The following is a 288,358-nucleotide window of genomic DNA, read 5'->3' as shown; positions in this document are numbered from 1 at the left end:
AATGGAAAATAATAGGCTGCTCTAGTCTGAGAGTTAAATATTTTTAAGAATAGCATATTAGTTCTGAATTTGGAGCTGATCATGTCTTTGCAGTTATCACTTAACTTTGTGTGATGTGATAGGGACTGAGAAACTGGCAGAACATAAAAGTCAGTTTAAATACTTACAAGCCCAGCAGGAAGTAACAGGAAAATCAGTCAACTGACTTGTGGTAAAATCACATAAGATATAACTAATGGCTTAAGATATCCAGAAATTAGAATTTCCTTTATCTTCAAAGAGAAGGTCATGCCAATAAAGGGTCCCACAAAGGGGAAAGAGAAGCCTATTAGTAAAATAGATTATTTAAATTATCCCTGCCACAATGTGAAGTGCAGTATAAACCAGAGAAACTGACATTTAATAAACAGTAAATGAAAAGCTTAGATTTGTTTTTCCATTAATGTTACGTAACACAGAAGATCAAAATGTGTGTTGGGGTCTGAAAAAGCTCTTTATGATGTTTTACAAATAAATAGTTGAATATTTTGGGTTTTTCATTTTCTGAATGAAATCAGAGTAATGATATTTCAAATATGACATGTTTAAACCATTCATTAAGCATCTGCTATATATCAATTGTGGATAGATCTATAAATATAAAAGCAAATCAGATCCAGGATCCAAGAAACTCAAAATAAGAAAAGAGAAAGAGAAAGAGGAGGAGGACATATGAAATAATAGACAATAAAAAGATTATAAATATTTAGTTAAGTACTGGGGCTCAGCCCACAAATTCCTAAATATGGCACTCTGATATGCTGATAGCTTGAAAAGAAAAGAGACTGGAAAACCAAAAATGAAGGGAAGTCTCTCATCAGTTTCAAAGGTTGTATCTTCCAGAAGTCAATCTATTGTAAGCCCCTTCTCAGATATCTAGTCAACCGAGGGTGGAGGAGATGGATTCATATCAGAAGAAGGAAGTCTAGAGTCGGTATTACGACCAGAGCCCAGATAGATTTTGTCAAAAGTTTACCTGTTCCTCAGATTCATTCCTGTCCCTTAAAATTCTTCTACATGTCCTTTAAAATTGGTTACACTTTTTACTTTCCTCTTGCCTGTAAAGAGGATGCGTAAATTTCTAAATCTCATTGAATTATTGTGTACTCACTTGCCTAGCAGGTCCCCATGCTCAAAATAAATCCATATAGCTTCCTGCCTAGTCAGTTTTCATAGATTCAAAGTACATAAAATATCCCCCTGTGGGAGGTGGAAGGAATACCTCCTTCACAGGCCTGTATAATATTGTGAGTATAAGGACAAGGAAATATTTTTTCACTATTATTTTAAATTTTGATATGTCTTTTTATATTTAATTTAAATATTTCCATTCCCATATACTTCCAGAAATTACTTAGTCACTTTTGATTTATAGAATCATAGTTTTCATGAGTTATGCCAAGCAATCCACACATACACTCAATTAATCTCTTCTTTAATCTCTCTTGAGAAGGTCAGTGTTAAAAGGCTGCTGACGGGCTACAGACATATATGCTGGAATAGTTTCCTTCTGAGAAATTTCATGTCTTGACTTGTAAAACTAAGCAGAGACACCATTTATATAGCTCCCAAATTTACTCTCCCGTCTTATCTTTGGCTCCTCTATTTTCTGTTTCCCCTCCTCCAATGAGTTACTCATATATTCTTTTACCCTCTACTTCAGAAATCTCTTTACCTGTCTCTTTCTAATCCCATAACTGTCCATGCTTCTACTATGTTTTCCTACAGTCCATTGTCTTGCTCCTCCAGCCCCAGCTATCAAATTTTCTTTCTAAAATATTGGTTCCTTTTGCTAGAGGTTAAGTCATTCTCTCATTCTCCTTTCCCTCCTTCTCTGAAACTTCCTTATTTCTTTCCCAGGAAGTTTTCTAAATATCCACCAATTTGTCAGTTTCTAAATGAGCTGTTTGGGGTCTCTAGAGTTGGTTATCTCTCCCCATAGTCCTTCAGTACTTACCTAGGTAACTGGCCTTACTATTTTGGTCTATAATTTATCAGCCTACATGTCTGCATCCCTTCATTTATATCTTATCCCATCATGCATAAAATTTCAAATTTCAACCCTAGGCCTTATTCTGTATACTATATAGATATAGTTCACTATATAGATATGCCCAATATATCTAAACAAACAAAAGTATAATGTTAGTCTCATACAAAAATAACAACACAAACAATATTATTGTTACTAAATAATACCAATAGCAAATATCCATGTAAAACATCACTCTAACTACTCATTTAATTCTTATGCCAATAGGTAACATTTTTGGTTTCATGTATAAATGAGACCATTACAGCACAGTGGAAGTAAATTGCCTGAAGATATTATAGCATCCTCCATTTCTACAAGAATGTTAACTGGTTTTCAAAGAAAAAATATAAACAAACAAAAATATTGGGTTTGAATTAGTTTTGGAAGTCTTGTGCTAAGGAGAGCTAGCCAAGCTGTTTAACTGACTTTTTGAAGCTGTTATACTGCTAACAAGCATTGTGACCCTGTGAATCTCCATTAAGGGCATATGTGCCTTGCTTCTCTAGCTGCAGAATCTTTGCCGGCCTAGCATCTTGAGGGACTAGTGATCTGTGAAACGCACTTTGAGAAACATTGCCAGAGGGATATTTAAGGTGACACATTAAAACCTGTTATCAATTAATGGTTGCACAGCTCCTTTGTTTCCTCTCTTCTCTCCATCTGGAGATAGGTCATAGTTCTGTGGTCCTGCCTAAGGGCAAATGGTGAACAAATAAACTGTGTAACACAATAATTAATTTTCTCTTTTTTCGCTCCTGATTTATGAAGACTGGAATGCCACAATAAGAGGTATATATTCTTTATAACTTAGCTTTTAATATTTTCTTGTATAGTTCTAAGTCTTATACTATAATATTAAGGTTTTTATTCTGATATTAAAAACTTCAACAACTTTCTTTATGAACATTAGGAATGTATCAACCTTCAAATGCACAGGTATGCATTTCTAATGATAGCAAGCAGGGCGTCAACGGAATAAAGAATAAAACATCAGGTAGTTCCTGAGAGGTTTACTATTTGCCTTGAGGTTTTCTTGTTAGTATATTAAGGGTATCTGAGAAGTAATCTCTAATCTAATCCTAAAATGCAAGTAAATGCAAATTCCTCCTCCAAATTCACTGAATCACAGAACTGAAAAATATTATCTAAGAATTCAAAGTACATTGGCAGGACCCCTTCCATTACTATAAAGAAACTTCTGCCAATGAAATTAAATATAAATAGTAGGTTGTGGGACGCATCATCAAAAGAAGTGAAGAACAGGAAAAAAGAGGAATAAAATTTTTACTGTTTCCTTGGGATAGACAATTTTTTTTATGCTACAGAAATGGCAGATTCTTATATTCTAGTGTACAGGAACTATATGAATAAAACATGGTTGTGCAAATGAACTCACAATCTTATTCCAAAGCACCATTCGGGAATAATACATTTAATGTCTCATCAACTTCCCCGGGAAAGTGAGAGTAAACCTGTGCACACAGACAAAACAACCATAACAAAAACCAAGGTAGAAATAAATCTGCTTTAGGGAACAGATTCGATAGACATTTGAAGGTTTTCAAAACTTGAAGCAATATTCTAGTCATTTAAAAATATTCTCACATTTCTGCATTCCCCATCATCCTATGCTTTAAGATTCATGTGTCAATTTGACACATCTTTTAAAGTACCCCTCCAAGTCTAAAAATCCAGACCACAGAAGAGCCCTCTTTGCTTTGAAACTATCTGATCAGTCCGTAGATCATTTACCTGCAAGGATTATTTGGTGAAGCTAAAGCGGCACATCAACTGGCAGCATCTGAGGGCTGAGGCAGCAAAACGTCAACAGCAAATTGTCATTGGCATTCCATTTATGAGCCTTCAAACGGCATCAGATCTTTTCCATGGGAAACCAGATCAGGTCAGACTAGAGCTGCATATTTCTTAACAAGCTAACCATCAAAAGAATTTACGTTTTGAATAAAAAGGCTATCATTTGTTGATTTGAATATCAAAGGGATCCACTGCAAACTCCCAGTCTAGAAAAACCTCCCTAAGCTACACTAGACAGGTGTTTAATAATCTATTATTAAGGCACTATTTTAAGTTACTCAGAATTATAAAAAATCGCTGTAACTGTGAAGCCACAAATGGGACTGCACAAAGAAATGCATTCTATTAACATACTATTAACAATTCAAAAGAATGAGTTGACATACCAATCAAACTTGTTAATTGACTGTCAATGGCCTGTCCCTGAATATACAACATGACTGCATTATAGATTTCAAATGCTGACAGGAAGACAGTTCCATTTGCATTAACTTCATAAACTGATCAACAACCAAACTGCCACATACATTTATAATGGGAAGCTGAATCATTTCAATATTCATGGAGCTCTGTAATTGTAAATTAGGTACTGGCAAACAATACAATACTGTACATACTCTAAAATATCCTAAATTTCATTGACCTAGTTCCATTCTGATTTTAAAAGAAAGCGAAAAGTTTCATCTTCAAGTGATCATTACTTTAATTTATGGTTTGTGCCTTGAGCAAAATTTGTTTGCACCCCAATTCCCAATTTGCTACTATGGTGCACTTAAATAGCATCATTGGTCTAGAAAATATGAAGTAAAAAAGGTGATGCAAAAGTGATTTTGGCTTACTTGAGGTTTCTGAAAACAAAGAAATATGACACAACACAATATTGTACTTCTGTGGGTGATAATTGAAGATTCATTATGACAAGATATTTAACATAGTAATAATAAGGTTATATGTTAAATGTCTTAGTTATTTTTCTCACTGCTGAGACAAAATACCCATGCTCAAAGTTAAGGGGGAAAGGTTTATTTAGCTCACAGTTTGTAGAGGATTCAGTCCATAATCAGCCAGTACCAAGGCAGGGTGACTTCACAGAGGAGAACAGAAGATATGTGACAATCTTGGGACTTTAACAGCTCTACCTCTTTTATCTTATTCAGGCTAGTTGGGATGGGTAGCATTCACACCCTTAATCCTAATGCCTTTGAGTTTAATCCTAATGCCTTTGGGATTAAATGAATTAATCCCAACATCACACAATCTAGATCCAGCCACCTATGAAAAAGCCTCATGCATGACTGCATGAGGCTTTGGGAAACATCTACACACAAGCCATAACATCTTTCTCCTGGCCACCCAAAGACTCATGAACATTTCTTTATGCAAAAGGCATCTATAAGAGTTCCCAAAGTCCTGACAATTTCAGCATGGCTAAAAAGTCCAAGTCCAAAGTCTCTTCTGAGATTTAAAGCAAACACTTAGCTTCAAGCACTTGTAAAAATGAAACAGAAGTTAAATACTTCCAACATTCAGGAGCACAAGATAGATATTTCTATTTTAAAAGTTATAAACAAGGATAGCAAGGAATGAAAACAAAGCAAGACCAATAAGCAGGTAAGTTCTTCAGTTACACTTCCAGTATTTATGGCAATCTATGGAAAGTTGTGAGTTCCAAAGGGCTTGGGTGGATCTGTCACTATTACACTAAGGTCCAAGGCTTCTCTCTTTGATCAGTTCAGCTTCCTCTTCAAACAATTCATTTTCCTACCTTCTCAAAACTGCTGGCCTTTCCACTGTATCTTTGATTTCACACTCACAGCTCCACACACTGTCCTCTCAGGGCCACATTGGCTGGCTTACCAGGCCTTCTCCTGAAATCTGAGTGGAAGCCTTGCTGACCTCACAACTCCTTCATTCAGCATGCACCTAAAACAGTGCCATGTGGATGATGCCAAGGTCTACTGCCAGCTAGAGCAGTGGCCAAGCTTCTTTCTATCTTGGTTTATAAGTCAAGTGTCTATTAATTAAATCCAGAGGCAACATTTCCCTAGGCTGTTACTATCCTAGAACATGGCACTCTGAGACTGTCTTCTCAAAGCAAAGTCTTTCACTTTGGCAAATTTGAGCCTGCAAAAGGTGGAGTCCTGATGTTTCTTGTGATATCCTCAGGCCATCTTTTCTATTCTCCTGTTCCTTCTCAGCAATCAAGAGCTCCCCTGCTCTTTCATTATAGTTCACAGCTTCACTGGAATTTCCTTGCTAGCCAAATTCAAAATGTTTTAAATTATTCTGCTGGGCTCTTTGCTTTTGATTCTCAACACAATTCTGACTAAAGCCCCCAACAGTAGCCATACCATCACCTCAACATTAGGCTGCCTTTAAAATTTCTTCTGCCAAATTAATTGTTTTGCTACTCTTAATTTTAGTCTCAGGCAAAATCTCTAGACATGAGACAAACTCTAGGAAAAATCTCTAGACAAACTTTCTAGGAAGGCATAACACACATCAACAACAAATATAGTCTTTCCCAGCATAAACCTCATGAGCCTGATCTTCATCAGCAGCATTTGTATCAGCATTCTGGTCTTTTGAACTCTGATCAGAATCTCCCATCAAGTACAGCCTAAGGCATTCCAGCTCTACGTTTTCAACCAGCATCTCTGAACTTTTCCTAACTTTTCCTTTAAGCAAGCTCCAAAGGCTACCAATCTACATGGTCAGGTATAGTCATAGCAATGAATCCACTTCTCTGGTACCAAAATCTGTCTTATTTTTCACTGTTGATACAAAATACCCAAAGCTCAAAAGTTAAAGGAGGAAAGATTTATTTAGCTCACAGTTTGTAGTGGTTTCAATCCATAAAACTACTTAGGATGGCTAATACTCACACCCTTAATCCTAGCTAGTGCATTTGAGTCTAGCACTGCACCATAAATGAATTCAGCATCACACACTCTAGGCACCTCTAAAAAAGCCTCATCTATGATTGCACAAGGATTTGGGGCAATATCTAGACACAAGGCTTTTTAAAATCCTCTCAAATAGACCTATGATTCTGAAATCAGAATTTCAATTTTTCAATCATATATCTCTTTGGGGTTCAATAGAGTAAAAGGAAAATAAATGAGGTCTAAAGTCCATTTCTAACCAAAGATTTCATGGTAAATGGTCTGAAATTCAGTCAACATCAGATGAAAATATATTTTTCAAATGCTTCTATGACCTTTTGAAAAATGTACCTAAGTTTTTTAAAGTTGATTCCTCAAGAGGTAAGTTACTCTAGATTCTGATACTTTTTTCTGACTTTGCAAATACCTGCTTGCTTTTAAATAATTTTCCAAATGAGTATATTAATAGGGAGTTGTGAGGGGAGAGGTTACTCTTCAATAACTTGAATGTAGATTATTACTCAACCTGTCAGTTAGGAATGGTATGTTTTTCATCTTTGTCCAATTAATCAGTACTGTATACTTCCTAAAGATAAGTGACACACACACACACACACACACACACACTTCATATTATGTAAGCTTACTTTTATGTATAAATATATAAATTATATAATATATATAAATAAATACAGTCATCCCTCGGTATTCTTTGTGTATTGGTTCTGAGACAGCCATAAATACCAAAACTCATGGATGCTCAAATCCTTTATACAAAATGTAGTATTTGCCATTTAACCTATGTGCAACTTTTTATGTACTTAAGTCATCTCTAGATTACTTAAAATACCTGAAGCACCATAAATGTTAGGTAAATAGTTGTTACATTGTACTGTTTAGGGAACAAAAACATAATCATGTTCAGTACCATCAAAACTTTTGTAATATTTTTTATTCACATTTGGTTGAATCAACAGATGTGGAACTCATAGACATAGAGGCATTATATACATATATATATACACACAATATATACCTCTTTAATTAAGTTTTGTTTTTGTTTTTGCTTTTGTTTTTGTTTGTTTGTTTGGTTGGGTTTTTTTTGTTTTTGTTTTGTTTTGTTTTGTTTTGGTACCAAGGATCAACTCACAACCTTGTGCTTGCCAGGCAGGCACTTATACCACTGAGCTAAATCCTGGACCCTAATAAGTTTTATATAGAACAGTTTTAGATTTATGAAAGTTGCAGTGATAGTACTCAGTTCTAATATAGCCCAAATCCAGTTTCACTTTTTTTTTAAACATTTCATGTTGTCATAGTGTTTATTACTTCTAATGAACTAATATTGATATACATTATTTTTATTAAGTTATATTTTATTTGGATATTTTTAGTTTGTACTTAATGTTCTTTTTCTGTTGTAAGATCTCATGCAGCTACCACATTATATTCAGTCATTGTGTCTTCTTAGGCTTCTTTGCTCATGATTTTCTTGGCCATTGGTGACCTTGACAGTATTGAGAGGTACTGGCCAGGTATTTTATAGATTAATCTGCAGTTTGGGTTTTCTGATGTTTTTCTCTTAGTTAAATCACTCATGGAATTTGGGACGAATACCAGAGAGATAAAATGTGATTCTCATAAGAGACATACTTCTGTCTTTGAAGGTTTTCAAAATACTCATTGTATGCATAAAATATATTTTGTCTCTCTAGAAATAAAACAAGTTATTTCAATCATCAACAATAATCTTGAAAAGAGACTCTACGGACACAAGCACAAAGTGTTCCATTACTAATTAGTAGTATACTAGCTGTTAAGATTGGTGTTTACTCTAGAATTTGGTCATTTCTGGGTGTGGGAGTGGGACATTGATCCATTTATAGGACAGGAAGACAAGAGGTTGGAGATAAGGGTGTAAGAACATCTTTCCTGAACTATAAGGAAAGACACACATTTACAGGTTTATTTTAGGATAAATAGGCAAATGTGTCTGTATATATGTGGAAGAAGTTTTGAGACACTGGAAAGCCTGATGGTTCTCACTATATCATTCCTAAATTTTATGACATGAATATAAAAAGAAAGCAAAGAAAACCTAAAAAACAACCTGTTGAATAAATTAGAGTCATTGATACCAGCTACTTTAATACTGATAAAGGTTTAATAGTACTAGAGAGGTGCAGGCGACCTTGAAAAAGTGACTAACATTACTATAAAATTTACTGACCTCAACACTGGACATAATATGCATCAGAAGTGATAAGCAAACATGATCTCCTAAAGATGACATTAGAATAGCAAACGAGGAAAAGAGGAACATAGTAGATGCTCCATAAATGGCAAGGTTACTAAATTTTTGTGTGTGTTTATATAAGCTATTTCTTAAGAACATGTGAAACCTTTGGGGAAAAATGTACAGGCAAAGGTTTTTCTCATAATAAATGATATAATCAGAGAAAGAATATCCCAGACAGAGATTTGATTACCTAGGGGCCTAAAAAGAAGTTAAAACCAAAAGGTCTTCAGAAGTCACTTATGTTCTCTGAGTTTTCATATCCATTAAATGGGATCCAACTTACTTTAAAAGGTTGTTGATAAATAATACATACAGAGAGGGATGATTTGGAAAAATATAACAACTCAAGTATGCCGTTAGTGTTTTAGCCTCTCAGATTCAAGAAATGGCTATCTATTTAGGTATACAAAGGACATTATAGGAAACAGAAGCTTAGAGAAACATCTCATTAGAACTGAATTAATAATAATAAATGCCTCATAAGTACCTTATTTAGAATTGAAGGCAGTTGAACTTCAGTAGCAATTGTTTAGGAATCTTCATCTTAGCATTCCAAAAACATAACAATTATTTTCTTGGTATTGGCTTTATGTATATGTATGCTTCCTTACTTCGTTTATGGTTAGTATGTACAGTAAGCAATCACCAGGAAAACTTTCCCTATTGATTGAGTGGTGGTATTTCTAAATAATTTAAATGTGCTATCTTACTATAAATGTAAGTCATAGAAAGAACTATATCTACTTAACTCACTATTTGATGGAGTTCCATCTGTTAAGCTCTAATTTCTCATGGACTTTAGCTCTTGTGGAACACCATCATTGTTGTTTTTATATTCATGCATTCTTTTAGTTTGACAGTTCAATACTAGCCTTTTAGGGGCAAGGTGTTATTCATGGTTTTCTTTGTGTCAAGTCATTTAATAAGATACATTGGATTAATCATCCTTGATCCTTTCTTGGACAAAAAATAATCCATGACCTGAGAGGGGAGGCAGGGGCAATATTCAAGAAACAGTATGGAATTCTTTTCTTTATTAAAGGAGAAGAAAAATACTGTTTCTTCCAGAAGGGAAGGACACACATAGATGTCTTCAGAATCATCAAAAGAAGTGTAAGAGATGAAAAGGGGGCACTTTGATTTTTGACATTGGTTGACTTAAACCAATCTTAACTAAATCTTAAACCAACACTCTAACATTCACTTTTCAGCAAATGATAGAATTTTAGAATTGGACAGAATGTTAGAAAAAAAATCCAGTCTAAATCACTTCATAACTGAGAAAATTTAAGTCTGGATTAAGCACAGCATGTTCTGCATAATAATGTTTTGATCATATCATTTTATATATATGAAAATGGCCTCACAACTTTATAAGAGAACTGAAAAAATCCTGTCACCTATAGATACTATAGATGTCTTTTTTTCCTTTTCTTGTGTTACTGAGGGTCACAAACAGGGCCCTAATACTGAGTTACATCCTTATTTCTTTTTTCTTTTTTTTTTTTTTTTTTTCCGAGAAGAGGTCTTGCTAAATTACCCAGGTCGAACTTCAATGTTTGATCTTCCGTCTCTGCCTTCAAGAGTGTTGAGGTTACAGGAATATGTTATCACACCTGGGTCATAGCTGTCTTACTTATATAACACATGCATTATTTGCATGTTTGTGGTGAAGTCATTATAAACAAACCTGATGTTGTATAATGAATATAAAACAACCATATCAATGGTATGCTATGTGCTTACTGAACTATATTTCTTATTGCTATTTAGAATATACTCCCACTTAAAAAATTTCATTATAAAATAGTATGCCATTGAATGATAAACAAATGTCACTATGTGTTTACTAAATTATACTTCTTAAGATTTAGAATATATTACCACTGCAAAAAAAAAAGTACTGCAAAATAGCATGCTGTGTCATGTTAGAAACAGCATTATGCAGCTTGTATTTTTTCTCTTGGTCACAACAAGCTTCTACATGAAGTGATTGACCTCTCCTGTCTAGGATTGAGTATGTACACTAAGACATCGCCGCAATGACAAAATTACCCATGGACACATTTTTTTAGAATGTATCTCTGTAATTAATTGACACATAATGGTATCTGTTAAAGACTGAAGAGATCTTTAGCAATAAAGCCAGGCTTAGAGCTTCATATCCTTTTTTCTACAATTTATCACAGAAGGCTTAGAGATGAGTTACTATAACACTAAATCATTATAAAAAACAGGATTTGATTTTCTTTAAAATATGCTTACTGTGTATTTACCTCTTACGTGATTTCTTAACAACTCCAATGATAACAATATTGTCACTAGTAGAAATCACCTATAGTTACTTTAGCTTCCATAAACTTACCTCCTTTCCTTTTCTATTTCTATTAACTGTCTCTGCCACTCCATCTATTTTTTTCCTCTATTTCCTTTCTTGAATTCCATTAGGCATATTCTAATTTGTATCATATCTCTGTAGAGACGTGTTTATAAAACAATACTTCTTGCTTCATTTCTCTGAAATCTTGTGATAGAACAAAAAGGATTGGTTTAACTATGAACTATGCAAAGTGCCAATTTTACTATAAGAATGACCATTCATATACGCTACATTTTCTCCTAGAAGGTGCTATCTGTGACACCTAATGAATCATACAAAGAAAAAAAAGTGTGTTCTGGTGTGGAGATGTGGTTCAGTGGTAGAACACTTATATAGATTAATCTTCAGTATGGCAAAAGAGAAGAGGAGAAGTAAAAGAAAAGTTATTCTTTTAACTATTGACAGTATTTATTAATTGGAAATAACATAAAAGAGGTAGTTTTTCATTTATAAACAGAATCAGCTTCTAAAATGTTTTATATCTCTTTTTGATATTTGAAATAAAGGTGACATCGATAATTCCAAACCTATTATGATGTAGAGAATTATATAATGTCACAGTTATTACTATACAAAATGCAGGCCTGAACCTCAAAGTCAGTCTCTCCTACCTTCCTCTGGAAGATAAAGTCAACAAGCAGTCAATATAAGTTCCAAGAGGACTCCGTTCTTAAACTAATAAAACTTTCAAATAGATTCTCCAAATGTCTCTGGAAAACTCTTTTTACTTTACCATACAATGGTTACACCAAGCTTTAAGTTTTTTCTATTCACAATATGTTGAGTATGCAACAAATTGGAAAGGAGAAGAAAGGGTATCACCAGATTCTGGTTCATGGAGAGTAACAAGAAGTGAAAGCAACTCAAATAGCAGTGAAGGAGAAAGGACAGTATTATATCAGTTGAGTACAAACACTCAGAAATCCAAGTAGGGAAAAATTGTCCACCTAATTCCAAAAGCCTTTGGGAGCATTACCATTTTAGATAAAAATAACTAACATTCATAATTTCACCATAAATCTTTAAGAGCAAATAAAATCTTCCACAGTGTATTTTTCTTAGTATGCAAGGTAAATTAAAATATACTTTAGAAAGATTTTTAGCCAAATGGAGCTTCATGCTATATGTTGTAATCCAAGTTACCAGGAAGCTAAGACAGGAGAATAACAAGTTCAAGGCCAGCATATACAAGTTAGCAAGACTCTGTCTCAAAAATAAAATATAAAAATGGTTGAGCAATGTGGCTCGGTTGTAGACCACTTGTCTAGCAGGAGTGAAGCCTTGAGTTCAATCTCTAATACAAAAGGAGGAGAGGGAAGAAAAGAGGGTGGGAGTGTTATGGTTTGTTTCTAGATGTCCTCCCAAGCTTCATGCAGTCATAGACTTTTCTCCAAACTGGTTGACTCTAGAGTGCGTGATTGATTCATCCTGTGATCCCGAGATTAAGAATGCGGAATTAAGGGTGGGTGATTGTTGGATCAGTCCAATGACTGGATTGGCACTGTCCTAATCCTGATAGACTAGGTACAATATAAAGGACAGAAAGAGTCCCTCTCTCTTTTTGCTGTCTTCTACCACCACAAACTGTTGCCCCATCTGCCATGTGCCACTCTGCCTTGAAGCCAGCTGATTATAGACTGAAACCTCCACAAACTGTGAGCTAAATAAACATTTCCTCCTTCAATTTTAGGTGTCAGGTGTTTTGTCTCAGTAGTGAGAGAAATGTAACTAATACACAGAGAAAAGTAGAGAGGAACTGAGGGAAAAACTTTCATTAAAAATATTTAAATGGCTTAAGTAATCTGAATACTTTATTATTTAGATTTTTCCCCTGTGAAAAGATAAAGTGGTTTTGTATAATGGTTTCTTACCATATGTCAGTTCTAATGAAAATTTTTCTTAGCTATTTTTTTTTCATTTTCTTAGCTATTTTTTTTCTTAAGCCATATGTAAAGAGCTGACTGTCTTCTCAACATCTATGTTACCTCTGGCTCTTATCTTTTAGCCTTGGACCTCAAACAATCCAATTCAGAAAGCCTCTCATTTTCTTCAGTGTGCCCTCCCCCTTTTTTTTCAAGCTACCCTGGGCCTACGATATCAACTTGATCAGTACAGGCTTCCAGTAAATTGCTCGTTGGTGATATTCACTGATTTGTCTTGAAAGACCTTAGGTAATTCTATTTATTTTATATGTTCTATATAACATTTTAACATATATCTATTCAAGTTATTTATGTATTGACTACTGATTTATAAAAAATTTTTTTAGAAGTCAAAGCCCTTGATTTATTGTCATTTTTCTCTTAGTCATCTCCTTCTCAAATAACTAAATTTCTTTAATGGGATGCCCCAAATACAATCTTTATGCAGTTTCACAAAGTTTTGTGGAGAGATTTTTTTCTTGATGCAGCATGGCAATACCCAAGTTCCTCTGAGCATAGTGCCCATAATCACACCACTCCCTTTGTTGTCAGGCAGAAATGAAAACATTCATCAGGTCTGAAAGCCAGTATTTCCCAGAAGTCTTTGCTGGCTTTAAGGGATTTTACTTTGTCCTCTTTTGCCTTGAAGAGCTTTCTGCTCTATTTTAAAATTCAGGTTTGAGGTCAATCCTCTTCATCATGTTGTTTGTCATTTTAACTAACTTTTGAGAGATCCCTGCGTACTTACTCTGCAATGGTTTCACTTTGATCACTAATATAGTTCAAATATGTATTTGACTTTTCCAAATTATTAGGCACATGATAAATGTACTTAAATAAACAGATGACTCAGGATGGAGAAGGAATGTAAATCTAGAGAGTCAATGGAAAAAATAAAATTCTTTTAAATTCCAAAAAAAAAAAAAAAAAAAAAAAACAATGAAAACTTTTAAATGATTTTAACTGACTTTATTTAATCCTACTCCTGGGCAACACTTCATTCCACAAAACACAAGAATTATTCCTAAGAACATAAGTTTACAGTAAGTAGTACAAAACAAGGATTAAAATAGTTTTACCTGAAATTGCACAAATGAAAAGGTGAATATCACATATATTTAAAGGGTTATGTAAGAGTGTAATCAAATTTAAAAGGAGCTTATTGAGAACTACAGTTATAGGCCTTATATTTTTCTCTATGTTCCCCACTTTAGGAGTTGTGTGTAATAAAATGAATAAATGTGTAATTAAATGAATAAATGTATAATTCAAGATTCCTTAATAGCCAATGAGCTTATATACACTTGTACTTTTTTTCTATCTCATTAAAAGTTAAATTAGATTTATTACATGGTAGCTTCTAGAATCTTTCCAAATTTCCTCTTTGAAAAGTGATATCATAATTTTTCATGCAACCTCCAAAGTGTTTCAAAAATAAACACATTTCATAAAGATCTCTATTTCTAATGACTCAGAACATATTTAATTGATATTTACTAATTTGTCCTTTAAAATCTAATCTTAATTATGAGACTAAGCTTAAAATTGTATGTTCGTAATAATAATCATCTATAATTTAAATGACTTTGTCATACTAACTTTTGATACAAAAATACATTTTCATAAATGAAATCTTATTTGTTTATTCAAAGACATGAATAACTCAAATAATATGTATATGTTAAAATGTAATGGAATATATAAAACAAAGAATGAAAGCATTCTTCAGTTAAAATCTAATGAACAGTGATTCATGCATGATTTTCTTTGCTTTTCAATTGTATAAAAATCTTTTCTTTCATGCTAGAATGTTTGCTGAAGTACCTTTCAGACATTTTCTGGTACAATTTGAGGAGGCAGGCAGTACTGGGGTTCAAACTCACAACCTTATGCTTGGTAGGCAGATGCTTATGCCACTGAGTCAAATCACTGAGTGGTACAACAATCTTATATTAACCTATTTTAAAGCAGAAAATTGAAACAGAAGAATCATTGAAAAAATTGTCCTGAAAAATAGTTAGAAAATTAACATTTTAAACTCATAATGAATGTAAATATAAAATTGAGGCTTGCAAAATTATAGCTTTATGTAGACATTTAAATACCAATTTGACACCCAGAAGAAAAAAGCACATGAAAACTTTCTGAGAGAGGCTTCTCAATGGATTTAAGCTTACTACTTTTGATAATTAATAGAAATAAAAATTAATAATAACTAATAAAATATTTATTAATAAAAATACTTCATTAGTTATCATACCACCTGTTATTCCTAATATTCTACAATAACCATTCACCCAGAGGTTTCAGACTGTTTTTTTTTTTTTTTTTTTTTGGTACCGGGGATCAAACTCACAACCTCATGCTTGCGAAGCAGACACTTATGCCTCTGAGCTAAATTTCCGGCCTGGTTTCAGACATTTTAGAATCATCTCTCATTAACCTCCACATGAGATATGAGACTATACAGTTATTAATTCTGGAAGATTCTTCTATATTATCTCTGAATTCATAAAGATAATGTCAAGAAAATATTTTCAATTTTTAAGTTTATAATTTTATGTATATGAGTTTATAATTTCCATATTTTTTTCTAGTCCATGCTGACTTCAACAAGGAAAATTTATTTATATGGATAAAATCTTATTCAAAGAAGAAAGATATAAATATAAAAACAATATTCCTTGTCATGTCCCACTTCTCCATGATTTAGTATAGTAGGTTTCTTAAATGCTTTTATAAAAACAAGGACAAAATTTTTATAAGAATTAGATTCAATTTGACCTAGATTCCATCTGAATTTTTTTTTCTACAAAAGGTAATGCCACCTGTCCACTTCAGTATTATCAAAACTTTGCTCAAATAGCATTTAATGTTTCTATTTTGACCTGACTCAACATTTTAATATCTTTTCTATATTATCCAGTGCTTATGCAGAAAACATAATGGACTCTGATTCTGAAATCTCTATTCTAGAAAGACAGATACATAAGTGCTGTTTAAAATATAAAAAGGCTATTTTAAATTTTCAATAATGTCAGTAAAAATTTTTTTTATGTGGCTGGGGATTTAGCTCAGCGGCATAAGCGCCTGCCTTGCAAGCAGGCAGTCGTGAGTTCGATCCCTGGTACCAATGAAAAGGAAAAAAGACAAAAAAAAAAAAAAAGAAATTTTTAAATTAGTTCCTGCATTTTCCAGCCATGTTGAACTTATCCTGAGATTCAGTGGATGGGAACCCAGCAATAGTCATGTGCAATGGCCTTTTAAAATTTTTATTTTTAGTTAAAATTTTTAATTACCACATAATAATTACAGATATTGGAATGGCCTTTAAATGGAGTATTCTTTACCACTAAAATGCATGACACTTACGACAATTGTACATTCATCTATTCAACTTTTGTTGAACTAGATACTGAAAACCCTGAGACAAATATTACATAGGACCTTAGCTGAATTCCCTCAGTGTCCATATAGTGTGCAAGGTATTCTGGGAGCAGATATGTAGAGCATTAAATCAAAGTAGCATAAATGTAAAAATGACTCTGTTGGGGGTGGTGTCAGGAAATACGTCATTGATAAAAGATCTGGCTTCCAATAGGCAGATTTTAAGTATAACAAAAAAGCAAGTACTCTAAACTTTATAATTATTGCTGAGAGAAATAATAATACTATTCTGTCTATACTGGATGATGCTGTTTTTAGTCCATCTAGAAAAATAAACAAACATATGCTACAGGTTGTAGTGATCAGAGAACACAAAATAACTATATGCTTTTCACTATGTAGTAAAATAACTGAATTAAATCTATCCTATAATGAGAATCAAATAAGATATTTAACCCCTATAATGCTTTGAAAAAGATAAAGCACAATAAAAATGTAAGAAATTGTTACCATGGAAAAGAAGCAAACTTTCAACCCAGTCACAGAAAGCCAAAATGCTTCCTTTTGATAACCCTTAAATTGCATTTTTCATAATGTGTATCTTTTTCTTGAAGGCATCCACAATCTTCCACATGATGCCTAAGTGTAGCCAGACTGAACTGACACTCTTTAGGCATTTCTTCAAAGAGAGGAATAAGCTCTGACAGATTCCTTTGCACAGGGGGAAAAGGAATAGAAGGACAAGGTCTGGTGTGAATCTTAACATTACTCTCTCCATCTGCAAGAGAGTCCCCCCTCTGCTGTACTATAATAATAGCTTCTGAAGGTGTTAGCACCCAGCAAGACATGTCTCTGTCTTAAAACAAAATTTCATAGCTTTTGTTTTCAGATTGAGACTAATCTATTGTCTTTCAAACCACGCACTTATCTCATTAATATGTTAAGAGTGCAGTTGAGAAATACAAATTTTTATTGCTTGACAGGTAAAATATGAAGCCAATGCAAAAAATAAAACAAAAAAAGTAAATTGGCAAGTTTAAAAAAATGCCTTTTATATTGATTTCTATGCCAGTCATGTCATTAGCAGTCTTTTGAACTAACATTAAAGTGCATGATTCAGTGTAACAAAACAACATTAAATTGTCTCATTAAGGTTGAAATGTGTAGAGAACTCCTCACATAGTCAAACATTTTAGTTTAGTTTAAGCTGATTGACTACAAGTACTCAGGATACATGTAGGAATATATTTTTATAAAAGCATGTATAATTAAAAATACAGGCCAAGCATAACTTCTATATAAGAAGTAATAAGTAAGGTCTTCATTAGCTCATTACCGTTTGTTATTAAAATAGCTATATAGCTATAGAAGTGTTCAGTGGAGATGCTCATCAGATACTATGGGCCATGACACTCCAAATATGATACTGTCAAAGTCTGAAGTAGTGCATGCAATAGGCAATCATATGCATTATATATAAACAAGAAAGTCATAGAAGGAGGAAGAGGAAAAGAATGCATTATTGAATTAGTTTGAGTGACTTTTATTGCTTTTTAGGTAGATCTAATAAAAACCATGTAAAATATATAAAATGTGGCTACAGTTGATTGCTAGCAAATCAGGAAATAATCTTGTACGTTATTTTGGTTCTAAATGAGTTAAAGTTAGCACCATCAATTAAAATAGCATAAATTTAAAACTATACCAGTAAGAATACATTCAATAATGTAAATATTAATTAATAATGATTAGAAAATATTATTCTTATTTATATCAAATGTCCAAAAGGGAGTAGACTAGGCTATATTTATTCTTTTGATTTTATTTAAGAATATCATGTAGATATAACTCAGGAACCTAAAAGTTACTTATTTAATCAATAAATTTCCTATTATTTATAATGATTCCCTATTGTCCTTTCTAGTTCTATTTTACAATGTAATAGGTACTACACTAGAGATTTTTATCATTATGTATATCTAAATTACCAAATTATCTATACCATTATGTATGTCTAAATTACTAAATTAATTTAAAAAAGAAAAGGATAACATGGTTTATGCATTGTAGAAGTTTACACACATATATAGATATCTACATACAATTATTGAGGAAAAATTAAATGAAAAATTGGGTAAAATTATCAGTCAGTATTCAGAAATCCAGAAGAATTTATAATCATCATGAGAAATAATAGTAGAAGATTTTGATGAGGTTTTCATAAATCGGTTTTCAAAGAGCATCAAAGATTTAAATATGTAAAGGGTGAGATTAAATACATAGGTATGATTCAGAAAGTAGAAACAAACCTGGACAGTACAAAATGCCATGAAAAACAAACAAAACAAAACTGAGAACAGTGAAATATTCGGGGGCAGGGGTCTGCTTCCACAGTGCCATGTAAACTATGGTGAGTGGGCCAGGAAGAGCTGCTAACCAGATTGTGCAAGCTGTCTTAACTTGAATTGAGTCACTTTTACTCACATGTGCCAAAGATCACATGAGGGTGGATGTTCTTCCCTTTGAGACCAGATCTGCAAGTGAATTAAGGGTGTCTTCCTCTTCCTCCTCCTCTTTCTTCTGCCAGCTAGCTCTCTCTCTCTCCTGCTGTTGCAGTTGCTGTTAGTAATTTCTCATCCATGGGTCAGAAGGACAAACCAGACACTTACTGCGGTATTCTTTCTATTTTTTAATCTGTCTTCTCCAGTTCTACTAGCACTTAGTTTTTCCTGAATTCTAATTCTAATTATCTCAGGCCTGATGACTATTTGTGGTAACATTTGGTGTTTGTACAATGAAGAAGATACATTTTTGGTTAAATCCTCCGATTACTCATCAGTTTTCTAGAATAATATGAACATTTCAGATACCCTGTTAATATTGCATATAACCCATATTCATTTGACCTGGTCTCTTATGCATTTGCCTCTCTTGGAAACTTCATGAAGACAAGAGTTGCATGGTAGAGGAGGTTATGAGAACCCTTAGGTCTCTTAGTTCTGTGCTATAATAGAGTCCTAGTGCAATCAATATAATCTAAAATATGCTAGGCAAAATAATTTTTACTGATGTAGTATATAAAACAAGATTTTCTCAGTGGCAGAGTAAATGCTTAGCATGAATGAAGCCTTGGGTTCAAAAACCAGCACCAAAAGAAAGGAAAAAAATATAAAAGTAAAGGGTTTTGAACCAGAAAATAGCAATAATAAAATAAAATAGTATTGTAGCCATAGTTTCAGGAAGAATTATGAAGGCAGATGGCTAGAGCTTGCTAGACCAGAGAACAGGCTATGGTAGTTGCAGATATGAGGTATAAGGTGATAAGAAAGGCGATGTTGGGAATAAAGATGTAAAGACATGTCTGACAGGGATTGCTAAGGAAAGAGTGACAAGATTTGGTGATGATTAAATAGTCACAGGTGACTTAAATTTCCTATTTTGGAAGCCTGAAAAATTAGAGACTGCAACACTAAAGGAAAATTGGGGGAAGAGAATTTTTATTTATTTATATTTAAACCAGAAAGATAAGCCTGTTTCAATGGATTTTAGAACATAATTTTCTGTATTCTTTTTTCTCACATTAACAAATTATTTCTAACTCTTAAAAACATTAATTGAAATGCAAACTGCAGTCTACAGATCTGGAACTGCTGTTGGTTAGCCGTCAAAAAAAAAGTGGTATCAATTGGTACCAGCTAGGAAAGTAGACAGTATAACAGAAAAGGAAACAGTGGAAATGAATGACTTGTCGTAATCTTCAGTTGGTGTTGAAATATAAAGAAATTTTCAGAGAAATTGACACTGTGGACAAAGTGCACCCAGTTCTGGTTATTCTCATCAGTTGGGTTTTTGTATTGTTAGTTAAAGGTAAGATTTTAGTGATTAATAGAAATATATAAGCTGTTTCTCAAATCTTGTACAGAAGTAAACAGATTTGAATGTTACAATTTTTTTCTACCTTTTAGGAATTATGCCTCAAGTCACAGTAAGTTGATATATAGTTATGGTTATTTTCCACTAGTTATTTTTATAAAAATTTTGGATATACTTACTACATTTGATCTACAATAATGGAGACTTAGTTTTATTAAATGTGGGAAGCCCTGTAATTGGCTGCCACTTTATATCTGCAGGCCAAAACCACCTTACCTCCCTCTAGGAGTTAAGTTTGGTAGTTAATCAGCACCTTGCCTACCTAGCTTGTTTGGCCTGGCCTATTCCAGGATTATGCTAATCAGCCTAGTTATGAGCCCACACGGGAAATTTGAAAATTTGATTTAACCTATGACCCTCACTCAGTCTTGCCACTGTTGCTAAGTTACCTGCTGACGTCTCAGAATCCAAATCCCTCCTCTCCAGTACCCTATATTTTTGTTACTCATTCCTTGAATAAAAGAGACTTGATCAGACTTTGTCTTGTCTCCGTTCTTTGTGGCTCTTGTTTCCTTTTCATCCCCACTCCCCCTCTAGAGTCTCCCTGGACTTACCCACAGGCCAGGACAAGTGGTGCCCCAACGTGGGACTCGAGAACGGGAGACTTAGTGAGGGATGCTGTTTGTCGGCCCAAAGTAGAAAAAGGAAAAGAAAATAGAGGACCGATGTGGAAGCCTGCCACACCGCTGAACCTCGGTAAGTGAACAGCGATTATGGGACAAGAAATTAGCCAGCATGAGATTTTTGTTAAAAGTTTAAGAAAGGCTTTAAAGATGCAAAGAGTAAAGGAAAACATTAAGCAATTGTCCATTAGGGCTTAATGAACTTTAACTCGGGAGCAAAGCGACCGGATAATTGCTAATGCCCAACCCCCTCCAGGCTTAACACACTGCAGCCTTGCCCCGCAGACAAAGCCCTTAGCGTGGCCCTAGCTACGTGCCCTCCCTCATACTGTACTGCCCTATTGTTCTGGCTGCAGCATGTTTAACTTTCAATGCTAGGAAGAAATTAAGAGACCAAACTGAACTTTTAAAACAACAGATTGAACTGGAAAAAGAACATCAGGATTTGATAGCTCAATTAGAAAGGCTAAAAATAGCAAAATTTAAAATGAAAAGTGAAATTAACCCCAGAGTTTCCTCCGGGATTTCTCCCACCCAGTGACCCCTACTAAGAGTCATGATTTCTAAATTTACCCCCCAGCCTGATCCAATAGCTAGATGATACGGAATATGGAGGCTTTCCCTGTGAAGGAAACGATGGACACAGAGGGCAGAGTTTTCTACCACTATGCTGGTTTCGATTTCAAACTGAATAGAGAATTAAAAACAGTGGTTGCACAGTAGGGAGACACCGCCGCATATACTCTTGCTGTTTTGGATTCTTTGGCTGACGGCTGGCTCATACCTACAGATTGTCAAGGATTGGCCCGAGCAACTTTATCGGATGGGGATTATCTTTTGTGGCAATCAGAAAACTGCAAAGAGACCACCAGGTGCAATATGCAAGCCAACAATGGGTGGGACTTTGATATGTTAATAGGGGAGAATGCCTATGCCAACAGAGAGGCGGAAAAGCAATTTAAGGGTGTTATGAGTTCCTCTCTCATGAGCATTAAGCAAGGGCTCAGGCTTTAGCTCTGTGGCCTAAACAGCTGCCAGCCAAGCACAAGGTTGTGAGTTTGGACCCTGGGGCCAGGGATTTAACTCAGTGGCATAAACGCTTGCCTGCCAAGCACAAGGTTGTCAGTTCAGTCCCCACGGCTGGGATTTAGCTCTGTGGCATACGTGCCTGTCTGACAAATGAAAGGCTATGAGTTCAGTCCCTGGCACCACTGACATTGGAACTGCTTATCAACAAGGCCTTGCTATGGCTGCTGCCTTATAAGGGTTTACAGTTAAATAATTCTTATCTCAAAAGCATAAACAAAAATAAAAATGTTTTACCTGTGGAGAGACTAGTCATTTTGCAAAGAACTGCAAAAAGGACTCCAAAGATAGAACATCTTAATAAAATTAATCATATAAAGGGCATAATTAAAAGTTGATAAAATTGTTGATAAAATTAAAAAGGGAGAATGGTACCCCACAAGGGGGGCACCTAAAATATTCTATCTCATGCCTTATTCATCCTTAATTTTTAAAATTTGGATGCTGCTGGACAATCAGCAGCCACCCATTTTTGGCATATTGAAGCACAAAAGCAATTTGCTTCTGTACTATGGAGAGACTCCCTGACTAACTCATATCATGGTCCAGACTCAGTCCTTATCTGGGGATGAGGATCAGTATGCATATAGAGATGGAATCTGTGAGATGGCTGCCAGAACGATTGGTTAAAAAAAAATAGATCAAATGTAACAAATAGAAGATAACGTTACAGATGACTCCAGAGATGAAAATGACCCCTGAGAGATTTTTCGCAGCTCTTGTTTTTCAGATGATGGAACCAACACCCTGGATCCTGTCTCTTGGGATTATGATGACTAAGTTGATGGCTTTTGTCAAACAACAGGTGGATGCCATAAGAATGCAACCTATACAGGTCCATTACCACAGGTTTAGAATGGCTGATAAAGAAAATTACGTGGAGCCTGCAAAATTGTATTATGATAATGCTTTGTGATAGCATGCTGCCCACTCCATTTCTCTTGCGTTGGTGTGATAGATTGGATAGCCAGAGATGGGCAACTGGGCCTCACACAGGACGCCAACCTCCACCTAAGACAGGCTCTGGGCCTCTCGCTGCCCTGCCTTCCACTGATGGGTAAGGCTAGGTTGGCCTCCCTGTGGAAGCACCCTGACCCAAGACAGGCACAGTCTCCTCAAGGATGCAGCCTCTTATATACCTCTTATATATTAAAGTAAAGGGGGACCTGTGAGAAGCCCTGTAATTGGCTGCCACTTTATATCTGCAGGCCAAAACCACCTTACCTCCCTCTAGGAGTTAAGTTTGGTAGCTAAACAGCACCTTGCCTACCTAGCTTGTTTGGCCTGGCCTATTCCAGGATTATGCTAATCAGCCCATCTTATGAGCCCGCGCAGGGGAAATCTGAAAATTTGATTTAACCTATGACCCTCAGTCTTGCTACTGTTGCTAAGTTACCTGCTGATGTCTCAGAACCCAAATCCCTCTTCCCCAGTACCCTATATGTTTGATACTCATTCCTTGAATAAAAGAGACTTGATTGGACTTTGTCTTGTCTCCATTCTTTGCATCTCTTGTTTCCTTTTCATCCCCACTCCCCCTCTAGGGTCTCCCTGGACTTACCTGCAGACCGAGACGATTAAAGGCAGCTAGGAAAATGCTAAGTTATTCTTCTAAAACATTTTAATAACATTACATACTAAATGTTCCTTCAAAATGCTTTGTATACACTGGAAATGTCAAGTTACTACAAGAATCATTCTGATACATATTTTTTATTATGGTTATATTCTCTTTAAACTAGGAAAGAAAGTTACCATTGTTAAAGCTCTAATGCAGACAAGCTACATAGATACATTTTCATTTAGTGCTTATGACAGCTTTGTGATATCAGTGTCATTTCTATTCATACCTTAGTACATGAATTCAAAGGAGTTCGGGAACTCACAAAAGATCATATAGCTTATCACATGGCAAAAGACTATTTGGGTACCAGTCAATACATTCTTTAGTTATTGGTTAAATCAGGTAAGGAGGAGTTCGAGTTGAGATAGGGTATGACTATACAGAGAAAAACATTGGCAGAGAAACATAAGGGTTACCCCAGCCAAACTTCTTTTAAGTTGTGGAATTAATTTTTATTCCCACAAAATTGCCATTCTTCCAAAACCACAGACAGTTTTACTAGATATAAATGGGTTCAAATAACAGATTATGACCTAAAAACCAAAACTAAAAACAAAAGCAAAAACATTACCTACCCTTTCTACTTCCCTAGCTCTCAATCCTACACCTTTTTTTCATGATATGAGGAAAAAGAGGAACAAAACATATATTGTAGATATTCAAAAAAACCAAACACAGACTTGATAAAACATGGGCCAATCAAAACAATTAAATTCACTTCAAATGAAATCAAGAAACCATTTCAGTGGAAAACAGTACAGCAAGATGAGTGAAGGCAAGGAGTGTGAGACTCATTCATTTCAACGGTTAGTGTGGCAGGCAGTGATCATTTGTTCCTTCACCTCTTCCACCAGTGTTATCAGGCACTGTGCAGAGCAGTGCTGGCCTATATGAGTAGTGAAACTTCTCTAGGTTTATGGGATGGGAGCTGTAACATGGACATTCTGTAGTTAAGGGCTGGTCCTATTTCTCCACATGGACAGAAGAAGCAGGGGAAGCACTACTGTAAGACCTAACAAACCCAGAGAGAGGAAGGATGTGAGGCTACCAGCTTCAGAAGGGCAGTTTAGCTCAATGGTCGAGGGTATGGACTCCAGCCAGACAGCTGTGCTTCAACCTAGCATCATGGTTAATAAGCTCTATAATGTAACTTCAGACAAGTTACTTACTTGGTATTTTCTGCTTTCTTTTCCTCATGTGTGAAGTGATGGTAAAATTATACCTATTTTATAGTGTCTTGTGGGAACTAAAGACATACATATATGTGAAGTGCTTACAATAAAGCCTGGTACTTAAGAAGCAAGATACTATGAACTGAATTGCTTGCCTCTCCCCATCAAATGAATATACTGAAGCTCTATGTTACCATGTGACTGCATTTGAAAATAGGACTTTTAGGAGGAAATTAAGAATAAAGAAGGTCATGGGAAGGACCTCCTAATTCCATAGGGTTAATGACATTTTAAGAAGCAGGTAATCTCTCTCTACATTGCAATACACAAAGAAAAGGCCATGTAAAAGCACACAGTGAAAGAGCAGCTGCCTATAAGCCAGCATGAGAAACGTCACCAGAAACTGAACTGACTGGCATCTTGACCTGAAGACTTTCTAGCATCTAGAACTGTGTAGAAACAAATTTATGCTGTTTTAGCCATCCAATCTAGGATCTCCTGTTATGGCAGCACAAATTAGAAACACATGACTTTGATTTTGGTATCTTTAAAATTCTGATTTTAGCTCCTCATTCTAGTTCTAAGTCCTACCAATCTTCTGATAGCTAGCTTAATCCCTTCCTTGAGGTTTTAGAGGATGCACAGCGTTATTATATTTTATGTCATTGGCCTAAACCTTTTCAGTAGGCTTCTGGAACTAATATCCAAAGAATCTTAATCAACAAATTATACAGAAAATTAGGGCACACCAAAGTAACTTGTAGTTTAAAGCTAGAATGAAAGTGTTATGAATTTAACCTACATTTTAAAATGGTTAGACTTTTAAAAGGTAGAGAGAAAAAAATACACTGATACCTGACACTATACCATGGAGTTGTTCCCATGTCCCAATATATTATCCTTAATAATAATAATGAAAATGTAGAATTTGGATTATTTCATATTGAGTTTTTATAGCTACAGAAAACCATTTACCAATTTATTTTAAACATGTTAGAGGAACAAATTTTAAGTTCAACTTTTAAATAACTTAAAAATACCTAAAGCGGCTGGGGTGAGTTCCTGCATACCATCCCATACCCTGGGAGAGTTTAAGATCATCGCTTCCAGTGGTCAAAGACCTGCCAGCTTCCAGCCATACTAGACTAGGCTTGAAAGGTTTTGTGGCACAACTAGATTATGCGCAGCGGCCTTCTTCTATCAGGGGAGTTGAGGGGATGTGAAGTGAGTCCCAGTGCATTGGTCCTTGCCTGGAGAGATCTGTGAACCATCATCCACATGCTTAGGTGCCCACCGAGCTTCCTAAAAAAATGGAGGTGGCACAGGAGGGCTTGAGGGCCTGCCTGGACCATGCAACCTCTATTCTGTCAAAGGAGCCAAAGGCATAGGAGACAATTTCCACATGCTCTGGGGAAGCCTTAGAACAACCATTGAAACACAGAAATATAGAAAACTGACAAAATGAAAGACCAAAATGCAATATCAAACATCCAGCCCAACCCAAGAAAGCCTAGGAAGCTATTTACCAGAAGTAATAGCTGAAAAATTCCCAAACATGAGAATGGAAACTGACATTAGGATTAGTGAAGCATATAGAACTCCAAATAGCCATAACCAAAATAAAACTACATGCAGACATATAATAATCACCATCCCAGAAATCCAACATAAGAATAAAATACTAAAAACTGTTAGAGACAAAAAACAGATCACCTATAAAGGAAAAACCTATCAGAATCACAGCAGACTTCTCAGCACAAGCAATAAAGTCAAGAAGAGCATAGAGTGAACTATTTCAGATCCTAAAGGAAAATGATTCTCAAGCTAGACTGATGCACCCTGAAAAACTGTCCTTCAAAATGGATGGAGAAATAAGATACTTCTATGAAAAGAGTAGCTGAACATTTTCATGAACACCAAGACAACCCTGCAAAGAATACTGAAAGACAGTCTAGATACACATAGGAAAAAACCACTAAGCAAGGCAAGACAATTAAACAGAATGGAAAGATAAAGATGCAACAGCAAAAAGATAACATGTCAACAATAAACCAATATATAACAGTTATAACCATAAATGTAAATGGTCTCAATTCACCAATTAAACAAAACAGACTGGCAGAATGGATCAAGAAACAACATCCAACCATATGCTGTCTACAAATCCAACCATCTAGTCTCTTCCTGTTTCATGGCACCACAGTGCATACTCTGAGTGTATTGCTGAGAGTCCCCAGCTGACTAGAGGAGCTTTTTCTACCACAGCCTTCACACTGGCATTCAAAAAAATGAAATACTTAGGAATTAATGTCATGAAAGAAGTAAAATATCTATATAGGGAAAATTATAATACCCTGAAAAAAAGAAATTGAAGGGGATCTCAGAAAATGGAAAGACATCCTTTATTCATGGATAGGAAGAATAAATATTGTGAAAACAGCCATTTTCCCAAAACTGTTATATAGATTCAATTCAAATTCCCAATGAAAATACTATCAACATACCTCATAGATCTAGAAATCACTCCTAAAATTCATCTGGAACCAGAAAAGACCTAGAATATCAAAGGCAATTCTAAGCAGCAAAGGCAAGGCAGGAGGCATCACAATCCCTGACTTGAAGTTATACTACAAATAAAATCAGCATGCTACTGGAATAAAAACATATCTGAAGATCAATGGAAGAGATTAGAAGATACAACCACAACTAACAACACACACAGCCACCTTATCTTTGATAATGGGGCCAAACATGTTCACTGGAAGAATGACAATCTCTTTAATAAATGACGCTGGAAAAACTGGCTATCTGCCAAAAACTAAAACTAGATCCATGCCTATCACCATGTACTAAACCAAAATCTAAATCAAAGATCCAAATATTAAAACAGAAACACTAAATCTGTTGGAAGACAAACTAGGTAAAAATCTTGAAGACCTAGGGGTAGGTAGAGAATTCATGGACAGGAATCAAAACCACATGGGAAATACCTCCCAGAATCAATAACTGAGATGACGTCCTATTAAAAAGTTTCTGCATGTCAAAAGAAATCTCCAGCATAGTGAAAAGAAAACCTACAAACTGGGAAAAAAAATCTTAGTGAACTGTCCCTCAGACAAACGACTTCTGTCTAAAACATATAAAGAATTAAAAACTATTAGACCCCCGAAACTCAAAGACCCAATCCAAAAATGGCCATCTGAGATGAATACACAGTTCTTAGATGAAAAAGTACAAATGTCAAATAAAAACATGAAAATGTTCATCATCATTGGTCATTAGAGAAATGCAAATTAAAACAACACTGAGATTCCATCTCACTCCTGAAAGAACGACCAGCATCAAGAAAACTACCAACAACAAATGCTGGAGAGGCTGTGGGGGACTGCACTATTAGTAGTAGTGTAGACTGGTGCAACCACTGTGGAGATCAACGTAGAGATTCCTCAAAAAGCTGGGATTGGAAGTCGCATTCGACCCAGCTATTCAACTTCTAGGCATATTCCCAGAAAAACTTAAAATATCATACCACAGTGATAAATATGCACCCATGTTTATAGCAGCACAATTCGTAATAACCAGATCTTGAAAACAACCTAAGTATTTATCAACTGAGGAATGGATAAAAAAAAACTGTGGTATTTTTATACAATGGAGTACTACTCAGCTATAAAGAATGATCATATTGAGATATTTATAAATAAATGTATGCAACTTGAGACCATACTCATAAACTAAATAAACCAAACTCACAATTATAAATACCATATAGTCTCCCGTGTAAGAAATGGTAAGAGTACATAAGAGTTTATGGTAATCATGATTCCCCATTACATTGCTTTGAAGCCTTATGTTTGCATTCATTAGTTGGAATGGTTTCATCCTGGTTTGTTTGATTTTATTGTCTCTGACAGTATGAACAGCTATTTTGAAGAAAACAAGACCTTATAATAGCCAGTGCTGATTTAGTATCATCTTACTCTGAAGTTCTACTGTGCCTTTGTTCTTCTGTTTCCATTGGTTCTATCACATTATATCTTATTGGATTTTATTATGTGTGATAGTAAAAACAAATTTTCTATGGAAAATGAGATAATTTAGTAACCATTGTTCATTCTCTGATATTTGGTTCTGATTGCCCTGTAATAGTTTCATTTTCTTGAATGGTTTGATACTATTTTGTTATGTTTGATACTATTGTATATGGAGTTATGTTCAACTATTTCAAAGAAGGGACATTATGGTAGTTACTGTTAATTACAGGTTGTCTTGTGGTAAAATGCTATGTTACTTACATTGTTCTGATCTGATCTGCTTTGTTATGTCCTCTTATGTCCTCTTTAATCTCTTTAAAACAAAAAAGATAAAAAATAAAAATGCCTAAATCAGAGTTAAATAGGCAAGGTAAAAATTATTTTTATGAAAATTTATTGAGGATGGAAATTTCATGAATTTTCTCAATTTTATTCACAATTCCCATTACAATAATCACTTTTTAGAAGTTCAAATAACCTCAGATATTGTAGTAAATTTGTTGTTCTTCTATGTCTTTATTGGATAGATAAGTATTTTTCTATACCTTCTACTGAAAAAGTCTTCCTCAAATACAGAATATGATGCTGAAATATATAAGTGATTGTGTATCTATCTTCTACTACCATTTCATTTATAATTTTGAATGAAATCATTTCATTTATAATTTTGAATGAAATATGCTGTAAAAATTAAAAGAACATCCAAGTTTTGCTCTTTAAGCCAACTTTTTAGTAGTAGACTTCATGGATAAATTTCATTACTCCTTTTATTTATGTATGTATGTATGTATGTATGTATGTATGTATGTATTTATTTGTAGTAGTGGGGATCAAACCCAAAACCTCTGACTATATACCCAGCACTTTTTCCTTTGAGATAGGGCCTCCCTAATTTCTCCAAGCTGGCCTTGAACTCATGATCCTCCTGTTTAAGATGTGATAAATTTATATAGTGCAGTATTATTTGACAATAAAGAAAGATAGTCTCGAGGCTTCTGTAGGTTAACAGAAGCAACTTGAGGACATATTTATAAGTGAAACAAAGTGACATTTGTAAATATTGTATTGTCTCCCTAGTGTAAAAAAAATAAACTGAAGGAGTAATAAAATAGGTATCATGACAATGAAAGGGAAAGAAAGTGCTCAAAGGGAAAGAATTGGAATGGGGAAAGGAGAAAAGGAAGAAGGGAAAAGATTACATGTAGATAGGTATATAAATGTGTGTGTATGTATATATGTATAGGATACATAACTATATGGCTAACCTGTGTTAGTTCATCAAAAAGAACAGTTTGCGCTTTCAGTGTTTGATTGTTTGATCATTTTTGTGAGATAACAGTAGGCAACATTAATTAGTGTTAATTTCCTACTAATTTTATGAAATTCTATATTGTTTCAATCCTTTTTTGTTTTGCTTTTTAAAATAAAAAAAAAAGATGTCCACTGGGTGAAAAAATCGTCTAAGTAATGGGATTATAGGCCTATGATGTTATGCCAACTCATTATCCTTTCCTTTTACAACTTTAAATGCATACAGCCCATTGTAAAACAAAATTTATCAATATATATCCCCTGAAATAACTCAAAAAATTAAAAATCCAATAAAATATAATCTAAAAACTACTATTTAAATATGTATGATTTACTGACATATTTGACACCAAGTAAGTAATTGTTTTATTTTTCTTTCTAGTATTGGATATCTAACACAGGAGCTTCTCAGTGAGTTACATCCCCAGCCTTTTTTAACTTCTTTTTTGTGAGACAAGGCCTTTCTCAGTCACTAAGTTGCTCAAGCTGGACTCACAGTTGTGATCCTCTTGCTTCAGCTTCCTTGATTTCTGAGATTACAGGCAGGTTCCACCAAATAATTGTAAAATTCATAAATAATTTTAAAATTTTGAGATTATAGGCAGGTTGTACCAAATAATTTTAAAATTCATAAAACTCATTCAATAATTTTAAAATTTAAAATTCATATATGCTCATAATAAATTTTTCCATAATAATAAAAACATGAGCAAACTGAGATGTGCTTTTTGCCCTGATAGGGGAATGAAAGCCAGCAAACTCATTTTCATTTCTATGAACTTTAGTAAAGTTATGAATTCTCCATATTTATTCTTTTGTCTAAAACACTGGCTCCTGTTCAAATGTCATCCCTTACAAGAAGGCATTCATGAATTTCTAGACCAAGCAGGAAAAGATTAATTCATTCAGATATTAATTGGTTCCTAGAATGTGTGTGTGTGTATGAGAGAGAGAGAGCGAGAGCGAGAGCGAGAGCGAGAGCGAGAGAGAGAGAGAGAGAGAGAGAGAGAGAGAGAGAGAGAGAATGTTATACTGGGAGCTAAATTCAGTCTTAGCACTACATCCAAGGTCCCCCTGGCCCATTTTCATTATTTATTTTAAAATAAGGTCTCATTAAATTGTCAAGAATAAGCTCAAACTTAGAGCATCTTACCTCTCAGCCTCCCAGAATTCTGGGATTACAGGCATATATAACTATACCTGGCACATCCTCAAAACTTTTGTTGACCTGCACGTAAAAGTCAGGAAGTGAATCTCCTGGACCCCATAATGCTTAAGGAAGAATGTGCTATATAGAGAGCATTTCTTATAGAGACTTCTACTGTAGATGTTTTAGGTAACTTGCTTTGGTCTGTCACTGCTCTCTCATCAAGATAAATCACATTCAACAAATCATTTCTTTGGTTATTTTGGCTGTTTGTTTCAATTAAATCCATTTCTTTGTTTCACACAAAGATATATCATGTGATTTAAAGAACATGATACTATCTTGAAAATAAAGGGGTTTATTATTTCATTAAGTATAAATTTTAGAGTTCATGAACAAAATGCAAACTATATGAGAAGTATTTCAAAAAATCAACAACTGGGATCCAATCTTACTAAAAAGTTTTTGCATATCAAAATAGTCATAACAGAGTGAAAAGAAAACCCACAGAATGAGCCAAAATTTTAGCTCACTACCTCAGACAAAGGACTTTTATCTAGAATGTATAAAGAATTGAAAAAAATCTGGTTCTCCAGATTCAAAGATCCTATCTATTATTTGCTTTTGTTATTTATACTTCACAGTTCAGTCTCTACAAGAAGATTATTTAAAATCTCGTTTTTTATCCTAAACTTGAAATATACAGTGTAAGAGCACAACTTTGAAATCGTATGGAGTTTAATAGAATCCAAAAATGAGCATCTAAGATGAGCACACATGTCTCAGAAAAAGAAATACGAATGACAAATAACTACATGAAAAAGTGTTAACATCACTGGTCATTTGAGAAATTCAGATTAAAACAACACTGAACTTCCACCTCACTCCAGAAAAAATGCCAGCCATCAAGCAACAAGTCAACAACAAATGCTCTAGGGGATAGGGGATACACTCCCACTGTTGGTAAGAGTGTAGACTGGTACAACCATTGTGAAAATCAGTATAGAGGTTCCTCAAAAAACTAGGATTAACAGTCCCATTCAATCAAGCTATTCCCTTCTGGATATTTTCCCAGGAGAATTAAGAACATCATGCCACAGTAATGTATATGCACCCATGCTTCTAACAGCACAATTTGTAATAGATAAATCTTGGAAACAACCCAAATGCCTGTCAACTGAGGAACAGATAAAAAAAAGATGTGGTGTTTTTCTACAACTGAGTATTACTCAAAGGATAATCTTGAGGCTTTTATAGGTAATGGATGAAATCTGAGACCATATTCATAAGTGAAATAAATCAGACTTCCACGTATAAATATCATATTATCTCTCTAGTATAAAAAACTGAATGAGTAAGTAAGATCTACAATGTACAATAGATATTATAAAAATGAAAAACAAAGAAATGCTCAAAAGGAAAGAACAACTGGAATGGGGCAATAGAGAAAAAAAAGAAGGGAAAAGTTTATATATATACACATATATAGTAACTATACAACCAGTCTCTGTTAGTTCATCAAAAAGAACACTTTATGCTTTCATTGTTTGTCATTTTTATGCTTAAATCATATAATATAAACAACTACTTTGAAGGTATAAATATGCAACATACTAACTAGTGTTAATTTCCTATTATTTTGTTTTGAAATTCTATTTCATCATTTTTACTCTTTTGTTGTTTTGTTTTTAAAATAAAAAATTATGATACTTAATTATAAATACCCAACTTATCAATCCTTCCTTCTCTAAGACTATTTCCATTTCTGTTTTTTCCTCAAATAAAACTAATCATTCAATCTATTATTTGCTTTTGTTATTTATACTTCACAGTTCAGTCTCTACAAGAAGCTTATTTAAAAGCTCATTTTTTAAATCCTAAACTTGAAATATACAGTATAAGAGCATAGGTTTGAAATCGTATGGAGTTTAATAATATCTTCACTCCACTAGATTAATATCTTTAGTCCACCAGATATCAGGTGTGTGTTCTCAGATAAATTATTTAGTCTCTTTAAAGCTGAGTTTCAGTACCTGAAAATGCGATAACAATTTTCAATAAATGAATGGCTGTGAGGACTAAATAATAAACTCCTGAGTATAGCACAAGAAACATACCAAGTCTCCATAGATTTGAGCTTTGGCTTCTAGCCAGTTTCTTTAGTAGTTAGAAAAAAATTGTAGTCTCAGTGGAATCAGTCTTCACTTCTTTTCCCATTACATTTTGGTTTTCTCTCACAGAAGTTGTAAGGCTTTGGAGCAAAATGCTATCTTTTCTTAGCCCTTGATTTTCACATTAGCTGCCTGTTCCGGTCAGCAGCAAGCTTGTGTCTTCTGACTACCAGCTCTCCCCACTCTCTTGGTGATGCCGAGTGACTGACGCAGTACACATACACTCTTTCCCTGTCCTCCACACACAGGGAAGGACACTTCACCCCTATCAGCAATGCCAAAATAGCTTCAAACTCAAGAAGAAGCAGTGTCTAGCATTTTTGGAAAAAATGATATTTACTTTTATTTATTGGGCAGATAGTATACACATAAATAAATGAGCATGTAGTCTGAAACAACTCCTGAATGCCCTGGAAAACTGTATATTTATTTCAGAATAACTCCGAGGAAAATGGTTGTTCAAGAAAAAAACTAGTGATTGTTCTGGTACTCTTTATCTTTTTGTGGTAATTCAGATGTTTTATTATTTAATTAAGCATAAATTTTAGAATGCATTATTTTTAATCCAGTTCTGGGGTACCAAGAGAATATAAAAACAATAGCAACCAGTGTAAGTTGGTATTAGAAGGCTGAAGAAACATAGAAAAACCTGGAGATTGATGTCCCAAGGTGCACACAGCAAAGGACAGAACCCACTGAGAAAGAATAAAGTTCTTTGAAATGGGAACCTTTCCTTCTCTATTTCATTTTTTAAAATTTTATTTAAAGAAAGACTAAACAAAACAGAAAATGGGTAGAAATAATACATACTTTCAAAGAAAAAAATAAACAGTAAAAGAAATCACTAGTTGATCATTACAGATTGTTCTCTTGCAAATAGTTATTCAAGATACCAAAGTGGAGCATATAAAGAGGGGATTCAAACAGTGAGACTGCAACCAGTTCTGTTCAACTATCCAACAAAAACTTAGAAATATGGTTATCAATCCTATACACTTAAACATACATGCAGTTATCCATATCTTCAATTATGTTGAGATTGAACAAACCCAAGCAGGCTAATACCACGCTGAACAAAGAATACTACTATTGCTGGGTTTCACATTATGACACTCCAGGATCAGCACTGGGTACTTTAGTATCTCTTTTTCTTCAAAGTATCTGTTCATTTCATCATGTGTCATAAGATCAGTTCTGATGAACTTTATAGATTCTACACATGCATAAGTCTTAACATGTATTCCTATCCTTTCTATCTTAGAGGGAGAAACAAAACAAAGCAAGACAAAACAAAACATATTCCAATAAACACTTGAAACAAAATAAACTTATAAGACCATTGTACAAAGAGTTCTACCATGGTTCCTGTGTTGTCTCTTTTATCTCCAATAGAACTGGCTATATCATCAGACATAGTATAACTGAATATATCATTATATAACAATATTAATAAAAACACAACTTTGTATATAGTATGAAACTTCAAAAGGCAGTTATCAAATCAGAATGTATATCATAGTGAATCTTGTCATCCTCAGTGTAGTTGTCTGTACTCTCAGAATTGATACTATCAATCATATCAGTTTGTAATAAATCTGTTGATACCAAACAGCAATAAAACAAACCAGATTTAACTAAGATCGGTCATGATAAAACAGTATAAGTCATATAGGGCTCCAGATTAAGATAATAGGAAATTAAAGACAATTATTGTGCTATATCCTGATATTTTTGGGATAGCTGTCTGTGCCCTCGAATCTAATGCAAGTAGACAAGTATAAAATCTGCGAAAAAAAAAAAGAATAAAATCTACCTAAGCAGAGTGGTGCAAGTAACGTGGGTTTTAAATCCTGATACACTATTAACAATATCTTCTGCCATCTTTTTTAAGACTCTCCCTCCCCTTTCACTTCCCCAAGTACACTGTGCATTTTTGGGTTTCATCAAGACCTTTGGTTTTAAATTGGGGGGAGGACCTGCTATTTACCTAAGTGGTTCTGAACCTTCTCTCTCCTGGACTTGATCTCTAATTATATTCCTTTAACTATTAAAGCCTGTCTTTCCAACCTATCCACAAATACTGATTTACTTGCCCCTGTTAGTCTCTGGTTCTCTGTCACATAGAGCATCGTTTTCTCATATTTGATTTTCAGTCCATGTACTCTTTATCATGTTAATTATATTTCCTATAAACAGCATCGCAGTGGACCCTGCCTCCTGATCTACTCCACGTGTGGTTCTTTTTTTTTTTTTTTTTAATTTAGTGTATCAAGGCCATCTATATTAGAGATTATAACCAACCTTCTCTGCCTCATTTCTGTTATGTTCTTTTTTTGCCACCAGTTGTCTGCTTATCTTCTTTATTCTGTTTTTTGCTCCATTCACTGAGGCCTCTTTGCCACTGTTCCTGGAATCCTAGTACTTTTCTCTCTCTCTAGAATGCCCTACAGTATTTTCTGTAGAGTTGGATTGGTGGTCATGAATTTCCCAAGTTCCTCTTTGTTCTGGAAGCATCTTGTTTCTCCATTAATTTCTAGAGACAGATTAGCAGGGTATATCAATCTGGGCTGGAGGTTATTTTCTTTCAGGGTTTGGAATATTTTGCTCCAGGCTCTTCTTGACTTGATGGTTTGTGTCGAGAAGTTTGCCATTATTCTGATGGACCTTCCTTTATAGGTGATCTGTTTCTTGTCTCTAACAGCTTTTAATATTCTGTTCTTATATTGAATTTCTGGGATCTTGATTATTATATGTCTGGGTGTAGCTCTGTTTTGGTTGTAGGTGGCTGGAATTCTGTATGCCTCATAGATCTGAATATCATTTCCTTTTCCTATATTTGGGAAGTTTTCCTTAATTATTTCTGTGAATAGCCTTTGTAGTTCCTCTGTTTGTATCCCTGCTTCTTCAATCACATTCTTTATTCTCAAGTTGTAGATACTTTTGTTATCTTTTAGCCTTTATATTGTTACTGCTTGTTTCCTTGTTATTTTTAAAAAGTTTTCCCTTTCATAATCTGACACTGCAAAATTGTCCTCCAGTTTGGATAATCTATCCTTAGTTCTTTTCAAGCAGATTTGTCATCTTTCCATAGAGTTTTTAATTTCTGGGTAATCTCTTTGAATCTGCTTCATGTATTCTATATTTTATTTATATTCTTCATCAAATGGTTCTCTCCTCTGTTTGAGTCCTCCATTCTTCTATCTGTGTCTGCTTGAGGGGTGCTTAGCATCTCTTTTATTAATCTTCTTATATTTTGCTTTACTTGGCTAAATATTTCACTTTTGATATCATCTATGAGGTCCCAAAGATATCTCTTTATTTTCACTAATGTTGTGTCTGATATTGCATGTTTGCTATTTTCATCCTCTTTTTTTATTCACCTGTCCTGTGTCAGTGTTCTCAGGGTTGGGACCTGGGGAGTTTTTGTTGTTGCTTCTTCTTCCCATCTTTTTTGTTTCTTCAAGGAGGACCCAATTTCTTTCTTTGTTGGATTAAAATTCTTCTGAAGCATGCTGGCTAGGTGACCCTTCCCACTGCAATGTGCTAGTGAGTTGTAGACAGGGGCAGTGTATGCTGGCCCTCCCCTCTGGATCAGTCAAGCTGATGTGGCCTGCACTGTATTACTAAGCATCACTTCCCCTCTAGGTCAGTCAAACTTCTGAGGCTTCACTGGGTTAGCATGCACCCCACTACCATCACCACCACCACCACCACCCCACCCACCCTCACCCCCACCCCCCACCCCCCTCCACCCCCCGGCCCCCCTCCACCCCCCGCTGTAGGGAATTGATTGCGGATAACCTATTGGGTCTCAGCCAGGTCACATGACCCAGACCTAGCTCACTTCACCAATCCCATTCAGGAAGCAAACCACTGGCTGAAGTCACTGCTGCCCCTTCTACTTGCCAGTCCTGCTCGGTCCCAGAATGTCATCTGCCAGAGCCTCCCTTTCTGTGGAATGGCTACTACCATCACTTACCACAAGTCGATGCAGGCTCCCCACCAGCTCAGCTCTCCTTTCAGCTGACCGACCGCTGATCTCAGTGTGACTGTGCCTACAGTGAGTCAAAGCAGTGGGACCTCGGACAGCTCGGCAAGTTGCCCGCTGTGGTGGGAGCACTGAACCTTTAGTTGTTCCAGTAATAGCACCAGGACTGTATGATTGATTGGTTCTTCTCACCTTAATTTCTTCTTGGGATGAGAGAATTCATCTCTCTCTGTTCAGGGTTCTCCATGCTGTATTATGTTGAATTCTAAGTTGACTATCTCAGGGAGCCTCTGTAGCCAGCTGTCATTTATCTGCCATCTTTTTCCGGTTCCCTCCATCTTCTCTCTTTTCATTCCATCCAGGCTACAAGCCTATTGGTTGGTGTCACTCACATTTGAGATGGGTCTTATTTCCTAAATTTGCCAGGCTACACATCAGCAATTTAGGAACACACCCAGAACTTTGTGGTGTAGTATGCTAAGCATTTCTCAACTCATTCAAATTGACATATCATGATTAATAGTGACACTATTCAAATGTAAGTGTACACATATCTTATTACATATTTTTTAAAATTCCTGATGAAAAGAAATTCTTCTGACTCATCCATGAGAAATAAAAATACTACATTTTTCTTTTCTAAGACAAGATATTTGGTCATTGGGCTAAATTTTTATGTCAAAATAATCCAGGAAACCTTGCCTATTACACGGGCTAGTACACTACAAAAATTCTCTGAGCTATAAAAGTGTTGGTTTAAAAATTAATAAAAGAAAAAAGTGAGAGGTCATTTTTATTTACCTTATAATTTGAGATATTTTATAAAATAAATTATATACATAAATTGTTTTGTAACAGTCAATTGCTCTCTCCATATCTGTCTATCTGTGTGTCTATGTGTCTGTCTGTCTATGTATCTATCAATCTATGTATCAATCTGTCTGTCTTTTTTTGTTGATGGTGTTGACCTTGGGAAAGTAAGAATAAATGAAAGAAGAAACAGACTTTTCCTATCATTCTACTTTAAAGATTTCAGGGCTAGTGTGACAACTTTGAGCTAAAACAAAGGTACAATGACATTTGTATTACAAAATGTAAACCTATGGCAAACATGAGAGGAAATTTTATAATGAATCATTAAAAATGTATGTGCATTTAGGTGCATTAGAGACATCTAAGTTGGGGGGATAAAGAGGTAGCTCCAATTTCTTTTTAGCTGCTAGTAACAAGTTGTCTCAAAGAATTTATAGCCACTAAATCTTTTTTTAATTTAATTTTTAAATTTAAAATTTAAATAAAGCCAGGGATATAGCCCTGTGGTATAAGTGTCTGCCTGGTGGGCATAAGGTCCAGGTTTGATTTCTGGTAACTACAAAAGATTTTTTTCAATAAGCAATAAGCAATCATTTCATCTCTTTTCTTTTTTACTTTAAAAAGAAAAACAGAAAAAAGGGATATAAACAATAAAGAATTTTAAAAATAGTATGAAATTAACACTAGTTGATATATTGCATATTGTTAACTCAGAAGTAGTTGTTCAGGTTACAAGATTTAGGCATGTAAAAATGTTCAATTACACAATGAAAGCACAAACTTCTTTTTGATGAACTAACAGGTTTGTAGAATAGTATATCTTGTATATACATACATGCATATGTGTATGTATACCTATACACATATAATCTTTTCCCTTTTCCTGCTTTCCCCTATTCCAGTTGTTATTTCCTTTTGAGCATCTTCTTTTCAGTTATCACAATATCCAATATACACTTTGGATGTTATTACTTTTTCAGTTTATTTTTTTTGCACTAGGGAGACAGTATGATATTTTAAAAAGTGAGTTTGGGGGGCTGGGGATTTAGCTCAGTGGCATAAGCGTCTGCCTTGCAAGCAGGCAGTCGTGAGTTCGATCCCCGGTACCGATAAAAATGAAAAAGACGAAAAAAAAAAAAAAGTGAGTTTGATGTGTTTCATTATGTGTATGGCATCAAGTGGCCTCCATTTACCTATTAAAACCTCAAAATTATCCTTTTTTATTGCTGAGTAATACTTCAATGTATAAAAATATCACATCACTTTTATTCATTCTGCGAGTGATAGGCATTTTGGTTGTTTCTAAGATCTTAGCTAATACAAATTGTGTTGATATAAACATGAGTGCACATACATCATTATGACATTAACTTTTCAATTTTTCTGAGAAAATACCCAGAAGGGGAAGAGCTAGATTGAATGGGACTTCCAATCCTAGTTTTCTGAGGAATCTCCATTCTGATTTGCAGTGGTTGCTCCAGTTTACACTCCCACCAACAGTGGAGAAGCGTTTCTTTTACCCCACAGCTCCACTAACATTTGTTATTAATTGATTTTTTTGATGGCAGGCTTTCTTTCTGAGTAAAATGGAATCTCAATATTGTTTTAATTTGCATTTCATGACTGACCAGTCATGCTGAACATTTCTTTATGCATTTATTTGGCACTTGTATTTTTTCTTGTGAGAACTGAATGTTAATCTCAGATGTTCATTCTTGGGTTGGGTCTTTGAATTTGGGGGACCTGATATTTTTTGATTCTTTATATGTTCTGGATATAAGTGCTTTGTCTGAAGGATAGCTAGCTAAAATTCTTTCCCATCCTGTGAGTTTTCTTTTCAATCTGTTGGCGATTTCTTTTGATGTACAAAAATGTTTTAATAAGATGAGATACCAGCTGATTTTTCATGGAAAGTACTTTCCATGTAGTTTGCATTTTGTTCATGAACTCTTTACCTATCCCTATATCTTAAAGATTTCTACATATCTTATCCAATATATTTAGCATTTCTATTTTAATATTTAGAAATTTTATCTATTTTGACTTTACTTTAGTGCATGGTGATGGGCATGGGTCTAGTTTCAGTCTTTGGCATGTGGAAAGCCAATTTTTCCAGCACCATTTATTAAAGAGGCTTTGTTTCTTCCAGGGAACATGTTTAGCCCCTTTGTCAAATATCATGTGGCTGAGTGTCTTTGTAGCTGAGTCTGCATCTTTTATTCTGTTCCATTGATTCTCAGGTCTGTTTTTTTTTTTCCCGTACCATGCTGATTTTATCATAGTAGTTTTGTAGTATAATTTCAAGTCACGGATTTTGATGCCTCCTGCCTTGCCTTTGTTTTCCAAGTTTGCCTTTGCTGTTCTAGATCTTTTCTGCTGCCAAATTAATTTTAGGAATGTTTTTTTTAAATCTGTGAGTTAAGGGCCAGGGATTTAACTCAGCAGCATAAGTATCTGCCTGGCAAGGGCTAGGTCATGAGTTCAATCTTCAGTACTAAAAATTTTTTTAAAAAAATTTTGTCAGGGATTTAGCTCAGGGGTGTAAGCACCTGCCTGGCAAGTGCAAGGTTGTAAGTTAGATCCCTGGTACCAAAATAAATAAATAAATTTGTGAGGTATGTTAATAGTATTTTGATTGGGATTCCATTAAATCTGTATAATAGTTTTGGGAATATGACCATTTTTACTATGTTGATTCTTCCTATCCAAGAGTAAGAGATATCTTTCCATTTTCTGACCTCCTCAATCTCTTTTTTCAGAGTACTTCTATACTCCTTGTTATGTTTATTCCTAAATATTTAATTATTTTGTATGCTATAGTGAAAGGTGTTATTTCCATAATTTTTCTCTCAGTGAATTTGTTTGTGTATAGGAATGCTATAGATTTTTAAGCATTGACTTTGTATCCAACTAAACTGCTGAATTTGCTTATTAGCTCTAGTGGTCTTTTGTTGTATTTTTTGGGCCTTCTATGTAGAAAATCATGTCATCTTCCAGTAGTAATAATTTAACTTCTTCCTTTTCTGTTCTTATTCCTTTTATTGCTCTCTCTTATCTAATTACTCAGGCTAACATTTCCAGGACTATATTGTAAAGGAGTGGTGATATGGACATCCTTGTCTTGTTCCTGATTTTAGAGTGATGGCTTTCAGTTTTTGGCCATTTAGTATGATGTTCACTGTTGGTTTGTCATAGATGGCTTTAATCAGGTTGAGGTAGATATCATTTATTTTAAGTTTCTGTAGGGTTTTTATCATGAACAGGTGCTGGACTTTATCAAAAGCTTTTTCTGTATCTATTAAGATTATCTTGGGATTTTTCTCTTTGGCTCTGTTAGTGTAGTGTATTACATGTATTGATTTGCATACATTAAGCCATCTCTGCATTCCTGGGATAAATCTCACTTGGTATAATCTTCTTAATGATTTGCTGCATTCTATTTGCTAGTATTTTTACTGAAAATTTTTGCATCAGTGTTCATTAGAGAGATTGGTCCATAGTTCTTCTTTTTGGTTGGGTTTTTCTCTGATTTAGTTATCAGAGTAATACTTACCTCTCAGAATGAGTTAGGGAAGATTGCTTCCCTTTCAATTTCCTTGAAGAGTGTGAGGAATATTGGCATTAAATCTTCTCTAAATTTCTTGTAGAATTTAGCCATGAATCCATCAGGACAAGGATTTTCTTTGTTGATAAATTTTTAATTATGTTTTCAAATTTTATAGCTCATCAGCTTCAGTAATTCATACATTTCTAGCAACCTGTCCATTTTCTCTATGTTTTGCAGCATATGTCAGTAAACATTTTCAATGTAGGTGTTGATGATCTTTTGAATTTCCACAGGATCAGTAGTAATTGTATGCTTTTGATTCTTCATTGCATGAATTTGAGTTTTTTCTTTCTTTTTCTTGATAAGGTTGTCTAGAGATTTTTCAATTCTGTTTATTCTTCCAGAGAGCCAACTCTTTTTCCTCTCCACTGATTTTTTATTAGTACATTAGCAGTAATTAATATTTATATTACACTGTGGAGTTGGTACACAGTAACACATCTTTTTTTTTTAAGAGAATAAAACCAAATGTGACAAAACAAAATAGAGTCAGTCAAAACAGAAGGATGGACATAGTACATGATATAAAAACAAAATACAAGGTGATAAACAATGGTTACCATAATGCCTCTTGCTGTCTTCAAAAGAATTGACCATATCATCAAGTATAATAAAAATTGAACAAAACAGTACAGAATAAAACCAATAAAAATGAAACATTGGAGACATTACAGGACTTCAAAAGAAGACAACAGTCAAACCTGAATGGGTATCACAGTGAATCTTAGTGAATCTTATTGTCTTCAAAGTAGTTGCCTATATGCTCAGACTTGATACTATCAAACAAAACAGCATGGAAAAAAAATCAGTCAAAACAAGAAAGTGAAAGCAATACAGGGCTTCAAATCAAGTTAATAGGAAATAAAAAATGGTTACCATAATATATCCTGCTATCTTTGGAATAGCTCTCTATGCCATCAAATCTAATACAAGTAGACAGCCTAGAACAGAATAAAACCAAACTAAACAATATGATGAAAACAATATGAGTTTCAAATCATGATAAAAGATTAACAATGGCCACTGCCTTCCCTTTTTGGACAATTCCTCCCCTCTCACTTTCACAGGGTGTATTGTGTACATTTTGCATCCCACTAACTCCTTAGCTTTTTAGGTTAGGAAGGCATCCCGCTATTCACCTAAGTGACTCTGAATTTTTTTCCCTTGAGTATGATCTCAAGTTATATCCAATTTTCTACAAGAGGCTCAAGATTTTCTTTCTTCATAGCTGAGTAGTTTTCCATTGTATAAAAATGTTATGGCTTTCTAGTCAATCTGCAACTAATAGGCAAGCTACCCCCACTTTTATCTGGTTCCTTGTCACACAAAGCATTGTTTCATCATCTTTGACTTTCAGTCTATAAATCCTCTTTAAAGTTAATTGTATTTCTTATATAGAGCATATTGATAGACCCTATCTCCTGCTCCACTCTGCTTGTGTTTCTTTTTATTGGTGAATCGAGGCCATCCATATTAGTGATTATAGCCAACTTTCTCTGCCTCATCTCTGCCATGTTATTTTTCTACTGTTGACTGTCTACTTTTCCCCTCCATTCCACTTTCTTCCCTGTTCAGTGAGCCTCCTCTGCCACTGTTCCTGAAACTGTGGTCTTTTCTCCCTCTCTCTCTCTCTCTCTCTCTCTCTAGAATGTCCTTCTTTATTTTTTTGTAGGGTTGGTTTGGTGGTCAAGAACTCCCCCAGTTTCTCTTTGTCATGGAAGTATCTTGTTTCTCCATTAATTTTGAGAGATAGTTTTTCAGGATACATCAACCTGGGTTGGAGGTTATTTCCTTCAGAACTTGGAATGCTTCACTCCAAGCTTTTCTTGACTTCATGGGTTGTGTTGAGAAGTTTTCCATTATTCTGATGGGTTTTCCCATTATAGGTGATCTGTTTGTTTTCTATGACAGCTTTTAATATTGTGTTCTTGTGTTTAATTTCTGGGACCTCGATTATTATATGTCTGGGTGTGGATCTAATTTGGTTATAGCTAGCTGGAGTCCTGTATGCCTCATATATCTGAGTATCATTTCATTTACCTATGCTTGGAAAGTTCTCTTTAATTATTTCTGTACACAACTTTTGTATTTCATTTGTGTTTACCCCTGCTTCTTCACTCATGTTTTTCACACTTAAGTTATAAATCCTCTTGCCATCTTCTAGCCTTTGTATTGTTACTTCTTGGTTCTTTTTTTTTTTTTTTTTTTTTGGCACTGGGGATCGAACTCATGACCTCATGCTTGCCAGGCAGGTGCTTACACCACTGAGCTAAATCCCCAGTTTCTTGTCATTTTTAAGAGATCTTTCCTTTCATAATCAAAAGACAGAACCCTGTCTTCAAGGTTTGACAGTCCTTTAGTTTCCTTCGAGTATTATTGCCAGCTTTCAATGGAGTTTTTAATTTCCTGGTAATCTCTTTGAATCTGTTTCATGTATCTAATTTTTTTATATTAAAACTTAAGGTTTCCTTCCTTTTTCTATGTTCCTCTATTCTTTCATCTGTGTCTTTTTTAGAGGTGCTTAACAATTCTTTTATTATGTTTCTCATATCTTGTTTTACCTGTAATAGTATTTCTGTTCGAAGTTCTTTTATAGCTTCATTGAGTTGTTTCATTTCAGTTGCTCTTGCTTCAAAAAATTCAGGTGTGCAACTCTCCTGATCTCATCTGTGTTTACATCTCCTAGACCAGTACTGGTCTGGTTAGAGGCTAGAGACTGCCTCTTCCTCTTGTCATGTTCCTGGTTTTCTGGACAAGTGGGTAGTGGGGTCCCTGGCACTTTCTGTATTGGTTATAATTACTCTGAAGTGTGTTGGCTAGATATCTCTGCTGTTTGCTGCTTTCCCCAGTCTGCTGGTGATTACTGGAGTGTAAGCAGGGGCAGAGCAGACTGGGCCCTCCCTTGTGAGCTGATTAACCACAGGGAGTCTTCACCAGATTAGTGTGCACTGGGTTGGGTGGGGTTGGTTAGGGATAGCTTTAGGGAAACCTCGGCAGTGGCTATTGGACCACACAGAGAGGTGGGACTCAGTCCAAGCAATTTCCACTAGTCTGCTCGAGCTAGGAGTGGCTGAACAAAGCCAGCTGCAGTTCCATCTCCAGACTTATCCTGCCCAACTCCAAAATGGTGCCCAGCTAGTTTCCTACTCCCACGGGAGAACTGAATCCCACACACTCACCACCAGCCAGTGTAATTCTCTGGACTGCTGCTCCCCTCCACCACCACATCTCCCTGCCAAGGCCTTTGGGCTTGCTAGCCACTAGCATCACTGTACCCAGGCATATCTGGGTTCCAACAGTACTTCCGTCATGGTAGTTCTGGCTCCAGTGAAAGCTCTGCCAGCTACTGCTTTCTGTTTAAGTTTTTCTTTTCTTTTCTTTTATCCTCTCAGTGGGTTTCAATTCTCATTTTAGTTTCTTCCTGAATTGAGGGGACCTACTTCTTTTTTTTTTTGTCTTTTTTTTTTTTTTTTTTTTTTTTTTTTTTTTTTTTTTTTCCTTTTTATTGGTACCGGGGATCGAACTCACGACTACTGGCTTGCAAGGCAGGCGCTTATGCCGCTGAGCTAAATCCCCAGCCCCTGGGGGGACCTACTTCTTTCCTTCTTGTCTTTTCTAGCATCTGGGCTGTTTCTCTCAGAGAGGCTATTTACTCTGCTTACTATTCCACCATCTTCCCAGACTCCTTCCAGAGAACCAACTCTTTGATTCGTTAATCATTGTATTGTTTTCTTTGTCTCAAGTTTGTTCATTTGTGCTCTGATTTTTATAATTTCCTCCTTTCTATGAGCTTTTGGCTTGACTTGCTCTTACTTTTCTTGAAGTTTGAGGTGCAGCACGATGCTTTGTATTTGTGTTCTGTTTTTCTGATGTGACAATTTATTGTTACTTATTTCCCTTTTAGGACCACTTTCATTGCATTCCACAGGTGTTGATATGTTTTGTCATTTGATTGTAGATATTGTTTAATCTCTTCTTTAATTTCATATGTAACCAATTGGTTGTTCAATAGGTTGCTATTCAATTTCCATGTGTATGTAGCTTTTGCAGTTTCTTTTGCCATTAATTGCCAACTTAAGTGCACTATGGTCAGGTAATATACATGAGATAATTTAATCCCTTTGCATTTACTTAAGCATGTGCTGTGGGCTAATAAATGGTCTCTTTTAGAGAATGTCCCATGCAGCTGAATGTGTATTCCTGTTATTTGGTGGAACACTCTGAAAACATCTATTAAGTCCATTTTTTACAGGTTTAATTCAGTTCTGTTATTTTATTGTTAACTTTTTGTCTAATTGATTTTTTTGTGACAATGGGTTATTAAAGTGCCCTGTGATAATTGTGTATTTAATTTTTCATTTCTGTATTTGTTATATATAGTTTGGGGCTTCTGTATTTGGTGCATATATATTTATGATGGTTAGATCTTCCTCTTGAAATTTTCCCCTAACAAGTATGTAGTGACCCTCTTTATCACTTTTGATAACTTTTGGTTTGAAATTTATACTGTCTGCAAATAGAATAGCTACCCCTGATCTTTTCTGGGTCCTTGTTGCATGGAATATTGTTTTCCATCCTTTGACTTTCAGTGTATGAGCTTCCTTTTATGTCAGGTTTTTTTTGTTTTTTTGGTTTTTTTGTTTGTTTGTTTTGTATATAGCATACTATTGAATTGTGTTTCTTTATCTATTCCACCAACGTATTTCTTTTAATTGGTGAATTGAGCCCATTAACATAGATGGTTACAACTGATATGTACTGGCTTATGTCTTTCATGTTATCTTCCTCTTGTTAATTCTCGTTTTCTACCTTAATTGCTTGCTCTGCCTGGTGGTTTCTTTCTGTTGTTGTTCTGGGAATTGCAGTCATTTTCGTCTCTCTCTAGTATATCTTTCAGTATTATTTCTAGGTTTGGTTTTGTGAACATGAATTTCTTCAGTTGTTCCTTTCATGTAAGTACCTTATTTGTACATTAATTTTCAAAGGAAGTTTTGTAGGGTACATCAATCTTGATTGAAATCTTATGTTTTTATTGCATCATCTTGAGGCTGTTAAACTGTTATTTTATGAGCCTTTGTTATTTTTAAAAAGCTCCTTCCTTTTGTGATCACTAGCTGCAATCATGTCTTCATTCAGTTTCATTCACGTGGTTTGCTAACTTTCAATTTTTAATTTCCTGGATATCTCTTGAATTTGTTTCTTGCATTCTATTTATTTCCTATATTGTTCGTTCAAGGTTTCCATCATTTTCTCATGCTCCTATTCCTTTTTATGCATGTCTTTTCTAGCTATGTTGAGCAACTGCTTTATTAAGGTTGTCATCTCTTTCTTTACCTGAGAGATTATCTCTAATCTGATTTCTTCTCTAGTCTCACGAATTTATTTATTTCACTCACTCTCATTTCTGAAATTTACAGTATATGACTTCCAGTGTCCTCTGTTTTATTGTCTCCTATACTTGTTCCTGATAGACTGGGCATTTGAGATTGCATATTGATTTTTCATTTGTCATGTTCACCTCTTGGGGTAATATTTTGGTCTTTTCAATCCCACTAGTCTCAACTGACCATTGTGTGGGCCTTCGGGTCCTACTATGGGGCTGGCATTTGCCAAATTGCTGGGTCATACAATGTAAGGGAGGGACAGTAACCTGGATTCCTATTGCAGGGTCTGTTGGGTGAGCCCTATAGTTTTCCTAGGCTGACTTGGGAGAAGTACTGATGTAAGCCAGCCCTCAGCTCTTACTGTTACTATGGCTCCAGGCTGTTCCAGGCTGCCAGATCCACCTTTCTATAGTGTGTGCTTCATCCAAGACCTTATTGTGTCACGAGGGGTCTTGTAAGATCTTTTGGGTTCCTCCAGGTAGGGGAGGCTTTGTTGGCACTCTTGCCAAGCCACTCAGAGTTCTCTGTATGGAAGAAGGACTCACCCACACTCTTGCTGCCTTGCCAAGGTCCTACTGCTGGGACGAGAGTTCACTTTGGCTCCTGTTGACCTACTGAGACCCTCTATATAAGGAGAAAACTCACCACATGGTTGCTGGCCCACTGAGGTCCTCTATTTGGGGGGAAGGGTTGCCAGGTCTCCCACCAGCCCACCAAGGTTCTGAAGGTGGTAGAAGAAGTTGCTGATGGTCTGTTGTGTGTTGAGGTCTTCTGGCTGTAGGGGAAGGGTGGCCAAAGATACCGTGGGCTGCTAAAGTTTTCTAGGTGTGGGCGAAGAAGGGCCAACCATCCCAATGGCTGCTGAGGTGCAGGGGAGTATCTTTTCTTGATACATTGGATATTTAGCTGAAATTCTATGTTATCCAAGGAAGTTTATCTATTGGTCTTAAAATATCTATAATGGATGTGTGTATGGCCCATTTTTCTTATCTATGGCTCACTCAACTATATTTTATATTTGATTTGCTTTTCTTTGAGACTTCTTTTCTGTCCTACATAATCCTTTAAAGAAGTTTGGTGAAATGAAAGTAAAAGCTGATAAAGGCTACTGTTTAAGCTGTGACAAAATATTTTTAAAAATCCAAATACATTTGAGGCTTTAACTTTATTAAAGACAAGTTAGTGAAACCAGAATGGAAAACAATTATAGTATGTTCCTCAAATTACCTATCCTGGGCAAAACCAAACAATTTATTCTCAGATAAATTAGTGATTTGGATTGCATCACAGACTAGGTAGGCAAAAACCATAAACTAGATACTCTTCTGTTAACATGAGGATTACCAAGTCCTTTGATAATGCAGCAGTAATGAATTTCCACGCAATCACTAAGAACTGGATCCAGTCCAGAAGTGATGAGAGCATGTTAATAAGCTAATTCCTTTAGCTTCCTCTTCATTTTCTGAGACTCACTCAGAGTGGTAATACCATTAACTCTGGATGAGATCCTTTAAATTCGTTGATTGGGACTTCTTTGCTCATGTCTCCCTCTATTCTTATGGGAAATATACTCCAGCATGTCATCCTTCAAGGACACAGAAGAAGCACCATAAAGCATGGTAGCATAAACTGACTGAGTGAACAGATGACTGAATGAACAGCTCATAGGACTTGAAGAGTGAAACGAGGATCATGAGATTATAGGTCACAACGTAGAGTAATAGAATTGTAAAGCTTGAAGACGCAGCAAAAAAATTGATCTATCTAGTATACTATCAAGTTTACTCAGCTTTTAAGACTTAAGTAAAATTAAATTCTTCATGTATTAAAATTTGGGGGACATGAATAATTAAAAAGTTATTTTTCTCTTTTTAAAGATCAACTAATAATTCATAGGAAGTCAACTAAAATCTTTCTTTTTATCCACTGAAAATTATCTAAGAGTACTATGGCTTTGCAATTAAGTGGGAGTGGGAACTCTATTTAGTCAAGGCAAGTACTAGAAGCTTATTTCAGTGACTAACAAAATCTCACAGGACAAGCGACAGGTGCCTCTTTTATTTTTACAGCAGTATAAAGCAAAAACAAGAGAATGGAAAAAAATAGTTAAAATATGGCATAAGGTAATAAAAATGGATCTTACAATATCAAGTCCTAATTAATAAATATTTTACAGGAAATTTGTTATAGCCACAGTGCTGAAATTGAGCCAAAATATTATAACCTGGAAAAGAGAATTCATTTAAAAATGTTTTTGAGATTTTAATAGAGATCTTTATGAGATGATATATTGGTGAAATAAAGTTCATAAAGTCTAGTTTTTGCCAATTGGATCATAAAGCAGTTGTTAGCACTGATTAGAAACAGTTTGTTTGAAAGCAATGTTTTGAAGAAATAGAGGAACAAGTGTTAAAACATGAGGCTTTATAGGAGGCTATTTTACAAACAAAAATGATTTAAAGTGGTCTGAGCTAACATTGTGTAGTATCACTTTCTTCATGTTATAGAACTCAATAAATAATACTTCCTAAAATTTTCACACAGTTCTTGATTTCCTTATAATTGTAAGGCATTATTAGTTTCATGTGTATCATGTTTTCAACTGAGTGTTGAAAGATTTATTCATGTTGAGTTGTGCCCTAGGGTAATTTTAGTCTTCATAAAGCTTAATTCTACAATTATAATCATCTGAAAAAATGAGTATTCTTTATTTTTTACTAACATGGTAGTAAGAAGAAACATTTTTATAAGCCAGATATGCACAAGTGATATTTTCATTTCCCTTAAACTCCTTACTTAAATTTTTTTCTTATTAGACCCTCAACCCACAAATGTTCAACTGTCATAAAAGATCAGTGTTACTAGACTGCCAGCATTAATCTTTTCTTTGAGATGATAAAGACAAATAAAGGAGACATTGCAAAATGTCTTTGTACAGTAGAAGCAGACATTGAAATGATAAATAACATAACCTACAAACACTAGTTAAAATGTTCTTGGGTAGACAAAATTTCTAAACATCAAAGTCAGTAGTATCACTGTGGGTGCTTAATAAATAAGCCCTGGACAATACTTTACATTGGAACTTTCATTTGTGCAATGCTATTCTAAATAAACATGCTCTCTTTGCCTGTCTGAATTCTGTAAGCCCATTTGCTAGAAGTGCTGCTGCAGATAAGTAGCATTGTCATGTCTGTTTTTATCAGCTTTTTAGCAATTACTCTTTCCTATATGCAGTTTGGAAAATTAGAAAAGTAAGAAGCAATCTTTCAGAAAACCTTTCCTAATATGGTTGTATTTTATAATTTCTGTGAGAGACAGGCATAAATATTTGTAGGAACACACATGTGTTTTCTAAAATTTTACTATTAGACTATGGAAAAAAGAAAGACTTAGTAAGTATCTGGGAATTTAAAACCAGAAGGAGAATGAACTCATTTATGTTATGCATTTTTTGTTTAATCCTGAGAAGGTGATATTAGAGGATGGCATACTCAATTCTTTGAGATATATTCACAATGACCCTACTTTCTCTATCTTCTTAACCTCTTCCTATTTATTTTATTTTATTTTGACAAATAGCTTATGAAGCATTTGCAACTGATGCACATATCACAAAATTACTTCTGCCAAGCTTCCTCTGTGACCTGCCCGTGGGACATGACATGCTCCAAGATGCATCGCTCTATCAACCTGCATTTTTCCAGGACAATGCAAATTATGACAAATTCCATCATCCTGCATTATGTGCTTCATGCTAATCTCACTAATTCTGAAGAATCAGGAGAGCTTGTTGTTCTGCTGAAGGGCATACTGTCTGATTGAATGATAGGAAAATATTTGCCATCCCCTCACAATCCCAGCTGTGGTCCCCCCTGCCCCACTTCTGCCAAGAAACTCTTCTTGCTATGGAACTTCCCCACCAGACTTAACTTCATTTCAACTGAGCTTTTAATGAAAATTCCATGTTATCAATATAGTTCTAAACCCCCCCTCAAATAAAGGAATAATATATTTATTGATTGTTGGATACCTGTATTTATTTCTAACTATTTTAAATGAATAGCTCAAGTCAAACATGTAATTTACAAAAAAAGATATTTTACTAGGCTTAGGTGCTTTTGATCAGAAATATTTTGCTGCTGGATTACTGTAAACTGCCATTCAAAGTGTTTTAAGAGGAAGACAGCTAACATTGAGAACAATTCCTCTAGGCTTCAGAAGGTGGCAGTATTACTACATGAAAGAAGCCTTAAGTCTATGATTATAGTCGTGGGCACATTGCTGAAATAAACATGTTTAATTCCCAAAGAAACATATATTTTATCTGGTGGCATAATTTACTTATAACATTAAAACTCAAACATGGAGCAATTTGTAGCAATAACCATGATTATGCTGTTAGTGGCCCAAATGTCACTGTCTAGATTAGGCTAAATGATACCTAGCACCAAAGAGCTTCTATGATTTATTTTTTATGATGATGGGTAGAACTTGCATGCTTAAAAGGCTCACCAGAAAACTGCCTTCAGTGAATAAAATTGATGAAAGATGGAAAGAATCTATATTATTGTTCAGAGATATATAATTTAAGAAATTGTCATAGAATAAGGTAAATTTTAAATCTCACAGATACTTCCAAAACGTCAGGTAAATAGCTTGAGCTTTTCCAATATTGTTTTGGATTTTAAAGTACTTTTCTGTAAGCAAATAGCTCACTTTATAAATTAAAATATATGTAATTATTTTGTCCTTTGTGTTTCCTGAAATGTCAGAACAAAATAAAGGCTTTTCAATACATGTAATGCATGAAAGTTATTTTAGCTTCTCAAAAGCTGTGACAAATATAATTGTTTTTATGTGTTAATACTAAAATATTCTATTTGGATCTTCAATAATTTGCTTTTGGAGAGTTCTGGTCTGAAGAGAACATCTATCTGGAAAGTACATAACATTATAAACTTTTAAAAACTGTTATCATTTTTCAAATTGAAATTGTTACACATAACAAAAACCAAAGAAGTGTAAACTGTACTAATTAAAGCTGAAAATGAATGTAAGCTGTACTGACTAAAGTTGAAAAGAATTTTCCAGTGAATACAAATTTTACCAGTTACTACAATAAGGTCAAAGTGAAGTCAGCATTTTTATCTGTGCCTTAATGGATGTTGCATAATTGTTTTACTGAGCTGTTAGATAAATTTAATACATACACAGCACAAATCAACACTAAGGTGCTACTAGAAAGAGACAGGGAGATCTTTAGCTTTCTACTTTACTCCCCAGCGAGACCAAAGTCTTTCTGAGGACTATGACAATGTGAACTTCACTCCGGCAAAGGCACTGGGCAACATCCCGTGCGTGCTGTGGCTTGTTGACACGAACCAGGGCAGGCAGACACCAATAATACATGAAGTGTGGTTCAGAGGCAATTAGGATCAGTTGTCAAGGCCAGGCCATTAATGAAAGAACATGTCAGAGGAGCTGGAGACTTCAATGGTTGAGGGCAAGAAGGCGATTTAGTGTGACAGATCGAGTCCTTCCAATGTCCTCAGTGGTACATGCTAATACCAGCCTTAACAACCTTTTGTGGCAGTGTATAATGTGACTAACATGGACTTTGATTCAGCAAAATGACTGCTGCCACTGTTAGTCTGTCTCATTTTGAACAACAGTAAAAGCATTGCTACAAATAATTACCCACTTCCGTCTCTCTCCCTGCCACTTAAAGCATGGCTCTTTGTGTATGCCATAGTTGTATTGCCAGAGAGGTAGGGGTGTTTAAAATTTTTGGTTTATGTGAGTTTTTGTAAGTATATATAATCTGACTAATTACAATCGAGTTTTGGAGGTAAAATAAATAATTAAATCATCCTATTCTCATGTAATCTCAACACGTCAGATTTGTCTAAAATAATATCCGAGGTGTGTAAGTCTATCTAGCTCCAAACTATAAGGAGAAAATTAATTTAATCCTCAAAGAAGTGAAAACAGAGTATTACAGTAAATCAGCCCATTGCTACTTTAAAAAAGCAAGTGTTTATAATTTTATAATAATTTAAAATAACAACATACCTGTAACATGATGATCAATAATAAGCAGGAGAAAATAACATTAGCTAACAATCCAAGTAAAATATAACAAAGGAACAGAGTTCATCCTATAGATTTCTAAATTATTATAAAACTCTACGGCATCCCACCCTTAAATTGTCTTTATGTATGGAGGCATCTTATTTGTTAATCTTTGTGTTTTATTTCCTATTTTAATTTTTGTTTATTAAGACAAATTACTATGAAAGTAGAAAATAAAAATTTTCTTAGTCTATTAATGTTCTTATCCCCGTTTCCAATTTTCCAGGGTGTGCTCCTAAGTCTTCAGTTTCCAAAGATTATGTTCGAGTATCTTACAGCTTAAAGCAGATAGATTAGCCTTGTCACCTCATGGATGACAATGCAGATATAAAGAGTGGTGTTTTGAGCATTTTTTTTTCAGGAGAGCTTTCAAAACTTACCCCTAATAGAAGTATCAGTGTATATTTTAAAATATCAGTACAAATATCTAAATAATTCATGCAATCCCAAAACACATTTTCATAAATAATTTTTGAAAAACAGTATTTAGTAAAAATGTTATCATGTTTAAAAAAATACATTCTTTACAGTTGCATCCAAAGTAAACACATTCCCGATATCTGGAAGTATTGGTAAACTATTATTACACTTAAAAATAGTCTACACATGTAAATTACTTATTTGACCCTAATTGATAATGAACATACCTATTTCTAGACAGATATTCAGTAGATTAATGATCTGCTCTTGATCAGTATGCAAGACTTAAAATCAGCCCTCCAAGTCTGGAGCTCTGTTATAAGATAGTTTGTATTTCTGTACTTCTAGGTGAAAAGATTTGATGGCTGTTTCCCACCAAATTTTCACAACTATTAGAATAATAGAAACAGTTCAGTTGATGACAGGGATAGTGTTCATTATTTTTTCAGGCTTCTACCCTTCATTTACAGAAATGGGCTTACGAGGCTAAGTTAATAGTAGAAATTTCATTAGAACTCTATTTGCTGGTAGGATCAGGGCTTTAGAGATCCCTGAAATAAAAAGAAACACTTGTTCATTTGGATAATAAAAATTCAAATCAGTTAAAAGGAAATTTCCTACTTTTTAAAAATATATTTTTTTCTGAAGTAAGCTTTTTTTATTTTTTTATTTTTTTAATTTTTTTCAATAGCCCTTTGACACTGTGTTCAGTCTCTCCCCCTCTTTTAAACTCTGGCATTTCTCATCTGTCATAATGTGTTTACTTCAGCCTAACATTTAAGAAGTATTATTTTGCCTCCAAAAACTTATTCCTAGAAGGTTTGTTTTCTTTCAGAAGCATAATTATATCTAGTTTCTTCAATCATTACCTCATATTTTAATAATATGCTGCCATTTGGGTACAGCTATAACCATTATAATGAACACAGAGTTCAAAGATCACTAGATATATAGATGGCATGAACCATTAGCAAGAAATATTCTATACCATAGAGATCACACATTAGAAAACTGAAATTCACTATAGAATTTGCTACTCTGAATAACACATCTTTCTGTGCAATTAACATAAATCTTTATAAAACATGATGTTTTCAGTAACAAATAGGGACATTTTACAGGAATAAAGAATAGAACACAAATAAAATTATAATATGAATAATTTAGTTATGTCCTCATATCTCATAATAACATTGTGCAGCTATAATGGACCTAAACCAGAACTATCCACTTAACAAATAGGCTTACCTCCTTTTCCTACATGTCATTTGAATTCACACCATCACTTCCACGCAAAAAGATATAATTAATCCTAATTGTTTCTAACACTAAAGAAGAACAGCTTAGTAGAACTAACTTTTTGGAAAAGCTACCTTTAAGGTTGCCTCACTTTCGCATCCTCCCATTCCATCTCTCACTCATCTTATGAAAATTCTATTAATACAGTCTTTATGTAGTTTTTAATAATCTTTTAAACAATAGATGCTTAATATTATTTCTTCACAATTATGTAGATCATGACAGTGAGGACCGTCTTAGTTATTTTGTTGTTGTTGTTGTTGTTGAGACAAAATACCTGATGCCCAAAATTAGGGAAGGGAAAGTTTATTTCTTACAATTTTGGAGATTTCAGTTCGTACTCAGTTGGCTCCAAGCAGCAGAGTGGCATGGAAGGCAGCCTTAAGCAGCAAGCACAAACAGGACAAGAGAAAAAGACACATCTTCTTCCCCCAGTTACACTGTATGCTGGCTCCACCCCTGGGTGGGTGTAGCACTCATACCACCAACTAGACAATGAACTAATGCTAGATTTGGCTGCATCCCATGATTTCATGAGGCTTGGGGGGGGGCAATCTGACATAAACCATAACAAGGACTGAGCTGCAGACCTTTAAAAGAAATCCTCCTTGCAACTTCAACCATTGGTTCCCTTTAGCTCTTTGGCCTTTTTTTCCGGAATCAAATGTCTGAAGCTCTAATTGCATTAATTGATTAAATTTATCCTTGCTGATGCTATATATTATGACTGAGATACAATAATGAACAAAAATAGATATGGCCCCTTTTGAATGGAGCCTAGTTTAGTAAAGCACACAAATTCAATAAAACAATCCCACAAATATGTATAAAACTGTAACTGACAATGGGGTAAAGCTGAAAGGCAAGGTACTATAAGAACCTAGTCAGTGAGGCCAGGAAGTCAGGGAAGATTTGTCTAAGGATGTGAAGCTTTTGCAAAGACTAGAGAGAAAACAAGCAGCTAGCTAAAACCCAGGGACAAGGTGAGGTATGAATAAAAGTCTTGTTGCATGTTTATTCCAAAGGGCTCCGTGATATGGCCCTCTCTTCATAGCCCCAATCTTCTTGTTTATTGCTACATAGGGCGCTTCAAGGTTGAAATGACTACCTAGAACTGCTTTGCCATTATTTAGGTCATCCTTTTTAATCTAAGATGCCACTATATCTCATCTCTACAAGCTAGCTAAGAAAGGAAGAATGAGAAAGAGACAGGTATGAACTGACTACCCACTTTTCTCTATGCTAATATTTAAGACTAAGTGATCGACCTTTAATCTTAGGACAAGATTCCCAAATCATTTTCATTTGACTCCACCTTCCACACACCTCTATAGAGTGTTCCAAAGCTTTTCTTTGAACCTCAAACAAATCAAATTCTTTTGGAAACATTCCACATGCAGGACCCTTTCAATTTTTTCTTTTTTTTTCCTCATAGTGAAGCAAAACTTTACTTCAGATTTACATTTTTCTGTGAATCCTTCAAAATGGGAGTTGAATTATCTTTCCTATGCACATGAAAGAAGCACAAATCATCACCAGGCTATTACCACTTTCTCTTCTTGACACTGTCAAGTACTTACATTTTAACATTATACTCATTCATAGACTAACTTGGCACCTATTACACTGCATTTCTCCATGCAGTTATCCTGCTGTCATTCTTGATGACTTCCCATGTGCTAGAAACTTACTACCTGAAATCATACATTAATAGGACTTACGAGGTAAATAGAATTAGATGAAGGCATGAAAATGGGTCCCATCAATGGCTTTAGAAACACAGGAAGTGAAACCTGAGCTAGAACTCTTTCTGTCTCATCATTTGATGCCCTCTGTAGGGTTATGCAGGCAGGGGGCCTTCCCAGATGACAAGCAGATGTCATACTCTTGGATAAATCAGTTTTGTTGAACAAAGACAAACAGCTTCCCGAAATTTTGTTTCTATTGCATATCATATATGAACATGTGTATGAAGGTTTGCAAGTGAGAACAAGGATGGTATGCTAAATGAAGGTTAGTAACACAGCTCTGATGTGGCCAGAGCATAGTGCAAAGGAAGAGAATGTTAGGAGATAAGATAGACAAAGGTTGTATCATGTCCTGATCAGAGGCCACAGTAAGACGTTTAGACTTTATTTTAAATTTATTGGAAGCTACTGAGTTATGTAGCTTAGTATTATTTTGAATAGTATGTGAAGAATAAAGTGCACTTTATTCTTCACACATAGTGCACAATAAAGTGCACATAGAGGAGAAGTGGGAGACCATATAACATGACTATTATAAAACTATAGAAAAGAATGAAGACAGCTTGGACTACAATTCTACATGAGTAGATTAAAAGCAGAAGGTAGACTGCAATGGGTTCTGGGAGTATAAATGGCACTATCTATTCATGGATATATGGACAAAACAGGGAACATGAAAAATTCTTAGGTTTTTTTGGCTTAAGCATTTGGGTGAATATTTATGCTGTTTCTGAGATACAAAGGAGAAATAAATGGGCCTGAAAGATAAGTGGGAACTAATTCAGGTTAATAAACTATCTGGTGAATTATCTTTCACCTCTGGATATTTTCCACATAGCTCTGGTGACTGTTTCCTTGGATTAGTACTAAGGGTTGGGACTCGCATCTTTGCAACATTTGAAACAAGAATTCCCCTGATCATGATCTCTTGTGACCTGTAGGGTCTCAGACACATATGGTACCATCATTATGCCAGGTCCTGAACTTTACTCAACTACAGTATCTGTTTTGTAGCATATTAAGAGATTCAGTAACATTTTATCACCTTCACCTAGAGTATGAGAAAAACATCTACTTTCCAAGTCTTAAAACTGAATGATTATATAGCAGTAGCTCAAATTATTTTTTGACCTGGGAAATATTAACATGGTCTCATTTCAAAGGTTAAGAATATAAATCAAGAATCCAGGACTTTTTCCAACTTAACACTAAAGCACACAATTTTAGACAGTACTATGTAGGCTTAAGGAAATTTGTGAAAATATGAATTACTAAAACAATTCTCATACCATTCTTTGATCATATACTTTAATGAGGGACTGCGTATCTTGTCTTCCAAACTCTGGTATTTATAAGTATGAAAGAAGACACCATACATAATTGCAAGCAAATGGAGGTCCGTTTGGATATATGGGAATCTAAGCCCACTCCATTTATAAAGCCTGAGATTTTAAGAATGAAATCCCAAACAGTATCTGGCACTATTTAGCTGAATTAGATCACAAAATATAAAGAATAAAATTTGTAAAAATAAGGACTTTTGTGCCTTGCTAAATTCCCATTCTCCTTTTTTATTTAATTGAATTAAATATATAATAACTGAATATGTTTTTGAAAAGTCAGTTTGTTAAATTATATTTGTGGTATGAATCCAGATTCACTTCATTGTACAAATTTTAGATCATATATTAGGATCTTTAAAATATAGAAAATATGTCATAATTTTATCATCTATACATTAAAAGAAAAATTAATTTCCAAATCCTAAAATGAGATTATAATGATAAAAACTATACATAGTATTTATTGTAGTTAATATATATTATAGGTTTATTAGGATATATACATGCAAAGGAAATATCACTTATAAATAGAACCAGACTGTCATCTCTAGAATTAAGTGAAATCAAGTTGTATACCACATCTTTAGAATTCAAAGGGGAAAAGTTCCCCCCTAATGTAAATACATACTTGTAGATTTATTTTCTCATTTTCAGTTATCATTTCCAAAATATGCTGTATTTTCTGTGTAACCCATTTTTCATCTGCCCAATTACTAACAGTGTTTTTTCTACTATCAAAAATGATCATTTGTTTCTTTATTGTGGTAGATAAAACATCCTTTCATTGTTTCAGCTCACAAGCTGTGCAGATCCTACCCACTGTTCTTGCCTCCAGCACTTCACATTATTGGTGTATTATTTCATGCATGCCCTGCTCTTTTATCAATTGCTTTTGAAGTAATGTTAATAGACTAGAAAATTGAGACATTTATGAAGTATAGGCAGTGTTTATGAAAAAATCCATAAAATATGACACAGGCAAGACAAGATAAAAGCAGCATTTTAATAGATTATGGCAAAGAGATCCTGTCAGAGTTGACAACTAACTCCTTTGAGATCACTAATTTTTATGGGATTAATTCTGTGGTATAAAAAAGGAAGTTAAATGTCCTAATTAATCTGTAAATAGCACACCCACAATTAAACCTCGTGGCCCCTTCTTGGATTGGATCAGCAATGATTTTTAAAAAGTAATTATCTCATCTTCATAATGATGAAGGTTTCTCTATTTTCCTTTTATTTCTTGTGGCATTTCAGCTAAATATCCACCTGAATTCAAATTTAAATAACAGTCTTTTGTTCACAGGTACATATAGGTAATTGTAAATTATCTAGTTATAAATGGCTTACATATGTAAAAATAAAATTTGAGGAAATAGTGTAGGATTGAAGTGGTAGAATGAAACTAGAGTTTTCTATTATGGTGTAACTTTCTTTGTTGTACAATTCATAGCATAAGGAAAAGATGAGTTTCCTTCTTGAAGGCAGTGATGATATGGTAAGGCCCTGTCTTCAGGTCAAGGAGTTAGAAAGAATGGTATTCAAGATCTGGAATACTAAGCACTGCTTGGCTTTTGTATCATGATGCTACTCGTATTCGAGTACTCAAGAAACACTTGCTCTTTCCATATTTAATAATTCTTTCTGTAAGTGTTATCTTATAGAAATATGTAATCAAATAGAAATACAATTTGTTCAGAAATATTTTTCTAAGTGTAGAAAATAATAAAATATTTAGGATTCATGTTCATTGTTTTATCTGATCCTGACAGAAGCTTCAAAGAAAAGAATTAATGTTCTACCTTGTTAAAAATAAACTGATATTCAAGCATGTTAAAGAAATTACCAAATCTTACTGATGCTCCTCAGTTTAAAATGAGTTTAAGTCCTGATAAATCCATGGAAAGGTTGGAAATAATTTAATACACACAATATATTGAATATTATATTAGTAACATAATATCTTATGGAGAATCTGTTGTTTTCCCTCATGAGCTTCATGAGTGGCTGGGAGCTGTAGTTTACTGGTACTGTCCAGCATCACAAGAGAGTATCATATGGCATGTCCCTAGGAAAAAGTAAAAAGTCAAAATCAAAGGTGTTATTTCTGCTGCACATGGAAAGCTTCTGCTAAATTCAGAAGATTGAGTAGAATGATTGAAAGTTTGAAATTGTCTGTATATAGTAGGAGATAGTTCACATTCTAGAAGCTAGACTTCCTGACTCCAAATTCAATGTATTTTTCATTATACGTATACTCTGAGATTATTTTTTGGACTCAGAAATAATCTGGTGATAAAGTAAAATATTGTGCCCATTTTAGTGAAGGGTAATTATTCCAATCAGGCCATTTTTATGTTAAAAAAACAATAACAAAAGAAGGATTAACAGTGTATTATTGTTTTTGTTACAATAAGGAAATACCACAGGCTGAGTACTTTTATCAAGAAGAGTTTGGGAGACTAAAAGGACCAAAGTGCCATACCTGAGGACCAACCCTGCAACACATGAATGCTTGAGGGACAAACTGCATGCCAACCAGAGCCAGTGACTACTTGCTTTTCATTTAATATCCTGGTTTTGAAGGAATGGCAGCATACTCATATTTTTAAAAGAAGGACAGTCATTTTCATCACTGGATTCCAACAAAAGTAGGATTGTGAAAAGTAATCATGTATTAACTTTGATTTTATGGGCCTGAAAAAGGTTAAGCTGCAGTTGCATTCTAAAGATAATACTACAGTAAAATGGTATGATACTATCATGTTTGAGATAAAGACCTTTTAAAATGCCACTACCTAGCAAAGTACTACCAATATTAAGAAAATAAATAGGTTTTCAGATAAACAATATCATTTCTGATGCTTATAGACTTATATCAACCATTCAGATATTTAGAGTTAACTGATCAGTTGATGTGGTTAATTTGAATAAATGATAAATTTACCTGCTTCTCTGATTTATAGACTAGCTAAAATTTCTCACATTTCACAAGCCAGTGATGAATTGAGAAACACTACCATTTGTTCAAAATCATAAACAAATTATGTATCACATTCCTTACTAGAAATTACTACTTCTGATTCTAAATCCAAATTTCCACTCCAGTAAATCACCTTACTTTGTTTCATCAGACTACTATTCAGTCAAAACCCTGAGAATACACATTCTATGATGTTAGAATATCCTCTGATGGAATGTTTTTTCAACAAGTGAAACATTTAAGAACAGAAAGGCCAGTTTTATAAACAAGATTGCAAAGAGAAGTCCTAAGCTGACAGAAAGAGAAAATAATAAATGGCACCTTTTTCATCTCTAAACTCTCTAATTCCAAGAAAACACCTTAAAGCCTTTGCCTTGGGTAAAAAATATTTGAAACGCCAAATCTGGTTATCAATTCATCTCTCTGTGTGTTGGGAAGGATTACTATAGTTAAGTATATTCTAAGCCTATTTATACCCAGTATTACTCCTGATGTTCCAGCAAGAGTGCCTATTTTTATTTTTGAAGTGACACCAACCTGAGAAAAAAGGAAAAAAAGAGTGTGTTTAAGCCATTCTTCAAAGCTTTTCTCTATGGAGCTATGGAGCTATTTTGATGGTTTTTAAAACAAGAAAAAAGCAAGCAGCAGCTAAATTAATCTTACTTTCACATTCTCTTATTACAAATAACAAATGAATTTGATGCACTTACAAAAATTGATTATCAAATTTGTAATTCTGCTTATTTTATACTGTAACTATATCCTAGAATTGAAAATAGAGACAACTAGTTACAGAAGGATACATTTAACATTATTGCTTTCACTTGTTCTTATGAGAACAAATAGGGAAATCTCCTAATATAGCATGGTGAATACACCTGACCAAATTGTGTTCTCAATAATGGTACAGAGGTATGTATGAGGGTTTAAGGTCCTTATCAAATAAACAACTTGAACATCTTCAGTCTGGTAGGATGTTGTTGATTCTATGATATGCAATGCTTCATTTTAAATGTATTTACAGGATGTGCTTTAATTTTTATGTAATATCTCCAAATAATTCTTAGTAATAATTTTTATACTCACAAAGTGCTCAATATCATTAAATAGAAAACAATGACTAAAGTCTTAAAGAATGTAGAACTAATTTTCATGACTTTAACCACAGATCCATGGATACTTTGCAACTATGAAACATTTTCCAAACCATTTACGTTTTTATTTTCTGATTACTCCCATGATTCAAACCATGTAAGGTTTTGATTTTAGTCGACTTCGTTAGACATTTGTTTGCCTCTTTAGAAAGTTCAAAATTGACTTATTATCTACCATCTCTCTACTTGCTACAAAACCATCTGTGTTAAGATTTGAGGAAATGTGAAGAACAATAGATTGTTGGTTATTTTGTCTAGACCATTTAAAACTTAAGAGCTTACATTAACAATTCTATGCATATTTCTAACAAGGATAAGTTAAAATTTAATTTTCAAGTTCTATAAAAAATTGTTTCCTTTTTGCAGCTATCATTCAGAAGGTAAAAAATAAAATTATAATAAAATAGAAATTAAAAAACATGAAGGAACATAAAGAATCAAGATCTTAAGTCAGCATGGTAAATCAAGTCCTGTAATTTTTAGTGTTTTGTCTCTTATCTCGTATTGGGTAATGGTATTGGTAGAACTGCAAACCTTTAACATCTGTGCACTTTGGATTGCCTTAAGCCAGCTGGTTCTTTTTCAGGGTGCTCATTTTTTTTGTTAGTATATTCTGACCTTAAGACACTAATGTATTTTCTGCAGCCAGGATAGCCTCTTCAAGAGTAGCGGATAACCTCAAATGATTGATGTGCTACACTGGTGCTGTGATATTTTTGTTTTTAGTTTTTAGTAAATCTAGAGTTCATTCTCAAACACTTCTAATTTGATCTACTCTTCCTAACTTTCATTTTCCTGTATTTTATAATTGGGTTAGAAACTTATAATATAGTGTGTTGCTAAAATAATTTTTACAATATTACGTATAAATAAAACATTTTCCACCACGGTAAACATTTCAAACAGTGAAGTTAATTTGCTCTGTTGCTTTTAAACTATGCTGCACATTTAGGCTGCAAGATTGACATGAATCGTAGGCCTACTATGCAAAGTAGAAATCATTTACTGTTTTCTCTTGATTTCTTTTCTCTTTATCACTTCTTACTATGTACATTAATTATATTATAATCAATATAAAAAATACCCAAGGTTATCAACTTTTATCTATAACAAACACCTGAGACAGCTAACTTAAAAAGGGAAAATGTTTATTTTGACTTATAATTTTAAAGATTCCAATTCATGAACCTCTGGTGGGCATCTGGATAGTAATGGCAAGAAGAGTATGGCAGAGCAAAACTCATGCCTAGCCAGGAGGCAAAATAGTAAAAGAAGAGGCTAGGTTCCCATGGTTTCTCTCAAGTTGTATACCCCCATTACTTAAAGATTTCTTGCCAGGCACCACTTGCTAAAGGTTTGTTCTCTCCCAATAGACCATCTTTGGGGACCAAGTCTTTAACATATGAGCCTTTGGCAACATTCATTATCCAGACTGTGACACTATGTTTTCATATGTAAATACTAAACCTCTTGCCTCAACACAAATGGAATCCTTTCTTCCAATAGTTTAGTTTTGAGTCTTTTGATTAGTTGTCTTTTGGGGGGCCCATAAACCTTTCATTCTGAGGCTAAGAACTGAGTTTTTGGCTTCAACATTTTGCATTCATTCTTGAGTATATTCGGATTTTTCATCCTAATAAGTTACCTTCCTCAGTAAACAAGGAGGTGTCTATGGTTTCAGAATTTTGTAACTTGTTCAAAATGTCTTCCAAAGTTAATCCTTGCCTGGTAAAGCCAAGAAGTCTCCATAGATGCTACCATGTACCCACAGGGACCAAAGCCATTTCACATCAAAAAGGATAGAGGAAATGGAGCATTCAGAGACAGAAATTTCGGTGAAATTTTGATGATTATTTAGAGCTCGTCTAGTGGGCTGTGACCAGTACACGATTAAAAAATAATTTCAAATCACTGAAAAGTTTTTGCTTTAGTGCATTTGCACTATGCTTTGTATCTACAGATATTTTATTAGTTGTGAAAGAAAAGCCAATAACCATACAGTAGACAGATTGGGAAATACTATGCCAAAATAAATATCATTGCGGAGAGATAGGCATAAAGCCCTACCAGGTGTGACACCCAGAGAAGAATGCAATTTTATTGATTTTATATTTGGCACAGGATACTTAAGCTCCAATGTACTCATTAGGAAACATCACACAGGTTCCAAAAGGTTTCTTATTATTAAAACAGAATTATTGTTTTGAAAAGTATCAATGCTATATATAAAGAAAAATTTCAAAATGTTTCACATTAAAGGAGCCTGAAGAAACTAAATTTAACAACTAATCCTAAATTGAGGCCTGTACTAGAAAAAAAAAATAATATTATGAAGGAAATGATTGTGTCAAAGAAAGAATACAGATAAAAGTTTTTAAAATGTGTAAGCTTGACATTACTTGTATGGAGGACAATTTTCTTGTTTTTAGGAAACAGCCACATGGGAGTAAAGGACTGCAAAATTAACATTTCAAGATTAAGGAACTATCAGTTCTTGTGTACATGCATATGAGTACACATTTTATTTATACATATGGACACATACAACCATATATATGTAATGAGAGGGGAGAGGGAGTTGTATACTTATCTGACAAAGCAAATGTCAGTAATAGGTGAATATGGGTAGAATATAGAAAAGTGGATAAAGGAAAATTCTGTATACTTATTTTATTTTTGCTGCTTTGTAAAAAGTTTGAGATAATTGCAAAACAAATTCCAAAAAAAGAAAAAGTGCTTTAGAATGTCAAAGACTTTTTATAATTTACTACAAACAAATATGTGAGGTGATGACATGTTAATTAGTTTGATTTAATCATTTTTAATACAAACTTCTACTTCCCATATAAATATACAACTATTATACGTCAATGAGTGAGGGGTTTTTGTTGTTGTTGTTGTTGTTGTTGTTGTTTGTTTTGTTTTGTTCGCTTTTTGAGACAGGGTCTTGCTATGCAGTTCAGGCTTGCCTCGAATTCACTTCGTAGCCCATGCTGGCCTTAAACTTACAGCAATCCTCCTGCCTCACCCTTTCAAATGCTGGGATTACAGGCATGTGCCATCATGTCTAGCTTTCAAAGATAAAATTTAAAAGCTCCATGATAAAAAAGAGAACAGAAAAAGAGGATGGAGAATGCCTGAAGAAGGCATGAAATTTGTGCAGCTGACAGTGCTAGACAAAACAAGACACACATAAAACCCAGTATTATTGCTTATGTTATTTGATACTACTATATACAAACATAATAAATGCAATTTGAATATAACAATAAAATAATCATCACTATGTATAGAGTTAACATGTGCTTACCTGAAAGTTAGCAGATAAAGAGATATTGCCAAGATGAACAAGTTAAGTGAGAACGGACATTCAAAGTACATTACTGTATTACTAGAACATCTGGTGCTAACACTGTCAAGTTTACATATGTTCTCAAACACTTATTTATGTAACAATCAAATACTAAGCATTCCAGCTATACTTGTAAACCTTTAAGAACTGAAGTCATATGCATAATCTCAGCTTAATATACTTTACAGAGGGAAGAGTGTGAGGAAACTATTAACTCTCTGAAGTATGATTGTGGTTCAGCTTCCTGTCAGTGTTATGCATTTAAGACCTGCACGAGAGCTGGGCTGCTGTCCACGTGAGATGCATTTCTTTCTAGCAAGTAGAATCAGAAATACCAAACCAATGTGTAATGGTCATTTGGCAGTTATTTTTTTAGGACATAATTGACTGAGGAAAAATAATGTTGTAAGGGCAAAAACAGAGTAATGGCATGCTGAAAAGTCATTAAAAGAGAAAGGACGTTTGATATTAAAGTGAATTCATTGTGTGTAAAGATATAGACAACCATTTAGAAGAAAAGAGACTTTATTGTAGATCTGCTGTTGTCTTGCTTTGAAATCTGAGTCACATTGTTATTTCTGATCTGCTTTGTTCTATTTGTTATGTTTAGTTTTACCCTTTTTTAAAATGAAAAAAATATTTTTCTCGACCCATCGCACAATGAACACAGGTAAACTAAGTGATTGTTGCAATATATAAATGAGAAAAACCACAAAAGAAGGCATTTTGGTATGATAACCATTTTAATATTATATCAAATGAAAATCAGTTGCGTGAAACTCGCTTCCTTAGATACAGAACAAATAGAAATGGCTTTAAAACTAGTTTGTAAAAATCAAAGACAGGAACAGAGGACAGTCAGTATTTTTATGCTTTATTTTTTTCATCTCACAAAAGAAAGAAGATGCACATATTTCCCCTCAAATTTACTTAATCATTGTTTCAAAGCAATTCTAGAGTATAAAATACTACAAAATGATATTCTATCTTATGAACACAAGATTTAATGTAAGTGATTTTTTTTAAAAGAAAAGTGCAATTCTCTCTACCCTTGATCTAACAAGCAGGATTCTAAAGGTTGTCTTAGAACTAACCAGATATATCAAGTAATCTACTGATTTTAAAGTAATATCTGTAATCTGTGGGATCCTATTGTATGTACCTTTAAACTATCAGCACTTTACCTGTGCCCAACTTCGTGATTATAAATCTTGAGCATAGGAAAAATTCTTGGGTTTGTTCCATGTCACAGTAGATTTAGCACAGCAACTCAGAACCCTACACATATGTTTAAATCACCTAGACAACATTTAAAAATTACAAAAGGGAAGGAGACTGAGAGATGGAGGAAGCAGAGAAGGAAAGGAAAAAAAGGGGATAAAAAAGAGTTAAGATATGTTACACACGTGTATCAATTCCCCATGACAAATGTAATCATTACACACTGAAAACATGAACTAAGAAAAATGAGCATTGAAAATATTACAAATCCAGACCAGTTAAATGAGAATGAAAGTCAGACACCAGATGCTGCCCATTCTGTCTTTCAACTAGCTTTGCAAAGTTTACAGTTGTAATCACAGTGGCTCTGATTATTTAAACTCTACCTCTTCTCATATTTTGACAATAGCTTCAGTACTTTTAAGGGACTGTCTGAGGTTCAGCATTTTTGCCTTGCACACAATAACTTTCCACCATTTTAACTGAGAAAAGATGCAATAAGGCAAGTTGATTTTTTTCGTTTTTCACAGGCTATTAAAAAATGGCAATTTGTGCACTCAAAACTACATGCTGAAATCATGAAAGAGAAAAAGGGGATAAAATGTAGTTGTGAGTTTAAATCATAAGTAGGACAGGACATAAACTTTTAAGAGTGTATTTTAGAGCTATTTGGCTCTTTAAAAATATGTATACAGAATTTCAGCTTTAACAAAGAATGACTCCTACTCCTAGTGTGCCTGGGTAGTCTGCATAGTTTGAGGGTAGCCTCAGTAGGATTGCTAACAGAAACTTCTCTGATACTGTGCTCTGTTTAAATCATAAACTACACTTAAAGGGTTAGGAGACCTCTTACTGAGCAAAAAGTTCAGTCCAAAAATGAAGACAAGATACTTTAATTATACATAGCAAATATTCACTAAATATTAGTTACTATATGATTATTATCATTAATTCAAACAAGCTTTAATATGCAAGTTTCAATAAAACAAAAAACAAACGTGCATAAGCTAAGAATTCATCTGCCTCTTGGCAACTGAAGATTAATTTATCTGCAGCTCCACAAGTGGTTATGTAGTGTCACTTCCAAAAATAGTGGAAATCTTCAAACTCCTTTTTTGTCCAAAAATAGGATTTACGATAATTACACAAAGATTTGTCTTCAAACTGTCAGAGAAGTTCGCATAGTATAAAACTAGCATTTTAATAATGACCAAATAAAAGCAATTTCTTAAGATTATTAATTTGTTTAGTAATTGTGTTTGATGTTTTGAGACAAAAATGTGTGTTTATGCACATAAATGTGTGTAAGTGTGTGTGAGAGAGGGAGAGAGAAAGAGAGAGAGAGAATGAGAAAATGAGAAAACAGGAATGCCATTTAGATCTGTTTTAAGTATAGCTATCTGAAATGTTCTCTTGTTTTGACTTACTCCAGAAGGAAAACTTAAAACAATGAGTAAATGAGTATAAGTTACAAAAAGACATATTTTAGCTCAACATAAGGATTTTTAAAATAGAGTTGTCCAACAGAATGGATTGTTTCAGGAAATGATGAGCTCCTTTGCTGAAGATATCCAAATTGAGACCGGATGAGCATATGCCAAGGATGCGGCAGGAAACATTTCTGCACTGTGTGGGAGGTTAGCCAATAGAAGATGATGTCTTCAGTTCCTTCCAGCGTTAAATTTTATAATCTTATGACTATTCCAAACAGGAATAACCACTTTAATGATACACAGTCTGAAGTCTGGCTAACAAAGCAAAGCACCAACTAAAACCCATTTCTCCTACTGAAGAATCAGAGATAATTTTGTGAATAATTTAACTATACAAAGTGAGGATAAAAAATTAGGCAGAAAACCAGTGAAGTGCTGAGCAAAGTTTCTCAGTCTCAGAGAAAAACCCTAATGTAGCACACAGATAAAAACAAGAGTTCTCAAATTTCCAACGGGGAACAATCCTGACTAAAATTTCCAGAATCTCAATTGAGAATCCTTGCACATACTAGAAATGTATAGATAAACAAGGGGGTTCAATGAGCTTTACAAAATCTGTTCAAGATCCATAATTAGATAAAAGTAAACTGACAATACTCTGTTCACCAGAGTTCATGAAGAATAGTAGTTCTATCCAGAGTCACTACACTTTAATGAAGACAGTATTTACTATCAATAAAAATAGATATGTATGACACAAACAGTGTAGGAGAAAATTTCCACAAATTAATTGACAACTAATTTATTGAAATTATCCAGCTGGGTAGGAAGAGCAATGATTAATACGTTACAAATGAAAGATATAGTGAAGAATTTAAAGAGTTACAATTTTTAAAAAATAGAATAAAAATTCTAGAACTAAGAAAGCATAAGAACTGAAGTTTAAGCTTAGTAAGTAATTCACAAAGAATCTGAGAAGGACATGATCTGGAAGAAACATCAGAAGATATTTCTGCTAAAATGTGGTGAATACAAAGGCTAGAAATATTTAAAAATTCTAGCTTCAACAAGGGACTACTGAAGTCGTGTCTAATAGGAGTTTCAGGAGGTAAAAGACAGAGAGAGAGAAAAAAATAGGACAGAAGCAATTGAGGAAGGCAAAGAATATTCAAAGTGAAAGACATAGTGATGAAGAAAACCACGCCGAGGGTATCAAGGAAACCTGCTAAAAATAAAAAACAAAGAAAAAAGGTGAAAATAGCTAAAAGACAAAGTGAATTACCTTCAAAGATATAGAAATAATTATTATGATCAATAGAGATAATACGGTGGAATGTTATTTTCAAACTGTCAAAAGAAACCTGTTTTCCTAGAATTTTACATCTACCACAATATTCTCCACAAGTGAACATTTAAAAAAAAAAAGTAATTTTCAAAAAAACAAAAATCCAGTAAAATTTCCAATGGTATATCCTCACAAAAATAAATAATAAGGTGAATTTTGCTGGCAAAGAAAAGTGATTCCAAATTGAAAGACAAAAATTCCGGAAAGAATTAAATATGAATAAAAATGCATATAAACAAATGTTTATTGACTATATACAACAGTATTATATTTGGGGGGAACTAAAACATATAGATTTAAAGTGATTGATAATAATTATACAAAAAGTGGCATTATAAGGAGTCAAAATATCGAAGGTCCTAGCATCGCCTAGAAAATGTAAAAGTGTGAAGACAGTGTGTCTTGGCAGTACGCTGTACTCATTAGGATATGCAGTAAAACAGTGAAAGAATACTTAATGAACAAACAAAAAATGGTTGGGGAAACAGAATAATAAAGTATCTTTAATTTAAATTGACTTTTAAAATTTTATAGTACATATTTTCAAATAGTACCTATTTGCAAAAGATTGATCTAATTAACTTTAAATTATATAATGAAAGGGAAAAAAAGAACTATAAACCAAGTGAGACAAACAGAAAACAGTTACATGATTAGTATAAGCACAAGTAAGTAGTTGGAGTTGAATTAAAGAGCAAATATTTTCAAATTATTTTTAAAATCAACAAGATGCTTTTACTTGGTAGTACTTAAATCCTTAAGGACTATTTAAACATAAGGATAAAGTTAGAAATAATAAGATGAAAAAAGATATGCCATAGAAAAGATAATAAAAAGGCTAATATATCATCATATTATTAAAGTAGAACATGTGATAAAAGGGAATTCACTAGGAAGATAAAAATATTTTAATTTAGATTTCACACTCCTTCAACTATGTAAAGCAATAATTGACAGAACTTAAAGGAGAAGACAAATTCATACAGTCAGCTTTCTCAGTTACTAACAGAAGGAAAACTGCCCTTTTGCTTTTTCTTTCATTCTTTCTCCCCTGAATTCTTCTCCAGTTTCCCCAAATTGGGTGATCATCCTTTGCCCTACAGCCTCACTTTTATTATATCTCTCCATACTTAAATCTGTTTTGTTCCCTTTCCCCGTTAACCCCCACCCCCCCACACTCTGGGTAAAATCACTCTGCTAATAGGAAACATATCCTGGTATGTGGCTGGATTTCGTTATCCAACTGTAGACTTTGCTGTTATGGTTAAAATTAACAGTTTCCACAGTCTGTCAGTTGCTAGGCTGTACATGATGCTGTTGTTATTGCTAATTGTACCACACTACCCAGGATGTCACAACTGTTGTGATTAGTTTTCTCCCTCATATGAAGACGCTGTGATTGTCTAGGATCATAACCACTAACCAAAGGACTGAATGCTGAGCCAAATAGAAAACGAGTTCTCATCTTAATAAATTGGGAAGACACAAAGACAAAGAGAGTGTTTACCTGGCTCTGAGGCTGAAAATTAATGATTCACTGGGTGGTGAACACACTGTCAAGCTGGCCTGTATGGTTAGCACATGTTCTGAGCGGTATTCTTCAACCTCTTTTCATGCCTGTGAGCCGGGGGACAGCCTGTCCATCAGAAATAGATAGGAATGTCCCATATCAGATATGGATTAACATACTTGTGGCTTTATGCTATACTCAGGAGAATCAACACTTTTTATAATAGGGTTCTGGTGCAATAGCACCCTATAATTAATTATCTGGTTAATCATACATACCCTATTCTTTGCAATTCCCACAAATCTTTCTCTTGAACTTATTTATAGGTTCTTTTGTTTTGGAGCACCTTTACTATCTCTATAGAGATGTACAGTCAACTCTATTGAGGTATGCCATATATCTTATACTGTTTTTTATATGTTCCAGAAATTCACATTTTTGATGGCACTCTTCTTTTCTAAGTTGATATGAATTTATTATTGTTCTATATTTCTTCTGTCATTTCAATGAAAATTTGGTCAGCTCAGAAGATAAAAGTTGTTAAAATGTTCATTCAGTCAGCTTTCTTGAACCAGTACATAAATTTTTCTGTCAATCACTTGAATTATCTGAAAAATTAAACAAATGAAATCAGATGACATGTCTTAGTTTACTAAGATTGGAGCTATCTGTCTTAACTTTAGTTCTCTACCCCATTGTTTTAGTAAACTTATCCAGTACCTTCATTCAACACAACTTTCTCTCTCTCTCTCTCTCTCTCTCTCACACACACACACACACACACACACACACACACACACACACATCCCTACTCCTTCTTCTTTTGCATCTCTAATCTTTTTCTCACTGGCTTTTCCTTTCTACTACTACAGATGATAAAGCTTGAATGAATGGTACTTCATTCCCTTTACCTCCCTCCTATCCTTCCCAACCCTCTCATTAAGTACTAAGCTCACATAACAGAAAACATCACGAAACTCTCACTCTTGAAGTCATTTTTTAAAGTATATTTTATTAGTATATTTTTTCAATATATAATAATTACAATCATCTTACAGAATTAGTACACATACAGACTGCCAAAAAATAAATGAATTAGAAAAACTTGTATAAATATTTTAATGCTAAACTTGTTGAGACATCATGAGATTAATACAAGTTATCTTTGGCCTCTACAATTACAAAAGGTGCTCCAAGTGGTAGCCATTAGCTTCCAGACATTTATTAGCATAGTGAACTGCTGAACTGTGCATACATTTTTGGCAGACTCCATAAAAATCACATCTTAATCATTTTTACACTCCTTCTGCCATATCTCTTTCTCCCCTCATCCTAGATTTCCTTCCTACTTCCACAAAGTCCTAATCTGTGTTCTTTGTCCTATCTCTTTAACAACTCTTTAGTTTAAAGACGTTCGGAGAGTAAGGATTTCCTCAGTGTAGAGTGAAAGAGTATTGATGAAAAAAATGAGAGAAGAATTATAAAAACTGATTGGAAATGGAAATTTAAAAATAGAAAATAATGCTAAGACATGCCTATTCTTTTTCTTAGTCTCCATTTGAAGCAATGGCTACCACTAAATCCCGATTCACTCTCTAAAAGAACTACCACTGTAGTTTCACAGATCTATTTAACCTTGTTTGCCCACCCCTGGATTTAAAGGTTCCTTCTTAAGGCTAGAGGTAGTCATATAGTGCAAAAGGTTTCTACAAATGTGAAGGATAATTTATAGGCACGTGTAAGATTTAAATGAATACTGGAATTCATCAGAAATTGGGAAAAATGGAAATCAAGAAAATCAAGAAAAAATGGAAATCAAGAAAACAGAGTTAGAACCTATTAAATGAAATATAGATTTGGTCAGTTAATTGGAACACAAAGCAGAAATACACCTGAATTTTAGAGCCATTGAAGTATGTGGAGTAAAATGACATTTTATTATCACCTACTTAGTATACTTTGATAACTACATGATATACAGATATCAAAGATGCCTGACACTAAAAGTGTAGAGAACTAGATAAGCATTTCAGATTTCCTCTGACTAATGGAAAAAAAAAAAACACCCCAAAACCTTTTCCTATATTGGTCACTGTCCTGCATTAGCTTTCATGGTAGGAGGGGGAGCTTTTCCACAGTTTTACACTGCTCACTGGGACAATTTTGCCAGAGAATGGACCTATGGCAAGAAAAACCCTGGTAAAAGTACCATTTTCTCTGGTGATTTCTACGGTACTCTAAACTATTCCTTTACCCTATACCCACTAATTGAAAGAGTACATTCTCATTAGCAAATGATTTGTTTACTTATGATGAACCTTTAGTTTTTCTATGGGAGAAATATTTTTACATTTATTCTTGGCAAGAAAAGCTCTTTGTTTTTTCTTTTGTTTGAAAATATATCTTCCTAGTATAGTGTTTTGGATCAAAATTACATGAATATCTGTTTCTAGAAAACTTCCTATAAAGTTGACTTTTCTGTGAAGTTACTGGAATTTTAAGTAGTTTGTTATTTCAAAACAAAAACTGTTTTCTTCTTCTTTCTTTTAACTTTAAGGATAAATAGGCTCACATAATTGGAAAAACAATATTAGTAAATTTTTTGGCTAGTCTTGTATAAGCAAAACAAAAACTTGCGTAGTACTGGGCTTTTTAAAACTACATCTAAAGTCATTTATTTTGAGGATAAGGCAAAGAAGAACATTTGAAACTGAGTGTAGACTGGCGGTATAGAGGTGAATTGAAAGACTAAGAGAAGAAATCTACTAGTTTGAGAAATTTCGTATTTACCTAATTGTCACCCACTGTCAATGTTTGCTTTCCACTCCTCATTTCCCAGAATCCTTTTACTTCTTAAAACTTCCTTTTACTCCTTCAGTCTATAACATGTATCCCCATATGGAAATTACTTACAATGGCTATCAAGCAAAGCTAAAAATAGGTAAAATAAGACAGAAGGTTAAAAGAAATCTGTGACTATACAGTTTAGGAAGATAAAACCCACACGAGTATGACAAAAACAACCATTCTACACTGGGAGAGAACATGAATAGCATGATACAGATAGTGATAGCATGACTTTGATAGAGGATTATACGAAATAATCAAAAAATGCCTGTTGTTCAGGCAACTTTCTCTTCAAATAATACTGTCATTTATGACTTTGCAGGTAGGCAGGACTTGAACATAAAACTAGTATACTCTTTTCACATGGTCACATATGCTGAATTAATAACTGGGAAGTTATATAGAGAGAAGTTATAATAGCTGGGAATAGCTGGGAAGTCATATAGAGATGGACCAAAATGATGTATTTCAATTCAAATCATTTATATTTATTATAGGTGCAGGAGAAAAAGACAAATTCATAAGTTTAGGACAATTACAACTCTACGAACAAATTATTATTGAGATAAGACTGCCTATATTGATCTCAAATTTATGATCCTCTCACTTCACCTTCTTAAGGTTAAAGATTTCAATACTGTCCAGTTAAACCTACTTTAGAAGATACTTTGAAGAACTATAGTTAAGAAAAATCTTGTTTTCTTAGGGCTGCTGATTGCTTTGTAGATATTATTTCTTTCTCTTAAGCACTAGACAACAACTAAGATAAATTTTATAGAATGAATAAACTAGAAGAATTTAACATTATAAAAAAACCCAGAAAAACCACATCTGATGAGACTAAGCAACAGTAATAAAATAGTAAAGAGCAGTAAAATTCTTGGAATGAATTTAATCCTTATATGATCATTAACTTTACAAGAGTCAAATGTTAAGGAATTTCAAAGAAACTAGCTTCCTTTTAAGGCGTTCCAGCTACAACTGAGAATTACAAAGAAGGATTAGAAGATGACTGAGCAATACTATCAATAAAATAGATAAAGTGATTTAATATATATTACATGTTTAGAATAAAAAAAACCTGAAAGCAAAATAAAAGTTCCACTTAGAATGTCAGGTTGTTTTTATAAGTTAACATTATTTTATTCTTATGTACTAAAAATCAAAGTCACAAAATAACCAATTTGACTAAACTAGCAGCCATTCTTAGGATATCAGATGCATTTCTTTTAGAGAATATTAAAATAACTTATTCAAAATTCATGGGTTATATTTTTTATTTAAATAGTAGGAAAAACAAAAAATTATCCTAAAGTAAGATATCCTGACACGCACATTATACTTAAAGATGAACCAATAACAAAAAGTTAAAGGGAAAATCCTTAAGCATATATTAAAGATTTAGTAATAAAATTTTTTTCATTTGTAAAGAACTTCCCTGACGCAAGAATTATGAACAATTGAGTTATTGCATTACAAAGGTTTTTGAGTTTCAAACTTTGTATAGTCTATTTTTTCAAGAAAGACTTCTATTTTTTCAAGTTAAAGTATAATTGGTTAAGTGGCCATATCAGCTGAGATGAGCTTTTCCTGTTTCTGTTTGGTCATTCTCCGAAAAATATTCCACCCACTAGCATTTATAATGGTGAGATAGAAGACAATACTAACAAGCAAAGAATGTGAAATTTCTATTTCAGAATCCTTTCATAACTTTGTCTGGTCTAGAAGTAATAAAGAGAATTACAAACTTCTTTCATTCTTACCTGAGATTAAAACAGTATCCAATAGTAGAAGCAATATCTTGAATTTGGACTCACGTTAAATCATTTGTATCTTCTCGGGAATGTAAGTTTCCCAGTCCAAAGCTACTCCCTAAGAAGGATGTGTAGGTTTCCTACCCTATCAGATGGCAGTGTCAGACCACTGTGCTTGCTTTGTAATCATAGTTGGGATGGGCATTCTGTTCACCTTTAGTTTCTACTCCTGATGTTTGGCATGCATTAACTAACTTTGCACTAATATTCTAAGAATAGTAGGCATCCTGCTAACATGCAAATACTCTCCAAACAGGAGCACATATAAGATACACTGAAAATCCCACTATTATCCACAGCTTCTGAGTGACTGAAGGTTGTTTGTTACAGCTATTGGTCTCTTTTTCTTTTAATAATCTTATATAGTGTATATATGTACTTATATAGTGTATACATGTACTAAGAAATGCTATTGCAGGAGCACCATGATACCCTCTATAGACTTAGTGCTTTGGAGAACATTTTTCCATTATTCCATTAGCATAGTTAGGTTCATGCTTTTTCAATGTGAAGAATTTTAAACTAGGTGATTTTCCCCAACCAATGTAATTTTATTTTTAGATATTAATAATGGATTTTGATAAATGGGTATTTTAATATTCTTTGTAATGATAATCTTTATTACTTATATATGTCTGAAATATATCATAAATTTGAACAGCAATAAAAGTTCTAATTCAGTTATAATAATGGCAAAAAATAAAAATTTTAATAATAACCAATTTGAGTAAGTTTTGGAAAGTGTGTAAAGAAGTTAATTCTTGTGCATATTTTAGTTGGCATATGAATTGGCTCATCTTTTTGAAGGATAACTTAAGGAAATGCTCATGTCCATATTTTAAATGTGAAAGGTACAGTTTTGAAAGATAAGATGGTCTCTGTGATCTCAAGATAGGAAAGATTTTTCTCAAATAAGATACATAAATAGTTAACTATAAATACCAAGAAACAAAAGGAATAAATTATTTATAAAAAGATATCATTAATAGGAAAAAAATAAAAGCCACAGTAGGGAAGATATACTACAATATACATGAATGACCAAGAGCTCATATTTAAAATACCAACCCTTACCAATCTCAGAGAACTGTAAATTAAAAACACAAAATAGCCTTACATATTTACTGGGATGACAGATATTTAAAAAGTTGGCAATATTTAAAGTTTGAGTGAGGCTATGAAGCAACTGGAAATCTAATACACAGTGGATATGAATGGCCAATGTTTTTATCACCTTAGAAAAGTCACTAAATCTACTCAAAAAAAAGCATAGATATTTGCACTATAGATTTAAACAGAATATTCATAATAGCATTATTAGCCACTAATATCTAAATGTATGGCATAGAATAGATAACTATTTGGTAGTATATCCATAAATCAAATAATCTTTAGGAAAAAGAACAACAGAAAAAATTTGCTCATCCAACAACACGATGAATTTATAGCCATAACACTGATTGAAATAAAGTGAAAGAAGTCAGGCACAACAGAATACACAGGAATAAATACCAAATATTGTCATGAATATAGCATATACAAATTGAACTAATCAATTTTTAGTAAGAAAAATATGGCTACTTTCTAGAAAGGGAAAAGGAATAGTGCTAGGCACTATTACAAAGTAGAAGAGAGACTTCTACAACCTTCATAATGTTTTATTTCTCAAACTGGGTAATAGGTACAGAGGTGTGATGACTTTGTCAAAATTGATTAAGCTGTATTTTTTATTAATTCAGAGAATAACTTGTCCTTTTATGCTAAACTATTATTTCATGACTATGAACAGCATGTCAATCCCAGCTTATAATTACTTGATAGTAAATTTTATTTTTTAAAAAAATGAAAAACTCTAGAGTTTCTAGAATGAATTTACCAATGTCTTTATTTTTTTAAAGAGAATAAAACCAAACAAAATAGAAAAAAGCCAATCAAAACAAACCAGTGTAAGTGACACATGACTTCAAAACAATACAAAATCTTGTCTTCAAAATAGCTGCAGATTGCTTCAGACATAGGAAAAATCAAACAAAACAGAACAGAATAGAAGCAATAAATCAAAAAAAAAATGAATGCAATAAAAGACTTAAAAACAAGACAACAGCAAATCCAAAATGGTTACCAAAATATATCTTGCTATCTTTGAAATAGCTGCCCATGCAATCAGATATAACAAAATCAAATAAGACAAAAAAAAAAAAAAACAACCCAACGCAACAAAACAATGAAAATGATACAGGACTTCAATACAAGATAATAGGGAGTTAACAATGACTACCACCTTCAGAAGAAGATCTCCCATATATGCCACACTGTGTATGGTTATCCTCTGAATAGATGATCAGACCACCAGCCCTAGACCTGCAAAGTCAGTGAAACACCAAACACCACAAGCATCGAATTGCATTTCACCTCAATAGCTATTGTCACAGCCTGTGTTTTTCCAGATCAGCACTTCACTTATGGTGGTGCTGGGTGGGTGGGTATGTGGTATATCTTGTCTTCCAGCCCACACGCTGGAATGGGCTGAGGTATGGTTCTTCCCCTGATGGTGGCAGCCCACATGTGGCACTGACTCATAAGAAGGGTTTGCTTCTTGGTGACTTCTTGTTCTCTCCCCTACATTGATTTTTCCCATGGCACTGACTCATGGGAAAAGACTGGAGTCTGTCTGTCCTACTGGCACCAGAGGCTTGTGCATAGCACTAGTGTGCAGGCAGGGCTTGCTTCTTGGTACCAAGGTATTTTAAACATGGCTTTTCACTGTTTTAAAAATGTAATTATTATTAAAATATAATTTAAATAACAAATGAAAAAATAATGAAGACAATGCTCACATTTGAATTTGAGAAGCATTTAAAACCCTCCCTTCTGAAATTTTATACAGTGAAGAGATGAAGTAACCAGATTTTTAAAGTTAAGGTCAAAAGAAATATTTGAAAATATTTTAAAATTTTAAAATATTTTAAAAGTTGATGTTATTAAGATATAAGAAGCTGTAGACCTGCCATCTTTCTATGAAGGCCTTTGAATCATCTTTGTTACAATTTTAGTTCTATGTCTGGTCTGAAATACTTGGTTTTGTTTCAGTGAACATATTTGTGGAACTCAAGCCAAGAGAATATTCTACTTGGGGAAAGAGGAGAAACATTTTCTTTCTTTCTTTTTTTTCTTAGGATACTTTATTTTGAGTGAAAACGCAATGCCATCAAATTTCCAGTTCTGAACAGTAGAGGTGACTTGCTCAGCATTGCTTTGCTCTCAAAGTTGGTAGCTTTCAAAAAGCTGTGTAGTTACTGCCACATTTGAATAAAGTTACTCGTTCAGTTAATATTGTTGGTCTCTTTGTATATTCATATGAAAAACATAAAATTTGAACCTTGGCTCACCCAATATACAGAAATCAACTGTGGAACTAATTGGGAAACAAGCCTTCTAGAAAATACCATAATATTCCTTCATAGCCTTGGACTTGTAAAAATTCGCCTAAGATATTAAAAGTACTAATCATATGAAAAAGTAATAAATTGCACTATGCTAAACTAACAAATTTTGGTCATAAAAGATATTATTAAGAGAATTAAAAAGCAAGCAATAAACTCAGAGAAAGTATTTCCAATACACACTTGACAAAGGTCTCAGATCTACAAATTATAAAGGAATCTTATATATCAATTAAAGAATGTATGACACAATAGAAAAACTGACATTTTATGAAAACTGGCATCAAAATGACTGACACATATGGAAAGATGTTCAATCTCCTTAGTAATTGGAAAAGTTATATATTAAAATAAAAATAAGATATCACAACATACCAACTAGAATATATACACTTTTTAAAAAGTATTGACAAGAATATAGAACAAGAGCCATACTCTGCTGAATGAAATGGAGATTGGCACTATTACTTTTAGAAAATTACATCTTTAAAAGTAGAACACATATAGATTTACACTATTTTTCATTTTTACTTTCTTACTGCTTACTTTTCTATAGCACTGTTACATTCATATCCATACATAATGGTGTGGAAAACATTAAGATTGAGACTTTTAGTTCAGATTTTTACTAACAAATATTTTATCATTACTCCTGAGAATAATCAAACACATGTATTTGACGGGCAGAGCAACTAGACACCCAAATGAGATCCTTGACAACCAGATGCAGGGTGTGCGGGCACACACACCTTGGGCAGGCAGGCAGAATAGGCAGAGAGACCTGCAATGTGGAAGTGTCTGAGGCAGCAGAAAGGAGTCAGCAGTTGGTTTTTGCAGACCAGTCCCAGCCCCCACATCCAGAGGCCAAGATCGGCTCCATATCCAGCACACTTCCCATGGCAGATCTGGTTGAACAATTATCAACCAATAAAAATGCTGCAGGGGTTGTGGAGAAAAAGGAACCCTTCTCTACTGTTGGTGGGAGTATAAACTGGTGCATCTACTATGGAAATCAGAGTGAAGATTCCTCAAAAAACTAGGATTGGAGATCCCATTTGACCCAGTTATTCTCCTTCTGGGTGCCTTACTAAAAGAATTAAAAACATTATACCAGTGACATGTATGCACCCATGTTTATAACAGCATAATTTGTAATAGCTAAATCTTGTAAACAATCAAGATGCCCATCAATTGAGGAATGTTTAAAAGGATGGTATTTCTTTAAAATTTTATTTTAAAGAGAATAAAATAGAATAAAACCAATAAAACAACCCAGTGTAAGAGATTCAGGACTTCAAAACATTACAAAATCAATAATAGTTACTATAATGCCATTTGATGTCTTCAAATAGCTGCAGATAACTTCAGACATAGTAAAAATCAAACAGAACAGACAAGAATAGAAACAATAAAAAGAAAACAATGAATGCAGTAAAGGATTTCTATCGGGTTTCGTCTTAGATCCCCAATCTCTCAAATGAGTGTACGGTGGAGGTTAAATTAAAAGACACAAATTGTATGATTTTTAGGGCTCCAGGAGAATCAAAACTCTTTAATTAAGCTCAAGTCTTCAAGGGTAAAGACAAAGGATTCTCTGGATCAGTCCACTTATATTAGGACCAAGGACAAAGGGCAGAGAGACTGAGGAAAGTGCAGGCAATGAGCAGAACCTTGGGAGTCACTTCAAGGACGTCTCCAAGTAAAGAATCAAGTCAATTCAGTAGCACTGTCTTATCAGGAAGACATGGTAGAAGTGAGACTGTAGGAGTAATCTTTGCAACTGCAGTCTCTACCTAGTTAATTGGGGTTGGAGCTAAGTGTCCGCAGCTGTGGCCTTGTCTTGCCCTTTTAGGTATCTCTGGCCTCACAGGCTACTACAGGCCTCAGCCAGGACCAGTCACTTACTATGAATCAGCTCCCATCACCAGGCAAGGGACCTAGGCCTAGGACAGACTCACAGATAAACATAGAAAGCCAATTAGTAAAATTTAAATCCTGCTCAGAGCTGCTTCGTAGTGGTCTCTAACAGATTTCAAAACAAGCCGATAGTAAATCCAAAATCACTACCATAATAGATTTTGCTATCTTTGAAATAAATATGCTCCTTCCACTGGATTTAACATAATCAAACAAGACAAAAGAGAATCAAATCCAACCCAACAAACCAATGGAAATGATACAGGACTTCCAAACAAGATTATAGGGAAGCAACAAAGGCTGCAATCTTTAGGAGATCTCCCTTAGATGTCACACCGTGTACTGCTATTCTCTGAACCTATGCTCAGACCACTGGCCCTAGACCTGCAATGTTAGTGTAACACCAAAGCACCAGAGGCATCCAATTGCATTTCATCTCCATAGCTATCATCACAACCTGTGTTTCTCTGGATAAGCCAGTTACTTATGCTGAGTGGGGAAGGGATGATTGGTAGTCCTTTTTTCCCAGCCCATGTGCCAGAGGGGACTGGGTTCTGGCTTTTCCAGTGGTGGCTCATACATGATTCTGGTTTCTGGACTGAGTTTGTTTGCTGGTGTGGCCTTGTCCTTTCTCCTCTCAGTCTGCAAATGGTGCTGACTCACAGGGAGAGGTTTAGGTCTGGCTGTTGCTGATCCAGTGATGGCCTGTGCATGGCACTGGTTCCCAGACTAAGGTATGGTATTTTTATACAATGGAGTACTAGTCAGCTATAAAGCAGGATAAATTTGAGACTTTTATAAATAAATGGATGCAATTTGAGACCATACTCACAAGTGAAATAAATTAGATTTGCATGCCTAAACCCTGTACTGTCTTCCTAGTATAAGAAGCTGATAGAGCAATTAAGATCCAAAATGCACAATGGATACTCTGAAATGGGAAGAAACGATTCAAAAGGAAAGAGAAACTGTAATGGTAGAAATGAAAAAAGAAATATAAATATATTAATATATCATTTCATAACTATCATCTATAAATATAATAGTTATATCACATATAAATATATGAGTTATACCATATATAATTATATACTAATATATGATAGTTAAGATACTTTTACTACTAATTTTTATTAGTTCATTGCAAAGAAAGGTTTGTGCTTACATTGTTTGAACAACTTTCATGCTTATTTTGTGTAATCTCTGTACCTAATTTAAGGACAACAATACGCAATATACTATTCCTTGTTACTCTTGTACTATTTGTTTTGAGATCTTGTGATATTGTTTTTGTTTCTTCTCTAAAAATAAAAAAGAAAATAATCAAATAAAATTGATCCTGCTTTATCAAATATACATCAACCATGTATTATAATTAAATGGTCTTTGAAAATTATATAAATGGAAATATTATACATAAGTTATCAATCATTTTAAAATTTATTTTGAAACTAATCTTGTGGCAAAATATTTTATGTAATATTCAATAGATATTTATTGAACACTTTCAGCATCTCAGAATTTTCTCTGCTTCCCTTCCATCCCTCTAAGGATCAATCTTCTAGCTTAGGATCACAGAGAATAAGCAAAATTTACTTAAAATATATTCCATCCTAGATATAGATACATATTAAAGAGACATTTTAGAAAAAGAAACTGCTTCAGTATAGGAAGTATAAGAAATAAAAGGAAGTAAACGCGGACAGAGTAGCCAGGGAAGAACTCACTGAGAAGTTAACACTTCGCTTAGGAGAATGAAACAGTGAACTAAAAATGTGTCTCAGAGAAGCATAATCCCAGGAGACTAAACTGAAAGTGCAAAGGCCATAAAGAATATCTAAGACTTCCATATAAGGAAGATTAATCACTTGTTTTAATCACTCACATACTGTATTCTGACTGGGTGATAGTGTGCTTGCCTTGCACGCCTGAGGCCCTGGGTTCAATCCCTAACCCTACCCCCTCACCAATCTCATGTTCTGGAACCTATACGAAGTGTACATTTTCTTTGTATTGCTAATCAAGACATTGCAATTTTGGCAGCATTACAAATTTTAGTTGTTGCTTAGCAAGTATAGTATAGGTGATAAAAGCTTCCTAAAATTAATTCTCCAAAATCAAATATAATATTACTTTCCAAAAATACTAACGGAAATCTCCAGGTAGCCTTTTAAATGGTTATTCATGTAAAGTCATAACTTGTGGTCCCTTCTTTTCTGTCCACTTGCTGGGCAACTTTTTAGCCCATAGTTTCTTTATCAAGGAAGTAAGACAGGCAAATGGATCCAGGAATCTTAAACTTGTGCTTAATTAGATGAATACAGTCTAGTACTTTGAATGACTTCCAATTCAGTATGCTCTCTTTCATTTATCTCTCTACTTTGCCACATCATAATTTAGCTTCTTATACCTAGGCCATTTCATGCTTTAACTGCTCAATTCCTGCCCAAAGGCCTTTGAGGACCTTCTCAGCTGTATGGCAGCATGGTACAATGACTACATGTTCATTTAAACTTCCTTATGACTTAGGAGACTAATCAGGTCTCATTGTCACATGAACTACCACAACCACCACACACTTGGATGAACTAAGTCAAATATATGTGAAAAAGGAAAATTATCTCTAAATTACCTCTTTGTGAAAAGGTAGTGGTTATTGCATCTGGGGAGAAACATACCTATAACAGTTTGTGAGCACCTGCTTTAATGTAGCTAAGGCAGGTAAGATGAATGGGAGAGTTCTGGATTAAAAGTACAATTACTTGGTCCATAAAACTCAATTTTTCCTAAAAAAATCTCCACCTTAATCCTTAACTATAAATTACATAGCTGGAGAGTGAATGCCTGTAATCTCAGCTTTCTGTGAGGCAAATGCAGGAGGGTCACAAGTCTGCAGCATAGGTCTGCAGTATAGGTGATAAAAGCTTCCTAAAATTAACTCTCCCAAATCAAATACAATCTTGCAAGACCCAATTCCAAAACAAAGTAAAATATGGCTATGGATGTGGACCAGTGGAAAGTTCCTGGGTTCATTTCTAGTACCAAAGGCAGGGGGAGATACACTATTTACAGTAGCTGTCAAACTCTGAAAGCAGGGCCTATTTCTTAGTTCTTTATTTCAAATAGGCACAACATACAACACATAAAATTCAGACACACTGTATGACTTGAAGGGTGGACTTATATAATAATGTTCTCTCGCACCTTTCTGCAACTATTTTCTGGTTCTTTGTATGATTATACTCTTGCTTCTAGGCCTTAAAATGCCATTTACTGTCCATGACAATTACTGTCATTTTTCTCCTCCTTTCTTCTGTCTTTACTTGGTAATTACCTAGACACTTGCAATCCAGAAATCCAAAATTGGATGCATCCCTATCTGTTTGCCTCTTTGTCTCTTTCCCTCTACCTAATATATACATGCACTTCTCTAATATATGTTAATATACATGCATTTTATAATACATATCAATATATACACATATGCATTTTTCTCATAAGTACCTAAAGTTGTTAATTGCAGGAAGTAAGTACATTTTATTCTCTGTAGGAAAGCTAGCGTGTAGGACTGTATTTGATATAGAGTAGGCACTAAAAATGTATTACTAAATAAATGTTATAGAAAGAAGACATCTAAGACACAGCTGGTCAAAAAAAGTTGTAAGAGAAGCATGTAACTAAACAGACAATATTATACCATGAAAAAATTTTTAAAAAGTCATTTGAAACTAGTATTGCAAAAGGATTACTAAAAACTTAAGCTGAAGAATCCTTATTAAATCACAATCTTTAATGTTAAGATTTGCTTCTTATAACTTGTCCATATAGGTTGTCAAAAAACATTGAAAATATAAACTCATGATTATTGAGGAATACTGAAACATGGCGTAGTATCAGATGACCATAAAATACATTAGTAATTACAACTTGAAGACATACTGATTTATAAGGTTACAATACACAAATGTTACCTATAAATACTTATTTTTGTATAGAATGTAAGGAAAATATTGAAGATGAGCAGTGTTCATTTTCATGAAGTAGTAGTACAAGATACGCATTCTTCTTAAAATATTTGCAATAAGAAACAATTTATTTTAAGATTATTTAGAATTTCAGTGATGAAATTCTAAACTCCTAAGTTTCTAAATTTAGGCTTCTAAATTCCTCTGGAAAAATGTATATTCCTTGGGGTTATTAACTCTATTAACCTTGAAAAGGGAAGGTTAAAAAGATTTGTTTGTACTACAGTCTCACAGCATGAGAGAGAACTGGCAGAAGGCTGAGGGAACTGCTGTTAGGGTTCAAGAAAAGACTTGTACATGCAAATGATCAGTTCTATTCTTGCTAAAATTTGGCAAAGAAACACACTTCAGGTGACAATATCATAATTCATTGAATGCTCTCCTACATTTCACAAAAAGACCAAAACCCCATAAAATATGAGCACTGACATTTTCTACCCAGGATCAAAAACTGACTATTTTGCCAGAAATTGAAAACAATATAGTGAAAATAGTAAATACAGAGTGATACGTTGAAGAAATAGGCTGTTGGACTGGTCAGTGACACAATCCATCATTTTTCTTTTAACTTCTGATAGATTGAAAGGTAAAAATATGTCTGTCTGAACTGGCAGGCTTCCATGCAAATATAATGAAAATCAAATACATATTGAAGAATACATTTGCATTAACTTATAGATTATATCCCAAAGATTTATGCTATGCTGTGCCATTAATGGTAAATTTGATTATACATTTCTGGCTGATTTCTAGGAAGTTAAAAGCTAGCTTAAGGGCCATCTAGAAGGCATGGTTTTTTTGATTTCTACAAAATGCTAAAGCTTCTTTGTCATTCCCTATTCAGACATGAACTCAGCTGCACAAGCCAAACATAAAGATTTTATGGGCCAATCTATCATACAAATTCGTGAACAAGAATACAAGCCTACTCATGCAGACACTAAGAGTGATTTCCACTTTTATGAATGAAAAAGAACCATGCATAAACATTCTTTATTTAAAGTTTTAAATGAAGAAAGATGCAAAACAAAATGGGAGCATTTTGTTTTATATGTCAATATCTTGTAAGAGGAGCAAAATAAAGAATCTGGCTCACATGATTCCCAAGACAGCAGTATCTCCTTTGCATTAAGTACGTAAACAAGATTTATGGCCATGACCTAATCTTAGATGCCAAAATGTACAGCAGGATCAGCTTTCTGGAAAACTTAATTTAAAATTATGGTGTTAACAAAGCACTTTAGGAAGCAGATATCTTTCCCAGCATACACACACATAGGCATCTTAGAGCTTGACCATAGAAAGGAGGTACAGTTATTTGCATAAAACTGTAGAATACATTTCAGTGATAATTCAAAGCCACAAGTTTCACTTTTTATCTCTACAAACTTAATGTTTATGAATTTCCAAACACATGCCTATCGTCAGTCAGTCAATTTTAATCGATAAAACTCATTTGATACCAGATATTCAGACTTAGGATTTGTGAACCATAAAGAAAAATAAATTTATTAGTTCTTTTTTCTGCATTTTATAAGTAGTTTTCTTCCTCACATAATAGCAAATAAATCAGCGCAATGGAGAAGAGAAAAGGTTTGAGAAGATATATCTAATATACTTTCTTCACTGAATGAGAAAAAGAGGGCTGTGATGCTGCTAGTCCACTGGTAACCTTAGGGAGATTTTCCTCAATGCCCTATTTTTCACCTTGAAGATAAAGAAAATTTTTCCAGTAAATGAAACTTATAATGACAAGTGTCAGATCAACAGTTTCTTGATATAGCTCTAAAGTAGCCCCTAAACCCTGTGAAACAGAATTCCTGAAAGAAAAAAAGAATATCCTGCAAAACAAACCATCAAAGAAATATGATCCACTTGTTATTGCTGGGTTTTAATAAGTGAACTGTATATGAAAAAGATGAAAATGTAGTAATGAATGTTTTCAAATAATTTAAAATTAGTTTCAGTTGTCCTAAAATTAAGAAACTGGATTAATAAATAAATTAAATAAATTACTATAGGTAATTTATTTAAGAGATGAAAAACAGGAGGTATATTGAAGCATGGGGACTAGACAAAAAAGAAAAAACCCAAAATAGTGCTATTTGAGTTGCTTAGTGCTTGGCAACACTGGGATTAGAGGTGACTAAACACATGTGACGGGATATAGAAATCTACACCTTAGACATCAGGCTATCAACAAAAGGTTTGACACTACTTTGAATCAGCTTCCAAGACGGAGATTTGTCAGACTTTGAAAATCTAATATTTTTGTATTCTAAAACATTATTATTTCAAAATTTAAAGAAAAATCTGAAAAGAAATCTATTTTATAAAAATAATTCACATGGGGTCAGGGATTTAGTTCAGCGGCATAACAGCCTGCCTGACAAGCGCAAGGTTGTGAGTTCGATCCTTGGTACAAAAAAAAAAAAAAAAAAAAAATGCACATGCCCAAATAACAAATATGATTTCCAATTAACATATTTTTATATCTTAATATATATGATTTTTCATTTTAGCAATAATGAATTAATGCTAAAACTAGGCAAAATGATGAATTTAAACTTTAAAAGTCAATTATGGTGAAATAAAAAAGTTTATGATGATTAATATTCAAATTGTTTGCACTACAAAATGACTTAAATTGAAAAGTGTAATTTGATCAGTTCTGTGCTTTTTATCTCAATAAAGAAAAATCCAGCTTGAATTAGTTTCACATTTTCAGCTGATTTTTATGGAATCATGAACAAACTGTTCTAATTGTACTTTTAAAAATTTCATATATCATAATGGTTAAAATTTCTCCGGCCTTAGGGTAAATGTCTATATTTGAATTTCTGGTCTGTGATTTGCACATTCTGTAATTATATGTGCATCTACATATAATTAAACTACAAATAATAAAGGAGAAAAAAGAGGATGCAACCATGTAAAATATACACTCACTATTTTGTGTAAGGGTCAATGATTTCCAGATGCAAGGCAGAGTTTCATTTTGGTATATTTCTTCTGTTATGGTACAGACATTATCCTCACTGGTGTTCATGGCAGATTAGCAGGTACTCATAAACACTGTGTAAAGACACAGAGTGCTAAGAAAAAACTGTTAGTGTCAAAATAAGAAATGATGAATAATGAAACTGGAAAAAGGTTAGAGGTAAGTGAAATTTATGTTTATTCAAAAGTAAACATGAAGGAAAAGTGAGAAGCTTTTCTATTAAGGGAAAATACCATGTTTGAGAATTGCAAGTAAGTTGATATTGGTGACATATGTGATTAGTGACCAATGTAAAATGTACAATCAGAAAAAAAAGGAAAAGCATTTTAGAATATAATATAATTGGCAAAAAAGACAAAAATATTATATAGCTATTAAAGGCACAAACAAACAAAATTAAAAGGCAACAATCAAAATTCCAGCAGGAAAAAAGTAGATCATACAAAGGCAGGTCACTCACCATTAAAAAGTCATTGGCTAGTACCATTAATAAGTGAGTCTAATTATATACACTAACATATAAAGTAATAACATTGTGCAAGGTAGGCCAACGTAAAATAAGTGAAGAAATATAAATCATATCTACATTTATATTGAATCTATGTCAAATTTATTATTGCACATTGGTATAATAGATCTAAACTACCACAGATATCTAATAGGCATCAATAGGCAGGAGATACCCAGTTTTAATCCTTCAAAGTCTTCTAATTTTGCATTTAAAAGTAGAATAGGGAAGGATTCTTAATTGGTAGCATGCTAATTTTGGTTCTAGAATAAACATTATTTTAAAGATGAACACTGTCTAATGTTACCTTAAAAAGTAACTTATCAATTCACAGCCTAACAAGTGTTTAAATTTCTAAAAATGTTTCATTTAAAATAGGTAGACAGACACAAAATATAACCTGAAAGTAAATATGTATATTACAATATCAAAATAAAAGAATTTGTTCATTTTTCTCAAAATTTCTAAGTGAGTTTTAAACTGGATTTTCATATAAAAATTAGTACTATTTTTGCATTGGATTTCATATGAACCATAAAAATGTAGAATGATTTTCTGTAAAAGTCAATAACATAAATATTGTAGAAGTCAAGATAATTAGTTCATGCTCACCACATCTTCCAGGAAGTAATAGAAAGCATGAATTACCTGAGTTTCTTCCTCAGATACAGTCAAATGGGAACTCAGTATTCTTACCACTCAACTTCCTAGTTCTAGAATCACTTCAAGACTAATCTTTCACCTACATTTTCATTTACAATTCCCTATTCTTAGCACGATTAATTTTTTCACATTTTTATTAGTACATGCTTGTAGTACATAGTGATTACATTCATTGTGGGGACATGGTATATGTACATAATACATTTTAATTCTACTTTCCCTTATCACTCTGATTATATAGAAGTAAATCCGAGTTCAGAGGATTTCATCTGTTTAAACGTCAGTAAATATAGGGAACACTTGTCTTTCTTAAAATGTACTCTAAAAGCTATTATCACACATAAAAATTAAGATTAATATGCAACAAAATTTAATGAAATATAAAAATGTACCCTACAATACAATAAATGGTTAAAGCCACTCATAAGTAATCTATATATGACTTAATTATTAAAATAAATTTAGTAATTAACTTATTTTTCATATGACTTATCATGTAAAGTCCTTAAATATCCAATATTTTCAAAAGTTTATGACTTGTGCAGATAATAAAGAGACCAGGTTGGAAAGAAAACAGATATGCAGGATGTACTTTAAATTCAAAGGCAAAATATAAGTTGCTGATCCTAAAGTCATTTAAAAGTATCCTGTCTTAAAAAAAAATGTTTTTCCAAGCTGAAAGCCCCATTGTATGAAATGGAGTTGATCATTAGCTAATAATCAGCTTTGAGTCAGAAGTCTGAACTGGAAATTTAAAATACACGTATATATTTGACCTAACTAAGAAAGTCTCCTGGTAAGTGAAAGCTGTACATTTCAAATTTCTCAGAAAAGACTTAATTACTCCCCTAATTCTTTGAGCAAATAAGGTACAGGAAGCCTACACAGAAATCACAAAAATGCTTCAATATATTCTTTCATAGATACTCATTTATTTAGGCAAATTAATGACACAATGATAGTTGTTGAATTGGTTTAACAAAAAGAATAAAATAGTATATAATATAATACAGAATGTAATAGTTTCTATATGTCATCTAAGCTCCATATTAGAAACAAAGTTAAAAATACACTACTGGAGTCTAGATCTCAGCTGGAGGTGGGCTACTGAGGCATGCTTTGGAAAGTGTATCTCTGACAGGCACTCTTGTGCAAGCAGCTTTGCTCTGCAACACCCTTCCATCACAATGCTCCTGTTTTGAAGCCTACTACTGACCATGCACTGAACCCTCTAAAACTGTGATACAGATTAAATCTCTCTTCCCATAAGTTTTGGCTGCCATATATTATATGTAGTCAGCCTTTCCAAAATACTTCCAAAAAAATGTCAGTCATACTTAACCAAAAGTAGGTTATAGAGACCTTATAAAATGAACCTTTATCATTATCTGGAAAAGTTTCTTTAAAATGAGCAATTTGCTCTTTAAATCTTCCATAACATTTATAAGCGATGTCATCTAGTCCTGGAAGTAACTGAAGATTTACTTATTTACTTATTTTGTGGTACTGGGAATCAAACTCGCTGCCTTGGGGCTGGGGATTTAGCTCAGCTGCATAAGTGCCTGCCTTGCAAGTGCGCAGTTGTGAGTTCGATCCCTGGTACCAGGGGAAAAAAAATAAAAAAAAACTCACTGCCTCATGCTTGCCAGGCAGCTACTAAACTGCTGAGCTATACCTCCAGCCCACTGTGTGAAGGATTTTAGAAGCATTACTTAATACAGGTTAGTCATGATATCATTTTGTTTTCTGATGACTAGTGACTTTCAACATTTGCCAGTTTCACCTATGTTTTTCAGTTTACTGACATAGAATAGTTAGGAATGTTATTATCGGAAGGTCCCATAAATATACCTTGTTTTAAAAATATCTGGTGCTGATGATTTGTGCCATTTTAGTACCTCAGTCTATATTGTCATGTTCAATCGATTTTAATCACTTCCAAGGATTAATTTTCTTAAACTCTACGTTGTCAGCTTTTATTTTATTTATCTGAATTTTAAATTTATTTGCTTATTTGTTTCTTTGGGTTCAACTGCTATTGTTTATTAACAAAAACATCACAGTTTATTGAAGACATCACATATGACAGGATTGTCCTTTTTTATCACTAAATAATATTTAATTATATAGTTTTACCTTCTTTTCATAAACCACTTTTCCACTGATAGACTTAGGTTACTTCCACATCTTGGCTATTGTGAATACTGCAATAAGCATGGATTATACATACTTATTTAGGGGCTGGGGATTTAGCTCAGCAGCATAAGCGCCTTCCTTGCAAGTGTGTGGTCGTGAGTTCGATCCCTGGTACCGATAAAAATGAAAAAGACAAAAAAAAAAAAACCTTATTTGACTATAAATATTTATTTGATACTCTTATTTTAATTCTTTTGGATTAAAACCCAAAAGTAAGATCTCTGGATCATATGATACTTCTATTTTAAATTTTGGCAAATCTCTATACTATTTTCCATAATGACTACACTATTCTACGCAGTCATTATGGCAAATAACCAGGAAAATACTGCTTCCTAAGCATTACAAGTAGAATATCACAAACAAATGAAACAGGCTGGTGGCCAGAGATAAAAGCTGGGCTTACTTACTTTTCCACCGCTTCATTTAAATGGACTATTGAGGCATTTGGTCACAAATTTAAAGTAACTGTGCCCTATTCCTTTATGTATATTACTAGTTGCTTTGTTCTTTTTCTCTGCCTTGCCCTTTCTGCTTGCTTCACACAACCCTAAAAGATCACCTCTTGACTCATATTTGGACTTGTTTCCTATTCTGATGATGTACTGAATTTGTGACTGCCATCAGCAAATCCAGGAGCTAGCCCAAACTAGTTTTTCCACTCAGTGTTTAACAGAACACAAACTCAGGCTTCCTGTGCTACAGAATTCGTCAGTTTGGCATAAACAGAACATGGATCAGACAGAAGCAACAACGGAAAATGTCAGTACAAAATTTTTTCTGTGTGAGGAACTTCATGTTAACTGATTAGATAACTAGACATTAGGATGCCCATCAGGTAAAGGAAGTAAGGCAAACTGTAAACACTCAACCTCATCTTTCATTTTCCATTAGGGAAGCATTGTGAACAGCTTTGAAAACCCAACTAAGCTGTGAATTCTTTTTTTAAAAAATGGATCTAGATACATCCTCATCTTCACCAACACTTGTTAAAAATTTTTTTCATAGTAGTCACCCTACTGGATCTGAGGTGATATCTCATAGTGGTTTTAATTTGAATTTTCTTCTTTTAGGTGCTTTTGGGCAGCTGTTGTAACCTTTGGAGAAATTTCTATTCAAATATTTTCTATAATTTTGAATCAAATTATCTTGTTATGTGCATGTGTTCAGCTGCAGCAGCTTACTTTTATAAAATATTGACAGTAACTCCTTTAAAAATGTACGGTTTGTTAATATTTTTCTGAAGGTTTCTTTTCACTGTTGCTTTCCTTTGCTGCACTGAAGCTTTAAAGTTGTGGTCTGGTTCATGTTTGTGCTTTTATTACTGTGCTTTTAGTGTCACATCCAAGAAATCATAACCAAATTCAATGTCATGAAGATTTTTCCTTTTGTTTCAAATTAGATGAAAAACAATGGTAGTTTCAAGTCTTAAATTTTAGTATTTAATAAGCTTTAGTTAACTTTTATATATGGTATAAGTAGGGAACCCAAATTCATTCTTTTCTATGTGGATATCCAGTTTTTCCAATGTTTTTATAAATAGACTGTTCTTTCATATAGTGTCTTGGTATCCTTCTCAAGATTCATTTCAGTACACATGCATGATACTTGTTCATGTTAGAAATAAATACATGTATATAGGATTAACTTAGAGCCTTTGCACTAAGTTATATCCTGTCCATTTATGTATTTATATTGGGACTCTCCCTAAGCTGCTAACTTGCCTAGGCTGAGTGCAAATTTGTAATCCTCCTGCATCAATCTCCCTTCTCCTCACTTTTGTTTTCTTTAGTTTCGGTCTGCAGTGCTTTGTAGTTTTCAATATACAAACCTTTTACTGCCTTTTATTTTTAAGTATTTTACTTTTGATGCTATCACAAATTTGATTGTTTTAACTTTCTTTTCAGATTGTTTATTGCTAATACTCAAAACTATACAGAAATAGAACTGAGTTTTGTGTATTTTATATGGTATGGTTTTTCTGATTTTAATAATTGCTGTGTGTGTGTGTGTAGTTTTTCAGGTTTTCCACATATAGGGTCATGTAACCTGTGAACAGAAAGAATTTTATTTCTTACTTTATGATTCAGATATATTTTAACTTTTCTTGACTTCTTACTTTGGACTTCTAGTAACCATGTTAAACAGAAATGGTGAAAAAGACCATATTTGCCTTATTCCTGATCATAGAGGGGAAACTTAGTTTTTAACTATTGATCTTAAGGATGACCTTTTTTTGCCCTGTGGGAATTTCCTTTTATTCCTAAATTGTTTTGATTTTGTTATGAAAGGCTGTTGAATTCTGTAAAATGCACTTTGCCATGATTTGAGATGATTATGTGGGTTCTGATCTTGACTCAGTTAATGTGGTCTATTTTTGGATTGATTTTCCTATGTTGAGTCATCGTTGCATCCCAGGAAATAATCATATTTTATCATCCTCTATAGCTCTTTTGATACATTGCTCAGTTTAGTGTAGTAGTATTATGATAAGTATTTTGGAATCAATATTAATGAGAGATGTTGATTTGTAGCTTTTGTTTCTTATAGCATCTTTGCCTGATTTTGGTATCAGGGAACTACCATTCTCATAAATTGAGTGTTCACTCTCCAATTTTTTTCAAAAAAGCTTCAGAAAGATTGTTCTTTATTTTATTTTTTAATAATTTTTTTAGTTTAAAGAAAATAAAACCAAGCAAAATAAAACAGAATACAGCCAATCAAAGCAAAACAGTGATACAGGACTTCAAAACAGTGTAATAGCAAATCAACAATAGCTACCATAATGCCTCTTGTCTTCAAAACAGCTGCCCATACTATGAGACATGAAAATCAAAGAAGACAGAGAGAATAGAACCAGTAAGAACAAAACAACGAATGTAGTGTTCTTAAATGGCTGGCAGAAGTCTTCAGTAATGCCATCTGGACCTACTCTTTTTTTGTTGGGAGTTTCTGTTATTGGTTAAATACCTTTACTAATTTATACTAGTTTTCTCAGATCTTTATTCCTTCATGATTCAGTGTTTGTATCGTGTATGTTTCCAGAAATTTATACATTTCTTCTGAATTACCCAATGTATTGTTCATAGTTATCTTTTACAATCCTTTGTGGTATTTTGTCAATTATAATGTCTCCCCTTATTTTTGAGTCTTTTTTTTTTTTTACCTATTGTAGCTAAGGGTTTGTCATTTTGTTAATCTTTTAGTTTTATTTTCTTTAGTTGTTTTACTATTTTCTATTTCATTTCTTTTGCTCTTTATCTCTTTTCTTTTGCTATGTTTGTACACTTTTGAAGTTCCTTGAAAGTTAGATTTTTTCACATAAGATTTCTATTCTTTTTGTATCTACCACTATAAATTTCAGTTAAAATTGCTTTTGTAGCATTTCATGTTTTCTATAGTATGTTCTATTTGTACTTTTGTCTTACACATTTTCTAATATCCTATGATTTTTTCTTTGCCAATTGAGTAACTGACGGTTTGAATAGATTAAGTTCCACATATGTAGTGATTTTCCAGTGTTCCATTCACCACTGATTAATAGTTTCACTTATTGCAGGTGGAAAAGATACTTGGTATCAATAGTTTTAAACTTGTTAACATCTATTTTTAACTTAATAGAGAATGTTATATGTACTTTTTGTTTGTATCAGGGATCAAACTCATGACCTTGTGCTTGCCAGGCAGGCGCTTGTGCTGCTGAGTTAAATCCCTGGCCCCTGTTTGAGAAATAATGTATATTTTGCTGTTCTTGGGTGGATTTTTCTGTATTTGCCCTGTAAGACCAATTGTCGATAGTGTTAAAATCCTCAATTTCCTTATTTAACATTTGGTTGAGCTATATATAAGGGGCGTTAATATCACTACTATTGCAGTGTTACTGTCAAATTCTCCCTTTAACTATCAATATTTGCTTTATGTATCTGAATCTCTAGTGTTAGAGGCATATATAATGTATGTATAATTGTTACAACTTACTGGAAAATTTACTTTTATCTTTATATAATATTCTACATTATCCCCTGTTATGTTTTTTGACTTAAAGTTTCCTTTGACTAGTAGTCACTTTTTCTCTTTTAATTTTTATGGATTATTTTTTTCTTTTTATTTTCATCTATGTGTATGAAATCTAAAATTATTTTTCCATAATAGCATATATTTGGATTCTATGTTTTAAAATCTACTTCGCTACTTTAGATTGGAGAATTTAGTTCACTTATCTTTAATGACTGATGAGACAATTTATTCTTGCCATTTAGTTAAGTATTTTCTTTCAGTTATGTTCTCGTTTCTCTCATTCCCTTTCCTTTCAATTATGACATGATTTCTATCTGGCTTGTGTTTTGATCTACTCACTTAAGATATTTAATACTTTCTTCACTTATCCACATACACACTATGTAATTGATGTCAGACTGTATTTCTCTATATACTGTGCTTGACGTAACAAATTTCTGTAAAGTTGTCGTCTTCCAATTTACATTTTCTATCTGGCTTGTGTTTTGATCTACTCACTTAAGATATTTAATACTTTCTTCACTTATCCACATACACACTATGTAATTGATGTCAGACTGTATTTCTCTATATACTGTGCTTGACGTAACAAATTTCTGTAAAGTTGTCGTCTTCCAATTTACATATAGTGTTAAAATTTATTTTCCCCAGTATAGCATTACAGTGTAGTTTCTCTTTAAATTTATCTTAAAAAGTGAAATTTCTACCTCTATATGCTGATATTTTGTGTCAGCCTCTTCTTTCAACTGGAATAACTCCATAGCATTCTTTTAGGTAGTTGTGATCATAATGGACCATCTTCGTTTTTATCTGTTTTAGTATCTCTTTTAATTCTTTAATGGATAGGTTTTTGAGGTAAATTATTCTTGGATGGAGGCTTCTCCTTCCCCCATTAGTACGTTAAGCGTTTTTATGTCATTGTTTCTTGGTGTGCAAGGTTTCTGCTATGAAACCTGCTGACACTTTATACAGGGATTCCCTTTTATGTGACACTTCATTTTAACTTGTTCCTTTCAAAATTTGCTTTGTCTGTGACTTTTAAAACTCTAGTTATATCTTAGTGTAAATCTCTTGGTGTAGACTTCTAGTTACATATTTTGAAGTATATATTCTGAAGCCACTGGGTTTTGTGAATAAAATGTTCATTTGCCTTCTTAGATTTGTAAAGTCTTTAGACACTATTTTTCTGAATAAGACTTTCTGGGCTTTTTTCCCCTCTGTCTTCTACGTCTCTCTTTTTTTTTTTTTTTTTTTTTTTTTTTTTTGACTTTTTTTTTTTTTTTTCGTTTTTATCGGTACCAGGAATCGAACTCATCGTGAGTTCGATTCCTACTTCTCATTCTTGATGGAATGTTTCACTTCATAGTATTTCATAAGTTATATATGCTGACTTCCATTCTATCTTTTTCCTGAGTAATTTCAAAGGACTTGATGTTGGTTTCACTGATTCTTGCTTCTGCAAGATAGTGAGTGCCTGGTTTTGAAATTCTCTACTGAACTTTTTTAGTTCAATAACTATAGTAGTTTCAAGGTTGCTGTTTGGTTCTTTTTAAAGAATTCTGTTTTATTTTGAAAAGAAACAGACTTAAACTTCTCACATTATGTATGTTTTATCAATTTCATTTATTGGTTTCTTTCATCTCTCATAGTTCATTGGGTTTCCTTAAAATGATTATTTTGAATTCTCTGCTAGGGAGTTCATGAATTTTCATTTCCCTAGTGTTGGTTATTAGAACTTTATTAGTGGTTTTTATTATATTATATATGACTGACTCTTTGTAATGTGTATTATATGATTTTTGTCTGTGCAACTGAAGAAGCAAATGCCTCTTCCAATATTTAAAGATTAATCTTTGTAGGTAAAGATTTTCTTGTTGCCTTGCATTGTTAATTAAGGCTGTCTCGGTGAGCACTGAAAAGGGGAAGAAGAGCTGTGTTGTGTGGCTGCTGCTAAGTCTGCAGTCAAAAGGCCTGCTAACAGAGGCACACAAGGTGATTTCTATGATTCCTATATAGAAGGGATTACATCTGGAACCATGGCTTAGCAAAACAAGAGCCGATAACAGGGCATATCTTGATCTGCAAATGGAAGGCTTGTTGCCATGGGCTCATTGAGTATGGCTCATATAAGTATATACCTTCAAGGGTAGAACTGCCTTTGGACTATGATAAAGGCTGGAACTGTCACCACAGGGCTTCTTCGGGCTTCACAGTAGGGTATAACATTAGGAGACCTGTTACTGGGGCGGGAATAGATGTGTCTCCTGCAGGTTACATGTGTAAGCAGCAGTACTCTCTACTGCAGGATAGCAGGGATGGATGAGTCACAGGCACAGTTCAGAAGATAGTAGCTATCATTGGGGGAATAATGGGTCTCTAAGTGGGAAGAATAGATCCCAGTGTGTTCGGTGACTGGAATCTAACTGCAGGGCTATTTTAGTGTTGACTGTTGGGTACAAAATCAGAAGCCCTGTCACTAAAAGTACAAATAGCTATATATCCCACCAGGTTCGTGAGTAGGATTGCCTTCAGATTACAGCAAAACAAGATGAATCCAAGGTTAACTTCAGGATCCACAGAACTGAGTTTGGCACGTGTTTCTGAAGTTATGAAACCTCCCAAGTTCCTTTGTAAATGTTATGGGTGACACGTTTTAGAACATGTAAGGTTAGAGTCAATACCAAAGAGGATAGAGGGGCTTACAGTGTGCAGCTGGGTTCACTGCAACTGGGATCTTTTCAAAGTGGCTCTGATTAAGTATAACTAGAATTCTGTGACCTATTTGGATATTTTTATCTCAAAATGGTCAAGAAAAAGTCTTTGTCTACGACTTGCCTGCATGTTATTGTTACTATGAAAGATGAGCCTTGTGTATGTCACTCTTCAAGCTTTCCCAAATGCTTCTCAATGCAGGGTTCTTTAAATTCATTTTATTTGTAGCTCTTTCCTTAGTTTTGGGTATGTGCTTCATTGTCAGACTTAGGAAGTGTTCAGTCATTTTTTTCTACAATTAAGGTTGCTAACCTTTTTTCCTCATTTTTGTGCTTCCATAGTGCATAGATCTGTCAGCTTTATGGTGACCCATAAAGTCTTGACTTTCTTCACTTTTTGTTTTCTTATTGTTACTCTGATTCAGTGAACTCAAAGTTTGCTGATGCTTTTGTTTGATCAAGTCTAATGATGAAGCACTTTACTGAATTTTTCAGTTTAGTAACTGTATTCTTCAATTTCAGAATTTATTTTTTTGTTATCCTCATCTCATTCTTGCATCATTTTTCTTAATTAACTTGCCTTTGTTCTTTTGTAGTTCATTAAGCTTCATGATGAATAATTTGAATTATTTTTCAGGTATTTCATAGATCTCCATTTATTTATTTTTTATTATTATTTTGAAGGTAGTAAAACACATCAGAACATGACAGAACAAAGCCAATCGAGACAGTGCAGTGAAATTGGTACAGAACTTCACAGCAGGTTACCAGGATAACAGTAATAAGCACCATAGTATATCTTTTATCTTCATAATAGTTGTCCTCTCAATCAGGTATAACAAAATCAAACCAAATACAGAATATCAGAAAAACTATCAAAACAGTATTGAATAGAGCAATACAACTAATCAGAACAGTGATAACAATATTTACCTTCAAAGAGATGGTAGACGGTAATCCCCCATATTTGCTCTATTACATACAGTTATCCTCCCAAGAGATGCTCAGACCTCTGACTCCCAATTTGCTAATGGTGAACAGGGGAGATGTTTGATTCGCAGCCTATGGGCTGGGAGGCTCATAGCTGACTACCGGGGAGGGGAGCGGGTTGCTTTGCTACCCAGAGCCCTAAGCTCCAACATGGCATAGATCTCCAGAGATGCTGGCTGGCTAGTTCTCTCCCTGGATCACCCGCTGCTCACCAGGCACCCTAAGTTCCAACCTGGCATGAATCTCCAGAGACACTGGCTGGCTGGTTCTCTCCCTGGGTCATTCACCTAGATCTCCATTTCTTTAGGATCAGTTTCTAAATATTTATTTTGATCACATGATTGGTCCATTTCCATTCCTTTTTTTTTTTAATCTGTGGTTTTCTCTTCCTTCCTTCCTTCCTTTTTTCTCTTTGACTTTTGTTTCCTCCCTTTTCCTTCTCCTTCCTTTTAAAAATCACTCATCCTATTATCTTTATGATACAGTTTCATAAAAGAGAAGATTTTTACCAATTATCCGAGTTACAGATTTTGGCTATCTCTCATACCTTTTCTGGAGTTGATGTTTCTTTAATTTGTACATATAATTTTCCAATTACAGAGGTTTTCCAGCTTCTTTTCAGGGGCTTACAATCTCTTCATCCCTGTAGTATCTTCCTGTGATGATACAGGTTCTGTGTTATCTCTTATTCTCTGTGACCTTTAAGAATCTAAAGTATGTCAAGCCGATTACACTGCCTGTTATATGAAAGCATAGGACATAGATCTGCAAGTAGTATACAATATTTGAGAATGACAGTAAATGACTATATTACTAATCTGTTTTTCTATGTATCGTGATTGCATTTTTCCTCATTTTTAATTTAATCTCATATTATTTTGTTCATCTCTAGGTATAAAAAATTCCCTCTTAGTCAAGCCCTCTAAGTATATAAAATTCCCTCTTAATGGTGCCAGTAAGTGGCCACGCTGAGTGACCTGGAAACAAAATTTGTCATTAATGTTTACCAAAGTGGAAAATTAGTAGTTACTGATTTCCAATCAGGCACAGCCTATACTTTTTACAGAACAAGAACAAAATGATGAAATCTATTAAAAGGATCTATTCCATCAGATACAAGTATTAAAAATTTGACATGGAAAAACTTATCGATTAAAGACCAGATAATGAAGTATATCTTTCTCAGCACCACCACTATCAGAGACAAAGCAAAAGGCTTGTGTTGTTGAAATAAAGGCTAGGACCTACTACAGTATTGAATCTACTGATACTTCTAGGTTGTTTAAATGATTCAAAAGTCATTATTCATTACACAATGTAAAAGCGAATGATGAGTCCACAAGCACTGTTGTGAGGGCAGTTGAAGAATTTTGGAAACTCTATATAAGAAGATTGTGGGAGAAAACTTACAGAGCAAATCTTTTATATGATGTAAATTTCTATTCTGGAAATAAATACCTGAAAGAACGTCCATCCACTTTAGAATCAAGTCAGTGCATGAATTTTAATTCTTTTAAGGACAAGATAACAGTAGCTTGGGGCCAGCTTTGCCAGCTATAAATGGAAACATTTCCTGATCATGTATAGTGAAAATCCCAAGCCTTCATATGTATCAAAATCACACATTGCCAATGTATCCACCAAGGAGGAATAAGAGGTAACCAGCTCCTCTTCCAAAGCTAACCTCTTGAATAGCTATGAAAGTAAAATGGAGTACTGTTTGGAAAATAGGACAGTTTTCAGGATTTTGCATGCTGTTTCAAAATGTAGAGATACAGAAAGGCATACTATTCAGTCATAAGAACATTCTTCTGGTTCCAGATAAATTTTAGAAGTGATTTCTCTAGATCTATGAGGAATTTTTTTTAATTGGGATGGAATTGAATCTGTATAACAGTTTGGGAGAATGGCCATTTTCACAATATTTATTCTTCCTATCCATGAGCAAGGGATGTTTTTCCATTTTCTGGTATCCTCTTTGATTTCTTTTTTCACGGTATTAGAATTTTCCCTGTATAGGTTTTTCACTACTTTCATGAGATTATTTCGTAAGTATTTCATTTTTTTGGATGCTAGTGTGAAGGGTGTGGCTTCTCTTATTTATCCCTCAGTGATTTTGTTGTTACTGTATAGGAATGCTATTGATTTTTGAGTATTGATTTTCTATCCAGCTACATTGCTAAATTTATTTATTATATCTAGGAGACTTTCAATGGAGCTTTGAGGGAGGTCTTCTCTGTAGAGTATCGTATCATCTGCAAATGATAATTTAACTTCCTCTTTTCCTATCTTAACCCCTTTTATTTCTCTCTCTTGTCTAATTGCTCTGGCTAGTATTTCCAGTACTATATTGAATAGGAGCGGTGATAAGGGATATCCCTGTCTTGTGCCTGACTTTAAGGTAAAGGCCTTTTGTTTTTGGCCATTTAGTATGATACTGGCTGTTGGTTTGTCATAGACAGCCTTTATCATATTGAGGTAAGGACCATCTATTCCAATTTTCTGTAAGGTTCTTATCATGAATGAGTGTTGGACCTTATCAGAAGCTTTTTCTGCATCTATAGAAATGATCATGTGATTACTTTTGGCTTTATTGATATGGTGGATTACATTTATTGATTTACATATGTTGAACCATCCCTGTATGCCTGGCATGAATCCCACTTGGTCATGGTATATTATCTTTTTGATGATTTGCTGCATCGTATTTGTCAATATTTTATTGAGGATTTTTGCATCTATGTTCATTAGGGAGATTTGCCTGTAGTTGTGTTTTTTAATTTGGTCTTTCTCAGGTTTTGGTACTAGAGTAATATTTGCTTCCAGGAATGACTTAGGAAAAATTGCTTCCCTTTTGATTTCATTGAAGAGTTTGAGGAGTGTGGGCATTAAGTCTTCTTTGTATTTCCTGTAGATTCTGTAGTGAATCCATCTGGGCCTGGGCTCTTCTTTGTAGGTAAGGACTTAATTATATTTTCAATTTCATTAATAGAAATTGGGTTATCCAGCAGTTTTACATCTTTGTGACCCAACTTTGGTACTTCATATGTTTCTAGGAATCTGTACATTTCTTCTGTGTTATCAAACCTGTAAGAGAAGTTTTTGAAACAGTTGTTGATGATCTTCTGTATTTCCACAGAGTCTGGAGTGATTTCGCCTTTTTCATTCCTTATTGCATGAATTTGAGCTTTTTTAAAAAATTAGATTGCTTAGTGGCTTATCAATTTTATTTATTCTTTCAAAGAACTTACTCTTTGATTCATTGATTCTTTGTTTTCTTAGTCTGTATTGCAATAATTTCTGCTCTGATTTTTATAATTTCTTCCCTTCTTTTGGCTTTGGCCTTGGCTTGCTCTTCTTTTTCTAGATGTTTGAGGTGTAGCATCAGGTTATTTATTTGTCTTCATTCTGTTTTCCTGATGTGGGAACTCAATGCAGTAATTTTCCTTTGAGGACAGGTTTCATTCCCACAGATTCCAGTAAATTGTATTGTATTTCAATCCCACCGATTCCAGTAAATTGTATTTTCATTTGCTTGTAGGTATTGTTTAATTTCTTCAATTACCCCTGTGACCCACTGATTGCTCAACAGTGTGTTATTCAATTTCCATGTGTTTGTGAGGTTTTTGCATTTTCTTTTAATCATTGATTTCTAGTTTCATGGCACTATGATCCATTAATATGAACGGGGTAATTTCAACTCTTTTGCATGTATTTAAATGTGTTCTGTGGGCTAGTATATGGTCTATTTTAGAGATTGTCCCATGTACTGCTGAGAAGAATCTGTATTTTGATGCTGTTGGATGAACACTCTGAATATGTCTATCAAGTCCATTTGTTTACAGGTGTGATGCAGTTCTGTTATTTCTTCACTGATTTTCTGTCAGGTTGTTCTGTCCCTTAGTGTCAATGGTGTGTTAAAGTCTCCTGTATACTGTGTTATTGCTAATTTGATTTTTCATTTCTATTAATACTTGCTTTGTATAATTGCTTGCTATGGAATTTGCTGCATATATATTTAAGATAGTGATCTCTTCCTCTTGAAGTTTACCCCTAGCCAGTATGTAGTGACCCTCTTTATCTCTTTAGATCATTCTTGAAGTTCACATTGTCTACAAACAGAATAGCTACTCCCCCCTTTTTTGGGGGTTCCTGTTGCATGAAGTATTATTTTCCATGCTTTGACTTTCAATCTGTGAGTATGCTTTTGGGTTAGATGGCTTTCTTGTAGACAGCATATAGCTGGAAGTTGTTTCTTGATCCATTCTGCCAGTCTTTTATTTGGTGAACTGAGACCATTTACATAAAAGGTTGTAACTGTTATATATTGGTTTATTATTGACATGTTATCTTTCTGCTGTTGCATCTTTATCTTTCCATTCTGTTTAATTGTGTGCTTTGCTTAGTGGTTTTTTCCTATGTGTGTCTAAACTATCTTTCAGTATTCTTTGCAGGGTTGGCTTGGTGATCATGAAGTTCTTCAGCTGTTCTTTATGATGGAAGTATCTTATTTCTCCATTCATTTGAAGTACAGTTTTGCAGGGTGCAGCAGTCTAGGCTGGAAATCATTTAGTATCTGAAATACTTCACTCCATGCTCCTCTTGACTTTTATTGTTTGTGCTGAGAAGTCTGCTGTGATTCTGATAGGTTTTCCTTCATAGGTGATCTGTCTTTTCTAACAGCTTTTAATATCCTATTCTTATGTTGGATTTCTGGGATGGTGATTATTATATCTCTGGCTGCAGTTTTATTTTGGTTATGGCTATTTGGAGTTTTCAGCTATTACTTCTCTAAATATCCTCTTGATATCTTTTGTGTTGTCCCCTATTTATATCTGTCAATTTTATGTTGTTTTTCTTTGCATTATCTTGTAGCTGTTGAACTGTTATTTCCTGATTCCTTTGTATTTTTAAAAGATCTTTCCTTTCCTGTTCACTACCTGCAATCTTGTTCGAGGTCTGAAATTCTATCTTTACTTTCGTTGAGGTGGTTTTGACAACTTTCAATGGAATTTTTTATTTCCTATGTATCTTTTGAATCTGCTTCATATATTGTTTGTTTCTTATATTGTTCATCCAGGGATTCTATCTTTTTGTTTTGTACCTCTAATTTTTTAACTGTGTCTTCTTTTGATGTGTTCAGTATCTCACTTTTATCATTTCTTCTTTTACCTAGGAAATTATTTCTAGTTTGAGTTCCTTTAAAGCTTCCCGGAGTTGCATCTTTATTTTAGTTGCCATTATTTCAGGTATTTCAGGTGTATGGCATATATTTTCTTCTATGTACATAGCTCCTAAGCTTTCTTGGGATGGGCTGGATGTTTGAGATTGCATTTTGGTCTTTTGTTTTGTCATTTCCTACATTTCCCTGTTTCATGTTTTGTTCCAAGGCTTCCCTGGGCCTGTTGGAAATCGTCTTCTATGCCCTGAACTCCCGGGGAGTATTATAAAGTTTTATAGTATGTTTATAAAGTTTTATAGTATGTTTTATAGTATGTCTTTTTACTGAGTATGAAAATGTTATAGAATAACATTTCAATATGTATTTATCTTTGTAACACACTATACTATTACCTGAGCAGTTAATTTTCTTCAGGAAAGTTTTTTTTAAATAAACAAATGCTTACTGAAAGAAGTCACAATTATAGAACAGTAAAGGATTAAGTTTGTCTGTTTTTCCCCTCCATCCTCCTTTCACACTCAAAAATCAGTATAGTCTAGTGATTATATATATTTATATATGTTCCAATTTATCCATAAGTATGAGTGACTGTCCCAATTTATTCATAAGTATGACCACTGTTTAAATTTAGTTCTGCATAGCGAATTTAATGGTATCTGTCACTAATTACTATAATCATAGGACTTGGGATAATGATAATGGTAATAATTTGAATTCAATATTAAAACTAAAACTATTTTGTAAATTTCCCAGATTTATAGGCAATTTCATGTAGACCTAAGAGCTTTTTAAGCAGAGCAAGTGGTTTAAAAAATACATTTCAGATTGAAGAGAAAAAGTACAGAGATGATTTAATGTTTTACAAAATATTTGAAGACATTTCTAAAATGCAAAATAAAACAAGAGCAAAAAATAGGACATGAAATTGATAATGTCTCTAGAAGTCATGCATTTTAGCGAAATGTTTAGCGTTTAACTGGCCTATTATTATTTCAACAAAAAATAGGCAGCTAAATCAGACAGAAATGTTATAGGCAGTCTGACAGTGCTAGGCCCTCCAGGGAGCTGGCACAGAGTATCAGATGTCTTGTGATCTTAGAGGAGACAGTCACCTCCCACTATAGGCCAGATCTCAGGACAAAGGCAAAACAAATGCAACCACACCCTAAGTATAAACATTAGGGTGGACATTCTAAATAGGTATGGATCACCTTGATGAAGCCAGGAGCTATCATCCTATCCCTCTACAGAAGTGTCACTGCTCCATAAGAATGTCCACTTTCTTTTTTTAAAAATTTTTTTATTTTAAAGAGATTAAGACAAAAAAGAACATAACAAAGCAGACCAGAACAATGTAAGCAACACAGTATTTCACCACAACCTGTAATTAGCAGTAACTGCCATAATGTCTCTTTCTTTGAAATAGTTGAGCATAACTTCATATACAATAGTATCAAACATAACAAAATAGTGTAAACCCATTCAAGAGAATGAAAGTATTACAGGACATTCAGAACCAAATAACAGAAAATGAACAGTGGCTACTATATTATCTCATTTTCCATAGAAATTTTGTTTGTACTATCACACATAATAAAATCCAGTAAGATACAACATGATAGACCCATTGGAAAGAGAAGAACAAAAGCATGGTAGGACTTCAAACCAAGATGACATTAAATTAGTACTGGCTAATATAATGCCTTATGTTCTTCAAAATAGCTGTTCATACCATCACAGATAATAAAATCAAACAAACCAGGATAAAACTGAGAATATCCACTTTCTAAGTGACTCCCTTCCCATTTGTTCCTGATTTGGTCAATTTTATCTTAACAATTAATCTTATTGGTTGGCCATAGTCTACAGTCAATCTTCTGTATGCATAAGCCAGTTTTCACAGCACCATTTGGTAAACAAGCTATCCTCAGTGTGTTTTCTAGCTCTTTTGCCAAATATCAGATGGCCCAATGTATTCGAGGTTGAGTCCTCTATTCTTTTCCATTGATCTAGGTTTTGTGCCAGAATCATGTGGTTTTTATTAGTTCAGATTTGTTCCTGAAACCCCTCATAGAACTGTACTCACTATCTCATAGGTTTTTGTATGTTGTATTGGCTTATCAATCAATTCTAGTAATTAATTTGTTCTTGATGTGTGACTTAGTATTCAGGAATGTGTTACTTAATGTTTGTAAAATTCTTGTGATTTCTTTTGCAGCTGACTTCTAGATTCAGTGTGCTCTGACCCCACGATATACATGAGTTCATCTGTAGTTACACAGGTTCTATTTGTATATAAACTCTGAGTGCTGTGGAGAACGAGTATTCTGCTGTAAAGGGGGTGGAACACTCTGCAGATGTCTTTTAAATCCCTTTAAAGTTTGAAAGTTGTATTTCTTTTTGTATTAAGTTGATCTGTGTATTTGTGAAAGTGGATAATTGAGATCACTTATTGTGATGGTGTTTATTTGATCTTTTCTGACCAGCAGTGTCTGTCATATGAAGGTGAGAGCACTGATATTCAGTGTATATATATTTACAACTGTTCTTTCTTCTTGAAGTTTTCCTTTAACTAGTTATGCATTGAGTATCAGTGCACTCACCTTCATATAACAGGCACATTGTATAATTTTGTCTGCACTTTGATCAGTCTAATCTTGATGTCTATTTTGAGAATGAGACTTCTATCCCTGCTTGCTTCAGGGTCCTCATGCCTGGAGTATTTTTTTCACCCTTTGATATTTAGTCTATCAAATTTTTTTGGAGCATATGCATATTTTGAATGCAAGAAATCATTGAATTTTCTTTTTTGACCATGTACCAATTTGTGTCTTTTAATTGGGGTTGTAATTATTATTGAGAGTTGTTACTGAAAGGTACCGACTTACTCCTCAGAGGTCCCCCCCAACCTCTGACTTCTTTATAACTATTATAACCATTCATCTTGCTTGATATATTCAATTCTTCAGAGTTGTTGGCTCTAGTGGCTTCAGTGTGTATCTCCAAAATATTCTTGAGTATTATTTGGAGCATGGGCTTGGTTTTCATAAGGAGTTATTTGGTGTACAATATCCTTATTCCTCCACTGATTTTTAAATATAGTTTTGCAGGATACATTAGTCTACGTTGAAAGGGGTTTCCTTTTAGGACTTAAAATGTAATTTCTGTTGGCCTTTAACATTTGTTTTCATAAGTCTGCTGTAATCCTAATGGATTTGCCTTTCTAAGTGATTTTTTTTTTTTTTTTTTTTTTTTTTTTTTGCTTTTCTTTGAAAGTTTTAAGGATTCTGTCCTTGTGTTGTGCTTCTGGGATTTTTCTGTGCTACGTCATGGGAAAGATTTGTTTCTTCATCCTTGTTGGTGCTCTATGAGCCTCACCTGTGTGTAAGTTCCTTCCCCACACACGGAAAGTTTTCTGCTATGATTTCTGTAAACACAGTTTTTACTCTAATTATGCTATTCTCTAACTTCATTTAGCTTAGGTTAGTCTACTTGGCATAATCTAGTAGCAGTTGGGTGAATTTTCCTAGTTTTCTTGTCAAGCTTAAGTTACCTCTTAGAATATCATGTGTTTCCATTTTCTACTTCAGGTCCAAGAGTCTTTTCACACTAGTTATTTCTGCAGCTCATGTATTTGATAGCATTCATTATCTCTTGGCTTTCATTGGGCACCTTTTCATGAATCATTTCTTTGATAAATTTATTGGTCATGATTTGAATAATTTTTAACTTCTGGTTTTTTTGTTTCTTCCATAATGATATTCATCAGTTTGTTAATCCCACTATCTTTAGTTCATGTTTTCTTTGAACCTGCAAGTTTATTTCTTCTTTAATCATTTGCAGGTAGCTCATTTATTTGTTGTTTGATTTTCTCTCTTTTGGTGCCATTTGCACCATTTAGGAGAACAGAGTTTTTGGAGGCATTTTGTTGCCTTCTTTTCTTTTTGTGGTGAGGACTGATATCAAATAGTGTAGAAAGTATGTTCCTGCTATAAAGACCTCTTTAGTTAAGACAGGTTTCCAGTGATGTGATCATGGTTTTGCCAGGAGGAACTGTTTACCATTACAATCCATTTAGTTTGATTTTTGGACACTACCACTCTTTTGTAAAGAGTGTATTTCTACCCTCCACTCTGGGAATAACATTAACAGTTCCTGCTGTATACCAATCATAAAACTTTAAAACTTGATCATTTCACCTTTTCTCAATGTCCAGTACAGATTATATTACACTGCTATTTATGGTTTATGATGTGCAGCATGGGGAAAGCAGACTAAGGAGGAAAGGAAGGAGATATATCAGTGATAAGAAAGGGAGATTAAGAAAAATGTCAATAGGTGGAAAACAAAAAGGTCTGCTTCTATTGGAATTATTTGTATTGCTGAAGGAAGCAGCTAATGTTGAGGGGGGTTGGAATATATCTGTATATCCCTATATGCAGTTATATTTGGAGTTTGAGAGAAGCAATGGGATTGTCATTAGAATTTGTTGATATATTTGTAGTTAGTTTTGTATGGGTCCTCTCAGTCTAATTTTGTTAAGGGTTATCCTAAAGTGCCCTTCAATGGTTCTATTTTAAATTAGAGCGTTGGTTACTTCTTATTCTCTAAGGTACATACATGGAGATACATGCTGTAGGTTAGAGGGAGAGGATGAGTTAGTAAGAAAGTGAAAAAGATCAGAGAAAAGAAAAATATGAAAGAAAGTAAAAAAAAAAAAAACAGGAGTCAAAAAAAGGAACAGTATAAATGGCCAAATTTAAAGAATAAAATTAAATAGCAAAACAATATTAACAAAAAAGAACCAGTTGGGAAAAAAAAAAGATAGCTCAGAATAAACAAGCAACAAAACAAAACATAAAAACTTTCTACAGTCATGTTCCCTTTATTTGAAAATACAGCCTGTGAGAAGCAGTTTCCTCCTATGGACTACTCTATTTCCTGCCCAAAGTGGTGAGGGCCGTTGATCTCTCTGTACTCATTTTCTTGGTGTGAGCTGTACTTTGGGTATGTGGCAATTTTGCACATTTCTGCCACAGTGTGAACAGCTATCTTAACTGTTTGAAAGGTCTGTTTTGTGTGTGTGTGTGTGTGTGTGTGTGTGTGTGTGTTGTGTGTGTGTTTTTAACATCTGAATGTGTGGTGTTTGTTTCGCACTGTTCTGTTGCTTCTGGTTTCTCTCAATCCTTGGCTTTCATACATCTCACTTTCCGTGCCCTGCAGGGCAGTTAGAGTGATCATGAGTCTATTCTATCATCCAGTTACTGAAGAGCCAATCTTTTCCTGAATCAGTTCAATCATCTCCCAGAATAGAGTAGAGGGTAAAGTGCCATGATCTAGGTGCAGTCAAGTACTCCAAACTCTAGATACTGGATTTTGGTTTACTTTGATTCTCTCTTATTTGTCTGGCCATGTAACATTTTATTTTGTGCTCTTGCCTCAGGATACCTGCTTTTCCAATGCTAATTTGGAGACATTCACTTTGCTGTCACTCCTTACTTGGCCACTCTCTCCACCTGAAATTGCTTCTTTAGAAATACATTCTCATAGCTCTCAAATAATCTGAAGTACTATTTTCTATGAAGCTGTATGAATATCTAAGACAACTATATAAGGTAGCATACTGAATAGTTAAAAATAAAAGTCTTGATTCTGATGTTAAAGGTTATGCATTTTAATATGATCTTTTGGTTGATTTATGTAAAGCTTTGTATTTTTCATTTTCTCAATCCTGTCACTGTAGTGATGTACGGTATATTTTAGCATCAACTTTGCCATAAGCAATGAAGTCAGAGTCCCAAAGAAATTTTAATTTATTTCCCTATTTTTAACTCAGTGCTTTTCATTATTCAGTTATTTTGTTTGGGATCCTAGCTGGTATCATTTTAATACTCATATAAATAATGTAAAATTTTAACTTAAAGGTAAAATTTAAGTAGATAAATCATTTATAGAAAAAGCGTAAGGGTGGACATTATATACAAAGTCATAATATAAACGATGACAAAACATACTAACAATCTCTGAATGCTACATTTTACTTTTTCGTTTCCTTAAAGCATTTTTCTCTAACAAGATGAAAATGACTCATAAAATGGTATGCAACATGGAATCAACATGTTACTAAGATTCTGTATTAAGAAAAAATGAAGCATGAAAAAGTTAAATTCAAACGTTCTTATTGAACTTTTAGCTAATATTTTTGAACAAAAAGCTGATTCAGAGAATATGCTAATGAAAACAAAGCTGTTCTCAAGAAATCTGCAACTTAGTAGAATGAGTCTTTCAAAAGCTCTAATATAAAGCTGAATTTTCCTTAAAAAAAAGAAAAAACAATGTGAGAGCAGTCCATTTTGTATGGCTAAATGTATGACAGTATTTATTTCAGTCTTATGTCAGGGATAGTATGTAAACAGTTAAAGAAAGGGAAGAAGGAAAGCGGTCAGAAAGAATAAGTAAAGGCAAGAGAGAAAGGAAATCAAAAGGTTCAGTAATGTTACAAAAAGGACATAGGGATCAGGGCCTGAGAGCAAGACTGGAAATAAATGTTATAGCAATGTCACACGATCTTCAATTCCTAACAATGGTAGTTTAGAAAATAATACAGCATTACTGTAGAATCTTATGCAGGATAATGCATACCAAAAAGGAAAATAATACGACAGTGGAATTGAATATGTAAAAAAGGAATGCATGGAGTTAACCCAAAAGAGTTCGGAAAGTCACAGCTCTAACTGGAGGAATGAACACAGAGATAGAACAGCTTAGGAGATGTGACAACATAGCACATGAGAGAACACTCGAAAGATGACACCAAATTTTGAGTTGAGGTACTGAAGGGGAAGCAATTATGATAAATAATAAAACAAGGAAAAAGATAAACCTAGAGGGGAGGAATAAGGTTACATTTTTGTACATTATGTGAAACAGTTCTAATTAAGCCCATATATAAATTACTAAATAAGAATAAAAATAAAATATCTTAACACATTAAACAAAAGCTTTCAGAGTTAAATAAATAGAAAATTCTAAGAATGAAATAAGTAGTGCAATATGTGCATAGATATGGAGATCAAATATTGTCAAGATGAATGCAAACATGTACTGTAAACATGTACTAATAAAAATTTTTTAAAAGGATTGTTTCTTTTGAATTAAATAACCAATATAATATCAATTTTATTACATACAATTTTAACTGTACAGTAATATTTTGAATCAGTGATTTAAGTATTTAAAAGTAAAGTTTGTTGTACAAGAAAAAATAAACAATGATGGTCGAATAAATCTTAAGTACAAATTAATAAAAGAAAGAATAGTGTCAACATGTCAGGTCTTCCTATTTTTATTTATATACTCATTTAAGGCCAATGAAATCGAGTAAGGTATTTTTTGGATAATAACAGTGTGACTTTAACATGATGAGCAAACAATAATTCAATATTGAAAAACTTCAGTTAGAAGACAGACATTATTTGACTTTAAGGCTTATTACAAACTTAAAATAATCAAAACCATATGATATTTGCAAAACAAAGACAAACACCTTAAGAGAACAAAGCAGAAATACACCATACAAACATACAAAAGAAAAAGGCATTACAATGGAGAAAAGATACCCCTCTTAAAAAAATCATACTGAAACAACTGTTATCTATATATAAAGAAAAGTTTTACACTGCTTATAAAATTCAAATTTATTATACACAAGTGTAAAAACACAAAAAACATCAAACTCCTAGTAAATAAGATAAAATCTAGATAAGTTTGAGTTTCAGTATGACTTTTTAGATAGAACACTAAATAGATTAAAATTTGAAACTTCTGCTCTGTGAAAAACACTAATGAAAAATGGAAGCATATACTGGAGAATGGGAGAAAATATTTGTACAAGGTGTCGTATGGGGTGATCAGGCTTAATTTGGTCAACTTGACTGCGCTGGAAGCTGCCCAGGGGATTGGTAGAGCAACCTCTAGATGTGCCTAGGTGGATAAAGGAGGTCTTATCTTGATACTATATCTGGTCCCTTGTCCCTTCCTGGCTGGCATTGTTCCCTTGTTCTGCTTCCTGGTTGCCATGGAACTACATAGCTTAGTTCTGTCAAACTTTTCTACCATGACAACTCTGCCTTGACTGAAACATGGACTTAAACCCTGAAACCCAATCATTGACTAAATCTCTCTCCTGGAACTGTCAGCTAAATTAAACCTCCCTTCCTTTAAATTGTGGATGTTGACTATCATGTCCCTGTGCCAGCAAAAGTGACTGATACATCTAATAAAGAACTGTTATCCAAAGTGTATAGACCCTTAAAAGTCAATAATAAAAAATAGGAAAAGATGTAAAGGTAAACATTATTAAAGAAAATATATGGATGGCAAAATAAAACATGATCAGCATCAGAATTCATTATGGGTTTATAAACTAAAACAAGGAGATTAGAAAGTCCAAAACATGGATAATACCCAAGGTTCATTAATGTCTGGCAGGAATGCAAACTAGTACAGCTACTATGGAAGACAGTTTGACAACTGCACTGAAAACTAGACATCTCCTTACCATTCTCTTATGATTCAGTATTCATGCTCCTTGCTACTTACACACATGAACTGGAAATTTACATTCACAGGTTCAATTCTGTACATGTACGTTTATTCATAAATGCCAAAAAATGGAAACAACCTAGATATCCTTTGGAAATTTAATGGATAAAATAAACCATGGTATATGAAGACAATGGATTATTATTCAGCATCAAAAATAAATGAGGTAGCAAGCCATAATAAAACACAAAGAAACCTAAATGCATATTACCAAGTGAAACAAACTAATCTGAAAAGGCTACAAATTGTGTAATTTCAACTATGCACCATTTTGCCACATTAAATTACAGTCAAAGTAAAAAGATCAATAATTACTACTGTCTACAGGTAAAGGAGGCTTGAACCAATGAAGCATAGATAGATGTATGTTGTTAGACATTTGTCAAAACTCATACAATATAAAACAGAAGAGTGAATGTAATGCAAGATATGGACTTTTGGTGATAATAATAACACATATACCACTCTGACAAGACGTTGATGGTGGACTAGGCTGTACTTGTACAGTCAGAGGGAGTATATACGAACTCTAGTTCTTGCTCAACTTTGCTGTGAAACAAAAAGTATTCTAGAAAAAGATATTGTTTTTTAAAAAAGTTTTCTAAGACAAGCATAAGTAACATGTGAAAGTTGCATTTTTTTTGGTTACTCAATTGTTTTGTTTTGTTTGGTACTGGGAATCAAACTCAGGACCTTGGCAAGCACTACTGCCACTGAACTACATCCTTGGTCCTGAAAGTTGCATTTTTAAAATCAGTCATAAAGTGACCAGTTATAGTTGGAGATGGTGCTGTATGCCTGTAATCATAGCACTTGGGAGGCTGAAGCAGGAGGATCACTATGACTTTAAAGGTTAGCTTGGGCTTACATAGTGACCAAAGGCCATCCTGAACTATATATATAGCAAGACCCTGTCTCAAAAGACACCAAAAAGAAAAAAAAATAAGTAACCAGTTATCATAGTCTTCCTGATTGTCCAATTATGTTCAAGTTCTTGATTCATAAATAATGAATATATTCAAAAGAAAAATGATAAATTACTTTGGTGACAACTAGCAGAATAAATTTATTGGCCAAATAAACCAACTTCATTTTCAGATGTTTCTGATCATGACCTAAATGGCAAGGATGGAAAAATGAAAGAAAAAGAGCAAAGATACTAATGTAATGGTGAAATGTTACAAAAATGGGAACTTGAGATAAAGGAAAAAGAAAAAGGACACATTTTTTTCTTCCTATGACACAGATGTAATAATGAGACATGTTAAAAGAGATGAATCCTGAGCGAGTAGTCAGTATTACTGACTACCCTGAATGAAGTCACTGATATTTTCCCAATTAATTAACAGTTCCACTAATTTCTTCTGAAAACAAGAATATTTTTCTAAGACACAAAAAAATGTGGGGAAAAGTTGGTCATAATTGACAAACTGGTATCTATTTTTTACCAAAATTACAGCTTAGTCAATAATATTCTAAAATGTATTTTAAGAAGTGTATATAGAACTACATATTTTGTAGTTTTCAGGCACTGGAGACACCTAAAAGAAAAAAAAGAGAGAAAGAAAATGCACCATTTTTCTTCAATGTCCATCTTAAAAGATATAACACTGCTATTTGCCACAGAACAGATGGACTAAGAAGACTACCAATGCAATGTCAAAACAAAGTAGACAGTCTAATCAGGTAGACTTGAATATATAATGAGGGGAATGTTTAAACAGGAATTCAGTGGTTTTGACATTCTGTTTTATAGCAGAAAAGCAGAAGCCATCTAGAAGAGGTTCCTTTCAGTGAGTTTGAAAGATAATTAGATAGTAAGACTTAATTTGCTTGAGGGTAATCAGCTTTTTGGATAAAGTTTAGCAATAGTTATACTTCAGGTGAATTTAATGAACCATTTTTAATCCTATTCATCATCATTTTTCTGGGAAACTGGCACCAGTAATCAAACAAACAAGCTTACTTAACTATGGAAACTCTCATCTTGAGATTTTTGAGATTCTTTTCCTACTTATGTCAAACATTCATTAGTTCTCTTCAGATTTTCTATCATGTAAATGTATGTCTCAAGATTCAGAGCAATACCAACTTGCAAGACTTTTCCCACTCCTTTTTCTGTCACCACTCTCATTTCATCACATAATTTCAGCTATTATTTCTATGATAAAACAATATGTAAAAGATCAACAATAGATCTAATTCAGGTCTTTATTCAGTAAGGTATCATTAAATTGACATTTTTGCTGTATCTTGATCATCAATTTATTTAAAATAAAACTCCTTAGTGAATTTTTGTCTCATTTTCTCTTTCTTTTGTACCTCAATTTAACTTGAATATTAGAAAAGCTTTTATTTCTAATTTTTTCCCTCTTAAGCTTTGTATAATGATCAAATACATTATCAAATCTTTTCTCTAATCCTTATGCACAATAACCTAATTATTTGTATATTACCTATTTAATTATTTAACATTTGGTTTTATACTGTTCTCAGTGTTTGTAACTTACTCTCTTTCAACAGATTAGCAAGACCTTTAGAAATGTAGTGTTTTTTGTACCATAAGAAACCCTCAAACTACAGCACTTATAAAATCCCTTGTTATTGACTGAAGAGCTGGGAAAAAACCCACTAAAGATAAAATTATTTTCTTTATTCTGTCTTTTACTGTTACATGATTAGATACACAGTACAAAAACATATATCTCAATTGTCTATAAAAATTAAAGTGACTCTTAGATTGACTTGCCTTGTCCTCCAAGTGCATTTCTAAAAAGCGCAGATAAGCCACTGGTGCAAATGCATCTGCTGAATGTATGACTGTTTCTGAGGAATCTCTGAAACAGAAACAATTTATATTGCATTATTTACTCTATAAACTGTGGCTACTGATAGGAGACACCAAAAATCCTCACTTTATGCTTATTTGCATGGTTATAAACTATGTAATTGTAAACATTTTTAATAATCCAGTATTAATTAATTGAGTACAAAGATCAAGAATTTACTTTTAAGAATATTAAAATAATGATGCATTTTTATCTTTATAAAGACACACAGTACAACTTTCAGGTTCAAAACTCGCTGAACAATTTTGAGACAAACTTGATCAATTTCACTTTTACATCTGCTTGGCATGGACTAACCATTAAACATTAGTACTTTATCTTCATTATCCTTTTCAAGAGGTAATTCATTCAGTGTTTCACACAAAAATCTCAATTATACTCACAAAAGCAGTATTAGTGATGTTTTTAAGCTCTAGCTGAACTCTTCACAGTGCAATATTACTACTATTTAAATTGATTGTCTGACATCGTAATTACCATATGCACGTAAAATGCTATGAACTTCTTGCTGGCATCATATGGATAAATGTAAATTAACACAACTTTTTATTAATAATACCTGGTAAAGTACATATGAATACTCAGATTATGACAAATCCTACTAATTATTTTTATTATTGTTTATTAAGGAAGCAATAATGTTCTGCATTTCAACTGAAAATTTAAAAACCAAAATTCATTTATATTTAATGTCTCAGGAAATCCTATTTAATGCTTATGTTACTATTGTAAGTATTTTGAACACTGCAGTACAGGAAAATGAATTCTTACTTTGACTCTGCCATTAATGAAAAAACATTCTTGCATTAAGTTTTTGGTGCAAAATCACTTAGCAGAATCCTCAATATCTTAATTATAAAATACTAAATTTTTATGATGAGAATATGTTTACTTTCCACTTGGAAGATTTAAGATTAAGAGTGTGTTAATTGTAAGTGAAATAAATAGGACATGCATGTGTAAATACTACATTATCTCTCTGGTGTGAGAAACTGAATTGTAAATAAGAACCAAAATTGTACAACAGATATTGTGAAATAGGAAGACACTGTTCAAAAGAAGAGGGAACTAGGGACCTGGGAGACGGAAAGGAATGAAGAGAAAGAAAAAATTCAGAAAAGAGGGATAAAATGAAAACAGAACTTTGTGAACAGGGAGGAAAAGGAAGTTTGAAAGGAGGGGATGGGAATGGGTAAAAAATCAAAATATATCATGTACAAATACATATTCTGTGTGATGAATGTGATCACTAGGTATACCTACACTGTACCAATAAAATTAAACAAAATTTATAAATAAGAGCAAGTTTGATGATTAAAATAAAAAACAATTTCCATTCATTTTAGTATCAAATATGTATCCTATTAATGATTAGAAAAGTAACATTAAAAAAAGGATTTCTTTGGCATTAAAAGGAAAGTACCTTATAAAACAGTAGAATAATTAAAGAGTAATGATCCTGATGAGAAGATACAACTTGTATTCACAGGTAATGTCAAGGAACAGATGCTTCCAGATGTGAGGAGGGAAAAAAAGATAAAAGTACAGAAGACGTTCTCTTGCTTGCTTCCTCCTACAACCTGAAACTTACTCATTTTTTTCCCTTTAATTTCTTATTTCTCCTTTTCTTCAGAGTTGTGTGCTTTGGTCAAATCTTGGCTGTACAATAAGATTCAAACCTCAGTTCTTGTTTATGATGTCACTCTTAGATTAATTTCAGTTTTCTGTTCCTGATCCCAGTGTTGGAAAATAATCATAAGCTTAAATGATGCCTAATGCAGGCAACTTGGTTTTGATATCCTTGAAAATGGAGTGCATCAATACCATAATTAACCTGAACCTGAAGTATGTCTCAGTGGATTTCAGGTCCTCCCCAATATTAGCTTACTAAAAAAGAAAGATGACAACACATTTCTTACTTCACTGATGCAATTACACTTAGAATCAAGAGTATTATCTAGAGAGAACACACACACACACATTCTTAGCATTCTTTGACAGAGAATGTGATTTTTTAATGGTTCTATTAAATCTGTAACATCTAAGTGACTAACATTCACAGGAGTTAACTGAGACTAGATATGAAAGCAAAAGTTTTCAGTTCTAAACACAAGAATGCAATTATTACTCTTTCTTTCGTTTTCTAAATTATCACTTAAAACTACTTCTAAGAATGTCTAGTCTTTGCTTTATAGATTTCTGAGTCCTAAAAGTACAACCTGTCAGAATATCCTGATTAAATCAGAAAATAAATTAACCCCTCAAATACTTTCAGTTATGCTAGACCAAAAATGTTTTGTCTGCTAGCCTTCTCTCATTTTCTAGCAATGTAAGTAACCAGTGCTGTTATGACTTGCCATACAAATGAGGCTTTACAAAGGTTTCCCAATATTTCCTTTCATTGCTGTGACAGATTAACCTCTACCGACAACTTTAAAATGGAAACTGAGTTTGTCTGATCCCTTCACTCTGATGCTAGCCTCCTGAAAGAGTAATATCTTCCCATGCCTCCTACCTAAAAGAATTTCCCTTTGACTGTTTAAAGGGAAATATAGCTGTCTCAAGTACTGATATTAGAAGTATCATTAATACAGAAAAGACAATAACTATCATTAACAGAATTTAAAGACTTCAATTCTTTACACACACACCACACACGCAAAAAAGTTTTTAATTTGAAAACCTATGATTACCCTGTAGTCAATTCTCTTCTTTTAAATGCTAGGCTATAAATGCTTTTAAATGCTAGACTAAGTTTATTCCAATTTTTCCTGTAAGATTTTAAAAATGCTAAGTGATTTTAAAAATTGGAATCTAATTTAAGCACAGTACATTTAATAATAAATTTCTAGAACTACTTTGATCTCTTAATTACTTCAGTACACAAAAAAGATTCAACTTACACTTTAAAAACTTCTTAATTAAAAACAAATAATTTTGTAAGTCTTTCTCCTTTTAGAGATGGCCTTGTTACTTTTTATTTAATACAATGTCATTTGAATCAGGTATTTGAAACAGAATCCTAATAAATAAATAGCTGCATGCTAGCTACAGCACAGCAATATTTATCATATCAAATATATTGGGCAAAGAATGCATTCTAAACTATAGAATCCATCATTATCAATGGTCAATTGTTAAATAGTTATAGGAACTAAACATAGCTTTAAATTGTATCATCTGGAAGACTATCCTAAGTAAAACATCTTTCATGCACGTACAGTTTTAGAATGGACAATGCATGCTCACTCACATCATCTTATTAATGTCAGGTATGACAGGATGTTATTCTATTTTTAAGAGAAGAATAGATTATTCATAGTAAAAGACAGTTTTTTTCATTAAATATTGATATGTTCCAGCCAATAATTTCTAATTAAAACTAAACAGAGGAATAAATGAAAAGGAAACAAAATATTTAAGAAAAACAAATAATAAACAATGAATTAATTTAATAATATCTAACAAATATTCTTAGTGACAGGTTAAGAATAAGAACAAACACTGGAGGTGATGACATCCAAAATGAGCTAAATCTTGGAAGTAGCCTGTATCTACTGATGAATGAATAAAGAAAATGTGGTATTTACACGCAATGAAATATTACTGTGCCATAAAGAATATAAATTTGAAGTATTCGTAATGTTAAGTGAAATAAATATGAGCATGGTTTCTCTTACAAGAGAAATCCAAATTATAAAGGGTCAAATAAAAGAGACAATACAAGTGAGGAGTTAGGTCTTTCTCAGACAGGAAAAGGATTAAGAGTTGGATGTGGGAAGACAGGGAGAGAAGAAAAAGATGATGAAAAAAATCAATTGAGATAAGTCATGTACATGTGCCAACGCTATACAAGGAATATAATCATTATGTACTACAACTATATCCTAAAAAAAGTGAAAAACAAATGGAAATATTCAGTAAAGTAAGGAGGAAAAATAGGAAGGTATCTTAAAGGTATCAAGAAAGTTTTCAAGCTGAAAAGAAGCAAACCTATGAAATGTGGGAAAAGTAAGCAGAAGCAGATTGAAGATTAACTGGCTGATAAATAATAATGAAAATACAGTGCTTCCTTTGTGTTCTGAAGGGACACGTGCGTGGTGCCACTTTTCATGTTGTTGATTTATCTGCACATATCTCTCTCTCTCTCTCTCTCTCTGATTGTTTTTTAACAGGAAATACTCCTGAAGAGCAGGATAACGCCTTACAGAGATCGCCCTACATAATATACCTCAACAAACAGTCATTTGGTTTGCATAAACAACTCACTTTTGCTACAGAGGCTTCTAATTCTCCATCAATGACACTCTCATTAACATGACTAACTCCTTCATGCATTATCTCTGTCAAGCTCAAGTTCCTATGTCTACAAAATGAAGAGGCTGGAGAGATTACTTTTTCAAGTTAAAGTACTATTATAAACAGACCATCTAGTTATGAAATATAAATTAGTACACATGCAATAGTTAATAGGTTGTCCGTAAAGCATTTGAGCATTACAGGACATCATTTTATTGTGTAAATGAGAAAGTAAATTTGGCATTTCTTCTTACCATGTTTTTTCTAATTTGCTTATTCCCATATCAATAACCATATATATTCCAACTTTTCCATTGTAAGTTTACCTTAGCATACGAATGCTTTTCTTGAGTATTATTTCATAGAATACTTCAGACATATTTCATTCATGAATTGTTTCATGATTATGATAACCAGAAAAAGTGTTTCTCATCTACACATTTATAATTCTTAACTTTTATCACTTTGTATCATAAATATACTCAGATACATTTCTTCCCACTTCTATAAAGGTAGGGACTCTATTAGAACATCAATAGTACCCCAATAGAATGCTCTGGATAAAATAGAAACTTAATAAAAACTTGCCAAATAAATTCTTATGTTGACAATTAATGGAAAATAAGAAGAATACCAAAGAAGAGTGCATGAATATTATACATGGTAAGGAAAGTGGCTTATCAGTTTTACTAATACGCAATTTTTTAGATTATCCATCATTCCCTTTCTTATTACTAATATCAAAAAATTAAAGTCTTAATGTTAAAAATATTAGAACTCTCCACTCAGCCAGTAGTAATTTTGACAGTCTTTCCAGGAAGCATGAGAGTTCAGAAAAAGCAGATAAAGTGCTCTAGAATATAAGATGAATGACATAAATAAAAGCATGGGTAATAATGTAACAAACTGAAGAAAGTTCCTGTTTTTCACTATAATAATTTTAACAATTTATAGCAAAATCACACTACTCACAATAAATTGGATGTCTAAAAACAGTTTGTATGTAAAAATAACCCTAAATAACTCAAAAGAAATGTTTAGTAGTACCTTTCTAACTTGTTAGAGACAAGAAAAAGGAAAAAGAGGATGGAATTAATGGAACCCACAGGCTACTGATGTGGCAGTTTATCAAATGTAGCTGTAATGAAAGATAAATAATACAGGCAATTCACACTTCATGAAAGGATAAAAGTGTCAGTGTGTAGGTACCAGTTTTACTGCAGGCCATAATCAGCAAGTAAACGAAAAGTGCAATGTCTAAAAAGTTTATAGCCTTCTATGAAAGCCTCGTCCTGTCAGGTATTGATTTAAGTATTCAGACAACTTCAGTGGTATTAAACAAATTGAGTGTTTGTGAACTTAGAGGACATGTTCTGTTTCTCACAACAAAAGTTGCCTCAAGCTTAATGTGAAGTTGTTTCTAATACTGAAATTTAAGGAAAGGAAAGAAAATGCTAAAATAATCTCTTACACAATTATTTTCTTCTTAAATAAAGGGCAATCCAAAGTGAATGTTTCATATTCTCCACCTTCACCGCATACATGAACTCCGTACTTCTTAGAAAGCTGAAAATATAAAAATAAAGTAACAGGAAACTTAATATTAGACAGAAAAATGCTTATTTAATCTATATTATTTTATCCTTAAAAATCATGCAGAAATCTTTGATTCCAAAATAGACTGTTAGGTTACAGGAAAATAATTACCTTTTGTGCTTAAAAGATATGACTGATGCTATTTTAAAAAGTACCATAAGATATGTCTTTTTAATAATCCCAAACTTTCATATAGGTATGAAGGACTAGTACTTTTCTTTACATTGGCAAAGCTTAGAAATTTACTATGAATTGTAGGAATAGTGCCAATTTTAGGTTCAAAAGGAGTTAAGGTACTGTGTAGTGAATGAAAATACATATATAGCCAAACTGTGCTGCCCCTGCCCTATGACCTTTATGTGGAATGGGAAAAATACATTGTCTTTAGAGAATTTCTCAGGGACAGAGAGAAAAAAATGCCAGGCTTTTCTGTAGACCTGTGAACCAAAGGGCGTCATATACATGGCTATTATACTTGACATTACTGTTATTAGGAAAGTTCCAGGAGTAGTAAAACTAGTGACATTCCAAAGCTGTAGAAGACCTTAAACGGTCCAGTCCAAAAAAGATGGAGCTTGTAGTTGTCAAACTTGAAATTAAAAAAAAATACAAGCAAGCAAAGAAAAAACCCTATGATTTATATTAAATGTAAGCCCTACTAGTCAAATGATTTTGATATTCAAAGTAAAAAAATGTTTTGCAGGTACATGGTTGGCATCAGTGTGTGAAAGCACCTTCACTGGTGGTCTTGGATATGAATCTTTCAGCTTCTGTGTTGAAGCTGTTGTCACTATGATTTTATCTCCTTCATTCTAAATGTCACAGCTATCCCGCTTACACCCTTTCTTAGTCCAGTGTGCTCACAGCCTGAAGAAGAGTGACACCTTTGAGGTTCTATTACTGCCAGTGCTAGACTACTGCCTAATTCATCATTTTAAATGCATAGTTACACATTTATTTATTTGGTTTTCGTAGTTGTGCTACTATTCTGAATCCATTAAATTCAACTATTGACTGTCACCTCAAGGGATTTAAAGCACAGATCTACGAGAATTCTATTTCTCCCACTAAGGATCAGTAGTAATGTCAATGGTGCTATAAAATCAACAACAAGAAAAGTGAGGGAAAGACAATGGCACAATGTTTTCTATAAAAGCTCCCAAGAGCAAAGTAGATAAATTTTCATCTTGCCAGAAGCATTCCTCAGAAAGGATTCTATCAATCCTTAGAAAAAACAATGTAAGCTTCTTTATTAAACTAACATTTGCTTTATAAATTATAGGACTAATATTCAAAGAAGTATTCATTTAAATCTGTACATATCCAGTGATGTTTCCAGTTTACATACACTATTTCCATGACATTTATTCAGCCACTCAATTCAACAAATTTTCACTGAACAAATATTAGCGAAGTTTTGATAAATGATGAAGAACCAAAGGTAAATAAGAAAAGGTCCCCAGTCTCCTGGAGTTCAACAAATACAGTATATTGCACTCTATAGTCTAGTACTACAAAATAATTACATGATTATAGAAACAATTCATGTATATATAATCATGTATATATAAATATGTATGATCTTGTCTCCTTTTATTATTGATGGATCAGTATGGACACATACATTCCAAATTAAGGAGTCTGAATGAAGGATAAAGTATTTTTAGGGTTGAAGATCTAAAACCTGTTCTATGAATCTTCATGATTTTTTAAAACTCTTCTAAATTTTACTACCTTCAATTTCAAACACAGATAAGTACTGGGAAAAAAAAATCATCGTTACTGGTTTTGTTAGCCATCTCAAAGGCTTGAGATGTCTTGAGAAAACCTCCTTGGCACCAAGTCTTATGATACCCAGTTTTAAAAGAAACATTACTCTATTTAAAATGAAACTCTTATAGCACAAAGCATGATGTAGGCATGTAATACAAAGTATTTTACATAAATGAGATATTCAGATGTCCACATACCAGAGACATGATAATCTTTGATTTACTTCAATTTTTTAAAACTTGTAACTCAAAGTTACTATTATTTACACTCTTCATAAAAGCAGCAAGTTCAATCTTAATACATCTCAGGTATGTCTTTGGTTTCACTTCAAAATTGGGATTATTCTATGTTAGCACTTAATCACTCTAAATTTAATTCATGCAGTTTTCGTTCATGATGCTTATGTTTAGATGCATCATTTAGTGAAAAATACTGAGAGTTTTTCTAAAGTTTTATTTTTTACTAATTTTTATAATCTTTTCTGTAATTTGTAAATAATCTGTACCGAAAAATAAATAAGTATTTTAATGGTATCTATTCTTTCATTAGGAACTAGTAAGTTAATATTAAAATTTATTTAATAGTTTTAGCATGTGAAAAGTAGACAGTTATTTTCATAAAAATAGGCTATAAAATTTTCCATTTTTTGCTTTACACACAGTGAACTAAGATATCAAAGTTTTGTAGATGATCTAAATTACAAACCAGATCAATTTTTCCTATGTGAGCGAAGTTTCAGTGGCATGCAGAAGGAGGAGAATCAACCATTCATAAATTACAGAAACCTCAGTATAGAGAGAGAGCAGCCAAACTCATGAATCTGCCTGTGGACTTGTATAAGGCAGCCCATGAAGTCATTTCACCTGCCAATAGTTTTTCCTCAGAAAAACTGTGAAGCGGCTGTGAAGTGGCTACATGCATCAGGCTAGGACCAGGGCAGAAAAAGAGAGATTCCCATGGGAATATCCACTTTTTTTGTTTGTTTGTTTTCCTTTTTTTTTTTCTTTTTCTTATCATTTTGAAGAGAGAGAAAAAAACACATTTTAAAACAAGCTAATAGAAGAGTAACAATAAGTAATACATTGTGTATTGTTATCTTCATATTATTCAGAGTACAAGACATAGGCGTGAAATATTCTCCAAACAATATTAGCATAAACCTTTCTTTTCAAGGAGGTTTCATTGCACTAAAGACTGGGTACAGGGTAGGAGGACAGAGATTTGCCCTGAGGTTTGGAAAGACTGAAAGAAGTAAATTTTGGAAGACACATAAAATTCTGTAAGCAGAACTATCTGTAAAGTGGCATTAGGGGATGAGGAATCTCAGTAAAGGTGAATTCCAAACCTGGTGAAAGGACACCACAGATCCTGCTCTCAAGACACCTGAAATAAGTAGCAAACTGAAATGAAACACAACTCAGACTGGTTCCAGATCAACTAGAGATTAGACTGAAAAGAAGAAACACTCCTGACTAATTATCAGGAAGAAACAGGGGTGGCTTTTTCTGGGGTATTATTTACTTCAGTTTCCATCATCCTTTCTTATTACATATCATTAAATATTTTTTAAAGATGTTACAAAAATAGCAGGGCATAGTGGCATAATTTTTTTCTTAGGTGAGATCCTATGGTGATATTACGAGTATTGATTTATATCTACAGAGTTCTTAGCACAATATTTGGAATATAAAAGGCATTCAGTACATGATTATTCTGTCAGGTTAGTTTGTCCTTACATGGGGCCTTCTGTTATTTTCATTATAGATTCATTTATTGAGGATTATGGTCACTACTGCATCTATTATTTTTATTTAGATGGCTATTAAAAAAAAACCCTAATCACCAACCTCTTTATTGTTTATGGATACCCCAACCCATTTTACTCAGTGTTTTACTTGGAAGCATTGTTGTTTTAAATTCAACATGAATAATACAAAGTTCTGGTTTTTCCTCAAAATTTACTATGCTCAATTCTGTCTCTAATAGTTCAATGAAACTTGAAATACTTAACTAAACTTAACCTTGTTCTTTCTTTCTGTATATAGTCTACATTTTAAGAAATATTTCTGAATAATTTATTTAAAGAATTAACAAATACTTGCTTAGTACTAAATGCCACATTATATTTTATATACTTGGGTTATACTTGGCACTAAGCAAGACAGATAAAGTGCACAATTTATTCCATTCTAACATACTGATGATCACTTTGCACTTCAACTATAACAATTTCATCTTCCTGCTTTTTTTTGCACCTTCCAGTCTTTTCCATATTTCTTTTCTATATGCCACAGATGTGCCTTAACACCGTATGATTATGGCACTCAACTGCTCAAAAATATTTGTAGTTGACCTATTAAAAAAAATCAAGATCTTTAAAATGATAAAACTTCAGTCATGTGGTTCTATCCTTCATATAAACACAAAGATATAATACTCTATGGTAGATAAAATGAAGATTTAAAGGATCTTGATTGGTTAAATACAAAAATAACCTTACAAAAATATAAGTTAATACATGTACACACAAACTGCAGTGTCTTAGCTTACAGAAATCAGTGTTTTTACTGCTTGCGGAGCTATCATTCTACCTTAAGACTTGTATTTTTGTATTCCATCACTATGTTACTTCTCAAATTTAACAGTTTTTCATGTATGACTTTCATCTTATTAGGCTATAAGTTTCTGAATTTCCTAAATTCTTTCAGTATCTTACACATAGTACATAGCACATAGTACATCGTACTAACAATCAACTTTGTTATGGCTTGTGTCTAAATGTTTCCCCAAAGCCTCATGCAATCATAGGTGGGGCTTTTTCAGAGGTAGCTGCATCTACAATATGATGCTGGAATTAAGGTGTGTGATTACTGAGTCAGTACACTGGCACAGTTCTGGTTAGGGTTAAGGGTGTCCCACCTAGGATGTAAGTGCTATCTGCCCCAAGAGTGGGTAGACTGGATAAGATATAAGGGAGAGAAACAGGGTCTTTGGTCCCCAGTTGCTTGCTGCCTTTTGCCATGTACCACCCTGCCTTGGCACCAGCCAACTGTGAACAGAAACTTCTACAAATTATAAGCCAACTAAATCTTTTGTCTTTAATTTTGGGTACTGGGTATTTTGTCTCAGCACTGAAAAAGTAACTAAGACAGTTTATTTTCTCATGGTTTATTTACTCTTGCATGTTCTATTAAAACAGCGTTATCAATATTACAAGTCTTGAGAGGTCTAATTTGAGGGAGAAACAAATGCTACTCTTACACACTAATAATAAAAATCCTCTATTTTAAGAGTTCTAAAACAGTGAATAAAATTCATACCTAATAATCAATGTTTTAATTATTTAGGAACTATTAAACAGAATGATACAGATAGATGACCATCAGATAACACACTTGCTTCTTTGTAGTTTATCTAGTATAAAATATGTTGCGATTTTCTAACCAGTTAAATTTTTAATAAAGCAGTCAGATCACTTATTTCATAGCATAATTTTAATTGCATAGCATGTTCAACGATTCCTACAACCCAAATTGTGTTACATGTTTTTTAGATAAAAATTTTAGAAAAGAATTTTGATTTGCCAATAACTATAACTATAACTATAACTATAACTATAACTATAACTATAACATGAAGGTAAGCTTTTTAAACAATTTGAGCCCATAAGGCTTTTGGGGGCCATTATAGATCTAAACCATAACATTCACATTCATAATAAAGCCAGCTGAACACTTGATTTTTGAAATGAAAATGTTGAGGGTATTATGATTTGCCTGTTTGATTTAAACTTTTAATCCCTTTCAAAGATTTAAATGGCATTAACTGTGAAAATTTCTTATTAAATCAATTATTTTTCTTCTTTGAAATTAACTTCATTTATCTGTTGGTCATTTTTTAATTGACAAAAACAAAGGTACCAAATTGTGTATTTTAATATTCTATCCTCACAAAATGTTTATAATAAGCATCACACTTTTATTTTATAAATTGCTATCATGGTCAGGTTTCCCACTGACACAATACCAAACACTCGTAACTTTAAGGTGAAGATGAATTTTCAGGAATGTAATCCATGATTGGCTGGCTTCAAGGCAGGATCACCAATGTGGAAGACTTGCAGAGCAAAGCTGTGCAGTTCACGGTAAAAAGGAAGCAGAGTAGGGAAATAGTGCCAGAAAGAAAAGGCACAGGAGCAGATACAGCACCAAAACTCACCCATCATCTACCTCCCAAACACAGCCAGAATCACATCCCACTGATTCCCCTGTCAGCTCCCAAGTCAATCAAGTTGCCAATTAATTTAGTCATCACAATGGTGTTCTCAACATATAAGATAATTTCATGTGGTACAGGTGCATTGACAGCATTATTCACGGACTATGTATCACAGGGTTAGTGTTGGTTTAGATACTGGGCATAGCAAGCAGATCCTGCATGAAACACCTTACTCTCTGGAGATGCAGACAGAAAGTTAAACAAGGCATTATGATAAGAGTCGATGATTTCTTTGGCAGATGCATGAGATGTTAAGAAGTAAGAGTGCAAAACTGGTCTTAGGAGCCAAAAGATTTCGCTAAAACCAGCTAAAATCTGAAAAATATTAACGAGGAAAAGGTGAACTGGAAGAGGGAAAAGTAAGGAGAGAAGTATTTTAGAAGGAACACTCTGTGGTCATAGAACACAGGATGGGTTCTAGAAAGTGAAGTAAATTTGGTACAGTTGGAGCATAACTAGATAAGAAGTAGTGGCAGGATGGCAATGAAAAATAGAAAGATGGTTGATTTCATATAGCTGCATAAGCATGCTCAATTATGATTTTAAGAGCTATGGATTCCAACATCTATGAGAATTCAAGTCTATAGAGGTGTTAAAAAGTTGATTTGACTGCATTTCTATTTTAGAAATATCATTTTGGATGCACAACATAGAATGGGCCAAAAATTAGTAAGTGCAAAAGCAAAAGGAACTGAGTTGGTGGAAGCATCTTAGCATGTAGATAGTTCTGCATCATTTTTAAAGGAGAAAATAACTTAAAAGAAAAGGGGAAATACTCAGGAGTTGTTTCCTCTGGAATTCTTGTTCCTCATAGTATCAGAGCTCTTGGAGTTCTATAATGCCACTGTTCTCATTTCATACAACTTTTCTAGTGATTTGTGAGTGAGTTCGTCTGATACTAGTCATTCCACTGTAGCTAGAAATGAATGTCTTCAATATTTATTAAAACTTGGAACCATATAAATTCTGAGATCTAGCATTTCCACTTTTAGAATTTAATCCACATATAAACTCATTACATGGCCCCAAACATACGTACAATAAGTTTCACGGAAGAATTACATAAAATAGCAAAAGATATTAAAGAAATCAATATAGAATTAAAGTCCATTAAAACATAGATTCAATGTATTACAGCATGTCCACGTAATGAAAATGAATGTAAACAAATGATATGAAATTCTAAGTGCTAAAATGGAAGACAGAAAATAATATTCATGGTATGTGTCAATTGAGGTAAAAATTAATAACCAGATGCACATATATTATGGCTTATGTAAACATGTTTCTGAAGAGAGACTGAATGGAAAAAAAGTATCTGAGACAGAAAATAAATCTGGGGGCTTTTAGTCACTGGATCATGCCTCACTATTTTATAATGTTTGAGTTTATTATACACATATTTCATGCCTTAACCTTATAAAACATTGAGAAAAATAAAATGTAGCATGAAAACTGCTGTCCACAATGAGCAAAGAGGAAAATGTACTTCAAATGAAGCTTACTTAAGCAAAAAAACTCCTTTAGTGAAGTTGGATATTAGAGCTTGAGCATTAATTAGAGGAACAATGCATTTGGAAAAGAACACAAACATAAGAAGTTCAAAACTGATGGAGCATATGATGTAAGAGGACACTACCTATCTTATAGGCTTTATTTTCCTCCAAGGTCACATTATGTCAAGGCAAAGTCTTTTCATTTCATTTTGGCACAATGAGGAACAGCTAAAAAAAAAATTATAAGTGAAGTGTGTATGTTACTGTTTAGATCTAAAATGTTCTGTGAAAGTCTCATATATTCGGAGGCCAGGCTTTTGGAAACTGACAGGATCACTGGGACTTTAATATCATCAGTATATTAACTCACTGACGAGCTTATAGCTAAACGTTTTTTAGCAGGTGGGGACTGGGTGAAGAGGCATGTCACTGGGGGTGTAACATGAAAGGGTGTGTTTTTGTCTCTCTGGCTCTGTCTTTTGCTTTCTGCTTTCTGTCTGCCATGACCTGGACAGTTTTCATTTGCTAGATCCTTTCATCATGCTGACCATGGACTGAATTCACTGAAACTGTGAGCCAAAAATAAACCTCTTTAAGTTGTGGTGTCAGGTAATTGACCTTGCAAAGGGAAAGCTAACTAATACGGTGTGACAAGACCAACTTTCCATTTCCTGTACATTAAGAGGATGATACAATGAACAATGGATTGATAAGGGACTAGAAAAGGAGGAGAGACATTTAAGTTAGGAGAAGGCTGGAATAACTAAAAGGAGACTAGTGTGTTGACAATGAGGATAAAGGGCCACAGACAACAAGATAATAAGAATGTAGATTTAAAAGAAGTTGGGTCCTCATTATTACAACTTATTTTGGTTTGGACCACCGAGTAGACAATGGAACTCTTCACTATTAGAAAATACTAAAGTGCCACAGATATGTGGGTGAAAGAAAGATTCATTTTTTTTTTTTTTTTGCAGTTGAGATTAAGATATTTGGGGCAGTTAAGAGATAAAATACAAATCTAGAGCACAGGATGATGGAAGAACAGCTTTAACTGTTACAGGAATAAATTGGTGGTTAAGGTCACTAAAATATGTAAGATTATCACAGGAGGAAAGCTGAGGATGGAACTACATGTATATGGCGTATAACATATAGGGAAAGACTCTCTAATTCCCCAGAAAACTAACTGTTCTCAGGTATCAGGAGTGAAAGCAAACAATAACAGTTTCAGAAGACACATACTCTTTCACAGAAATAGGACATGAAATGTTTCATTAATATAGATAAGCTAGAAGATGATACTCTAAACTACTATGCTGAATTACTCAGTGTTTTTTAAAAAGTCATACTTCTATCCTTCTGAAATGAAATTTTTTGTTGCTGGAAGAGTACATCCATTTTAAGAAGGTTCCTAGTGATCTGTATCCTCATGTCTGTAACCAACTATGATAGACTGTAAACTCAAGAAGAAAAGATATTATTTTATTAATTCATCATATATACCCAGTGTTCACCATAGCATCTGTCAAATACCAGAACCTTTAAAAATGTTAAATAACTTAAAGATGAGACAGATAAATAGACAGATGGAAAAACAAATTAATAAAAGAACTAGCATCTGGCAAAATCATGATGAGATTATGGGAGTTTACATTCTAGCAGGCATCAGGGGCTGGGAATTTAGCTCAGTGGCATAAGTGCCTGCCTTGCAATCCTGTGGTCGTGAGTTTGACCCCTGGTACCGGTAAAAACACACACAAAAAAAAGAAAAAAACACATTCTAGCAGGCATGGAAGTCAAAGTACATGTCAAAAGATGAGATAAACTGGAGAGACTTGCTTTAACTGGGCTAGTCACAAGAACGTCTTTGAGGAAGTCACACCTGAGGGGTGACTGAAATTATAAGAAGGTATCATTTGATGATTTGAGGAAAATATGTCCAGAAGAGTTAAATTCTAAGGAGAAAAAGGGTGTCAAATACACTTAAAACAATTAAAGAGGCTTATGTGTTTATGGCTCAGTGAACAAGACAAAGATTGGGACAAGACGAATTTGAAAAAACAGTATGCTGATCATGCAGGGTCTTACAGGTTGTGATCTCACAGGAGATTCGATGTTATTCAAATTGCAATGAGAACTATTAAAACTTTAAGTAGGTATATCATGTGATTTACACTTTAAAAATATCACCGTGTCATCTTTATGAATAATGGGTCATAGCAGGGCAACAGGAAGTAAGTAGACAAGTTAAGGATTAATGCAGTATGTCTCACAGGAGATGATTATGTTCTGAGGGCAGCAGTAAAGATGGTGAGAAATGCTTGAATTTGGAATATATTCTGGAGACAGAAGACAGGATCACTCTAATGGGTTATGTATAGGAGATACGAGAAAGAGTCCAAAGAATTTGGAGTTTAGCCTATAGCACTGAGGACTCCTTTAAAGGCTTAAGTGACAATTACAGTGACTTTGGTAAAGTGGATATCATGGGTGATCTTGCTCCAACCTATCCTATTTAGAAATGGAAGCAGCAGCTAGATTCCAGGTATATGATGCATTTGAATCAACAAAGTATGACAAAGAATACAGATGACATCCCTAGTTTTTTGTGTGTTTAAAGCAAGAATGAAGAAAGTAACTAGAGTAAAAACTAGTTTACAGAAAGGAAATTTTTAGGATGGCATAGGCTAAAATATGTTTTAATTTTGATGTGAATGAGACAATAATGACAGAGTAGGGAGATGGGTCTCTGAAAGTAGATGCAGAAGAGGTACAGGATGCACAGGTAGGGATTTAGCCATATATAGGAGAGACAATACTCCCAATTTCAGGAAGCAAGCATAGGTGTGGGAACACATAAGTTAGGAGTGGTGTTAGGAGGCAGATGAATTCCCAATATGATGCCTTTTATTTTCTCTGTGAAGAAGATAAATCTTCCACTCAAAATGAGTAGGGATATAAAGGTATTTGCAATTTAAAGACGCTGAAAATGGTCTGAGATAGCCACTATGAAAAATACATAAAAAATACTTGTAGAAGAAGCTAAGATTGGCAGGCCATGTTGAAGAAATCCATGAAGCTGAATAAATAGTTTCTAAATTTTATGTATGAATAATGGTAATCACAGTCTTTTTTTTTTGGCAGGAAAAAATGTAAGTTTTTTGTTTTTGGTTTTGTAACAGGGTCTATGTACTTTAGGCAACCTGGAGCTTTCTTTGTAGCTGAAACTGACCTTGAATTCATGGTAATCCTCTTGTCTTGGCCTTCTGATTGCCAGACATAAAGGCATACACCACCATGCCTGGGAAAATCAACATCTTGAAACCTTATTTATTTTTTTTTGTAAAATTTGTAAAAATTACTTTTCAGATAAAAACATTTAATTGAATAATCTGATGTTGCACCACATGTACACATAGTGTAACTAAACGTTACAAGTAAAATACCTGCTTCTTTAACTGGTTTTCTTTTCTTGATGTAAGAAATATCAAAATCATTTCTTTTAGGCTTTTGAAATACAGTACATTGTTATTTATATTTACCCTGCTTATTTTCATTTTCATTTCATTTATATAATCTCTGTATGCCTAAATATGAACTCATACATCTAAATTTTGGAAGTAACTTATAAAAGTTATTTTGGCAAAACCATAACCTTTAATTTCTGAAGTTTTCTCTCTCTCTCTTTTTTTTTTTTTTTCCAAAATTTGAATTGGAATATTGCTTGGGTGAAAGCTAAATTTAGACAGGTGAAAATGAATAGATTTGAAGTAAGATAAAATAGTGACCATAAAACGAACTGTTGCAAGAGGATCCTATCAGAACAGAGAAAGCAATCATGTCTCATAGATTGACTTAAATAACTGAACATAATTATCAAATTATCTAGTAGTTTCATTTTTCTCTTAATTTTTGCTATCACATTGGCACAGAGTAATCATTTAATAACACTTAATGGTAGAAGAAATTAATAGTTCAGGAATATTTCGGTATTTTTTGTACATTGATAAACCATTAAGATAATCAATTAAAATAACTCCAAGAAAATATGAAACTTACAAAATTATTTGCAGTATTACTGGTAACAGTATACATTATAGCACCAGTATTAACAACATCCAGAAACCATATCAATGAACTAAGATATAGAACAGGAAAATGATGACATCAACAGAATTCAGCTCTTTCATAAAAGTAGTTATTTTCTTTTTTAATCATGACTGGAGAATAAAAATGCCACACAGTATAACTAGGAAGCACTGCCCTACTAAATATAGCAATTGAGCAAAACATCTAATAAATATGATACAGTGAACAGAAAGAAGTAAAAACCAATCTTTAATGTACAGAGCACATCCAGGGCTTGACAATATAAGAGCTAAACAGGATTTTTCGAAATCTTGGAATATTTTTCTTACCACTTTTCAATGAATTTCCTAATAGGTAATAGATAGGAAAATAGATTGCATAATCTCTAAAGAAAAATTTTACTCCTATTTCTGATAGTAAGGCATCTGATTACAGCAACTATGAGATACTCAGGATCATAACTCTTTTTTATATAGCATATAATGACCATTTGAATAAAGGCAAATTTTCTAACAGAGTAATTTCTTTTATCTATAGCTTATGTATTCTTGTATTTGGGTCAAAAAACTTGTAAGAATTTTCATGATTTTGCACATTTTTATATATATTCTTACCTCTAAAAGATAGGGTTCCATTTCATCCAGGGTTTTTCCTAGATGTTTATCTGGTTCTAAACCTGCCAAGAAAGGTTAAAATTTTCCACATAACTGCCAGATTAAATTTTATTTATTTATTTATTTTAAAGGGCAAAAAAGCACTGAAAAATCAAACGTAGTCAAGCAAACAAAAAAATTCAAAAAGCAACAATGAAAACCAAATAACATTAACAACATCTACAACAAAAACCAAACCAAACCAAACAAACAAAAAACAATAGTAATACAGGATTTCAAAACATCATAGGAATTTAACCATAGTTGTTACACTGTATAGTGTTATCTTCAAGTTAATTGCTCAAGTTACCAGGTACAGGCATGCATAACTGATCAAGCCAAATAACAAACTAGAGACTTTTATAGGTAAAATGGATGCATCTAGAGACCACATTCATAAGTGAAATAAATCAGTCACAAGCGTAAACACCATATTTTCTCATTGGATAAGAAACTGAAAGCAAGTCTAAGTTCCAAAAATTTACAATAGATGTAGTGAAAGGGGAAGAAACAGCTCACACAGATTCACCTTTAAAGACACATTCCCCTTCCTTTAGTTCCTCTTCACCTAATTAACCAATGTGTATATTTTTTTAAACTGTCTTGATCCTACAATAAAATGTATTTTACTAGTATTTACTTTCCTACTCTTTCTGGATAATCAGTTTTATTGATCCTGAAGCATAAGTGTCAGCTCATTTCAAATGCACCACATCAACAATGAGATGCATCGCTTCAATTTCTTTCTCCTACAGAAACAGTAATTAGGATGGAAAGAAGCACAATTTCAAAGGCATAAAATTTAAATCCATCATATTTTAATTATTCTCGTTTATTTTATTCATTGTGAATTTTTTGACTTAACCTTATTTTACGCAAACTCCAAACTTCTTACATGAATAGTAAGGCTGGAAAGAAGAAGAGTGATAAACTGTTATGCCCATATAATCAATTCATTTAATAGCATCATATAGTGATATATATATAATTATACCATCAAATTAGATAACATTTGCTTTCAATGACCATTTGTAAAAAAGTGTGCTTTCCAAATAAATACAGAAACAAGTCTCAAAAATCACTATTGTATCAAGAGCATGTCTGTAACTTTCAATTTTTTGGTTTTTTAAACTTAAATTTCATTGGCATTCCTTTTACATACATAATGATCACATTCATTACAGAGACCTAGTAACTGCATATATGGGTCTCACTATATAGTTCAGGCTGGCTTTGAACTCACTATACAGCCTATGTTGGCATAGAACTCACAGCAATCCTCCTAACTCAGTCTCCTGAGTGCTGAGATTACAGGTATATTTCACCACACTCAGCTAATAAGGACAGTCAACTACTATATCCGTAGAATTTATGAAAGTGATTGAGAGTGGTCCGTACAATAAAGAACTCTTTCCATACTAGCCTGACGAGGGGAAAAAATTCATACCACAAGTCAGTGATTAAAAGAATGAATCATACATGCCTGTATTTCTGTGTGTGTCTGTACATAATTTTCATTTGTTACTGATTTAAACCATTCAGCTTATTAATTATATACACTGATTAATATATTTCTATTTCTTAATACCTTTTTTCTTAATATAACATTTCTTACAACCATGTATCAGAATTACGGGAGAAAATTCTGGTAAAAATTAAGGATTCTTCTGTCTTTGAATATTAATTTAAATCAAAACCAAGGCAAAAAACTCAAACTAGTAGCAAATTATCTGAGTTCACATCCTATCTGGCAGTCTTATTCTTATTCACAAGAATTAAAATTTCAATAGTTAGGTGAACACATAGAAGAACTAATTCTTGACTATACAGTTTTCTTTCTGTCAACTAGTTTGCAATTCAGTGTTTAATGCAATGAAATGATTTGAAACAAATACCCAAGCAGTCACCCAGATTCAATGAACAAAACATTTTATCTTATTTCTTAAAGAAATAAGACTTTTCTTGTAAGAAATAAAATGTCAACCAACCATATAATTTCACATTGTATCTAAACCTAATCAATCTACTTTCTCTACTGTTTTACATATGACTGGCCAGTATTCTAAACTTGATAGGTTATATCAACTATATGTTTGAAATTTTATATAAATGTATGTATCCAAAATAGCATTTAGAATATAAATATTAAATTTATTTTTCAATTCACATTGGTAATGAGATTTGCCCATATTGATTACTGTAGCTCTGCTTTATCCATCCATTTTTACTCTGTATTTCATTATGTGGATTTACCAGAATTTACTTAACTGTTCTCCAACAGTTTGACAATGGGCAATTATGTAATTTATCATCTGCCACTGGACTTACTATGCTATGGTGAAGATGCATTTATTAAGAATTACTGTAAGAGAAAATTAGTATTACAAAGGAATGTATGTGCATATTTGTACAAGCCCTTAAACTGTACAGGATACCACAAAATGTTTCTCTAAAACAGGATTATCAACTTATATACTTCAGTTTGAGGGAATTATAACTAATATTTATTTTGTGGTGCTGGGCATAGAATACAGGGCTTCAAACAGGCGAGGCAAGTGTTTATCACACAAACACTTAGATCTACTTTCATCTAGAATTTCAGGTATCAAATATGAAGTGTTATAATTGTTTTATTAATACTATTTATAGAACCCTTTCCCTCTCTACTGATAATCAGAACCTATAATTTTGGAAGTAAAACTTTTAGTTTTACTATCTTTAGAACAGATCAGCAACAGAAAGTTTGCCAATAATGTAATGGCTGTTCAAAATTATTACTTCTTGTTTAAAATTATTTTAAAAAATAAATTGCATATTTATGTGGAAGACAGTACATGTAAGTGACATACAAATAACTGAATTCTCACAGCAATCTAGTATGTTCATTTTTACTACATTTTGTTGTTCACTAATTTGTACTGTGGCTACAGATTATAGTCTTTATGATGACAATGCCTTAAAAAAATGATGAAGTTTGATGTTTAATATTCTTCACAAACAAGAAGCACCAGGCCCAGAATTTAACCAAATTTTTAAGAAACAAATACCAGTTAGGGTCTCTTCCTGAGGATAGAAACAGAAAGAATATTTCACAAACCATTCTATGAGGTCAAAATAAAGAAATTACCAAAAAATGACCCACAGAACAATATCTTTCAAGAAGACAAGACATAAAAAATTTCCAGCAAAATATAAGTCAATAGAATTTTAAAATGTACAAGAAGAGTTATACAAGAGTCATTTACCACAGGAATGCAAAGCTGTTCAACTTCTGAAAATGAAGTAATATAATCCACTAAATCAGCAGGCTAAAAATAAGATACGAAAACCACATCATGGTATCAGTAGATGCAGAAAAAGCATCTGACAGAATACAATACCCATTTGTGATAAAAACTCTCAGTAAATTAGGAATAAAGGAAGACCCTCTCAATTTGATAAAATATATTAGAAAACACCTATAGATATCATCACATTCGATGGATTGGAGGAGCAGAGAGAATTTTTAAGGCAGTGAAAAAAATCATTGTGTAATACTGTAACAATGGATGCATTTGATTATACTTGCTTAACCACTGGGATGTATAAGATCAAGAATAAACCTCAATCTAAACTGTGGACTTTTGGTTATGATGTGCTAAAGTGGGACCATCAGTTTTAACAAATGTATCACATAAGAGAGGAGGTTATAGACATGAATGTTAAAGGGATTCATGGGAAACTTCATACCTTTCCTTAATTTTGCTTTGAAGGTACTCTAAGAAGTTTTAAACAGTTGGAAAGTTTCTTTATGCCTAGTACAGACTCAAATTTTAGAAATGCTTCATTTGTGTTTGAATTAAAATAAATTCTCTTGTAACTAAACTCCTGTATCCATATATCTAAAATCATGATCATGCTTATTAATTTTGTTGTTCAAATCTTCTGTGGCCTTTGTGTTGGTCTCCAGGAACCATTCAGTTTCTAATGAACAGGAGGAAAATTCTCATTAGGATTTTGGTTTCAATGATTTCTTCTTATAATTAGGTCCTTATGCACTTGAAAGTTACATTTTGGGTGAATACAAATTGATGATTTATAAGATTTCTTGATGGGATTATTCCTTTTATTAAGAAGTAGTGACCTCAGTATCTTCATAACTGAATTTTATCTTGAATTTTACTATTGCAATACCAAACTATTTTGTTAATATTTTTCTGATGTATATTTTCCACCATAAGCTCAATTTATTTGTGTGCTTTTTAATATCTCTTTCATAAATGCTTTTTAATATCTCTTTTGTAAATTGTATACAATTGAGTGTTTTCGTTTTATCAGATCTTAAAAACACAACTCTGCCAAACCAAGTTTGATAATTTTCCATTTATCAGTCTCTATCTGGACCTGTTTTGATAACCTTTGTATATATTAGTATAATTTTATTAATATTATGCTAATACATGAGGATTGATACTTTTATAAAGAAAAGAGATTTTTTTTCTGGCTCACACTTCTACAGTTTCAAGTCAAGGGATTGTATCTGGTGATGACCTTTTGCTGGCAGAGCACTAGTGTGGAAAAAGGTATGACAAAATAAGTATCAAGCAGCCCATCCTTGCATAATATAATCCTCTGGAATCTGTCTAAATATTCAGTTTTAGGGTTCTATTCTGATGAATCTGTCTAATCCTAATGACTTCTGAAAGGCCTTGCCCCTATTACCACAGTCTGATTGTTTCTATCTTCTTAATATCTCATTATAAGGGTTAAATTTCAGGACAGAAACTGTTAGGGGACACTTTCAAACAATATTCAGATCACAGCAGGGTAGTACAGCAGGGTAATATAAACTTTCTATTTTGTTTTATTTTTCCTGCCTCAAAATGGACTGAAAAGGATTTTCTACTGCTTCACTGCCCTGTACTGGAAGCTGCAAATTACACTTTTACTCTACCAGTAGTCACCAGGAATTTTAAGCACTCATTCAAGACATATCTTTAAGTCTAAATGTATTAAGAATCATTACCATTCTTTTAACTAGTAGAAATTAACATGGTTTAACAACCCACTAAAAACAGCCCACCATTTCAGCTGTTAAATTTTTGTTCCATCATTTTTACCATGAAACATTTGGTTTATCCATATATTTTAGAAAGTTTATGCTCAATATTATGGCTTGTCCTTTGTTCCTCCTTCAACCTACTTCTAAAGATTTTTCTTTGAATTCTTTGAGTGCTATACTTCTTAATTTCTACATTTCTAGTAATGTCTCTATTTCACGCTCACCATTATCTAGTAGTTGTAATTTATTACTTTTCTGGGTTTTGTTTTTGTTTCTAATAAGAAGTATGCTATCAACTAACATGGTTCCCATATAAAGAACTTTTAATTTCTTTATGCTAGATTATAGTTCCCTATGTCCATGACGTTTTCCAATTTTAATACAATGTCCAAGTATATATTTGTCCTTCATGGCACCTCATATGGACTTTCCATCTCAAAGTTCATGTTTTTCTAGAAACTTTTAATCCACTATATATTCTCCTGCCTTTTCCTAAGTTTTATCTCCTTGCAACATAAATAATGTAGTTTCCCAATGTATCACCCATAGTTTTAAACTGTCCTCCCAATTTGTGTTGTCTATTTCCTCATGTTGTTTTCTGGGTAAACTATTTTTTTTTCATCTGCTTCATTCATGCTCTCGGGTTTGGTTCATAAGAATTTATTTCACATGAGTTATTTGTTTTGTACTGTGTTTCATTTCCAAAATTCTAACCAGGGATTTAGTTCAGCAGCTTACATGCCTAACTGGCAAGCACAAGGTCATGGCTTCAATCCCTGGTACAAAAAAACATCTCCAAAATTCTATTTGGTTATTTTTCACATCACTCGTAACAATTTGGAGATTTGTATTTCTCATTGTCTTTTAAAGTACACAATTTTTTCTTTATTTCTTAGAAATTCTTCCACAAGTGGGGCATTTTCTTATCTGCCTGCCCACAGGTGCTCTCCCAAGTACCTTTGCCTGCTTTCTAACCTCTAAAATTCAGCCCACGCTCCATTTCTGCTCACTATTCTATGTTACTTTCATTTCTAATTTACAGAGACATTCACAGTGTTTTCCAGTACTGCTATGTATTTCACCTTGTTTCTTTTTATATTCATCTATATGACCACGAGTTTGGGGCATGAAGGTACACAACTTAGAGTATGAATGTACAAGGCATGCATGGCTAGAAGTCACACTTTTGTCTTCCAACTTGTACAACAACTTACAACATATACACTGTATAAATGCACAATACACATATGTCCCACTCAGCCTTCAGACCTTAGGATACACACAATCATAATAATTTAAGGAGACACATGAAGCTTACATAGAAAATGACCCCCAAAGGACTCGTGTGTTCATAGGCTACAATTCTGGAAAATGAACAAGCTATAAAAGTGACTAAGATATTGTGTATTCTACATATGTAATCTGGGAATAGGTAAATGCAGAATAAAAGCATGAGAAAGAAACTGAGCAGCACATAGCCTTTACCCAAGCAAGCAATGAAGCTCAAATGGATAGCCTTCCTATTTTTCTTACAGTCTTTCAATTTATTATAAAATTATTAAGTCCTAGTTTAGAACAGTTGAGTTATGGAAACAGTTATATAACATTTTAGAAATCAGTGTATCTCATAGTCAATAAAAAATATGGTGTATCTTTAGATAAAGTGGGTAAAGCATGTAGGTATAAACCACACTTGGTACAATTTTTCCACATGAACTGTCATCGTTATATAGGTACACCTGGGTAAAAGCTGATTATTTAAAGATTTTCACATATTCATAGAAATCTTTTCAATTTAATTATCTCTAGATAAAGACTGTCTCTAGACTAATCATTAAAAATTTTATAAACTAAAATCACTGCAAAAAATCAAAATTTAAACCATTATAGAAGACTTAAATGTGTTCATGCAATATACTATAGCTCATTCCATCCTACTAGGTTTTTGTATAAGTAAAAACAGGTAAAAGTAGTATGTTCCTTTTTTTTCAATGTTTATAAATAAGCTATGTATCTAAGTTTTTATAGGTCTTTTAGTGGATCTATGCCAAGTTTAGTAAGGGTGGTATAGCAAATAAATTTTATTGTACTTGAATATAATGATTATTCAGGTCTTTTTCTTCTGATCCCTTGCTAATAACTTCACGAGATCAGACTGCTTCTGCTTCAAATTTTCTGCTCCTTAGAAAGCAACCAGTCATTGAGGACCTCATGATAAGTGCCCATTTGACATCCATTTCACACTGTTTTTAGAAAATATTTTCTTGAATAAGATCTAGGGAACTCTAGCAATAAAAGCTATGGTCCTTCAGAAAACAATGGCCTGTAGCCACCATAATCTCTGAGATCTCTTCTAAATTAGCTGAGACTATATAACACGTAAGTTACTATTAGTTGGTGATCTGGAAGGAAGATGATTAATCCTCCACCAAAATAGACTTAGAACACTGATGAGTCCATAAATTTAAGTGACATGCAAATGAAAATTCTTTGTAATCTTTATAAAATGTTGAATGACTAAATTTTTGTGTAAGTCTCCTTATTTAGAAACATTTTACCACTGTATGTATAATCTTTCTAATAGTTACTTTCATTTCTCTGAATGGAACAAGACAATTATTAAAACAAGAATTTAGAAAAGCAGATCCCTATAGGTTGAAAACCGTTAGTTTATCTATAAGTAGTCAGCTCTACTATTTCAGTCTTTACTATGTGTATTTTGGTTTTAGAATTTTCTGAATAGATGATATTCACAAAGACTTGTGACATACAAGATCTATCAACTAAGAATTGAAGGTCATGGTCTCATTAGTACAAATACAATGTATTTCATATGGTTCAGACAAAAAATTTAAATAGATCAGGTCAATGTTTGACTTAAAACTTGTACAAAGCTTAGAAAACACAAATCACTTCTCAGTCTGTTTGCAGATTCTATTTATGTTAATAAGCACAACAAAGGAATGTTACTAACATACCAATATTTGTGCTCAAATGATTGTATAGTATAGTCTCCTGTCTCATTTCTTGAAACAGGGTCTCATTATGTAGTTCAGGCTGGCACTGAACTCACTATATACAGCTCAAGTTAGTCTTGAACTTGCAGTGATCTTCCTGCCTCAGCCTCCCAAGTGCTACGATTAGAGATGTGCCACCATGACCGGCATATAGAGTCCTTTTTAAAGTATATGTATATATAATCGTACCTTAGCAATATTTAAATCTACCTATTTTTAAGAATTTGGTATTAAATTGCTAAATGGGGCCATTCCAAATAAACTCTAGTCTCCAGAGGCAATGCAGCTGTAGTGTCCTTTAAAAAATATTTTTTGAAATATTTTTACTATCATCTTTCCTTTGCATTTTATATAAAGCCACACTGTATTTACATGACTATGAAAAGTCCATGAAAATGCCCACAACAGTTCATGAATCTTCTCAATGCAATACAACTGTATCTAAAAGTTTCAATTTATAGTTTTAAACTGGTATGTTTCTTCTTTCAACTCAGTGCATTCAGGTATTTTTGATCTAGTGAAGCCTGAGTCATTAATGGACACTAAAGGTGCTTCTCCAAAGCCTTAACAAGTTAATACAATTAGGTCCTCAACCATAATATTGAATGTGGTTCTGAATGTATCTATCTATCTTATAGAAACTTTTAACAGGGGCTGGGGACTCAGCTCAGAGGCGAAAGCACTTGCCTGTTAGGTAGAAGGTCATGAGTTTATTCCCAGGTACCAAACAAACAACAACAAAAAAATAAACTTTTAGTGATTACTGAGATTATTACACTTCTAAATATTGATGTAAATGTCAATAATGACAGCAATTATCTTTAACATCTACAATATTATTTTTAGAGTACAATTTAATTCAAATTCATGAATAAGTTATTTTAAGTTATTAAAAGATGTTGTTAAAAGTACAGGAAAAGATTTACAGTACATTCTGACATCTAAGCATTTAATCATGTCATGTAGACACTCTTTTATGGAAGCTGGGTGGATGAATAAACCCACAACAAGACCTAGGCACTGGATAATGCCATGCAGAATTAAGAAATTAATTAAGAGGAAGAACCATAATTTGTAGGGCTGACATCTATTTTACTTTACTTGCATGTATCAATGGGAAGCAATTACAATTCAATTAAAATATTCAGTTTTATTACTTTACTGCCTGACCTTGAAGTTAATGCCTGTTTTATTTAATTGCATCAGCTATGAATAAATGTTAACCCTACAATGTTATGCCCCATTATTTTCAATGCATTTTTCAACTTCTCAATGAATTATATCAGTCAACTTATTATCTACTGTCACAAAAGCAAGTAGAGGTTTACTTCATCACAGCTTAAAATATGATGAGAAAAACATCACAAAATGTTTGATAACGCCATTTTTAACAGAGTCAACTAAAATGAATTCTGTCTTTATCTCTACTTTTGTAGGCTTGAGTTTCACTGTAAAATCAGTAGGTGATTTTAGAAAACGCTCTAGAAAGCAAATTCTGATCTGTCTACAATTCTTGATTAATCCACTCCAGACAAGAATTGAGTATCCATTTCAGTTCTAAAATACACATGCTCTCTCTGTTACACACATACACACACACACACACACACACACACACGCACACGCACACACACGCACACACACACACCATTGAGAATATCTACCAGGTTCATTAGCCACAAGAAGTAGATTACATTTTTAAAATTTTAATTTTAAAAGTATGAATTTTATCTGAGACTCTAGATAAACATTATTTTAAAATTAAGCATTTTAGAAATAAAATGACATAATTTGTAGAAAAAATTAAGAAACAGGAAAGACACTAATTATATGATCTCTGGAAAAGAAAAACTGAGCTTGCATATTTGAAAGTAACTATCTGAGCTGGGCATGGTGTTGCACTCCTCTAAGCCCAGCAATTGGAAGATTGAGGCAGGAGGATATATCTGTATGATGAAGGAACATCTGGATTACATGGTGAGTTCAAGGTCACCCTGAACTACATCACAAGTAGTCTAAAAAACAAACAAAAAACTACCATTTTGATTCCGGCTGCACTTGGAGAACTGTGGAGTTTCCAACAAGCAGGCAGGCACACACTATCCCCTGAGGCCAGCCTATTTGGGACTCCTGCACCGTCTGGGTGCAGAGGAAGGGCTGGGCGGAACTGGGGCGCTTACATCCGCCTCCCAGTGTGTCTGGAGGACTGTGGATATCTCAGCAAGCAGGCAAGCATCACAGGTTCCAGAGGCCCCGTGGCTTGCTGTAAGTGCTCAGTGCACTCTGCCCCAAACCCAGACTGTTCGGGACCCTCCAGCTTCCCGTTGCAGTGAAGTGGGTAAGTGGGTTTGTGCATCTACACCCGCCTCCCCATTCTGGCTGCACTTGGAGAACTGTGGAGCTTCCAGCAAGCAGGTGGGCACACACTGTCCCTGGAGCCCAGCTTATCTGGAGCTACAGAGTTCTAAACAGGCAGAAGAGGGCCATTGGTTCTGGAGGCCCAGTGGCTTGGGGGAAATGGGTGCCAGAGTCCCAGGAGCTGCAAACATAGAAGTGGATTTCTAACAGACCCTGAGGAAGCTTTCAAATAACACTTGAAACACAGAAATATAGGAAAATGACAAAACGAAAGAACAAATTACAACCTCAAACCTCCAGCCCATCTCAAGAAACCCTAGGAGCGATGTATATAGAAGAAAATATATGCCATTCACCTCAAATATAGGATACAATAGCTACTGAAATTAACAAGCAACTCCAGGAAGCTTTAAAGGAATTCAAACTTGAAATAATCATCCAAGTAAAAGAAGAAATGATAAAAGAAATGAAAGAGATTCTGAATATATCTAAGAAAACATAGTTAAAAAATTGGAGGAACTAAACAAAAAGAATCCCTCGATGAGCATTATAAGAAACAAACAGAATACATAACGCAGATGCACAGAGATATACAGGAAATAAAAAACTCCACTGAAAGTTGTAAAAACCGCCTCAATGAAAGTTAAGACAGAATTTCAGACCTTGAAGACAGGATTGCAGCTAGTGAACAGGAAAGGAAAAATCTTTTAAAAATAACAAGGAATCAGGAAATAACAATTCAACAAGTGCAAGATTAAGCAAAGAAAAATAACATAAGATTGACAGGGATTAATGAAAAAGAAGGGGACAACATAAAGGATGTCAAGAGGATATTTAGAGAAGTAATAGGTGAAAATTTCCCAAGCATGAGATCAGAAACCAGGATCAGTGACAGGATCATGACATCAGGATCAGTGAAGCATGTAGAACTCCAAATAGTCATAACCAAAGTAAAACACTACTACAGACATATAATAATCACCATCCCAGAAATCCAACACAAGAATAGATTATTAAAAGCTGTCAGAGAGAAAAGATAGATCACTTATAAAGCAAAACCTATCAAAATCACAGAAGACTTTTCAGCACAAACAATAAAGTCAAGAAGAGCATAGAGTGAAGTATTCCAGATCTTAAAGCAAAATGATTTCTAACCTAGACTGATATACCCTGCAAAACTTTCATTCAAAATTGGTGAAATATGATACTTCCATGACAAAGAACAGCTGAAGAACTTCATGAACACCAAGCCAACCCTGCAAAAAATATTAAAAGACAGTTTAGATACACAAAGGAAAAAAAAAACACTAAGCAAAGCAGATAATTAAACAGAACAGAAAGATAAAGATGCAACAGCAGAGAGATAACATGTCAACAATAAACCAGCATTTAACAGTTATAAACATTAATGTAAATGGTCTCAATGCACCAATTAAAAGAAACAGACTAGCAGAATGGATCAAGAAACAAAATCCAACCATATGCTGTTTACAGGAAACCCATCTAACCCAGAAGGATACTCAGAGACTGAAAATCAAAGGATGGAAAACAATACTTCATGCAGCAGGAATCAAAAAAAAAAAAAAAAAAAAAAAGCAGGAGTAGCCATTCTGTTTGCAGACAACATGAACTTTAAACCAACAATGACCATAAAGGACAAAGGAGGTAACTACATACTCCTTAGGGGAAAACTCCAAGAGGAAGAGATAACTATCTTAAATATATATGCATCAAACTCGAGAGTACCCACTTATATAAATCAACTATTAACAGAAATGAAAACTCAAATTATCAGTAACACAATCGTAACAGGAGACCTTAATACGCCATTGACACCAAGGGACAGATCAACCAGATAGAAAATGAGCAAAGAAATAACAGAACTCAATCACACCTGCAAACAAATGGATTTGATAGACATATACAGAATGTTCCACCCAACATCACAATACACATTCTTCCCAGCAGTAAATGGATCATTCTCTAAAATAGACCATATATTAGCTCACAGAACATAAACAAATGCAAAAGAGTTGAAATCATCCCTTGCATGTTATCGGATCATAGTGCTCTGAAATTAGAAATCAGTGACAAAAGATACTGCAAAAATCCCACAAACACATTGAAACTGAATAACACATTCTTGAGTAATCAGTGGGTCACAGAAGAAATTAAAGAAGAAATTAAACAATACCTACAAGAAAATGAAAATGCAGATACAACTTACCGGAATCTGTGGGATGCAATGAAAATCGTCCCCAGAGGAAAAGTTGTTGCACTGAGTTCCCACATCAGGAAAACAGAACGAATACAAATAAATAACCTGATGCTACACCTCAAACAGCTAGAAAAAGAAGAGCAAGTCAAGCCCAAAGCCTGAAGAAGAGAGGAAATTATAAAAATCAGAGCAGAAATCAATGCAACAGAGACTAAGAAAACAATCCAAAGAATCAACGAATCAAAAAGTTGGTTCTTTGAAAGAATAAAATCGATAAGCCACTAGCCAACCTTATTTTAAAAAGGGAAAAGCTCAAATTCATGCAGTAAGAAATGAAAAAGGTGAAATCACTACAGACTCTACAGAAATACAGAAGATCATCAACACCTATTTCGAAAACCTCTACTCTCAAATGTTTGATAACACAGAAGAAATAGACAGATTCTTACAAACATATGAAGTACCAAAGCTAGATCAAGAGGATGCAAAACTGCTGAATAACCCAATCTCTATTAATGAAATTGAACAGGTAATTAATTCCTTACCTACAAAGAAGAGCCCAGGCACAGATGGATTCACTGCAGAATTCTACAAGAAAATACAAAGAAGACGTAATGCCGACACTCCTCAAACTATTCAATGAAATTGAAAGGGAAACAATCCTTCCTAAGCCATTCCTGGAAGCAAATATCACTCTACTACCAAAACCTGAGAAAGACCCAACTAAAAAAGAGAACTATAGACTGATCTCCCTAATGAACACAGATGCAAAAATCCTCAATAAAATATTGGGAAATAGGATGCAGCAAATCATCAAGAAGATTATACACCATGACCAAGTGGGATTCATCCCAGGAATGCAGGGATGGTTCAACATATGTAAATGAATAAATGTAATCCACCATATCAATAAAGCCAAAAGTAAGAATCACATGATCATTTCTATAGTTGCAGAAAAAGCCTTCGATAAGGTCCAACATTTATTCATGAAAAGAACTTTACAGAAAATGGGAATAGATGGTCTTTACCTCAATATAATAAAGGCCATATATGACAAACCAACAGCCAGCATCATGCTAAATGGCCAAAAATTGAAAGCCTTTACTTTAAAATCAGGCACAAGACAAGGATGTTCTTTATCACCACTCCTATTTAATATAGTACTGGAAGTACTAGCCAGAGCAATTAGACAAGAGAGAGAAATAAAAGGGGTAAAGATAGGAAAAGAAGTTAAATTATCATTGTTTGCAGATGACATGATACTCTACATAGAAGACCCCTAAACTCCATTGAAAGACTTAAATATAATAAATAAATTCAGTAATGTAGATGGATACAAAATCAATACTCAGAAATCAATAGCATTCCTATACACTAACAACAAAATCACAGAGAGGGAAATAAGAGAAGCCACACTCTTCACACGAGCAAGCAAAAAAATGAAATATTTAGGAATTACTCTTACGAAAGAAGTGAAAGACCTATACAGGGAAAATTATAATACACTGAAAAAAGAAATTGAAGATGATCTCAGAAAATGGAAAGACATCCCATGCTAATGGGTAGGAAGAACAAACACTGTGAAAATGGCCATTCTCCCAAAACTGTTATACAGATTCAATGCAATCCCAATAAAAATACCATCAACATACCTTATAGATCTAGAGAAATCACTCCTAAAATTCATCTAGAACCAGAGGAGACCTAGAATAGCAAAGGCAATTCTAAGCAGCAAAGGCAAGGCAGGAGGCATCACAATCCCTGACTTGAAGTTATACTACAAAGCAACAGTAGTAAAATCAACATGGTACTGGAATCAAAACAGAGCTGAAGATCAATGGAATAGATTAGAAGATACAACCACAACTACAAACACATTCAATCACCTTATCTTTGATAAAGGAGCCAAGCAGGTTCACTGGAAGAATGTCAGTCTCTTTAATAAATGGTGTTGAAAAAACTAGCTCTACATTTGCCGAAAACTAAAATTAGACCCAAGCCTATCACAATGTACTAAATTAAAATCTAAATGGATCAAAGATATGAATATTATAACAGAAACACTAAATCTATTAGAAGACAAATTAGGTAGAAACCTTGAAGACATAGGGGTAGGTAGAGAATTCATGAACAGGACTCAAACTGCATGGGAAATACTTCCCAGAATCAATAACTGGGACCATCTCTTAATAAAAAGCTTCCGCAAGTCAAAAGAAATGTCTAGCATAGTGAAAAGAAAACCCACAAAGTGGGAAAAGATTTTAGTGAACTCCCCCTCAGACAAGGGACTTTTGTCTAAAACATTTAAAGAATTAAAAAAACTCAGACCCCCAAAATTCAAAGACTCAATCCAAAAATGGGCATCTGAGATGAATACACACTTCTCAGATGAAGAAATACAAATGGCAAATAAATACTAGAAAAAATGTTCGTCGTCATTGGTCATTAGGGAAATGCAAATTAAAACCACACTGACATTCCTTCTCAAGCTGAAAGAATGGCTAGGATCAAAAAACCAACAACAGCAAGTGCTGGAGAGGCTGTGGAGAAAAAGGAACTCCTCTACACTTTTGGTGGGAGTGTAGACTGGTACAACCTTTGTGGAGGTCAGTCTGGAGATTTCTCAAAAAATTGGGATTGGAAGACCCATTTGACCCAGCTATTCCACTTCTAGGCATATTCCCAGAAGAACTGAAAGCATCATACCACAGTGATATATGCACACCAATGTTTATAGCAGCACAATTCGTAATCGCCAGATCTTGGAAACAACACAAGTGTCCATCAACTGAGGAATGGATAAAAAAGTTGTGGTATTTCTATACAATGGAGTACTACTCAGCTATAAAGAATGATCACATTGAGATATTCATCAATAAATGGGCGCAGCTTGAAACCATACTCATAAGTAAAATAAATCAAACTTGCATCTGTGAACACCGAATAGTTTCCCTAGTGTAGGAAATGATTCAAATATATAAAAGTATGTGGTAACCATGATTCCCCGTTAGGTGGCCTTGAAGCCTTATAAAGTTTTTACTCATTAATTGGAATGGCTTTATTCTGGGCTGCTTGATATTATGGCCTGTGATGCAATGAACAGCTATTCTGAAGAAAACAAGACATCATAATAGCTAGTGCTGATTTAATACCATCTTGTTTTAAAGCCCCCACCAAACTATGGCTCTTCTGTCTCCATTGGTTTTATCATGTTGTATCTTGCTGGATTTTATCATATGTAGTAGTATAAACAAAAATTGTTATAGGCAAAGAGACAATATAGAAACCGTTGTTCATTTTTCTGTTAGCTGGTTCTAAATACTCTACAATGCTTTCATCCATTTGAATGGTGTTACACTGTCTTGATATGTTTGATGCTATAGCATGTGAAGATATATTCAAATATTTCAAGGAAAAAGACACTATGGTAACTACTATTAAGTCGGGTTATTTGGTGGTGAAGCACTAGGTTGCTAAAACAGTCATGCTTTGACCTGTACTGTTATGTTGTTATGCCCTCTTTTATCTCAACCTCTCCCTTATTCATTAAAAAATTTTTTAATTTTTTTAATATTTCTTTTTTAAACTAAGGGGAAAAAATCAAAAAAGCTAACAGGATATATCATAGTAATTTTTTTGATTTCCTATTAACATGATTTGAAGTCCTGTAATACTCCTACTATCTTGTTTTGACTGATTATACTCTGTTCTGCTTTGTTTGATAGTATTATCAGAGTATACGCAACTACTTTGAAGGCAATAAGATTCACTAAGATGCCCATTCTGGTTTTATTATCTTCTTTTGAAGTTCTGTAAGGTTTACAATGTTTAGGTTTTACTGGACTTATTCTCTACTGTTTTGTTCAACTTTATAATACCTATTGAGATAGACAATTCTTCTTAAGGAAGCAAGAGGCATTATGGTAACCATTGTTGATAAGCTTGTACTCTGTTTTTACATCATGTGCTATGTCTATCTTTGGTTTTAACTGACAGCTTTGTTTTATCATGTTTGATTTTATTCTCTTACAAAAAAAAGTAATAAGATCTATGGGAGCAATAAAACCCAAAATGTGTACATTTTGTTGTAATAAAGAGAGGAAAAAAAAAAAAGTGCCCTAAAGGATACAACAGCAAATGTGTTTAAGTGTGTTAAATAGATGACCATATTAATATTTTTGATTGGATCATTGAACACAACTATTTGCAGTCTCACTGTTTGAATGTTCACTTTCTATGCTTTGATCCTGTGACCTGAATCACTGTTTCAAAGATGATAGTGTGTAATCTATTAACTGGTGATATCTTACTGTTTTTTTTTTCTGTAGTCTGTATTACTTGTACCCTTACACTGTTTTGTTCTGTTTTTTTTTTCTCTTTTTCTTTTTAAATAAAAAAAAGAAAAACTGAAAGATAGACATAGAAGAAAGCCTTTTTTTGAAGGGAAAATTATTTGAAATGTTCCTTTAGGAAATATATTTCAGACAACCCATGGAACAGTAAAATTATAGTTAGTTGTCACTCAGACCTAGGACTTATATCTAGAATACATAAAGAACTAAAAAATATCAGTCCCCAAACTGCAAGACCCAATCCAAAGATGGGCATCTGAGATGAATACATGCTTCTCAGATGAAGAAATATAAATGGCAAATAAATATATCAAAAATGTTCAGCATCATTGATCATTTTCGAGATGCAAATTAAAACAATACTGAGATTCCACCCCACTCAAGAAAGAATGTCTATCTTTTTTTTTTTTTTTTTCAAGAATGTCTATCATTAAGTAGTCAACCAGTAACAAATGATGGAGGGGCAGTGGGGAAAAAGGAATCCTTCTCCACGATTGGTGAGAGCACAGACTGGTGTGACCATTATGGAAATCAGTGTGGAGATTCCTCAATAAATGAGGATTAAATCCAGCTATTCACCTCTGGGTATCTTTCCAGAAGAACTAAAAACATCACAACCACAGTGATATATGTGCATGCATGTTTATAGCAGCACAAGTCGTAATAGCTAAATCTTGGAAACAACCAAAATTCCCATCAACTGAGGAATGTATTAAAAAAGTGGAGTTTTTTTTTTTTTTTTTGAGGGGTATAATGTAGGACTACTCAGCCATAAAGAAGGATATACTGGTGATTTTTATATGTAAATGGATGTAACTGTCAACCATACTCAAACAAACCAGACCCACATATGTAAACATTGTATAGTTTCACTAAGGTGAGAAGCTGAGAGTAAACAAGACCCAAAATGTGCAGGAAATACTGTGAATTGGGATGAAACTGTTCAAAAAGAAAAAAAAAAAAAAAAAGAAAGAAACTATGCTGGGGGAGAAGTAGAAAAGAAAGACAGAAGGTAAAAAGAAAAAACAATATAAACAAAACAGCTAAGATAGATAGACTGCTAGTTTCTCTTAGTTCATTGAAAAGTTTTTGCTAATACTGTTTAATAACTCCTAACTATATCTTGTACACTAAGTAATTGCCCTGAAGATAACAATATGCAGCATATTGATTATTGTTACTCTAACATAATTTTGCTTTAAAATTATTTTTTTCTTCTTTTTATAATAAAAAAAATATCTTATTAAGGGGTACTGGAAACACAGAAGCTCAATGAGTAAAGAGCTTTTGAAGGGAGCAAAGCTGATATTGGGAACAGTTCTCACCATTGGGAGCCACTGTGTGCTGGGAAGGGCAGCAGCCAGCCTTGTACCAGCACACCTCCTGGCCACTATCAGATTACTATAGCCAGCACCGGCCAAGTGAAACAAATAGTCACACTTCAAAGAAATTATAGCCAATACAGAAAGTGTCTGGGACCCCACTACCCACTTGTCTGGAAAAACACAGGAAAATGTCAAGTCAAAGAAGCAAAAATCACTCTCTGGCCTCCAACCCATGCAAAGCAAGTCCAGGAGATGTAAACACACGAAAGATTAGGAGTCACACATCTGAAGTTTTTAAAGTCATAGCGGCTTAAGTAAAGAGACAACTTCACAAGGCTATAAATTAGAACAGAAACACTATCTCAGGTAAAAGAAGAAATGAAAAACATAATTGTAGAATCGATGAGCATATCTAAAGAAGATATAAATAAAAAATAGAAATTGAGGGAAACTTTGAATGAACAATATAAGGAAGATTTAGAATGCATGAAACAGATTCAAAGAGATAACCAGGAAATTAAAAATTACATTGAAAGCTGGCAAAACTGCTTGAAAGAAACTGAAGGTAGACTTTCTGATCTTAAAGAGAGATTTGCAGCTAGCAATTGCCAAAGGAAAGATTTCTTTAAAATAACAAGGAATCAGGAACAATTCTATTGCTCCAAGACAATGTAAAGAAAAATAATTTAAGGTTAATAGGTGTCAGTGAAAAAGCAGGAGTCAACACAAATGACATAAAGTCTATTTACATAGCAGAAAACTTCCCAAGCATGGAAAAAGGATGTGACATACAGATAGCTGAGGCATATAGAACTCCAGCTAGCCAAAACCAAAATAAATCTCACCCCGACATAAAGTAATCAAGATCCCAGAAATTCAGCACTAGAACAGATTAAAAGCTATTAGAGAAAAGAAACAGATGACATAAATTAAAACTCATCAGAATCACGACAGACTTTTCAATGCAAATCATCAAATCAAGTTCAGTGAAGTACTTCAAGCCCTGAAAAAAAACAACTTCCAACTCAGATTGATGTACCCTGAAAAAATATCTCTCAAAATTAATGGGGAAACAAGATACTTCCCTGACAAAGAATATCTGAAGGAATTCATGACACCAAAACAACCCTACGAAGAATAATGAAGGGCATTCTAAATAAGAGATAAAAATGTCCACAGTACTAGCAACAGTGGCAGAGGGGGATTAGGGAGTGGGACAGACAACTGAATGGAGGGGAAAAGTAGGCAGCCAAAGGCAGGAAAATAGCATTGCATAGATGAGGAGGTGCATGATGGCCATTACCATTAATGTAGATGGCCTGAATTCATCAATAAAAAGAAACCCAGGCAGAGTGGATCAGGAGACAGAATATATCAATATGCTTTATACAAGAAATATATTTAACTAGAAAGAAAATTCACAGACTGAAAGTCAAAGGAGAGAAAACAATGCTGTATGTGACAGGGAACCAGAAAAAAGTAGGGGTAGCTTGCCTATCAACTGCAGAATCAATAAGAAAGATATGGCATTTCTATACAATGGGAAGCTACTCAGCTATAAAGATAAATAACCTCAAGGCAGTTGTAGGAAAATGGATACAACTTGAGATCATGCTCATAGGTGAAATGTCTTCAGTCACATGGGTGAACATCCTGTGGTCTCCCTAGTATAAAAACTAACAGAATTAGGGGGATCCAAAATGCACAATAGATATGAAAGTGAAAGGGAAGGCAGTGGTCATTGTCAGTTATTATCATGTTTTTAAGTCCTGTATTGTTTTCATTGCTGTTTAGTTTGGTTTTATTTTGTTTTGTTGGATTTTACTGTATATGAGAGCACAGGCAGCTACCGAAAAGTAACAAAATATATCATGGTAGCCATTATTGATCTTCTATTATTTTGTTTTGAAGCCCTGTATTGCTTTGTTTTGATTGATTTTATTCTGTATGTCTGATTTATGTCTGATGATATAGGCAGCTACTTTGAAGACAACAAAAGGCATTATGATAAACACTGTTGTTTTACTATTATCTTGTTGTGAAGTCCTATATTGCTGTCATTGTTTTGCTTTGATTGGGTTTATTCTCCTCTGTTTTGTTTTATTTTATAATGTCTGATGGTATGGATAGTTATTTTGAAGATAACAAGAGGCTTTATGGTAGACATTATTGATTTCCATTTATCTTATTTTGAAGTCCTGTATCACTTACACTGTTTTGTTTTGATTGACTTTATTCTGCTTTCTCTTGGTTTTATTCTCTTCTAAGTAAGTAAATAAGTAAATAATACACTTAAGGCACATAACAATGATGTATAGGTACATGTTATAAAAAAAGTTATCACATTCAAGCAAATTAATGTATCTACCATCATACAAGTTATTTTTACATAGTATGGTGGGAACACTTAAGTTCTATTCTCTGTATTCTATAAATTGGTAGAATAATTTTGTGTCAATTAAAAATTTAATAAAAAAAACTTTAAAATGTTTAAAACTCTACTTCCTTTACAAGTTTTTTTAGTACACATTTTTAACTATAGTCCCATTATTGTACACTAGATTTGCAGAAATTACTAATCTTGCATAATTGAAAGTCTACCTTGAATTCTCCATTTCTTCATTCTCTAATAATTATTATCCTATTCTCTATTTCCATAAATCTGACATTTTTACATTCATATACTTTCTTTCTCTGTGCAGCTTATTTTGTTTAGCATTAGGTTATTCTAGTTTCATCCACATTGGTGCAAATGACAGGATTTCCTTATTTTTTTAAGGCTGAGTAGGCCATAGTACAAACATACCACATTTTCTCTATCCAGCAATTCCCAAGATGGACATTTGGGTTATTTCTACAACTTGGCTATTGCAAAGTGAACATGGGAATGCAGATACCTCTATAAGGCACTGATTTTATTCCCTTTGAATGTACTGAGAATTAAGAATGTTGGATCACTTGGAAATTCTATTTTTAAGTTGTTAAAGAATCTCCTATTGTTTACCATACTGACTATACCAGTTTACATTCTTACCAACAACACAAGGGATCATTTTTATCCAACACTCATCTTTCATTTTTTGAGTAATAGTCATTATACCATGTGTGAGGTTGTATCTCATTGTGGTTTTAATTTGCATTTCCCTGATGATAGTGAAGTGGACCACCTTTTCAGATACTGAATGCATATTTTTAAATGTCTATCCCAGTTCTTTGCTCATTTTTAAATCAGGATTTTGTATTTTTGCTATTGGGTTAAATGAGGTCTTTACATATTTTAGATGTTAATCTTTTGTAGATATACACTTTGGGAATATTGTTTTGGATACACAGGTTGCCTTTTAATTTTTTTTTTTCCTTTGCAGTGCAAAAACTTTTTAGTTTGATGCAATCTCATATGTCTAATTTTGCTTTTTTGACTGTACTTTTAATGTCGTTATGCATTCTTCATCATTGTGGAATATAAGTTCATCACAGATATACTGATTTACTTCTGCACTTCCTATTCTGTTCTATTGATTCACATGTCCGTGTTTAAGGCAACATCATACTCTCTATCACCACAGCTTTACCTTGCACTTGTAAATAAGTATACAGCTTCCATTTTTGTACTTGCTCAAGACTGTTTTGGCTATTGGTGATCTTTTGTACAGCCATAAATATTTTAGGATTTTTTGTTCATTTCTGCAAAGAATGTCAACGGGGATTCAATAAAGACTACATCTTCCATAAATTACTTTGGGCAGTATAGACATTTAAATAATAGCAATTCTTTCAATTCATAAATATAGCCCCATCTTTTTAATTTTTGTGTTTTCTTTAAGTTACTTCATCAGTGTTCTATAATTTTCAGGGGATAAGCCTTTTATTTTATTGGTTAAGACTATTTCCAAGTATTTTAACCTTTTTGTTATAAGTAAGAACATTTTCTTTCCCTTTTTTTTTTTTTTTTTTTTTTTTGTATCAAGGATCAAACTCATGACCTCACGCTAGCCAGGCAGGCACCGAAGGTTATTTTCTTAATTTCCGTATTCTGATAGTTCACTGTTTGTATATAAAAATACAACTGATTTTGCATGCTGCTTTTGCATCCCGCGGCTCTTCTTACTTTAACCTTTGATTTTTCTATGTATTTGATCATGTCATTTGTACACAGAAACAAGTTAACTTCTTCCTTTATGGTTTGAATGCCATTTATTTCTTGTTCTTCCCTAACTGCTCTATGATTTTTCAGTATGCTGAGTAAAACCAATGAGAGTGGCCATCCTTGCCTTGTATTGTGACCTGATAAATTTCTGTTTTCAAAATCTTCAATCATATTCTAATCAGGATGGTTATATGAGCACTAGCATTTATTTTCCTCTCCACTCCAAACACTACTGGAAAGATTGGAGAATAAATGAAAAAGAAAGTGTCAAGACTGAAAAATAGTATTCAAACATCTAGAACTTCATTAAAAATTTTACTCTACTACTGAGTAAACACAGAATCAAATTAAAAGGAAAGGCTATCTTGTGACTTCTATAGAATAAGAATAACTTGCTGGAAAAAAGAAAGTAGAAAAAATCTGGAAATCGCTGATTGTATCCTATATTTGTATTGTGGGATGCAGTATCTCACCTAGATCTCACACACATATACCTTCCAACTCAGGCACATTTATACCACTGAGCTAACTCCCTGGCTGTCATGTACATTTATTATACTTACAGTACATACATTCATTTGCGACAGTAAGCAATACAATCATACTTCTCTATAAGAGAATTCATTACAGGATAAGTTCAATGTTATAAAATAACCCTGGTTCCAAGTAGTTTTAATACATACTGTTGACAATATATCTCATTGTAACATTAAATACTGAATATCTATATTAAGGTAATAAACAAACATGCTTACACAGAAGTTAAATCATTTAACTTCTATATAGACAGACTTGTTGCTTACCTTTTAGAAAGAATTTTCAATTAATTGTTATTTATCATGAATGTAATTTTAGTATAGTCTGTCAGACACAATGATTTGTATTACTATAGAGATCTTTTATAATATGTATTATATAAAGGGCTTCCTATTTATTTGTGAATATTACATTCTACATATTCTTCCTTTTTTAAAGATTTTTTGTTGTTGTTTGTTTCATTTTTGTCTTTGTTTTTTGGTATCAGGAATCAAACTCATGACCAGGCAGGCACTATGCCACTGAGCTATATCCCTGGCCCTATATATTCGTAATTTAAGGAAGAATTAGAGCTTTTTGCTGAAATGAAGGTTGAAAGGTTTTACAATTATAATCTAGTACATTTAAGGTTTCATATATAGATATATGAATATAACTATATATGCACATACACATCTTATCCATATATATGATATATAAGGAGCGATACATGTAGGTACCAAGGTACAAGTACTGGGGATAGAATAGTAATTTTTTCAAAAATATAAGGAATATACCTATATCAACACCAAAGAGTTTACAGATCTATCTTACTTTTAGAGCAGGCTGCTCTACCTAGTGAAGGAAACTATGCTAGCAATAAGATAAACACAATTGGTATTTCTTTTGGCGTTATAATCTGTTATTCTGTTAATCTGTTAATCTTTTGGCGTTATAATCTGTTATTGTTAAAAATTGAGCACATGTTGTTGACTGTGTGACGGGTAGTGTATCTGTGTTTACAACTAAAAAAAAAAGACTGTCCCATTTACTCAGAATTTGAGGTTTAATCCTTGATTTTATTTTTTGAAAATGGCTAATAATTTACAACAGATTTTAGAAATTTTAAATCTCAAATTGTGATGTTTTAATATTTGAGTTGTAAGTTTAAAAGTTCTTGTTCTAAATTACCTTGAATAAATGTAGAACATATTTAAATCATAATTAACTATACTTGGAAGCATATTAAATAATTTTTTTAACAAAATAATTGAACAAAGTTCAGGGGCAAAAAATTGCTATGCTAACTACAGAATATGAAAGGATAACATGAATTGCTTTTAACCTTTCTTGTTCAAGCATTCTTTTCTAGGAAGATTATTACAGTGAATGATTTTAATTATGTCCATTATTATCCAAATGAATGACAGAAGTGCACAATGTATAGAAGCAATAATTAACAAGCTTTATCTTGGCTTGTTTGGGTAGTTATAAAAGAAGAATTTTGTTCGTTTAATGTATAGGAATTTCCACAGGTGAGTACATGTAGGAGTGGAACATGGAAATTGGAAAGGCTGCACAATTAAAGCTCATGTTCTAATTTGTATAGCATCTCTTTTCAACCAAAGGATGGGACTTTAAAAAGTATACATTAAAAATCTGAAGAAAAATTTTGTTAATAGCCCTTAAAAAGAGAAGAGTTTAAGAATCATACAGGCTGCCTGGAAGACAGATAATAACACTAGCTATAACAGATATATTCACAGTGACATTATCTGAAAGGTCAAAAGAAAAATCTGCATGTAATGGAAAAACATGGAATCAATCCCATGGAGGCATTTATGAATATACAGAAAGCATCTAGAACATTTTATAATTTGACATTCTAAAAAATTAAATATCAAAAACACACTAGCAGAAAAGGAACAATCTGAAAAATAAAGGACAAAAAGAAACCTGAGAACTAAACAGGCAATATGAGCAGTTGGACTCACTTCTGAACTTATTAGGTTGCCAGGACAGCAAGCAAGAGATTAAGAAGTTTAATTCAGTTTTATTTTGCATTGACCTTTGCCATACAGGCCAGTGGGGAAACGACTATTCCAAGGACATTTTCTTTTGAAGAAATCAGTGGGGCAATGGCAGAGAGCAATCTCCTAGGAGGAAATAATACAGAGCAACTTGAGAAATTCTACAATAATAAATCACCATGGCCAGATGGTATTCAACTGAGAGTTTCGGAAGGAAATAAAGTGTGAAATGGCTGACCTACAGATAAAGACAAGCAATGTATTAGGAAACTCAGCCACTGTTTTTAAGTATTGCAATTTTGCTAATATGAAGCCTTTCTACAGAAAAGAAAAAAGTAAAATTAAGATTTATAGAATCATAAAATAGAGACTCTTGTTGATGGAGAAACTGATAGAATATAATTAAAATTACTTCCTTCAGCATAAGGTTAACCTGCTGAGGTCAAATTGCCCACTGAGTCTATAAAGAGAACACTGTTTCTCTTCATCCTATTAAACTTATCTGGAAATGTCAAAATACTAGATAGAAGTAAACCAGTAAATGTAATTTATTTGGGAATTACATGAAGCTTTTAGCAAGGTCACATGAGGCTGTTGGGGAAAATAAATACGCACAGTCTTTGGGAAAGAGAAGCCACAAGAGAAACTTCTGTCATTAATTGTAAAACTTGCTAAGTAATAAAAACAAAGTTTCAGGGACAGTTCCTCTTTTCTCCCTAATACTGGATTATTTCTTCCAGAAGGAAATAAAATATTCAATTAAAAAATAAAATGTAAGAAAAACTTTGCTATAGTGAAGAGGCACAATAATACAGAGAAGGTAGGTAAGCTCTCAAATCAAGAAAGAAAGCAACAGACCAACAGGCAATTGCAAAAAAGCACATAACAATCTTTTTATCCATGAAACGGAATCTGAAAAGTGCAACCGAGTTTGTTTCTTACCAGTATGCTCTATAAGCATTATATTTTAATGAATACTAACAAGAAATAATGTTATGAGACTAATTTTTATGAACTCAAGTGAGGACTGTTGCTTTTATTTTGGTTACTTTTAAACATTTGAGTTACTGAATAATATGTATTTTCCCTTGATCAAATTATTAACAGAACTCTTACACTGAACAGTCTTTATAGCTACTACATTACAATTTGTGAAAAAATATATATTTGTACATATCTGTATATAAATGTATTCTTCACTAAAATGTATATGTAAGGAAAAGAAAAATTTGCATAAACACTAAATTTACTGAGACATTACAAGATTAATCCAAGTTATCTTTGGTGTCTACAATTATAGGAAGTAGTCAAAGAAGTGGCCATTAGCTTCCAGACATTTATTAGAACAGTGAACTGCTAAAGTGTATATTTAATTTTTGGCAGACTGTGCATATATAATGTTGTCAACAATACATGTTGTGAAATTATTGAAGAGAAGCAAGTTTTCCCCTTAAAGAGTAAGGCTAGAAGCCAGCAGGGACGGATAGTTTCTTTAAAAAAACAAACACACACCCCAAACACCCACAAACCTCTGCTTCTATAACTGTCTCAATTCTACAACTTTGCATTACCTCTTCTGTTTCACACAAAAGAACAACAGCATTATATACAGAAACTGTAATAGCCATGCAGTAGAAACTTGAAGAGGCTCCAGGGCACTCTCCTACGCCATTCCAGTAGAGCCAATGTTAGGAAGTTCCAATACAAAACCAACACCTGTTTCTTTATGTAACTTCTTGACTCTTGAACTGTTCTCTGAAGACACAGAAATTACTAACTTCCATTTAATCACTGCAGATAGCTACAAAAATTCCTGTTTTCACTGGACTAGTAACCTGTTGCCTTCACTTAAGGTTAAATACATAGCTACTTTAAATAGTTCTCATACAGAACTATCGCTAGTCCTTCAATTTTTCTGGCCACTTTCTCCTCACTGAATTTCAGCTGTTACTGTGTCTTATTTTAATACAACTAAATTCCCCTTTAAAAAAGCAATTTCTGCTGAGCAAGGTGGCATATGTTTGTAATCCCAGTGCTTTCGAATGCTGAGGTAGGATGATCAGTAGTAATTCAATGCCATCCTGAGCTAGCTAGTAAGCTGGAGGCCAAACTGAAACATAGTGATACCTTGCTCAGAAAAACCCAAATAAAACAAAAACAACTTACCAAAATTAGAAAAAATTTCTGTTCATGAAGGAAAGAAAGAAAAACAAAAAAGGAAAATTTATTTTCATATTAACACTTTCTGGAGGTATGTTACTAATGTGTTATCATTTTTGCTTCGAAGGTTTTTTTTCCCTGTAACTACATTCCAATCAGACTTGCAATCCAACTGTTTATACTGCTTTTTTTCTTAAATTACTATATCTGTAACTTTTTAAATGAAAAATCCTATAATAAAATACATATTATGTTCTTCATGGCAGCCCTCAGATCACTTTGCTGCTTTGGCAGTTGCAAAGCATCAGTGACACATTATAAGCATACAAGATAAAACTTTTGAGAATTTTCTCTCAAGTGCTAATGTTTAGCAATTTCTCTCATCCTGTACTATGAAACTGGTTTTGTAACTGACAAGCAAAGTACTATCTATTGCCTATTAAATTTTACCTGGTCAGATATAGTCCCTAATTTCGACCAGTTAAAATGGATCAGTATTTTATTATTTAAAGAAATAGTGATTCCAAAAACCTGTATCTTTTGGAAATTCAATCAGCATGCTATTCAAGTACTCAAATAACTGTTTACAGGGTAAAAAAGTGTTGGATAAAAAAGTTATGTCAATAGGCCCTTCCTACATATTAAAACTGACATTTCAACTTCATATTAGATTGACAATTTTCACAAAATTAGTGGTCATTTGTTTCACATTCCTTACATATACATGTTGATATAAAGTCTGATGCCTTACACAAAAGAAAAGCATATAAAAAGCTTTAACAAAATCATATTTTAAACATCAACAAAATTTAATTTGAAAACATTAATGTAATCAAAATATTCTCTCCACTAAAATACGCTGTGGTAATGCTGTTTTATCTTAACTGCTATATTGGTATGTAAGAGTAACAAATTAAAATTGCAAAATCAAACCAGTGATTAAATAGGAGCTGGAGACTGAGGAGAAATTAGCCAAACCTATTTTGAAGAGAGTAGGAAAAAGATTTAACTGTTAATGTGGATCTTAGTCTTGGAGCAAGACAACCTTGCTAATTTATAAAGAGTAAATTAGAAATTACATGTTAAAGTGAACCTTAACCTTCGCAGTGAAAGAAGACGAAAGTTAGAAAAAGGACTATCTGAAGTTATAATGCTAAGGGTGCAGTACACAGATCTAACTGTATCAGAACAGCACAATTAACTTCTCTTGATTGGAGTCTATTATTTGCTAATATAGACATGCTGGCTGGTTTAGAAAGTAACTATGATTACTTATCCAAAAGGATACAATCTATATTTTAACTTTTTTTATATGTTAAACAACTTTTGTACTTAAAAAATGAATTACTGAAGCACAGTTGAATGGTAGGCTCCATTAAATCTGCTTATGTCTAATCACTCCTGCCCAAGGATGGTGAGATCGTTTGTTCATCCTGTATTCAAAAGAAACAATGAAATAAAATCAAAGATTTCCACTGCAATTTTTTTTACTTAAAAAAAACAAAACAAAACAATAAAAGGGTACAAGTAATATAGAATATCAAAAAAAATAAACAGTAAGAAATCATTAGTTAATAGATTATATACTGTCGTCTTAAAATAGTTGATCAAGTTCTACTACAATTTAAAACTGTTTGTAGCATTTGCTTTGTTAGAGATCATATAAAGTTGACCTTTGTGCAATAATCATTATAATTATGTTTTTAAGTGTTTGACACAAAAATTCTCAATTAGACAAATTTAAACCATCATAAATGTCAACTATAAATGCATTTCCTGTATCTTTTAAGTTAAACATTTTAAGGTTAAAACATTTTTATTTTAAAAATTTAGCATTAGTTTCAAGTTTCTTAAAACACAGTTTTTAGATCTGAAATATCTTTACCACGGCAAATAAAAATGTGAGATAAACAAGTGCAGTACTGAGAGTGAAAAAGCTCCAAGATTTATGTGAAATTTGAACAATGATTTTTTTATGAACCTATTAAAAAAAAAAGGAAAAAAAGCCCACCTAGTTTCAGTTCCTAATGGCAACTACAGGCTTCACTTTCTTGCCTATATTCCATTTGTTGCATGGGAAAATCAGAATAACACTGAAATTTTTAAATGTAATACAAATAACGTGTGTAACTGCTACAAAACTTTCAGATGTTCCATTTTAATAGTAAATATTTTTTAGAAGAGCTTAAAAGCAATAGTAATGTTTAACTGGATAGCTAGAAAACATACTAATACAAGCTAATTAATGCAAAAGACGCTAGAGAAAAAGAAGTATCAAATGTTTTTCCTAATAAAGATGAGTTTTAATCTAAGTATAGAAACCTAAATATAATAGTTGAACAACATAAAAAGAAAAGTTTGTTGCTTTTACGATAATGTGGAACAAAAAAGTTTAAAGTATAAAAATCTATATGCAATTAATAGCAGTACTTCCAAATACATAAAGGAAAAAGCAAACACTGACAGAAATATGATAAATGGAAAAATGTTTAATCATTACACAAGACATTAATGGAATTCTCTCAATATGTAATATGACAAGCAACAAATAAAAATATGGCCATTTTGTAGTGATGCATACCCATTTATCACAGCACTCTGGGAGGCTGAGGCAGTGCAGTTTGAGCCCAGCCCAGCCAATTTAGCAAAACAGCAAGATCTTGTCTCAGGGAAAAAAAAAAAAAGGTTGGGGATATAGCTCAGTGTTAAGGTCCTAGATCTATATAGGTGTGTGTGTGTGTCTGTGTGTGAGTAGGAGCTGAACAACACAGATAACCAAGTTCAGATGATTCATAAGTATACTGTACTATACTTCAAATTAACAGAAAAAAACAATCTTGAAGAACACATATTTTGCCAGAATTGATCAATTTCATTATGCATTCAAAATTTCCAAGTCTCATAATATAACTGGAATATATTATTAAGTATGCTAATCAAATTTGAATTGTACTATAAATCAATATCACAAAGATAAACAGAAAATCCTGATGTTTGGAAATTAACATTATTTCTAAATTATGTTAAAAGTTGAAGAATTCAGCCAGAAAGTAAAAGTCAATTTACTGGAACTAAATGTCAATCAAAATGAAACTACAACTGTAATCAGAGGAAAATATATGGCTTAACTATACCTGTCAGAAAAGAGGTCAACATTCCTATATATGTATGCACTAAGAAATTAGAAAAGAAAAGCAAATTAAAGTAATGAAAGTGGAGTGAAATAAAATCAGCAAGAGTAATAAAACAAAGTCAACAATAAATAAATAGAAAACCACAAAACCAAAGAATAATACCAATAAATATCTGCATCTAATAAAGTGGAAGAAAGAACAATTTATCAGTTACAATGAAGAGGACATCAATATTAATCCAATAAATGGGAAAAGAAGACATAAGTACTTTATACCTATAATTTTCAAAATTTAAGAGGACAAATTTAGAGAAAGATATGGCTTATTAAAATGGAAATAAGAAAATCTAGTCTTCCTTTAACAATGTAATTGTATCTCTTTTAAAAAAAACAAAACTTTTCTCAAAACAAAAAACAAAAATCTCCATGTCCAGATGGCTTAGGCAATAAACATTTCAAAGCATTAAGCATTAATATCAATCTCATAAAAAATCTTTCAGACAAGAGAAAAAAAGGAACCATTTCAAAGTTTATTTTCTGAAGCCACATAACCCACAACTTTAACAGGAAAGAAAATTATAGAACAATTCCTCTTCTAAACATATATACAAAAATCCTAACTAGCATCATGTATCAAGAAACACATAAAAGTGATAATTCATCATAACGACATGTCTCATATCAGAAATGAATTGTAATAGATGTAAAAAAATAATTCTATAAATACTACTTATTTCAAAAAAATCATAGAAGAGAATTACTTAGTAGAGATTTCGAAATAAACATGATCACAAATCTTCTGAAACTAGTTGTAGTAAGAACTGGGGTTTATGATCCCTCTCTTTAAAATTGAGTGGGTCTGTGGTGGCTTTGATCAACACAGTTTAGCAGAAGGTTTACTATGTGTCTTCAAATTTAAGTAAAAAAAAGTCCATGCACAGGTATGCCTGGATATTTGAAGTTAATTGGTTCTTAGAGGCATGATAAGCACCATACATGCCAAACAAATTGTCTGGTTGAAAATTTAGCAAATCACAAGCCAATCAACATGGGCAAGTTGTAGCTTGCATGTTGAGTACTGTGATAAAATTTTCTGGTCAAAATGCATGAAGTACCAAACTGCGTGAGTTTCAAAGCAGTCAAGTTCCAAAGTATGACTGTGGCTTCTTCTTTGATTCTGGAGCACAATATTTTGGTATTCTAAGCCACCTGCAACAAATACGACTCCCTCAAGAACATGACGCTATCATAGCAATCCCAAACAATGGGCCATGTATACATACTTCTCTGATAAATCACAACTGAGGCCAGGCACCCAATAATGTCTGAAGAAGTCACTTGAGTGTCTAATACTTCCTAAATGTATCTCAACTATAATGGAGTGAAAAACAAAATGGTTGCACCCCTTTTCAATTCTATATCTACAGAATGTGTAAGCTCTAATAAAACATCTACTGTTTAAAATCATTCTATTTTTAGTTGGGTGTTTTTATCAAGAGGTGACTGAATTCAATGAGTTTCTACAAAACATCACACTAGTAAGCATCATAGTGAGGCTTACTATTGAAACCCTTTTCTATGACTCTATGCCAATTCCTACTATTTTATTTAACACTGATAAAACAGGGACAAGGTCCCACTCTGGTAAGGAAATTTGAGGAGGAAAATAAAATTTAAGTGAAATAGGAATAGATATAAAGAGAAGCTCAGATAAAAGTGAGAGGAAAATCAGGAAATCTCAAACATAAATGTAAGAGTTAAAGGTATAAAACTCTTAGAAAAAAACATGGAAGTAAATCTTCATTAACATTGATTTTCTTAGATATAACAGTGAGTTATCAAACAATTAATGAATAAAATGGACCACATCAAAATAAAAAACTCTGTGCTTCAAAGGACACCAGCAGAAAGTGAAAAGCAACAATGTGGAAGAAAATATTTGCAGGTCATTTATTTGATAGAGGTTTCATATTCAGAATATATATAAAAATATCTACAACACAATACAGTAATGTAAAGACAACCGAGTTAAAAAATGGACAAAAGGTTTGAACTATAATTACTCCAAAAAGATACATAAATGACCAATAAATATATGAGATGCTCAGTATCCATAGTAAGTAAAGAAATGCAAAATAAAGCTACAATGATATAACTCTATATTCACTAAGACAGCTATAGTAATAATTTTTTAAAATACTACATGTTGATAAGGTTCTGAAAAAAATCAGAACCCACTTTCACTGCTGATGGGAATCTAAAATAGTAAAATATAGAGAAGCCACACTGACTTCATCTTGTTTTGGACACACCTAGTATATTAAGTGCAGGCCTTAAAAAATCCCCTCAAGTTAAAAGTTAAAACCATAAGGACAAGAAGGAAACAAATCATATAACCTAAGGATGCATAATATGAGTTTAGTTGTTTTTTATATCAGTAAAAGCTGTCTGCTTATGCTGGTCAGGCGGGAGACATTTTGCTGACCCTTGGTATGTGTGTCTCTTTATTTTTCCTTTGCTTGCAGAACCCCCACAGTATAACTAGTTTGGAAGCTGGTTTGGCAGTTCCTCAAAATGCTACATGCAAAGTTATCATATCTACTCCTGGTTTTATATCAAAAAGAAATACAAAATATACTTCCACAAACACCTTCCTAAGAATGTTATACAAGCTTTATTCATAAGCAACAATAAATGGAAACAAGAATGCCCATGAACTGATGAATAGTTAAAAGTATGGTATATCTTTGTAATGGAACAATGTATGACAATAAAAAAACCTATCACTGATGCATATTAAACACTGGAATCATTATTTATAGTGAAAGAGGCCAGTGACAAGACCACTGTAGGGTTTTATTTCTATGAAATGTCCAGATAAGCAAGTACGTAAAGAAACAAAGTCTTCTTGGTGCTAAAGATTGAGGTGGGGTGTGGGGAGAAGATAAGAAAGAAGAATAGAGAATGGCTGGTAGAATATAGAGTTTATTTGTATGGAAGCAAATGCATTCTAAATTTAGACTGTGCTGATGATCACACAATCTGTGAGTCCACCAAAAAACTGAATTACAGTTTAAATGAGTGAAGCATGTATTATGGTAAAGACAGCACCATAAAACTGTAAGAAACAAATACAAAAGTATACTATATACCATAGCTAGGTACTTAGATAATATAGATTTAAAAAACACTTTTATAAAGGAAGGAGCTGGGATTATAATTCAGTTGTAGGTGCTTTCTTAGAATGCAAAAGGCCGAGTTTGACACCCCATGATTAAAAAGAAAAAAGAAGAAAAAAAGGAGATAGTTTATAAAAAACATCTAAAAATTTTAAACCATTGTAATAGGTCAAATAAACAGAGGCAGTAATACTATTATAATACTGAGACTATTCAATTAAGCTTTTAATATCTATTACTATGCTAAATATCAACGTGAGTTCCCTAGAGAACACACTGTTGTTATTATGACTTAAACAGTAAATAATACCATTCCTATTCTTCTTTTTCTCAATTCTTATATCAGGAATAAGGTGATAAGAATGAGATGCAATCTTGCAAGTAATTTCATAGTGAGTAGGAGAAAGCCCTGGTAACACTTTTCCTTGGCAGAAATTATAGTATTTGACAAATAAAGATTCACAGGATACCTGCTTTGTGTTTACAGTTAAGCAAAAAAAAAAAAAAAAAGTCTACGTATTGATTTAGGAGAAAAGAAACAGTTGCCCTTACCAATCTTTGGAGAAAGATTGCTTGGAAAAGTAAAAGGAAGAACTTGAGCCTTCACACTTTGGGGTGCACACAAATTTCTGATGGGGATGGGCAAAAATTTCTGGTTTATATCCTAGAGGAGAAAAATGTGTCCAAGGTACTGGTCTCATTTTCAGCCTTAAAATGTAACTCTAGAAATGGCCTCTATCTATTCAGTTATAAATTAAGTTCCAAAGTCTTTAAAAGTAGGTTCCAATTATCTGTAAAATTTGATGAAAAAAAAATCAAAACAAAAAAAAAAAATTTGCTCAGAAAATCGTAACTGCAAAAACATGTTTTTCTACAATCCTACATATGCAATGCAGTACAAAACAAATGAGAAATTGAAGTAAACCAAAATACTAGATTGCTAAATCAGGCTCAGTTAAGTCACAGAACTTAGCCAGTATTAGATTAGGATATTCAATAGTTTACCCTAAATAAGGGTATAATGTCTTCCTCTGCACTGTTGACTGCAAGGATTTCTCATTAAAAGCTCGCCATTACTTCATTCATTACAGCTTTGTTGTGGCTCTGGGGCAGAGGCTGCAAATTTATGGCACACGTACTATTTATTTTTCTTTTAAGACAAAAGATTTTAATGTCTGAGTTATTTTCTCTAAACTACAACTTCAGTATTTAGATTTAATTGGAATGTTGGTACTTTGGAATAAACAAGTGGGTTCTGGGTTTCAGTCTGGACACTCATCTTTAAACGCTTTGCCATCACTGCTCTGGGCCATCTCCAAATGCGGCCTGTCTCCAGGAAAAGAGCTCCCTCTAGTGTCCCGATTTAGATTAGAAGTTGTTTCACCATGTTCAGCTTTAAGAAACATTGCTTTGTTCTGATGCAGCATTCCCTCCATGCCAAGACTAGTATCAAAAATTCACACAGAACATCAAAACAGAATGAATATGGATAAGATAAAACATGGGTTATTCTCATTGGATATCAGTGACATTTATGTTTAGGAAAAAGACTGCACACTTAAACTGTACCACAAAGATTGTCACCAAACACAGTTCTGCTTGGGTGTGTCATAGATTTTCCATAAACACACTTTGTCCTAGTCCAGAGAACACTTAGAGGTGTTTCCTATTAGTTAAACACATTCAAATCCATTTTCTCCCCCCAGTGGTCTTCTAATTTCCGTAAATGAATTCTATTCACAATCATGTGTTTACATTTGAAGTAGATCATACTATGGCAAGCAATATAACTCAGCTTTCCATTATACCTAGGTATACCAGGTAGACATTTTAGCGACATATTGTTTTGATTTACATTCACAGAATGCAAAATCTTTACTATTCAGAATCTTCCACACATATAATTCACCAAAAATAGTTAAGTCATCAAAAATGATCAGAATAGGTACAGCCTATATATCAGTAACTGAATGGTAATTATAGCTACTGAACTGCCCTCAATACTTCTGAGTTACCAAGTGGCAATCTGCCACTTTGTTTCTCAAATAACCCAAATACAATCTTTAGGTAGAACTCGTACTTCACCAATTCCTCTTCTCTGCAGAAAACAGATTGGGATTAGTTGTTGTTAACATCAGTTAAAGTTCCCATCAGATCTGTGAGAGATGTCTAAGAGGAGTATTTTGTAGCCTGAAGGCTCTGATATGGAAGTCACATGGTTCCATTCCTCTACAGAACTATAATTCACTTATAATTGCCTTTTCATCAGTAATTTCTTTCATTTCCATTTATTACCTGTTTTGACACATACCCTTTTCTCTATAATTAGGCTTTCTGGCTCCATAGATGTATTATAAACCCATAGGACCAGTAAAAACAGCTGCCCTGGTAATACTTTTCCTTGGCAGAAATTATAATATTTGATAGAAAAAGATTCACAGGACACTTGCTTTGTGTTTACAGATAGGCCTTAAATTGCCTAAATGGGATGAAGTTATGCATGCCTCTAAAAGCCTTTAGGAACATGCACTGTCAATCCTTTTGTGGCTCCTCACTACAATGACTGGACTGTTACACCACTGCGTGAGACTGCCTCCTCCAAACCTTGTTACAGTGTTGACGAATTGCCTGTCTGCTGTGAATAAAAACCAGAGAAATGACGGAAAGGAAAAAGAAGGGAAGGAAAGGAAAAGGAAGGAAAGGAAAAAGGAAGAGGAAGAGAGGGTAAAGGATATGACTGGACTGAACTGGGTGGGACAGGACAGGACAGGTCAAGACAGGACAGTATGCACTGTCAAATTTACTAATATTGATAATGTGTTTTGTGCACTGATAACACTTTTCCTTATTTGGACACGTGACATTAATCTCAGCCCTGATTCTACCAGATACAGCAAAATGAAAAAAAAAGTATTGAAGAGGAAATTGTATCCTTGTATTCTTTCTTATCACCTCATTTCTACTTCCCAATCCCAGTTTTCATACTCAATGTTAGTACAAAATCATTTAACTAATTAGCTAATCCTTAAGCCTTTATTGATTTAGTTATTTTACAACCAAATATATCTTTTAAGGAAAGATTTTCTAATGACGGGAAAAGTGTACTCATGTGTTTGTTTGTTTTGTTTTTTCCACTGTCAATTCTTTTAGTATCTTTTAGTAACTAAATGAATATTGCTAAATCAGTCCCAAGACAAAACCCCCCCATTATTCACTGTGATTTTTTGTTTCATTTGCCCTGAGATCTGTAATTAATATACTTATAAGGAGAGTACATGAGTTCTTTCATCACTTATAAGAAAGAATGAATAACAGTACTACTACCTGGACTTTTTCTTTCCAGCAATAATTAGATTGTCTAACACTCAGCATATCTATGTCCAAAGTAATTAGATTTTCTACTATGGAAGAAAACATAAAATTATTTTAGTTTTCAATCTGATTTCAAAATATGAACTCATAAGGTAGTAGATATACATACATACACATACCTAGTATATATGTCATTTCATAGTAAAAGAAACAAGGAATTTTGAAAAAATAATTTTATTTTTTTATTGGTACGGGGGATCGAACTCATGACTGCCTGCTTGTAAGGCAGGTGCTTATGCTGCTGAGCTAAATCCCCAGCTCCAAAAATAAATATTTTCTAGATGTAGAATTTTAAATATTCAAGATGAATGGTATATTCATAGCTGCATCACATAATACTATCAAACAGAAACCAGCTAGATATCAGCAGCAGCATTAAGAGAATTAAATCGTAGTCTATTCTCGCAATGCAATGCAAGAATATGAGAAAGAACACCCTATTCCTTAGCTCAATAATATGCACTGAGCAAAGGAAGCCAGATGTAAGAAAATGTACAAATTTTAACCAATAGGGATTTAGCTCTGATAGAGCTCCTATAGTGCCTAATGCCCTAGGTTTGATCCTTGGCACTACTAAACTAATTAAGTAAATAATTAATTTTAAAACAAGAAAAACCAATCTATGATTTTAGGCATCAGGGACTTGTTAACTTTGAGAAGGCAAGCATTGAAAAGGGCAATATTAGTGCTGTATATTTAATTTCAGTACTGGTATTATGATTATGTTTATTTTTTGAAACTGCATCAAGCTGACACCTAGGATTTTAAGAATGCATGTTATACTTCAATAAAAAGTTTCTTAAAAAACTATGAGGTAGCTCTACATTTTATGATGTGAAAAAAGACCCCCAAGATATATTTTGAAATAAAAAAAGAAAATTGTTCAGTACACAGAGTAAGATACAATTCATGTAGTAATGAAAAATGAGAATTTCTGACACATATATTCATATAAAAGTGATCTTAAAAGATAATTATCATTTATGTATATATCTCAGAATATTTTCATATAATATTCACACAATTAAACACAAATATTTCTAAAGGGTTGGACTATTTTAAAACCCAATGAGAAAACTGATTTTAAATAAATCCAAAAAGCAGAAGAAAGCCTATAAATACTATACTGTATGTATGAAAGTTTTACTGATCCCTACAAGACAGCTTTCTCATGGAAAGGTTATTTTGTCCCCTTGAATCTTTTTCAGACAATTTTAAATGAGTACAGTAAAAACTTTGGTAAATAATCTATAATTGAGTAACTTACTTGTTTTTCTGTATCTTTAGAAGGACTGTCACTCATTAAATCTTTAACATCCATCTAAAAAGTAAAATTCATCTTTGTATGCCTATTGATGGTAACAAAAAAGAAGTGCTATACACGTTTAAATCATATCTATAATTTTGTTACAGAAATATGAAGGACAAATTATTTTGGTTTTTACTTCAACCAAAGGTTTAATATGGCTAACTTTTCAATGCTCACCCTCTACTCAGGGCACATACAAAAGTGAAATTCATACAGCATTAACTGTACACTAGTTAAAAACTGACAATAATACTGAATTCTATAGCTCTGTCTTTTCAATAAGGCAGTTTTCTCTGGGTCCTAATACAGTGCATTATCTGGCAGTAAAAGGAATATTAGACATATTTTCTGGTAATGTACCATTATACATCTATGCAACCTTTAAAATTCTACCAAAAGAGCGTAAGAGAAAGCAGGAGAGCATTCACACAGACTCTCAAATGACAAATCTACTTAGAGTGAGAACTTTACTCAGAGCTGCTCAGCAACTTCTTCATATAAATGAGAAGATAACACAAAGTCATTTATCTGTTTTTTTCTTTTCTTTTTTTGTCGGTACCAGGGATCGAACTCATGACTACTCATTTTAATAGCTAAAGACATCAACTGTGGGTTCTGCATGCAAGGCTTTTCACTGAAGACAACACTTTGGCTTCATCAAGGAAAAAGTAGTGTGGTATTTACCAAGGAGAAATGTTACAAGATCTGCACTTTTTATCTTTAAATTCTGTTTAAAATGTAAAGTCCTCCACAACTTGAAACTTTATTATTTCAGGGATCAGCAAGGTAAATATTTTAAAACGAGGTACATTATTTTGGTTTGGGAATGCTGAGATCCAAAGCATTTTGTGAAATGGATTTATAAATGCACTAGGCTCAAATTCTATAGTTTTTCAAAAATACATAAAACTATGAAGTAAAAATTCAAGACAATAAATTATATGTTCATATATACTATTCACATTTAAATGAGATTAACCTCTGACTGTTGTGTCTACACTAATAAAATAACATTCTATTATCCCCAGTGCCAAAAAAAAAGAACATTCTGTGAAACATGGTTTTCTTCTATCCTCAACAAAATCTACTACCTTGTTGGTAGCACTAAAAAACCAATTTTATTCCACTAATAAGAAAAAATCTGTTAAGATATGAGAAAATATCTGTTATACAAAATACGTATTTTACGAAGCTTTAAAAAACAAACAAACAAATACAAAAGCCCCCCAAGAACCTTTGGATTTCCCATTTCCTCCATCTCCCTACTTCAAATTGTACCAAACAAACTTTGCTGTCAATCTGAGTAGCCTGAAAGCCATAGCAGTAAAGCACCACTCTCCAGCCATCTCTGGGTAGATCATGGGGGCATGACTTTGGGTCTGTATCTGGTGCTTTGCCCTTTCGCCTGGTGCTCTTCCACCATGCTCTGCTTCTGGCCAAAATCAAAGGAGTAGCAGGTCCTACAGAGACAATGGTTCAGCCCTGGAATCAGCCCACTATGAGCTTAACCAAAGGTGTTAGTATTTTTATTTCTTTAAAAGTATCAGATAATTTGTCACAGAAATGGAAAATCTGACTAATACACCAATTCTTTAAGTATTAAATCAAATAAACATAATATGACATCAGTTTAAGAATCAGTCATGTATATTTAAATAGGGAAGCTCGCTATTAATTGATTTGGCCAAGTTCAAAAGTTCATTTTAAATTTTCTTCTTTATATACAATGTTCATTCAATTTCTTCCACTTGCGACTCCAAATTTTTATCTTCTAAATCATTCTTCCTTTCTTACTGTAAGTACTTACTAGTGAACTGAGATTATTTATTTGGTAACAGACATCTCTCTTAAAAGTATGGCTACATACCCAAAGCTGCTACTTTGATGATGACTGCTTGAATATTACATGCTATCATCTCTCGAAGCAAATCTTCCTGGTTCCTGTGCCAAAGGTAAGCTAAAGGCTGGAGATTAAGCCTTTTACACCTATAAAGCAAAATGAGAAACCACTCAGATAATACCTTAATATTCCACAAGTAGGTCCATGGCCACTGCTTTGATTTTAAACAAAACAGTTTCAAGAATATTAGCATTTAAAATGATTTTTAAAACCTATTTTGGATTGGGAATTTAGCTTAGTGGTAGAGTGCCTGCCTACCAAGCACAAAGTCTTGGATTCAGTCCTCAAAAAAAGAAAAAAGCAAAAACAAGACAACTAACATGAACATAAACACGTCTTGCATAATGAAGCTTACCTATATAACAGAAACATATGTCTTTTCCATGGGCTATCAATAAACACATAAAATCTCCAGACAGACCAGAACTATTAATTTTAGTAGAAATCTATGAAAAAGGTTATAAATGTCAATGAACAATAAATACAATCTAATTTTTAAAACTGTCCCCTGGTACTAAAATTTTGTATAGTATACATTTAAAAATACATTTATCTTAACCATTTATTGATTAAATATGAAATATAAACTATGTGTATCTACTAACTTTGAATTTCATGATGTACTTGGCTTTGAATGTAAAGAAAAATATTAATAAAAAGAACTAATTGAGCATCTAATAAACTGTAGGCATATGTACAGATGCTTTGTATTTGTAGTAAAGTAAAAACTATATGTGTATGAAAGTTATGACAAATGTGGGTTTGAAATTTTATTCTTATCCTCAAGGATTTGGAAAGTCAAATAAATTCTAAATTGTGGTCCTTAACAACTCTAAGATCATACAGATAACCTTCATCCCAGGGATGCAAGGATTGTTTGACATATGCAAATCAATAAACATAATATGCCACACAAAACATCAAGAAAAAGAGATCATATGATCATCTCAAAAGACACAGTACAAGTCTTTGACAAAATCCAAAATACTTTCATGATAGAAACACTGAAGAAATTATTTAAAAAGCCTTATCTAAATAAGGTAAAAGTCATTATGAGAAACATACTGCCAACATCTCTTTAAACAAATAAAGAAGACAAGGTTGTCCATCACCACTCCAGTTCTTAAAAAAATTAGCCACAGCAATCAGGCAACAGAAAGAAGTAAAAAGGGTATCCACAGGAAATTAAGAAGAATGTCATTATTTGCAGATGACAAGATCTTCTACATAGACACCAAAAAATCCACCAAATTAGAATAACCAAACTCAGTAATGTGGCAGAATGCAAAAATCAATGCACAAAAATAAATAGTATCCCATACACTAATAATAACACCACTAAGAAAGAAATTAGGAAAAACTACTCTCCATATAGGTACCAAGAAAAGTTAACTACTTGGGAATTAACCTAACTAAGGAAGTAAAAGAGCTCAATAATGAGAATTACAGTATTCTGAAAAATCAAATTGAAGAGGACAATACAAAATGTAAATATAACCCTTGTTCTTGGGTACACAGAACCAATAAAGTCAAAAAGTCCTACTTCCAAAATTGATAGAGAATTAACTCTAATCCAAATAAAAACATCGTTCTTCACAGAATTGAAGAAAATAACCTCAAAATTCATATTGAACCAGAAGAGATGCAGAATAGCAAAATCAATTCTGGGTAAAAAGAACAAAGTGGGAGGCATCAAAATTCTGGGCTTGAAATTATATTACAAAACTACAAGCAATAAAAACAACATGAGTATCAGTGGAACACAACAAAAGATGCAGAAACAACACCAAGTATATTCAACTACTGTGCTTGATCTTTGATAGAAACACTCACTGGAGGAATAAAAGACTCTTTAATAAATGATGTTGAGGAAATAGGCTAACTATGGACAGAAGATTGACGTTAGGCCCACATCTCTCACTGTGATCAAATTAAAATGATCAAAGAACTAAATGTTAAAACAGAAACATTTAATCTTACTGGAAGACAAAATGGGTAAAACCCTTGAAGTTATAGGCATAGATAAGGATTTTCTCAACTGAATTTCACAGGAAATAGTAGCAAGAATCAACAAATGTGATCAAATCAAATTAAAAAGGTTCTGAACAGCAAAGGAAAACAACAACAAGAGAATGAAAAAATAATCTACTGAATGGGGAAAAAACTGGAGCAAAGAACTCAAAAAAACAGATTCACAAAATAAAAGATTCAATAAAAAAATGCAAATGAAATCAAACAGACACTTCACAAAAGTAGTACAAATGGTCAATACATACATAATGGAATGCTCAACATTGCCAGCCATTAGAGAAATACAAATCAAAAGAACACTGAGATTCCATCTTAACCCAGAAACAATGGCCATCATCAAGAAATCAAGTAACAACAAATGCTGGCAAGGCTGTGGAGAAAAAGGAACTTTTCTATATAGTTGGTGGGAATATAAACTAGTACAACCATTATGGATAATCAGTATGGAGATTCCACAGAAAATTAAAACTAGAGATTTCATTATGACCCAGGTTTTCCCCCTTCTAGACATCTTCATAACCACATGAAAGACATCGTACTATAGTAATAGATGCATACTCATGCTCAAAGCAGCACAAATCATTATACCTAAATCTTGCAAGCATCATATATGGTGACCAACAGATGAACGGATATAGAAAATCTGGTATTTATATACAATGGAGTACTACACACAATGGAGAAAGATAAATATGAGTCATCTGTAGGAAAATGGACACTTTCAGATCATAATGTTAAGTGAAATCAAGATGCACAAACTTAAATATTACATGATATTTTTCACATGAAAGACTCAAAATACAAATGAACAGCAAGAAGAAAGACAGATAATATGAAAAGGGAAGACCTTTTCAAATGGGAAGGGACCAACAGATGGAGGGACAGGAGAGGAAGGAAGAGAGGCATGAAAAATGAATTAAGATGTGCTATGTACAGGTACCAAATCTTCCTGAGGAAGGTAAGTATATTTACTGCAAACATGTACTACTATAAAAATTTAAGAAAGAGAATTTTTTACCACTTTAATCTCTATTTTAGGGATGGGGATATAGCTCAGTACTACAGTGCTTGCTTAGCATGTGCTAGACTATATAATTTCCAAAATCACATACACAAAAACATTCTTTGTCTGGATTTTTAACTATATATTATGTATTTTTCTTTATAGTAAGTAAGAGTTTTCTCATGCATGATGTAAGAACAGAAAAAGTAAAGTATGACTTTTGTTACTTAACCATATACATTTAATCATATAAAACATGTATGATACATTTATGATTTGGATATAATTCTTTTCCACTCATGCTGTTTTTCTCTGGTGGCACTGAGGATACTATGAAGGGCCTTGCTCACATCCTCTACCATTAAGCACATATTCCACCACTGAATTCTACATGAAGTACTTCACTTGTATTCTTAAAATACATATGCTTTCAACAAATTGATGTTCTCTTACACATTTTCTACTCGAACACGCTGATAGTCAGAAAGTATGGCACCTACTGATATCCCATCTACTTCTTCATTTTCCTGAAAATACAAGAAAAAACAGAATTTTAAAAATGAGTAAGTATATGTCTCTGCATTATATCTAAAAATTATGAATGAACCTGGTCTCATCTAAGAAACAACTTTTGAAGCACAATAATTTCTTGTGCAAAAACAATCACATTCAGAAAAAAATATACAAACATATTCCTAAACCATCCTTTCAGAAGTAGAAAAAATGTTTTCACTTTAAGTGTAACTAACTAGACTCTCTTAGGTTTTATTTTAAGATAAGCAGTGGTACAAACAGTAAGGCAACATGATGATTCCTGCCTGTATGTTAGAAAAAGATGCTTGAGATACGAGCATTCAAAAAGCAGAATCACTGTAAACAACAGCTATGTAAAAGAACAGGATAGCAAGCAAACATTCTCTTATGAGATGAAAGTGATGAATTATTACCAATACAGTTATAAGTGAACACATCTAGCAGTACATCTAGTACTGCCCCACAAGGACATGGACTATTCTGTCCAGCACACTCATTAATTACTGGAAAGAGAACGTAAATTCAAATATGATCCAGATTGCAGATGATACAAAGCTAGGATGGATTAAAAAGGAAAGAAGACCAATCAAGCAGACTGATAGATATGAACAACTTGGGGATTTGGAAAGAGAGGACTAAGATGAGATTTAATGTAAAAAAAACAAAACAAAACAAAAAACCAATACACTGAGGGAAAAAATACAACATGAATACAAACTAGGGAGATATTATCTGTAAAATAGATACAAAATGTGTACCTGGGTAGGTTACTAATAACAAACTGTGTAACCATTCTCTGAAAAGATGTAAAAGAAAATTTACCCATATGGACATACAGAAGAAACTATTTCATAGAGATGGCTTCGTTATTAATATTCTGGTCTTATAAAATATAGAAGTCTACAAAGAAAACAATAGGCAAAGGAAATAAGTGGTACTTCTTGATATATCAAAATGACCCTGAGACATACGGAAATCACCTTGTATGTCCTAAAAAAAAAAATGACAATAAACAAAAAGATGCACAATATTTGATGTGTTTGGAGATGAAGTGATTTTAAAAATTCCCCTCCTAAATATTAGTGAAACATCTGCTCAAATGGCCCCAAAACAAATGATTATTTCTATCAAATCAGATTGCAGGAAAAAGACTACTTCCTTTATTTTACTATTTCAGTCACTTTGTGAGAACAGTTGCTTATAATCTTTCTCTAATCTTTTGAGTCATTTTATTTCATAAAAGTCATTGTATTCATTAAGAAAAGCCAAAGCACTGTGTTAACCATTAAGTGCAAAAATAACACAAATTACAGTTATACAGTTATCAAAATTGTTTTAGTTATATCCTTACACTATTTATATACATTTCTTCCCTAAGAAAATGTAAAGTGCTACTGTATATGTATAGATATTTTTACATACATGTGCATACTTCTCCATGCATTATGGAAACAAGGGCTCTTCTGATGGTCTATCTAGATTATCAAATATCAAACCTCTACTGATAATTGGCTATTATTCATTTACTATTTACTAATATGATTCTCATAGGATCCTAAAACAATTATTTAATTTCTTTTAAAATACATGCATTCTCTGCATTCTCTGGAATTCTACTTCCCATCTCTTACACTTTTACTGATAACCCTTAACTATAGCTCCAGAATCATAAATCTAGTTAATTTCTAACTGCTCCTCACCATTGTTAATATAAAGATTATTACTTGTGTTTGCTCAACAAGTGTAATTATAACTCCCAGTAGAAATCCAAAACTATAATTCATTACTGACTTTGTGCTTTAAATTCTTTGTTGTAAAATGATGAAAAGTTACAACTTTCAAAGATTAGTGAAGAGATTAAATAATATGAGTAAATGACACAGTATCCTGCACATAATATGCACTCAGAAATCATTTCTTCATTACTATAATCTTTATTACTCCTACTACTTCTATAACTGCTTGTATTACAACTACTACTGAATAGAAGTTTAACAGTTTCATTTGATCAACAGCCCTACATTCTTGCTCTTTATCATTTCTCAGTATTGTAGACCAACTGATCCTTGTTACTCAACCATATAATCTAGTTACAATGAACTTCCAGCAAAACAAATCTTAAATAATCCAGAGATAATTAAGACTTCTATTAAATTCATCCTTTTGAACATAATAACCTTCAAAAAAACAGACCCTTTTAAAATGTAAACATCTATCATTAGACAATGTTACCTACAGAAAATATATAAGTAGGCTCAGTCCTTAACTCATAACTTTTACAATTTAGGCATAAAAAAGGTAGTTTAACATAGGTTAAAATGATAGTAGTGAATGTGTCAGCCAAAGAAAAAGTGAATGGCAACTAGATTAAAAGAGAATGAGGTAAGCAGAAAGATATAGCCACATAACTAACCTTGTCTCATAATTTAATTACAAATGAATATGCTGCATAAAATAGTTAAATACAAACTCTGAGGCACACAAGTTAGGCCACATTTAATCCAACTTCCCAAGATCCAATCTATGCCAATTAAACAACTAAAAGTTGTAACTGAGGTTGACTTGCTTTTTGTAACAAATGTATCATGTTAGTCCATCAATACAAGCTTTCCATATACTTAGTATAAACTATCTGCATTATAAATTAACAAACTTGCATCCTGGATTATACTTGAGTCTTTTGCTTTTGAAATTTTTATTAGTACTGCACATGTTTGTAGTACATGTTTACATTCCTTGGGTGGAATAGGTAGATGTACATATCACATCTTAATCATTTTTTTCATACCCTGCCCTCTCCAGTTCCTTCCATCTCTTCTATATCTTTCCTATACTTCCTATTAACTATCTTTTATTTTGCTGTGTATTTATATTTGGATATCTCATACAAGAAAAACTATGCAACATTTAAGCTTGTGTGTTTATTTCGTTCAACATTATGGTGTCAAGGTTATATGTGAGTCCTAACTCTGGTTTGTATTAGGCTATACAAAGAATACCAATAATTTTTTGGTATTGTCAAATTTCAGTTTATAGCTTAAAGAGCTAAATTGCAGTACTCATCAAAGCTCTACATCTAACTTAATGTGCCATACAACCTCTCCTCAATGGTAATGGTAAAGCTAATTTGTATGCTGTTGCTCCTTTATTGTTTCACTTAATGTTAACATATACAACAAAAAATGTTTTCTACAATCACTACTTTATGCTATGAATAAGATTATTCTTATTCCTGGGGAGTTCAGGCACCAACATGAAGGGATAAAGTGACATTGGAGCCAAAGGCCGAGGAAACTTTAGCAGAGGGGTTGACTTTGGGGCCACTAGTTAAGGACACAATGTTTTTGTTAAGAAATGAAAAAAGGGTGGTGGAGAACATTCCAGAGTGAAGAATATGAGCCAAGACAACAAAATAAAAATACCTGTCACATTAGGCAGTAAGTTAGATGGAGTAGCTGGAGTCAGCACACCAATAGGTAAAAGAAAAAGTAACTTGCAATAACGTGGGTGGGGTACAAGGCCTGCATCCTGAAGATAACCAAGGATTTCTCTTATAAACACACTTTTTTACACTTTATTGTAAATAATTCAATAAACTGTATCCATTTTAAGAGCACAATTCAATGAGTTTTAACAAATGTATTTATTATTGAAACTAAAACCACAATGAAGATACAGGTCATTTTTATTCCTCTCAAAGATTCCGTATGATGCTATAAGTGTAGCTCACTGGTAAAGCATTGTTTATTAGCATGTCCAAAGTTATGGATTCAGTGTCCAGCACCCAAGGCCCAAAAAGAATCCTTCCTCTTTCACAGCTCAAACCTCTCCTTGCTACTGACTTTAGGTAGCTACTAATCCAATTAGTTTGTATTTTCTATGAATATTTGTAAAAATATTTTAAATATTTTTTAATTCATAGTATGATACATGTATCTTTTTGTTTTTAGCTTCTTGTTGTCACTGTAATGAAATTCTTTCATGTTGCAGGTATATCCATAACTCATTCTTATTTCTTTTTTTCTGTTTCCCATTGCGTAGACATACTATATTCCATTTATCCATTCACCTGTTGGTGGATATTTGGTTGTTCTCCAGTTTGAGTTCTTTTAAGTAAAACGGCTATGAACTTTCCTCTATGTCTTTGTGTAAACATACATTTTTATTTCTTTTCGGTCACAGTAGAATTTTTAAGAAGTGAGATATGAATACCTTTTCATATAGGAAGATACATCTTACACAAGTCAGTAATATGGATAGACTACAGTAAGAGGAGTCTCTTGAAACAACTGAGGAATGAAGAGGCCAAATTTCAAAAACAACTTAGATACAAAAGTAGTAAGATTTGGTAGGCAACTATATATATATATATGTAGAGAGAGAGAGAGAATATATCTCTCTATATATGAAATATTTAAAAGATGAAACCAGTGATTCTAGTTTCATTAATATTAAATGAAAAAATATTTTAAAAGAAAACTAAATTTATTGATCTCTGCATATACTGAGTTTGATTTATTTAATAAGTATCTTTCCTACTTTGGCTTAGATTTCTAGAGTAAAAGTCTATCAACTTAGTGGCCTAAATAACAGAAATTTTTCTCCCAGAAGGCTACAAGCCCAGGTCCATGGTGCCAGCACTGTCGAGCTCACATACGGCCTCTGTTTCTGCTTTGTAAATGGTTATCTTCTCACTGTGTCCTCAAAGGAACAGACAGGGAGAGAGAGAACAAGCTCTCATGTTTTCTTCTTATAAGGGCATTAGTGCCGTGATGAGGGTCCTGTGCTTATAACCTCACAATCTCTCCAAGGCCCTATCTCCAAATACCACCACACTGGAAGTTAGAATTTCAAAATAGTATAAATCTTGTGGGAACACATTTCAGTTGATACTCAAAGTAGAAAATAATCTTAGAAACACTGGCTACAACTCATGTGCTAAGCAATACAGAAAAACACATGCGAATTGTCATCATGTACATGAAGCCACAGCAATCAACAGAAGCTTCAGGCCTAGGTGTGCAGCTCAGTGGTAACACACTTGCCTGGCATGTTTGAGGCCCAGGGTTCGAAGTGCAGCACTACAAAACACACACAAAAAAAACAAAAACAACACAGAAGCTTCAAGAAACAAAATTCAGAGAAGAGGTGAGGGTTAAGATCCAGCAGATAACGAGAAAGAGGAAAAGGAAAATTTAACAAAGACATTGGAAAGAGCTGTCATGCTAGAAAACACAAACGTGATAAATAAGCAGGTAAACAATGACTTCTGATAAAAGGTCAATAAAATAAGAATGATGTTACTAAACACACTAAGATTTATACTAGATACTGTGTATCTTATATGAATTATTTCTCATAACAATCAACAATTTTATTAAGATGAAATATTTTAAAAACATTGTTAACCCACTCATGTTGGCATAGCTAATAAGAATACTCAGCCTTGCTTGGCAAACGTGAGGTCCTGAGTTCAATCTCTGGCACCAAAAAAAAAAAAAAAAAAAAAAAAAGAATATTTTACATTTAAAAGATCTTTAAATTGAGGCCTGTTCATAAACCATGCTTGTACATGCTACTATACAAGATCATTATGTTTTAAAATGAGATACATGTTTGTGGCATTGAAGAGAAAGCTATAGCCGTGACCAATACAATAAAAAATAAATATTTAAAGGCACAAGATATGTTTGTCAGCAATTCTTTTAGGATGTATTGCTAAATTCTAAACAATTCAAATAATTTGAAGTTTAATACATAATATTGTATTTCTGTCAAGAAGGTGACTAAAAGCAATTTGACCAAAGAAGAAATTTTTAAAAATTGTTTGCAAGAAACAATGAATTGAGAGATAAAGACTGGATCCTAAATGACCTGGCACACTGCTAAGTCGTGGGCTCTCAGATATACACTGAAACTATTTAGCTTATCCACTATCAACATAAATGATGTATACACAAATACAACTCAAGAAATAAAGTTAGCAATACTATCATATAGTAATAGAAACATAATGTCATTAAACATTTATATTATGTGCTGTGGTAGATTATCATTATTTCTCACATACTGTAAATAAAGGACATTAAGGATTTCTAATGAAGTCAGCTATTAAAGCAGAAACTTAGCTTCTTTATCCCTCTGTAAAATGTTCCTATCTCAGGCAAGCAACTCCTCAGCAACCCCTCCCCAAGGAATGCAGACTTGCTGCTTTCTTACAAAAGTCCTGTACTTTTCTCACTGATAAGGGACATATTTCTCTCGTGGAAAGCTCCTCCCTTCAGAGGGTAATACTGAGTACCAACATCAGTAAAAAACAAATAGGGTGACAAACAAGCTTCATAACATCCTAACATCCTGAGATGCATAGGACATCTTCCTTCAAGGCTAAGATGGGGTTAGCTGCTAGGATGATTAAATGCCTGTGTTTTGTTTCTGTATCTCTATTTGCTTAACACAAATTGTATGCAAGGGAACCACTCTATGGTATGGGGCCCAGCCTAGTTCTGAGCATTTCTAATGACTGGGACAGTGCACCATTAAAATTCTCCTGAAAAATTCCCCCTGCCTTCTACAATTTCTTGGAAATTCTGCAACATTTTCTGGTGACCACAAAGGGACAGGATATGACAGACTTGCTGCCTCCTTTTGCTTGTGGGCCAGGAATTGCAAGCTGAGGAAGGCCCACATCTGGCATCGTGGAGTGAAGCTTAGCTCAGAGAGGAAATTTGCTCTCCCACAGCTTGGGAACTTCCCTTCATGTGGCAGTGCAAATGGAGCCTAAAGAAGGACAGAATAGCTCTCCCACCTCGATCTGCCCATGAACCTCCACTTCGGAAAGCAGCTGCTCTGACACCTGCCCACCACACCCCACCAATCTCCTGGACCTAGTACTGCTGTAGATCCTCCCAGAACCTTGGACTGCAGTGGATTAACCTTGTTAGGCTGATGGGATACTCAAAAACCCCACATCCAAACAAGACCTCAGCAGGATTCCATCAGTGTGGTGAGTTGCCCCTAAAATAGAGGACTTCAGTGAGTAAACAGGAGCAGTAGTAAAGTCCCCTCCAGCTGTAGGACCTTGGTGAGCCTGTCAAGAGTGTGGGTGAGTCCTTCCTTCATACAGAGAACATCAGGTGAGTTAAGAGTGCACCAATAACTTTTCTCCCACCTGGAGAAAATTAAAAGGGCTAACAAGACACCCAGTGCCACAGTAGGGTCCCAGCTGAGACAAACATCATAGACAGGTAGATCTGGTGGCCTGCAAGAACCTGAAACATAGCAAGAGCAGATACTAAGGGTTGACTTACATCCATATTCCCATACTAGTCAGCCTAGGAAGAATGTAGGACTCTCCCAACAGACCCTGCAAAAGGAATTCAGGGGACTGGTCCTCCTCTTCATGGTGGTACACAGCAAGTGCACAAACATCAACCACACAGTTGGACCTTAAGATATGTGTTATTGACAGCTGAGACCAGTGGGATTGAAACACCAAATATTAGCCCAAAAGATAAAAATGACAAAACAAAAAACGCAAAATGCGACCTCAAACACCTAGTCCATCAGAGCAAGTACAGGACATATTGAAATAGAGGACTTCAAGTCATACACCTGAAGTTTCTGAAAAGATAGCAGGTGAAATAAAAAAATTAATCCATGAGGCTACAGAGGAAATCAAATCAGAAATAATTTCTCACATAAAGACAGAACTGACAACCTTAATTAAAAAAAAAGCTGCTTAGCATAGCTAGAGAAGAAATAGATTTTAAAAAATACAGGAATATGGGAAACTGAAACTTTGAATGAACAATATAGAAAATAAGTAAAATGCATGGAACACACTCAAAGACACATCCAGGAAATAAAAAATTTTATTGAAAGCTAGAGAAACAGTTTAAATGAAGCTGAGGATAGAATTTCAGACCTTGAGGACAGGATCGCAATTAGTGATCGTGAAAGGATAGAACTTTTAAAAATAACAAGGCAGCATGAAATGACAAGCAGCATCACGATGATGCTAAGAAAAACAATAACAGACTAATAGGCATCAATAAGGATGCAGAAGTCAATGTGAATGAGATTGGTAAACTATTCAAAAAAGTAATAGCAGAAAAATTCCCAAACATGGGGAAAGAATCTGATATACAAATAAGTGAGGCACAGAGAATGCCAAACATTTACAACCAACAAAGATGTACACCCAGACACATAATAATTAAGATCCCAGACATACAGCATAAAAACAAAATACTAAAAGCTGTTAGGGAAAGACACAAATCACCTATCAAGGAAAGCCCATTAGAATTAGGGCAGACTATTCAGCACAAACCCTCAAGTTAAGACAAGCTTGGAGCAAAGTGTCTCAAGCCCTGAAAGAAAACAACTTTCAACCCAGATCAATGTACCCTGAAAAACTTTCTTTGAAATTTAATGAAAAGGAGATTGAAGAGGATAGTAGAAAATGGAAGGATATTCCTTGCTCTTGGCTAGGAAGAACCAACACTGTGAAAATGACCATACTCCCAAAACTGTTACACAGATTTAATGCAATCCCAATCAATATATCATTAACATATCTCACAGATCTAGAGAAAACACTCCTAAAATTCATTTGGAAACAGAAGATACCTACAATAGAAAAGGAAATTCTGGGCAACAAAGGCAAGGCAGGAGGAATCTCAATTCCTGACTTGAAATTATACTCCAAAGCTACAGTGATAAAATCAGCATGACAGTGGCAAAAAAATAAAATGACGATCAATGGAACAGATTAGAAGAGGCAAAAAATTAAAAAGACACTCAGCCATCTGATATTTTTTATTTTATTTTAAACAGAATAAAACAAAAGAGAACAGAACAAAGTGAATCAGAACAGTATAATGCAAGCAACACAGCACTTCACAACAAGACAACTGGACTACCATAATGTCTCTCTTCTTCAACATAATTGAGCATACCTTCACACACAATAATGTTAAACATAACAAAATAGAACAGAACCATTCAAAAGAATGAAAGCATTACAGGACTTCAAAACCAAATAATAGGAAATGAACATGGCTACTATAATATCTCATTTTCCTCAAAAAATTTGTTTATACCATCTCACATAATAAAATCAAATAAAACACAATAGGATACAACCAATCAAAACAGAAGAATAAAAGCATGGTAGGACTTCAAAACAAGACGATAATAAATCAGCAATGGCCACTATAATGTCTTGTTTTCTTCAAAATAGCTGTTCACACCAACACACACAATAAAATCAAACAAAACATAACAAAACCAATCAAACCAATGATTGAAAGTATTATAAGAATTCAAAGCAATATAATAGGAAGCCATAATAACCATAAAATATCCCATTATATTCAAAATAGCTGCCCCTACCATATGACAGCATAAAATTAACAAAACAAGACAGAACAAAGCCAAACATAACAAAATTGTGCAAACAATGCAAGAGTTCAAGATAAGACAGAAAGAAACTGGCAGTAGTTTCCACCTTTCCCTCCCAGGGGTTTCCTCCTCTTTGCTCTTACATTAACTATTTTGCTTTTGGATCCCATTAACTCCTTCTGTTTCTTATGCTAGGTTTCATGCATAAGAGTTTGAACTGTTTTGGCCATGAACATAGTCTCCAGTTGCACCTATTTACCTACAGGCACCTTGAAATTATTCTACTTGATAGCTGGGTAGCTTTCTACTGTATGAAAATACCATATCTTTCTTATCCATTCTGTATTTGATGAGCAAGTTACTCTTACTTGTTTTGTTTGTTTGGTCTCCTGTCACATGGAACAATTGCTTTTTTTCCTTTGATTTTTAGTCTGTGAATTTCCTTTCCAGTTAAATGTGTTTCTTGTATACAGTATATCAATGGATTTTGTTTCTTAATCCACTCTTTCTGTGTTTCTTTTTATTGCTGACCTGAGGCCATCTACATTAATGATTACAACCAGTGAACACTGGATTGTCTCTGCCCTGTTCTCCTCCTGTTGTTGTCCTTTCACTTTTCCCCTTCATTCAACTGCTTGTCTTGTTTGGCGATCCACCTTTGCTGCTGTTCCTGGAACCATGGTCATCGTTTTTCTCTCTAGAATATTCTGTGTAGGGTTGGTTTGGTAGTCATGAAGTTCTTCAGTTGTTCTTTATCAAGTATCTTATTTTTCCATCAATTTTGAAAGACAGTTTTACTGGGTAGATCAATTTGGGTTGGAAGTTGTTTTCTTTCAGGGTTTGAAACACTTCACTCCAAACTCTTCTTGACTTGATGGTTTATGTTGACAAGTCTCCTGTAGGTGATCAGTCTCTTTTTTCTAATAGCTTTTAATATTCTGTTCTTGTGCTGAATTTCTGGGATGTTGATTATTATATGTCTGGGTGTAGATTTACTTTGGTTATGGCTAGTTGGAGTCCTATATGCCTCACTTATCTGCATGCCAGATCCATTTCCTATGTTTGGGAAGTTTTCTTCTATTATTTCTGTGAATATTCTCTTAATTTGTGTTGCTCCTGCTTCTTCATTGATACCTATTACTCTTAAATTATGCTTCTTTGCATCATCTTGCAGCCACTGAGTTATTTCCTGATTCTGTTATTTTTAAGAGATGTTTCCTTTCACAATCACTAGCTGTAATCCTGTCTTCAAGGTTTGAAAGGCTATCTTCGGTCTCTTTCAAGTGGCTTTGCCAGCTTTCGATTGAATTTTTTTCACCTTTTTTTTTTTTTAATTGGTACTGGGGATTGAACTCACGACCGCCTGCTTGCAAGGCAGGTGCTTATGCCGCCGAGCTAAATCCCCAACCCCTCAATTGAATTTTTAATTTCCTGCATCTCTTTTGAATGTTTCATGCATTGTAATTCCTTTTTACATTCATTCAAGATTTCTATCATTTTCCTGTGCTCCTCTTTATTATCTATGTCTTCTTTAGATTTGCTGAACAATTGTTTCAGTATGTTTGTGATTTCTTCTTTTACCTGAGACATTATTTCTGATTTGGCTGCTTTTACAATCTCATGAAGTTGTTTCCTTACTTCAGTTGCTATCCTGTCAGAGATTTAGGTGTGTTTTCCATTTTCTTCCATGACTGTATCTCCCAGACTTCTTGTGTGTGGGATAGAGGTCTGAGTTTGCCTTTTGCTCCTTTGTCTTCACCTTCTCCTGGGTTCCTCCCAAGAAGCTGGTTGTGGGGTCCAAGGCACTTCCCACATTGGCTGCCACTAGTAGTGTAAGGAGATGGGACAGGCACCTGGGTTCCTATAATTCCAGATTTACAGGGAGGTAGTAGGGTGTGGAGTGGGCTTCTCCAGAGCTATGCAGCTACATTGGGGCTTTGCTGACGATCAAGGGTCCACGTAGGTGGGGCTGCTTCTCTCAGCCTGTGGACTCCCACGATAGTGGCAAACTAGGACTCCCACCATAGTGGCAAACACACAGGACTGTGTTTGTCTGATTCTGCTAATGGATGATGACTGCCTGAGGGAACCAAAGGCCTCAAATCATGGCTTACAGATGCACAAGGCTCACCTGCCTATGTGTTCCAGCTACTGCTGAGTGCCTAGACTTCCGGTGGCAGCTGCCTGAAGGTGAAGGTGGATCTGCTGGTTCTCTCTGTCCACACTGGCTGCCTGTAGGACATGGCCTTTTGGTGGTGGTGCACAGCGGCAAGAGGTAGATCTGTCTGTCTCCATCGGTCTGCAGTGGGTGTGTACAGGAAAGGGCCTTCCAGTGGCAGCACCCGGTAGGCAGAAGCAGGTCTTCTCCTGGTTCTCTCTACCCATGCTGAGCACACAGAGGAAAGGGCCTTCTGGAGGCAGCGCCCAGCCAGTAGAGGAAAGGCAGCCACCTGATATTTGACAAAGGGGCTAAACCTGTTCACTGGAAGAAATATAGCCTTTTAAATAAATGGTATTAGAAAATTGGCTCTCCATATGCTTAAGACTGAAACTAGACCTATGTCTATCACCATGCACTAAACTAAAGTCAAAATGGATCAAAGATATAAATATTAAAACAGAAACACTAAAACTACTAGAAGACAAGGAAGGTAGAAATCTTAAGAGACATAGAGATAGACAAAGAATTCATGAACAAAACACAAATTGCATGAGAAGTACTTCAAAGAATCCACAACTGTGATCTCATCTTACTAAAAAGTTTCTGCACTTGAAAAGAAATTAACAAAGTGAAAAGAAAATCCACACAATGGGAAAGAATTTTAGCCAGCAATCCCTCAGACAAAGGACTTATATGCAGAACATATAAAGAACTGAAAAATATCAAGCACTCCAAATTCAAAGACTCTCTTCAAAATGGGCATGTGAGATGAACACACATTTCTCAGATGAAGAAATATAAATGGCAAATAAATACATTAAGAAATGTTCACCATCACTGGTCATTCAAGATATACAAATTAAAACAGCACTGAGATTTTATCTCACTCAGGAAAAAATTGCTGCCATCAAGAAAAAGTCAACTGATAGCCAATGATGGCTTGGCTGTGGAAAAAAAAGGAACATTTCTCCACTATTTGTGGGAGTGTAGACTGGTACAGCCAGTATGTATAAGGATACCTCAAAAAATTAGGATGGGAAGTTCCACTCAATCCAGCTGTTGCCTTTTTGGGTATTTTCCCCCAAAAAACTGAAAACGTCACATCACAGCAATATATGTGTTCCCAAGTTTATAGCAGTACAATTTGTAATAGCTAAATCTTGGAAACAACCAAAATGCTCATAAAAAAAGATGTGGTATTTTTATACAATAGAATATTACTCAGCTATAAAAAGGATGTTCTTGAGGCTTTTATAGGTAAATGAAGGCAGTCTGAGACTATTCTCTTAATTGAAATAAATGAGGCTCACATTTGTAAATATTGTATCATCTCTCTAGTATAAAAAATAATAATAAAAAACTGAAAGAGTAATAAGATCCAAAATGTGTAATAGATATTGTAATAATGAAAGGGAAAGAAAGTGCTCTAAAGGATATAACTGTATGTATGTTTAAGTTTACAAGATAGATAACCATACTACTCTTCGTTACTTCATCACAGAAAATTGTCCTGTCATTGTTTGATTGTCCACTTTTTATGCTTTGATTTTGTAACTTGAACAACTACTTCTAAAATAACATTTATCAACTAGTGATTGCTTATTGTTATTTTTTTGAAATTCTGTATTATTTCTATCCTTTTTTGTTTTGCTTTTGTTCTATAAATAAAAAAGAAAGAAAGAATAATTTAGGAACAGCACGCTACAGCACCATGGTGAAGGCAGCCAAGGATGAAAACCCATCATGACCTGGGGAGTACCTAGTAATCGGCTCCAGACTAAAATCAGACTGTACCAGTATTCTCAAGCAGGAGTGGCCTACAATAAATTGGTTCTTAGGTCTGCTAGGATGTGGGAGTGGTCTGCCATGACAGAGGCTTGAGGTTAGTCCAGTCCCAAAACTAAGTCAGTGAAACCTACCACCTCAGCTGGAATGTAGGGGAGGCCCACAGTGAGTTACTCTCTAACAATTCATGGGTTTGGACCATAAAGAGAGTAGCTCACAAAAAAAGGTGTACTGTGTAGCCAGAGTCAGAAGGAATCTGGCAAAACCTCTATCTCAAATTGGAAATATGGGAGTGGCCTGTCAACAGGAAGTGTTGGAATTATGGGAGTGGCCCATGCCAAGACAGGCTTAGTAATCCAACACCTAGATGAAAAGTGGGAAACGGGGAAAGGGGAAGAGGTATAGAAATCTGTGTATTTGCGTGTGCATGTGAAATAAAGTGTAAAGGGTGTGACCAAAATATACTTGAATGTGAGAAATGTATACAGTATGAGAGTCTGAGCTCTGCTGCGGATTGAGAAAAAAAGACAGCTGGACAACTGGCTGGCCCAGCTGATGGACTAACACAAGGCAAAGAGACTTAGGTCATCAATGCTTGACAAGATTGGAGAGATAAAGCAGAGGTCATCTTTTCAATTCAAAGTGAGCATGAAACATGCAAAGCACACAAAGAGCAACTCCAGCCTGGGGTTGAATAACCAAAGTTCTGTGGGGCCTAAGGAGGTTTTATGAAAAAATCAATTTACAAGTTTTAACTAATTGGTAATGTACTTTTAGTTTACAATTTGAGTTGACTAATCAAAGTGTTTTAAAGCATGCACTGAAAATTCTTGAACTGCTATTATAGGGTTAACTCGGTCTTTACTCTCTGTTGGCTTAAGGTAAGAACACTGATTAAAGGTTAGATTTCTGTTAGCAATCAGTCAAATTTACAAAGTAACAATCTGAAAAAGAAAAATGAAAAAAGGACACTTTAAAACATAAGCTAAGTCTGTTGTAGAAGGTTCATAGCAATTGCGAGAGTGAATGTGCCCCACTTGGGTGGGGATAGGAGAAGCATCGAAATCCACCCTCTTAAAATACATACTAAAGAACTTTAAGAAAGTTCTAAGCAATATGGAGTGTTAGTACCAAAGAGTTTAAGAATTCTTTGTGAAATTCATTGGCCATGTTTTAACACAGGGTAGCCTGCTGGGTGGGTGACAGGAGGATAATTTGAAGGGTATATCAAGTGATAATTGGAAACAGAGGACAGCAGCTAGCAAACCCAGAACAATTTCCTTACACTGACTCATGGCTGAAAGTGGTTCAAACTCAGCATATATGGCTTCAACACTATCTGGCAGAATATTGCAAAACCTTTGTGGCTTTAGTTGTGTCTAACAAAAGAGACAGAAGGGACTACCATTTCTGGTGTCTCACTTTCCAGGAGGCACAATGAAGAAAGTCTTGATCAGGCAGCAGGTAAAGTCAGTCGACTTTGATTGGGCTATAGAAGGGCCTACTGATACTGCTATGAGAGACCAGGGTACCTATTTATTATGATGCAGTGTCAAATCTAAGGGAAGCAATGGGCTTTATCAGTCTTTTTCAAGTACTGACCTTCTCAAATGGAAGTATCATACCCCCTCTTATATGTACAAGCCCCAAGTGCTCGTAGATCTAATGCAATCCATCTTTCAAATGCACAACCCAAATTGGACACATTACAGTTTCTCCTAAGGCTATTCAATACTGAAGACTACAGAGAGAGATGCAGACAGGAATCTGCTCTTTAGAAGATCATGCCCTCCCAGGAGTGATGAAATGTCCAAGCATATGCTCAAAGCCTTTTCCCCAAGACTGAATGAATCTATTTGGGAGCCAAATAATGTAACAGGGATGGACACTCTAATAAAATATCAAGAAGCCCTCCTGGAAAGCTTGAAGGCAGGAAGCAAGACAACTATAAATATGGGAGAAATTTCAAAGATGTTCCAAAAATTAATCAAAAGCCCCAGTCAATTTTATGACTCTGTGAAGCATTTCAGATCTACACTCTGTAACTGAAGGTAGTAACTGAAAATCAACATATGGTAAATGCAACTTACGTAGGACAAGCCCAAAGGGACATCAAGTGAAAATTACAGAAGCTAAAAGGCTTTTCTGGATTGAATGCCATTCAGCTCTTGGAAATGGTCACCAAAGCACATTAACCATAATCAAGTAGCCAAGAGGGAGTCCTACTGAACACCTGGATAAAAGAGAAACCTGATAGTGGCAGCACTCATGAGGGTGAAAGACAGAGATCACCAAGGAATATCTGTGAGGAAGAAAATAGGAAAAAGATTTGATGGGACAGGGTTGTAGGAAATAATGAAAGCTAACCTCAAATCAATGCGTGTGGAGCAAAAAGATAGGCTATTGGAAGAATGACTGTCCAGAAAAAAACAAAAAGGATAGTGGAAACTGTAAGACAAGAGACATCATCACCAGGGGCTACTCACAGGGAGAACAGGAAAACAGACCTGATGGGACAGGTGGGAACTGAAAGCTATGAGAATTAGGTCAGACTGGGCTCTATCTCCCTAGGTCACAAGGAGAGATTATAGTAACAATGAAAATAGGGTGCCAACTGACAAATTTCACATGCAAGCACTCAGTATTGATGCAACATATTGAGCCATTGTCTAAGAAAAATGTAACTACTGTGGGATCCAATGAAGTCCCAGAAAAGAGGCAGTTATGCTGACCCAAAAGATGTTTCATGGGGGACAAGAAGTTCCACACAAGTTCCAATATCTCCCAAACTGTCCAGTTCCCTTAGTAGGAAGAGACTTGCTCCCAAAGTTACAAGTCAAAATTAATTGTGAGCTAGAGGAAGACGTAACTTTTAACCTAGCCAAATCAAAAACTATGGTGTTAACTCTTACTATTCCACAAGCAGAAGACTGGTGATTGTATTCAGAGAAGTCAGAAAAGCCCCAAATATGCAAGCTGTTTGGAGTGGCACATAAGAATCCTGGGGTATAGCTGAAGATAACCCTCAGGGTTAGCTTTAAATCAAGCACTTGTGATAGTGGGATTAAAGCAAGGGATAATTCCAATTAAAGAGTCTGCCAATATCCCCCTGCTCATCCTGGGAGGCCATGCGAGGCACTGAAGGGTATTTGAAACAGTTGTTAGATCACAGAATCTTGACTAGATGTGAGACCTCCTGGAATACCCTGCTTTTGCCAGTATGTAAACTTGAAGCCAATAAATATAGGTCAATACATGGTATGTGATACAAATCAGGCTACTGAGGGTATTCACACACCAGTCTGAGCCCAGACATGCTCATGGGATTCATTCCAGCAAGTAATGCCTGGTTTACCTGCTTAGACTTTAAGACTGCTATTTTCTGCCTGCACCTTGTATTAATCAGTCAACCTACCTTTGCATTTCAACGGAGACCCCATCACAGGCATAAAGGAACAGCTAAACTGGACTAGGTTTCTCCAAGACTTAATAAACTCCCCTACAATCCTTGGAGAGGTGCTGGCCACTTGTTATAAAGCTTTCATCACACCAGGGGACAATTCACTTTGCTATAATATATAGATGAACTCCTTTTGTCAGCTCCAATATGAGAGCACTGTTATCAGGGAATTAATGATATGTTTATTCTAGAGAGCAGGATATAAGGTATCCAAGAAAAAGGCACAAACTTGCCAACAAGAACTCAGATATCTAGGCTTCATAGAGACACAAGGGTAACATCAGCTGGGAACAGAATAGAAACAAGCTGTCTGTGCTCTCCCAGTCCCAACCACCTGACTCCATGTAAGAAAGTTTCTAAGGGGATTTTGACACATTTGGATCCCAAATTTCTCATTATTGGCCTTTTAGAAGCCAAAAAAGATAGGATAAAAGGATCCTTTCCTCTGGAAAGTTGACCAAAAAGGGCATTTAAACAGATCATAGAGACTTTGACTCTGGTCCCAGCCTCAGGACTGCCAGAGATAACTAAGCTTTTCTTTCTATATGTAAATGAACAAAAGGGAATGGCCTTATGAGTCTTAACCCATGTCATGGGATCCTGGCATTGTCTGGTGATATATTTGTCAAATCAGTTAGACACTATGGTCCTCGGATGACCACTACACTTCAAAGGCCCCTGCTGCCACTGACCTACTGATGCAGGAAGGAGAGAAGTTTACTTTGGAACAGTAACTGACTATTCCAGTACACATTCAATTACAACTTTAATGGACCAGAAGAAGCACCATTGGCTATCCAACCCAAGGGTGACTCAGTATTAGGAGTTTATGTGAAAATACTCACATATTTCTAGAGACAGTAAACAGTTAACCTGGCCACGTTGGTCCCACTCAAACCAGGAGACCCTTTTCATGACTGTGTGGAAACTGTGGACAAGATATTCTCAAGCTGTAGCGACCTCACAGATCGCTATCTGTGAGACAAAGATGTTGAATATTTCACGGACAGGAGTAGTTTTATATTTAGAAGGTGTCCAACAAGCAGGATATTCAGTGGTCACATTGGATCTGTGGTAGAGGTCCAGACTTTTCCTGCTGTAACCTCTGCTCAGAAGGCTGAGCTAATAGCCTTGACAAGGGCATTGTTACTAGCTAAGGACCAAAAGATTAATTTCTATACTGATTCCAAATATGCCTTTGCCATGCTACATGTTCATGGAGCTATTCAGAAGTAGAGAGGACTTCTGATTGGTGGAGAAAGGAGATAAAATACAAAAAAGAAAATTTTACTGCTTGCAGATGCTGTATGGGCACCAAGAAAAGTGGCTGTTATACATCACAGGACACATAAACAGAATGGTATGACAGAGGCTAAAGGAAACCAAATGCAGACAGTAAAGTATAATGGGCTGCTATGGCAGCCCCATAACCCAAAGTGTGTGTACGGGGGTCTTGTTCTATTCCTCATCCCAGAACCCCCACTCCTGGGGAGATGCCAAACTATACTTCAACTGAAAAGACATAGGTTTCCCAGAAGTCAGGAGATTATATCAAGAGGATGGCAGACATTCTCTGACAGGAGACTGGCTATCCCCAAAATGATGGCCCCTTGGTTGGTGAGGCCATTCCATCAAGGGTCTCACATGGGAAAAATGGCATCAGAGACACTACTAAGTCATCACCTCTATGTGCCATGCCTCCTGCCTTCACTTGAGCTATTTGTGAATAGGGCCTAACCTGCATGCAGAACCAAAATATAGGGTGAATCAGGCCTCTGGGTATCCAAGATGTACGAGCTACCTAATGTGAAAACTTGTTTGTGGACTTCACTTTATTGCCCCAAGCAGGGGGCTACTGATGTATGTTAATGCTAGTCTGTACCTTCTTGGGGTGAATAGAGCCTTTCCTGCCCTGACATAAAAAGCACTGAAAGTAACAAAGGTTCTCTTAAAGGACACCATCCCAAGCTTGGACTGTCCCTAAATTTGTGATTGGACAATGGGCCAGCATTTGTGGCTGAAAGAGATAAGGAGCTCACATAGATATTAAAATTAAAAATGGAAATTATATACAGACTACCAGTCTCAAAGCTCTGAAAAGGTAGAATGCATGAACTGGACCATCAAACAACTACTGAAAAAGTACTGTCAAGAAACACACTTGGGATGGGATTAAGTCCTGACTATGGTCCTCTCTGTCTAATGTACCTTACTAAAAAAATGAGGTATTGCCTCTCATGAAATCTTGTTCAACTGGTTATGCCCAACAGTAAGTAAAATTAAAGTTAATCTCTCTGAATTAGAAGTAACTCTAAAGAGATAGATGTGGGCTTTAGGAGTTGCCATGCAAGGTATCCATGGTTGGGTATAGGAAAGAATGCCTAAGTTTAGCAGACTCAATTCACTCCTTTACACCCAGTCACTGTTTGGGTAAGGAAGTGGAATCCTACCACTGTAGGGCCATATTAGATGGGCCCAACTACTATTAGTTGCAAGAACTATGTCTTGAATCCACTACACTTAGTGGAAGCCTGCAATCCAAAACAAGCAACCGTCAACAGGATTCAGACCAACCAAACCAGCTGATCTTGCTGCAAGATGCAGCTGTCATTAATGACTACAGTGCTGTTCTAACCAGAAGCTGAACTAATGTATGCACAGGAGAAGCTTGAGAATCAAAAGCCCTATTTTGGTTACTCTGGGAGCCAATCAATTGATGTACAGCATAAATTTGAGAATTGTCATGGAGTTACAACTACGTAAGTCTCTTTTCCTTTCTGTTAAAATTCTCTTTTTCCTTCAGTCCAGAGGAAAATTACAGAGGAGAATATTTTCACTGCATTTACACGAGTCTGGGAAGCATTAAAAACAAGAACTCTGTTACATCATATCTAATAAGACTGTGCAGGAATGCACAGGGAAACTTGTAGTCACACTCGCATAACCTCCTGAGTTTGTGAGTCAGGGAATAACCAGCCTTATGTCTACTTTGACCCTCAAGTCTCCCCACTTTATGAAACCTGGTTTGAAGTCTATACTGGAAAAAAAAAAAAACAGGAAAAGGTAGCCTTTCAGACAGAACCCAGGTCCCTCCACAAACCATACAGGATGTTATGTGGGAACACTGCATTCTCACCTATATGCTCAACTGCATCATCCGTTTACAAGCAGTACTCAAGCTCATCACCCAAGATATTGCATAGGCCTTAAATACATTCGTACAACAGACTTTGCAAATGAAAAATGCATGTACCAAAGGTAACTGACCTTAGACTACTACCTATCCCAGGAGGAAAGAGAAGGTGGGAAGATCAACTTAACCAATTGTTGTCCAAAAACTGATAACAATGGTAACGTAACTGACTGAGACATCAGTGTCTCAGTCCAAAAGTGGCAAAGATGGTCTCCAGACACTTTGTGGGGAGGCTGGTTCTCAACTTTTGAGGGGTTCAAAACCCTGATTAGGATATTCTTCACATTCTTAGGAGTCGTCTAATCCTTCCTTGTCTACTACTAATATCTGTCACAAAGTTTCAAACAGCTATAAAACTCTAGTGTACAGGTAAACCACCACCCAGGTGATGATACCTAACTAATAACAACCAACCACTGTCTGATGGAAAACTGCCCCATCTGTGAAAAAAAGGAAGATGTTCATGTTCTAGTTCAAGCAAGCAATTCTGTAGACTCTCCTCCCTCAGGAAAGCAGACTTGCTACTTTCTCACCAAGGGCCTGTACTTTTTTCATTTATAAGGAAGACACTTCAGGCAGTTCTCTCATGGGAATCTCCATCCTTAAAGTGACAATACTGGGTATCAATAAAACTCACAAATAGGGTATAAACAAGCTTCACAGCATCCCAACATACCTGAATGCATAGGATGGATCTCCTTTCAAGGCTAAGATAGGCTTAGCTGCTAGGACGACTAAAGGCCTTTGTTTTGTTCTGTATGTTATGTGTTGAACACAAACTGTATGAAAGGGGACCTCTCCTTAGTTTGGGGCCCAGGCTAGTTTTGAGCATTTTTAATGGATGGGACAGTGCAGCATTAAAGTTCTCCTGAAAAATTCCTCCTGCCCTCTCCAGTTTCTTAGAAATTCCATAACACAATAACTTGATTGGAAAAGAAAGTATAAGATACTGGTTTGTTGCTTAAACTACTCCTCTTCTACTCAATCTTTGAAAATGTGAAATATATTTTCAAGGTGACTAGGAAGCTACTCTTGGCACCTATCTGACCTATATTGACAATTTTACCAACAGAGAGGACACAAGCATACACATATCAACTGATAAAATCACTATAACCACTAGTAATAGCTTCACTATTACCACTATCTTTCCACACCCTCCTAGGCAAAATGGCACACTAATAATTTATTCATAAATGATCAATACATCAATAAAATGTTTAAAGATCTAAGGGTGAAATACAGATAATCAGCCATGATTCTTATAATAAGTTTTTAATTGTTAATGTTGAAGAAAAGCCATAGTCCCTTCTAAGTTTCTCCACTGAAGACAGAAAGCACCATGTAGCAAAGAGGGTCTGTATGCAAGGCCAGGGATACATGCTATACATGTACAATAAAGCCCAGTCTTTCGTGTTATGAAGAAAATGAAAGAAATTCTTATACTACTATCAACAATAAGAGCACTAAAGTACCATAACACACAAACAAAAGGACAGAAATGGATTTCTTGGAAGGGAGGGAACAAGAATGGAAAAAAAAGAAGAATCAAGATGCATCACATACAGGTAATAATTCCCTATGATGAATGTTACCATTAAGTATATCTAAAAAGGAGCGATAAAATTAACTTTAAAAATGCACCTGATGCTGTGTTCTCATTCATAATCAAAGCTCGATGTATCATAGCAAAAAGGCACCTCTGATCAAGACTGGATGATGAAGGCATTTGATTTTATGGTAATAGTGGTTATCATTACTTCAGAAAGAAGCTTTAAAGGTAAAAATCTAGAACCAAATTAAGATGGTCTTCATTGTATATTCACTTGTCTCAATACTGCACAGCAGTTGGTTCAAAAGCTAAGAATATAAATTGAAAACAAGCTGTCTTTTTTTTTAATAAATGAAAACGAGATCTACTTATTCTAAAGATGAGAAGATATGCAGCTTACATTTATCAGAGATATTATTTTCCTTGAAAAATGCCTCAACTAGCAGTATTGTTCTGTTAATGAGTTCCTGCCTGTTGAGGAAAAAAAATGATTTGAATTTAAAGTGCTTTTCATCTGAAAGGCATTCTAGCATTTTTAATATGAACCATTCATTAAAGAAACACACTTGCATTATAGCTCTGAGTGGCAATATTTGGACTTCTGGCAACATGACATTATTAAATAAGAAGCATTTGTGAATGCCAATGATGTTCTAGGGCTTGTATAACTAAAGTAGAAATTTATATGGCTGGTAAAGTATAAGATGCTTTTTTCTTAAACTTCCAATTCTTCATTTGGTAAAATTGCACAAGTCAAAACTAATAAAAATAACCACAGAAATGATTACTCTTTTACATAAAATAATTCTGAAAGTGACACTTAGAATTTTCAGTTAAGCTCTTCAAGCATCTCACTAATTTTTCTGCATAAGTAACTCTTTAGAAGAAAGTATTTGTTTTTCTTACTATCATCAACATAAAAAATGCCTACCATGAGAAATGATTGCCATCTGGAGTTTTCCCACTAAACAGTGAACTCATGACATAATATCAGGTCACTAATTTGCACTTCTATTATCTCCCTTTGTGAGCTTTCTCAAATAAGGGAAAAATTGTTAATGCTAAAAATTAACAAAGAAACTGTAGATCAAAATTCACACAGCACTCAGCATACTGCTTCACAAAGTGCCATGATACATAAGAATAACTCAGTCATGTGTGTAGAACCAAAATAGTAAACAAAAGATAACTGCATCAGTAATTGTCAGAAAGTGAGAGACAAAGAGAACACTCAAAGAATTTGAAGAAAGGTGTAAATAATTATATACCTCTACTTCTGAGAAATAAAGAGAGCCCAGTATAGTGAATCAACAATACCTGAAGACAATAGACTGAAGAGACAGAGGAATATAACAAATAATAGGAAACAAGTAATCTGGTAGAAAAAGAGGTTAGCTGGAGCATGTGATGAGCCAGCAACAGCAGAGACTCCACCTACACAGAAAAGAGACCCAGGGGTTGTCTCTATCCTTCCTCCTCCAATCTATTCACTGCCTTATCTTGGCCAAATCTAAGAGAAAGCCAGGTAATGGAGGCATGGGCATCTGAGTCTACTGATCCTTTTTGATATGTCTGCAAGGGGCAAAAAGTCCTATATGAAAGAAAAGGTCTAATACTGTACTTAACTGTACATTATCATTTAAAATATACACATGAAATAAAATTTAAAGGTCAGAAAAAAAAAGAAAGGAAAGGTGGAAGAATGGTAGGGTAGGGTAGGGAAGGGAAGAGAAAGCAAAGCAAAGCAAGGGAAGGCAAGGAAAGTGAAAGGAGAAATGTTGGGAGCCGTGGCACTGTCAAGTCATCAGACGCGGTGATTGCGAGGCCTGTGGGAAAGTACAAAAGCCTGGGCTAGATTACCCCTCTCATCGAGCCCGCCTGTGTGGCACCTGTTTCTTATCACCCCACTAAGTTCCCGCCTCACAGGGTAGTCTGCCTAGCTATTAATCCTATATATAGCCAGTGCCTCCACCCCCGAGAGAGACTGAAGCACAAAAGGAGCCGCGGGGAGCGGACCGGTAGAGGCTTCGGGGCAGACTAAAGCACAAAAGGAGCCGCGGGGAGCGGACCGGTAGAGGCTTCGGGAGAGACTGAAGCACAAAAGGAGCCGCGGGGAGCGGACCGGTAGAGGCTTCGGGGCAGACTGAAGCACGGAAGGAGCCGCGGAGAGCGGACCGGTAGAGGCTTCGGGGCAGACTGTATAAGGAGAGAATAAAGAAAAGCCTGACCACCGCCAGACCTTGTCGTGTGTCTTTCCTGCCGGCCGGGAGCGGACATCGACAGAGAAAGAATGGCATCAATAGCTGGAGTGAGAGACAGATACCTGTGAGCCAAAGTAAAATGGTTAAAAATCAGCAAGAAACAAATACTGTTGTAGTCAGGGTTTACAAGGAAACAGATTTATTATAGGACACATAATTTATAGAATTATAATATTCACCCAAAAAGTCAAACAGAAGAGCGTAAGAGATCTTTCCATAGACTAGAGACACAAAGAATCCAGATGAGGGCCTGGATTCCATGGCAGTGTCCTGCAAAGTCCTGCTGAAGACCAGATTCTCATGGCAATGTCCTCCACAAGTCCATCTGTAGGCCTACAAAACATCTGATATGAGTCAATATGAAGGATCAATATGAAGGAACTGCCCAAAGGTCAGTGGAGGAAGCTAAAAAGTCTGTGCAAGCAGGAAGAAGGATCTTTGTCAACAATGTGAGGGATCTGTACTAGAGCCAGGAAGCGATATTCAAGGTAAGATTAGAGCTCCCTGGAACAGAACTGTAGTCATCCTCAGTGACAGTGAGGACCTGAGCTCCTCTCACAATGAGAATAGCTGAGTTCCTAGTAGGAACACCAGTGTGACAAGCTTCTTGAGGAGAATCATCAGCACATCATCTTTCCCACCAGTTCTTTTATGCTGTTGGCAACAATCTTCATGTGGGCCTTCCACACACAGAATCATGCTGACTCAGTTCAGCTGGGTGTTATAGGTTGACCATTTGTTATTACACTGAAAAAGTCAGTAGGTTATTTTTTTCACTTAGTAAATAAAACACATATCTGAATTTCCATAAGCTCTAGATTCCAAGTAGACAAATCATCCTTACCTTCTAAATGTTCAGCAACTAGCAAAGTCTTTCTAGAATGAAGTGACATTAACAAATTGATGGCTTGGGGCTGGGGATTTAGCTCAGCGGCATAAGCACCTGCCTTGCAAGTGTGTGGTCATGAGTTCGATCCCTGGTACCAATAAAAAATGAAAAAGAAAAAAAAAATTGATGGCTTTCAGTATCACCATGTAAAGGTTAACAACTGAAGGTTACCACCTCTAGTTGAAATTTTTTTCATTTCTTTTTTTTTTTTTTAAAGTAGAAACTCATAGAATAAAGTCTTTATACTTATCTCTCGATGACATTCAGAGGGAGGAAGAGGTACAGTTGTAAATAATAGAACACATTCCTAAGAGCAAGAGTATCAAGAGAATCCCTGTGTATATATCACACTTAATATATCCTATGTAGATTATTAATCAAACAGGAATTGTCACATTTTACATTAAACCTAGTGATAATCCTTAGCAAGAAAGAAAATTATATGGTCACACTTAAATATAAAGCAAACCTGTGTAAGTTTATGAAATAGATTGAGGAAATAGATATCAGGACTCATCATCAATTTAAGTCCTTCTTTCATAAAGGAAATGAAAATAAAAGCCTACATGAGAGACAACAAACATGTAAAAATCTAGCCAAAGTCTTCAAAAACTGCTTGATTCACATTCAGAGCCCAGCAGCCAGGGGAACAAAAGTGATATTAGGAAGAGCTCAGAGGTCAGCGAGACCATTAGTGACCCCTCTCTTATACCCAGAAGACCTTGGCAGGCAGGTAAGGATGCGAGTGCATCCTTCTCCTACCTGGAGAACACTGGCAGGCTAGGGAGTGTGTGGGTAAGCACTTGTTCCACACAGAGCACCCCAAGCAGGGAGATTATATAATCATGCCCCAATATGCACCTCCCCTGACAACAGAGTCATGTCCTAAGGGCTGTCTAGAAGTGTCCTCACATTGACTTAGTCTGATGGTTTCACACAATGTTCCTACTATCCAGAAGGTTCAAATGAACACTATGGCAGTACTTATTCATATTACAAATATATATTTCCTGTGTCCCAGATTTCCACTTAAAAATTTACAGATATGGTAGTAAACATGCATGAGGCCCTATGTATGTTTCCCAGTCCCACAAAAGAAAATAACAGAAAACAAAACAAAGATATACTTGTACAAAGAATAATTACCAGGATAGTTACAATAATAGTAAATGACTGAAGTCAACCTAAATATTTCTCAACAAAACAAATACATGATAATTTAGATATATAATGCAATATTATGCAACCATTAAATTCAGAAGAATATATAGCAACATGATATAATCTAGAAGATACTTTATTAAATGAAAAATTTAAGGGATACAACACTGCATAACATGTCTTTATATGCCTTTACAAATATGAAATATTACTAGGATATTTTAGCAATTGACAATACTGGTTGGGTTCCAGAAGGTAAGAAAATGAGTAAGTGAAGGAGAAGATACATCTTTGAACACTCTGGAGTTTTGAACTAGGTAAGTACACTGCTTATTAAATAAACAAAAATTAATAACAACATCAGCAACAGCAAAATTCTCTAAATCCTTGGCTTTAGCAAAACTTTGTAGGAAACTAATTTCTCCATCCATTTTGAAGGACAGTTTTGCAGAGTACATGAGTCTGGGTTGGAAATGTTTCCCTTTAGGATCTGAAATACTTCACCTCATGCTCTTCTTGACTTCATTGTTTGTGTTGAGAAGTCGGCAGTGATTCTGATAGGTTTTCTTTTATAGGTGATGTCTCTTGCCTCTAGCAGCTTTTCATATTCTGTTCGGATGTTGGATTTCTGGGATGCTGATTATTATATGTCTGGGTATAGTTTTGTTTTGGTTATGGCTATCTGGAGTTCTATATGCTTCACTAATCCGAATGTCAGTTTCCACTCTCATGTTTGGGAAATTGTCAGCTATTACTTCTGTAAATAGCTTCTTGATATCATTTGTGTTGTCCTCTTCTTTTTCATTTATCCCTGTCAATCTTATGTTATTTTTGTTTGCATCATCTTGCAGCTGTTGAATTGTTATTTCCTGATTCCTTGTTATTTTAAAAAGATCTTTCCTTTCCTGTTCACTAGCTGCAATCTTGTCTTCAAGGTCTGAAATTCTATCTTCACTTTTGTTGAGGCGGTTTTGCCAAATTTCAATGGAATTTTTGATTTCCTGTGCATCTCTTTGAATCTGCTTCATGCGTTGTTTGTTTCTTATATTGTTCATTCAGGGTTTCCATCTTTTTGCATTGTTTTATCTAACTTTTTAACTACATCTTCTTTAGATGTGTTTAGCATTTCTTTCATTACATTTATCATTTCTTCTTTTAACTGGGAGATTACTTCTGATCTGAATTCTTTTATGGTTTCCTGGAGTTGTTTCTTTACTTCGGTTGTTATCTTTTCAGGAATTTCAGGTGTTTGGCTTATATTTTCTTCTGTGTCCATGTCTCCTGGCTTGCCTGGGTTGGGCTGCAAGTTTGAGATTGCATTTTGGTCTTTTGTTTTAGCCCCAATCTACCTATTATTGCCTGAAGTGTTGTTACAATTATAGACATATGTAAGGTTTTAAAATTCTAGCAGAATGTTGCCACACAAACTTATGGAGTTGCACAAAGGAGAAATAAATATTTAAGATTATTTATATTCTTTACTTTTTGCCCTTGGTAAATTCAGATGTTACACACACACAAATAAATGCCCTAATATTCTCACAGCAAATTTAAGAGGCCAGGTATTATATTTTACAAATTTCATTTAAGGTTAAACTTGCCCATAGCCTCCACATGGTAAGGCAAATTAATAGATCTATTTGCCAACTTTTTGTGGTAGATTATCTTATAGTTATTCATTTTAGGATCCATAAGGAAACAGAACAGTGACCACCAGGCAAACAATGTTTCTCCCAAACCAGAATATTTGGACACTATGAAAATATAAAGATTAAAATAAAAAACTTTAAAAATTATTATCAGTCATCAATAAGTCCACATTGTCTAATCAAGATCAGCTCCATGATGTCCTGAAAAGGATGAAATATATGGAATTAATTTATTCAGAAGACCTTTGATTTTGGGAGAACACAAAAAATAGTTAGAATGCTGTTGCCCAGGCTACCTGTAAACTATCACACTTGGTAGAAGTGTGAAAAGGCTTAAACAGTTTCATCTTTAATTTGATCTCTTGTATACACATTTTACCACTAACAAATAATGAATTCTTACAATGCTGACATAGTAAAATACATTTAATGTAAATATACAGTTATCCTGGTTCCAGCTTCCAAACATTAAATATTATATTAAAAAGAGGGAGAGGTTTGAGAATAAGAGTTAAACAAAACATAAAGATGGACTTTTGTAAGTCTTTTTTCAAAATATTAAGAGACCAAGAGATGGCTGATGCCATTTTCCAGTGTCAGGATCATATATTAGCTGCAGAGCAGATGTTAAAATAAACCCTACAATCAATGATTTTGGAAGCTGTATATATGAATGTGTATTTAGCTTCTATGTCTGTGAAATAAAAATCAGGAATCATAAGACTACAGATCCTAATCAGAATCAACATTTGAAACTTTGTTAGTATTTCATAAATGGCACTCATAAAGATGATCAATCAACCATCTGATGACAATTAAAAAAGACTATAATGCTACTGGATGAGTTCAATTATGTATATCTTTTTTTAGGCCCTTAGCATTCCATGATCAACTACAGAAAAGCAGGCATTTCTGCTGCATTTGCTAAACCAATGGGGAATTTTGATACTGTTTTGAAGCATTTTGTATTCTGCCAGTTGTTTTATGTTAACACATTAATGCCATTATTTTTTGATCATAAAGCTTCAGTGGGGCCAGAAATTAATGTAGAAAAGAATATAGTAAGAAAATTTTAGGGGCTGGGGATTTAGCTCAGCGGCCTAAGCGCCTGCCTTGCAAGCAGGTGGTCGTGAGTTCGATCCCTGGTACCGATAAAAATGAAAAAGACAAAAAAAAAAAGAAAATTTAGGCAAGAAATGGGGTAAATGCAGTACAGTAAAACCAACAGTAAATATATAAACAAAAATTAAACTGACAAGAATATTTAAAACAATACATGTCACAGTCTGTCCACATGAAGTTTACATTTAGTTGGATAAAAGCTACATAAATAGAGAAGTAATAGAAAGCAGTAAATGAAAAGAAGGGGAAAAAAGGAACAAAGTATCAAGACATTGCTGTGACTACTAAGTACAGAAAAAATGAAAAGATACGGAAAGAGCAAGCTTTCTAGTTTTTAATCAAAAGCTTTAAAACACAAAGGAACTTTATGAAAATCTTTTGATGATCTATAAAAGAAAAATATTCCTTCATAATAGAAATAGCAACTTACTGGAATATATTTTTGTAAGTGTATCCCAGCATATTCATTCATTCAAATGATGCCATCACACATATGAGTGGAGTGATGCATGGGATCCTCATTGATGTATTACTGTCACAGGTCAGATCAATGCAACATTTTAAAAACCTATAATACACAGTGACTCCATTCATTTAGAAATTTCATTTCCTATCATAGCCTGGAATGAATACTTTTAAACATTCAAAGTGGTTCACTTTCTATCTCTAAAATGTTTTAACTGGTCAACTAATCAATTGTTTAAATTGGTATGATTATATTTATGGGTTTTCTTCAATTTCATATTCTCACTTCTTATCCAGCCATCTTAGGGTTCAACAAAAAGAAAATTAGTGACAATGCTTTCAATTTAATTAGTATATCACATGTACTATAATTATTAGTGGGAAATGTTATATTAATGAATGTAAAAGTTAGCAGTAAATTACGTTGTAGCCATTATCAATTTCCCCAGCTACTGCTCCTTAAGATAACCTTCTCCCTCTGGTCTTTCCTGCAATTTTTCTTGGCCTGATAAACATGATGATTAAATAGCACACAGAGAAAATCTCTGATACTTTTTAAATTAAATCCATGCCCAGCCTAAGGGCTGTGTCTGATTTCAACTAAATGTGTCAGTTAATCAGATAAAAAATTATCAGTAACTCAAAGAAACAGCAGCCTTAGGCTTCATCAGTGCCAAGGAAACCTGAGCAAAATAAGACATTCAGACAATATCACATTATGTGAAAAGGTTACTGATAAGCCTATAAACTAAACAGATCTGTTTACCACTGTAGCAATGTCTCAAAAGAAATGTTACATTCAAAATTGACATTATCCTTAAAATTTTAAATACAAATAGAGAAAAGGCTAAGAATATTTTATTCACACACACATATAAACACACCTATGCACATACACACATGCACATATATACAAACCTACAAGAAAGTAAAACTATGGTGAATTTGGAAAGTATAATCCTTAAAACTACATTTTCAGTAGGTTTTATTGAAAAAGTTAAGTAATAGTAATGTTGTTTGCACTAAGATACTTCAAAAAAATCACACAAAGTAAACCAACTATTTAGTGGTTTTCTAAAGGAAAGTTTCATATGAATTCAAGATCATTTATATATAGTTCTACAAAGGCCTAAAATGAACTCTGCAAATTCATCATTTAAAAAAAAAAAAAAAAAAAAAAAAAAAAAAAAAAACGGGCTAAGATACAAGATTCCAGGTTAATTAAGGAAGATTATTTTAACTTGTAACAATGAGAGCTAAGAGTCATTTGTAATGCTACCAGTTAAAATAATGCATATTATCAAGGGCTTGATTTTTTAATAAGAAGATTGAAAAATGCCTAGAATTCTAGATAGATAGGCGGGAAAAGCTTTAAACTTTTAGAGCACATTATGATTTTCAAAGCACTTTCAGATTCCTAATTAAGATTGCTTTAACTGTAGAAAAAGGCTATCTTGTAAACTGATATGTCAGTAACAACTGCAAGAAAGAAACTAAATCTGAAAAGAATAAAAAATTATGTTTGAAAGACAGAATGGGCTATAGCTATGAAAAATCCATTTGTAAAGGAGAAAGAAATCCAAGCCCTCTAAAGAAATTTCAAATTAATACTCTGTCATCTTATTTCTTCTCTTGTACTGAGATGAGAAGACTTACTCAATTGCAACAAGATTTGCATTTCTTTTCACTATGCATAACTTTTCAGTAAGAACCATAACAGGAGGAGAGTTAGGCCAATTTTATGTAAATAAAAGTTGCTAAATATCAGACACCCATACAAATTTTTTACATCCAGCAATTAAAATTTACTATAGAAGTAAAAATATAGTCATTTTATCTTAAACTTTTGATTCTCAATACATTAAAAACTTAATACAGACCATCTGAAATCACTGTGTTAGTCATGAACCATTTGAAATGCAGAGGAAATGGTATTCTTTCTTAACTGCTACCAGAAGCAATATACAGCTTTCAGGAAATGCTGTTGATGATGGGAACAAATCAAAGACTAACCTTAGTTAAAACTTGGTTAGTGCTTCTTAAAGATTTCTAGATATCTCAATTTATCAGAGTAACTAAAAATTATGTTAGGGTTATAGAATGAAAATAATACTGATAACAAAACGGGGGCTTAATCTAGCAGCCTCTAGTATTCCCCAGGGCTTTTTGGTCTCCTCTTCTATTATGAGGTTTAATTATTAAAGCTTGCTCTTTTTGACCTGAGTCTCATATTAACAGGCACAACATGTCTTGCTTAACCCTCCACAACTTCAATTCTACATAACAGTAATAATTCTATTTATATAAAAAGCAAAATGATTTGACAGTATTACAAATTCTAAATTCTAGCCACTGCAGGGGCTGAGTCAGGAGGATGCAGATTTGTGGCCAGGCTGGGCAAGTCAGCAAGTCCCAGTGTCAAAATAAAATTAAGGCTTGGGGATATAGTTTGGGAATAGACTGCTTTCCAGGTATACGCAAGGACCGAAGATCAATTCCCAACACTGTAAAACAAAAGAAAACAAGTCCAATTGCAAAAAGAAGGAAATTTTGAAGTTTACTACAAAAAAAAAAAAGAAAAAAAACTTGCCAAAAGCTTCTCAATGAGATTTCTATAACTGAAATATTAGATACATCCTCTCAAATTAACTGAAAGGGAAATAAATCATTTATTAAAATGTTTTTATTATTGAATTATAAATCCTAAATAAAACTTACTGAATTCTCAAATAATTGCTAAGGATGACTGTCTTCTCTAAAACTCATGCTGAAATTTAACTGGCAATTCAATTACATTACAAGATAGAGCCATGAAGAAGTTCTTAGGTCCTGCAGGTTTCATGTATTAAGGCCACTTATCACAGCAATTGGTTAGTTACTGTGACAATGGGTTGTTTTAAAAGTTAGTTGGTCTCCCCAGTTTTCTCTTCTTCCTCAATTCTTGCTTTTTCACATGCTCTCTTCCCCTATGATGTCCTCTGTGTTATATAAGCAAGAAGGCCATCCATACTAAAGACGCCTGGTACTGGACCATTACATCCCAAAACTGGGAGAAAAAAATTTCTCTATGATTTACTCAGTCTCCAAGGATTACACTATTGCAAAAGAAAAGAGGTTAAAACAATAGTGCAGGGGCTTGGGATTTAGCTCAGTGGCATAAGTGCCTGCCTTGCAAGCAAGCAGTCGTGAGTTCGATCCCCGGTACCAATAAAAAGGAAAAAAAAAAAAAATAGTGCAAATATTAGTATTTTTTAAAAGTAATGATAAAATAAATTTTAGCATAAAATGATTTTAGAAAATCAATACATATTAAAATTTAAAAAATAAATACAAAAAGAATGAAAATGAAAAGACAATATTGTCTTTTTTAATATTTAAAACAATAAAAATGAATCTTAACAATTTTATAACCGTATAACAATAATTCAATTTTTCTTCTGTGGTAAGTTCAAAGGACAAGACTTTATAATCATATTATGTTAAAAAAACTCTAATATCAGAAAAATGATTATTAGCACTATACATACATTTTGTGGTTTCTCACTTGAAAACTCAAAATTTATACAACACTCACCTACTGATAATTCTTTTAAGAAATCTTATGTGAGGATGAATCCCATCAAAGATGTGATAATGACTCATACTCAAAACTCAAATTTGGAAGATAGAAACTCAGTGGTAGAATGTATGCTCAACATAGCAGACCTCAGTTCAATACGTAGCACCATAAAAAACAGAAATAAAACTAAATTTGGCATAAACAGACATCCTAAGATTTTTTAAAAATTAACTTTTTTTTTGTACCAGGGATCGAATTCATGACCTCGCACTTGTCAAGCAGTTGGCAAGTGCTTGTGCTGCTGAGCTAAACCCCCAGCCCTAAAAAAATTAATATTATTCCATTGTGACTAAGTATTATGAATATCTACATTAGGTCAATCAATCTTTCTTTCACCATGAGGGATTGAGCGGATGGTTCTTCACATTGAGCTGCATCTGTAGCCCCTTTTATTTTTTATTTTGTAACTAGGTTCCACTGAATTGCCTGTGCTGGGACTAAACCCCAATCTTTTTGCCTCAGTCTACCAACTTCTAATTGTAGAAACCCATACCATCACATATGGCTTCACTTTTATTATTAAAATAATTAGTGTTCAAAATTTATTTGAAAAACTTTACTGCACTCTAGACTCTTCTCTGATATTCATGTTATATAAAGCAAATAGCTATTTACTAACATTTTAGAAAACATGACCATATTGGACTTTTTTCTCAAAAATAAAAAAAATAAAAACAGAGCCAGGTTTCTTTGAAAGATGTGACCCAGTCTCACTACGCTGGTATCAACTTACTACAATGTGGCCATTTGTTTTAGTGCTTCAGCAGCTATCTGAGCTGGAGCGCAGTGCAAACACTGTGCTTCCAAGGCAAGATTCTTGAGCACTATCTTTTTCCTCAAGGACTTCCGCCTCCAAAACTAATACTTAGATCTCAGTTTTGTTGGATTCTATATCATACTAACTAAACAAAGAACAAATATATTTGTGAAACTTTACACATGATTCCTTTAAAATCTATAATATTTTAATCCACAACTGAAAGGTTTTTAATTCACAGTTTCAGAAGTTTCAGTCCATGGTTCCTTGGTGTCAATTCCTGGGCCTGAAGAGACGCTGAACATCACTGTCAGAGACAAATGGTAGGCTACAGCTGCCCACCTCATGGTGGCCAAGTTTAAAATCTATAATATGTCTAAGATTTTTTTTTTATATATATACAGTATAAAGCAGGTGAGAGAAAAAGAAAACAGCCAAGGACAAAATCTACCCTTCCAAAGCATGCCCAAGTACCAGACCCAGCAACGCTGTCAGCAATAACTGAGATTCCTCACACTGAGGAGACCAATGACTCAACCTGCCTGAGGTTGCAGACCTAGTCAAATAACTGATAAAACCACAGGCAAGTCAAAAATTTAACAGGGAAATCCTGCAAGTGAAACAGCTGACTAAGTTTAGAAGCTTCATATATGCAAAGACACCAAAAAAGTTAAACTAGGAACATATTTCCAGCCAACCATGAGTCTGTGCATAAAAGATTTAAAACAAAGGAAAACTTACTCTACTTGATTATTAAATATTCTGTATTTACTCTCAAATCACAATAATCAAGGATACTAAAGATATAAATCAAATCAGAGTCTAGACACAAACATTTATATTCTGGTCACCTCAACCCTTTTTTTTTTTTTTAAGATGGGTACCTCATACATTTCCCAGGTTGACCTCAAACTCCAGTCTCAGCCTTCCACGTACATTAGACTAAAGGTACATAATATCATACCTAGTTGGCCAAATGATTTTTGAAAAAGGTTTGAAGCCAGTTCAATGGAAAAAGAATGGTTTTTCAATGGAAGGTACTAACGTAATTGGATGTCTACATGCAAATTAATGTGAAACCTTACCTTATACTGTATACAAGAAAAAAAAAACTAAGACATAGATTTTAAACTAAAACCATAAAACACTTAGAAAACACAAGAAAAATTTGAATGGCCATGGCACAGAAACGTCAGTCTCAAAAGGACAATCCAGGAATGAAAAAAAAAAAAAAAAAACAAATTTAGATTTATCAAAATTTCAAATTTTGTACTTAAAAAATCACTGTTAAGAAAATGAAAGGCAGGCACAAGGGCTCATGCCTGTAATGCCAGCACTTGGACACTGTGAGTTCTAGGCCAGCCTGAACTACGTAGTAATACCCTGTCTTTAAAAACAAACAAACAAACGAAAAGAAAATGAAATGATGTATCGAAAAGAAAGATTTGTGTTAACATCATTAGGATTTATGCCTACATCTTGCACTCTGAGTAACTACTTTGACAATAATAATATGCAATGTATTAACCACTACTATTCTATTATTTGTTTTTAAATTTTATTTTTTTCCATAAAATAATAAATATATAATAAATAAGAAAATGAAAAGATAAACCATAGACTGAGAGAAAATCTTTATGAGTGTATTTTATAAAAGACTTATGTAGAGAGCTGTACATGGTGGCCAATATCTGTTATCTGAAGGCTTAGTAAGTAGGAAGACTGAAATCTGTGCCCAACCTGGACATTTTTAAAAGACCCTGTCTCAAAGAATAAAAAAAGAGGATGTACCTCAGTGCAAAGCTGCAGGGTTCAATCTTCAGTACTGCAAAAACAAACAAATGACAATGAACCCCCCCCCCAAAAAAAAGTATATAAAATATACAGACAGTTCTCATACTTAGAATGGTTCAATTATTTTTTTTACTTTATGATGGTATAAAAGCAATATGAATTTAGTAGAAACCATTATTAAAATTTCAAATTTACATCCTTTCCCAGGGTAGTGATATGGTGTTTTATCTCTCATTGTGTGGCTGACTAGGCTCACTGTCACTGCCCACAATAATGAGAAGCACATACCAGGCACAGCTAAACACTCAGTAGGTTTACCACTTGTCATTTAATTTTTACACTCTTCTAATATAGGTACTACAATTATCTCAATTTTAAAAATGAGAAAACTTAGGGACAGAGACTAAATAATTTACCTGAGTCAAAACAGCAGAGTCAGAAGTTTCACAGACAGCAGGAAGTAAAGAGGATTAAAGGACAAATAAGAAAATATTAAAACTTAAAACATCCTAAATTTATAGCATAGAAGAAAATCCCACCCAGCCACTATATTTCAGTTTCTGTTAGTTTCCCAGGTAACAGTTCCTGTTGTTTCTTAGAAATGACTGGTAATTGTGATGCACAGTTGGTCACTAAACATATATTGTAAGAACCAATCAAAGACAGCCAAGTATTCTGCTTCTATACTACCTGCTTGCTTATCTCACATAACCCCTAGATAACAGAGATCAGGAACTGATATTTTGGGAATGATCCTGAATACTACCCGTCGATATAAATAAATCTGCTTCCAAATCCTGGGTGTCTGTTCAGTGTTTCTGTTTGCCATAGCAAGAATACTAAAATATTAAAATTTAGAATTAGCAATTCTTGGTGAAGGTGCCTTAGACATTTGTGTTGCAACATGTGTTATTAATGTTTAAATCATTCCTATACAATATGTGTATCAGAATATATTAGATCAAAATAACTAAATTATTTTACTTTTTTTTTTTTTGCTAACACAGGTTCACTGCAAAGAGAAGTGTATTCTATGATGTTGAAGTGCCTTCAAATATAAGCAGTCTTTGCCAGCTAATCTAATGTTCTTAATCACACACCTCATAATAAAGTAAACTGTTCATTTCAACTATCCTTTATTCTTATACCAAATCTCACAGCTTCATCAGGTGCTGATTAGATGGGAAGGCAAGAATTTTCTACTTTTTCATTTTCTAGAATTTTGAACAAAATTTAATTCTCTAAACTACTTTAGAGAAGTGCCCTGTGTTTTTCTCATGTTTAAATTTTTCTAGTCACCAAAATTATCTACCAAAGAGCAAATATTTAAACTCATCTCCTCAACATAGCATTAAGCAGAAAAACAAAAACAAGTCGGAGATATATACTACAATAAAATCTTTTCCCCCCCTGAGGCTATACACAAATCTATTAAATGTTTTGTTTTGGGAAGATAAAAAAAAAAAACAAACTACAACTTCATGTGCAGTTTTACTTGTCTAAAAATGCAGTTTTCTTTAAAGAATGTTAACAAGAGCTATCTACATGACATTTTCAAATATTTTATGCAAAAAGGACACTCAAAGATCCCACAGCTAAAGAACAGTTTTTGAGCAATCCTCTCCTTAACTGACCTAAATCTATTATAGTCTCACTAGTTCTTTTTCAACCACATCTCCATCCTTGGTTTGATTTGCACTTCACTTAATAGTAAAGTCTATAATTCCTATGGCTCATTCTTACTCTTCCTAAAGGGAAGGGGGGGGAGCAAAAAAGGGAAGATAAAGAAAAAAAGAAAAACAGCAACGACAGGCTGAACTGCCAATCATAAAGAATTTTGTTGTACAGGAAATGATTGTGCAATATAATGCACATAAATGAACTATATCTCTGTACAAAATTCCTTTAGTCTACTGGACCAAAAAAAGAACAATTATGAATTGCTATGTTTTTAAGCCATATGTGACCACAGAGAACTACATAATGATAGCAATCTGTTGTTGCAATATTTCATTTTCTTTAAATCTAGGATTATACAAAAGAATATTTTCTTGTAATAAATTCATATGATCCTCTCCATTCACGCTATTTTATTTAGAATTTCTTTTCTCTGAGATAGCCTCCTGAGACATGCATCTCATTTTCAGGAGGGTCCCTGAGAGACTTAAGCATACAGTATTTACTTCAGTACAATACCAACAACATATTGCAGAACATTTCATCTAAAATAATAATAGAAAATGTTGAGCCATCTTTCCATTTGGAAAAATATATCTTGAAGAATGTGATGTCTAACGAAAGCCACATTGCTTAAACACATTGTGCCATCTCAGCTTGCTTTGGGAATTTAAAGACTATATATGGAAGAATAAAGACTGATAGCTATATAGCACTAGGGAAAAGAAAGTTAATGCATGTCTACCTACAATGCCTAGCATAAAACAAAGAGAGTTCCATAAGATTAACAGTAAAATGATCAACAATAAAACTGTCATTGAAAAAATAACTTCCAACCTGTTCCAGATGTGCCTAGTTCATGGTTTCACAACATCAAGGAATGAAATCAAGAACCAAAGGAAGAAATTAGGAAGGTTTTACCAGAAGTAAGGAAAAGAAGAATAACTCCTGGATTTCTAGGAGGGATCTCACGTAGGTAACCATTGAGACTCTATCAGGAGTACTTTATACAGCAAAATCTTCTATGTACAATGTTGGTGAGACTATCAACCGATAAAATTATAAGTACAGTCACTTAGCAAATACTGATTCAGCAGGAAAATGTGTCACACATAGAAGTTTTTGGAAAGAACAAAGGCATTCCTCAAAAAGGTTGCATATGTATATTCTGGCCACCCATCTGTATGTCTGATGCCTATGATCTTAAACTGCGGGTTATCTCTAGGGAGGCTTGTAGGTCTAGCTATCACATCCCATCTGGAAGCCTGGCTCTCTTCAGATTTAGATCCAGATACAATCTTTATGTGTGTCACCTGTGCTGACTTTCTCAAGGTCCATCCCTCTCTGTCTCTATATTAATGTCTATCTTAGCAGTCTATAATAAAATAACTAGCTTTTCATATAAAAATATTTTTTCTACAAAGTAAACTGTTACTGAAATTGGTGCAACAAACCAAATTCAACTACTTCCTCGATGGCACTGCCAATTATCAGATACCTAGCCATGGTCAACATCAAATATGACCTTACTCAAGTTTCTTCAGAGACTAGTATGTATGTATTCATATTTAAATCCATCTCTCTCCATAAATACTCGTATGTGTATATGTAGATGCGTGCATATTTATATATGCTTCTTCAGAGACCAGTACATATGTATATATACATATATAAATCAGTCTCTCCATATTCATACATAAGTATATATTTTCTCTATATATGAATAGTTACACATTTATTATTACATATTGTCCCACATGATTATAGAGACTGAGAAGTTTCATAATCACCATCTGCAAACTAGACATCCTGGAAGGCCAGGAGGTTAGTTTGAAGGCCTGAGAGCCAGAGAGCTAACCATGTAGATTCTGGCCAAAGTGAAAAGCCATGAGAGACAGATGACCTGAAGACAGAAGACTGATGCTCCAGCTCATAAGGTCAGGCAAAGAAAGAATAGACAAATTATCCCTTTATACAACCTTTTCATTTTATTTATATCCCCAAAGAATTGGATGATACCAACCTACATTGTGGAGGGCAATGCATTTTATTTAGTTTCCCTATTTAAATTCTAATCTCTTCTAGATAAACCTTCACAGACATACCCAGAAATAACATTTAACCAGATAATTTGGATGTCCAGATTATCTTGATGTAATCAAACAAAGGTACAAAACCAAACATAGAAGAAAGGATGATAATACATTTACTTATTCTTTAAATTTTTCATTCAGATATTAAAATAGAATATTCTATTCCAAGTATTCTATTGCCAATTACACAAATGAAATTGGTTTGATTTTTTTTTTCTTTGAGTTGCCTGGTTAACTGTATAAGTAAGTGTTAACAGGTGAATCATAGAAATTTTCTTATCTCTTTATTGGCAATAATAATCTACAGAAATAAGATTTCCTAAGATCCAGAAATATTTTCCTCTTTCAAAGAATTATTTCCAGTGGCCACTAATGACTGGTTATCTTCAGGTTTGAGAGCAGCATTAACAATCACTGAATTGTTCAATAAATGTACACATGGATTTTCATACAATATGTCATCTTCTGGCAAGCGCAAGGTTGTGAGTCTGATCCCCAGTACAAAAAAAAAAGTGTCATCTTACTCTCTTCACTATAACTTTTAAAAATTTGCTCATTTATTTTTAATTTCACAAACCAGAAACTGAGGCAAAGGGTTTAAGTAATTTCCACATGAACATACACTTCGTGTAATGTAACACCAGGATCTGAGCACTAGCAGGTAGCTCCAGAATCAGCTTTTAACTACTTCACTACCAATACTAGAGCAAAGGAATAGAAATAATGAAATTCACTATTTCCTATTTTGGTTTACCATACAAAAAAAAATTTTACAAATACTTACAGAGCCAAGGACGCAAATGAATTTGGCTTGATTTTTTTCTTTGAGAGTTACCTAGTTAAGTCTCTAAATTGTCTGTCCTTCTGCCTCAGTACCCTTGAATGCTGGCTACACCATACCTAGTTTTATTGATTTGATATTTAGGGCTGTCTTTTACAGGACAAGAAAGTGTTTTGTTTCCTAATATAGAAAAAATCACTGTCTCTAAGCTATTTGTTCAAGCAAAGTAGATTCATACTCATCCATCAACATTCTCTCATTATGAATAAAAATAAAATACATGGGAGACAATTCTTGGTTAGAAAGTGAATCTGTAGTCACAAAACAAAACTGGCTAGGTCATTTATAATTTCAAAGAACTGAGTTAAAGAGCAACAAACAAGAGTTTTTGATATATGAAGTGTATATACAACCTTCAAACCACAAAAGAACTTTGCTCCACAAATCTATTTTACTTCTTTATATTTTTGGTGCTGGGGACAGAACCTAAGCCTCATCCATCTAAGCATGTATTTTACCAATGAGCTACACCCATTGTCCCACACAAATATAAATTGAATGATGGCTAGACTCTCAAGTTAACCCTCTGAACTGTTTATAAACTGATTATGTGTGTGTATATATACTATCTATCTATATATATATATATATATATATATATATACACACCCCTTTGTATAAAAAAGAACGAAGAGCAGTACCTAAAATCTTAGAAATAAAACAATTAATAAATATAAATATGTGAAATGAAAATACATCTATCTCAAATATCTAACACTTGAGGAAAAACAGATTTTGACAGGAGAAAGATGATACAGAATGGGATATCTGAAGGGTCATTTCAGGCTTTTTTAGAATTTTCAAAGGTCACATTTGAATAGATTAAAGAATTCAGTACTGATTCTCCATTATACCTAATTTTATTTCAGGACAGTTCTGTTGCTGTAAAAACACGTGAGGTGATTTGATAAAGGAAAAGGAACTGGAGAGGTGGAGAGTAAACTACAGTTTAGGAATGGCAGAAGAAAAAGAAATGGGGACCCAGCATATGAACAGAGGAAAACAACGAAGTCACAGCATACAGAATTCAGTTTTGCTTCTACTATACCTCTGAGTCTAAAATTAAAATGTGTAATTATTTATTCTGAAAACCTATCTTAAAATTAAAGGGGTACCAGGAATGGAACTCAGGACCATGTATTTGCCAGCTGGCACTTACGCAGCTGAGCTACATCTATTCCCAGTCCAAAATTAAAGATTTCTATCCCAGCACAGCTCAACACAGTTTTCCAGGACAGGCTCTGAACCCAACTGTTCTGTTCAAATCACAGCAGTACCATTTATTATCTGTAAGGATCTAGCTAACTTTCTGTGCATCAGTAATGATTAAAACAAAAAAAGATAAAACACTATTACAAGAATTATCCAAGGACTATGTTAATACATGTAAATCACTTAAAAATAGTACCTAGAACATTTTAATTACCCAGGAATTACCTTCAGTTATTTTTACTATCATCACCATACCCTTAATGACTATTCCTTAACATCCATCATCTGGGATATATTTTTAGTGACTTCTCAATAGTTATGAATGGAAACAGGTTGCCAACACACAGCTGTCTTGGTTACTTTTCTCTCCTTGCTGGGACAAAATAACCAGTAGCCCAAATAAAAGAAGGAAAGGTTTACTTAGTTTGGATTATGGACGTTTCAGTCCACAGTCAGCTGGCTCCAAGGCAGGGTGGCATGGCACCAGGGCAACACTTCAAGGCAGGAGCCAGTAAAAGCAGCCAGAGCAAAAGTTGGGTAGGGGCTGGTACACGAGCCTCTTTACTCTCCTTTAGAGTGCATGCAGGCCACTGCCAACATCCCAGGGCAGAGATGACACTCACAAAATCTCTGTGCTCTCCTGTTGCACAAGATGAGGATATTTACAAAATAAGGATCCTGGCTCCCAGATAAATCTCTTAAACTTCTAAACTTCTCAGGTAGATACACTGTATTAACCATGACAACAGTTTAATATTTTGCACATATTATTTTGGGGTACTATACATCAAAATATGAAACCAAAGTAACTATTATCTGTTATTAATCAAGAACAAAATATTACATTAAAATCACTCAAATGATGATGATTATAAACACTTGGATCTTTAGAAATATTAGATAGGTGAATATTAACTTTTTCAATGAAACTTCTTCAGTGATTATTTCAAACAAGTTTCCTGAGTTTCCTCCAAATCACTCCATTCAAATTTGATAGAAACTGAGCTACCACAAAACTTCCATTTCCAGTGAATACTAATTTCTCATTCCTACCACTCTTTACATCAAATTATAAATCAATCTATCCTACGAGCCCTTTTCCACAATTAACATGAAAGTGGTCTGTAATCTTTCAAATTCACTTACAATTAAAAAAACTTTTAACAAATGATTAGTATAAAAAGTTATCTTAATCAGGAAAACATGTCTACAAATGTTAACAAGGGTCTAACTTAACTGTCAATATTAAAGCATTTGACTTCAAGTCAGGGGAGAAAATCCTATCATTCATAGTTGACAATAACTGTGTATGAAGAAAATTTAAAACAATTAACATATATACTGTTAAAATTAATAAGTAAAAAAAAATTAAAGAAAATAAGTAAAGTAGCAAGGTCACAATATACAAACCATTCAAAATACAGGTTGTTTCTATTTGTTGCAACAAATAATTTGATACTTTTGTGATGTAAGGTAACTGTTTCTCTCCAAAATTCATCTATTAACATTTAAAGATTCAGTACCTCAGGATGTGACCATACAGTATTTCTTAAATTCAGGGGTACACTCCAAGATTCCCAATTTATATCTGTTTAAAAAAAGCTCTATTGAACCCTAAATATCCTGTTTTTCCTATGTATATGTATTTATGATAAAGTTTAGCTTATATATTAGACATAGAGATCAGTAATAATGCTTATAACTGTTCTATTAAAATGGTAAGTTACTAAAACAAAACCACCAAAATATACTATACTAAAAGTTATATGAATGTATTTCTTTCAATATCTTTTCTGTTTTCGTTTCACTTAAAAGAAGAACATACAAAATGTATATAATACACAAAACGCCAGCTTAACCACTTGAGTGTTAAGCCATTATTTTTTTAAAAATAAGAAAAAAAGAAAAATGAAAATCTTACTAACTAAACCAACAAAAAACAATGTCTAACAAGTAGGTTACATGTATAGCCTAGATAGAAGGAACAAAGGGATGTTTCATGACCAGACTGGGACAGATTTCACTATGCTACTTAGAATGTCATGCAATTTAAAACATATTATTTCTGAAATATTCCATTTTTGCTTGAATGGGGTTAAGTGAAACCATGGAAAGTGAAAAGGGCATATGGATAAGAAGATAAAAGGAACCACTGTATTTCAAGGAAGGGGCATTTAAAGTAACAAGCAAAATGAGCTTAGACGGGTAAGCACTAATCCAATATGACTGCAGTCAGTGAAAGAAATTACGATATAGATATATTCATCTACACAGAGGAAAAGTACATAAAACCACAGCGAGAAGACAAACTATCTACCAAATAAAAGGGAGATCTCAGAATGAAACAAATTCTACAAACATGTTAATCTTGGACTTGCAGCTTCTAGAATTGGGGTAATCATTATTGTAGCCTGAGTAAACTACAACACTAGCATAGAAAACATTCAGAAAAAATACATACATGAATTCTACATATTAAACTTCAAAACTCTGTAGAGGGGGGAAAAAAAAAGCAAATCCAAATAAATGTAAGACAATATATCCATGAAATGAAGAGTCGGTATTCTAATGATGTTGAATCTCAAATTCATGCATACATTCAGAAATATCCCAGCAGATTATTTTTGTAAAAACTGCTAGTTTGATTCTGAAGCAACTGAGAATAACCACAACACATTAAAAAGAACAAAGTTGGAGAAATGATACTATCAGAAACAGGATTTGCTATCAAGAAGAAACAAATGAACCAGCTGTGGGAGAATAAGAACACTTGATTTATGAGAAAAAAAACAGAAGACAGTACAATGAGGTCTTTTCAGAACACAATACTGAGACAAATGAGTATCTTCTTGGTGGAGAAAATGAGTGTACTGCTAGCTCACAACATACGTGATTTCAGGTACATATCAAATGTGTAAGTAAACAAGAACTAAAATACAGCATGGGAGAATTTTCCATTTCTTTAAACAAGACATAAAATACTTTATTTAATTTCATGGGGAAAAACTAATAATTTGAATTATTTTACTAATAAAAACAATACTTTTCTAACACAAAATAAAACACTTGCAATATAACTGTCAAGTGACATGCCAAAAATGCAAAGAAGCCCTACAAATCAGTGCAAGAGAGACAACCAAACAGAAAAATGGACTTTTGATGACTCATTTGATTAATGCCTGTAGACACAAATAGCTAATTATGTAATTAATTAGTAATTAAAGACATTAATTAATAAATTATAAGCAGATGCTAATAGTGAATCTCTTTTTGCTAATGGTTCAGTTCCTTGCAAAGAACACAAAACCTGCCACACAAAAGCATTTAACAAATATTTGAAAAATGAACACAAGAAAATGCAATCTAATCAAACCAAAAACAATCATAAAAGAAATACACACTGATGAGCATTCCTTTCTATGGCAATTTTAAATTTTGTTGTTGGTCAAGAGTGAATTTCCACCTCTATGCACATTTTGGAAATGATTATGATATCAAGATACAACATTATCTATCAGAATTAGAATCAGTCCTGAAACATCTTCTTTATTTGTATATAGCAATTCACTTGCCCCAAGGCAATTACTCCTAATTTAAAAAAAAAAAATAACCACAACCATAGTCAGAGTTGGGAAAGCAATGCTCTATAACATAGCTAATACCCCATTACTTTAAAAAAATCACCCTTTTAAAATCAGTCTCTCTACTAATGGAGATATGAGACTACCAAATCTAACAACCTAAAGTTGAATCAATCCTCCTTAGAATGACAAAGGTTATCAAAAATAATAGTTAAAAATAAAATCAAGGCACAAAATGGACCTATTTCTGACTGATTTATCTAATGTCATTCCAAAATTATTTACTAAAAGTCACAGATATATAAGAGAATTACTATTCAATTAACATTACCCAATACTACAAAAATGATTAGTTCAGGAATACTAAATACCACACAAAGTAATGACAACAGACCAAAAAACCATTCTCAGCCTGTTATTAAGTTGTGCTCTTCCTTGTTCAATTCTAGAACTCCTATATAATATTATTCATCCACAAACTTTATTTTTTATAGGTTGAGTAGATCCAAGACTATTAAGCAAAGCACCATACAAGTTCATAGTTTAACAGCACCTTCCCTCCATTAAGTACTTCTCTCAGCTCAGAAGTAAAGAAAAAAATATGTATGCTTTCAACACTATTTCAAATCTCGTTCTCACTATAGCTCAGTGTTTATCAGCTCTCAGAGCACTGTCCCGAAATTAATCCAGACTGCTAAAATGTTAAAAAAAATAACAACAAAAACTTTCAAGCTCATGTCCCTGGTTTTCAACAGAAAGTTACGAGCTTACATGGGTACTAATTTCTCTCTTATCTCCTCTTCATTCCTTCTTCTCTACTCTTAGTTTTAAGTCAGGCATGATGGCACACATTTGTTATGCCAGCACTAATGAAGCTGAGGCAAGAGGATCACTGAGAGTTAAAGGTCATCCTAGGCAACATAGTAAGTTCAAGCAAGCCTGAACTACAAAGCAAGACTCCGCCTCAAAAAGCCTAAACAAATAAATTTCCTAGGATAAAAAATAATTTTGTTATTCTTTGAATACATTAAGAAACATATGTAAAGATTATAATGTGTTTATGAAAGCACAAAATAAGATTATCCAGGTGTTTTCACCCTGTTGTTAATGGCTTATATCCAGATGTCCTTCCTAAGTCACATGCACTCATAGGTAGGACTTTGGAAGTGATTACATCATGGATGATATCCAACTAGATAACTGATTACTTTAGACTAAATGAGAGTGTTGATTATAGACCTACTGAGGAGGGAAAAAAAGGCAACAAAACACCTACAAAAACTCCCAATATCCCCAAAACCAATTTAGGAGTCTTAAGGGGGAGGAAGTCATAAGCCACACAACACAAACATCTGAACAGGTATCAGTGGAGGTAGAACAGTTCAATAAGGCACTTGGCAAATATAAAAAACATACAAATAACAAAATAATGAGCCCACTGAAACAAATGATCAGCTAGTCTGAATAAGACACTAATAAAAATGTAGTGAACTTAAAGGAAAACATGCAGAAGATGAATGACCAGCACAAAAAAAGACAAGAGTTCCTTAAAAAAAAAAGAAAAAACCTTCAAACAGAAATCTAGGAAATTAAAAATATGACTGCAAGTACAGGTAGGGGAAGAAATCAATGTGAACCATGTCAGATAATACAACGGGGCTGTGGGTCAATCACCAATTAATGAGGGATACTTTAAAAAGAAAATATGAAAAATGGATACAACAGCTGCTAGATGAGTAATATGAATACAGAATTAATGGGGCTTATGTTTTATTTTGTTTTTTCCCTTGGCTGTGATAGCTATTTGGAGCTATTGTATATAAAATTGGAATACAGGGTGATAAAACTCACTTACACTTAAGTTTCCAGTCTGGCAGGCGTAAATATTAAATGGTTCTGCCTTGCTAAAATGGGATGCTTTCTACCCTCCTGATGGAATTAGTGTCTACTTTCCTATTTTAAAAGGCCTCTCCAGCCTCCATCTCTTCCCAGTATATTTTACTCAACTCAGACAAATTTTTTTTACAATATGGTATACTTCAATCTATACCCCCACACATTTCATGCTCTTCCTTCCTGGGTGTCTCTTTTTCCTCTGTCTCACCTTGGAAAGACTGCTCTTTCTGAATTTTGATAGAGACAACATTGTGATCTCTTCTAAAAACTGCACTTGAACAATATAAAGACCTTTCGGTTTCTGAGCCAGAGACTGAAGACAATGGGGGAATTTAAAAGTGTCTTCTTGTTTTGAATCAGCAGGGCCTATTTTATTTGACAACATAAACAATATATAGACCTTAAATATTTCTAAAAATTTATTAAGTACTTTATTTACAATTATTAAAGCCAGACTCAAGCAATTAGACAAGAATAAAATATAGACTGCAGATAGGACACTTATGATCTACATGTATAAAAAAGTTGTGTATAAAAAAGAGAGCATTTTAACCCAGCTAGTATTAAGTTCTGAAAAACTTCTATTAGTAGCTCTGCAAGAGCTGGCAGAAGAGAGGAATTTTAAAATGTGCTTAGGGAATTATATTAGGGAATAATAGAGTAGAGCTTTTTTAGTTTTTGCCAGTTAGATATGTAGAGTATTCAGTAAACACATGTATGGTACCTTAGCTGGTTTAGCTGGATCAGAAAATATTGGAGGTATTATGGATAAGCACAGTAATAAAAAGGCTTGTAAAAGTCAGTATACTTTTAGAGTGGAAGAAATTAATAATGGAATTTTAGGAAATTTAAACATAATTATTTATGACATGAAACAGTTCAAATTAGAGCTATGAAACGAGAATGACAGAAATGCAGACAGATGTCAATTTGTTCATTCTTTTAGTAGTCACTGAATATTTACTGTGTGTCACAGTTTATTTATCACTGACTACAGAAGCAACTGAGTATTCTGCTTTTGAAGAGATCATAGTGTAGTCATAAAAACTGATATATATACCAGGAATTTCAGTTAAAAAGTATGTACTGTAACAGGAGCATACTTGAAGCCTTTACTCATAATTGAGATCAGGGAGGCTTTTCATAAGTCATATATTTCAATTGGGAATTAAAATATAAGCAAGAATTCACAAGAAAGTAAGCAGAAAGCACTCCAAAAAGAAAGAAAATTTGGATGAAGATTTAGGTGACAGTAGTGGCAGCACAGTTGATCTAAAGACAGAGAAGTAAATGATACTATGTATGATGTTATTATATGAAAAAAAAAAAAGTAAGTCACTGTAATTTGAGCAAGCTTAATGTGTCTCAGAATATGGCCCCCCTGACTGGCAGCATCCATAGCCATTGGGGACTTATTAGAGATGCAGATTCTCAGACACCTCTTCACACCTATAGTAAGAAACTAGAACCTACAGCCTGACTTTCATTATCACTAAGTGCTTCCATAGCCTTTGGCACAATAAGTTTGAACACCAGTGTTCAACTGAACAAAAACCAATTTAAGAAATCCAAGTTGAACCAAATCCTGCAACAAACGACTTAATATGCATAAGTAACTCAACAACAGAATATACATTCTTTATGGATGCACATAATATCTTTTCCAAGAGACTGGGTGTCTCTTGCTTCCTGGGTGTCTCTTTTTCCTCTGTCTCACCTTGGAAAGATTGCTCTTTCTGAATTTTGATAAAGACAACATTGTGATCTCTTCTAAAAACTGCACTTGAACAATATAAAGACCTTTCAGTTTAGACCTTTAAAGACCTTTAATACTAGCTATTAAAACATGCCTAAAGAATTGGAATTCTACCATGCTTATTATCAGATCACAGTGCAATGAAACTAACAATGAATAGCAAAATAAATCACAGAAACTACGCAAATGCATGCCAATTAAACACATTCTTGAATACTCAATGCATCACAGAAAAAAATAAAGGAAAAGTTAAGACAGTTCCTAGAATTAAAATGATAAGGACAGTATAATATATCAGAACTTATGAGATGCAATGCAAGTAGTCTTATGAGGCAAGCTTATAGCTATGAATGCACATATCAGAAAGACAGAATGAGCCCAAAAAAATAAATGATGTATCTCAAGGTCTTAGAAAAACAATGATCAAAATCCAGAGCTTATTTAAGGAAAGAAATTATAAAGATCAGAGCAGAAATCAACAAAATGGAGACAAAAAAAGAAATACGATACAAAAAAATGAACCAAAGACTTGGTTTTCTGAAAGAATAAATAAAACAGACAAATGCTTGGCCAAAGAAAAGAGGCAAACCAATGCAATTAAAAGTGAAAAAAAAAAAAAAAAAGGAGCCTGGCATAGTGGTGCATATGTACATAATCCCAGCACTCAGCAGGCTGAGACAGGAGGATTACTGTGAGTTTGAGACCAGCGTGGGCTACAAAGTGAGCTCAAGGCCAGCTGAACTGTGTAAGGTAATCCTATTTCAAAAAGAACAACAAAAAAAAGATTCCAAAATCCTTTTCAGAAGGTAACATTATCCTCATCCTAAAAGAAAAAAAAACGATCCAATCAAAAATGAGAACTATAGGCCAATTTTGCTAATGAACATACATGCAAAAACATTTTTAACAAGATAAGTGGCAAAGAGAATGTGACAAATTTTCAAAAAGACCATGCACCATAACCAAGTAGACTTCATCCCAGAGATGCAAGGATAGTTCAACTCACACAAATCAATAAATGTAATTTATCACATAAACACAGACAAGGACAAAAACTTTATGATCATCTCAACAGACGTAGAGAAAGCCTTGACAAAATCTAACATTCATTCATGATAAAAAAGAAAACACCCGGAAAAAAAATAGGTATAGGTCTTTATCTCAACATGAAAGCCATTCATGATGTACCTACTGCCAACATCATATTAAATGGAAAAAAGCAAAAAGCCTTTCTTTTAAAATCAGAAAGAAGACAAAGTTGCTCATTATCACCACTCCTATTTAATATAGTTATCAAAACATTTGCCAGTGTAATCAGACAAGAGGAAGAAATAAAAGAGGTATGTGTGGGAAACAACAGAGTCAACGTATCATTATTTGTAGATGCCCTGATCCTTTACTTACAAAATGCAAACAATTCCACCAAAAGACTCCTAGAGTTGAAAACCAAATTTAGCTGTGTAGCAGGACAAAAAATAAACATACAGCAAACATCTTAAAAGGATTGGCATATTTTTTAAAAGTCAGTCCTATCATTAATGAGAAACATTTTCATCTTGGTTCTCTCCTATTTTCCTAAGATAATGATTTCATCAGTATGTGCCGTAAGTATTATAATCCCTTCTATAATGCTGAAAGGATCTTACGCCAGGAAGATAGTGATTGATTCTACCTTGCTGAAAGGTTTTTCATTCTGTTTTGAGCCTTATAATTTTACTGATTTGAATCATGCTGAAACAGTAAATGATCTAGTCATTGATAACTATAACTTCAACTTGCAAATGTTTTCAGTTGACTAACAAAAGAGTTCAATATGATCCGAGTCAATTTAAATTGATATTCTTTAATTTTTCTTAGAATTACAATTGCTGACATTGCAGCCGGGTATCAAAGTAAATGGGAACGTTCAGGATCTTTTTAGAAACATGATTTAAATATATGATTTAAATAATAATTCAACCTATAATTCTACAAGCAGTGTGGGTTATTTTACTGTACACTTGTTTACATGAAGGCCAAACTCACAATGTTTACTGGCATTTACTTATTCATTAAACAATAACCAGGCTACTCAAAACTGGGCAAGGCATCTTCCAATACTGTGTTTCTATTAGGAATAAAATGCAGGTGAGCAATTTTAATATAGACTCCTTTTTTATGAAAATTATTTTTTGTGCAACTGGGGATTAAGATAAATTTTTATTATTAAACAAAATGGTACTCAGCTTGATTAGGCAATATATGAATTTCTCTATTCAAGACTGCTCTTTTATTCTTTCACGTTTTCCATGTTATATTGCTGATTCTCTTTTCACAAGATATTACCCTTAATGTCATTATAACAACCTATAATAATATGGAAAAATGGCAGAAGTATCTTTTCATATTTATATCACTTTCTGTTGCAGACCATATCTCTTTTAACATTATATTTTTTAGCACAGTGATCGTCTTAGTTATTTTTTACTCGTTGCTGATACAAAATACCTGAAGCCCAAGTTGGGAAAAGAAAGGTTTATTTCTTACAGTTTTTGGAAGTTTCAGTCCACACTCAGTTGGCTCCAAGGCTGGCGGGCATGACTGGGCTGCAGTTCATGGTAGCTGCAAACAGCAAGCCAGAACCAGCAAAGAGCAAGACACACCTTCTTCCTGCCATTACATCACATCCTGGTTCCACTCCTTTGTGGGATGAGCACTGACACATCAATCCAGGCACTAGACAATGAACTAATAACAAATGCACAATTCAAACTCATGAGGCCTGGGGACACAGACATAAACCATGACAGTGATATTCATGTCAGAGTACCTTGCCTGTTATCATTAGTGTTTAACTTTGTCCGATACTCAATTTCTTCACAAAACTGCTAATATAGAATCAATTTCTGACTGTGAATCTTCACTGTGTTTCAAACAGAAGACAAAAACTACAGAAAGGCAATTAATTACTTATTACAACTTTTATTCTATTTGCTGGTTTAAAAAAAAGTTTAGTCTCAGTTACACACACACTTAAATAAAAATTGTAGGGACCACTGAGTTGATCTGAGCACTTAAAAGTGCAATTTTTTTAAAGAGGTAGAGCAGATATGTTCCTGAAAGATCAACCACAAAACAAAATTATGACCATATTTTTGTTTCATCATTAAGAAGCTTCAGAAACACACATTATTATATTTAATAAATATTATATTTATTGAAAATGAATAGAAAGCCATTCTGGTTTTAATTTTATTCATATACAAGAGTTGCTATATTTTAAAAGTTTTGAGTTTCCCTAGTCAGGGTAAATTGGAGTATTCGGTGTGTCAAAGTTGCCCTCAACCCTGACCTTAATTTATCCAATTTAAGGGTACCACATAACACTTCCAACAGAAGCTCAGTTTTAATCAGTTAGATGGCAGACGCTCACAACTTGACCATCATCTCTTTGATAAATCATCTAGAATTGTTTTCCTTACAAACTACAAAATAAATGATTAAACAATGCTTAGCATATAAGGGACAAACTTGTTTTTTGAAAGTCTGTATACACAAGTTAATAATTTAACTACTTCTCTGCACTGTTCTATATTTATAATTAAGATATGACTACTATTCAGCAAATTATTAAAACAGATCATTCTCAAAATAAGATATACAAATGGTCGTAAAGTATGAGAAAAGGTTTCACATCATTAGTTATCAGATAAATGCAAATTAAAACCACAAGAAGATATCATCTCACTCTAGTTAGTATGGCTATCAGAAAAAGGACAAAAAAAATGGGTGCTTCTGAAGATGAGGTGGGCAACCTCTGCATATTGTTTGTGAGAACATAAATTGATGCAGCTGTTACAGAAAACAGTACAGGAGTTTCTCAGAAAACTAAAACTTGAAGTCCAATAGGACCTAAGATTTCTATTACTGGGTATATATCAGATGGAAATAAACTCAGTATGTCAAAGAGTTTTCTGTATTCCCAGGTTTGTTACAGCACTAATTATAATACTCAAGATTTGCAAACAACTGAAGTGCCCAACCTTAGATGAAAGGATTTTATAATGTGATAAAAACACTATAAAATATTACTAAGCCATAATGAATGAAATGTTGTCATCTGTGACACAGAATTGAAAGATATGCCAAGTGAAATCAGGCAAGTACAAAGTATAGAGAGCACTCTGACTCCATTTTGCCCTGGACACATCCAGTTGACACTGTCTTGGTAGAAAGTGCAGGCCTTGAAACATTCCGCCCTAGATAAAAACATGAGGTCCCATAAGGACAAGAAGCAAACAAGTTAAATAATCTAAGCATGCGCAACATGACTTTCTTTGTTCTTTATCTCAATAAAAGCTGCCTGCTTATGTTGGCCGAGCAGCAGCCACTTTGCTACCCTTGTTGTGTACATCCTTTTATTTTCCATTTGCCTGCAGAACCCATACACAAAAGGACAAATACTGCATGGTTTTGTTTCTATAGGGAAGCCAAAAAGTTTATTACATAGAAACAGAGTAGAACAGTTATCACTAGAGACTAGAAAGGAGAAAGGGTAATGAAAAGTTATATTATAATAAGTGCCAAAGTAGTAACATAGGAAGAATAAGGTCTAATGTTGCTGATGAATAAAATTTATGGCACAGTAAAGTGATTATAGTTCCAATAATTTACAGTATATTTTATAAAAATGCAGAAAAAAACTTGAAGTTTCTTACCACAAAGAAATGTTTAAGGAGATGAAAATGAGAATTACCTTTACTTATTCTTTATATTTCTATGTCTGTATCAAAATACCATACTATATGCCATAAATACGTGTACTTAAACATAAGTTAAAATAAATAATATATTGCCATTTTCAGAATGTCATAGAAATTTCTAACCACCTTTCCACTATTTGACAAGTAATATCCCATGTGGTGATTTGTTTTATACTAATGAATCCAAATAATAAGCAGTTCATTTCTTAACAGTTAAAGAATAGTAATACTTAACTTTGGATTTTTTAAATGTATACTTCAATCTCCTTTTCCTTCTTTTTTTTTTTTAGTGACAACTCTAAATACTAAAATTCTCTTCAGATAATGTTACTACTCCCCTCCTGCTCAACCACCTGAAATACATCATTCTGCCTTCGAGATCACAAAAATATTGTCTTGGAGGTAAGATGATCATTCTGCTTATCATTCTGTTTCTTACCTCTAAATATATCATATTCTTCAGTCTAGATAAAAATAGTCTAGAACAGTCTAGAACTAAAATAACCTGTGTTCTTCATTTCATCATTTCTGAATCTTTTGGATCTTGTTTTATTTTTGTTTTCCAGACTCATGCCTTCAATGCTTCAATTTATTTCTTTATTGAGTTTCTCTCATTTTATAAAACTCCTACTATCACTTCCTCCTCATCAAGACTTTTTAAAAAACTATTTTCTTTTCTCTCTCAACTCAAATGATATACGTTAATTCACTGAATTCTCTCAGCAACTCTATGAGGTATGCAATTTTTATCTCCACTGTACAAAATAGAAGGCATAAGGACAACTAAGCAACTAGGTACTACATCTAATTTTTTCTACTATACAACACCATCCTTGGGTAAGCCTATTTACCTTACTTTATTTATTATATGCTAATACTCTTTACTATCAATTTATCGAATCTTGATTTCTCCCTTTAAACATTATGACCTCCTATTTTGAGATACTTTAATAATCTCAATATACTCAAAACATTTTTCTCTTCCCTCTAGCTTCTCTACATTACTATACAAATTAGTCATTTTCTTTCTTCACTTACAAATTTACAGGTTTTCAGTGACTTCATCAACTATGAAATAAAGTCTCCAAATTCCTTAGCAAGGTATACAAGGTTTTTCAAACTCCTCCCAAATGAATTTCTGCCTCTTTTCTTTTTCCTGCCTTATACATATAACAAAAGAAACCAAGAATGTGCCATGCCTTTCACATCCCCATGCCTCTATAAAATATCCTCGCAGTCTAAAGTCATCCATCATCTCCTGATAATCATTACTCATTTGTATTTCCCCAACCTCTTGTTATGTTGTCTTTCCCAGTAAAAACTAATCTTCCCCTCTCAACCCTGTATTCTCATAGCGCATGTCAAAAAAAAGCAAACAAAACTCTATAATCACAATATAATACTGTACTGTCATTAGTAATCATTATGAATTCCAAGAGATGAGTCATTTTTCTATTGATACCTTTATGCTGTATCCAGAAAAGTCATTCAGAACATATTTGATGAATAGAAGGCTGTTGTTCTTTAATACCCAAAATCAATATATCCTGAATAGAGAATGATAAATTAACACATCACAGGAGATATCACAACTTTAATTAATCATTGATTGCCTATGAAATGCCTAAAACCTTAGCAATGTACAGAAGATACTTTTGTTTAAATATTAATGCAAGTATAAATCATCTTTTTTATAAAGGCTATTAATGAAGAACTCTACCCTATATATTCTTTGAGGAAATGATAAAAGACAAAGTTAAAGTAGCTATGGCTGTGTTCAGCCATAAAACTTGAGCATGACTAGCTATCAAATTATAAATATAAAATATGCTCATGAACTAGTGAAGATAGTCTCAGGAATCTTAAACTACATTAATTTCTGCACATATAAACTATTTTGGCATTGGTATGACACAGTCATAGCTCTTACCACATGATTTATCAAATTAATTTCTAAATTACAAAGACATCATATATGCATGTTCAACTCCATTTAAGCGTGAGATGACTGAAGCTGTCTTACTCAACCTCAAATGTGAGAAGGGCATTGCTTATTTTTACTCAGAAGAGTAAAGGTAAATTATGTAAGGAGATCTGTAAAGAAAAATTGAACAAGATGGCAATGTGACTGCCACTGTTTTAAATGATTGTTTCCTTTGCAGGCATTTCTTCTTAATTCTATAGGGGGGAAAAATGCACAGGTTCAAAATAAGAGATGATGAGAGGAATGCACCTTTGCACAAAGAGGACTAATAATGATAATCAAGCATCTGCTTACTTAAATTACAATGAGCTCAATTAAATTTGTCTTATTTAAATGCTGTTGAATATCTCACTAAGAATTTTTCTGTAATTTACATTAAACTTTTTTTATATTAAACTTATTTTCAACATTCTTGATGGAATGTAATGATGTGAGTGGTACTGAATGATTCTGATCCCAAAGTCCTTGCTTTGCCTGTAAGCTATGGGCTCACTTGAAACTAAGAGTCAAAATAATTCAACATTTAATATATGTAATGAAAAATTACACCTGATTCAATCACCAGAACACAAAAGCAACATTAATATTGCTGTTGTAGACTAAACAAAAGCAGGAGTCGTCAGCTTTTAAAACTTTTACTGTTTTTCTAGCCTCAAACAGGAAAAGCATTTTGAAAATAAAGGGCTAATTAAGCTTTTTCAACTACTGTTGAATTCAGGGTTTCTGCTTTATACATGGAACTCTTAAGAACAGATTAATGACCATTCTTATTTATACTTGTCAGTACTGTAGGATTTTATAATCTAAAGAGAATGGCTGACATTTGACATCCCAAAGTTTGACGTTGCAAAGTTCATGCAATCTATCAACTTACTAATAAGTACAAGACACAAAAAAGAGAAATAAAATTGATTTGTCAAAGGAGAAAATTTACCATGTGTAGTTCACTTTTCTTGCTGCATCACATAGTTTATATTTAATCTTATTTTGGACCTATGGCTTAAAAATGAATAAGTGATTAAAATAAACACTAATAAAAATACTTGAACAAAAAAATTTTAAGAATGCTGTTTTAAAAATTTAAAAGCTGACAAAGAGCTATTTACATATTTTTCTACATTAACAAGGGGGCAGATAATAATGATGGCTTATATGACAATATCGTCTTTGTTAGCTTTGTCTCAACAGAAGTAAAGATTTCCTGATTACAACTTTGTAATTTAAGTCAACTGAAAAGATTGCTGGAAAAGGGAAACAAAGAGGAGTCTGAGTAATGGCCCTTAAGTGGACTATGTTACCTAAGTTTACTCTTCACTGTGGGACACTGTAAATAAGAATGTCCCTGACTTCCACTACCCATGCTAGGTCATGACCTGAACTCGCAGAATGAGCGTAAAGGAGAAAGCTGTGTTCCAGTCTGATTCACGTGCTCCTCTGCAGCACCTTCAGGATCCTGTAACCACACAGGGCCTACAATGAAGTGTTCCCTCTGTAGTGCAGCTCATTGTCATGATTCTTAAACAGTTGCTTTTTTATTGTAATGAGCCAATTATGAGCCAGTCACTCACACAGCCATTAACAATAGATTTTTTTAATTGCATTTTTAATGAATTTTATTTTGGATAAAAGCCCTTAAAAGTACCCATGGAAAAGGGTAATCATACACTGAATGAACAGCAAAATCTGTTTAATAATGACTTGTCTTTTATTTACTACAACAAAATAAATTCCAGTTACAGTGCTAAAAAATTGACAGTGTCAAGGAAAAAAGGTTGGGGGGTTGCTTTCTCCATTATTAAAAAACGTATATGAACATATGCCTTTTTTGGCATTGTTTCATCTTGTTTTTCCCAATTTTAAAGTGTATATATTATATATTATCTTATGAACATAAACCTTAAGTATATTTAGAAATGAGTAAGATTTTGTAATATTTTATGCATAAACTATTAATGATACTTTGCATAATTACTTAAGCTACAATGAGAGAAAACAAGCAAATTAATGTATTTTTAAAATGGAGACACTAGTAACATATATTGAAAGTTATCTAAAACTTTTAAAAATAAAACTACATCTTAAAATATTTTCTACATATAAAAAGAAATAGTTTTCTGAGGATAAAAAGTAATCTTAATAAAATTCAAATAAACATAGTTGTAAGCATTGGATATGTATATAAGTACATGTTTAAGCCAAATGTTAAACCCTCATGAGCTTATAGGTATAGGTCTAAATTTCAACACAGTATATAAACCTTTCTAAGAACAACAAATTTCAACAAAGAACAAACTCATACATGTTAATACGATTCTGAGTTACCTGATTAAATATAATTAAGAGCAGTCTATCCAGTGTAACTTAATAAGTCACTGAGTAGTAATTTTTAAAAAGGTTATACATGTCATATACTGGTTGGTTTTTAAAGTTCTTAATCCACTAAAATTATTCACCTGTGTGATGACAAAAAATATTCCCATGTAACTGTGTTTATATGTATGTGTATAAAATCTATACCTAGAATTAGTGCCACTATATACTGATTTTGTTAAGAAAAATAACTTTTTGAATTCTCCAGGTTTTAAAAACCTTGCATATTCTTTCTTAAGAATGGGCTGGCTAAAAGTACAAGGCTCTGCAGGAGGAAGGACTGTGCAGCCACTGGCTAATTAATCTGCCGGCTGAATGACAGCATGCCTAGGGGCATGGTGCTGGCATCCCACACAGGGTCCAAACATGCTCTAAGCCTTGGATAGCTACATCCTATACGCCAAGACTTTGCCCAACAAATAGCAGCAAGGCCTTCAGAGCCTTCCTTCTTCCGCCTGAGTCAGTCCATTTAATTAATGTAATCCTTCTTTATCTTAAAAGTTTTTATAAATTTCAAGGGTGAATCAAAATCAAAACATCTATGCCTCTGAACGCAGTAACTAGTTGCTCTGACTCTTTTTTTTTTTTTATGTAATCCAAGAAGCTGTCTTATCAGGCATAAAGCAAATGAAACAAAAAAGTATAATATGCTCAACAATTTTCAAATATGCTACTTGGTTTATTAAAAAATATGTATACAATCCAATGTCTAAGAATATAATTTAGTGAATCCAGGTGATTTCCATTTCACAGGGTTTATAGTTTTTATATAATAAAAATAGAAATACATATGTAACTCAAAAATTTGAAAATTAATAATTAACTCATTAATTTGAAAATTAGTATGTAATCATGAGCAATGTTAGGCTATTTCTTAGCAACAGAATATGAATAATATTCTCCTAATCCCTTTTACTGCCAAAAAAAAGCATCTTTTGAATCAAGATAAAATCATTACATCATAATTATTCATATCATTCTGAGAAAAATAACACCTTATGACTAGAAAAGACCATCCCTTTAGGGAGAAATGTTGTGTTAAAGTGGATTATTCTTTTAGTAGTGTAATAGAACTTCGACTCCTACCTAGTCTCAAATGGAGAATCAAAATCTGCATTTAAATGAAAATATTTTAAAACAGATAGGACAAAGGCTAAAAAGAATAAGGAATACTATTTTCCTTACATTTAAAAAATCTCAAATGCCAAAGAAGAACTTACGGTTTTGGCTTTAAGATTTTGTTTGTATGCTTGTCTCATTTTTATAAAGAAGTTACAACATAATTTCAGTTTTCTGATTAACACTTACTATTTGTGTTTAGTATACCAAATTTGCAAATTGGATCGAGAAGCTCGGTTGCCCAATTAAAAGAAAAAGATTTATGGTTTGGCCTACATAGAGTTACAAATGAATCTCCTATTTTCTTCCTATTTCTAACCATGCTATTTTATAAGTAATTCTTAAAGGCAATAGCATTATGCTGAAATCAAATAAAATCTTGAGTTTTTTCAGCATTTACTCAAATCATCACGATGGCAACAGAAAAGGAGAAAGCAAAATGCTAGGCAATATTGTAACTACTCTTTGCAACCTTAAAGATTATTTTCAGTTCTTCAATAGGGCAATTTTCTTAAATCCTGAAAGAAACTGACAGCACTGATAATTTCTTAATGCGTGCATTTATTTTTACATTATAAAACAATAAAACAGCAGGATAATGTTCAGGCAGTTTAGAGACTTATAATATTACTACAAATAATTCTACTGTATTATGGCAAAAACATAAGCTTTTTAAATGTAGGCTAACAAAAGGGGAATCTATATTCATTGAAAGCACAAATAAGGTTAGAAATACAACTTAAATGGTATATACATAGTTTGAAAATAAGGTTTTAAAAATCTAAAAAAGCAATCCATGCTAGGTGATGCTTTTGTCCTAAATTAAAATACAATTAATTTTTAGTGTACTGTTCACTGGCAAGGAAAAAGTCATTTTTCTTTTTATGAATTTATAATTCAGTAAGTGACTTTTGCCAGCTCAGGAACTGGTCACATTGGTTAATATGATCATTTTTTTCTTATCAACGTTGCAAAACATAAAACTTTACCTTAAATATACAGGTGTGGTGATGCTGGTCACATCTGACTATTGAATTGTAAATAACGGAGTAACATGTAGAACTTTATTGTATCTTTCATTTCTAAAATTACCCCATCTTGGTCACTATGCAGGTTCTAATGCACACTCTTACTGTTGCAAGTTCTGTATATTTTTGGACAAGAAGTGATGAGAACTCTATTCAAACAATGAAAAGACATTTTACTTAAAAAAGGACAACTCCTATGTATGGGATTAGGTCACTTTCTTACTTTCAACAGGCAAATCATTTCAATGTGTCGAAAAAGGGTTCTTCTAGTGAAACCCATAGGTATGAAACAAGAAGCAAAAGTCTTTCTATGCCATAGCCTAGTTCTCAGATTTACCTGCCCCCATCCCTGCTCCCAATTCCCCAGCTTCTCATCCGTCACCTTTACTCTCAAATTCCCATAAAAGTTTCCAACCATCAATGGGAAACGGTATACCATAAAACTAAAACTAAAACTTAATGTTATTATTAATAACAGTAAGTACATTAGAAACTACATTAGCTAAGTTGTAGGTGGGGCCACTATAGAAGATCTAAGACTCACAGATCTTAGAGTGTTATTACAAGTACCAACTCGGGAGATGGGCCTTTACCTCAGTGGCACGAACACTTGCCTGGCATGTACCAACTCACCATAAGGAACGTAATCATTACATACTGCAAACGTGATAATAAAAATTTAAATAGAAAAATATTTAAATTGCATGATAAATTAAGGTTTTAAAATAAAATAACTTCTCGGTCCTTACAGATACTGAGTTCACAGGTAATGTATAACAAAATTGCCTTTGGAATGCAAATATTCTATTCTAAAGAAATGATACTATTTAACAGGTTTCAGACCAAACCACTCAAAGTGTAGCCTCACACAAAGAGCACCTACATCACCTGTTCATGTGTTAAATAACTCTGAGGATCCACACAGACCAAATGACTTAGAACTTGAATTTTTAATAAGATCATAGATAATGTGTCTGCATAATCAAGCTGGATTCACTAATATGACAATTTATCTGGTTCCTTCACTTATTCTTCATCAAAAGACAAAAACAGTGAATAATAGAACAATTTGTACTCATATTATAGACGGCCATAACTTATATAATGAAGAGCAAATGTAAGTAAAACTTAAGTATATAAATTAAATGTAGATACTGGAATCTTGATTTTAACAGCTGAAAATTTATATATATATACATATATACATATACATATATATATATACACACATACACACATACACACATACGTACATGCACAGGTACATATGAAACATGAAAAAGAAAGAAACACTGAGTTAAGAATAAAAAGAAAAGAATAGGGAGAGAACAGAACCACACAAATTTATACAATGTATATATAGAGAGGTGTTTATAGCTGAAAAACAGATGAAACAAAGTGAAAACCCAGCAGCTTGGAAAAGAACAGCAACTATCAGTCTCAACAACATGCTATATACCATACATGTCCAAGTCACTGTGCTAGTAGCACTTTCATATCATGAAGAAGGTGCTACTGAGAGATTATTATTTAAAATATATACCACAGAAGCCAGTATTCTCTAATTTCCAAAGACAAGAAACCATGGAAAGAACTGTATGAGCAAACAGCAAAAGGTAGTTGTTAACAATACCAAGAAGTGATATGATACTTACTATTTAAACAAAAGACAGTACAGTATCAAGAAGGTAATGTAGTATTTTTACCAAAAACTTAGTAATCATTTAGAAATAATTATCATAAAATAAACATCATTTTTTACAAAAGAAAAATTATAAGTCTAGTAAGTAAATTAAAAATAAAACTGTAGTTTTGTTTGTTTTTAATGCCATGGCTTAATTGCCTATATTAATAATGAAAATACCAAGAAAACATATTTTCAATGTGATATTTAGCAGCCATAAAGTAATAGTTTAAATTTATTTTAATAATAGTAAATTATTAGTAATATGTAATAGTAATAAGTAATAGTTTGTACAGTGAGATATATCTAAAATATTACATTTGATCTACGAAACATTTGCCCAAAATAATATATCATGAGAAAGCGAATTTTCTATTGACATTTATTTACTGAGAAAAAATAAAAATTCACTTCTAAACACTGTAAAACTTTCAAATATTAAAACAGAAAATGTCACAGTGTGTTTAGTTGGAAAATGGAACCTATTGGGAAATTATTAATTAAAATTTATACCTGTAAATGCTTTAAAACAATATGTGTATCTGTAGCTTGGTTCAACTACATGGCACATTATTAACTCTATATACAACATATTAAAATTTAGCCTACTTTAAACCTGGTCATCTATTGACTGTTACCCATTAAATCACTAGAAACTGATTTAATAATAGCGGGTAGGGTAGGACTCACCCTAGCTTCCTATTACATAACTGAGCTGCTCCAACACAAATCTTTTTGTTCTAAGAATAAAATACAGTCAAATATAGGCATGATGCTATTCTAAGCTTATACTCACCAAATACTTAGAACTATGAAAATAACTGCAAGTTGAAGTTTTACATATATTACACAAAGGCTTACAACTTCAAAATGTAAATAATGACTGCATAGATGAGCATAATATTTATGAAAATCAACTATGCAGCTATCAATTAGATATTATCAGACTCTGGTCTATTAATTCTATGTTTAGAAATTATCATAGGGAATTAATTTTTAGATGTCAATACTTATTAAGGGTCTATTATTTATAGTAAAAACTAGATTTAACCTAGTTTACAAAATTAAAGAATCATTAAGAAAATTACTATACAGCCAAATGATGGAATATTAACCATTAAATTATGCTCACATAAAAGTTTTAATAGCTTAAGAAAATGTTCCTAATACTTTAAGCAAAAAAAAGAGCAACGTACATAGTGACACACATAAATAATTATACATATGCATGAGGTTTATGTATATATATATGTTAAATATAATGTGAGGACATTTATCAAATTATGAATTCTATGATTAAATTTTGAATATTTTTATACTTTCTATACTTTTATATACTTTCTTTAATTTAAAAAAAAGTTGTTCTAAAGTGTCAAAGAAAATCAGTAAAGAATTTAGATTTTTAAAAAAGGAATGAAGGATGAGGACCCTAAAAAATTATAAACAAACAACTGCTGAAGAATTATGAACATGCACAAGAATACTACCAAAATCTCTTCTCAAATACAGACCACTCTTTCTTTACACTGATCCAGAGACAGATGACAGAAAACAAAACAAAAACAAAAACAAAACTAATGGTTAAGCACAAAAACATGACAGGTTATAATAGGACAGAAAAGTCAACTTTTTACATCTAGTAACTAGACAAAGTAAAAGGGATATCTTCTAATGCCAATGTTACTTTTATTATACAAAAGTAGCAAATAATTGCAATGACTAATTTAAAAAAATAAACTAAAACAATGCTTTCTTAAGAGATTATTCTAAGTCCAGGATGATTAGAAACTAGTAACTATGAAGTCATAATAGTTTTACCTATCCTGATTTGATTTTCTATGAAGTTAACAGACAAAGACTGGTTTTTTCCCAAACAGTTAAAACACATTTACACTGTCTAGATAACTAACATATACTCAAACATGTTAAAATTCACGTTATAACTTTGCACAAACAATATTCTTGCTACTGTATCTATTAGTAACTAATTTATAAGTTTTCCTTTAACTTTTTATTGAAGTCTTTTTCTTTGCTATAAATGCTTCATAATCAATTCCATTGCAAATGGCTTGACTGATCAACCAATTCCAAATCAATAAAAACAAGAAGAGCAGGAACGTTTATGGTTACAATATATTTGTTACATAAAACCAGGAATTCATTAAATAGTAGTGATTCTTATACACAGCAGGGATGCAGTGATTATCAATTAATCAGAAAAAGTTTCAAAGTGTTTGGCATACAAACTATAACAATGTAAAAATCTCCACAAACTAGTTTTACCTCACATATAATAATGTTGTTTAAAATACAAGTAACATCTTAAGAGACCACACTATATACAAAATAGCATGAAGAAATCAAGCCACTCAAAGTTAAAAACAACTTTCTACATACATATAGCTGCTGGACAATTTCATTTGAAAACAAAGCCCAGTGATATTTGCCTGAAATTAAAAGTTCACTGCATGCAATCTAGTCTTTGATAAACTCTAGTTCATAGATCTAAAGAATATCTGAAATAAATGAGATGATGCTTTCATAAGTAAGGGATCCAAAGCAACTAATATAAAAGAGGAAAGTAAACATTTTCTAATTTACGTGACCTTAGGATACAGTAAGTTGGAAATTTGATTTCATTTTAGCTTTGAATCATGGCTGCAGTTTGGCAAAAGCCGTAATTTTACCTTGGTGGAAGCCCTACAAAAACTATGTTAATTTGTAACACTTTTCTATTGAAGAGGAACAGAAAAAAAGAAATTTTATCTCTGGAAGAATCCTAGAGACTCTAAGCGAGTTAAAAACAAACTGACTAATTACTTCAAAGTATTACTCAAAAGTAAAAACTAGCCCATGAATCATAATAGGCACAGACGATGCAATACTGAACCTCACAGAATAAAGAATACTTTTGGAGAAATAGTGACACAAACAAGGATGGGTGGACACCAAGTCATTAATGAAGAGAAAAACTATAAGGAATACATAATATTTTTTAAAAGTAAAGAACTTATCACTGACATTATTTGAGTAGTTTACAGCACTGTTTCAGAACCTGAAGTGCTAAGTCTTTGAAACAATGCACCTAAATCATTTAATATGTACCTTCCTCAGCTATATTTCTAGCACTTAGAAAAATGGCCAGATAAAAACACAGATGTGTATTAACATTCTACAACATGCAGCATGTGTAAACACTGCAAATAATGATTATATAGCAATTTACTTCTTATCTTGGTATTTCATTTATCATTTTATTGAGGCTCAAGGAAAAAAACTATATTGGACAAAAATCTTATGAACTTCTTCATTCTGTTTTCTCACATAACTTTTCAATTTCTTGGTGATGTGGACAAGTCTTGATGATAAGGACACATCATCTGTATACAAGTCTTTTTCTAGTTAAGAAGTTTTTAGGAAGTGATCACATAAAAGACCATGTAGAGAACTGAACAGTACAAAATAGTTCACAAATTCTAGCCTGTGTCAAACTAGGGAAAAGACAAAGACAAAGAAATGTACAAAGTTGAGATCTTCTTTACCAATACCAAACTAGCTAACACATGAAGCTAGCTAAGTGCAATATTCCACTGCCTCCAGTGCAAGAAAAAGTACTTTACCCAGTAACAAATAATAATGCAGCAGTTAACCCTTATTGATATTTCCTATGTGGTCAATTCTGTATGGATTATCCCATTAAATGCATAAAATAACCCTTTGATTGAGGTAATACTATTAGTCTTTACGAATATGAAAGCCAAGCCAACTAAAAGTTAACTAAACTAAGGTCACACCATGAAGCCCCAAAACAAAAACAAAATTAACAATTCCTGTTAACTACAGAACTAGCTTTCTTAGGCATATTTATGAAGAAATAACTGGTCGGTTTCGGTACTAAAGTAAAGGAAGAAAACATAGTGTGAGAGGGTTCTCAACTACTTCTGTGATCTCCAATCTCTTTCTTGGCCTCATTCAGTCATGTGCAACAATATCCCCTGATCACAAGACAGTGAGAGCTGAGGAAGCAATAGAGCCCAGCTAATCCTAATACACCTACTTGCAGGAAGTTTCTGCCCCACCTTGAGAATTTCACAGTATTCATACCTACATCTTTATTTCTAAGCAATACTACCTCTATCTCTACCCAAATCTTGCTTGTGGTTCCCAAACAATTTTTTTTAAACACAGGTATTTACTAAGCAGTTCAAGACTAACCTTGAACTTGCTATGTAGCCTAGGCTAGCCTGCAACCAGCAATTCTCCTGCCTCAGCTTCCTGAGTATTGAAACTACAGGCATGCACCATCATGCTTGGCTGGAAGATTTTTAAATAAAATGTATACTCAAAGATTTTGTCACATTTCTCTCAAGAAAGACCTGTGAAGAAAGTCACATAATTCATTATCAACTCATAATAAAACAATGAATTAATAAAAAATAGCATGTTGTTTTTTCCTCAGGTTTTTTCTGCTTCATTCAGCACCAGTAATGATTTTATCTCATATTCTACCACCTTGAAAAAATTTCACAAGGATTTTTTTTGGAGGACAGCTACGAAATTATCACTGACATTTGAATTAAAAAAAGAAATGTATACAGAATAAACAAGACATTTCCTGTAACAATCTGCAGTGGCTGCTCCACTGCTTGTCTGTACAGTTTTGGTAAATTATGCAGGGTTTCACTAGACATAGCAGTTGTATTTCACTGTCTTCAGTAATGCAATCTACATTTATCACTTTCAATTAAGCAGATTCTTAATCTGGTACTCTCATGGCAAAGAAAAAATACCTACTTCTTTTTTTTGGGGGGTAGGCAATATCCTGTCAGTCTTGCAAGCTACAGTTTAATTTAAACATGTTTCTTATTACAATTGGTCATTGCTTTAAAAAGAACCACTGTATTTTGCTTATAGAGTTCTTGCTCATTTTATCCTTCTTTATAATAATAAAGAAGATAACTTTTGTGGTTCACCATTTTAACTCCAGTGATATACTAAAAGGAATATGTGATTTATCATAAAATGAAATTAGAAGTTACTAGGAATACTAATATTAAAAAAATTAGAACTTTAAAAAAAAACAACTCATTGAATGTTGACAAAATTAAAATTTATTTAAGATTATTTTTATCACTGGGTCTTCTAAATGTCTGCCTGTTTAAATCAATCTTTGTATAGTATAAGAATTACTTTTAATCATCTTGAAGGTAAGCACTGAATATTTTATTTCTTATTACTGGTAACCTAGACACCTTGCATGCTTTTTAAAAATCAATTGATGATTACACTAAAAGTGTGCTTGTTTTAAATGGTTTGCAGAAAAACAATTACTTTAAGACTACAGGGCTGCATTCGATGGTGTATTATTTTACACCTGTGGCACCTCATATCCTTTATACTGATAAAAACGTTCAAAACTTCTACATGTAGTACACATTAACTGAGCATATTTTATGTGCAAGGTGCAGAATTAGATACTACAAATCCAAAGTATAAAGAGTGTTAGCTATGAACAAAGCATATCTAAAGAGTGCAATACCAGTAGCTTTTAAACTTTGTTCCCTCAAAGAAAAGAGACTTTAGTCTTAGATCTCCACTTCAACCAGGTAAGACCTACCTTCATCTAATTTATATATTAATAGTTTTTGAGAGTGGTGAACGCAAAGTCACTTACAACACAGGTAAATGCAATGTCACCTTTGACTGATATTCTAAGAGAAAAATTTAAAACTTCTGGTCTTTTTTTTCCCCCCTTAAATTTTATTATCAGTTTTTATATACCTATTTCCTAATACTGGTTTAAATAAATATCTACTAAAATAAAGCTTAAAAAAATGGCCTGTTTAAGACATTAGGGAATGAGGTCTGTAGGGAGTGAAAGCAAATGCACATCTAACTTAATCAATCCACATTATTGAGGAATGCTGTGCCAACTTTCACATTCAAATGTATCACTACAAGTTGCCAGATAAAAATTTTTTAAAATCTACACTATAGTACATACAGTTTACATATCATATTACAATTTTCTCCTATAAAACAAAATCACTTGCCTTTGTACTATGATACTTGAAATAAAGTTATCTGTTAAGATTTATGATAACTTAGTTAACTAATAAAAATGATCTTCAATCCCTAGAACATTAAAAACCTCAAAGGATAAGCTATTTTTACTCCCATTTTACAGATGTGACAGCAGGCTCAGAGGCTTGGTAGGACTCAAGTCTGTGCTTTTTTACTAAAAGACTTTCAGAAGCAAATTAAACTAGATCCATGCAATTTTTTCTCCTAACAGATACAAACGTGCTTTTATTATCAATTAATAACTTCACATCCAGTTGTATTTTTAATGTAAAACTTGACCATGGACACATATGCAATCAAACAGGTAACCAAAAGAGAGAGAAATGGAAATATAAAACTTAAATCAATGCTAACAAATGACAAATACTTTAGTCATTGTGTAACTCCCTTGGATTTAACTAAAATAATGTCATGTATAAAGCCTGAGTTATCCAATTCAGGAACAAATAAAAGTTAAATTCTAGGCAACTCACTCGGGTTCTAATTAAATAGAAGAAAAAAAATACAAAGGAACTAAAAAAAAAAAATTTTAACCACTCTTATTTGAGTACAACTTCAAAAAGATATTTCATGAAGGGACAGTACTGCTTGTAAGATTTCTTCGAGCTCAAATTACTCTGATGAATGCCTGATAAAACTTGAGATTTACCATTGGTAACAAGAGGTAGCCAATAATTCTAAATGAAAACTCAGAATGGTCTTTTGTTCCCTTTGTTTAAAGTAAAGCCCCTAGAGAAAAACAAGATTGTCTACTTAGGAAAAAAGGGTCTCTTGTCTGAGCAAAAATTAAATTTAAATATCCTGCTTCTTACCTGAATATTCCACATCAAATACATCTATTTAGTATTCACCAAAAGACTATAGAGGGCACTGTTGTATCAGCTTTGAAGCTTTACAATAGAAGCCTAAAAAAAGAAAACTGTCTATAATTTCTTTAAAGGGTCAAATACATGGAAATCTACTAAGGCTAATATAAAGAAAAAAAAAACTGTTATGTATGTTTTCTAAACTAGGCCAGACTTCAACAAGAAGGAAAAAAAAAAAAAAAACTTAACAAAAACTGTCAAATTGAGAACACTGCACTGCACACATTTTGCATTTTCCTTTGTAGTGCTTTCATGAGAAAGGTAACTAATCATAGCAGCACCTTATCCATTGGAAACAGCACCCCATTGCAGAACCCTACTCAAAGTCAACAGAAAAATAAATGTGGCATTTTATGCAACCCTTCCATAATTCTATCAAGAAAAACAATGCAATCTGTTTGCATACTTTTATCTAAAAGGCCAATTCCATTTGTCCCATCTTTGGGTAAATGACAGCTACAGATGAATCATTCTCACATGAAAGTAAACACACTGGGAAAAAAAAAGTCAAAACTGAAGAATGAAATTCTCACGTTCTTAAACATAAACAGAAAAAGAAAAAAGTTTTTCCTCACAGAAATCCATTTTAAACTTTTGTAAGTTATAATACTACAATGTAAAATAAATATGCCATGCACAACAATAACAACTCCTATAAATTTCATATGGATAACATTCAATTAAACTTCCACATATTTTTTCTCTTATATCATTCCTACTATATTTTTTGAAACTAAATACAATTAAGTACTGGGCCAAAAGTTTTTATAAATACATATACTCACTATATATACAACATAACTAGTATCTAGAATGCAAAGCTTTTTATACTGCCACTTAATTTTCCCCTTGTTTATCCACAAGAAATTTTAATTCTTAGACTATAATAATACAAATGTGAAAGAGAAAAATCATTTCATTAGGTAATCATCCTGAATTGCTGAACTTTAGAAACACATGCAATTAGGTGTAAGAATTGCAAAATTACAGCCAACAAACTGAACATAATACATATAATTAGAAAGTAAGATGCCCCAATAACACAATGTCAAATCATACCAAAACATCACATGGTAAATAGATCAACATTAAATAGCACCACTGTAAAACTAAGGTTTCTTATATAAAATCCCAATTACCTAGAAAAACAGTATGCAAGCCGTTTTGTCATTCTCAAATTTCCAGGAAGATTAGCACCTTCTCTGAAATCAAAGTACACAACTGTTAAAGTGTTAAAAATTTTTCAATAACATGTCAACTTACTCATAAATCAAAGATGAAAAAGGGCTTTAGATGGTATGTAGATTTCATTTTATTATAAAAGCTCCAATTTAACAAGTTATTTTCAACCAATAAAAGCCAGGAGTAAAAGCACTGTTAAAGCCACTAGCAGTAACTCTAGGCTTTAACTTACTATACCCAAATGCTACTGAACATTGCTTCCTTAAATTATTAATTTGCGAGTTTTACATAGTCACCTCTTGAGGCAAGGCAGTTTGAAGGTATGTTGAATGTAGAAATAAAAACAGCTTTTACAGTGCTCTAATAGTACACTAAATGTAATAAAACAATTTTTAATGAAAGCTGAATGTACAACCTATGAACCAAGTTTACATAAATGGAAAAAGTAATCTTCTAGAAGTCAATATACAAAATTAGAGAAATTAAGTAAGTATTTTAATTGATCTGATAAATTAAACACTTATAACAGAATCAAAGTGTTGCTCTATGAGGCACATGCAATTTCAAAGAAATCTAACAGACAATGTCACAAACTGAGAAAATGTACATGAAATACTGTTTTTTCATCTACAAGAATGACTGCATTAAATAAAACACTTCGGGTAATGTCTTTTTAATATTCAAGATTTTAACAAGATATTTCAGCTTGCTATCACAGAAGCACAACACATTAAAATCAATTTTAGTTACTCCAATTTATGTAAAGCTTAATTGTAAGCAATAACTGCTAAAAGGATGCAGCATTGTTGATTTTTATACCAGCATTCTACTTAACTACATTGGATAATCGCAGTGCTCCTAAAAGAGTATAAAAAGCAAAGTGATTAGCAGTCATTACTGTTAATTAGTGCTCACATTACGTTTCTTGAGATGAATCTCCTTTAAGTCGAATACATGAAAGTTTATTTTTGAAGGTTTGCCAAATCTTGCTAAGGTAAGCCTTGGGATAAGCCGTCACCTATCAGTAGGCAAAATGAAAAACAGGGACAGATCAGCATCCAATTAGTATGTCTAAGTTTTTAAACAGGAAAAGGGTTGAAGGGAATAAGTAAAACTGGAAACTCATACTTCACATTCTACAATCTCACTGATAAAGGGAGGAAATGTGTGTTTATCAAACTTGCTGTGAGTGCACAGTTCATTTGGAGTCCTGTAAACAGTTGCCTGGCTGCCCATTTCCAAATACATGTGAAAATCCTAGCGATTCAGAGCATCATATTCAGCAAGCAAGGTCACTCTACTGATGCCCTGGAAATGGGAAATTAGGAAAACGTGGCAATCAGAGCTTTAGGACTGACCAGAAAAAGCCCTGAGGCTGGCTTACCATCTTTCACCATCAGTCAGGCTGTCTCTGCTTATTCAGTATTAACACAACAGGACTGTCAGTGAGTGAAAATAACTCTACGCACCTAACTGGGACACTGGCTTTCTCGTTTAGAAAAATGATAGACATTTGTCACAGCAAAAATAAATAAATTAAATTAAATAAAAATCTCTCAAATGCAGCTTTCAAGAGTCAGCTCTGAAAGAAAAACAGGCTGGTCATGAACCTCGGGAAAGGACTGAGGGGATGCGGGATATCCTGTTGATTATCAGGTTTCCTTTCCCCCTATACATTCTGTGCATTTTAAAATAGCTTCCAAATTTTCAACAAAGCAATTTCAAAAGCCTTATACGCTCATTGAAAGAAAAAATTTAAAAATCCTAATGTGAAAAAATGATATAAACACTCAACACTGTTTATACATAAAAATATACTTCAGATATTTTTCAATGCGTATACTTAAGACAAATACATTTTACAAAAATGGTATTTTTTTAATATTATGTAGAGGTAGATTTCCACAACTTCAGTTTTGATGCCATATAGCATTCTACTGAATGAAAACATAATTTAGATCATCAATCATTTCTAAATCTTCCAACATATCTTAATTATTTTCTTACTATAAATTCTCCATGGTGGAATTTCTGGTTAAAAAAGTATATTTATTTTATCTGATGCGTTCTGCTGAATTACCCTAAAGAAAGGCAGAACAAATTTTTAGGGCTTTAGCACCACATAAAAGCACCTGACCTCTGAAAACAACACCTTTCCTTATTACTGCCAAAAGGATGGGTCTTATTTTTGAGTGTTAGGGCCCTACAAGGCCTCCTGTAGTCATAGGTGGGAATTTTCAGAGGTGGCTGTGTGCTAGAAATAGTGTGTGATGCTTGGATTAAAGGTGTGTGATTATTAAAGTAGTACACTGATTATGTTGGCAAAGTTCTGGGTGTGGATAATGGGAAGGCCCACCCTGGAGTGGGTGGCACCACCCAAAAGGCAGATACTCCAGATGCACATATAAAAGGACATAAAACACGCAGCCCGGCTACAGCTTCTTTGTTACCTCACAGCTTCCCTGCCTCCCACCTTCCATGAGCTTTCCTCCTTTGTGATGCCCTCCTGCCATGCTGCCTTGCCTTGGAGCCAGCCAACAAGGAACTGAAAGTTCTACAAAACTTGAGCAAATAAACTTCTCTTCCTGTTTGAGTGTTGGGTATTTTGTTTCAACAAGAAAAAGTAACAAAGGCAGTGAGACTGAACATTTTGAGTCATCTGAATTTCCTTCTGTGTGAAATACTTGTTCATAACCTACCTCACATCTCTATTTGGAAACAGGCTTTTAAACACTCAAAACTAGGGATTCTCAATCAAATACTAATAAAGGATTTCATAAAGAGGAGATACTACCTCTATGAACACTTAAAGACCCTATTAGGAATGATAACTTTACATGAGCCTAATTTACAATATTATAAAAGATTTTCAAACTTACCTATAAGAAAAGAAAATAACTAAAAACTGAACTGGGATTTGCAAATATTATCTCATTTAAACTACTTGTGATTTCCATTAACTGGAAAACCTATGATTATCAAACTGGCATCATAAGCAATATTCTGCTATTTTCTTTTTTAATTCTGTTGTTCTAGGAAACAATTTGAATACAGTTTTAAGAATGTGAATTGTTTTATTAGATATTTTGATAAACTGAAGAAAGAGGCTGAAACTATGAATAATGGGCAAGTTCTTTAATTTATCCTGGGTCAAGGACTTAATTAAAATGTGTCATTCTTATAAAAAATATTAAGTACAAGAAAAAACAATGAAAACATGTTCCCCTTCTACCAGCTCAAAATAATTCAATTTAGTACCCCCTCTCACAGAACAAAGGAGCTGATCAAGCACCCAAACACAGATTCATAATACATCTAGAAATAGGTTTCGATTGGAGCATAATTACAAGTTCCAGATTATGGGTTTGTTTATTTTTTCTTTTCAAACAAATTAGTTTAAAAATTGGCAAAGCTGTTATCTAGAACAATGACTCTTAAAATGTGTTAAGTATCACTGTTAAGATAGAAACTTTTATAAACTACGAAAAATCCTAAATTGTAAGATAAAAATTTTAAAAGACATTTAATAATCGAATTTTTAGAAGTTTAACAAATAAAAAAATTAATCTCTCAAATTACTATCAAATTTGTGTTTGTTTTGTTTCTGTATGTATCTCATTCATACAGAACAAAACACAAAAACTTCCTGGACCAGACTAACTAAGACCATACTTTGGGTTGCTATGACCTAAAATTACATGAGAGCTCTAAAAAAGTAAAAAAGAGATCAAATATAGATAAAGTACTTTGATGCTGACTTAAGAACTTTGCCTTTATCAAACTATATACCTGCCTCTCTGTCTCACTATCAAACTACACAAACCATGTTGGTTTATATATGCATCTTATATATACTGTTATATAATGATACCTCTTATATATACTGTTACATAATGATACCTGAATTAACACAAATAAAATGATAGGAACCAGCAGACTATAATGTGAAAGTGTACATTCCACCACTCTTTAGTTATGTATCCTTGAACCAATTCCTAAACTATTATGTGTTTCACTTTATTTATTTGCAAAATAGAGATAATAAGCACAACTGGACTGATATAAGGAAAATACAGGATACACAGGTAAATAACTTATAACAGAGCATGAATGATATGTACACAAAAAAAAACAATCACATGATTCTCCAACAAACAATATCTAGAAGAAAAGACTGGCATGATTTATGAAGTTTATACGAGAAAAACTATACAACAATTATTAGTAAGGTAAAACTATTACACATATTAAATTCTGAGAGAAATTTCATCCTTTGATTGCCATAAAGTTGTCAGTCGCTGGTAAAAATCTACAACAGCATCCCTAGTACAAATGTATAACAAACTTCTGACCACCCTTAATAATCAAGGTACTGTGATAGGCACTGAAGCATATCCAAATTTAGAAACACAGGGTACCATCTAGAGGTTACAGTGTAACACTGTATATACTACATATGCAAATATCTATGCAAAAACTTGTAACAACTCCTCGAAAATAACTAAAACCAACACAGAAATTCAAAAAAGGGAAAGCAAAACTTGAGAAAATCAAGAGCAATGCCTATTTTGTACTCCTACCTATTTTGCATCCCTACTTGTTGTCCTTCAACATAAAATTCTATTTAGGACTATTTAGAATCAGCCAGGTGCCCAAAGCAGTGGCTTCTTCTATAGTTTCTATCAATTCTTACCTAAAATTTTAAGGTGTTACTTTGTACTCTCTTCTCTTTAAGATCTTGATAGCTTTTGGGAGAAATACATAGAAACTTCATCTGTGCTTAGTTGCTATCTCCATGCATTTCTAAACTCTTGAAAATCCCAGAACACAACTCTGATTTCATGGTACATATAATAGCATGTGCTACAGACTCAGAAGACAACTGATTCCAGACATGAACTGACATAAATAATCCAAAGATACAAAGTTTTCTAAAATTAATGGTTAAAAGTAGACATTCTTAAATTTTTGAAAAGATCTTTCCACTCTGAGAACAAAAATTTTGACTTCTTCCCTCTCAAATTTATATATACAAAAAACCTGCGTAAAATCTGAGTTCAAGAACACTTATTACTTTAAATATTTAGATATGATGTCTTAACGTGTATTATTCTATATTAAAGTTCTCTAGTCTGACTTTTATTAGCTTTCTTTAATCTATTTCAGGCTATATGACCAAAAAGTCATAAGAACATGGATGAGGATAAAGGAAGTCACAGAATCAATCAAAGTGTTTTACAATGTAAATTATAAAAGGCTTGAACATAAAGACTATGGGTAATTTATCAAATGATAACAGTTTCTATCCTTTATAACCTCTGACTTACTTTCTTGGTGCTAGGACAGAATAACCAACAACCATGAGTTAAAGGAGGAGAAGTTTACTGGGCTCACAGTTTGTAAAGCTTTCAGGTTACAGTCAGCTAGCTTCAAGGCAGGGCAGCATGGCAGGAAGAGAAGGCAGCTCATGACATGGTGGCATGAAAGGAGAGAGGTCAAGGAAAGACAAAGGTCTGTGTGTTTACTCACACTGAAAACTAGATAGAAAATACTAATTCCATGCATCTCTTGGAAAGCTATCCCATTTTGAGAAAGTCTCAAAGAGACTTTGAAGTTTATAAGCAACAAATAAGGATAAATTCAGTTCAATTTATAATATAAATTTGACCCCATTAAAATCAATTTGACTAATTACCATTCCTTTTCTCTGTATTGACTTGTGAATAATGAATTATATTCATCTCAATGCCCACTTACAGCAATGACTTAATACTAATATCCTACTAGAATGTTGCCTGCAATGAAAGAAATGGCTTTACTTTACTGGATAACTTTGGAAGCTAGGAAATAAGACCTGAGAATGAGATGAGGCTGAAAAAGAAAAACAAACAAACAAAAAGATAACACTTAGCACTCTGAGAAGCTGAAGCAGGAGAATAGCCAATCAAGCCCAGTCTGAGCTATGTGGTAATTCAGTAAGACCCTGTTTCAAAATAAAAAGCAAAAGAGCTGGGATGTAGGTCAGAGGAAAGCCCTTGGGTTCATTTCTTAGTACTCTACTCCTTAATAATAACAATAATAATTCCTTTATATGGTCTCTTTCTTTTAAAAATCTAAAGACAAAAGGAAAGAAATACTCACATTTTACACATGGAATAACTGAATTCCAAATAGTAGAGCTCAAAACAATATACATTAGAGTCAACAAGTTGTATGGAATTCCCATAAAAGAAATATGTAATACAATTCCTTACCTGTTAAGTCAGTTAATTTTTTTTTCAGTATTAGGAATTGAACCCAAAGTTTCAACACTGAAAAAAAGTCCCTATCCTTTTTTTTTTTTTTTTTTTTTTTTTTTTTTTCATTTTGCAGCACAGTCTCACTAAATTGCTAAAATTTGCCAAGGCTGGGCTCAAATTCATGATCCTCGGGTTTCAGTCACCAAGAGTCCTGGAAATATAGTTGTATGCTGTCATACTTAGCAAGTCACTTATAATCTTCAAACAAAACTCACAATATTTTTTTAACAAAATCAGCTTCAATATCAACATCTATTAAGTATTATTAGAGAGTTACAGGAACACTCAGACCACCAGCCTACTGAAACACTCAAGACTTGAGAGCTGCTCCCAGCCAACTCCACAACTGTGGATTCCACAACTTGACTCAGCCATCACCAATTTAGAGCTAGCTCATGTCATTCCTCCTTGCATGGGACAGCAGGATAGATCCACCAAAGAAAGATCCACCGAGAAGAAAGGATCTGGAAATCCAACATGCCAGAGAGATTCAGAGAACATCAATAAGAAATAGAGAGAAATCTACCCTAAAAAGAAAGAGACATGAGAATGGACTAATTAAACACAATGTGGTGACCATATCTGAATTCTGCTTTGATGATTCCAACTCAAAGAACACTATTCAGAGACAACCATAAAACATTACACAAGAAAGAGAGACTCATATGGGGACTGAGAAAATTAGTGGAGTTGGAATCCACAAAGAAAACTCAGGATATTGCTCCCAGAGTGCCCTTCCTCAGTAAACAATTGATGAGTGACCTTAGTCCAGCACCTACCGCCACAACTGCAGAACAAAAGCTGGCGGGACACAGTAATACAGAAGAGCTCAGTGCTCAAACCTGGGTCCCACAGCAGCCCTATGGCTCCAAGCCATCCTCCACACTGTCAAATTTCTGGAGTAGATGATGGAAGGACAGCAACAGGAGACAGCTGGTAGTTGGAGAGCAGGCTGAAAGGCTAAATTTGGTGAACACAGACCTGGCTCATCCAACTGGGAGGTCACGTTCAACCTGAGTTAAACAGAACTGGAAGGTCACACTGGTGCCCTGCCCCCATTTTATATGGAGGTCTGCATCCCACATCATTCTGAGGGCAGACTGCCACCTTAAATGTTCAGTGTCTTGGTTTGAGCTCTGTTCCTTACTCCTAAGCTGCAGAAAAGCATCACATGTCCAAAAAAACCAAAAAATTTTATTTAAAAAAATGTTTTGCTGTTTTTCTCTTTCTCATTTTAGATGCACGTGCACATAAACACGCCCTTACTTTTATTCCATTATTTACCCCTTTAAGACTGTAGGTGTGTATGTATTTCTAATCCTCTTACTGTTTTCTTCAAATACAGTATGTACAGAGTAAGAGAATTCTCCCTTGTCTCTTTTTATTTCTTCTACATTTATGCATGTCTTTTAACCTGACTTCTCTCTCCTGTTTCACATCCTTTCTCTCCTTGTTTCTTCTTTCTTCTGCCCAGTCTTCATCTGTCTCTCTTTAACTTTTTCTCTAATGTTTATAATAACCATAGAATATTTTCTGATCTTTATTTCTCACTATGAATTTTACACACAGTATTTTTCCTGTTATGCCATTTAAGTATATAATATAACTCTACCACTATTAGGACCTTTTGGTCACCTATTTCCCTACTTCCTATACCATATAGCAAAACACTTTTAAAAAAATAATAAAAGAAACCAAAAAACCCTCTGCTCCCCTACCCCCAGCATTACCCTGTATCAAATCCTCTGGGGCTTTACATAATTGATGTCTATAAAAATACTACTGAATGTTTTGTTCTGTTTTGTTTAACTATATGAGGACACAGAGCTACCACCTTGAATACATACTAGCTGTGGGTCAACACTTGGACTATTAGGATGCTTATGCTAAAAATGTGGATTTCTTCTCTAGGCTAAAGGGAGATCCAAAAGTAGGTCTTATGGTATGTTCTCAACTTGCCCAGATAGATACCACTGTAACTGACTAGCTTGTCACAACTGTAGCTGATCTGAATGTACAGGAATACCCCTGACTCAGTGGACAATTTTGTGATAGTGAATTCATCTGCTGATTCCATCATCACACCCAGGGAGAGGGATAGCAAGAGCTAGTAACCCAAGAACTTGGTCTGGATCAGACTTTGCAAGACTCCCTGCAACCTGGTGAAAAGAAGCCCTTATTGTGACCTAACATCAGTATTGCAGTAGAAGATTCAGGGAGTTATTCAGGTGTGTGCAGTCAGACTCTGTGGCAAAGAAGCTACACGCGAACCACATATAATGTCTCAAAGGAATATTTAATCTGTGTTCCCACAAGCTATCTTATAGGTCTGAGTTTTATTTGTTTCTTGATTTAATTAGTAGTGTGGGTTATGGTATGTTCATTCATGGTTATTTGTGTTTAAGATTTTATGTATTCTCCATTGGCTCTGGTTAAAGGCGTGTCTAGCTTCTCTTTGTCTCAGCTTCCTCCAGCTTCTTGACTTCAAACCCCCAAAGCAGTACTATTAGCGTGTTTCTTTCTTTTTCTAAATACATAAACTCAACTTCTCAAGTTTTTACTTTTCTAAACTTAGCTCCCCAACAGTCACTTTTCTTTTCTAGTATTAACCCTTGATTCTCCACACCCTAAGTCTTTAGTTCTCTCATATCTTACCTCGTCTATTGTCCTTCCTCATCAGAAAGTTGTGAAACTACACAGAATCCCTCAACCACTAAATAAACTTCCTTCCACCAATATCTCACTTGCCCCATCCTCAGGAAACTCTCAATACTAATTCTTCCACTCAAAGTACTGCAATAGAATCAAACCAAACATAACACTTTTCTTCTCATGTTACTCTCCCCCACCCAATAAAACCTGCCCCTTGAGTGTCTTACACTCCTTACCTAGCCACCCTCCATTTCATCTACCTCACTGCAGAGCAATCACAAATAATAAATAGTTGTAGTCTGCATAAAGGACAGAGAAGAGGGTGGAAATATAACTGCAAGGACTATGATACAGAAGTGTTGTATGACCGAATCTGATGATGCTATTATAAACAAAAGCAATTCTTTCAGCAAAACACAGGGACAGAGTCTAAATCACTTTAAGTAACAGAAGGAGTAAATACTTTCACTAAACACAAAAAGCTGAAAATCACTCACAGGGAAGCAACATCCTTAATAGCTCCACTTAAACCACACCTCTCTTCACTTTTCTGGGCTTCAACTTGAAGTAGTCCACACCTCCAAAAAAGGAGGTAGAAAAAAAGTAGGGAATACATATATGAAACACAGACACATATACAAGCATGAGGAAGCAAGGCAACAGAAGATCCTCAAGTTCATCCAACTCTCTCAAAGCAGAGTAAGTGGTCACAAACGGAAAAGAAAACATCATGTAGCAGAACTCTATGAGACATTCATAAAATGGATGAATACAATAGATAAGTTCAAAGAGGAAATGAACCAAAGTTCACAGCAATTTCAAACCCATATTGCCCACAGTGAACTTCAGGGAAACAGGTAAAATCTCAGTGAGCTAACAAAGACATTTCAAAATCTGAGTGACAGATTCAAGAAGGATATAGAAGCCTCAAAAAAAAGTCATACCAAAGTACCTGAAATAAAATAAATAAATAAATAACTGCTGGAACTCAAAATTCAGAAATAACCCCTGTGAAGATGGAGTGTCTGGTAGTGAGGACAAAATAGTGAATTATAGTGAAGAGTTCAAGAGGCCAAAAAGAGCAAAAATACCCAGCAATTACTAGAAGACAGTAAGAAGACAGATCTAAGGCTAATTAGAATTAGAGAAAAACTAGAAGATATTACAGTTGGGTTTCCTGACATGTTTAGAGAAATCATAAAAGAAAATTTCCCAAATAGCAGAAAAGAGGTTAAAATACAAGAAACACATAACACCAAAAAATTATGAAGATAAAAGATCAACTAGGCCTGTCTTTATTAAATTATCAGATAGCTACAAAAACAACAAACTTTAAAGCACCAGAGAAAAACAAAATATCGCATGTAAAGTTAAACCAATTAACCATTGAGAATCATACCAGACTTCCCAGTACAAACTCTAAAGGCCAGGACATCTTAGAGTCAAGTATTCCAAGACCTAAGAGCAAGTAACTTCTAACTCAACAAACCCAACAAAGCTATCAAAATAGATGAAAAAATAAGATACTTCTATGTAAAGATGAGCTTAAAAGATATATGAGTACTAAACCATTCTTCAAAAAATATATAAGAATATTCTTGAAATAAATCACAAAAGGAACATAGCTAAAAACACAGAGGATTATCAGTGAGGTCAATGGACAAATAGCAACAACAATGACAAAACAGGAAAAGAAAAGCAAAGGTCTCAACCAACAGATAAAGACAATAACAGTAAATAACCAACACATCTCAATAATATCTCTCAATGTTAACGGCCCCAATTCTCCAATCAAAAGACACAGACTAAGTGAACAGATCAAAAATCAGAATCAAACAGTCTGTTGCATTCAAGAAATTCATATAATCCAAAAAGATACTCAGAGACTAAAAATTAAAGGCTGGAAAACATTTTATATACCAGGATCCTGAAAACAAGCAGAGATAGCAAATCTAACAACAGAAATAATAAACTTCAAGCTAAAACTTAGTAGAAGACACAAAAAAGGTCACAACATATTAAAAGAACAATCGAACAAGAAGAGATAATATTGATAAGCATATATGCACCAAGTACTCTAGCACCAATCTTCATAAAACAAAAACTACTCAACGGTATGCATTCTTCTCAGCAGCAAATAGTACTTTTTTGAAAACAGAGCCAGCTTAAATAAATATAAAGGAATAGAAATTATTCCATGAACATTATCAGACCACTGCACAATCAAAATAGAAATCAATGACAGAAGAAACTTTGGAAAAGGTAGACGCTCATAGAAAATTAGTAACTCCTAAATAATCAATGGGTCACAGAAGAAATCAAAGAACTATCGTAATTCATTTTGATTAACAATATTGCCAAATAAGCTATATAAATTACCCATAAACTATCCATTTACTACCTCATATAGATTCTTTATCACTATTTAATACCATAATCAAGTTTTGTTTCCTTCTTATAAAAGTTTTCCTAGTTGCAGGTCTTACATTTAGTCTCTTTTGAGTTTATTTTTAAACAGGGTGAGAAGAGTCAAGTTTCAATCTTTGACATATGGATATGCTATTATAGCTGCATTATTGGATGAAAGGGCTGCCCTTTCTTCAGTGTATATACTTGGCACCTCTGTCAACAATCCATTAACTACAGATTTTTGCATGTTGTTTTAGAGATCTCCCTTACATTTCATTGGTCTGTGTGTTTTTATGCCAGTACCATGCTATTTGGGTTACCACAGCTTTGTAGTACATCTTAAAATTAATTATCACAATGGCTTTGTGTTCAGACTCATGTACTTCCATAAGAATTTTAAGTATTTTTTAGTTCTATGAAGAATGTCATTGCTCTGTTAATGGGGAACTGTATGAAATCTATATTGCTTTGGGTTGTATGGACACTTTTGCAGTATTTTTTCTTCCAGTCCATGAACAAAAGTGTTTTCCTTTTGACTTTTTTTCTCCAGTGTGTGTGTGTGTGTGTGTCTGTAGTTTCTTTCATTGGTATTTTATAATTCTCAATGTTGAGGTCTTTCACTTCTTCAGTAAAACTTATTCCTAGGTATTTTTTAATAGCTATTGTAAATAGATTATTTTCATGATTTTGTTCCCTCAACAATCTCAGTACTAGAGAACACTACAAATTTCTGCATGTTGTTGTTGTATTCTACAATAATCCTGAATTTTAAAAATGATCTGAAAAGACATTCCTCAAAATGAAATACAAATTGGCCTGAAATGTATAAAGTGCTCAATATCATTAACCATTGAGGAAATCAAACTCACAATTAGGTACAAACTCACTCCAGTTATAATGCCTATTTTATACACACACACACACACACACACACACACACACACACACAGTAATAGCCCTGCATAGTGGCATAGTGGCATAGTAGCCTCCAGTGGAAGGCCAAGATAAAAGGATTACAATTTTACCCAAATCTAGGCAACTTGATGACTTAATGAGATACTGTGTCAAATTTTTAAAAATAACAATGAAAAGCACTGGGTATATAACTCAGTTGGAAGGTGCTGGGTTCAATACCAATACTAAAAAAAGTAACAAATACTGTCAAGGATATGAAGAAAAAGACAGAAAGACCCTTATATATGGTTGGTGTGAATGGATATTAATACAGTTATTAGGGACAACAACATGAAAGTTCCTCAAAAAACTAAAATAGAACTTCTATATGATTCAGCTATCCACCTTCTTTGTATACATGCAAAACAAACAAATATACCAAAGCGATACCTGTATATCCATGTTGATTCCAAAATTGTTCACAATAGCTTAGACAGAGGAATTAGCCTATGTGCCCCAAACAGATGAATAAAGTAAAACCAATATGACAGACAGACACAGACACACATTTACGCAAATATACACACACAATGCAATATTAGCTACAAAGATAAAATTCTGTCATTTGCAACACAAATGGAACTGGAGGATATGTTAAGTGTAATGCACAAAACACAAGTGTTCCATATTCACCTTTTTATATGGAAATTAAATAAATAAGCCAATCTCAAAATAAAAAGGAGATTACTAAGGACTGAAAAGGGTGCACGAATCAGGAGGGTGAGGGTAGACAGGAGGATGGATATAATCAATAATGTAAGCATATATATGAATATAGTAGTAAAACCCATCAACCTATATAATTAAAGTTGAAAAAACACAAAATGTTACACAAAACAATTACTATGTACAGTGTACTTTGGTATTTCTCACGTTATTCTATCTTTCGTTTAAAAAACAGTTGTGACCTATTAACTTGAGTTTGGAAAATACTGTCTTTAACAATGGCTTTTTAGCTTCAATCAACCTCCACAGACTTGTTTTCCACTCTCTCTTGGTCAGTACTCTAGCCAAATTAAATCAGTCTCCATTTTCGTAATTACTCTCATAATAACTCCTTGACTTTAAGCTCTGCCCTTAATTTGTAACATTCTCTAATGTTTCTGGCTGTCTGCCTGTCAAATACAAACAACTTTCAAGGATATGAAATGTATCTTTCCCATAAGGCCTCTCCTGATCCCTCAATACAGTGGATATTTTTTTCTCTTCTGAATCCCCAAAAAATCTTTACACACTTACATGGCAAAGCATCTTGTGCTGGTTTCTCGTTGCACATGACATTATTTTCTAAGGATCTGTTAGGACAGAAACTATGCCCTTCTATCTTTTTACTTTCCAATACAGGTAAGTTATTAGCAGTAATAATGCTTGTTGAATAAAAAACATAAGAATAGTTCCAAAAAGGTTCTAATACAGGTTAAAGTTAACCAAAAAAGTCAAAGAAAGTAAGACATCCTTTGAGTCATTTTATGTTTTTTTTTCACATCAGGACTCAACAAAATAAGCACTACTGAATACTTACCAAAAAAACCCTCCTAATATTTGTATAAAATATCACTAGTTCTATAACTACATAATAATTTTGGCACAATGAATTTACAGACTACATACATTACCAATTTTAAAAGATAAGATCATTTCTAGATCTATCATATCACATGTGGCTACCAATAAAGCCCTGTGCTCCAAAAGCATGAAATATAAAGCAATTTATAATTATGAATCTTGTAAGTATTGTTAGTCACTGAATTTACAACATAGAAAAGACAGGGTAAACTACATCTAAAAATAAAATAAAAGACTGTTGGATAGGAATATATACCTAGCATTTTAGGTAACAAGACTCCAAAAAGTTTTTTTGAAAATAAATGATTGCATATTCAGTAAAAGATAAAAATCAACAGGACAAAGACACCCACGGCATAGAAAGCACAAGGAAAGAAACTTGGGCAAAAAAAGTACTCAACACACTTTAGAATAAAAAGTAAGTGATTAGAAAGAAATCTGTCAATTAGAATAGAAAAGAATACAAGGTATAAAAGCAATTGGTAAATTCACAAAGTACTATATTATGGAAAAGATGAAAAGAAAAAGTATATATGTGAGTCGGTCAATTTATAGGTACAATCAGCAGTCACAAGTGGATACAGTTCAAGGTTGAGGAGAAAAAATACATTTTGCCAGATATAAAAAGTAACATTTTCTAAGCTGTAGGGGGAATCTATACCATAAGTGAAGACTCTCTGTGTAATAATTCAGTTTTGGAACTATAATAACTAACAAGTATGGTCCAACATTTTATTTCTAAACAGAGCTGCCACCATGTTATCCCTCATGCACACCTGAATTTATCATCAGAAAGGACCAGACATGATGCAGCCTCAATAAAGCTGCACCTGAGAGTAAAAACAACATTGGTCTGTTTCAATGCCAACCCTTCCTCCTTAAAGTCCAGAATCGATACAAACAAGTATTTCTTGTCCCAAAAGGACCAGGTCTAATGTCCAAAATCTTAGGAACTGACAGGGCTTAGGGCAAGCTGTCCAGTACTGAAGAAGCAGGTGCAATCTGTACAGGGCAATATGCCTATTTAATTTCCACTAAGTCTGGGTCTTCTCTGCAAATCTTAAGGCAATGTATCGTCCATTCCAATTCCTCTAGATTTGCCTGATAGCCATCCAATAACCTAGGATATTTTCCTTCAAGATATAAAAGTGAAAAGACATTTGCAAAGTTTTTGTTTTGTTTTGTTTTACCACAAGCAGCTTTTCTAAAGTAGTGATACCAAATGCTGGGAAATTATTCTTAGCACAAATGGTGGTTATACTGCCAAAATCAAAAGTATACCTCATTTTGAAAACTTTTGCTATGATACCCATTTCACTTAAGCTTCTAGATACAGAAACAAAAACAAAATCAACTTGGCACAAGTGACCGCTTGGCATACACAAGGTCCTGAGTTTGATTCCTAGGACAAAACAAAATAACAACAAAAATCAACATCAATTTCATCATATATTGAATTAATTCTCTTTCCCAGTACTAGATAATTAAATAATGTTAATATATTTGAACTTTACCTATAGAGTGGGCTATTTAAGCATTTTTACAGATCAGCTGACAAAAATGTCATAGAAAATCTGGAAGAAACATAGGGTAATACAGAAGGCAAGTTGACTACTTAGGAGACCTGCACAATATATAGGAAAGTAGTATCGAGAATGTGATCAAGCCAATGTTACAGTTTGTGTCTAGATGTCCTCCCAAGTTCACACAGTCATGGGGAACAAGTTCTTCAGAGATAGCTAAATCTAGCGTTTGTAAGTGATTCATGGTCCAGTGTTGGAATTAAAAGTATGACTGGTACACCTGTCCTAGAGCAGGTAGGCTGCATACAACATAAGGGACAGAAAGAGGCCTGTCCTCTCTCTCATCCTTGTTGCTTTGCTATAGTCTGTCCACCATGATTGTTTTCCTCTGCCAAGCCCCCATGCCTTGGATCCAGCTCATTATGAAACCATTGCAGCTACAGTGAGCTAAATAAACCTTTCCTCATTTTAACTTTGAGCAGTGGGTATTTTGTCTCAGAAATGAGAAAAGTAACTAAGACACTGTCAGATTTTAGAGGTTACAAAAGTGTTATTAACAAGTTCTAGAGATCTAATGATAGCCGCTGAAAATGAAGTGTAGTTTGAAAAAAGTAGAAGTCTAGCAGTAAAGTCCAGGTTTTGACTTAAGTGATGAGGGTAAATGATGATGCTTTTAACTAAGAAAAAACTGGAAATGAAAAATAAAAAAAAAAAAAAGGAAATGAAACAAGTTGTTGTAGGAATACAGTGACAATGTGCACTTTGAAATTGCTGGGTTTACCACATCTACAGGGTATTAAGAGGGAGAATTCATAAGGTACTAATTATACAGGTCCCATAGCATATGCCTATTATTGTGGTCCCAAAAGTCAACAATTTTTGAAAAAGGTAAGAGGGAAACAAAGGAGGAAGGATGAATAAAGAAAGCGAAAAGGCAAGAAGAAATACAAGGAGACAGTGAGAATCATCTAGGATACCCCCAAATTTGTAAAAAGTTGAAACCTATTAATTTTCAGAAACACATTGCTCTTTGCCTCTCTACTGCAGTTCACCCCACTACCAGAAATAGCCTGATATATACTTGCAGATCCATCATTCCCTCACTTTTACAAAATGCAGTCCCAATAACTGTGACTCTGCTTCTCATTTCAGAAATGACACATGATCTAGGCCTGTCCAATCAAATGAAACATCTTTATAAAACAATGAATGGCTCATGGATGATATATGTCAGGCCAATGAGACACAGAATATAACTAGAGATTTCTCTGAGTGATCCAAGAAAACTGGTGTTTTTCATACTACATTTAAGCCAAGAATGTAACTCAGTACCATCTTCTAACTACAAAGGTGCTGGCTGAGAACAGTAATGAGAAATAAGAGGTTAGAGAAACAAAAAATGAAACAAAAATCAGACTCTACATAATTTAGTCCCATAGCTTAGTTTACCAAAATCAAATTTAGCTTTAATTATCAATAAATTATTTAGAAGTACTTGAAAACAACTGTCCCTTAGAACTAAAAAATTCTACCCAATACAAAGAGTGCAATGTGATACATAATGTTTTCTAAAAATATCAAATTGAAATTTAATTTTTAAATAAAACCTGTAACTTATTTGTAAGCCTTTCTTTCAAAGTAAATATTCCACTTAAAGAGACAAGGCAATTAATCATTTATTATTATATTCAAATGAAATAATTTAAGTTAGATGCTTAAGAAGACAAAGAATGTAAAAAAAGTACCAAAAATTAAAAGGAGGATGAATAAAGAGATTATGATGGCAGTGTAGAAGCCAACATCAAATCACAACCTCTCTAAAACCTAAAATTTTAACATTCAGAAAACAACCACATAGCAAAGACAAAGAACAGAACTCCAAGAGTCAAGGAAGAGCCAGAACTTAACTGTGAAGCACAAGAGTATGGCGAGAAAAGAACAAAGCAGTCTGGAACCTTAATCCCCATTCAGGGAGAAGGACCTAACTCCTCAAACACAAGGTACCACAGAACACCAGCAGCTCTAAGCCCAGGAAAAACCTACAGTTACTGTAAACTGCGAATACACTGTAAAAATATATCCTGAAAGTGACTACCTCTGCATGGAGGATGGTACTGGAAAAGAAATCTGTTGCAGCACCTGCTATAATCAGGAGTTATATAAAAAGGCACCATTTTTGGAAGGCATTAATATTTTAAAACTGAGATACTTTAGAAATCAACTGAAATATTACAGAGCAACTACATTTAAGGATCTCCAAGGTTACCCTATCTGCCAGAGTGACTGTGTAGAGAAGATCAAAAGAGCAGATCTAGAGAGTGGTTAAGATAGTCACAGATCCCCTAGGAAAATAAGCCGCAGTGAGTTCAGCCTGTTTCGGCACAGTGACCCACACTCCATGGTGAAAAGCCAAGTGGTTTCCTGAGGGAGCTGAGTAGGGAAGCACTGGGATCAAGTCTAGAGAACTACTTCCTGACCGTCTTTTGCCAAATTCCAGCACAAAACAGTGATCTGTTTGCTTTTTCTGTCAACATGATCAGGAGTACACCTAGAGTTGAGAGTTCAATATATGTTCTGGGGTATACAGACTGAAGGAGCAACAGTGGAACCTCACAAGCGCACATGCTATAAAACTAGTCAGGGATAGCAGTGGCTGGGAGTACACAGACAAGCACAAACCCTAGAAGGCAAAAACTGAAATTTAATATTTAATTTAGAAAAGAATATTAGATATTTTCCATTAGAATGTATCCAGCTTTCTGGATTGAGATCCTCTAACACAAAGGTACAATCTCTGAAAAGCAAGGAGAACAGGAGAAAGCAACCAACGTTAAAGGTTTTCAACTAATTCTGTGAGTTAGAAAGGTATGAAGGAATGACAATGGGTCCATCAGCACAGAAAGACATAATCTGCGGTTTGCAAGAAGAAAAGTTTCTTTCTTAGGAAACAGCCTGAGCTAACTGATGGCAGTACATCGGTCTTTATTATTGATTTCAAAACAAAGGGTAAGTATCCAAAGCAAAGAATACCAAACAAATTGCTTCTGCTGGAAAGACTACCAGTCACAAAGCAACTTACACTAACAAGTTCTAACTTGCTCATGGAATAACCAACAGTGCAGCAATAAAATTTCTGCATCAAATTGAAAGAGTTTCAAAGCAGTTGAGTGCCAAAATATAACTGTATTCCATAACAAATGTGAAATACAAGGCTGGGAAAACTAAAATCAAGTGTTCATAGTCACACTTCCATTTTCTTTATTCTGGCATCACTACAGGTCAAACAGGACATTTGAGAAGTCTACAACATAAAAGAGAAGAAATCACAGGAAAAAAGACCCCTAAAGAAACATTTCAGTGAGTAAAAGATAACACTTATCTCTCTTATTTATATTTTAAGAAGAATGTAGGGATGTTGCCTCTACAGAAAGAAAAAATCGTTATATAAAATGAGCAAGAAAAGTTCTTAACTATTGAAAACACAATTACTAAAATAAAAAGACTTCAGCAAAGTAGGAAGATTTAAAAAGAAACTCTCACAGAATGTACAACTGAAAGACATAAAGATGAAAAATATGTGAGAAAAGACAAGCAGATGGAGACTCAATCTGGAAAGCCTACTATCTGACCAGTGAGATTACCAGAAAAAGGGAACACAGAAAACCAAAAGGAGCAAATTTGTCTCTCTACCCAAGACAAAGAGTTGATCTTCTGCCTGTGGAATCCTAGTCTTCATTCTGCTAGGACCAACATACATTTACAAAACCATCCCTGACCCAATAACTTCAGACTGAAGAATGCTATGTTGTAAATTGTTTTCACCTGGATTACATGCCTATCCCTAAATAATTAGTGAAAAAAAGAAGACAGTGATTTGCAACTACATAGGAAGTTGTAGAAAGAATATAGAAGAAACACCCTTCTATGTTCAGGAGGGTGCGGCTGTGATGTTTTAGTGTTCCAGGCATAAAGACCCAAAGTAGAACTTAACTGAAAAGATATCCAAGTCATCTGAAAAAGAACAAAAACCTTACCAACAAAATGATAGACAATGGTAAGCAATGCTTCATATTATTTTCTCTCTAAAACTGTAAGTTTAATAAAATGTGAGTGCAGAATGAGAATTACAGATGTAAAGGTTTAAAAGTATACTCTCCAATGTTCTGTTGAAAGTGGAATAAACAAGAGAAAGGCATCAGGCATCAGGATCCAGAAATAAGTAACTCCCACCAAGTAAGAAAGAAATATGCTGATAATTAAAATGTTTTCTATAGAAAATGTTTACAGATATGGTAACTATTACATTTTTATTTCATTTTAAAAGACAAATAGAATTTAGACTGTACTATATTTTCAGAAAATAATATAGGTTTATCTACATGCCAAATTAAGCTGGACAAGAATCAAATCTATAATTTAATATTAATGAAAATTTAAAGAAAGATTAGATCCTCCCCCACAAAAAAAGCACAGAATTTTGCTAACACCTTGAGATATATCCCTACCTGCCAGAGTCACCCAATAATCTATGACACATAAAGGCTTATTACACTTACATGAATTTCCATACAAAACAGGAAACTTACAACTCTACAAATTCTACTGAGATTTTCCTACTTATTTTCAGCAACTAATACATTCAATTTGTTATAAAATAGAGTAACTCAGTCAAAAATTAGCTCTAAAGTTTAGAGGGGAAAAGAATCACCAACTCAAAAGACTGACATATGTAAAAGTCAACTTCTATAAATAATGTTTAAAAGGAAAATAAATCTAAATGCTCACAATACTTCACTAGCATTTAGAGGACTAAAAATTGCAGTTCTTTTCTTAAAACAAATGAAGACTAATTTGCAAAATTAGCTTTTGTAGATTATATTTTTCCATAATTACTCAATTATTCATCACAATATGGAAGACCTCTACTGGAATCACTGTACCAATATTCCACAAATGGATTTAACTATAAAATCTTAGTTATATAAGTTCTTCCTTAAAGTCCTGTAATGTTTACAATGCCTAAGTTTTATTGGTCTTGTTCTCTACTGTTTTGTCCAACTTTATAATATCTAATGAGATAGACAATTCTTTTTAAGGAAACAAGAGACAACGTTGATAACCATTGTTGATAACCTTGTACTCTGTTCTACACCATGTGCTATGTCTATCCTTGGTTTTGACTGACAGCTTTGTTATGCCATATTTGACTGTATTCTCTCCCCCCCAAAAAAGTAATAATAAAATCCAAAATGTGTAAATTTTGTTGTAAAAAAGAGAGGGAGGGAAAAAAAGAAAAAAGAGCTCTAACGGATATAACAGCAAGTGTGTTTAGGGGTGTTAAATAGCTGACTATATTAATGTTTTTGGATCATTGAACACAGCTGTTTGCAGTCTCCCTGTTTGAATGTCCACTTTGTATTCTTTGATACTGTGATTTGAGCAACTATTTTCAAGATGATAATATGTAATCTATTAACAGGTGATTTCTTACTGTTATGTTTTTTTTCTTTTTTTGTAGTTCTGTATTACGTGTACCCTTACACCGCTTTGTTTTGTTTTGTGTTTTTCTCTTTTTCCTCTTAAATAAAATAAAAAAAAATAAGTTCTTCCTTAAAAGCAATATATTTCTGATATTTATGTCCTTAAAATATCCTATAGTAAAATTAGTATTTCCACACAGGAAAAGAAGGAACTATTTAGTCCCAGACAATTTGGTAATATCTCTTTCAAATACAGTTACAAATATTATGTACAAAATTCCAAAGCAGAAGTTGTTAAGATTTAACATTAGCATTAATTTACGTCATAACTGATGGTTACTGTAAATATAATGACAAAGCATCCATTTCTCCAAATATAGCATAAAGAAGGAAATTTCCTTCGTAATTACTATTAATCTGTCCATTTTTAATTAAAATTGATTATAATATCATTATCCTTACCATTTGTGAAGCTATTATCACTTTACTTCCCTAAAGTTAAGAATCTTGTGATTTTCAGGCAACCCAAAACATCTAATGTGAGTACCACCATTTTGTAGCATTAGTTTATATATTAAGTATCTGCACCCTGAAAGTGGAGGCTTTGCTTTCAGCATTTCATATTTTACAGTAAACTCTGTCAAGATCATAAATGTACCACTCTGGAGAGACAGCCAAGAAAAGCAGACATGTATCCTTGCTAGATAATCAAAACAGCTGTAATTAGCATGTATCTTCCCTGTGATTTCTTTTGAAAAGAATCTACTTTTTACACTACCTATAACTAAACCTATCAGTTTCTTTTTTTAAGTAAAAATGAAAGTGTTCTGATACATAAAATAAGAACTATTTTATCATGCAAACTTGAAAAGCATTTAAGTCTTTCATATAGGATTTTAATCAAAATCCTAAATTAAGCTTTGATTAATATCAAATGTAAAGTATAATGATATATAGTGATTTGAGACTAAGAAATTTTCATGATACAATTTTATGATAAATTTTTGAAAAGACTTAACTTTTCTTAAAAGCAAGAAAATGAGCTGGGCATTGTGGCACACACCCGTAATCCCAGCACTTGGGAGGCTGAGGCAAGAGAATGGCCACAAGTTCAAGGCCAACCGAGACTACACAGTAACATCAAGACCAGCCTGGGCTACATAAGAACCTGTCTCAAAAACAAAACAAAATAAAAAAGCCAGAAGATGAAATGCTCTGTCCTTTGGTACAGCAAAAACAGGTATCTTTCTTCCTCTTCCTTGTGAAAATATGTTAAGAAATACTGGCTTACATTTCCTATCTTGTCAGTATGCCTTAAATTACACTGACCCCAGACAACTAAATAATAATTAAACTTAGGAATACCACAGTGAATTCAAAAAATTGGCTACCAGTGATACTGCTTAATATAAAATCACCTTTGATAAATAATCTCCACACCTAAGATCTATACACACTAAGTATAGTATTTACTATATTACTAAATATTACTTTGATAAATAAATCTCCACACCTTGACATTGTCTCAGTCTTTCTCTTAATACTCTACAATAATCAAGTGTTTTGTTGTTGTTGTCTATTGTCTGTCCTTATTTTTCCTGTAGAAAATATCCTCTATCAAACAGATCTTCATCTGATTTGGTTAGTACACTGCTCTGTGTTTAGTTAACACAATGAGCCAAGCACATGATTTACTTGCTAAAAAAATGACTGAATAAACAATATTATCTGACAATTTTGGATAAAGTACAGTATATTAAAGTCTTATTTTAAAATATCCTTTAATATAAAGGATACACATTTTTTTCTACCCCCAAAAGATAAAATATCTTTTCAAAGACTAGTTGGAATATTAACAGTTGTAAATTCTTTATTATTAAACAATTTAATAAATAAAATGTACTAATTATACACTAAATTATAATTGTAATTGGTCTCTCTGCATACCTTCACAAGTTTCAAAAGCTCATAGAGATCTTCAACCTCATCACCTTCACATTTGGTATATTCCCGTCCTGTATCCAAGCTCCTTCCTCTTATGGTTCTGCGGTAGAGAGGAAGAGCCATTGCTTCTGCATACAGGTCAATGGCTTGATGACCCACTGTCTGATACATGTAGCTGTCTAGCTCATCAGACCTCTCTGCAACATGAAAAGTACAAATAATTAACAAAACAGTAAAAAAAAAAAAAAAGAAAGAAAATTTCTAAGCCCATATGGGTACTACTACTTGAAGAGTAGTCAAACTAAATTTTTACCACATATCTCTGTAAGCTTATATCGCAGAATAATATATAACAAGTCCACATTTTTCCACAGCTGCATTTAATCTAATTCTTAGGAGCTCTATTCATCTCTATTGCTAACTACAAATAAAATTACACATAAGATTGTGAACTATATACAATGTTTAAAAAGAGTAATACTATATATCAAATAAATTGATTAGTTTAGTTAACCCAAAATTTTATTACATACATTTTTTAAAAAATCATTCAGGGTTGTTCAAAGTCATCTACACTTGAAGAAAAACTTTCTTAATTAAAGGTCTACTACTTATTAAGTCACACAGCTGGGGATTTAGCTCAGCAGCATAAGTGCCTGCCTTACAAGCACAGGTCATGAGTTCGATCGCCGGTACCAAAAAAAAAAAAAAACCAAAAAGAATCATTAGTTATAAAGTTACAAATATTTGCGAGAAAAATTTAAGTGTTCTTAGTGTATCTCATTCAGTACATCAACAAAACAAGCATACATTCAGTATCAGGGCAGTCACCAATGTGTATAGGAACACGATAACTTAGGATAATAATATAGTCATTGGTTATCACAAGATTCTATAAATACTAATACAGGTAAGATATTCAAAACAGATTAGATCTTAGAAAGACATAAATGAACTTCGAAGTATACTGGATAGACTTTTTGATCTTATAACTTTACAAACTAGGAAAAGAATAGTGAACATACACAAGATTATTTACAAAGATATACATAATATTACTTATAGTGGAGTAAAAATTATTATGTATCCATATAATACTGTGCAGTCCATAATGTAATTTGAGCATATTTCTAATTTGCGTTATGCAGACTATAAATCCCATCAGATGGAATAAAAAAAAAGGATTCCATGTCAAGTTAAAAGTATGGGGACCAATAATGCTGTAGGCTAACATGTTTTCAAATCCTTCAACAAGGGGAGACAGTGTAACTGTCTATCAACCTAGAGAAGACTTAGATTTTATGGAGTTACTTGTGTTCCAAAGAAGATATATGAGAAATACAATTGTAGAATAATATTTAATGACATGGAAAATGTTCACATTACGCTAAGTTAAAAAGAATTTGCAAAGTCATTTGTTTGACATATACATGTCTGGGTGTTATATGTATATTAACAAAAAGGTCCACACTTAACACCAAAAATAGAAATAATCCTAACAAAAGACATTAATAATGACAGTGAGAATACTCTTTTAACAACAGAAACTATGATCATGTGCCATGTTATATGGTTCACCAGGGTACTAACCCACACATCAGAATGAATTCCTATAAAATGGAACATTATATTAATAAATCTACCACTGCTCCCAGTAGGAAGTAGAGATATAGCCAAAGTTACTTAAAAACTTTTCAGCCTGGCCAGGAATTTAGCTCAGAAGCACTTCACCTGCCTGTCAAACACAAGGTCATTAGTTTGATTCGTGGTACCAAAAAAAAAAAAAAAAAAAATCTTTCAGCCTTTCTTCATCTCCAACTTAGACTCGTGTATGGGTAATGAAAGTTGTAATAGTAGGGAATCAATTTATACAAAGAAATCTGAGTTTAGCAAGAAACATCCTAAGGTTAGTATAACAAAATAATGAAACTGGCTTCAAAAACTTTAGTCAAAAAAAATTTTTTTAATCATTTTTATTTTAAAGAGATTGAGACAAAAGAGGACATAACAACCCGATCAGATCAGAACAATGCAAGCAACACAGCATTTTATCACAAGACAACCCATAATTAACAGTAACTACCATAATGATTTAATATCATCTTACTCTGAAGTCCTACTATGCTTTTGTTCTTCTGTTTACTTTAGTTTTATCATGTTATATCTTATTGGATATTATGTGTGATAGTATAAACAAATTTTCTATGGAAAATGAGATAATATAGTAGCCATTGTTCATTCTCTGTTATTTGGTTCTGAAAGCCCTAAAATGCTTTCATTCTCTTGAATGGTTTTATACTGTTTTGTTATGTTTGATACTACCATATATGAAGTTATGCTCAACTATTTCAAAAATTTTCTTTAAGGCTCCATTCAGTATTACCTCCAATGTAACTTTTATCAGTGGAAGTCACACTGCAACAACTATTTTGAGATTAAATAAAACCAAAAGGCTCCACTCTCCCTGAAGCACCTCAATTAACATGCCATAAATGTCCCTACTACAAACTGAAAGAGATAGTTTTGTGAATTTTATGACAAATGCACATTATTCTTATTGATGATGATAAATTCTTTTTCAGACTATTAAAAACCCAATTTTATAACCAAATTTGCTCTATAGAAGGAAGTCATATCTAACAGTATTCCACACTGAGATTCCTTTTACAATATGTTTCAAGGAAAAAGAAGTCAACCAATAAACCAACTGATAAGCCCAATTTCCTGACTTTAAATTAGTATTATTTAAATCCTCTCCATCAACATACTCACAGCACTGTATTATCCTCTACAATTACTACAATTTTAGTTAATTCCACTTCATATGACTAACAATATTTTAAATAAATGTCTCAAGTCCACTAACAGGTTAACTTAAAGATATACTTTATATGGTGGCTTGTATCAAGATGTCCCCCTGACCAAGCGTCTGCACTCATACAGGGACTTTTGGGAAGTGACTGGACCATGGGTGTGTGATGCCAGACTATAGAGTGTGTGATTCTGGGAAAAAGAGTGTGGTGAAACTAACTGGATTTAGCACAAATCTGGGTGTGTATAATGGAACCCCCGCTCTGACTGTGGGTGGTACCGGCCAAAAAGTTTGTAGTCTGGATAGAATTAAAGGGACAGAAAGAAGACAGGCTTACAGCTGTCTGTCATGCTGTCCGACCTTGAAGCCAGTGGACTATGAACTGAAAACTCCATAAACTGAAGCAAAAATACCCTTTCCTCCTATAAGTTGTGAGTGAAGGGTATCTTGTCTCAGCAGGAAGAAAAATAACCAAGAAACTTTACTTGTCACTATTCTGTCAGTAAACAATGAGTACAAGGAAATTACACATTAGTGATTCCATACAAGTTAAATATATTAATTCATATAAAAAAGCTGAAGACAAGATACAAACTTCAAGGAGGAAAATTTTAATTACACCATATATATATTATATATTATATAAACATCTGCTTTTTAAACACTAAGAACTCTCAAGACCCTCCTGCCTGATTGGCTACAAGAGAAAAGGCAGTTTTTTCCCTTTGGTAAAGCTTTTGTCTTATAATACGTATACAGATCATGGTATTTCTCCCATTCATGCTCAAAGGGTTTTCTCTTTCTTGTTTAAAGTTAGAACAATTTAAAAAACACACACTTCTTAAAAATTAGCTATTATTCATCATCAGAATGCCAGCACAAAATTCTACATAAGCATTTACCCCTCTCTATATAGTATTAATGTAGCATTTTAAAAAAGCTTACAAGCCTTTCTTCAGATTCAGATATCCCTAAATGAATGTTCTACAACTACCGTTATTCAACCTTACTTCTTTATTTCTCCAAAATAATAAAAAAATACTAATTCTAGGAAAAATAAAGTTTAACATAGTTGCCTTAATATTTTGCTGACATGAAAACAAAATGAATTACACCAGTAACATTAAACATCAATATTATCGCTATATAACCTATTCTTCTATCTTTCCCCATTACTTCCAGCATTAATTAGATCTTGACCTCAGAAAAAGTAGAAAATTCAAATACCTTACTGAAATATCTGATCATTTATCCCAAAGCTAATTCAAGTAAGTTCATTAATTACTGGTATGCCAACAAACTTTGAATGTATACGAGTGATACAAAGATGCCCCAAATGCTGAGAGCATTCAGAGAAAGACAAAAGACAGGATCTCTTATAATCAGTCTATTAGGGGATAAAGAACAAAGATTTTAAAAAATAGAAAATGAGTACAAAATTATATAAAAGCAGTAATACAGGCGACTGGCAAGAAGGAAGAAAAGGAAAGGAGACAAAAAAGGGAAATATTATGTTTCAGATTCTGATTCAACTAGGTTTACAGGATACCTACTTCACGTCAGTATGAATAGTATTTTTCACATACACTAGTCTCTTAATTCATCCTAAAATAAAAGAGAGGCAAAAGCACAGAGCTTAAAAAAGTAAAAGAAATGATAAAAAGAGTTTAGTAGAAAAGTCATGTAAAAGAGTAACACTGTGTAAAGTTAGATCAGTGTTAATCTTTTCTCCCTCAGATTTTTTAACCATTATTTAACTAAAGAGTTTAAAAAGCCAATTGTGAATAATTGTTTTAAATTCTGTGAAAATTTCAAAACAAAATTGAAAAAAGTATCTAAACTATATATAGATATATTTCTTAATCATAAATAAGTAGAAATACGTACTTTATGTTTTTCTCAAGTTTCACAGCTTTGGCTTACATCTAAAATAGATAAAACTACATGTTTTAAAGTAACATTTCTACTATCAATGTCTTAGCTCTCAAGTTCCTTGACTTAGGGGACTATGTTATCTCTCTGTACACTGCCTCCAACACCTGGAGACGAGGTGTGGTACAATGGCACACATTCTGAAGTTCAAATCTCACTTTTGAAAATCTATGTGAACTGTTCTTTGGACAAACAAAACTCGGAGCTTCACTATACCTGTCTATTAAAAGTATGGTTGACAATACCTCTTTCTACCAGCTGTTAGGAAAATTAAAGGATATATATAGGTGAAAACAGTGCTAACTGCTATGTAGAATCGAGCATCTAACAGTTCTAAATATCTATTAGGCTTTTTCTTTTCCCCCTTCCATATTCCCTGAGAATAGAATTATCAAGGTAAGTTTCACTCATTTTGAGAATTTCCTAGTAAAGGCATTTACTTACCTTGGTTCTCATCTGGTCTCAGATTTGCTAAAGCAACAATCTGATGGCCGGCAGCAATGCACTGCATCATATTATAACAGCTGTCTTTCCCACCACTAAAAACAAAACAATGCAGAACAAGTCAAAAAGGGAGGTAGAACTAGCTCACTGACAATTACTCAACATAAAATCACTAGATATTGAAATAGAACACATTATTTAATCATAATTAGATTTTCAGAATGAGACTTTAACAATCAGAATGCAGCAACAATAATTAATTTCTAAATCATAACTGGGCAAATGAATCTGAATGTCTAAGCTGCTACTTACAAGTGCTCATAAAATTATACGCCACAAAAACAAAGAATATTCTAAACCAAGTAGAAGGACCCTCTACTTTGGCAGAGTGGTCTTAATACACAAAAGTACTTAAATCTCAGCACAACAGTATATATACTCCTTAAAGTTTTAAAACGTAGAATTAAGTTTTTAAAAAATCTGTTCCACCAAGTACTGGCTGCTATCACTAATTAAAGGATCAAATTAAATATTTGAGTAATGACAAATCTTAATATACTTGCCTTCATATTTTGTAGACATGAGAACAAAATAATGAATTATACTAGTAATATTAACCATCAATATTATTAGTGTATCAGCCCCTACTGTATGTACAATGCTCATTTCAGAGCTTCTCATGAAGAACAGTACAAGGAGAAAAATGTATTACAAAAAGCCTGCAACCCTTTCTTCAGATTCAGATTCTCCTAAATGACTCTTCTGTAACTACCATTACTGAACCTCATTACTTTATTTCCCCAAAATAATAAAAAAAACACTAACTCTATGAAATATGTAAGACTGAAGAGTGTGCATCCAAAATGAACACTTAGCCTTACAATTAATTGTAAAATGCACTAACATCTCAAATATGATTTCAAAGTACTACTTTTAATGTGTTCTGCAGAGGGAGAACTAATGTCTAACAAAATGTTAACTGAATATTCTAAGAACAAAAAATTTTAAGAAGGTGAACAACATTGGGAAGTCCTTACTACCTTACACTCCTTTTAACACTCCATATGCACACAAGCACAGTCAACACTCATTCCACCTTCCATTTCTATGGGTTCAACAAATTCTGCCAAAGAAATACTTGCAACAAAAATTGTATCTCTATGGCTGCCCCTGGCTCTTGCGAAAGCTTGGTCTAAGGAAGAAAATCAAGAAGCCAAGCCACGCCTTCCTATGAGCCAGCCAGTGCAAGGGCTAGGAGGTAAGAAGAGCAATGCTCCCGACCCCTCCAAAACAATGGTTGATTCAAAGTCAGGCTGAGATGGCAGCAACTAAAGTAAAAACTAATAATGATAACTTAATGCTTGGATTGATTGACCTTGTAGGGCTAAAGTTGGTAGTCTGAGCATCTATTTGGAGGATAACAATACACATTGTAGCAACTGTAGGGGATTTCCTTCTGTCTTTTTTTGAAATTCACTTTTTTTGTTGTATTTCTGTATCCAGAACTATTATTTTGAAGATAACAATATGGAATATAACAACCATTCTTAAATCACTATCATCTTGTTTTGAAAACCTATGTAGCTATTGTTTTTATGTTGTTTGTTGTTGCTGCTGTCATTTTCGCTTTATTTGTTGCTTTGTGGTTTGTTTACTTCCTGACTTTTTTTCTTTTTTCTCTTTAAAATAAAAAAAAATTGCACCTCTCAAGAATATGCACAGGCTCACTAAAATACACTATTATAGCTATTTACATAGCATTTACACTGTATTAGGCATTACAAATAATGAAGAAATGACAAAGTATCTTGGAGGTCCTATGTATCATTTTATATGAAGGACTTTGCATCTGTAGATCTTAGAACCCACAGAGGTCCTGTAACCAATCTCCTACAATATCCAGATGCAAGTGTACAGCACATATTAGATAAGAAATCGGACAGGTCAGATTTTCAGTTTCCAAATCTGGGATAGTTATTCAACACTTGGTCTACACACGTCATTACAGAGAATGGCCCACTTTGGTAATCTTCAATGTATCACTCAACTATAAAATTCAATGACTTGTTTACAAATTAATAAAATAGTACTCTGGCCTAAAGGTATTAAAAATGTTTTACTTATTGCTAAAACACATGCCTATCTCTCACTGTCATACACAAATAAAAAAAAGATTCACTGTTCGGGTTCAAATGAACACATATAGACATAAAACAAATATACAGGTATGTGATATGTAAGACATAGGCATACATGTCATGGGCATGTATGTTAGTGTATTGACACAACATACCTCCTGACATACATAAAACTCAAGGTTTTGTAATGATTTTCCAACACTGCTTTTTTCAGTAATTATAAAAGTAACACAGGAAAATTAGAGTATTTGGTGTAACAGATTATGTGGATCTTCTCTCCTTCCCTCCAAGTTTCTATCTTTAGTAGGTGTGTGTTGTATTAATCTTTTAAGATGTTTGGCAAACTGAATGTGGATGTGAATCATTCATTTCCTGGACTACTTTTCTGATTTCTGAAAACCAAGTGAAAATCACAGTAGTTAAAACTTAATCATTTCCTTTACAGAGGAAATAAGAATAGCTATCTTATACTCTCCTAAAAGGAATTGGAATACAGTATTCTAACAGCTGCTAATTGGAATGTCGTCTCCAGCTTGTAACAGGTCAATAGTGTCAACTTGTACCAGTCACCTAGCACACTGAGTTAAACATTTATGAAATCTTTAATATAGTTCAAAAGTAAATGCATCATTGCACTGTATCTTAGACCCTTGTGACCCAGTCTTCCTGAAACAAAATCCTTAAATAGTCTAAACTCCCTTTTCAGTATTGTGTGCTTCATTACTTCAATTTAGGGAATGAGTGTGGAACTTCTAAACTGTCCTGTTCTGGATTTGCCAGTCATATAACTCATTCACACATCAAATAGGATGGGTGATTACATATTTCAACTCCTTTGGAATATGAAGGATGCTATCACAAAAGCAGTCGTGGCCGGGCACTGTAAACAACTGAACTACCTCCAGCCTAAAACAGTGCAAATCAGTGTCCCCACAAGGGAAGAGATTTCCAGGACAAAAACATAGGGAGACAGCGAGCAATCTATGTCCACCCTGCAGAACCACAGGTGAAATGGAAGACGATGGAGAAGTGACCTTAGTGGAAGGTGGCGGGATACCAAAGATCCATGAGAACTATAGCGCAGAACGAAGGAAACCGGGGAGAAAACGCAGGAGTTATTAACAAAGTCGAACTAGGAGCTGCTCTCCAAGACCCACAGGAACTTTCACAAACACGAGGCCGGCAGTCCCTGAGTAATCACACCCGCGCCTCTGGTGACAGAGCCAGACACCAGGACTTTTCAAGGCTCCCCAGAGCAGCACTCGCTGAGAGAGAGACCCAAGGCCAGCGGCGAGGAGCGCGCAGCAGCGCCGGGCCAGCAAGCCGGGAAACAGCCCGAGGCCCCGCCTCTTCCTGTGGCCCAGAGGAGTAGCGAGCCCGACCAGAGGCCCCGCACAGACCCACTCTCCTCGGGTGCCAGCGGTGGCAGAAATAGCTAAAGGCAGACCGGGAGGAGGGAGGCGGCCCCCACGCCGCGTTACCTGATCAAGGCCGCGACCCTCATGCTGCGTACACTGCGCGTGCGTGTGGCGGGAACGAAGGCGTCTGAGGGCCGAGGTCGCCGGCGCGCTTACCTGACGCGCCGCGGGGCCTCGCGCGGGTGTTCACCGCGCCGCCTGTTCGCGACCCGGCACTTCAGCGTGCTCGGGTGCTGCGGAACGCTGGGCCATACTGAGGGTGTGCTGCCTCGGCGCCTCGACTCAGAGGCCAAGGACATCTCGGCCCGAAAAGAACAATGTTTAGGCATGGACTAACCACCTAAGTGAGGGCACTGAAGCTGTGGGAAGGGCAAGGTCCGTGTCGCGCGGCCCCAGGCCGGCGGCGCTGTGTTAGCTTCGGTAAGAGGTTGTGCCAAATCACACGTGCAGAGAATAGAACTGCTGTAAGAGGGGCGAGTTTATTCCGCTGCACCAACCCAACAAAGTAACGTATGCCGTTCCTTGGACTTCTCTGTGCTGTAAACCTCTAGGGTCCGATGTGAAGTTGAGCCTTTAAGCTGGGCTGTGATAAATGTTAAATATGAGGTTAGCCCAGTGACCCAGAGCTTATCTTTTATTTTTCTTACCCTCTTGAGAAGCTGAGAAACTTAGTTTCATAACCAAACAGCAATCTTGCAGGAGGAAAATGTAGCCTCGAAATAAATTCACTATTTATTAAGTTTCTTCCAAATAACAGGGGGACACATCCACGAATAAAGCAGACCACACCCTTCGTGGAGTCTGAGGGAAAGAAAAACAGGCAATACAGTATACAATTCAAAGCTATACAGATATGTTAAAAAGAAGTTCTACATAGAAAAATTGAGGGGAATTGAGAGGTTGAGGGGCAAACTGCAGAATCAAATAGTCCACTGACGTAACTTCATTGATGAGTTAAGCGGCTTTTAGGACAGAAGAGTCAGTGATATAACTACGGGTGTGCTTCAGGCATTAAAAAAAAAAAAAAAAAAAAAAACAGACTGCGTGCCTTGTGTGTTTGTGGAAGAACAAGGCAAATCAGTGGAACTGGAGCAGAAGTTAGAGTGATAGAGGGTCTTGACGGTCACTGCAGTCTTGGAAGAAAGGCGTGAATTAAAACTTAAAAGAATTTCACTGTGCAATGTTGAGAATACATCAGCTAATAATAGCCTTTACAATAACCGAGGAGAATGACACGATGGGGCCCAGAATCAAAATGATGAATTTGTTAAATGAGAGGATGACAGCTGTATTTTTTAATGTAGAGCCAATAAAATGGGACAGTTTAGACGTGAGATGTTACAGCAAGCCATGAAGGAACATGAACTACATAAATTGGTTCTCTATAGTCACACAGTATTTAGTGTGATTGTGTTGTTCCCAGCCCCAGCTCAGCATCTTTCTTACCTTTGGGTAAGCACAGGACCTTTGGGTTGAGGTCTTGCCTCCAGGTCTTTTTTTACCTCCAGAATAAAATTCTTTCAGTAACTTCCCGTCTTTTAAAACCTTTTACCTGAATTCTGTCAACTAATGAATTTTGCTGATTGCTTCTTGTATTGTTGGTACAAATATTGTCTCTTCTTAATGTGTTTTGTATTTCCTCATACTGCATTCCTTTGCAAATCACATTTGAATGTACTGTCAGAGCCACCCTACAAATAGTGAGTCCAATTTATTGTTCAGTAGATATTTTCATTTCTGAAATTAACATATATCAGAGTGGTTTCAACCCAGTTATCAGTTATTCTTAGAATTGTAAAATTTTGGAAAAATTTCTAAGAGTAGAGTGAACAAAACCAGAGGGATTATTAATCCTCAAAAAAGTTCTGTTACAGACTAGAGATTGGGCTCTGGTCTACTTTTCCCATTGAAGATCTTAAATCATTCTAAATCACCTTATGAGGCTATTGTTTTCTTTTGCTGAAATTTGAAAACAGTACTCGCAGGATCAGTTACTGTCTTTTGCAAATAGATACCAACAAAGTTTAGATGTCCAAGAGATTGCAAAAATGCCTATGAAGGAAAAAAAAGAGGGAGGAGAAGGGAGCAGAAGGCAGGAAACTCAGATTATAATACATGTTGAAGCCTATGAGAGCAGAAAAGGATGAAAGGACAAGTAGAAAAAGTCCCAGTTTGCAGTGTGATTCTGAGTGCCTTGACCAAACCAATGGGTAACCATAAGCCATAGTTGTCCATTAAAAGAATTTCAAATTGGGTCAGAATGCTACAATTCTAGTACATCTTTTGTGCTCTAAGACATCTCTCACTGTCTTAGAGCAGAGGAGAAAAAATTTGATCTGATGCAAGCTCATTGATCACAAAAGTGCCATAGCTAGGGTATGAACCAGTTTATAACAACGTTTATAGTACACCTCCTCTATTATTCCAATAAACCCCTCTTTGGAAAGCTTGGAAAAGGAAGGGTCATGAGATAAACTGGTCCTTCACACTGCAGCGGCCTCGTGTCACGCTGGTACTTGTTCAGTCCTGCACAATTCACTTCATATTCCCCTTACCCTCAGACATCACTTCAGTGTGTCTTCTTGATGTGCCTGCTGATATGACCCTAATTATATTTAAGACTCTTAACTGTTGAATTATAATAGTCTTTTCAGTCAGGGCTTGTTGCACGTACATTCACAGGTGCCATTGGTCAAGAGCATCAAGAGGCACCCAAGTGGATCACCCATGTTTCATGTGTGTATCACTTTGTCCCCAGTGTACAAAAGTAGTTCCACCTCCTCTGGCTATTCAGTTATGTCTGCTTTCTGATCCATGGGTGCAAAGAACCAAAACTGCTTCAGCTGTACTTAGTCATTGAATCTTTGTTCTGCCTCCTTACAAGAGAAGAAACCATTAAAGACCAGAGTCTCTAACTCTGCTTAGCCCACAGATGTGTGCAGTAAAGTGCAAAGTTCCTAGGTGTTCATTGAGAATGATTGTATATGGGGCCACTCTTGTTTTTAATTCTTGGTTTCGAGAGCTATGTATTCTTACTAGAACATGGTGCCATATAAAGATTTCTCATTTAGTACATACCCTGGTAATGACAAACCTGTTAGACCTTTCAGTGATACCAAAGCCTGCTACAGCATGTGTACCATAAATTTGCCACCACCGGCCTATACTATATCCTGAGGCCAGGCCCAGCAAATTTCTGTATTATTATCTCTGAGCTGTCATGGTTTATGTCTGTGGCCCCCAGGCCTCATGCGTTTGCATTGTGCATTTGTGATTGGTTGATTGTCTAACGCTTGAATTGGTGTGCTACACTGTGTGGCTGCAGCCCAGCCATGCTACCCTGCCTTGGAGCCAACTGAGTATGGACTGAAATCTCCCAAAACTAAGAAATAAACCTTTCCTTTCCCAACTTTGGGCTTCATGTATTTTGTCTCAGCAACGAGTAAAAAGTAACTAAGACAGCTACTGATTTAGCTGTGACTTCATTAGGACTTTACAGTACTCAACAAGACTAGTTTCACCTAAATAAAACAATGCATGACATTTACAGGGGCCAGGGGTTTAGCACAGCAGCGTAAGCACCTGCCTGCCAAGCATGAGATTGTGAGTTCTAGCTCTGGAACCAAAACAAAAAACAAAAATGTGTGATTCTTGGAACTGGGGATTTAGCTCAACAGCATAACCACCTACCTGGCTAGCATGAAGTTATGAGTTCAATCTCCAAAAAAAAAAAAAAAAATACATCCTATGGATAGAACCCTATCATTTACCTTGTTTTTGTGAAGTGAGTTTTCTTGTGGGTTCCCTGCTGCGAAGAGGCGTGGTTTTCATGCCTATAGAGTAATTCTGCTAGTAGTGTCACCTGAGGCTGAGCAGACAGGAGAAGTAAGTTATAGTCCCTTAGTTGTGTTTAGTCAAAGGTTGAGAGCAGCCTGACATGAATTCCACAGTAACTCTAGCTCATCACTCTCAGTCATCTGTGCTTTCCGTAGCAGGTGCTTTTGAAAGGCAGCCAGAGGTTCACCTCTGTAGCTTCCATACAAAGAGAGAGAACAACTCTCCTCAACTCATCTTCAAGAACAGGAACATTTATACTACTGTTTCTTATTGTGCCCAACTGAAATAAAAATATCATTGGAAGAATTTATTTAAACTAAGAAAAGTACTTGGGGTAAATTTATGAAAGTGTTATACACAACCATATTCTTGAGGAAATAATTTACTTCCAAATACACTAATCTTGATCATACTAACAACTAACATTGAGTCCTCAAAAATTGTTAAGAAGAGTCATAAATTAATATGGAAGAGTTACTTTAAACCGGTAGCTGCCTTTGTTTAACATAACCTGGCCAAATTTCACAAATACTTGGTTTGGCAAGACCCAGGTGCATATTATTCTACACAGGCAGTGTAAAGATAACTTCAACCTAGTAAATATCATTCATTAGTAGATAGTGTATCAGTACCATCTAAAGCAATTTGATTTGTAATACAGTGAAATGTTTGCCCAAGATTCCCCTTTCCAAGTCATTGGGAGTCTCAAACTGTTACATATAGATGACTGAATTAGCTTGTAGGTAAAGAGAAAATCAGCCTTGAAAAGCTCAATCCTTTCCCATTTTACTTACAGAAACCCCATGGGCAAACACTGTTGCTGATAATAAAAATTTGGAAAGTAAATTCTGCTTCTTTGGCAGTATGTACGTATCATTGATGTACTAATATAGTACCACAAACCCTAAATCCTGGTATCACACATGATAGATCCAGTCAACTCGAAAAAGTCCCTCCTATGAACACATGAGGCCTTGGGGAGATGTCTAGATGAAAATCATAACAGCCATTCATATGATAGACAGTGCAAGATCATGTTTAAATACTTCAGAATCACTCCCTTACTTGCATGTGCATACTGTCACTTATTAAATTTTACAATCTGAGACATTTAATAAAACTTTCTTTTCTAGTTCTATGAATTGTAAGATGACATTTACTATAACCATGTGTATTAGTTACTTTTTACTTGTTGCTGAGACAAAATACCTGAAGCCCAAAGTTGGGAAAGGAAAGGTTTATTTCTTACAGTTTTTAGAGGTTTCAGTCCACACTCAGTTGGCTCCAAGACAGGCGGGCATGGCTGGGCCGCAGTTCATGGCGGCTACAAACAGCAAACAGGAACCTGCAAAGAGCGAGACACACCTTCTTCTTGCCATTACATCACATCCTGGCTCCACCCCTAGGTGGATGGAGCACTGACACCATCAATCCAAGCACTAGAAAATGAACCAATCACAAATACACAGTGCAAACTCATGAGGCCTGGGGGACACAGACATAAGCCATGACACCATGTATGAACTGATTTAATAATTGATAGTGATTTGAACATTTATTTTACATAAAGGAATGTCTGGAACAAAGCCTTTAGCACGATGGTGATTATCTCTGGGCACTAAATCTGAATGGAGATATTGTTTTCAGACATACATTTTTGTGTATTGTTTGACTTTTGAGGAAAGAATACATATTATCTGTGTGACTAGAGTAGATGATACTTGAAAGAATGGATAAAGGATAAGAAGAGAGGGAAGAAGAAGCAAAAGAACTGACTGATTCACAGGTTGCTTTCACATTTGTGCAATACCTTCAAGAATTTATATGAAAGTGTAAAATCTAGTCTGCAGTTCCATAGTTTTCAAAAATTCAACTACGCTGTTTCTTACAATGTAAATCAGACTGTAGGGAACTGATGGAAGCAAGTTGTGGAAGACTCATGAATAAACCAGAATTTATGTGATCCAGCCCATTCTTTTGCCAATAGAAAAGCACAAATTGAAAATAAACTTCTTTTCCCCATCAGAAGTTTACTTGATAATTTAAAGATACAATGAAATACCAATATACACCTAATAATTAAAAGTAAAAAAGATAACAATACTGTGTTGACAAGAATATGGAACAACTGAAACTTTGATGCATTATTAGTAGAAATGTAAAAAATGATATGCCTTCGTAAAACAGTTTGATAGTATCGCATTAAGTTTAAGCACACTTTACATATGATAACAAAAATTCTCTGGAGGTATTTATCCCCCCAAAGTAAATGCCTATGTTTTCAAAAATGTGTATGTGAATGTTTAAAGAAGAATTATTTATAACAGCTAAAAATATAAGGCATCCCAAATCCCCATCAATTGGCAAATGGATAAATTGTGGATTATGCATTTCCATACAATATTGCTCTGCAATGGACAGAGCGACATGAATGGACTTCACAAGCATGCTAAGAGAAAGGAGTTTTAAAAAACACTATGTATGATCTCACTTACATGAAATTCTAGAAAAGGCGCAATTAAGAATTACAGAAACAGATTGGCATGCCTGAACCTAAGATTGAAGAGATGTCAAAGACAAAGGGATGGTGAGGAAACTTTTTAGGATGAGGACCTATTTTACTTGTAAAGTTAATAAATTTTACTTATTCTATTAATATCTCAACAAAAGTTATTTGATAAGGATGAAATCAGTTTGTATTATCTAGTAAGTATCTTTCCTTTATCTTTCTCAGTATATTCATTTGTATATGGGAATTAAACTTTGAAGTATACCTGCATATGTCAGAGGAATAGCCTTTTCCTTTCATTTTTTCCCAAACAATAAGAGTTTTGGAATTTTTATATCAAAGTTGTTTTAGAGATGACATAATTAAAAGAGGAATCAAGGAGATTTGTGTTAACTGCATTTGTATATGAAGCACACTCTCAGTTGTGCATTTATTTGCAAGACATATTGGAGATTATAGGGCTCCTGTATAACATAAAGCCTACAAAGCCATCTTTGGTGGTATATAGCTATTCAAACACGGTTGTTTACTTCAGTTGGGTAGCAGTTATAAACATCTGAAAGAGAATTTGCCTTACATACTAATATAGTCAAACCATTTCAAAATTTTACTTAAGCGTAATGTTTTGCTTCTGCAAGTAACTATATGCTAATGTTTATTATCTATTTTACTATATTCAAGCTTCAGAAAGATATGTAGCACCATATTATCGACTTTTATTTTCAAAGTCTGAAAATTCATTATGTTTAGGAATTTTTACCCCATGTAAACCTTCAATAATTTCAAAAAAAAGAACAATTTAACAAGAATGCCTTTTATACACTAATGACTATAATGAAGGCTGAAAAATTATTCCAGTATTTTCCAAATACCGCAAAGCTTGTTTGGGAGTCATACAAACTTGAGTTTGAATTCTAGTTCTGGGATATTAATGTCATTTATGCAATAAGTTTTTCATTTATCAGTAAGGTAAGGATGTTAAACCTACCAAATGTTTTCTCTTTGTTGCCTATTTTCCTTCCCCTCCCCATTTATAAAATTCTATCTCCATTGTATCTTTTTTGTCATTTTTTTCCTTTTCTTTCTCTCATTCCCTAGTTTCCTTTTCCAACTGAACAATTTCATCCTATCTCACAATATGTGTTGTACATTTTGGTTCTTATTTGAACTTTCAGTTTGTCACACCACAGATATAATGTGATGTTTACACATATGTGTACATTTTACTTCACTTACAATTATGGTCTAAAGGTCCATTCATTTAGCCATAAGTGTCTCAATTGTGTTCTTTGTGGCTGTAACTCCATTATATATAAAAATATCTTTTTTATGCACATTCATCAGTTGATCAACATCTGGACTGCTTCCAAGATTTAGCCTTTGCAAACTGTGCTGCTCTAAATGTGGATGCACATATATCATTGTGGTATGCTGCTTTTAATTTTTCAGTAAGATATCAAGAAGCAGAACAGCTGGGTTAATGGGACCCCTAATTCTAGGAATCTCCACATTGATTTTCACAGTAATTGCACCAGTCTACACTCCTACCAAAAGTGGAGTAGGGCTCCTTTTCCCCCACAGCCCTGCCAGCATTTGTTATTGTATACCTGCCTAATGAAATGGAGATTAAACATATATAAGCACTAATCACAGCACCTGGCACAAACCCTGAAGTAAAGAGTAAAAATGACAAAACAAACATATTTAATAAGCTAAGATGAATATAGAAAGTATATGAAATAAAAAGGTACTGAAAAGGAAGACAGAAAAAAGGGGGAAATTGTGACAGAAAACAAATATCAACATAGTAAATTTAAACCCAGCAACATCAATAATCACATTAAATGTAAATTTTTCAACACAGACTGGAGGTTGAAATATTGGACAAAACTGGGCAAAATGACAAGACTCAGTTTATCTACAAGATATTCAGATTGAATAGGAAAGCAAGACAGATTAAAAGTAAAACAATAGCAAAAGGTAAATTCTATGCAAACACTACATAAAAGAAAGCTGGAGTGGTGATATACATATCAGATAATGTAGATTTTAGAGCAAGGAATAACATTATGCTCTTTCCTTTCTTAGAACTTTAGTTTCTTCCTGTGAGGCAATACATTAACCATTTTTCTGTATCTTTTTAGAACGACTTTATGAATATGTAAGCATATATCACTTTTATTTTTTACCAAGAAGGTCATGCTATATTCACTGTTCTGTATTTTGTTTTTCCAAATATATCTAGGACATTATTCCGTATCATTTCATATAGACTTATCTTATTCTTTATAAATTTATCTTATTCTTTATACTTTACAGTAAAGAAGAAAGTATTTGTTTAGGTCTTCATCACAGATGACAGTGTCTCTTGGTCCAAGCTATTAAAACTAGGTAAAGCTTTCCCCAGTGTGATTTTTAAAATGCTGGATGCCTACATCTCTAATATATCCAATAATAAGGTTGATGTCTTGGCATACTAGATTCCTACACCTGTCACTCCAACTCCAGCACAAACATTTATTGCTTCTGTTTTTCAAGGGCATCACCCTCTACCAATCTAGTTTCAGATAATTCTTAGTTTTCCTTTGTCATTTTTCCTTTCCCAGACAGAGACCAAAGTCTTATATACTATACTTTGAGGATGTCTTATAAATTGGAGATGAATGATGAAAATATTTTTAAAGTTTGTTGTTATAATTTAGTGCATTGGAAATAAGATGAACGCTCCATTCAGTTCCAATTACCATTTCTAATTTTTCTATAACTTTGCATTGTAGATGAATGTTAGAGACGTTGAAATGACCAATTGATATTTTCATATCCTCTATTAGCAAAGTTTTTCTTCAGATTTTTCTTTAATATACTGGTTTTAATTA

The 288,358-nt window shown here is 33.8% G+C and overlaps 1 protein-coding gene, 1 long non-coding RNA gene and 1 other non-coding gene across 7 annotated transcripts; 1 reads left to right on the top strand and 2 right to left on the bottom strand.

Annotated features, from left to right (window-relative positions):
* Positions 1-66,810: 66,810 nt before the first annotated feature.
* Positions 66,811-88,080, bottom strand: LOC134476413 (uncharacterized). Its single transcript, XR_010048025.1, has 2 exons — positions 71,877-88,080; positions 66,811-71,724 (listed from the first exon to the last, which is right to left on the bottom strand). It is a non-coding gene; the product is annotated as an uncharacterized LOC134476413 (long non-coding RNA).
* An 11,300-nt stretch (positions 88,081-99,380) lies between these two features.
* Positions 99,381-279,450, bottom strand: Dph6 (diphthamine biosynthesis 6). Of its 5 annotated transcripts, none has more exons than XM_063250311.1 (10): positions 279,293-279,450; positions 275,581-275,675; positions 270,396-270,589; positions 178,097-178,170; positions 174,577-174,695; positions 134,514-134,575; positions 133,043-133,111; positions 122,136-122,230; positions 116,266-116,353; positions 99,381-115,057 (listed from the first exon to the last, which is right to left on the bottom strand). In XM_063250311.1, the coding sequence occupies exons 1-10, from the start codon at positions 279,433-279,435 to the stop codon at positions 115,004-115,006; spliced, it is 993 nt and encodes a 330-aa protein (XP_063106381.1). In that variant the 5' UTR covers positions 279,436-279,450; the 3' UTR covers positions 99,381-115,003. The 5 variants fall into 5 exon arrangements, with proteins under 5 accessions (XP_063106381.1, XP_063106383.1, XP_063106384.1 ...); XM_063250313.1 differs by having other exon boundaries at positions 112,242-115,057; positions 279,200-279,309; XM_063250314.1 differs by lacking the exon at positions 279,293-279,450 and adding an exon at positions 278,753-279,093 and having other exon boundaries at positions 112,242-115,057.
* Positions 170,564-170,666, top strand: LOC111758512 (small nucleolar RNA U13). Its single transcript, XR_002792696.1, has one exon. It is a non-coding gene; the product is annotated as a small nucleolar RNA U13 (small nucleolar RNA).
* Positions 279,451-288,358: the final 8,908 nt, after the last annotated feature.

The sequence above is a fragment of the Cavia porcellus genome, unplaced genomic scaffold, assembly GCF_034190915.1.
Source record: "Cavia porcellus strain 051 isolate PalLab524CR breed Dunkin Hartley unplaced genomic scaffold, mCavPor4.1 scaffold_6, whole genome shotgun sequence".
Taxonomy (NCBI): Eukaryota; Metazoa; Chordata; class Mammalia; order Rodentia; family Caviidae; genus Cavia; species Cavia porcellus.
This window is presented reverse-complemented; position numbering and strand designations above follow the sequence as displayed.

Bases quoted from the DNA above. Each gene is read 5' to 3' on its own strand.
- Dph6 (XM_063250311.1), bottom strand. From the start codon at position 279,435: ATGTCCTTGGCCTCTGAGTCGAGGCGCCGAGGCAGCACACCCTCAGTA. The intron at 133,112-134,513 runs GTAAGAATATAT...TGATTTTCCCAG, and splicing joins TGGAACCCTATCTTTTAGAG to GCATGGTGGTGTATGCCTTT. The intron at 122,231-133,042 runs GTCAGTTTCAGC...TTATATTTTCAG, and splicing joins AGGATTACCATGAATTCAAG to CTTTCTAAGAAGTACGGAGT.